Genomic DNA, 288,358 nt, shown 5'->3' on the forward strand with positions numbered 1-288,358 from the left:
TCGAACCACCATCATGCGTGATGCCACATGAGACGTCAGCATATCACGCTAGACTTCAGCAAATGTTGCTTGACTTCAGTCAGGTGAACAACACAGGATTGACACCAGAAATGTTCCTGTGGGTTTTATGTTTTGGGATACCACCAAGAGAGTACAAATGATGGCTAAGAGGGAAACTGTGATAACCGCATGCCCAGTAACTGAAGGAAAGTGATCCATGTCTGTGTTCTGACTAATAAGTGCCATACTGTATGGCTAACCAGCTAAACGGTACAATTGGGTCACAGTCAACCAGGTAACCTATTTATATTGATATGACAGTAAGACTGTTAGAGTGATGCACAAATACAGGTGCCTTCAGCAATCCTTTCAACACACTTCTGTTTGCTCCATCTACATCAAACCGAAAGGTGTGCGATTTGATTTTTTTATTATATATTGTTCACCTATTTTCCCACTTGTATGAAAGAATGTTCAAATGTTATCTGTAAATTTGTTTTCTGTTGGTTAGAGTTGACTCTGGAAATACTTATTTCTCTTTACCTTACCAGTTATAGGAAAAAATGTTTTAAATATGAACAAAAGGTTGGTGAACGCTACAGAATGGCTTGTTTGACTTTCGAGGTTTCAATATTATATTGTTTGCCTTAAACAATCCCCCCGGCAATGTTTTTTTTTTTTAAATACATTTTCAATAGTACAGAAATAAGTACATACTGTACATATAAACTACTAAGATTTAACCATTGGAAAATGACTTTGTATTAAACATTTCCTACACTTAGCCCAGCATAAACAAGTGTTTGAATGTCAACATCAGCTTTCCCCCGCTTATCCTCTTTCTTAAATTGAATCCACTATGATACAGGAAAAGCAAATGACAGTAAGGTCAATAAATATTATACTGGTTGCCACTCACCTGCTTGCCTGACAGGCAAATCCAGCTGATCAGTCATGGTGACACGCAACAGAGTGGACAAAAAGTTTACCTGGGTGTGACCCTACAAATCAGAAATGGAAACAAATTTAGGCAAAGCATAAAATAAAAAAGCTCTGATTTAAAAAAAAAAAAAACAACAACACACACGAAAAGTGTTAATTTTGTTCTATTTGAATTAAATACTTCCTGGTTTTATATATTTCATAAATTAATTAACACAATAATCTGTTTAATTGTAGGGAAAAAAGCACAATGAAAGCACAATGTAGTTTTGAGAACATTTAAACTAAAACAATAAAACTGTCACAATAAAATGCTGGAATGAGGAGGGGTCAGTCACTGCTAATTTGGCCTATAAAGTGACACACGTAGATTTTAAATTTAGAGTAAGTATGGCCAGTTTTTAAATTTCCGCAACAATTCTGCTCAAAATGAACAGTGCATGTTCTACATTCCAATATTTTACAATGCTTGTTCAGTCACTACCTGGCCATCTTCCACAACCAACAAAAAACAGCCCATGACTAAGCATAGGTCTGTATTTAGAAACTGTGCACTTGAGCAGAAGGACTCCATCCTCCCCCAGACAACATGCTTTTCACTCTCTGTACAACTTGATGACAAGTATAGGATTTCTACCAACACAATGACAAATTTGACACTGCTGTATGTGCAAAATCACAGCTATGCAACAATTGTGACTCATACAAAATAATCATCGACAGCGCCATAGAACAGCATGAAAATACATCCAGTTCATCGTGGCATAAAATACATAAAGTTACAGTCGCACAGCTCAAAGAAAATAACACTATGTATGGAGAAACAAAGCAGTGGCACTTAATTAACGGGACGTCCAATACTTCACGCAAGGTTACTCTTAACCTTGCTGATGTCACCAGTAAGAAAGTCGTGTACATACAGTTTAAAAAGCAATGCAAAAATATAACTTCTTCGAAAAGCACAATACGCGTGACAAAAACAAGGTCATTTTAAAAATCGTATTCGCTCTCCTGTTTTGTTACGCAACCCCACAAACGTGAAATGTTTAAGCACTTGACACTTTTTTAAAGCGTTGACAGTAGCCACTGTAGGCTGAAATAATGTGATGTAAAACCACATACAAGTAGGGACAACGCAACTACTGTAGTGCCTTATACTGAAACAACGCATTGTTGCTAACTTGACACACTTCGGTCAAATCCGCGTATGGAAATAACGACGAGAATTATCAGGAATTGTTGGCATTATAAACACTGTAGTAGTGAAAGTAGATGCTTTCGTTCAAGAATACTAAACATGCATTTTTCATTGCTTTCAGGCTTGTCAGTGACACGTGAGCAGCAGCTATGTAGCAGAGCTCATCCAACAAGTAACCTCCGGCTAACTTAGCTATTTGTTAGCTATGGCTAAAGGGACTCTTGTTTGGCTTTAATATGCACAACAGCTCAAGTCAAAAAATCACCACATTTCACCGTCTGTTTAGACAGTTTTCACTTCCTCTATAGGCGTGTGGTATAGTGGCGTAATCTTTCTTTGATTGAGAAACGACAAGGTAGCCAGTTTAGCGTTAGCCACACAGCTGGCTCATTGAGCTAGCTCTAGCGATAGAGTCCAGGTATCTGGATTATTAGTATGACATTTAAGGTGAGTTGCTATTTGTGGTGTGAGAGGCAGTCTGTCATTATAGGAGGGGAATTTCGCACTTGAGCAATCGAGGTGCCAAGCCTGCGTGGTGGCACCATCTTGATGTTGTGAGCGACCGAGGCCCGATGCGAGACCGCGCCACAACTGCCATCACCCATTTAAGAGCTCAACATGAAGCCTAACTTTGAGCCTCACCTCGTTAAGTTTTCTTTCCGCTGCCTCTCGCAGATTGGGGTCCATGGTGCCCCGCAGGGCCTCGACCAAAACCTCTGGATCCATCGCAAAAACTCTTGCTTGCGGCTCGGATTTAGGCAATTTCAGATGTCTTATCAGTTCCCAGGCACTGCGCACATGGACGCACAGCTCTCCGGTTACCCGGCGCGAAAGGAAGAAGCGAATGAAGTACCCGGATAGATCAGCGCCAACTTTGTGCAAACGAATATCCGGCTGCGCCTGCACACCAGTGGGAGTTGTAGTTTTTACTACAATTGTAACATTAAGACTTATCCACTTCTACATGGTGCTTCGCCATGCAAAAACAACGAATGATTCATTGACATATATTTTCACTTAAATAATTGTTCACTTGTTTTTTTTTAACAAGATAAAAATATTTTTCAGTGTTTATTAGTCGCCCATAATCCAAAATGTGGTCATTTTTCCCCAGATGATCACGTTGAGTTTAAAGACTTATGTTGAAAAATGCGCAGTAATATGAAAAAGGGGATGACAACTAGTAAATTTCAAAGCAAATTGATGTAATCACCTTTGTGACGCCATTGTAAAGTCACTTATGCAAACAGAAGATGGACACCTTGACGCAAAGTACAGTAGAAAATGTCAGAGGAGAGTGAGCATATTTGTAAATCAGAATGGAAACTAAAAACATGTGACACAGAGTTTACAAATTGTCAAAACCAACTTCCAATGTTTTTTCATGTCGAATGTTAAAAATAACTGAAAATTAAATATAAAAAATGTAGACAGGTAGATATTTTTTAAAATGTCTTGCTTCTCTAATCAAAACAGGAAAGATGATGGATGAAAGAATCGAGTTGGCACTATTGACTGGTAAGGACCTTGTTTAAAAAAATTAACAATTTCTAACAAAAAAATCCAATAAATGTATTTAATGCAAAGAAATGGCAACTTGTATTCTTCTCAGTATCAGGGGGATACGTGGGAAAACAAGTCAATTGGTATAATATGATGTGTTCCAGTTGGGGGCGCTGTTCTCAATCGTACGAGTTAATGCAGTCGACGTGAAGGTCAAGGGTCGTACTGTGTAACGTGTCAGCAGACTGTCACCATACCGGTGTCTTCTGTTTCTCTGCTGACTCTTACACAAATTGTCACCCGTCGTTGTACTGGCACTTTATCCCAGAAAATGGCCACAAAGCGGGGGGATAAACGAAACAGTGACGGCTTGGTGTTGTCACAGGAGGAAGTGGGCGCTAATGCTAAGGACTCCATAGCACTGACAGGTAAGGGTATGCTTGTAAGGGCTAACTGTCATACAATGTGTTTTTAAATGGTAAAATATTAAACCACCCGGAACAAGAGTTTATCCCATTTTCTCTGGGAATGAAGATTTTGTTTGGACTTCCCTGTTGGAACACGCTGTTCTAGTTGAATGTAGCTAACCACCTGAAAACTAGGTAAGGTTAGCTTAGCATAAGAACAAAAAAAAAACATACGCTGTCATGTTGCGGTGTAGTTAGGAGTGTAGATGTCACGTGATTAGCCTAACAGAAGACCATTGCGAAATCTTGTTTTTAACACACGTGAAATAAACAAAAGACTTTTTGACGATTTATTCCATTCAAATATTTAGCTCAAGATGTCTGATGAATCACCTTCTGATTCATATGTGAGGATGCTGTAATGCACTAGAACTGTTTACGCTTCCCCTACTTCTTGACAAATATTTTCTAGAGTTTATAGAGTGCTTACTGTCGGAAGTAAAAATCCATGTTGCCTTTCGTATAGCTTAAGTTATGTTTTCCATCATTTTTTTTCAAGATTCTGCGCCTCACTCTTTGAAAACCCACTGCTCTCGAACCAGTCAATTATGTGTCACTACAGCACCCAGGACACAGAGGAACCCTTTTAATCATTAAACGTAAACATTAACTTGTTCAAGCTGAACCACTACACACAAAAGTGATGAAATTTTGGTAAAACATATACCCCAAGTGTGTTGTCTGTACTGTATTTTTCTGACAAATACGTCACATGATGGTGCCGTTATTAAACCTCAAAGTTTGACCCCATACATTGGATTGACTTGACATTTCTCACACAGCTCAATGCATGTTTTCCAAAGCACTTTAAGCACAACTCATAGGGAGTAACATAAATTACTTTTACAGTCCATTGCTACCCACTTTAAGATGGGTTTAATTACTGATCACGAAGTTAATGTAATTCATCAAATAAAGTAGGCAATCCATACTCTGTATTTGCTATTATTGTTATTCATGCAATCCAAACTGGTGCTGAAATTGTCAAGTTTACTTACTATTTGTATAGAAACAGGAGTTATCGCAACTTAAGACACTTGACATTGAGGAGATATACATCCACGCTCTTCATACATTAAAGAAAACTAACTGAACCCACACATGTGCGAGCATTTGAGCAAGGAAAAACAACCAATCTCCTTTCATCTCCTTTAGTCGGTTTAAGATGATATGCAGCTGAAAAGTTAATTTTCCCTTGAACATACCATTTTGTTACCATGGAATAAACAATGTACAGTATGATAATTGTAAACTTGTCAAAAGTTATGCAAATTCTTCTTTTCCTTGCTTGCAGACGGTCGTCATGTTGCAGGTAGCTCAGCCCGCATGTCTCTCCTCATTCTGCTGGCTATCTTCACCAGTTCAGCCTCAGCCATGTATCTGGTCTACAGGAACTTTCCAGAGCTTCCTGAGTAAGTAGCTTCATGTTGTCTTGGTAACCCGTGCAGTTATACAGTACAGTGAATTTACGGTGAGATGTTGTGGTTTTGTGTTCACTGTGATGACACAGCAACAAATGTGTCCTACATACATTGTTTTGTGCAGTTTCTTTTGAAGCAGGCGGCACGATTGAGGTCAGTCACTATGCAGGATATCAAAACAGACTGTAGTGAACTTATTAAAAAAGCTTTGTCACCAGTAAATTAAGAGGCTCTGAATTTTCTTTACCATAGACATCGAACGCATTTCTAACACATTACAGTAAATTAATCAGAGGTTTAAAAGAGTCGGTTGTGTGGAATCTATTTAATGGCTGGTGTTTTAACGAAGAAAGTCACCATTTGATAATCTGTCATTCTGGAAGCCAAAACTACTTTGTAGTCGACTGATGTTGTCAAATATTTTTTTTTTAGTGATGAAATGGAGAAAATCAAGATCCCCAAAGACATGGATGATGCTAAAGCTTTGGGAACCGTCCTATCCAAATACAAAGACACTTACTACAGCCAGGTGTTGGTGGCCTACTTTGCAACATATGTTTTGTATCCTCAGGAAAAAAAGTGCACCCATTGCAACCAATTTGAACCCTTTTGCACTGTTGTGCATTATTACAACACTTTTATTTCATTGAATCTGTGCAAGTCTCTATGATGTTTAATGTCTCAACAAAAAAAAAACCTTGACACCTCTATTAGCCTACAGACATTTGCAATCCCTGGATCCATTTTCCTCAGCATCCTGTCTGGATATCTTTACCCATTCCCCTTGGCTCTCTTCTTAGTCTGCTTGGTGAGTAAGAAATCTTATTAGTAGACTGTGAGATTGATATTGTATTAGTTTTTAAAACATATTACTGGGATACACTGGATTTATTTACATGTTCACATTTTATGTGTTTGTTGAATTTGGAATCCCAACAGGGCCTATTGTTGTATTTTATTGTAAATTGTTAACAAATTGAAGGCTTTTTTGTCAAACAGCTGATGAAACTGCTTTTCCACTAAGTTGTGGAAGTACACTGGATAAATTGTGCTTTCAATGCATTCAGAGTGACTTTGTACTTTGGGTTTGTGAAGGTGAAAAATGCAGCTGTCACTATGTTTGTGTGTCATGGCAGTGTTCTGGTTTGGGGGCCTCCTTTTGCTACATGCTTTCTTACCTGGTAGGCCGACCCATGGTCTACAAATATCTCACAGAAAAAGCCCAAAAGTGGTCCCAGCAGGTAAGAGTAACAGTGATTGAATGGGAATTGAACGCACATTTTAAAGTGGTAGTGATGTTCACAATGCTTCATTTGGATATGTCTTTATTAGTCCCACAAGGGAAATTCCATATATATATCGATCCGCTACATTTGTGAAGATCGGATAATATCGACTTCCGCCATGAGTTTGTAACTCTGAGCCACACTCCAACATGGTAGGTGCAGTAATGCGCCTTAGAGATGGTTGCAACTAGGGTCGCGCCACCCGCAAGAAGAAAACGCAACATCACTATGAAGACATGGCCGCGGTATACCGTGGTGAATTTAGTTTCACATTGGACGTTGGATATTGGGCTCCGTAGCTACAGGGGTAGTTCCCTTTCACTGTGCACGGACTGCTGCGTTATGGTGAAGGGAGCTCACACGAGAAGTGCCGCTCTAACCGCTGGTTGATAATAGGGACCTTATAAACACTACTAAACATGTCGAAAAGGTGGCGAAAAAACTTGAAAACTCCTGTTACGGAGCGTGAATGGAAGCTAGTTTAGCTAGGGTTCGCTTAGTTTATCTAGTGCAGCTGTGTGTGCGTGTGCGACTCAGGCTAGATTAGTGTATTTTCACTGTGTTGTGTTCTACTGCCTTAATGTAAAGACCATTTTACATTTCCCACTGACAACTTGCAGGTTCTAAGTGAAAAAAGACAAGAGGCACGTTTATCTTCCACCCGGCGCGTATCAACCGATAATTGCCATTCTCAACACACACAACACATTCTGGCTTTCAAAATAAGAACGCTCTTTGTCACATTTGTCATTGTTGTAAATGTGTAAACAAAATAAGGGTGTCATTAAAATATCTGAAATTAATAACACGATTGGAATTACATCTGTGACTCCGTCTTCCTTAATCACAAGCACGGCCATTACAGTTTGGTGAGGATTTTGTAGCAATATGTGCTGAGGCTGACATCCCATTAGAAAAGTTAGCTAAGCTACATCCATTTCTCAATTACTGGACAAAATGAACCAACGATCTATTGCATCAATAAATGTAAGGATGTTTGTATTTTCTTCACGAACATAGCACACACTCTATGCTGGTAAAATAAGTGGAAAAGGTAAAAAAAAAACTGATTTCTAAAAAAAAATGAAAACAGAGAAAACGGAATTTGGGGAACAAATGAAACGGATTTCATAGGGCCCTAAGAGAGTGTGTTTAAAAAAAAGTCTTATTCTAAATCACACCACAAATTGATCTATAACTATGTCAAATAATTAGTCCTACCCTAAAAGTATTTTGCACACCCAATTTTTCCAATTTTATATTTTATTGGATCATTTATTGGATTAGGGACCTGACTCACAGGGGTTTGTTACAAAAGCCAAACAATATTGTTGGTCATGCTGTGTAATAACAAAGTACATTCAGCAATACTTTGTTTGCATTATGTTTAATGCTTTGAAGAGCTATTGATAAGCAAATTAATTTCCACAAATTCATTTGTAACAAAAGCTTACTATTATTATCATATTTAAACAAAAAAACCAAAAAAAGATCGGTACCGGAACGGATCGACAAGACTATAAAATAAATCGGATCAGATCGGAAGCCAAAAAATGTGGATCGGGACATCCCTAATATAGGGATATACATATTTTAGAAAGCCATTAATTGATGTCTGCCTTGACTTACTTTTACTTACTTTTCATTGGCAGGTTGACAAACATAGAGGTCATTTAATCAATTACATCATTTTCTTGAGGATAACTCCCTTCCTTCCCAACTGGTTCATCAACATCACCTCGCCAGTCATCAATGTGCCCTTAGGGGTTTTCTTCATTGGAACCTTTTTAGGTAGGTATTTTGTGATTTTTTTTATTTTTTGTATTTTATCTGCAATAATTTTATCACGGAGTCACCTGTGTCGATCACAGGTGTGGCGCCGCCATCTTTTGTGGCCATCAATGCAGGTACGACACTGTACAAACTGACTACAGCTGGCGAGGCCGTGTCCTGGAACTCTCTGGCTGTGCTCGGCGTCCTGGCTGTGCTCTCCATCTTGCCCGTCTGCTTCCAGAAAAAGCTGCAGCAGAAACTAGAGTAGATCACTAAAGACCTCAGCACCTGATCTGCAGGCTGATTCCACTCCCAGTAACACACCCCACCCCCTCCTATTTACTCCAGATCCTTTGCCTCAGGAACGTGTGTCAAGTTGCTATGCCTTGGTCACAATTACTTGACATCCCGGTGGAAGGTTCTCCCGGCAATGACATGACAAACATGCCTCAATGGTCCACACAGTGTTGGTTTCTTCCTGATGTTTGAACTGGTCACCGTGCGAACATGTTTTATTTTCTGTGAATTACTTTTCTGATTGTGCACACCCTCTACATAAGAGAATGTGATTTTTTATTTAAGGCACTGCATTGACTGGTTTGATCCTTGCTTGACAGTTAAAGGCACTACTTTGCAGGATATTGAATAGAATCAATCACAATATTCAGCATTGTTTTCTTTAGAAAATGATGGCGCCAATGTCCTCCTTTTTAATGGGTTATAGTGTTACTGCTTTCTAAAAACAGCCATTCTTCCGGTGAATGACATCAACATCCTATTTGTAGCACCTAAACGTTCACTCCCTATCATGTTTTAGGATTATTTTGTTTTCTCTGTCTCTTGCGCCTAAAAAAAAAAAGCAATAACTGTCAGTGTCACTGTTGCGTTAAAAGTGAAGTTTAGTTGTTTTTTTTTAAATCTGGTGCTTGCTTAAGCAAATGTAAAAAGTGCAGAGGAGGAAATGAAGATGTACAGTCAAGTAAAAATGAAACTTGACCGTGATACAGTAAGCAGCTTTTGTTTATTTGATTCTTGAGTTCTACCTCTTAAACATGCCTGTATCTGCTGCCACATAGTACACATAGTATAGTAGTTTAGTTTTTCCCCCCAAATAACCAAAACTAGTAGAATTTCAAAACTATACATGTCTCAAGAACAAGTTAATGCCCCCTGTTTTGTGTTGAGGTTTGTTAATATAGGGACGATGATGCACGCCTGTATTTAAAGAGCTTATGTGCGTCTAGATCAGGGGTCACCAACGTGGTGCCCGCAAGCCTGATTTTCATTCAGGTTTTGAGTTAATAATGAAAGAACAGTAGAAAGAAATGCATTCTGAAATACAAAATGTGAGTTGTGGATACCAGCATTTTGTTAATGTTCTGGTAAAACAAGCATATTCGCTTTGTTTGGGTTTAAAATAAGCTTTGAAAATAAATGTTACAAAAATGAGTAGCTCTTGGCCATTTTCATTTTGTAAAAGTAGCTCTCACAAGGAAAAACGTTGGTGACCCCTGGTCTAAACCCACTACAGTGCTCCAGTACAGATTTGTGCCAACCAACTCTTTTTGGAAGGTCTAAATCTTGTCCCATTACGGTCATTAGAGTTTTTGATTCTGTTTTTGCCCTACTCTACCAACTAATGCAGTAAACGTACACACAGGCGAGGCGTTTTTATATAAGACTGCTTTAATTTTTTTAATCTACTTATTTATAGCGTTGTCAGATTTTGTATTTTATTCATTGGGTCATTTAAATGTCTTGATGTTAAACCGTTTTCTGTTAAGTACTGTAAGATTTTTTTTTTTTTTTTTTTAAAGCATTTTGAATGATAAACAGAAATATGCTAATCTAAGAAAATTTGCTCTCAGATATGTTCCTTTTCATTCATAAATGAATGAAAAACATGTTTTCCTCGTCAGAGCTTTGGAATTTGTTTCATGTTTCTCACTGGACTGGCTTAGAAGGAAGCTCTGTTTAAAGGGTCTTTCAATTGGTAAACTGATGAAACTGGGAAATAATGTCTTAATGAATAAACAATAACATTCTGTATCAAATTGACAAGCATGGCATTTTCTCTTGTTATCAAAGTGAGAATTTATCAAATTCAAACATATTGAGCGTGGAATTTCTCCCTGAAGCCCGCCAGCAATTCTGAACCCCTCAACCGTCACACTTATGTTGTTTTATTCCCTATCTCATAGCTATTACAAGAGTGATATTCAGTAAGTGTAATTTTTTTTTCTTTTGGAGATTGAAATTGTATGTGTGTGTGTGTGTTGTATCAGCTTTGCGAAATACCTGCTGAATTGATCTATTGCACTGTTCTGCCCGTCATCTAGTATACCTAGAAGATGTCGCTAGATGGCGACACTATAACGGTGACGATGACATTTGGCGAGCCTGGCATTTAGTAACAGTGTACAAATGGGGACGAGTGTACTGTTTGCCCATGTAATCTACATTGTCAAGAGGGGAAATGACATAAAGTCACATTTTAATTAAAATAATTGCAATAACGTATTGCGGCGATTGTCTGGAAAATAATATTGTCGATTTAGGGGGGTTTATTCAAATATGGTCAGACTCGATACTACAGTTGCAACCAAAGACTGAGTGGGATGATGACTGCTACAAAACGGTTTGGGACTGCAACGATTCAACTGTGAAGCCAGAGGCATAAACTGCAACGATTCAACTGTGAAGCCAGAGAAAGTTATGCCTTGCGCGGAAGTTCAGTGCATTTTATCAAAATAAGATTTTAGTTGGTGAGGGGGTCTTTTTTTAAAACTAATTGTAGAACTAATTATAATGACAAGAGTTAAATGCTAGAATTTATTTAATGTGTTTCATAATGTATCCTTGTCTTTATTTTCGTGTGTTAATCCCAGTGTTGATGTATAAGACGTGAGAACTATTAAATTGTAGCAAATGGTCCTACAATTGGGCGGGGTGTTTTATTTCGAAGGGCATTAACCGGAAGTATGTTGGTCTTGTTGAGCAATTGAGTAAAATACTAGCTGCTGAGCTCGTCCATTGGGTTGAGATTTTGTGCTTCCAAAGAAGAGCAGTAGGTATCATCCGTGATGGCAGACAGAAAACACTTCTCCTTCACCTAATATGCTCCCTGTTGCGGGGAAAAGGGAGCCACCGGACCAGTCTCAAAATGACCACCGGAATCAGCCCCGTCTCCTGTCGGTTCGCAGATTATTTTGTGGTCTGCGGACTGGACACCGAAAGCGGGCTGGAACCAGACGAACTCTCCGGTAAGCATATTAGCCAACCATCGAGGACATTTTGGGCCGATCATGTCGCTGCAAAGGAAAGGACTAGAATATTCGGTTAGCGTTTTGGAGCAACTTTACAAATGTTTCTTGTATCTTCCTTCTACGACCGCAATGTATAGTTATTTCCGCAACATATATGGTGCAAATGTTGATGCTATAGGCCTGGCTCGGCTCCTTTCCACTGCCTTGTTTGTTTGTAATGCTCGGCACAGGGATTACTGACTTGTGTGTGCAAATCTCCACGTTCATTTCCATTTATACAGCTCACACATCCTGTGGCTTGTAATACTCCCAATGTATGTTTTATAAAACATTTTTTAAATTGATATTAAACATACATTTTGTTTATGTTTGGATGTTTATGATGTGATATCTCAGATGTATATGATTCCGATGTATCATCGCTGTCAGTGGGTGGACAATTCTTTATAAAATAATAGTAATATATATATCATATGGACCCTGTGCTTTCCAGAATACTGTACAATAATCCTGTTTAATAGGCGACTTTATAAGAACATTCTATGACAAGCACACCTATTTCTAGCATCATTCACTTAGCTTGGGTTTCTATTCATAGTGGATTTACAACATCTAAATATGATTTTGTTTGTGTAGTGTTTACCCCACCCAGTGGGAAGACTTTCCTCATGACACGTTTTCTCAGTCTGATTTAGTCTCCAATCTAGTTTCTCTATACGTCAATCCAGAAAAGTGATGGACTATTTTCTTTCTATGTGTGTGTCTCAAGTCAGTTTATTTAGACGGCAATCTGTTAGGGGGTTGACCCAAGTGCCATGCAAGATGTCCAGCGATATTACAGGCATTGCAATGGAAATATGCATGTAATATGTTTAGTATGTGACCCAACGTGATGTCACATTTTGACTGAATTAAACTGGAGCCTGGCTTCAGTGGTGGTAACTAATTTGTTCTCTTTGGATGTGCAAAGTGAAGCTGTAAGGCATACATTTGAGCCTTTGTGTAATAGGTTCTTTATGATCATTTTATCATTTTATATGAGATGCAAGACAATGAGCTACAGTTACGTCTTCTGTTTGACTGGGACCTGAATTTTTGCGCCTTCTTCTAATCCTAAGGTAGCAATGGTCCTTTATGTGTGTTCAAAACATGAGTCCTACTCAGCTTCTAGCTACTTTGATCAGGGAAAGGGCGGGGTTGGATGACTTTTTTTTTCTCCTTGGGAATGGCTGTGGAGATTTTTCAACATCCCAGGTAAATGAGAAAAGCGGTAGAAAATAGTATGTTGACATGTTTATTGTTTATGTCTTAGTGTAACGACATCAAAACATCAGTTTTTGGTTTGGTTATTGGTCTTCCCCTTTTAAAAGTAAAACAGTACAACATACTAATAATCAGGGAATTGTGTGGTTTGGCAGTTTACAAAGCAGCAGATGTGTAAATACACTGACATCATCGCAGCCAATAAATTCCACCAAGAGGAACAAGACACAGTACGGTGCTGTGGGCTGCGCTTACCAGAAACACTTTATATGATATCATGTATAGTACCTCTTGTAAATGCAGTGTTTTGTGTTTGGTTCATGTTTTGTCACGAAAGGGAGAGAGCGCAGTGTCTAGCGCCACCTTTTTTTTGGGGACTGTGCCAATGTGTTGTTTTGGTACCTGTTACAACCTTTGACGGTTGAATCGCACGAAAGCGTGCAGTCGTTAATGGTGGAAATAGTGCTTGATTTGTCAGAAAACATCGTAAAAGAACAAATGATTCCTGGGCTTCTCGCAGAAGTCAATGTGTCTTATAATTATTAGGAGTCACACCCTGGTTTCTCTTGAATAGAGGTCATTCCAGTTAGGCTGCTGCTGGTTGTTTATTTCCTGCAGAATAGCCATGGAGGAATCTTGTCAAAGAAAATGACATTGGGAACGCTTCTGAAGGTGCATAAACATGCTGGGAGCCAGTCAACGATTGAGAAATGTACAGTGTGTTTATTATCTCTTCACGTGTCCAGCGTGAGAGTGAATTGCCTGTGGTGAGTCAGTGTGCAAAGACGAGGTGAAAGTGTTGCTCCTAAAGCAATATTGGTTAACAGTTAGTTTTCAAAGAATCCGATCACCTCCCACACACACTTCCTATTTTCACTTTGACAATGAGGTTCCTCTTTGAATTCATGCAAATCAAATGATGTTGACGACATTTGCAGCCACTGTTGTATTTGAATGTAAAACTACATCCCGGTGTAGTCCACGTTGAGCCTGCATGACCAGAGACCGGCCATTGTCCGTTTGCAAGGTCTTTTGAATGCAGAGTGGGTGAATTTAAAAGCGCTAACCTTGCATTAGTGGACTGTGAAAATGCTGGCATGCGATTGTCACTTGTGCTTTCATTAGCTGTGCTTAGAGGAAAACATCTGAAGCTGGATATCTTATTTGGAGTGACAGGAAGGCTGATTTGAGAAAATATGTCACTTGTTTTCAGCATCTTTCTGCTTGCTAAATTTAAGTAAGGATTTCAGTTTTGGCTCTTTGCTCCAGATAGCTTTAGCCTTATCTTGATTGCTAGCTTTCAGTTTGGCAGAGCACAAGAAGACACTGGCTGACTTTCAGACCTTTGCACAGGTAGATAAGATAAGGTCGGCCAATGGCGATCCCCCTAAATTAAGGAAACTGTGCTGGTAGATTGGCCGGCCGATCGATTGGTGCATGCTTACTCTTAGGCCTGTCACGATAACAAATTTTGCCGGACGATAATTGTCCTACTAATTATTGCCGATAAACAATATTATTATCAACATTATTTTGAGACCATTTTTTCATTGATGTAATGCTAATGTATGGCATGATAATGCGAGTACACAATATCAAAAGCGATAACTTTAATTTCTCAAGAGTATTTAACATTGTAATTGGAATGTCAGGGTTTCTCCTAGGATTTTGTGAAGCTGTGGTGGTGGGCTTGCATAGGAGGCAGACTGCCGCCGCCGTGTCGTGCCACTGCTGCGTCGCTGTGGAAGGATTTTTTTTTTATATTTAAATCGATTGTCGGTGATAATGTCAACATTAGGGTCATTTCCACAGGCTTGAACAACAAATGCATTAATTAACTAATATTTCTGATTCTGATTCAGTGTGTTTTGTTATTGTTATTGTCTGAATATTGACCAAAAAAATGGAGAAATACCCTGCAAATACTCTTAAGTTCACATTTTGTGTCAATGCAGACGTCAGCTCATTTGCATATGCACGTTCTTCATTCACTTTTAACAACGTGTGTGGAATACGCTGTTTACATTTAATGAGGTCTAACATTTTGTCGGTGTTTGGTCAAAGTACAAGTTTTGGATGCAGCAAAATGCGTTTTGTGCACAATGAGGTGTTATACTTCGAGAATCACTTAAACGTAAGTTCCAACGTTTCGTATTATATATTTAATTACCTTTGACACAAACTTTCATGTGACGATGACGATGCGCAAACAGGCTGAAATTGACATCAGATCATATTTTATACACAGAAGGCACAAAAAAAAATATTCGATCGTGTCGCACATGACACACACAGCACTTGACAAGTAGTGCACTCGCTGGCACGTAGCGCGCCTCTCCTCACTGAGACAAAGAGAATGAATGACTGACAGGAGGGAAGCCATTTCGAAAAAATGCCATTTCAGACGATGTTCCCTCTAATTTTTCAAGTGTCTGAGCATACACACAAACAAGCTGAGCATTTCTTGGACCTGTGTGAGCGCCATCAGACGTGCACACTTGTAGCATCACACCTGTCCCAAACCTGAGAACTTGAGGTAGTCTAACATCCATTCTGTGGTATTTTGTATATGAGTGTGTTCAAAAGATCAGCAAGTCGTATTTCATAATGTAGTTTCTTTTTTGCCCACCTGGAACTATTTGCTGTATATGTTTACTTTTGTCTAAATAAAAATGTTATTTAAAAACTATCAACCGCAAAAAACAACCACCTCCAGGTCCCTTCGGCATCACTTGGGCAAACTCGACGTAAAACTTCCTGTATCCGGTAAGTTCGGCCATCAAAGTAAAAGCACGCCAGTACCATATGCACAGTGAAGTCACACATTTAGTCCCAACTTTTCACTCCGAAAACTGGCTTGCTACTTTGGCTTTGCAGCATGTTTTTCAGAGCAGACCTTTCTCATTCGAAAAAGGGAGCCTCACCCAGATTCAACTCTTTCTTCTGTTGCCACGTACTCCGACAGCCAGTCCACCTTAAAAGACCTTTTTTTAAACTTAACTTGGTGAGTGGATGTGGCCCTGCCCGTTCGTTTCACCATAATGCGGGGTTAGCAAGCGGCATTTAGCTCTCTTAACTCTGCTGCCCTATTAGCTGTACGCTAACCTGCAAAACGGTGGCATGTACTACGTAATGCGCTGTTATTGACTTTATTGGCTGCATCAGTAAATACATACCAACAGGATCTCATCATTGGCTGGACAGTGTTCGTTATTGTGTTGTTACCGCTTGTTGTTGCCTGGCACTCACGGAGTAGCATTGCAAAATGGTATGTAATAAATTGTTCCGTGTTTATTTTAATTACAGTTCAGGTTGCATTTTATTTTGTGTGCTGCAAGGATTTCCTGTGCACTGAGAACACAAGATCAGTGCGCAACCGTGCACACGCACAGGTTAAAAGGAACGTTGGTTTCAGGGCACCCAGAACACTGTTTCCGTGTGGACGAAAGACTGAAACGATAAAAAAACATTGTCGTTTTGACCTGAATATGTTTCCGTGTGGACAGCCCCTCAGCGTAATAGCTGTAATAGCGATGAAAGTTGGAGACACCTGCACTAGAAAGAAATTCAGACTGAAATACAAGATGCAGATGAACAAAATAGTTTTTGTTGTTTTGGCTAAACAAGCCTATTCAGTTTGTTTGTGTTGAAATAAGATAGGAAAATAAATGTTACAAAAAGGAGTACCGGTAGCTCTTGGCCATTTTCAGTTTGTAAAAGTAGCTTGCAGAAGAAAAAAGACTGGAGACCCCTGACTTGGACAGATTTTGACTGTTGGGGAGAAAAATTCAGCTTGTTTGCTTTCAAAAGAGCCCAAAGCCATGCTTCAAGGACAGCTTTACATTTACTTTGGGTACAGCTTTTTAAAAACATTTAAAACCCCAAAAAATCCCAGAACTAGAATGGGCTACATGAAACTGACTATGATGTCGTGTTCACCAAAAAAAAAAAAGCTGCTGTGCAAACACAAGAGTAAGATCTGGGGCTTTGATCACACATGTCCTACTTACAGCACATTTACTGTTGACGCGGGTTAGAATAAAAGGGGCTTACTCATGGCGATTGTTTTCAGTTTAAGTCAAAGGGAGGAAATGGTGTGGAAATTCCTGTTAGCTGTTCTGCTATCTGACCAAAAAAAATCTCCCAGGTGTTCCTTTCTCACTGCAGTGGCACCCGCAATAGAGTGATAGTGTATGTGTATGTAAGTATGGATACACAATTTTGGCCTGATGAAACTTGTGATTCATGATGATTTTTAACGTAGTGGAGTGTTTTTAGGTGTTAACTCGTTAGGCGCCTGAGTTGTGTTCAGGTTTGACATTACTATTTCAGAAGGTTGTAGCTTGAAAATGGTTAGAGATAAAGGCATACTCTAAATTAGAAAAGTCATCAGTCTAACTCAAAGTTTGTGATGGGAGTAAATTTACTCATCTAATGTACATATTATGACATCACCAGGCTCAGAATTTGTCAGATCCCTGTCTCCGCGATACTGGCTCATCAACATGTCTGATCCACTTGTGATACTCTTCCTCATCTCTCAAGCAAACCCAACCAACATCATCGTCATTTACAGTGGGATCTTGAACACCACTGCTGCCTGCACCGCCATTTTTACTGCTATTATTATATAGATGGATATAAAGTATATAGCTATCTATCTATTATGCCTGTGAAAATTCTCATTCATCCAGGTCATTGTATACTCAGGTCATATCTATTTATTAGCAGTGTATTTTTTGCTGAGGAGTCTCCCACGGGTGGTACCGTTATGCCGCTATTTTCGCTTTTTTATTTTTACATTACCGCTACCCCCTCAATATTAGGGGTGTTTTGACAACCCACCACGTCTTCTCCTGCTACCCCGAACACGGTTTAGCAAAGCATCGGCTCAATTATGGTGCGTGGTACTGTCATGACAAGCGGATGCGCTGCCGCACACACAAGGGGCTTCAAAGTCTATAAGCTTATAAACTTTGCATAGAAACGCCCACAATTGTTGCTCAGATTGAAGTTACAGATATCAGCCATCTCCTGGTGTAAAGTTTCAGGAAAATATCAGTTCCCGACTAAAAAAGGGAGAAAAACTGCTTTTTGTGAAAAGATACGTTTCAAGCCTATCTTTCACTTTGACACAAATGTTTTTTCCTTTCCTGAAATATTTAAACAACTATACCAACATAAACAACACAAAACATGGGTTGTTTTACATCAAAATAACAACCTTGAACTTTTTACAGCTTTTACATTTGGAACTGAACAATGTTTGTGCATGTGTGTATGCGCATGTGTGTGCATGTGCATGCGTTAAAATTTCCCTACAACGTGTAACCTTCAGCACGCTACGACTCCTGCACGCTCTCTCACTTCCTCCTTTCTGTCTTGTGTGATTCTTCCATTGAAACGATCCCTGCTGAGCTCTTATCAAATGCACATCTGCCACCTTGTGGCTGTTTTTATGGCTTAAACGTGCTCTGAAATGTTAATGCATTTGTGCAGAGTTGCATCATCATCTCTTTTTGCCTCTCGCACAAAAAAACGTAAAACACGTATAAATGCGTGGTTGGGATCGAGCATTCGGGATTCTAAAAACGTATAAATATGTCTTTGGTATTTAAAGAGTTAAGAATACAGATGGACTTACACACTGCATTTAATAACACAACAAGACAAGCGCCATAGTGTACGCTAACCAGAGAATGCACACAAACCGAGGCAAAATGGTGGTGTAAATTTTTTACGTTAACCAAAAAACATGCTAAACGGGGCGGACGTTAATCGAGGTCCCACTGTATGTTTTGTTCATGCTGCGTTCATGCATGCGTGACATGCTGAATGCATTCGGTATGAGCCCAGTTTATAATTTCATTGATTGCATTAGGCCAGGGTTTCAGACTTTTCTCTTTGTTCTTAAATGGATTATATTTTATGTTTGTACCACATACAACTGTGCGACTTTCCAAATTGTATCATTATCACCATTATTTAATTGAATTCTTATTTGTCAATAAGACTAACCTGCGTTACTTGTTGGTAGTCAGAGAACATGTTATTTCAGTTTAGTGTTGTTCATGGTTTTTATGACGGTCATTCCTCGTGTGTGGCGGTTAATTGGTTCCAGATCCGACCACCATAAGTCAATTTCTGTGAATTTGGATTCAATATTAATAAATGGAATATGTTTGTACTTAAAGCATAGAAAACCTGTTTATGACTTTCTAAATATGTTTTTTACCATTTGTTGAGACAAAATGCTTAAAATAAATATGGCCTCACGTGGCATTAGTTTGAGGGAAAAGCTGCTGCCTATACTGGTATTGGTATCGAAAATGAAGTGCTGGACAATATTGATATGTCAGATATCGGTAAGAAAGCAGCTATCAAGCATCTCTAAAAATAAGCAAAAGGTCAACTTAGTACTTAAGCATTTTGTCAAATTTGTGAATAATTGACAGTGATTGAGGAAATGCATGTGTTCAGTGTCATTTGCTTGGTTATGGTTACTTATGGTGATCATCACGTAACCTAATTATCAAGGACTCTCTTGTTGAATGACTTACTATTTTAATGTTTTAATAAGCCTTAGTAACCCATATTGGGTAATACCTGTTGATTTGTGGCCTCACTTGGGAAAACATTCATAGCTGGACTTCAAATATGAAGCTACCGTCAACAGGCGATTAGCTCAGCTTTGCATATACATACCCAGCCTGGATCTGTCCAAAGTTAACTTAAAAGTTGCTGAAGGTGTGCTGCTCACTATTAAAAAATAAGTGGTATATAAAAAAAATGGTACAATCACATCAGGGTTTATTTTACAAGATGCAGGGGTTTATGTACACTAACATGAAAAGAAATAACCAGTTTGGTCTTTTGGCACATAATGACCTCGATTAGCATGTGTATGACCCTGCTGCCTCATAGGCGATACTGCAAAATGGGGCAGTCAGGGACATAAGTACATTCACACGCAGGCTCTGGTTATTCATATGCAAAATAAGCTTTACAATTTCACAGACAAAACACTCTCCCTTTCAGCTTTCTTCAGCAAACCAATGAGGATGACAAATGAAAGCTAATACGGGATTACATATTTCTGTGTGTCTGCAATTGTTTGGATGCAGTTTGAAAATGTTTTATTGACTTCTCACAATCCCCAGTGAATACTTTGCATCTTGAAATGGATTTGTCAGATGGTTTGTTTCATACAGGAGTTGGTTTCGCCAGCTCATCTGGATAATGATGATGTCAACTGTTTGGTGTCTACTCTTCTTTAGATTTGCCGATTACACAGTATGTGTATTATGTAGTGTGTGTGTGTGTGTGTGTGTGTGTGTGTGTGTGTGTGTGTGTGAGGGGGAAAAAAATTGTGCCAGAGAATTGCAATCTGAATTCCAAGCATGAAAATTGTGATTCCATTTTTTCCAGAATCGTGCAGGCCTGATGATAAAGATGCAGGATGTAGCAAGATAAAGATCTTTAGAAAATGTATATTTGGACATCTTGCTGTTTTGTTGCATTTATAAGGTTAAATACGGTTTTAGCTGTGAGTGGATTTGATTTAGTTATTGAATACAAATTACTTTTAATATTTGAATGGGTCCCAGGCCACTTCGAACAGGACAAAGTTGAGCCCCAGGGTAAAAAAAAAATAATGTTACGAACCGCTGCACTAGAGAAAACTGAAGCCACTGAAACAAGACTTTTAAGATTTATAGAAACACTTTAATCTTACACTCATTACTCTTTAAAAAGATGGATTAACAAACACAGATCATTCTATTGGAAACTAAATCGGTCTGAAGCTTGTCAGGATGGATTTCATCTTTATTCTATTTTAGTGGCTGTTTGGATGTATCATGCTCTCCACTACATTTAAAATGTGTAAATAACAGGGGTGCACGATAATGATCAGACCGCTAATTATCAGAAATGATGAGGAATTATGACACCATACCATAAATCCAATAACATTTAAAAATAGCTCCGGTTACTGATAAAAAATTGTCCAATGAGGCAAGATTAATCGTACTGTACTGTAGGTGGGGTAGCGTGAGCAAATCAAGCGCTCTTTTTCTGTGACGTGCTGCAAATAATCCGTCGTAACTTTCCCTGAGCTCACTTGTAAACAAATATGGTGTTGATCGTTGACTATTTTGGAGGAAGACATTTCGCCAAATGCTCTGCAAACATTTTGTGATGAGGGGGAAAAACACATTGAGCTTCAACACATCAAACCTTATCAGCCACCACTGAAGCGCCAGCACCACTACGACACCTGGGACCCTGGGCTTTTCCTATCGCTGTGGCGTTTGAAAAGTGTAAAAAAAGTTTGCCAGACACGACCCAAGGGCTAAAGCGATGTGTGATTTCATCATGGAAATGATGCCACTGAACGACCAGCCCTTTACCATCTTTAAAGATTTTGTCAGCTAGTAAACAATGGGAGCCATGGTTTGTACTTCTGAGCCGCCGCTGTTTTTCTTTTTAACAGTCGTGATTTCATGATACATGGTAAGGACAAATCTGCAGGTACAGTCCAACTTTGTTTGAGTTGTTCTTACCTCCAGGTGTGCACAAACTCCAGTAAAATCTAAATAAAATAAATACTAATATGAAAAGTTAGCGGTTATTTGTATCGGTCTTGATAAGCAGGAAGTTATCGGTATCGGCTTTAAAAAAACCCCATTGTGCATGCCTATTAATTACAAGTAGTTGTTGACCTGTTGGTTTAGCCGGTGTCAGCTGTTGGCCCATTTCTACAGACACTTAGACCTCCAATCCTTACTGGAAGCAAGTGTTTATATTTGAAAAAAATTTTTTCAAATGATTGTTCGCATGCTTGTGCATTCCTTTGTGCATTCTGTGTCTGCACTTTGATGAATGTTGGTCAACAATGTAGTTTTTTTTTTTTGTCTGTCACGGTGAAGGCACACATTCTTTCCCATTGGGTCAAAGCACTTAAACCTGTACCTTCATGTCTACAAGGCTCTATATTTAAGTCGTCTAACTCCACGTCTGAAACCAGATGTATGTTTAGCTTGACTTTAGCTTGACACTGACAGTCTTTCATTGTCAGTGTGACATTCAGTGGCTTCCGTCTACACTGTTTTCTGCAGTTTTGACAGTTGTATTAAATGAGCTGTAAAGATTCACTTGGTTGTTAAGTCCATGTTGGTAGGCAGCAAACACTGTTTCCGAAAAGGAAAAAGGAAAGGTCGTTCTGTTCTGGGTGAATATTCCTGATATTTGCTGATTCATAAAAAAAAAAGAAAGAAAACTCATTAATAACTATGGTCTTCTTGTCACAATGTTTGGAAATGCCACAGTACAAGTGTATGATAAGACAAGTGGGTGGTCCTTGGATTAAAGATGGTGTGAAACTGAGAGCTTGGTAATGCTTTCCTCCTACTACTACTGGTGTATGCACTTATCATAGTCAACGTCTAGTCGCTGTGAGTTGAGGCATTACCTACTGTCAGTCAACTGTAAATGACAATTGTGGTGGTCGCTATGGGTTGTACTTAAAATGACATGATAGGATACATGCAATACATATATCTGCAAATATTGTAATTGACAAATGGTCAATGACTTGTGGGCAATTAGCAGCTAAGTCCCGCCCATGCCATGGCAAAGACATTTTGCTTGGTGGCAGCCATGTTTTTCAACTAGTCTTGCTCAAATTGTACAGATGCGTGTTTGTCAGTGCCCTAAAGTTGTGAACCAAATTTCATGCTGGCTCATAAGAAAGTTACAGTGGGTGTTTTGTAGAGCGCATGGAGCTGTGTTACAAATTTCAAGAAAGTCCAATTCAGGGGGTCAAACTTGGGGTATTAATTACAGCGCCACCATGCGGTGTACTTGTCAGAAAAATGATAAGAAGTCATACAGAATGGATGCATGCTTTGCTAAATTTCCGCCCTTCTGTGTGCAACAGTTCATGACTAGAAAACTTTGTATTAGGTTGTCCTAATTTTTTCCCGACTGTAGACTAAATCATACAGAAAAAACCTAAGGTCAGTTCTACTGGTTTTCATAGCTAAAAGCTCACATAAAAGCTGGACATGTTAAGGATTGCTTTGTGAATTATTATGACGCTATGACATAAAAGATATGTGTACAGATTCACAGATGGACACCTGCCAAATTCTATTCAAAACCAACCTTGTGGTGGATCTTTGAGAGTGGAAACAACTTGAAGCATATCAAAGTAATCTGAGGCTGAGGGTGTCAGACAGGTGACACCTGTGTAGCCTTCTATGAATAAATGAAAACACAGGCTCTGGTCGTCTACTTTGTGTCTTGTTTCAACATGATGCAACTGATGGCTCGCATGCACTGCATGCTAAGATGTGGGGGCACAAACATTGCTAATGCGTCTGATGTTTTTCCACCTCTACTTTTTAATCCAGGTTTCGCAAAAGTCTGCTATAGAGGATATATAGGTTAGGATATCTTTATACAAAAATATATTTTTTTACGCTTTTTAGATTTTAAAATGACAATACAAGTCTCTGTGTGTCTATAGCGGGGTGAAACCAGACAATTTCATATGCACTCAACCTCTAAAAATCAGTCATTTGTCCTCCGGTAAATTGGTCTGTTTTTATCGTAATTGAGAGATACAATGAAATTACACTGTATACTCATTTCTACTTGCAGTCATATATCAAATTAAAACAGATTACCTTTACCTACCTTACTACCAATCGACTTTCGCGTGTAGTTTATTCAGTTTGTCTGCACAGTGTGGCTGTGAATTCCAATTTGATAATTTATGTATATTTATTTCTCAGTGTCATCAATTTGGCATAAGCCAAGAGGACTTACTGTTTTCCCGTTGCTTCTTATGATAATAGCCTCTCTGTCTGATGTGCTTCTCTTATATGTTAAGATTTATGTTAGTTTGTTCCATGTGGGATGTGGAAGAAAACAACAGATTAATTCTCTTAATCCTAAAGATTTACGAGTTTATTTGTGTAAGACTTTAATTAACCTGTTGGTTGTATTACTCACGTCTTCCTGTCTCTGCTCAAAACATTTTGGGCTGCAGTGTTAAGGATTACACTGATTGGGAACGAACTTGGACTTGGTAGTCTGTGTCATCTGATGGTGCTAATAATCGCAACCTTTCCATCCATTTAGGATTAGAATAGAGAGAATAAATCCAATCATGAGGGATGACTCCAGTGACTGGTCAGGCCGTTGTGACCTTGTGTCACCAGTGATTGTAATGTGACTGGATTATCAGCAACCCTAACTCGAATCCCAGCAGGTTGCAAGTAAAAGTGTGTCTATGAAAGATATCAATTGTATCTATTACTCCCAGTCCGATTTTCTTCCGATTTTGAAATATTTTCTTCCCATTGGAAATAGTGTATGTATAAATAGTCAATTCCAGGGTCAAACTGTCATCATAATAAATCATGTTTACTGTAGTCATTAGAGATGTCCCGATTTTCAGAATCGGGATTGGCTGCCGATCCGCTGTATTTGTGAAGATCGGATAATATCGGCTTCCGCCACGAGATCGGGCCGATCCGTTTGCCGTATCACGTTCGTAACTCTGAGCCACACTCCAACATGGTAGGTGCAGTAAAGCTCCTTAACGTTGGATGTTCGGCTCCGTAGCTACAGCGGTAGTTCCCTCTCACTGTGCCCGGACTGCTGCGTCATGGTGAAGGGAGCTAGCACTGGAAATGCCGCTCTAACCGCTGGTTGATAATAAGGACCGCACAAACACTACTAAACATGTCGAAACGGCGGCGAAAAACCTTGGAAACTCCCCAGTTACGGAGCATGAATGGAAGCTAGCGAGGTTCGCTCACGTTTAGCTAGTGCAGCTGTGTGTGTGTGTGCGCGACTCAGACTGAATGAATTTTAAATCACACCACAAATTGATCTATAACCATGTCAAATAATTAGTCCTACCCTAAAAGTATTTTGCACACCCATTTTGTCCAATTTTATCTTTTATTGGATAGTTTATTGGATTAGGAATCTGACTAACAGAGGTGTGTTACAATAGCTAACAATATTGTTGGTCATGCTGTGTAATCCCACAAATTCATGATTGTACCAAAAGCTTATTATTAACAAACAAAAAAAAGATCGGTATCGGATCAGATTGGCAAGACTATAAAAAAATTGGATCGCATTGGAATCCAAAAAATGTGGATCCCTAGTAGTCATCTTGTGAGCAGTTTACTGTATATGTGCCCTGCGACTGACTGTCGACCAGTCAAGGGTATACGCCGCCTCTCGCCTATAAGTCAGCTGGGACAGGCTCCAGTATACCTCTGCGAGGAATGAGGATAAGCGGCATAGAAAATGGATGGATGGATCTTGTGAGCAAAACACATGTAGATTTAAATCTGATTTATTGTGATATGCTGGATGTCATGCTTGACCATAGTCCTTTTGAAGTCAGTGTTAGAAAAAAGCAAAACACATGATACAAACATAAGAATTGTAGACTGTTATGTCGTTTCTGTTGGTGTTATCACCATAGTTGTGTAAGTTAATGACGATACAGATACACAAGCCACAGCCAAAGAGCAACTTTAGTGCCTTTATTACTTTGTTGTTGTGCACATTTTAGAATAGGCAGCCGAGTGGAAAACTAAATGCATTACTGTTTGTCTTAGAGCACCAATCATTAATATTGAAATAACGGTGAGTATGGATTTTGCATTTTCTGAAAATGAGAAAACACTACTGTACAACTGGGACAAATCTTTCTGTTTTTTCATGTTGAACAATAGAACAAATGCTGCGCTTCGACAGCAGAATGCTTTCCCAAGTCCAGAGAGGCTATTTTGTTGTGTTTAGATAACCTCACTTAGCACCAGCGCTGCGGGGTCGGTTACACAAGAACAGTCTTTCACGCAAGTCAAAGCAATGGCAGTCCACTGATGCACATATTAGGGACAGTTTGTTATACCTTGACATGTTTTAGCTTGGGGTTACAAAGGCCTGACCTGTTACATCATAGCTTAAAAAAACAACACATGTACCTATGTTCCATTTAATTGACCACATTTATCAGAGGAGTCCAGACAAATGTAGTGATCAGGAAAAAATCTAAATTTAACGAACTCTTGACCTTATACATTACGGCATTGCTATTATGTCTCTGGTCTTTGTCTCTTCGTACTTGGTAAGTTTTATTAATTTATCCATTCAGGATAAGTCCGTAATACACTTAATGGCCAAAATATTGTCCATTGGGTTTCAAGCTGAAAGTGTTTGATTCAGTGAATGATTGACAGAATCCTTTCATTACATCCACCAAGGTTGTTACGTTAACCCTGTATCTTTTTAGTTTTGTTTGTCAGTTGGGTAAAGTCTAGGTATATGACCCACAGACCAGTATATCTTGAAATCATCTTTACTTACAGCTACACATTACAAAAAGTGGAAATCTAAATAGATTAATCATCTGAAATCAAGGTCTAAGGTGCTTATTTGGACAATGGTAATGGTAATGGTTTAAGTCATCCTGAACATGCATACAAGTTACACTGGAGCACATCACATAGTACAATTCACAATTTTGCATGTCCAAAAAGGAGTAGGAAGAAGCAAAGCTTATTTAATCCTACCCCTCGTCAGTTTCACATCAGCTGCAATACATTCATTCACCTCATGTTTTCCAAATGTACTTTTTGCCTTTTGTAAATACCTAGGAAAGTGTTAAGGCAATATAACATTTTAGTGCAATGATAGTCAAGGTTTATACTTACTGCAGACTTAATGATAATAATTGATAACTGATAAAATGGTTGACAGAATCATAATTTGATAATGAGTGTGTACAGACCATGTACTCTACTCACCAGAATGAAGAGTTAGTAGTCAGTGTAGTAGTGGTTAGATAAAGTATTGTATGTACACACTGGTTCAGGTCTCTTCTTCTTTGTATTTTGTGAACATCAACTGCTTGTACTTTTTCTTGAAATCACTCATTTTAGTGCATTCTTTAAGTTCCGTACTCAATCCGTTCCACGACTTGATTCCACATACAGAAATGCTGAAAGTTTTTATTGCTGTCTGTGCATACAAGTGTTTTAGGTTTAATTTTCCCCTAAGATCATATTCTTTCTCTGCTGTTGATAAGAATTGTTTTTACATTTTTGGGTAAAAGGTTATTGTTCGCTTTATACGTAATTTTAGCCGTTTTAAAGTTTACTAGATCAGTAAATTTGAATAATTGTGATTTTATAAGTAAAGGGTTTGTGTGTTCTCTGTAAGCGGCATTGTATATTATCCTAAGTGACCTTTTTTTGTATGTATACTAAATAATAAAATGTAAAACCAGAACAAGTAAATGTTCTGGTTCTGTTCGCAGATTATTTTTCTTATTTGAAGCAATATGTCTCAGATTACAGTATATTATTTTTGCTAAGCATACGCAAGGTGGTCTAACATAGAAAGTGCATAAGAAAAAAGGTCTTGTCGGTCAAAAATAAGCAGTTTTGACCTTTTTATTAAGATTTTGTTTGTTTAGTTTTGCAACATTTTTTGGGTGCAAACCACAGGACAATTTCTTTTCACATTTTATCTGTGAATATTGTCATTGATCTGTTTCATCGTACTCTCAGGACACTGAATTGATCACCACTGGGCAACCTGACCAGTCCAGTTGCGATTGATGCCCTGAGAGCTTTTTGCATTTAGTGTTTTTGTAACAGTATTTGAGATTGCAACATGGATATCTCCTTCTTCAACTTTGATGAATGTAGTTGAAAGGTTGATGCAAACGCAATGTTATACGTCGTTGTCATCTACAACCATTTCTGGTTACTTATTTCTGTCATGTTGGCTTGTTCATCATCAAAGTACTTGTGATGAGAATGTAATTCATATCAGAGTCGTTCTCATGACGTGCAGAAGAAGACGAAACCCCAACATGCGGACTTCCTGTATGTGTGCATCATAACGCCACCAGTTTGTGTTGAGTGGCAACAAAACAAAAAAAGTAACCTGAAAGTATGCTGTGTGTGCGCAGCAAGGCGTGATGTGAAGAAGTGATGTGCTCCCCTTCCACAACCAGGCTTGTAATGATATTTTTTGTTTTATTTGCTGTATAGCTTTATGCCAGTATATAGAGGCTACTAAATTCAGAGATGGGGCCAGAGGAAAATTGGCGGGGGCAAATGAAGGTAACCCTCAACCTACACACTCTTCCCCCCCCCTTCGCTTTTTTTCACCTGTGCTCAGCTTTAACACCCCACCCGCCTTTAACCTGGCACACCTGGAAACTCCCCTGTAGCCCCTTTTTTCATTTTGCGTCATACTCCTAGTTTCTTGTTATTTTCTGTGATGGTGTGAGGACTTGCCCTTTCTCTTTTGCACACTCTTTTAAGTTACATTTTCCTGGCTTCTCCTTCCTCCCTCTCACTCACATCCCCAAGCAGCGGCTGAACAATGAGCTTATGTTTGACAATCACTGCTTCTGTTTCCTGTGCGGGCGCGTACACACTGCATACACTGCACTTACACACAGGTGAATCCAGTGCTGCCTGTGCAGGTATTGCCTGGTCAATGTTTACTCTTCCCCTACACTCTGAATGAACTTTTCAGTACTGCCTTGGTGTGTGCATCACTTCTGCTTCAACTTGGGTTCAAATCAGCTCAATTTGGGCATTTTCTTGATGGATGGTTTTGTGTGTTTCTGTGTATTGTCGTTAAAGCTGTCACAAAGCATCATGAACTGTAAAGCCTGAATATGAATGCCATCTTATTTTTTTATTACCGATTGCCATTTGTGAACCCTAGCAGCCCATTAATATTTTATCTGTCTTATTTTTTAGCCTGGGAATGCAGATGGCAGCTTTAAATGATACAATACAGTCTTCTTTTCTCTACCAATATACTGTATGCTGACTTGCTCTGCCTTCTGGAGATGTGCCTGCTACTGATCAACCACTTCCTGTGTATCTCTGCCTGCATTTGTATTCTATTTTGTGCTGACTCTTTATCTCTTCTTAGTTTTCACTTACTCTCTTTCCCCTCTGCCTTTTCAGGTGAGAATTTTGAGCAGAGTCCCCTACGGAGAACCTTTAAATCCAAAGTTCTTGCACATTACCCTGACAATGTTGAGTGGAATCCATTCGACCAAGATGCAGTTGGCATGGTAAGATCAGATCCTGATGCTACCTGATTATTTCCACCAGACAGTCCTAACCTGTCAGTTCAAATGTGGGGAAGAGGGAAACATTTTGAAATACGGTTGTCCCTCGCTATATCGCGGTTCAAACATCACTCCCTCACGCTATCGTGGTTTTTCAAAAATTCATTAATAAATGATTGCTGTTTCTTGGTTGACTATGGCCCATTGTTAGTCAAAAAATGGATCTACAACTTATATGTAGTATTATGGCCTCTAGGCATCAGTATTGACACAAAACATTGACGAGACATGGCATTACATCACATTACTGTCACACTACATGTAGTAGGCAAAGGGCACATGTTAAATAGGAAGTGAACAAATGTGTATTAGCAATTTATGTGAAACGAAGAGGGTGTAGGAATGAATGCGCTCTGCTTTTTCCTACTCCTTTTGGACATGTGGAATTGTGAATTGTAGTATGTGATGTATACCAAAGTTTGTATGTTCAAATAAAATCGAACCATTACCATTACCAACTAGTTAGCTCGCTAGCATGCTATGCTTAAATTCCTCTTGTGTCCCTGCAGTGATCCCATAGCCTGTGCATTAGCAATGTGTTGTGAACAAAGTAATGCTTGGAGGGCAATCCCTTTTTTTTTCTGTACTCATGCCGCCAAAATATACACAGAGAGGTCTCTTAAAGGCTTTTTAGCATGCACAGTTTTACATTTAAAAAACAATGCCACGAACATGACACATGAAATGAAAGCGAAATGAATGATGAATGAATGAAAGTGAGCGTTTAACACCCTTTTACCTGTAGTGGACACACTTGGACAAAAAAAGGACAACAACCATGTCACAGCAATTTGTAACATGGTTCTACTGTCATATTTGACTTTTGTAAAATCCATAAAAGCACCGAAAACTATGTGCAAAAAATGCGGGCGGTGCGTATCACAGCATGCCCCTGCGTGTCTCATTCACATGAATTGGTTACCTTTTCCACCACCTCTTGGAGCAATTCGGGCCTAATTCTCAAGTAGATCCCTTGTAAATAATGGAATTAATGAAGCTAAGCGTAATGCATGCTGTTGCATGGCATCATGCGGGACTGAATAATACCACGATTGCTTCACGGATGCGGGAAGTGGTGCTGACAATGTTTACCCATGTGGGAACAATGCTTGTCGCACGTACTATTGTCGTGCACTAGACGTAAACAGCACTTGACAAGGCCTAAATAAGTAATGCAAGAGCGTGGTCATGTCGTGCTGACACAGCGCGACCGTGTGTTGTTTAAATACCTCTGAAATGACGGCCTTTTTCTCTTTAAGCCATAAAATTCTGAGGAATTGGACCCTTGTCTGGGTACGATCCAGTGCTTTTCTCTTTTGTGCGGTCAATGTGTTTGTTACGTCGTGTATCTCTCTCTGGTATCATAAAACTGTGATATAAACAAATGCTGTTGCTGTAAACATAGCGCCCATAGCCCACAATGCATTGCACAATCACGTGTAAGTATCGTGAGATTTTGCCCAAGATTGCGGCGTAAATAAACCGGATGTTATTTTGGACTCTAAACAAGCAGACGAACGCAAGCCATGGCAAAATTTTTGCAAAAATTTTGGATGTTAGCCGAAAAACGCGCTAACCGGGGCGGATGTTAAGGTACCACCGTATGTGATTTTTTTTTTTTACAGTTAATATAATTATCATAAGTACATTAATATTTAAGAACTTTTTAAGTTTTGGTAATATACAGTGATGATATCAATATTGATAAAATTAGATATTGGATCATATTGGTATTGTTTTTTCTGCTCATAATGATAACTGTTCGCAAGTGATGACGTGCTCTATAGAGCAGCATGCTTGCTAGTTTGGTCAGTATGCGGTCTGGAATTATTTCCGAGTTTTGTCTTTGGATTGTAAATATACAATTTGCTGACTGTAAAGTGTTTTGTGTTTCTCTTTGCATCATGTGGCTTCACCTAAATAGTAATGCTGATTACTACAAAACAATCAGAGCTGCACTCGTTTCCAGCGACTGCAAAGGAGCTGCACATGGTGCCAAACAGGAAACGGAAAACCAAAATAAGAGACAAAATAGGAAATGACATGAAAGGAAAACCAAAATTAAAGTCCAACCTGTCATGCAGAACATGACATAAAGCGCTGGGTATGCGAGTGGGGACTTCAATACTTCACATGCACACCTCAAGAGTCACACATAGCATTTTGGCACTTTTTCTATAACTTGTATTGCATATTGCAATATTTTTCACTGTGTTTATTTGTAAAATGGATCTCCTGGTATCACAGTAGAAGAAGCCTAATGTGTTCATTACACGGCATCAGTTTGAGGGAAGAGCTGCTGCCCATATCGGTATCAGTTGATATTGGTATTTGCAATGAAGTGCTGGTCAATATCAGATATTGGGTATTGGTAAGAAAGTCAATATCGAACATCTCTAGTAATGTGCATATTTGATCCCTTTTAATGTGAAAAGTACTGATCAAGTGAGGATAGGGTCAAGATGCAGTGAGACATGAGCACAAAGATTTGAATTTAAGTGATGACTGTAAGCTTGTTGAATAGATAATTGATTTTAACTGTGCTGACCGAAGTATTCTTTTTTTGGTCTGTGCCTTTTATGGAGTGCTAATCAGTTTCAAAATATATCAGTTTAATATTCTGAATTTTAAAATACCCTGCATAACAACATAAAACTTAAATTGTATTCATTTACTTGTGCACAATAAATAAGATGTTCCTCCTCCTCTGTCCTACTGCAGCTCTGCATGCCGAAGGGTCTGGCTTTTAGAACACAAGTGGACTCTCGGGAACCACAGTTTCACTCCTTTATCATCACCCGAGAGGATGGCTCCCGGACCTACGGATTTGCTCTCACCTTCTTTGAAGAGGTGACCAGTAAGCAGATCTGCAGCGCGATGCAAACTCTTTACCACATGCACAATGCAGAGCAGTACGACATCTTGCATACAGCCACCTCCCCTCGCGGACCTGAGGAGCCGCCACGACTCCACCACTCCCAGCCTCGGCCCGTCCTCCACGCCGCACCTGCCATCTCCCGTCTGCAACGTTTCAATTCGTACGACATCAGCCGAGACACACTCTTTGTGTCAAAGTGCATCTGCATGATAACACCCATGGCCTTTGCCCAGGCCTGCAGGAAGGTGCTGCAGCAGCTTCACCAGGCAGTTACCTCACCCCATCCCCCACCCCTCCCGCTGGAGAGCTACATCTACAACATCCTCTATGAGGTGCCCCTGCCACCTTCCGGACGATCCCTAAAGTTCTCAGGTGTCTATGGGCCTGTGGTGTGCCAGAGGCCGAGCACGTCAGAACTGCCACTCTTTGACTTTGCGATTCGTGAAGTAATCAACCTGCTGGGTGTGGAGAACGTTCTTCAGCTGTTCACCTGTGCACTGCTGGAGATGCAGATACTGCTCTACTCACAGCGTAAGTACCACTTTTGCTACATTTGCACTCGCTCATGCTCTCTTTCAATGTTTATTTTATTTTCCCATCAGCATTAAATATGGTCTTCTACAATCACTGAACAATCTTAGTAATGTTTATTGTAAAGTTCTGTCTTTACACTGCTCAGTTGTGATTGACACAGTCAGAGACATATTTATTATGGAGGTTGTAGTTTACATTTTGAGTTTTACTGTGAATGAAAGTGACCCGGGGCTCTGGCAAAACTCTGATAGGCATGTTGGAACCATTTGTTACACAAGAAGTTACACAACCTAGTAAGTGTCCATTACAGTGATGTAGTCGAAGTAGCAGCTTGTGTAACGCTAAGACCCTCACTCATATCAGGCTAGTTAGATGTTTGTGCAGGGGGACGTTGATGCATGTACAGGTATAGGCATTAAACTCTTTTAGGTCAAATTTATAGACATCATCCCCTGTCGGAGTAGTAATTTCTCATGTGAGTGTACATTAATTATTCACTGAGCAAAGAACGCCTTTAGAGAAAGAGCGAGGAAGTGTGTGTGCTCGATGTGGACTGGTGTTTGGATCCATTACAATGGTAAGAAAGAGCAAATGGTTTATAAAACACCGGGATACACACTGGGTGAGAGGCTCTTAAGAAGAAAAGCCATGGTGTTGCTAGGCAATCTCGAGACAGGGAGGATAGCCATGATACAGGATGATTATCATTGGTTGGGGGTGACATCATGCCCTCTCCCCATGGGAGATTTGCAGAACGTGTGAAGGGTGTCGACTGGCAGTATTCCACTGGGAAGAACTGAGGGATTGTTTGGAGGAAAAACTGCACATAAATACACACAGACTCACACACACACACACACACACTGAGGAAATTGATGCTTTACAAGGAGACGACTGTGTGGCCTTTAAATAAAACTGAGATTTGCAAACAGCCACACAGCATCTCTCCCGTGATCGACGAATGACTTGCTCTAAGACTGTGTTTACTCAATCTCTCTAAGGGGGAACATTGTTCTGTGTAAGTCATGGGTCAGCCATTGTGACATGCAATTAAAGTCACATTTTCTGATTGGCCATTTCTGCTTTTTAACTTGGCAGTAAACACGAGGAATCAACTGGCGGAGAGACGTTCAAATATTTAAAGTTGCGCAATTTACTGCACCCACCAAATAGCTCTTCAGTTTGAATTTTGTATTTCCTGCATGGTCTTATTTTAGTTCATATGGTTGCAAGCATCACTCGACAAAAAGTTTATGGCAGTGTTGCTGACAAAAGTGAAAATGACATTAATTAGAGCGTGAAATATGAAATCTGCTTGGTTTATGTTTATTTGCTTACTTACAGTATATTATATACTCACTCACTGTCAACTTCTTTAGGTACACCTGCACTATCTAATATGATCTGATACAAGGCCTCTATCAAATATGCCTTTACAAAGATAATAGCACAGACCTCCACAGAGCAGTGGGCATCCACAAAATCATCGAAAAATGTTTTTACTTTGGATCCAGAAGAAATTCTGCATCTTGTTTATTTATATACAAGACAACATAGTACATAGAATTACAGACTGATATAATGCAATGTGTTTTATCTGGATTATATCAGAATGAAACATGCTTTGACAGATTTTGACAAAGCAAATTTCATTCAAATCAGATTTGTCCGTTTTTAAAATGTTTGTGTGGGTTCTCCCCAGAATTTTCTCTGAACATTACTGCAAAGGTTACCTACTCATCATAAAATTTCCAGAGTGACACATCAGAAGATGATGACAGGATTCTGTGCGCGCAATGAACACTCACACTGATGAAAACATAACCTCTTCGATGGGGGGAGTAATGCTCAGTTTTGACTGACCGTGTCAAAAATGTATTAATTTAACAATATGGTTTATTATTGTGTTTGTAGTTCGTAGTGTTCTGGAACTGCACTGCATCACAGCTTTTTCTGATATTTGAATTTATATTGGAACACATTACTTGTGCAGTTATATCTAATGAAGAGGTCAATGAGTGCATAATATGTAAATAACGGCTAGTATTACAATTCAGCCCATTCAGCAATTGAGGTGATGTGCTTCTTTATAGGGGTGTCACAAGATTTGACGAGATTAAACGTGACAAGATTTCTCTTTCAGAAAGAAAATCTCGTGGCCACTAGGCCTGGGACGATAATCCATAAATTAATAATGGATAATTTTGCCGGCCTCGATACATTACCATGTGCATGTGTGTCTGTTTTCCTCGTCTCTCACCTTCAAACAGGCAGGACGAGGGTTCGCGTCGTGCATTGGTTTCAGCACCTTGGCGCGTTTGCTCCCTTTGAACAACTGCATGAACGGAGTGAGCCCTTTTGTTAGTCATACAGTCTCTTTGTCTTGGTGGGTACAGGCAGGGCCGCTAGCATACACACAGAGTGCCGAAGAGTGGAACGTCGTACAAATTAAATTAGTAGATTGCAATATACTGTCATATATTTTTTTTATATTTTTTGATTGTACTTTACTTAAAAATAATGTTCAAATTTCATCTCGACCTCGTAGACCCAATCTCATGTATCATCTCGTCTCATGAACTGAGTGTCTCTAGACACCCCTACTTCTTATGATTGTGGTTTCCCTCCTAAGAGAAGAATCTGGTTTAGAGCGGACAGGCTTGTCTTGTAGACCAGTACATGGCCCAATGAAGGAATGGTATGTATTTTTATCACCATAAGAGGGAAGGCAGAGCTGCTCCTGCTGCTGTAGAACTTACCGTAGCTGTCGACAGGATGGAGCAGGAATGTGGATGAGGAGGACCAGACATATTTCTATGCGGACCACTTGACTGGAGTGTGAAAGCATGAATATGACGCAGTGCTGATGTGTGAAGTCATGAAAAGGGTATTTGTCAATTTGTCATGAGGCTGCTACAGTTCAGACGCAGAGGATACAATCAAGGATACAATCCTGAAGGTATTCTTGACGCAATACGTCTGTCTGTACTGATTACATTTCCAAGAAAGCTTTGGTGACTGTGTATTTGTTTGTGAGTGATCTGGGTTGCACAAAAAACTAACTGTGCCAAAGGTCACCATTTGTTTTTTAAAAGTGCTAAAAAGAGCATACCAGAATGTCACTGATTACATTGAAAACCTCCGCCAAGGTCAAACACAAAAGTGAAAAAGTAGTGGAGTGCCTTATTTGTGTTTTTTTAATCTGTTGGTTAGTTTGCAGACTACTTCCTGGTTCATGAAGGACACATTTCATGTACAGTGCCATTGTAGTCTGCACTGTTAACCAGATTTTCACCAAAATGCAATAGCATCTTGGTTATTTTATATCTTACCCCTCTACAAAGTCTCATGGAAATACCCTTTTGACCCAGATATAAGAAAGTATGTTTTCACTAAAATAGTCTAAGGTTGTGTTATTTTCAGTGTCTAGAGGTTTATGTCGGAGACAATCAAATTATCAAATAAGAGAGGGAATTATTATGCTAATTTTAACGGGAGTGTCACAAGATCAAAACATCATGAGATTTCTCATTCAGAAAAAAGTAAGCAATTAATCACAAATGAAAATGAACTGCAGAATTTTGCTGGTCTCTGTACAGTATATTGCCATGTGCATGTGTAGGAGTTTGGAAATGCAACACGCAGAAATGTAAATTAAACAGGCACCCCCACGCAATAATTAATTAAATCTTTCTAACGACTAATTTCTCTGAACTGTATTTCATTTTGACAGTGTAATGGCATGCTTACGCCAGCAGAGGGTCCGTCATGGTGCGGAGAAGTTCAGTAAGGAGACTGGAATTGTTAGCTTTAGCCACGCGCTGCTGATTAATAAACAAGCTCAGTCATGAGAAGACGCTTGCATCTTTGGATCTCTCTCGATTTGTTTCACAATCATTTTTATTTGCTACACAAGTGATGGAAGAATGATGTGTGATAAATAAACAAGTAGTCCTAACAACAAGAGCTGGAGGCGAATCCGGATGTAATTATTACGCTGTCTAGACTTTCAGAGGCGCTAGCCGATAAAATACTAAAATTATTTTATTCTGATGGCCACTTTTTTAAATTAACAAACTAAGAATCAAGTTTACATGTAGTTATAAATGTAATTAAAATGTTTTACACACTTTTTTGTCTCTCCTGCAGTGTTCTTTCTAAAAACATCCAAAAACAATAATGTTCAAAGTAGAGTATTTTTAAGTTGCTGCTGACATTTAAACATTTCTTCTTAAATGGGGCACTTTATTTCATTTTTTTTTTCTTTTGGTATGAGGATTTGAGCATAGCTAAAGGTTAGTTATAAAGAAGATTGATTATATTTTACTTTTTTAAAAATATTTATTTAAAAAAGAGACTGGACTATTTTATTTTAGCGGCTATTTTTCACCCAGCCGTACACCTGCCTTGTTTTGTGACTTGATTAAGTGAATAAGTTTGTTTGTCCAGTCATATGTTATGATTGAACTGTTCTTAAAATTGGTCAATTACCTCCTGTCAATGACCTACTGTCAAAAAGGTAATTACAGCACTCGTGGTCTCTTTCAGTACTGCACTTCCTTAGCTAAAGAAGATGGCCATAAAAGTCAGGCCTATGCAGCAAATGGAGGACTACACTCACTTGGGTTCCATTCTAGTCACATAAATGGTCAGGAAATAACGGTCCAGTCTCTCACTCTTCATTTGTGTGTGTCATACAGATTACCAAAGGCTGATGACTGTAGCGGAGAGCATCACGGCCTTAATGTTCCCCTTCCAGTGGCAGCATGTGTATGTTCCTATTCTCCCTGCCTCTCTCCTCCACTTCCTGGATGCACCTGTGCCGTATCTCATGGGCCTGCACTCCAATGGACAGGATGACCGCACCAAGCTAGAGTTGCCACAGGAGGTAAACGCTAACTTTTACGTTTCCCTAAACACAATTCTACACTGCCAGTGTTCCTTCACTTGTGCAGAAGCACACCAAGACAGCATCAGCCCTGCACAATGTATGATTGCACATCTCATAATCATGTGTGATGTCTGACATTGAGCACACTGATTATGTTCACCCATTTAATTTTGTCCTGTATGCTCAAGCTTCAAGTGTGACTCTATGAATAACTTCGTCCATGCCTGATAATAATTTTGTCCCAAACATTGTATATGAAAAAGGTATGTTTCTGCCTTAAACTGTGTCTGTGTTTTAGGATATAATAATATAATATTAACATAATATATAATAATAATAATAATAATATAATAATATGCCTTATATACAGGTTTTGTTTGCTTGATTTAATTCTCCACTGATGTTGTCATAGGCATGAGCAAGGTTCAACCTCCGCCCTACCTGTAGATTGAGGGCCCTAACCTTTGCCCTTCTAGTAAAGCAATGCATCAGAAACGAATGTTGGACACTCTATTATCACTCTATTATAATCAATGCTGTTTCATTGGCCTCCAAACAAACCTTAACTTGCTGATAAATTTATCAGAGGCGCACACTGACTCCTCTTAGGTACAACCTTCGTTGAGCTCCAGTGTGTTTGGATTTTTTTGCTTTGGAAATTATATATTTGTATGTACAGTTATTGTTTTAAGTAACATTTTAACATTCTTAACAGTCTTACCAGCGTAAAAAGAAATTAACAGCTATTAATAGCATTACAATAAACATTAAAAAGCCCCCATGAATGATGTGCTCATCCGTTGATTTGCTGACACTGTGGCAAAAATGCATAGGCAAAGTAGTCAATGTCTACCACTTAACATTTTTTTTTTATTTGTTTTCGTAAGTATTGCAAAAATAATGTACACTTTAAACAGTTTGTACTGAGCACGCAGGACAATGTGTTTACCGCTTTCCTGCATAATAAAGTCAATTTCCGGTTCCATGGTCATCACATTTTTCCTCCTTGCCATCACTGGCACCATTCTGTGGCAACATCACAAAAGTCAAGGAAAAAGAAAAAACAACCTCAACAGTCCAATTGCGATCATTTCAATGCCCTGAGAATGCAGTGATGTTGGTGAATCACGATATTTACAGGTACGTCAACGAAAAAGCTAAACATACATCTTTTAAATGTTCAGGTCCGTTGTCCAAGGTTTTTTGCAACGTTTGCAAAAGCTCTTGCGGAATTCCAAATGATGAACACTTGAGGTTCCAGCATATTTCTGTTCTAGATTTTTCAGAATTACATTGATATCTGTAGTAGTTATAGTTGCTTAGTGTTTTATTGTGTTCATTCTGCATTTTGTCTATTTGCTGTTTGGCTACTATGCCAAATAAAATACAATTGCACTTTTTGCATTCCTGCATTTACTAGAATCATCCTGTCTGTCCTGTTTTAATACACAAGGATATTTAAGTTTTGGTCTTTGCATTTTGTTCCAGTCTATTGTCCTCCCTCTTTTACGACGCACGCAGGCTAACGAAGCTAATGAAGTAGTAGATACTCTCTTATATTCTGTCCTGCGTCTCTCCAGGCCAACTTGTGTTTTGTGGACATCGACAACCACTTTATAGAACTTCCAGAAGAATTGCCGCAATTTCCCAACAAACTGGAGTTCATACAAGAGATCTCCGAGGTGCTCATGTCTTTTGGTGTCACGCCAGAAGGAACCCTCGATTCTGACTCTGACGCAGACACCCAAGTCAAGCACAGTGGCTTGCGATCGGTTGATGTGGTCTCTGACAAACGCAACGGCAACCTGGCCTCGCCCCTCAACTCCTACCTGCTGAGGGAGAATGAAACCATTGCCAGACTGCAGGCTCTGGTGAAGAGGACAGGTGTCAGTCTGGAGAAGGTGAGATTTGATTGCCAGGCTATTTTTTTATTAATTTTTTTTAGAATTACAAATACCTCCATATTGTACTTAATTGTAGGACAATAATAATAATATGTACCGTAGTTAAATATCTATTAGATAGCATTTTGAATCATTAAATGGATGAACACAATTCATTAATGAACAATGTAAGGGTAAAAAAAAAAAAAGGAACACGGCAGTAACCAACAATAAGCACAAGAGGGCGCCCTTACACACCTCTACAACACACATCACTTCAGCTAAAGCACACGTGTCAAACTCGTGCCCTGGAGGGCTGAGACGCTGCAGGTTTTCTCTCCAACCAGTTTCTTCAGCAGGTGATTTAATTGATGAGCTCCTTCCCTCAAACTGAAGGTGTTGATTATTAAAATCACCTGCTTTAGTGACTGGCTGGAAAGAAAACTTGCAGTGTCTCGGCCCTCCATGGCACGAGTTTGACACCCCTGAGCTAAAGTGTTAAGACTGAGCTTTGTTTTGGCACTGCAACAAAAATATCTTTCTTGTTGTATTACTGTAATATTTAGTATATATTATTTTGATTTTGTTTTAGAATAAGAGCTGAGTGATGAGTGGAAAGTTCAGGTGCATGAAACAATTAATATGAATATTCATATTCACTGTACGTATGTACATATTCATAGTTCTTGATCTATTTTTAGGTTTCCTTCATGTGTTAACAGTTTTGGGAAGCTTATGTGTTGTTAACATACACCAGAATCGGGTAACAATTGTTCTATACACCAAAACTGTCTGAAATATCAGTCAGATTCGGATTAATGACAGTAATAAGGCTGTAGAGAAGAGTATAATGGCATTGATATAAAGCTGCAAACTTTAGAATGTTTTTGCATGTGCGGCTTCATCAGCTGCTGTTGCTTAGTAATAACATTTCATGAACGGATTAGGTCATTGTCTGTGATTAGTTTTCAATTATGAGGTCGGGCCTCAGGCTCGTTAGCACTCAATGCTGAGTTTCAATTAGGCAGCAAATCGTTGTTTTCACACTCCATTTTTCTGGCATCTGTACGAAGGAGCTACAGTATTGCAGTTGTAGGTCATCAATGCTGCTGTGTGTTTGCTTTTCACACATCAGCTGGAGGTGAGAGAGGACGCCGGCGGAAATAAGGATTCACGTTTTCATTGTGATGAAGAGGAGCTGAAGATGCACCAGCTCAACATCCAGGTGCGCGAGGTGTTTGCCAACCGCTTCACTCAGATGTTTGCCGACTACGAGGTGTTTGTGATCCAGCCGAGTCAAGACAAGGAGTCCTGGTTCACCAATCGAGACCAGATGCAGAACTTTGATAAGGTGAGATGTTTGAGATCATTATCAGTAATGTATAGCTCAAGGTATTCCCCGTCATATTAAATTGTCTTTATTGTGTGTGCGTGTGTGTATAGGCCTCCTTCCTGTCCGACCAGCCAGAGCCCTACCTGCCTTTTCTATCTCGCTTCCTAGAGACACAGATGTTTGCCTCCTTCATCGACAGCAAGATCCTCTGCCATGATGATGAGGACAAGGAGCACACGCTGAGGGTGTTTGACACCCGTGTCGATAAAGTTAGGATGCTGAATGTCCGCACACCCACTCTGCGCACCTCTATGTACCAGAAATGTACAAACATCGAAGACTCTGGTAAGCAAGATGGACAGAAGGAATCTAGATAATGGAAAATAACCAATACACAAAACCAATAATGAGATGTGAGATGCATTTGTTCGTTCTTGGTGTGACACACTTGTATACGTACGTGCCACATGTATAGTCACGTGCCACATTATTAGGTACACCTGCACAATTGAATAAGATCCAGCATCAGAGCTGTATTAAGAAATTGTAATAACTTATATTTTGGCACCCTTATTTAACTGCGTAAAAAAAAATCTTTGAGCTTTGTCTAATAATTATTTACAGCTAATTGACTATTGTGGAGTCAATGTAGGGACGCATTATTTCTGTACACAGAGAAGGCCATTGAGATGAGAGTGATGAAGATCGACCACACAGCCCTGCACCCCCACCTTCTGGACATGAAGATTGGTCAGGGACGTTACGAACAAGGCTTCTTCCCACGACTGCAGTCTGATGTGCTCTCCTCTGGGCCCACTAGTAACAAGTGACTATTTTGCATGAACTGCGTATTCTACTGACGTTTCATTGCTCTTAGGTTAACTGGTTATTTAATGTTATGTTCCAGGTGGGCCAAGAGGAGCGCTCCTGCCCAGTGGAGGAGGCGGGATCGCCAGAAGCAGCACGCAGAGCACCTTTATTTAGATAATGACCAGAGAGAGGTGAGAGCTCAAATCGTCATGCGCATTGACACCTTGAGCTTTGTTTTTTTCTTTTTACTCTGCATGACCTTTTTTCTCGTTTTGTTTTATTTTACTTTTCCCTCATTTTACGTCCTATTCACCATTTATTTGGTCACTGTGTCTTCTCTTTTTTTTTTGTTTGCACTCATGCTCGCACACTCTCAGCATGTAGAGTGTTTGTTTCCGGAGCTGCAGCTCCTGCTGTTTCTTGACTACTACTGGCACTTGCAGTCCTTCAAGCCCTGTCTAAAGTCGGTGACTGTGGATGTGGTATGTGCTGGTGCTTTGTGAGGCCTTCATGCTCAGACCACATGAGCTGCCCATGTGGTCTTTCTCGCTTCCTGCTTCCTCCACCATCAGACCAGTCTGAGATTGTATTATACAAGGCTGCATCATTAAATTAAACCTATGCATGTCAAATAATGCAAACAAAGTTGATTGAAACTGACTATTTTATGCTTATGTTAAACTATGTATGTGCTGTTTCACACCAGTAATTGGCAGCAGTAAAATCCTTGTATAAAAAACAATGCAGTCTTGTCACTTTTGCATTTTTGCATTTGTTTTGTGAAAGTTACCATAATGACTAGGATGTCAAATGTCAAATGTATTCAGATCCCACTGGCCACTAACTTTGCGTGTCACACTTAAATGTTTCAGATCATCAAACAAATTTAAATGTTAGTGACAACACAACTGAACACAAATGTTGTTTTTATATGAAACATTTTATTACTATTAACGGAGAAAAACAAAACCTTAGCAGCAATAACTACAATCAAGCGTTTGCAATAACTTGCAATGAGTCTCTTATAGCGCTGTGGAGGAATTTTGGCCCACTCATCTTTGCAAAATTTGTTGTAATTCAACCATATTCGAGGTCTTCTGAGCATGAACCACCTTTTTAAGGTCATGCCACAGCATCTCATTAGTATCCAGGTCAGGACTTTGACTAGGGAACTCCAAAGTCTTAATTTTTTTTTTCTTCAGCCATTCAGAGGTGGACTTCTGAATGGCTGAAGTGTGTTTTGGATCATTGTCCTGCTGCAGAACCCAAGTTGGTTTCAGCTTGAGGTCACGAACTGTTGGCCGGGCATTCTCCTTCAGGAATTTTTGGTAGAGAGCAGAATTTGTAGTTCCATTTATCACAGCAAGTCTTCCAAGTCCTAAAGCAGCAAAACAGCCCCAGACGGTCACACGACCACCACCATATTTTACTGTTGGTATGATGTTCTTTTTCTTAAATGCAGCGTTACTTTTTCGCCAGATGTAATTGGACACACACCTGCCAAAAAGTAAAACTTTTGTCTCGTCAGACCAGAGTATTTTCCCAAAGGTCTTGAGGATCATCAAGATGTTTTCTGAGAAAATTGAGACGAGCCTTAATGTACTTTTTATTCAGCAGTGTTTTTTGTCTTGGAACTCTGCCATGCAGGCCGTTTTTGCCCAGCGTCTTTCTTATCGTGGAGTCATGAACACTAACCTTAACTGAGGCAAGTGAGGCCTGCAGTTTTTTGGATGTTGTTGTGGGGTCTTTTGTGACCTCTTGGATGAGTCGTCGTGACACTCTTGGGGTGATTTGGGTTGGCTCCTGACTCCTGGGAAGGTTCACCACTGTTCCATGTTTTTGCCATTTGTGGATAATGGCTCTCACTGTGGTTCACTGGAGTCCCAAAGCTTTAGAAATGCCTTTATAACCTTTTCCAGGCTGATAGATCTCAATTAATCTCAATTAAGTTATTTTTTTTTATGTTTTATTAATCTCAATTTAAGTTATGTTTTAGGTTTGGATTTTTTTTTCTAAAAAGTTTCATTTAGAAACTGAATTTTGTGTTCAGTTGTGTTGTCATTGACTAATATTTACGTGTTTGATGATCTGAAGCATTTAAGTGTGACAAACATACAAACATCTAAGAAATCAGGAAGGAGTCAACCACTTTTTCACACCACTGTAATTCTTTCCCACCGGGGGACTCGATGTCATTCAAATGACAATCAACAGTTTCGGTTGAACTGACCTTGTCTTTGAAGTCTAATTGTTCTGTTGAACGGCTTTTATGGCACACATATAGCAGTTCATCTCAAATAGTAGGGCTCCCCCCCCCCCCGGTTAGGTGTCAGGGGAGCCATGGGCAAACTTGACTTGGAATTGTTTTAAGTTGTTGCAGATGTTATCGCAGCTCATTTTATAAATCTATTTTGGTAATCAAGTGATTGTATACTGAATGCTGGTGCCAGCAACAATTCAAGGTGGGATATGAAAGACATTTATGTCCCCTAGTGGGGGTATGACAGGGGGGGTATTTTCTGTGGGGGTATGACAGAAAATATTTGAGAACCACAAATATATTTCGTACTGTATCATTATTGGATTTGTATTTTGCAGAAGCATAGAAAGGCACTGCATCATACTAAGTATACTAACTCTATTGAATCTTGAAGAGTTTTTAAGAACAGAAATGAATGTTTTCTAATGCATACATAATGTTGTGGCCAGTGAGTGTATTTTGGCACAAAAATCATCTACATTATTATAAAGTTTGTTTGTTACATTGTTTCACATTGTTTGTTAAAGTTAGCTCACATGTTGTAGGCACTGTGATGTCCTAGTCGTGTTTCTGATACTTCCACCTTGTCTAAATGTGGATACAGCTCTGTGGTATGTTTCAAAGGATGTCATAACTGTAAGGCTTCTCTGGCACTATTTGAAAGAGTTGTTGAATGAAGTCTCTGTATAAACAGAAATACATCCAAGAGGCGCGGAACTTGGGCACAACCATTAGACAGCCCAAACTGTCCAACCTGTCACCTTCCGTCATCGCTCAAACAAACTGGAAGTTCGTTGAGGGGTTGCTAAAAGAGTGCAAGAACAAGGTTTGTGCATGACATCACTCTCTTTTTTTTTTTTCTGATTGGCACCAAATGCAAGCGTCAACAAGCATTTTTCCCTGCAGACCAAACGCATGCTTGTGGAGAAGATGGGTCGGGAGGCAGTGGAGTTGGGTCATGTGGAGGTCAGCATTACTGGTGTGGAGGAGAACACTTTGATTGCCAGTCTGTGTGACTTGTTGGAGAGGATCTGGAGCCATGGGCTACAGGTTAAACAGGTCAGGAAACAACAGTAGCACTGCATAGTTTTTAGCAAGCTGCTCAGCAATTGACTCTCTCCTAGCAGGTACTTAACTAGCAGTATATTCTCACACATTTTTTGTTTCTGTTTTCAGGGTAAATCTGCCCTGTGGTCCCACTTGCTTCATTACCAGGAAAGCAAAGAGAAGAAGAGTGCAACACCAGCTGGTTTAGGACCTCCAGGTATAGGAAATCCTGACAGTCAAACAAACATTTCTTACAAACTGGAAACAAAACCTTAGAATTGTTTTTTGTTTCCATCCCAGGTTTTATCCATGACCCTGAAAGACGCAAATCTGATGGGGGTGGGTCTGCAATGCCACCTCTTAAAGTATCCTTGATCCAGGACATGAGGTGAGGAAGACTGACTTCTATTTTAGTTAAGAGAGGAACAAGGAAACATTTTTTATATGTCAGTGTTGTGAAACAGAGTTGGAGTCTATCTTTTAATTATAGTGTAAGTACAGCCAGGACAAAAATGATACCAATGTCTCAAAATTACAGACACCAGACATTTTGACAGCTGGACACCAGGCATTTTCAAATGTTCTGTGAAATAATTTCACAAATTTACAGTTTTAGACACTGAGAGATGTACCTCAATCATGTGCATCTTCTATCATGTATTATTTTTTTATTAGGCTTGTGAATTCTTATAGCAGACTTGCCCGCTGTGTCTGTACATGTGTGCCGTCACCAAGAGTAGTCTCTGTTTATGTTGCATGAAGAATGAAGTGTGCGTGTGTGTAGTGCGCATTACTTCCAACCTAATTATCACACACGCCCTCCAGGTCAAGTCAGGTCACACACAGCACTGTGCTTCTAGTAAGACACCAAATGTTGACGCCAAGAGTAATTGTATACTCTGAGTCATAATGCAAAAACAATTGTCATGCATCCCTTGATGAATTAATAATTCATCCCTTTGTCATAACATGGACTAGATGTTTGTCTTCAAAAGAATGATGATGTCTAAATAAAAGTGATAATGGTGCAATCTCATAAATAGGCGAGAGGTCACAGTAATATTTGGCCATTATATAAATATTTTCCTTTGTTACCATGGAGATACCGTGCAGAGGAAAGTGGGTTAGTCAGAGTGGATGTAAATGTTGGAGACGGGGGGGGTTAAAAGGCGGAGGAGGGGACATGAGGGTCTCTCCGAGAGCAAACGAGCTTATGGCACAGGTGGAGTGGAAGGGAATGTGTCTGGACATTAGAGACATGATAGTGGCTTGCAGCAATGACAGGCAACCGCAACCACACACACACACACACGCACACACAGGAAGTCACAGACAGAGACCTCCTTTCAGCCATAACTGTTTGTGATGCCAACAATTTATATTTACATACCTCATAGCTGCACAATAAATACATTGAAGGTAAAGTATTGCCACATCTTGAATTATTGCAAATAAATTAATTCGTCATACCATACTTTTTCTTGAAATAATGCCCTCATGATGGGTTTAAAAAATGTATTTCCTTTACTACAAAGACCTCACCTCCTTTGACCTTTTACCTTGTGGTTTTATTTCCAGACACATTCAAAACATAAGTGAGATCAAGACTGATGTGGGCAAGGCCAGAGCTTGGGTTCGCCTCTCCATGGAGAAGAAGTTGCTCTCCAGACACCTGAAGCAGCTGTTGTCTGACCTCGAGCTTACAAAGTGAGCAAAACAGTACACCGCCAGGGCTCGCATTGGTCCTCTGTCCCAGACATCCTAAATTCTTGTTATTTTAGGTGTACTCAAACTAAGCCATTCATACCGTGCTTGGGCCAATTTAACATTCAAAGTTAGGCACTTGGCTAGTGTGACCGCTCTGATCTGCGCTCAAGTTTGGCACACTTTCCCTCCTTGCCAGGACTGGAAAAATGTGGGCCAGGGCACGATTGGTTGCATACATGCAACATTGCCGAGTCAAGACATAGAATGACTCTAATAACGTCGCTTCTCACCAGTTCTTAATGATAAACCCTACTGTATTATTAGAAATAAATTAGAATACCCGAAATAATGCTCAATGTTAAAACCTTAGCATGTAATAACACTCGTTAAATATCTTAAAATGCTAGCCCCTACCTTGTACAATAAAAATAAATGGAACAACTCTAAATAATCCACAAAGGAAAATTGCAATAAAACAGCTGTGTGCATGTGATGGCACAATCAATATATCACAGTTTTACCTGATTCATGTTTGTAAAGGAATTTCTGACTCAAAATAATTAGGATTCACTCATATATAATAAATTCACTTTCTGAACTGCAAAGCATCACATTGTAGTCTGTTATTACATCAATAATTTACACATTCACGACCACTTCATAATTGATATGGTGGGTAGTGAACTGGGCCACAAGGGTTTCTGTCTGCCTTTCTGACCTTACATTGTCATTTCTCTACTTTCATTCTCAATGCTTACACGCTTTTCTCATCTATTCAGTGAAAATAAACAGTAACATGTCTATTTTTTGGTGTTTAATTTTTTATTTGAATCTGGAAATGTGTACATCTCTAAATAATTATGTTTGTTTAATCCACTTTAGGAAACTGTACAAGCGATATGCATTCCTGCGCTGTGATGATGAGAAAGAGCAGTTTCTCTACCATCTCTTGTCCTTCAATGCAGTAGACTACTTCTGTTTCACCAATGTCTTCACCACCATCAGTCAGTACTGCTAATGCATTTTTTTTTTTTTTTTGTGGTGTTGACTCAGCTTGAACTGACCAACATGTGTCTCCTCCGTCTCTCAGTGATCCCATATCATGTGGTAGTGGTTCCCAGTAGGAAGCTGGGTGGCTCCATGTTTACAGCCAATCCATGGGTGTGTGTGTCAGGTGAACTGGCAGAGACGGGCGTTCTGCAGGTGCCGAGGAACACTCAGGAGATTACTTTTGAGGTCTGTCTTTTGTTTGGATTTAGTTTTCCATAGATGCACAACATTCTTAAATGTGGCAGTTTTCAGCACTTGAAAAAGCTTGAACTTCGGTTAAGGTGCTGTATGTCTGTATGTTTTTTCCTATAATTTTGTCTCCTCATACAATGAAGCAGAATAATCGTTTTGACTATGTACTGTATATAATTATATGAATACAGTATGGCATTTACCATAGCTGTGTACTGCTAGGAAATCTTAAACCTATATCTTAGAAGGTTACATTTAGGGGCCCATATAGACTGTCAATGTTGATCATCACAGTTGTTTCCAGTAACATTTTTATTGGCTGTTGTCCCCTGTTGATGACTTTTTTATCTCAATTTAAGTTGGGAGATTTTTTATTTAGGTTCAGACACACTGCTATAATCAGCCAAGATTTTATCAGTGTTTACATATGTTTTGAAATAAAACTCACTGTGTACAGTGGCTCACAGTTTGAATTGTAAATGCTCCTTCTCTTCCAGTGCCAGAACCTGGGTAAGCTGACCACAGTGCAGATGGGCCACGACAACACAGGTCTCTATGCTAAGTGGTTGGTGGAGTGTGTTATGGTCCGCAATGAAATCACAGGGCACACATACAAGTAAGTTTACATTTTCCAGAAAAAACTTGCATTGTTTTGACCTACAGTAGAAAACTAACATACATGTTTGTTGGGTAGATTTCCATGTGGCCGGTGGCTGGGTAAGGGCGTGGATGATGGCAGCCTGGAGAGAATCCTGGTAGGAGAGTTGATGACGCCCTGCACAGAGAACGATGAAAAGATGTGTCGCACACCGCCGATGCAGCAGTCTCCAGGGATGATGAGGAGATTTGTTACCATCTCGCCAAACAGCAAGCCAAGTAAGCAACAGAGCCGCACACGGCTAAATGAACAAACCCCAAACAAACTGTTTCATCTGCTGTCTTTGTCTTTGCTTTGAAAAAAAATACTTGAAAGCAAAGAAGAGCTAATGTGGGTCTAGTCAGTTTTATAGAGTTTTGGATTTTTGCTCGACCTTTGGACCATGTTTTCAGTGAATTTTTTTGGTCGAATTCCAAGTTGTTGGAATTCCACCATTAGACACTGTTAGATATCATTGATTGATGAAAAACTAAATGATCAAATGTGGAAGGATTTTTTTTTTTCCCCTTCGCTTTGACTTTTTGACTGACAGCCAGTCATCAACCCTCTCCTTTCTCTCCTCATGCAGAGTTAAACACAGGTCAGATCCAGGAGGGAGTGGGAGAGGCCATCAATGGGATCGTGAAGCACTTCCACAAACCGGAGAAGGAGGTGGGAGACAGTAGTCTAGACAGGCCCCCTCATGTCATTCTATTATTCATTACAAAGCTCTACAAGACCTTATGTGGTCTTATTCAGATTGCAAAAAAACATATTAAACTTTAAATTTTAGTTTTCTTAATCTCACATGATGATCCTAGAACAGGGGTCTGTAACCAGTGGCTCCGGAGCCGCATGCTTTATACTTCTGTGTAGTGACTCCACCAAGAAGACAGAAAAGGAACGTGACAATACCATTTAGGAAATTATATATGTAGTGGTTAAATAGGTTTTGTGGCTCCAAGTAGGTTTAATTTTGTGGAAATGGGCCAAAATGGCTCTTTTGATGTTAAAGGTTGCCGACCCCTGTCCGAAAATGATGTCTAATAAGCTTCTTGTCCTGGAGTCATTGTTATTTAACACTTAAAGATTATTATTATTATTATTATTAGCATTACCATGCTGTGTAAATGCCCAGTCTTGTGTATTTTTGCCTAATATCAAATTAAGTTGTTATGTGGGTTATGGTCATGGTAGATTTTTTTTCTTTTGGAATAAGATTGTTCTTGTTCTATCGGTTGTTTCTCTTCATAGAGAGGCAGTTTGACTCTTCTCCTTTGTGGGGAATTTGGCCTCGTCTGGGCTCTGGAGCAGGTGTTCCAGCACGGGTTCAAATCACCTCGCCTCTTTAAAAATGTCTTCATCTGGGATTTTTTGGGTATGAGCCGCCATCCCTTTTTTAAAATGACATTTGAGTTATTTATTATGAAGCATCAAATCATTAACCTCCATAAATGATGTGGCACAGAAAAGGCACAAGTGTACTTTGAAAGCGCCGAGCAACAGGAGGTGAATCCGGATGAAAACTGGCAAAGCAGAGTGCGCCACTTCTGCCGCTTCATGCGCGCCATCAACAACACATCGCGAAACATCGGCAAGGACGGAAAGTTCCAGATGCTCATTTGTCTGGGTGCAAGGTAGGCAGGAAACATCTGTTTGTAGTTACAATGAAAAAAGGTTTACATCATGACAAATGAAGCAAGCAATTTATTAATGTCACTACAGTGTTTTATCCAAGACATTAGCTTTTATGCTTCCATTCTTTTAAATTACATTTAAATGATAAACACATCCAGTAGTGTTAAGCCTCCTGCTTCTGTTGTTTCTCTTAGGGACCACTTGCTGCATCACTGGATTGCGCTGCTGGCAGATTGTCCAATCACTGCTCAGATGTATGAGGAAGCCGCACTGATCAAGGACCGCTCACTGGTAAACTCTCTGATCCGAGTGCTTCAGACTCTGCAGGAGTTCAACATCACCCTGGAGGCATCGCTCATCAAAGGTGTCGGCATCTAAACCAAACCATCTCCACGGATGAGCACAGCCGTAACAATTAAGTAAACCTTTTATATGCAGGAACAGACTCTTAAAAGACAACATATTTTGGCTTATGTTAAAGATGCTGTTACATTTGCCATATACTGTATTAAGTGCAATGAGCCTTTTCAAATCTGTTGTTTTTATCCTCAATGATGTGGTCATGTTTCAAACATGTTTTCTATTCTGAACCATGTTTTTCCACATGATTGACAATGACCTTCTTGTGCTATAATGTTTTATCAAAAGCTTAATATTTTGATTGTTAGAGTGAACGTCAGACTATGGCTATATTTAAGGGAATGAGGGGGTTCAGAACTGTTAATATATTTTATCAGAGAAAAACAGTGTTATTTTGTAAAATCTGTCAAGTTGCTTGCTCTGTTGTCAACTCAGATTCCAAAGTCATAATGCAGAGCTTAAAGCAAATGTAGAGGTATGCTTTATAAGTATGTATATGACTGGGTGGGAGAGTTGAACTGTGGAATCTACAAAGGAATTCAAAGGCTGTTTACATTACAACCTTTTCTTAGGAAATGTATGCAGATATTTTATGTGAAAGACCTTTGTACCTTCAGTGCAGAAAAGGGTCCTTCTTGCATGATAATGACACTGTATCCCAGGATGGAAAATATCTTAGATGGGATCAAAAAAATCTCCCCCTGGTGAGTTATTGGTTTGTGCTGCAATTCCTCAAGAGATGTGTGATCCAGCTTTCTGTGCAAATATGTTCAGAACAACAGCCTTGATGTAAATACATCCAGTCAGCCCTTCCTCAACCGTCATCCAAGCCTTTTTGCTACTCCTGTCAGTGTGGGACATGACTCCTCATGATAAAGGAAGCTTGTCTGCTGTAGTAATCCAAAATGACTGCTTTTATTGGCCCCCACCTCATTTTGTTGTAACTGTTTTTTGCTATGCAATTTCCTCAGCAGAAATTGTCCCCCCCTCCCCGCCCTGCAAAGCCTTCATCAAGGTCACTTGAGGCCATATCTCTCGCAATGAGCTTGACTGCACGGAGGAAGAGATTTGATAATTGAAGGACTTCGTTATCTGTGCCAACGGTGTCTGGAATGAACTCTTTCTGTGTGTGACTCGTACATGAGCAGCTTGCAAGATATATATTTTTGTTTTCCAAAACTGTACATTTATTGAAATAGCTGTGTAATGTAGTGTTTACTAAGTAAGAGAGACCTTGTACAGTGTAAAAATATGTCAAGAATAAAACATCTGTAATGCATTTTTCTTCGAAGTTGTTGGAACATGTAATACTTTGTGTAAGAGTAATTTCTATGCAAAAAAATAAATATACATAGTAAATTTTATAACAATAATCATCCAGGATCAAACATAATTTGTATCTTTTTCCCGTCAAAAATACAAAATAAACTGAAGTAGGAATTATTTTACAATGATAGTATATTACAAAATGCGTATTGTTTGTAGTTAATCTTAATACGCATTTAATGCTGAAAGCAAAGTCTGAAGATAACAGAATTTTACTAAAGCGAACTTTTTTGACGATTTTTTTTTTCAACATACGTGAGCGCTTTCAGTTGGGAACATGTAAACAAACTCGTTCGCGCCATGTCAAATGGGTGTTTATCTTCAAAGACGAACACCACGTGCATTATGGGTATTTCAGTTTCAAATCTCCAACAACGGCAACGAAGAGCTGTTTTATTGGTCGTTCACTACAACTCCCAGCATTCAGCACTCCTCTTGCGAATACTCGATTGGTCCACTCCGTTTCAAACTTTCCGCCCGCACCCCTTATATGGTCAACGTGCGCTCGCGCTTTTCATTCCAGTTTTTTATGCTAATCGTATTTTAATGCCCAGCTGTATGCACCAGTAGTAAGAGCATGCGCAGTGCGTGAAAAGCAAACGGACAAGATTCAAAGTTTTTGTTCGGTAAATACCCGTTTATTTATTCTATCTTGTATTTGTGTTGTTGTGCGAATTGATTTTGGTTGAAACGAGCACACTGCGTGGTTGTTTAATTTTGACTTGTAGTTGTCAGTCGGATGCACAAAGAGCAGCCGACAATGGGGGTGAACGGCAGCATGGCGTGGTGAAGGTAGCGGAGCGGGCTAGCTAGCATGCTAATGGCTAACAACAATGAGCCATATTTGGCGCTCTAGCGGGCAAAAGTTGGAATTTAAAGGGAAGGCTGCTTCTAAAGCGACGTTTCGCCTTTTAACAAAAACCGAAAACGCGAGCGGGCAATTCAAAGTTAAACGAACGTTCACCATGTTAAAACGAGTGTTTGATGAATTTCAACGAATAGCCCGGTAGCTTTTTGTTTCTGCGTTTGGAGACATGAGTTGCTGTTTTTTTGGACAGCGACTTTCTCATAAAAAAAATTAGAGTTGATCATCGATCAGTAGATGCAAATTGATCGATTGGTGTTTGCACCTTTTAAAACAGTGACGTGTGTTGCTTTTTTTAAGTAATATTTTTGCCAGTTTGTGAACGCCGAAAGCTTCAGTTGTTTCATATTTACATACGCTATCTTTGAATGTTAGTTAGGCTGTCTCCGGCATTTGTGCACTAAATGCATTGTCACAAGTTCCACACATGATACATACTGTATTGTGGTTCTTTTTAAAGATTACTATTCTGTATGGTGTGCTGCTTGTGGGGACCGCCCCCCTTCACAATGGTAAAGAGCGCCATAGTGTGTAGATACTCAAGACACTCTGCTGCTTGTTTCTCTGACATACTCGCCCAGGTGATTTTACATCTGCATTGAGCTCCAAGGAAGACTATGTTTGGCTTTCACAAGTCAAAGATCTACCGGAGTAACGACGGCTGTTGCATCTGCAAGACCAAGTCCTCCAGCTCGCGTTTTACAGACAGCAGTCGATATGAAGAAACGTTCAGGCTCTGTTTTGGGTAAACCTCCCATTTCTGCAAATGTATTTTGTTTGCCTTTTGCATATTTTAACATAGATAGATATATATTTCACGTAGGCTCTCAGAAGACCGTGTCGGAGACATCTGCAATGCTTGTGTGTTGTTGGTGAAGAGGTGGAAGAAACTCCCCAATGGCTCCAAGAAGAATTGGAACCATGTAAGTGATGCCTGCCATCCTCTTGCCTATTTTACTGTGTGCTCCTTTCTCAGACTTGTTTTTTCTTGACCTGACACAGGTGGTGGATGCCAGAGCTGGACCAGGCTTCAAAGTGACAAAGCCCAAGAAGATCAAGAACAGTGATGGCAAGAAGAAAAGCAAGCTGAAGAGGCTTCACAAGTTAAAGAGGCAAAGTGAGTCTATCTCGTCTGTTGACTTGCATTTTTTGAGGAAAAGATGGATGTCCTCTGAATTAGTGACATTTTTCATGGTATCTCAGTTGCTTTTTTTGATTGCAGCACCTCATGGCTATTTAGACCAAAATCGGCCACTTTCTACCCAATTTTGTTTATTTTTTGACTGAATATAAGGTAAATTAATCAGATTAGAGGAAATTAAGGCAGCGCTACTCACACGTCATATACATTCACATCAGGAGTGAGTAAACAGCACTGAGGAGGAATAAAAGAAAATGAATATATAACGGGTGTAGTACCTCAAAACTTTGACACATCTTCTTATCAAATAGTATGAGCAAGAGTCTCTAAACCTTTTGACTGGTACTGTATGTTCCCAAAACAGAAGATGATATGTTTGGATTGTGTATGTACAGGCAGTAATAAATATAGTTCAGTCTTGTATTCATTCTACTGTCACATTGGTACGATGACTACAATTTTGAAAGGTGTACCGTCTGGGGAAATCTGGGGAATGACTTTTTTTGTGCTTCAATAACTTTTCTGCTTAATTTTTTTTTATTTTTGTGACCCCTGACAAAAAATTGCTTGCTTTTTTTCAGTATATAATAGACACAAAATGTTTTCTTACAAAATACTGAGGTAGCAGAGTTATGGTGACACCAAATTTATGTCACTCCCAAAACCTTTGGCCACAACTGTATTCTTAGTAGTTATGGACAATGTATGAAACATCCACTGATGTGCGTATTTGTTGCATACATGTAATTTTATTATACTTAAGGGTGTTCCTTAAGTATATAGAGAATGGAATGAAACATTATGTAAAACATTTATTATATTTTTTGATAAGTGCATTAATTCTGCTAGTGTAGTGACACATGACACTACTACACTAGAATGTTTTTTGTGTTAAAAAAAAAAAAATCATTATTATGACTGAGCTAAAATAACCACCTATCGCATTCTGCCAGATCTATGCTCTTTACCAAGTGTTATTTTTTGCTCTGCAAGCAGACTCTGATGCTCACAGCACCACCTCCAGTGTGTCTCCTGCCCACTCGCCCAGTTATAGCAACCAGTCAGATGACGGCTCAGACATTGAGTCCAAACAGAGGCGCTCTTCTCCTTCCATCTTCTCATTCTTGGACCGATCTTACTGGAAAAGGTAAGAAAATGGCTGTTTGAATCCATTTGCCGTACCACTTGCGGTACCCTGTAAAAGTTTGTTGCTGGGTGCTGGAGTCTGTCCGAGTTGACGCAAAAGCCAGTAACATAGCCATTCAAAATAGGGTATCAGGCTTATGTCAGCTGCGTGATATTCAACTATGCGAACCACTTCACTTCTTATATCACACGAAGCCCTCAATAGTAATGTTGCTTCTTGTCCTTTGTAGGCAAAAGGTGTGCTGCGGGATTGTCTACAAAGGCCGCTTTGGTGAGGTGATTATTGATCCTCGTCTTTTTAAGCCCTGCTGCAATTCAAAAAAACAGAAGACACTGGTGTCCACGCAAGTTCCTCCACACCTTCCAGAAACGCATCCACCACAACTCCCAGAGGAAATGAAAGAAACCTGGTGATGGCTCTTGTTTAATCCTTCGCAGGGTTATCCATGGCACTCACCTGGATTTGTCTCCAGTGGCAGACTTCCCTTCTCCTCCCTTAGATAAATTTTGATGTATTGTTACACGTGCTATTACTTTTTTCATATGGTTATTTTAACTTTTGTATAGTGTTCTTCTTTTTTTTTTATACAATATTACAAAAACCTTAAGGGCATTAGTTTTATTTATAGGTTAAAGAGAAACATTGTTAAAGCTCAGTTTATTTTGGTTACTTAAGTGATCCATGTTCTGTAAATATATTGTCACTTTGATACATATCACGACTGTTCTATTTTTCCATGATTTGCATTTAAGAAAAAAAAAAAGCACCAGCTATTTCCAATTACCAGCTTTTTTCTTATAGCTTGGAGTTGAGCCTCCACATGTTGCTGCAAACTTTAATCATGTTCTTTGTTTCACATGTGACTTGGTAGGATTTTTAGTACACAAAAGGATAGTTGGCAACAGCAGGGATCATTAGGCCAACTGCCCTAAATGAATTTAATTAGATTTTAATGATATTTTTGTAGAGGAAAACAATTGTGATGTTTTGACAGGTGAAGCACGACTTTGAAACACTCCATTTGAATTTGAACGTAGAGCACATTGATCTGAATAGATTAGAATGTGATTAGAAGATGCATGCAGTATGTTTCTCTGCCTTTTGGAGGGGAAACAGAAATGATGTATTTATTTCTTTTGTACAGTCACCAATGAAATGACGTGTATGTTGTAAGCATATCCCCCACACCCACACCCACACCCCCAAACCACTACTTGTGTACAGAGTGCGTTTTACTCTAACCCGGTTTACTTTTTTTTATATATTTTTTTTTCTCCAAAAATGGCTTTTTTTGCATTCAATGCTCACCAGTAATTGAATTTGGGAAAAAAATGAGTAGCAAGTTCGGGAAAATGTCAGTGTAAAACTCATGTTCCAAATGTCATGCGTAGGCGAAGACGTGTGGTTATAACTTTTTGCCTGGTGAGAATGTGTTTTCATCTCTGATTTGCGTTCAGATGCAATTGTCAAGGTTCAAACTATGCAGACGTTTTGAATGTGTGGCGCTCTGTCACTGTTGCTGTTAAGTGTTAAGTGATGGACCCTGATTCAACCAAACTTACTTGTATAAAACATCCATTACTTATTGTCCCAAATATGTCTCATGTATGCCGTTTTAATGATGCTCAGGTTGCACCGTGGTAACCATAGTGCATGCATGCTGTCTACTCTGAACCATCTCAGACTGTATGAATTTTACAGTTAATGTTCAGGAATTATGCTTGTTGTGGCAGGGTCGTTTTAAACCCAAGAAGGTTCTCATTAAAAGGAGAATTGCTGCCTCCTTTTGAACTGCTTAATAAGCTTATTTTTTGCCATATTATTTTGCAAGGTGCATTTTAGAAAATGAAATGTGCCTTAATGAATTACCTGACATTGTCTTAATGCTTCTCATGTAATTTATATTTATTTATGACAATGTTTTTTACTGAGGTAGCTGGTGTAGACTCTTTCCGAATGTTTTTGCGCACTTCCCTTGAACTTGCAAGCTTACCATGTTTTTTTAATGGGTTTTTTTGTATACTGTATTGTACAACCAAGTAGAGCTGTACTGTAATAAGCTATAATAAACTTTGTCATTAATATGTGTGGATCGCTAGATGGCGTCAAAGAGCTACACAGGAAAACCGGGTATAAAACGACCTTGTTGGTATTATGGATTAGTTCATTGTGTGTTTTATTACTTTTTAGATCCATATAAAATATCCACCTTTTAACATCTGAGTCCACTTATTTACAGTTGTGCTCACAGCAGGTGCTATAAAGTGGTCCCGCCGGCGCATGCAGGATACATTTGCTCAATTATTCCATGTCTTATATTTAATTATTGGTTAATATTATTAAAAAGAAACTTATGAAAGTTGCCAAATACAGACTATCGAATCTGCGTTCTCTTCATGTTTTCGTTCATACGCTTTACTATGGTATGTATTGCTTGTGATTAAAACTGCAGCAGGTTATTTGCATGTTTTCATGAAATTTAGATTAACTGTGTTGCTAAGCAACCACGTTGTTAGGCCAACCGTATTTGTTACATTTACAGCTACAAAACAGTTACCAGCAGAAATACCCAACATTAGGTGAAGTAAATGTTTGCATTGTTTGTATACTTGTAGTTTATTATTGCTGATTCACAAAGAGCAGCCAACATTTACGGAGGTTAAGTGAAAGAAGAAGCGTCAAGTGAAACTTATCCATATAATGAACATTAGACGAGTAGGTTTCAAAACAAAACTTCTTGACTTTACATTCTTACCGCGTCTTTTATGTCGTGTACCATTACTTCCGGTATTTTGCTCACTACCACTTTAACTTGACGCTGCTACGCTTCAAAAGCGATTCCCCCCTCTCCTCTCTCCTGTGTACGCGCGCACGCGCACGCCCTCATTCTCGCTCCCTCGGGCACATACACACATACACACACACACAGAGGCAGACACACACATTCACTATTACTCACTCCTTTCTCTTTTCAAAAGGCCCTTGTGAGGCAGATTGACAGGCTAGAATGAAAATGAGGCGGACGCTCGGTCACGACTTCAGTGCGTACGCGTCCTTTTGAGCAGACCTCTAAACTTGGATCGTATCACCATGGGAGCTATTTGGGCTACAAGGGACTTTTGTTTGTTTTTGCTCTTGTTAAATAGTCGCCAAAGCGCTGCGCTTCCAGAGATTCGAGGTGGGACTATAGTGTGTGCGTGTGTGTGTGTGTGCGCGCGCGCGTGTGCGTTTGAGACGGATACTTTACGCACGCTTTCAGGAGTGCGCTCTTGTGCCCATTTTACACGTTGACTTCATGGATGTGGAGATAGAGATACATGTATCACGGGTTGCCTTTACGTGCATGTGAGCAATCATGGCGTAATGTTTGTTTTGCCTGTGTTACCCGCGTACTTTAGTCTGCCAATGATTTTCTGGTATTTACCCATTGAATACATAGCCTTGTAACCGAGTGTGTGCTTTCCAAGCAGACCCATGTGCAGAGGGGAGTGATGGCTGTCACATTGATGCTATTTGTCAGTCGACCCTGCTGGGCTCATACAAGTGCACATGTAAAGCAGGCTTCAAAGGAGATGGCAAGCACTGTGAAGGTAATGCTGCACTAAACATGCACACTGGCAGCCTTCACATGCAACGTCTACTGTACTCCTGTTGCTTGTCCAGTGTGATTTATGTGCTGTTTACTTTTCAGACACTGATGAATGTGACCTGGAGTACAATGGTGGCTGTGTACATGAATGCAACAATATACCGGGAAATTATCGCTGCACTTGCTATGATGGCTTCAATTTGGCCCACGACGGTCATAACTGTTTGGGTAAGATCACAAAAGTAAACAGCGACACGGCTTTTGATGGCAGACTTCACATTTGGGTTGGCTCCTTGAGAGGTTTCTCACACTGACCCGGGACTTCTTTCCCTGCTTCACTCGCACAGAGAGAAAATGTAACCTAATACAAATAGTTTGGTTTTGTCTCAAAAGACGGATAAATATTTATGTCTGAAATGAAACGAGGAAGAGAAAAGAAGGCTTTGTTTATGTTTGAGGCAAAGAGCAAAAACATGATGTGATTGATTTACATACGCTGAGTGAATTGAACAATTACGTGTAAACACTCATGCGATGGCCCCACTGTCAATGTAGATGTGGACGAATGTAAGTTCAACAACGGCGGCTGCCAGCACACTTGTGTCAACACCATGGGCAGCTATGAGTGTCGCTGCAAGGACGGCTTCTTCCTCAGCGACAATCAGCACACATGCATCCACCGCTCTGTTGGTGAGTACACGACACACACAACTTTGAAGCCAAGTCAGATATGCTTGTATGCAGCAATTTCTCCTACAAATTCAAGACTTGTGGGGGCACAGTGAGGCCTGACAGCTTCAAGCTGGCTTCCATCGCCCTGCTTTTAATCTGCAGCGGCAACGTGCTGTGGGAAAAAGGATCTGAGGAACAAAATAAGTTAATAAGTGCAACACTCGCCCCTGTGCGGCCTGTGTCGCACATCACACTGAAGCGCCTTTGTGGTCTCCACTTCATCGGGTCCTGACAGGCCTTTTAAATCCTGTGGACTGGGCCACTCAGCTGTGGCCCATCTTTACAAATGCTGCTCCATATCTCATTTTCCAGATGGGAGCACACACACTGTTTCACTGCTTCAACTCTCAAAGTCTTTCTTGCTTTACGCAAATATATATACCCTCGTATATATACAGTGTATATACATATATATATATTTACATATATATATATATATATAAATATAAATATATATATATATATATATATATATATATATATATATATATATATATATATATATATATATATATATATATATATATATATATATATATATATATATATACAGTGATGTGAAAAAGTGTTAGCCCCTTCCTCATTTCAGACAAATTTAAATATTAGCCAATGACAACACAACTGAAAGCAAAATGCAGTTGTTTTTAAGTGAAACTTTTTATTATTAAGGGAGAAAAAAATCCAAACCTACATGGCCCTGTGTGAAAAAGTGATTGCCCCCTAAACCTAATAACTGGTTGGGCCACCCTTAGCAGCAACAACTGCAATCAAGCGTTTGCGATAACTTGCAATGAGTCTCTAGAATGAATTTTGGCCCACTCATCTTTGCAGAATTGTTGTAATTCAGCCGCATTGGAGGGTTTTCGAGCATGAACCACCTTTTTAAGGTCATGTCACAGCATCTCTATAGGATTCAGGTCAGGACTTTGACTAGGCCACTCCCAAGACTTAATTTTGTTTTTCTTCAGCCATTTAGAGGTGGACTTGCTGGTGTGTTTTGGATCATTGCCCTGCTGCGGAAACCAAGTTGGTTCACAAACAGATGGCCGGACATTCTCCTTCAGGATTTTATGATAGACAGCAAAATTCATAGTTCCATTTATCACAGCAAGTCTTCCAAGTCATGAAGCTGCAAAACAGCCCCAGACTGTCACACTACCACCACCATATTTTACTGTTGGTATGATGTTGTTTTTCTGAAATGCAGTGTTACTTCTACGCCAGATGTAATGGGACACACACCCTCCAAAAAGTTCAACTTTTCTCAGTGTCTTTTTTATGGTGGAGTCATGAACACTGACCTTAACTGTGGCAAGTGAGGCCTGCAGTTCTTTGGATGTTGCTGTGGGGTCTTTTGAGACCCCCTGGATGAGTTGTCGCTGCGCTCTTGGCGTAATTTTGCTTGGCAAGGTTCACTACTGTTTCCATGTTATCGCCATTTGTGGATAATGGCTCTCACCGTGGTTCGCTGGAGTCCCAAAGCTTTATCAGCTTTTCCAGAATAATAGATCTCAATTAAGTTATGTTTTAACAGGGGCCCAAACACCTTTTCACACAGGGCCATGTAGGTTTGGATTTTTTTCTCTCCCTCAATAGTAAAAAGTGTCATTTAAAAAGTGCATTTTGTGTGAAGTTGTGTTGTCATTGACTAATATATAAATTAAATATAAATTTGTTTGCTGATCTGAACTGTGACAAACATGCAAAAAAAAGAAATTAGGAAGGGGGCAAACACTTTTCACACACACACACACACACACACACATACACAGTTTCTTGTTCATTTTAATGCCTTATACAACTAAAGGTACTTTTGTTTGGACAAATATAACAGTGACAACAAAAAACCATGGAAGTTGCTAGATATCAGCTCTTAAATTAAACTCTATATTTGTTATCGTCATTATATTTGTCCAAAAAAATGTACCTTTAGTTTTATCAGGCATTAAAATGCATCAATAAACTGAAGAAACAAGGGTGGCCTAATCATTTTTTCCATGACTGTAAGACGCTGGTTCATGTTTTTGGATTGGATTGTTGCAAAGCATGAGAACAATCAGTGCCACTTTAATCTCTCTCTATGAGCGCCTTTTGTTTGGAGCTGCTTGCTCACTGTAGGAGAGCTTCATTGTGTTCCTCTCTGCATCCCAGAGGGCCTCAACTGTATGAATAAGGAGCACGGCTGCGCCCACATCTGTAAAGAGACACCCAAGGGGGGCGTGGCCTGTGAGTGTCGACCGGGGTTCGAGCTGGCCCGCAACCAGAGAGGCTGCATCTGTACGTGTGAAACTACTCGACATTGCACCACATACACACGCATATGCCTGTAGATGGCATATGCAGGCTATGTGTCTCATAGTTACATGTTTTCACCCCCATAGTGACGTGTAACCATGGCAATGGGGGGTGCCAGCACACCTGTGAGGACACAGATAGCGGCCCCATTTGCAAGTGTCACATCAGGTACGCCCTGCAGCCTGACAGGAGGTCGTGTGTCGGTAAGCCTTTTTAGCTTTTATTCTATGACATAAACACACATACACACTTGTCATACACACTTTAAAATGGCAGTGTTGCATTTGATGATACTTATTATGGCCTCATTCGCACAATAGTGATGGCTTACGGTACGCTGCTACCATTAAAGGCATACAGTGGAACTCCTAAGCTCCAACACAATCCATTTTGGAGCACTCATGATATAACAGGAAATAATCAGTTTCAGGGATTATGAAACCTTTATCAACTATACAGGCAAATCGTCCATGGTAATGTATATTCTTCTTCTCTTAATACACCTCGTGGAGGCTGCTCCCTCTTTAAAACATACAGCATAAGTGCCTATAACTCTGCACAGTACCTACCCGACTCTATTATTTATTATTCTATTATTTTCCATTACCAACAGCAGGTACTGCAAGGTAGTATTTGAGGACAGACAGCTAGAAATCTAAACTCGAATGCTAATGTCAGCTTTCCGTGTTGCTATGCCTTAGCTCTGGATGCTGCATTATATTATCTCTGTAGTGGCCTGTTTTCTTGCTGCTCTCAGTCTCGAATTAAATGTCCTCTTACCATCGCCAACATTGTTTGCAGGCTGACTAGTTCAATCTGACTGATGCGTTCAATGCAGCTTGTTTTCTGCCGTACCAATTTAAAGATAACCCAAACCCAGGCAAAGAGTGTACTGGAAAAGTGTTGCAAAAAACCCAAAACAAGCCAAAGGAAAAATTAAAAACGTACATATCCATCTGGCTGAACTGAGGTCTCACGAGATTTGCTGACGTCATGCGAGAGACATCATGTAGGATGGCAGTTCGAAATTCAAGTTTTGGGTAATTTTAGAGGCACATATTTCTGAAAATGAGGGTTAAATTTCAAATGGTGCAATCTCAAGGCTGTTTGATTTGAGAGTTTGGTATTTGATAACTTAAACGACCGTCAGAATTCAAGATTCAAGAGTTTTATTGTCATATGCATAGTAAATCAGGCAGTTATACAATGCAATGAAATTCTTATTCTTAATTAATAATTAGCGGTGTAACGAATAAATGTATTTGTATTCAGATCAAATTGCTATGCAGTTGTACCGAACCGAAAAGTCCGCACTGAGTTGAGGGACAGGAAGTGTACATTGAGTGTTGTGATGCACCGCGCAGGTAGTGTGACTAAAAGTGGACTACATTTTGGACTATATTTTATTTTTTGTTTGAGAATTTTATTTACTGGAAAATTGCTACGCAGTAAATTGCAATTGCATTTTCATGTTTCGTTTTAAAAACCACAAAATTAATGAAATAAATTAGTATCGAAAGTGAACCGAGCTGTGGTCTTAACACTGAGGTACACGTCGAACCGTGACGGTGCCGGACGGTCAGAATAGATCCCACGTGCACGGCAAAAATCTAAGCAATTAAATAAATGAAATCAATGTCAAAATACTTATTTTTGGAGAGCTAGACATTCTTACTTATGAGGCACTTTATATGCTTTATATGTAACAGTTTGCAAGAAATACTCAATTTAACTTCTTTGGCAACTCAAATGTACTTATTATGTTTGCTGTTTATTTTGCTTATTTGATTTGATTTGATTTTGCTCATATGTCAGATTTTAGTACACATTACATTCATCTTGCTTGGATTTGACTTGCTTATCACAGTGACAAATATGATAATAATTATTACAATGAATAATTGAAAAAGTTCGAAAGTGTATGACAATAACTTTCCGGGGTCACAATTGATTTGTATTTGAATGTGTGCTAAACTCCATGAAGAGCTGGGAATTGAACCACCAACCTTGTAATTGCTACTAAGGAGGGGGTTAGCCTGTCAAAACCATACAGACATCCTTGTAGGTCAGACATTCTAAATTCATGCTATGCAGACTTGACTCAAATGTGCAGAGGTTCTTTGGATATATCACATACTTTTCTAAAGATACCAAATATGTCAAGACTCATTTTGGTTGAATGTGTATGAAGTTATGCAAAAGGCATCCAGAATATTTCCATTTGGTGGAATGGTGCAGCTATAAAAACAGATATTGTGAGTGGCTCTAAGGATCTTTTCCAACCTCAAACCTTACACAGGGGAGAAAGAACAGGGCGAAACTGGTTGTTAAAATAGCTTTTGAGTGTGTTTTGTCATAGTTCTTGTCAAAATAGAGCAAAAAACCCAACCGCAAGTCGAGGAGGGCACAGGCCGGGGCCAGCTTACTTTCAAACTTTGTTTCTTTAGTCAAGCAGAGCTTATTTTGATGAATGAATGAAAACACAGTAGCGAGTGGGTTATGAAGGATAGGAATCAGGCTGCAGATATCAGGTGATGTCTTTGCTACGATGTGTGTGTGTGTGTGAGGTCCAAGCATATCAGTGCAGCCTTGTCTCCAGATTGCTTCTCCTGATGTGCTGCATATCTGCTCACACATTAAGCCAAGCACAAGTGTAAACATGCTGGATGACGAGCATCACAAGGAGCCACACAGGGACATCAGTCTTATTCTGCTTTGTGTCGCAGAACGGGATGAAGCCGCCACAGACTCGTCAGACCACAACGCCACGTCCTTCGCTGAGGTGGACAAACGGGTCAAGAGGAGACTTCTAATGGGTAATGAAAGCCAATCTATGAGCTGTGATGGCATGTGGAGCTGCCAGGAAGTGCAGGGCGTTGAAGAGGCGAAATGTCTAGTAAACCAGAGCATTCCTCAGCCTTTTGAGCAAACTGTGAAATGACTGCACACTCACCGTCTCGCCCACTGCTTCTCCCCTGAAAAATATGCATTTGTGACAGTGTGGTACATTTCACATTTTCCTTCCATTTGGGAAGGCTGGAGTGTGAAGACTTCGTGTTTGCCACTGATTTTCAGGTCACTGTGGACATGTAAGTCGTAATACTTTGGCTAAATGTATGGATACCATGTGAGCTCTTTTAGTCTGGCTTCTTTCAAGTTTATAAGCATCCATAAATCAACACTTAATTACACCCCTCCTATAGGAACCATACTGTACAACAATAATTAACCCATCACAAGTTTATGCTGGCAATAGAAAACCTTTAATAGTGTATTTGATAAATACATGCTTGAGTGTATATTGTAGTATACTGTATAATGTAGCTTCTTAGTGGTTGGGAGGTGCAACCACTAAACACTTCATTAGGTACACTTATACACATCACATGTTTAAAAAGTTCATAATGCTCACTAGATATACAGTCATGGGAAAACATGATTAGACCACCCTTGTTTCTTCAGTTTCTTGTTCATTTTAATGCCTGATACAACTAAAGGTACCTTCGTTTGGACAAATATAACAATGACAACAAAAATAGCTCATAAGAGTTACATTTTTGGGCTGTACACGGTGGCCTAGTGTCAGGAGATCAGCAAGATCTGGGTTCGAATCTCTGTTGGGCATCTCCGTGTGGAGTTTGTCCGTGCGTGGGTTTTCTCCGGGTACTCCGGTTTCCTCCCACATTCCAAAAACATACATGTTAGGTTAATTGGTGACTCTAAATTGTCCATAGGTATGAATGTGAGTGTGAATGGTTGTTTGTCTATATGTGCCCTGCCATTGGCCGGCGACCAGTCCAGGGTGTCAGCTGGGATAGGCTCCAGCATACCCCCGCCACCCTAAAGAGGAGAAGCGGCATAGAAAATGGATGGATGGATGGACCTAAGTAGAGAGTCAAAATGCGAAAAGAAGAAATCAAAAGTCAAACAAAAAAAAAATGTGGGTCAGCAATTTATTTCAACCATTAAACTGAAATAGGCTGATCAAAAGTTTTAAGACCACATCCTTTAAAAGCCAAAATCTTCTCAAAAACATGGATTCAATATCATTTTCACTTGGGTATTCACACTGTCATGATCAGCAAAACAGCTTTCTCTCAAAATGTCAAGTGGTAGACCCAAAAAAATCGACCTGAGTCGGAGGTGTCTGTCAAAACATGGGACGATCCTCAGCTCAAACTGAGGTTGTTACTGGTGCCAAGTGCAGTCCAATAACCATTCGACAGCATCTGCGAAAGAAGGCTTTTAAGAACAAAAAATGTCTTCAAAGGCCACGTGTCATTCCACACTACTAAATTGCTCATTTGGAATTTGCACGAGAGCATCAAACATGGGACACTGAATTGTGGAAGAAAGTTTTATTATACCAAAATGTGACCTTAACGGTCCTGATGCCCTCCAATGTTACTGGCATGACAAGAAGATCCCACCTGAGATGTTTTCCACACGGCACAGTGGAGGGAGCGCCGTCATGATCTGGGGTGATTTTTCCTTCAATGGAACAATGGAGCTTGACGTTGTGCAGGGGTGTCAAACGGTAGCTGGCTATGTGGAGATGTTGCAGGGGACATCCCTGATGAATGTCCTTGATGAAGGCCGTTGATGACTGGTAATGACCAGTTGCCTCACTCTCATTTCTTCTTTTTGCATTTTGAAGCTCTCCTTAGAAGCTCCTTAAGAGTCAACAGGGCAAAATGTAAATTCTTGCAATTTTTCAACTGGTCTTAAAATTTGGATCAGGAGTGTTTATACTGTGTAAGGCATTCAGAAAAGATTCATTCAAAGACGTTGACGTAGTATTCAACACAAGTCACTAGGTGTCAGAAATGTTACTCTAATGTTCGGTGAGACACACAATCACCATACTTAATTGTTGGAACAAAATACTTTTATTTCAGCTTTGAATTATCTCAGAACAGGCACAATAATCCCTAGCAAAAACACGTGTTACTGTTGCGTCCGTAACCCACAACAAGATGAAACTCAACACTCAACCCCCGGTGCAGTTCCTGTCCACCACTCACTCTGCTGCCCTAGGGAACACATTTATCGCAACACACATGAGCACAAACCTTATTTATGGCTTAAATGGCTTATTTACACTTATTATGTCTACTATATTGGGTGATACGAGTGTAAAGGTAACTATAGGGGTGTTAGTTCATGTCTAGAGGGCTCTAATAATGTTAAATTTATGTAAAACAGTTTTTTATACTCAAGTATGATAACCCAACTGTGATAAGTGAAGTAGCATTCCTTATTTATAAGGTATCCTACTTCACTTGCTGATTCACTTATCACGGTTGGGTCTGAAACCAATTAACAATAATTTAACAATAAATTAACAATAAATTCGGGATTTCTGTATATATATTTATTTATTTATTTATTTTTATATACTTGCACAAGTCCAAATTTTAAAATCAGGAGTAATAGGGGATTGCATTGCGTCAAAGTGGTGATGTTTTGTTTGAAAGTGCCTCCACAGATTATATTCCTTCAAAACAGAGTTTACTTAATTTCAAAGTAAACACATCTGCTTCCCCACCGCGTTTTTGGTAAACGCATATCTTCTAGTGCAGTCGCTGTTAAAAGTCAAATTTTCATTTTCTACTCTTTTTTTTTTTTTTTTTTAGAGTCTTCTTTTACTGCTGCATCATTGTGACGCATATGCTTCACTGTTGCCCCCTTGTTTCATGTTGAAATTTAGTGTGTTTGTCCTTGAGATCTTAATATCCACCAGAACTTAGGCTATGACATTTTTTCCTCATAAATTCAATAGAAAAAAACTCCATTCCATTCCATTCCATTTTCCTCCGCTTATCCGGGTCCGGGTCGCGGGGGCAGCAGTCTCAGTAGGGAAGCCCAGACTTCCCGGTCCCCGACCACCTCCTCCAGCTTCACCGGGAGGACACCGAGGCGTTCCCAGGCCAGCTGTGAGACATAATCCCTCCAGCGTGTCCTAGGTCTTCCCCGGGGCCTTCTCCCGGCTGGGCATGCCCGAAACACCTCACCAGGGAGGCGTCCGGGAGGCATCCGGACTAGATGCCCGAGCCACCTCAGCTGGCTCCTCTCGATGTGAAGGAGCAGCGGCTCTACTCTGAGCTCCTCTCGGATAACCGAGCTCCTCACCCTGTCTCTTAGGGTGAGTCCCGCTACCCTACGAAGAAAACTCATTTCAGCCGCTTGTATCCGCGATCTCGTTCTTTCGGTCATGACCCAAAGCTCATGACCATAGGTGAGGGTGGGAACATAGATCGATCGGTAAATTGAGAGCTTTGCCTTCCGGCTCAGCTCTCTCTTCACCACGACGGTCCGGTACAGCGACCGCATTACTGCAGACGCTGCGCCGATCCGCCTATCGACCTCACGCTCCAACCTTCCCTCACTCGTGAACAAGACCCCGAGATACTTGAACTCCTCCACCTGGGGCAGGACCTCATTCCCAACCCGGAGGGAGCAATCCACCCTTTTCCGACTGAGAACCATGGCCTCGGATTTGGAGGTGCTGAGTCTCATCCCAGAAGCTTCACACTCAGATGCAAACCGTCCCAGTAAACGCTGCAGGTCACAGCTCGATGAGGCCGTCAGGACCACATCGTCTGCAAATAGCAGAGATGAGATCCTAGTGCCCCCGAACTGGACTCCCTCGACACCTTGGCTGCGCCTAGAAATTCTGTCCATGAAAATTATGAACAGAATCGGTGACAAAGGGCAGCCTTGGAGGAGGCCAAAGTTCACCGGAAACAGGCTTGACTTACTACTGGCAATGCGAACCAGGCTCCTGCTCCGGTTGTACAAGGACTGAATGGCACGTAGTAGCGCGCCACCAATCCCATACTCCCGGAGCACCCCCCACAGGACACCGCGAGGGACACGGTCGAATGCCTTTTCCAGGTCCACAAAGCACATGTAGACCGGTTGGGCAAACTCCCAAGTACCCTCCAGGACCCTTGCAAGGGTGTAGAGCTGGTCCAGTGTTCCGCGACCAGGACGAAAACCACATTGCACCTCCTGTAGCCGAGGTTCGATTAATGGTCGTACCCTTCTCTCCAGCACCCTGGAATAGACTTTCCCAGGGAGGCTGAGGAGTGTGATCCCCCTATAGTTGGAACACACCCTCCGGTCACCCTTCTTGAAAACCCCAGTCTGCCAATCCAGAGGTACTGTTCCCGACTTCCACGCAATGTTGAAGAGACGTGTCAGCCAAGACAGTCCCGCAACATCCAAAGCCTTGAGGAATTCAGGGCGAAACTCGTCCACCCCCGGAGCTTTGCCACTGGGGAGCATTTTGACTACCCCAGATACCTCAGCCACGGTGATGGAACTGTCCGCGTTCGTATCCTCAGTCTCTGCTTCCTCTAGGGAAGGTATGTCAGTGGGATTGAGAAGGGCCTCAAAGTATTCCTTCCACCGCCCAACTATATCCTCAGTCGAGGTCAGCAGGCTCCCGTCCCCACTGTAAACAGTGTGGACCGGGCACTGCTTCCCCTTTCTGAGGCGCCGGACGGTTTGCCAGAACCTCTTCGAGGCCGACCGAAAGTCGTGTTCCATGGCCTCACCGAACTCCTCCCACACCCGAGTTTTTGCCTCGACCACCGCCGAAGCCGCGTGCCGCTTGGCCTGCCGGTACCCGTCAGCTGCTTCAGGAGTCCCACAAGCCATAGAAAAAAATGTTTATTTTAAGTGATCTCATTAGTAAAACCTAATTGTTTTGCTGAACAACTTTTATGGTACAAAATATCATAGACACTCATAGACAATCTGTTGGTATACATTGTGGCTGTTGACAGCCATGCCTTTCAGGTTGTCTTTGAAAAGGCAAAATTTTCCACACCGTTATTGTATTAGATGTTATTACAAGTAGAATGTGCAGGTGTACCTAGTAAATGTGTGTTCAGGCCAGACTATGATACTGTATGTTCTTTGCTTGTTCTTTATATATCCTCTAAAGCGGATTATATTACACTTATTACATGAATCCTCTTTCACCTTTCTTTGAACATGTTTTTGTATATTTTGGAAATGGTCTTTCATCTTTTATAGACTGTACATTTGCCTTATGGGCTGTCATTGCAGAGACCTGTGCAGTCAACAATGGGGGGTGTGACTGCACATGTAAAGACACATCCACGGGCGTGCGCTGCAGCTGCCCCGTTGGCTTCACGCTGCAGCCAGATGCAAAAACATGCAAAGGTCAGACTGCCACTCGTCCATCCAGAGTCTTCACAGAGAGACTATCGCAACTAGTCACCAATCTTTCCTGCATCTCTGGTCCATGCTCACCAGTATGTCATCATGTTGAGAACCTGTGTCCTGCTCTCAGACATTGACGAGTGTGAGGTTCAAAACGGCGGCTGCGAACACTTCTGCAGGAACACCATCGGCAGCTTCGAGTGCAACTGCAGGAAAGGCTTCAAGCTGCTGACTGATGAGCGGTCATGTCAAGGTACAGTACTACAGTATCTGCACCACACTGCTTTTTTCGCTTCAGTTTATCCCTTCAGGGGTGTCAATCACAAAGTAACACAGTAATCCTATCACAACCCTTGTTGTACACTGTAATCACTAACAACCACAATCTGTTCTGGGATGCTTGTCAGTCTCTTGGATTTGGAAACAATTTCCCATGAGAATTTATGGAAATACAAATAATTTGTTCCAGTGTCAATCTGACATCATCATAAAAACATTATTAACTATACAGACAATGTTTTATGTTAAGATTAAAATAAATAAAAAAAAAATCTAATAATAACATAAAATAAATATGCATATTTGTTCATTGAACTGTATTATAAATATATTTTCTGTATGATACCCATCATTTTAAACATTTTCTTATGTAAAAATTACTGAATTTGCACATTTCCCAATCAAGTACAGGGCAGAAAATTAAGACGAGGCCACCATGAGCGTGGCTTCTCGGATTAGTGCGCAAGCCCCGTCTACCTTTTGAGTGCACACGAAGCAGGATCATGGCGCCTGCCAGTTTGTGTTTGTCAGCATGTCGGCAATAATATAATGTTGTAGAAACATTTATTATTCACTATGACTCTATACAGCCTGTATAATGGCTTTCATGTAGGTGTGACACCATTATTTTTCTAAACGGACAATAAAATAAACAGAAATGTCATACGAGACGCACTTGCAGTACCGATGCATCTTGAAGGCCAGAAAAGCCAGAGTTTTTATTTTTATTTTATTGTAATACACAAACAGCAGTGCTGGTTACAGCTAGATCAAACAAGTCAAATGCAATATATTTTTATGCTCCGCTGATTTGAATGAATGAATTTGACTGCCATGATGGAGGATTATATACTCACGCTCACCAGGAGGTGATCAGACTTTTACAACAAAGTATCAGAACTTTTCCTGGAGAAGGAGGGTGCATGTACTTCATATACAGATAAAAAGGTAAGAACAGAAATGTTTTTCAGTAAATAAACAAACATATAAATGGGACTAAGAAGTACCTAAAAACAATCTGAAAACATTTTTTCACCAAAGTGAATTAGTCACTTCATTGGTTATCCGCTTAATGAGCAACCTGTATTAACGTTAAAAAAACTGTACACTAGGTCCCCAGAAAAAGACGTTGTTGGGATGTTCGAAGTGTCCATGAATGCATCTCGCAGTCTGCCGAGTGACAATGCGGAAGTGTCGTTGCAATGACGAATGGCGTGTTTGTTTGAAGTTGAAGATACATACTGTATATGGTGTTGCACTGCTGTTGATGTGTTCAGGTTAGAATGAAGTTAGAAAAGAGTGTCAGACACTGTATGACTCTGTGGGGAGCTACACTGTGCCGCCGTCAGCCGTCATAACAGAGAGCTTGCCATGATGCGTATGCATTATGCTTAACATAATTAATGAAATCAATTTCAGTAGTTACCGCTATTTTTGACAGCCCTAGATGTTGCACATAACGACAGAAATATAAAGTTTTGTGCACCATTAGAGTCATATTATTATATATTGTATTTTTTATACACATTTTATTTTTAATGTATTGTAGTATTATTATATGAAGTTTTATATATATATATATACAGTAATAATGATAATTATAATAATAATTATCTACATTATGTTGTCGCGGTCCGATGAAAAGCATCTCTAATTGTTTTTTTTCTATGCAAAACACAGCGAAGTCAGATGTTGTTTTGTGGTTTTGTTCTAAAACGAACAAAAAAAATATATTCTATATATTCTATTGATTATAAACCTTCAAAAGGTTATTCAGCATATATATTTTTAGGACACGCTTGTGCTGCACATCTTACCAACAGCGTTGCTGCAACAAGTTATTAGGAAACTATGTCTTATATTTTGTTTAAGGCAACTTCATGATACACAAATTGTAATTAAATCTCATCTGTAAGTTTGACAGGACTCCATCAATTGCAATAGCTGATGATAAAAATGAATAAAATGAATTTAATTTCATTCATATATTTACAGTATGTCACTGGTGGTCAAGTGGTTGACTTGCCTGACTTTAGCTGCAGGCAGCGTGGGTTCAGTCCCTGCTCAGTGAATGTGAGTGTGAATGGTTGTTTATCTATAAGTGTCCAGTGATTGACTGGTGACCAGTCCAGGGTGTACCCCACCTCTCACCCAAAGTCAGCTCTGCGCCTCTGATGCGGTATGCATACATCTTGCATCTTACTTACTTACTTACTTACTAATCTGTATTGCAATCTGAAAAAGAAGACTTGAAGATGTTGTATTCAGTGCTGTACTAGGATGCAGACGTAATGGAACCTTTTAAATCTCAGCAGTATATCATGTGTAATGTGTTGTGTGTAATGACAATCGCTTTTAACTGAACCTAAATTTACAGCTTCTCCGTGAAACTTTATTACTTTCAACTCATCTATAATTACTGTCAAACATTGCAGGCCGACAATGCCTCCCCTGATGTAGCACACCCTGCATGTTACTCCGCTTTGTGGGCGGCATCGGGATCAAATACACCTGTGTGTGTATGTTTGGGTGGGAATTCCCTCCTGATGCCCTGCTATTATCTCATGTGCTTGATTTTGATTACAGATATAGACGAGTGCTTCTTTGAGCGGACGTGTGATCACACGTGCGTGAACTCCCCCGGTAGCTTTCAGTGTCTGTGCAACAAAGGCTACACCATGTACGGACTGGCCCACTGTGGAGGTGAGAGCAGGCCCGGGTGGAGGAGGCTACACACACACACACACATATAGAGAGAAACAGCTTATGTATGTACACCTGTGCAATGTAATGACATCCAATGAGAGCTGTAGCATAAAGACATTGTATGCTTTGATGACACTGTCCTTTACAGTATGTTGAATACTGTGGTTGTAGCCGAGAGCCGTGTCGAATACAAGACTTTCTGTCTTCTTTGTCAGATATAAATGAATGTAGCATGAACAATGGCGGTTGTGAGCAGGGTTGTGAGAACACCCAGGGTGGATTTGAATGCTTCTGCAACCCCGGCTACAAGCTCCACTGGAACAAAAAGGACTGTATTGGTAAGTCAGTGCCTCCTCTGCATGATAAGTTGCCCTGTTTTTTTTTTTCCCAACTGTGAAGGATGTATAAGATTTTGGAGTGGGTGTGGGATAAAAACAGGAGATACTTTGAATTCTGTTCTCTTTTCTCATGTATTCTCACTCGCTCGGTTTCTTGTGTGCACTTGTTAAATAATCAGAGCCTCGCTCTTCTGGCTCGTCAAATATTATGTTCCTCTTCCTCCTTTGCTCTTGTCCAACGTGTTCCTCTTTTTACCTTGGAGTTTTATTGTGGTTTCTATCTAGAGGCAGAGGGTTTACCAGCTTCAAAACCCACATCTAAGCCTACATTGAACTGTAGCAAGCAGGAGGGAGGCGACCGCTGCTTCCTGACATGCCAGTCCCAAGTTCACATCAGCAGCGGTGAGTTGGATCAAGCACATCTACCAGCACAGTGGAACCTCTCTGGCCAACCACAGCGCGAACCATGACACTGGCTGACCCATATCAAAACTCATTTTCCCATCGAAAATAATGGAAATAAAAATAATCTGTTCCAGGTTCAAACTCTCCCCATATAAAACATGTATGCTTCTTTCAACCTGACATCATGCATGATAGTGGTTCGAACAACTTTAGCTTAAATTCCTCATTTGACAGCCTTACAGGTATTCAAGCTTCCACTGTAGTTTACTTATGACCGATCCTGCCATGATAAGGATGAACATTACTCCCCAAACAAACTCCCCAAATGACTCCCCAGTGTACTGTGGAACCTCGGTGAGCGTACAATATGCACTACTTGTTGTGTTGTTAATACAGTGCCTGAGTCCAACTGTCCAGCTCTTTCTATGACATCATCAGCGGTTGACTCTGTGGTTCTTTGATAACTAACACAGTTCTTATTGATCACGGATGCACAATAACCCAAAATGGAGCCAAAGAAAGTTCCCAGTGCCTGCACGTTGATGAAGAAGAATAGAAACACTATTGAAATGAAGAAATAACTCACAGCAAAACACAAAGGTGTCGTTCATGCGGATCGCTGCTTGCTGTTTTTGTCAGCAATCAAGTCTTCAAATAAGATAAAAGTGGCTCATGGCTAAAAGTGTTCATTTATTCCTTTCATTCGTCATTCGTCATTTTCATTTGTTTTGTGTTAACATTTTTAGGTGTCTGAAACGGATTAATTTTCATTATTTCTTAGGGGAAAAATTGATTGGGTTACAGCACATTTCAGATTGAGCCCGACCTTCTGTAATGGATTAATGACGCTAACCAAGGTTCCACTGCATTGTATTCCATTTTTCTGTGTTCTGACATTTCTCCGACTGTTTTTGCTGCTTATCATCTGAGCTGTGACACTTCCTGCATCTTTTCAACATTGACAACTGTTCAAAAGGCTTCATCATTTACAACCTTCACATATTAAATCCGTCTCTGCTGACATATTAACTAGTTTAACTCAGAGAAACCTCACTCTAGCTTAATATTCAACACTATATCGACAAAAGTATTGCTACGCGTGGTTATTAAAAGCTGTAGCAGCTTCCGCTCTTCTGGGGAGACTCCCTGCAAGATGTTGGAGTGTGTCTTTTTTGTCTATTCATCTCGAAGATTATTTGTTTTTGACACCAAACTCATCCATGCATGCCTTTACGGACTTTGCTTTGTACAGTGGAGATAGAATAATACTATCACTGGTTCATTGATGAAGAGCTGTACCCCAGTGCCGTTGTACATATAAGTGTTTTAATTGCAGCTATTGTGATGATTGTGTCCTTGCAAATCATTCTAAACACCATTAGTTGTACTTTGCTGCATTTAGTTAAGACCCGTTACAATGATATAAGGTGACCTCAAGATGCAGTGTCCTTACAAAACAGCCTGCCCAGTCTTGAACATGATTAAAACATACAAACAGAAACACAATTAGTCAATCGGCTGTTGCGCACATAGTCATCACGGAGATGATGTCGTGTTCCTACACGTTGCTTGTTTGCTTTTGTGGCCCTAACTTTTGTGTGTGGCGGTCGGCGTGTCACGGCCTCTCGTATGTGTGTTTTCAGGTACGGAGGATTCCTACACCGTGACCTGTGGAATGCCTCTGCCCTGCTTGGCTGACACACAAAAGAACAACAGCGGCTCACATTGCTTTGGCAAGTACAAAACAATCTCTGATTCAAATGGAGATTCTCATCACTGAGGCTTTGGATGTTTTCACTGGATGTTTACATGGGTCAAAATGACAGCATCTTGTTTACGGCGCAGGTTCACAGATGTCCGGTGTTCCCCGCATTAAAACCACAGCAACGTTCAAGTCAGGCACGACAAAGTGTAACTTAAAAAGAAGTCAGGAGCGACTCAAGGAGGGCTTGAACTCAGCACGCTCAGGTACACAGCTTGCAACAACACAACAAGCGTCACAAATTCTTTTTTATTATAACCGTTATACCCATTTTTAACTAGGTAAACCTAGTCATCAACATTTCATGTTCCGTTACAACAAAAAAAAATCTCCTGATTATTTATCCTCTTCAAACATGCTTGACAGTTACATCAAGGAACATCACACATCACACACGCAATTCAACATGTCCGAAAAGAAGTAGGAAGCACCAAAGCGTATTTAATCCTTTAGCATTTTACTGATAGCATGCTCACCTCCTGTACCCATCATGTACTAGGTTATCAGTTTCCCAATAAGGAAAGAAAAGGCTAAACGTGTAATACAAATATAGAGTTTCTAGATATCTTATTCAGTAACAGAATATAGGAATAAAGGCTGACATAAATAATAACACTAATAATAATTTATAGCACTTTTCTAAGCACTCAAAGGTGCTTAGTATTATTTCGACACTTTCAAATCGAAAGTGTAATTGTGTTATTGTTTTTTTGCCTTCATTTTCAGTTTGTATCGTTTTGAAAATAGGTAACTTTGGCATGCGTGGTCATGTTTTTAAAGTACATTTCACTGGATTCTATACAAATCAAAGTGTATTTTAAGGGGTGTCACCCTAAATACTGGCTGTAGGAGCCGGATCTGTAAAGTGAACGTCAGCTCGCGTTGTTGGGAGCCAATTGTAGCACATTAGTGCTTTCCTAGTCTTTTTTTTCTGTTAAAAGCGAATGTCATTGGTCAAGACGTGCGGCGGCGTCTCTGTGTCCACATTGAGCAGGGAGAGGGGCGGGGTTAAAAACACAGTCCGGTGTTCTTAGAGCTGATTCGTTTGTGAGAAATTTGCATGAATTTATCTATTGAGATGGGTATTTTTTTTACAATATAACATTATAATATATTTTTCTAGCTGCTCATTGAGGTTTAAATAAAGCCATTCAAAAAACATAAACATTTGATATCATGTATTTTTTACATTAGTAATTCATTTTACACAATACACATCATTTGGTAATAAATTAATTTAAGACCGCAAAAAAAATCTGAGGAGCCACATGGAAGACGAAAGAACCGGCTCTTTTCAGTGAGCCGAGCCAAAATAAGCGGCTCTTTAAAAAGAGGCGAAATTTCCGTCACTAGTATGTACTATAAAATATATTAAATTCATGCAGCTTTTATGAACTGTGAGTTTGAAAACAAATTTATGATGGCCTCACACTTTTGTACAGTATAAAATAATAACGATTACAACAAAACCAAAATAATATTCCAAGGATTTCAAAGACAAACAGGATTTGGTCGACAAATATACAGTATGTCCACCCATCCATTTTCCGTGCCGCTTCTCCTCACTAGGGTCGTGGGGATATGCTGGAGCCTATCCCAGCTGACTTTGGCAGCCAATCGCAGGAAAACAATCCTTCATATAAGCAGTTTATACCAAGAACCGGTGCTATTTTGTAAACCATCATCTCCAGAAGATCAAGCAGACATGATAGCCGCTTCAAAACAAACCCCAAAGCCAGACGCAAATGTGAAAGAAATGCGTGGGCCAAGTGATGTGGTTTGTTTGGATTGTCTCAGTGCATCACTTAGTCTGCCAGTAACAGACAGGAATGGAATTAGCAAAAGGCTTCTTTACGGTCCACTCTGATCGCAGCCATAAATCAAATGAAGTATGAATATTTTGCTTCTTGTAAAGGGCTTCTGTGCGGTGCTAAATCTACCGTGGTGTTACGACATAATGGCAGCAATGGCATCCCATTCTATCTCAATTTACATCAATTTCCATCCCATTGAGTAGGGCACTCAATGAGTGATTGTCTAGCAATTGATGACGTTCCAAATATTCACAGATAGCAGGTTCCTCTTCACGGAAAACGTCCAGTTCAGCTACGTGAGCTTGCGATGCACCTCGTCGGCGCAGCGAGGACGCAGCCGCCATGGCAGGAAAGCGGCCGACGAAGACGGCTCGTCCATCACCGCCGAGTTTGAGCTGGATGTGAACCTAGAGGAGGTAACAGGTTGGTCTCTGCCTGCCTGCCTGCAGTCTTTGCTTCTTCATCTCCTCCTTTTGCTGCTGTCTGTCACAACCCCAAACTGTTAAAGTATCTCCTGTTTTGACTGTGCTGTGATGGTGGTGGGCTGTAATGTGGGGCACCAGGTTCTAAACACAGTTAGTCTTTCTCTGTCCTGAGGTGTTTGTCCACACGCATGTCCATGTTTGCATGTAAAAACCTACAACACGCGAGCGCACATGCATCACACACAAAGGTGGCACCTTTCCTCCCCTCCTGGAGACAGTTGTGGTATCTACTTCTTCTCTCAGCAGAGAGCTGCGACCTGAACTGTGTGCGACGGCGCTCCGAGAAGAGGCTGAGGAAGACCATCCGCACGCTGCGGAAGTCCATTAACCGGGAACAGTTCCACCTCCACTTTGCCGGCTCAGACTACGAACTGGCAAAGAATTTAGCTCAACCTGCTGAAGCGCCAGGACACTGCGCCGCAGGACAGGTGCTGGTGGGCAGGAGGTGTGGTGAGTTTGCCTTTTCATTTTTTGGGTACTTATCAGATTTCCAATCAAGTTAGAGGTCTGAACATTTATGCAGATGACTCTCGGGTGGCCAGACGTCATCTTAACTCATACAAAGCATCTGGTAAGCAGCTTAAAATAGGCGGATATTCATTAACCTTTGTTTCCCTGATTCTTCCTGCATGGCCTCTGATTGTAATCACTTGTCATATGGCTCAAATCTCACAGTAATAGTCCGGTCTACAGGAGAGTCTGCAAATCAATTAATGACTCCACCTGATGATAATCAGTAATGTCATTTGACACATTAGTACCACAACCAGAAACACTCTACACATATACAGTAAGATCACCAGAGCACCTGAATGAATGAAGCTGTTGTCAAGAAAAATATGTCTGTTGCTGCTTTGATGTAAATATCTGCAACATATCAGCAAAAACGGGTCATACACCTATTATGACCACACAATACACATTTGAGGACTTTGCACATTCCCTTCACATTGTAACTGGAAAGTAACAATTTTCGTTGATCATGGTGTGTGCAGGCACAAGCACTTTTAAACATAAACATCCTCTTAAATAAAGGCCTCACTTCAAATAAACTCTGCAGTTGAATAAATAAAGTATTGGGTGAAATACTGTATTTAAAATTATACTCAATGAGGGACCATGGTGCTTTGTGAGATGAACAAGTGGTTCCCCTTGACAAATGATTATAGGTAGTCATATTGCAGTAGCTTCTGCATGTTGATACCATATAGCAGGGGTGTCAAACTCATTTTCATTGAGGGCCACATCGCAGTTACGGCTGCCCTCAGAGGGCCACTTGTAACTGTCAGTATATATGAATCTAAATATGAATATAACCTCATAATATTATTACACAGTTGCCCATGCATTACATTATTATATTTTTACTAACAAATTGATGGATAACTTGCTCCGAAATGAGAAGTGAAGTGAGAATGTCATGGTGACAAGCAGACATTCAAGTAATTGTTTTTGAGAAATGCTTGGAATATCTTGCTGCATGATTAGATAATACTGACGTTTAGAAGAACAATTTTTCTGTCAAAATGACAGATCAAATACATTTAGAAGGGCAGAGGTGAAGTGCATTCTTGACATGCATTATTCCAAGGGTTTCGCGGGCTGCATAAAATGATGTGGCGGGCCACATCTGGCCCCCGGGCCTCGTGTTTGACACCTGTGACATATTGAGACAGGCTGTGCAGCTAAGGACTAAGGGGCCAGACCGTCAATATAATAATTTTGTGCATGATGTCAGTGCAAGGTGGTGCCATATTGTCATATTTTTACCTCACCAAATAGCTAATATAAAGTCATAAATGAAAAGTCCAAATCACTCTGTAATTTATTACATTTTTTTTACAGGAATGCTCTGGTGTTTTTTGCAACCTGCTGCAAAAATGTTAGTTGCTCCCAAGTTTTGAACCGAATTTGCGGGCCAGTCTGTTGTCATTCACGAGACAGATTTCCTCCAATTGATTGCCGCTGCTGCAGCGTCACTTTTCTATGTTCTTCCTCTCGAGGCTTATCCACTTCTCAACATATTTATGAACAATTTATTAGGTGCGCTATGATACTTCCCCACAATAAATCCTTCCTACAACAGGCTCCTCTCTGTTTATAGGGAGAGCTGTGATATGTTTTCCTGAGGCTGTAATTTGTCGTGTTGTTATGTACGATACAGTAGGAGGATGCTGCTGATACAGTAACTTTGGGCCAACTGTACTTGACGATGATCAAAATGATGAGGTGCACGTGGTCAAGTAGCTGTATTTATTTGATATCTTGATATATTTACTCGAGTGCACATGATATAACATATAAAATGTTGTTTTCTTAAGCTTCCAGTAAGTGCCATAACTATGCTTGTAGGTCAACACGAAGCAGTCTATTGGCCATGGCAGGGGTGTAGACATGTCATTTGGGAGAAAAGAGGTGGTAGTGGTGGATAGTGGATGGTGGTGGGGTGACTGAAAGGCATTCTTAACCTCCAGCTTTTTAAAGCAGCTATATTTTTCCCTCCTCCACCCCCACCTCCCCGCTCTGGCTTAGCTCTGCAGTTTGGTCCTTTTCAGTTTGCCCACTCCATTGAAAAGGCCGTTTGGGGCTGAGAGGAGCTCCACAACGCAGCCTCCAGTGCATTTGGAGAAACGTGCTTTTCACTTCCTTTCTGCTGGCTCTGCGGCGCACTCGCCTTCGTTTGTATTCATGGGCTGCCGTCCTTTTTCTTTAGTCTGCTTTAGTCATTATCACTATTCATTAGAATGACTGGCATGTAAAAAAAGGTCCACTATTAAATACAAAAAGAGGTGCAGTTCTTCCATGTTTGTTTTAAAACGTTTAGGAAGTACTGTTGATTCAAGCTGGCAGTTTGAGTGTTTTGTGTCGCCCCCTCCTTGCACCCCGCTTTCTGCATCCAAAGTGCCCCCCAGCTGGGGCCACTTTGCATGACCCCCAGCCACTAAACTGCTAAAGAGAATTGACTTCAGCCACACCATGGGAATCAATTAGCATCAGCTGTTTGGGCCTGGGCTTGATGGGCGCGAGCAGCGATTGGGCCGAGCAGAATGGGGGGATTCAGAAAGCTGACCCCTTTTATTGGGTTCAGCTCCTTACCACTGTGATACCCGAGTGTTTTCCTATGTCATCAAATAGGCAAAGACTGAGGGCTTGAATAGAGGTGAAAGGTCTTTTAAACCTCTTTGGGGCCATCAATTGGAGGACTCTATAGAAGCGGTCTTTGCATTTGAAAAGCTTCAAGGTTTTTTTTCTTTCTTTCCTTCTCACTCTGTCTCTTCGCTCACTGCTTCCCTCTGTCAAATAAAAGCTGTTAGTGGACAATGCTATGACGGCTCCTCATGCTCTTTCAGAATAAACAATGGGCCTCGGAAAAATTGAACTGCTCTTGAGAGAATTATATTTTCTTTTCTTTGACGGCAAAATTGAACAATTTGCTGAGCCGCACATAATGAATTAATGCCTGAGCTTCAACGCCTTCCACTTTCCACTTTCCACATTCGAGCCTAACAGCAGACTTTCATTGATTTATTCTCTCAAGTCAAGTTCTTAAGACTATTAGACAGTCATACCTAAATGAATTACAGGCATGGTTTTGAATGGGAGGAACCCAGAGTCCCTTTAATTAAGCTTTAAGAGATAAGAGAGAAACACTCTCTTTGATTCGCTTCTGTTTGCTTTTTTTTTTTTTTTTAAAGACGGCATTAAAAGTAATTTGGTGACGCACAGCAGCCGTTCTCCATCAAGTAATAGGAGGTGTCAGAGGCAGCTGTGGAGGGAGGCTTGTCGTTCTTTTGTCTGGCTGGTTTCTACATGAATGCATTAGACAGTAGGTTTGCACAGCCTTTTAACGGCTCGGCCCAGCACATTCATACACTTTTATGTGGCCTGGGCAGTTGTTTACTGGATATGTTGAAGTTTCTTGCGTCACTTGTTGTTACCAAATGTGAGGGAGAGCATGCATACCTTCACTTGGTGTGTTCATGTGTAGGATCAGGCAGGAGGTATGTCGAGTCACTGTTAGCTCTACAGTAGTAGATTACAGCTGTTAGGTGGAACTTCATACAATATAGCAATCTAATCTATCTTATTTATTATGTATTGTGTAAAACTAAGACATGAATAAGATCAAATTAAAAGCCTGGAGTTTTTCCAGAGAGATTATTACATCGCTGTTTGACGTGTGTGGTAAAAGGCAGGGCGCTAGCATGAATTAACTTAAGACAAATGTGCACATTAGCACTCAATAAGTCATCAAAACTTACCTTTATACATTCCCACATAGTATCAGCATTTGAGACCAAATATGAGGTGAAAGAAAAATGGTAAAAATACAGTAGTAGTCTATCTGTGCGGCATGAGATAAAGTTAGCACACGCACAATGGACATGCGTCAAGCGAGACGGATGTAACAGAGAGAATCCGGCCACTTTTCAAAATAAAACATAATAAAAATAAAAAATAATAATGGAAATTATTTTTTCTTTCTGTGCGGCCCGCTATCAAATGACCCACGGCCCGGTATCGGGCCACGGCCCGGGGGTTGGGGATCACTGCTGTAAAGCATAAGAGAAGTAATACTACATGTGCCATTGTGTAAATATAACATACGATAAGAAATATATTTGAGTGAACGAGGCAGAAATGACATTTGAAAGTGCCTGAGGCCTGGTAGTTTCGTGACTAAAGAGACGATCGATAAATTTGTGGGTGGTACATTCTCAGAGGGATTCATTCAATTCCCTGCTTGTTGTTGTGCTTTTATTTGTGTGTTGTTTAGTGGTGTTTCTAGTACTCAAATAAGTAAACCAAAATATGTTAGCAACAGCTCTCAGTATAATACCGTGCAGTTTTCCACTATTGCAAACCACATCAACAAACATTGTTGATTATACTGCTCTGTCAAGGCTTTGTATAATTTTGATATGATTCTGCTCTTGGATTGGTCCTCGTTCAGTTGTGCAGGTGTACCTTATGTTGTGGATTCTGATTGTAAATGTACAAGTATCGCTTACCCGTAAGAAATATAGAAATATGGATATTGCAGGCGTGCTGTACAAAGACATGATGTGTTCATTTTTACATTTATGCTGCTGGGTGGTAGTTATCCATACAGTGTTATCTGTGGCACACTTCTTAGGAGGTTTTTAAAACAATGTTTAAAGGCTCTACCACACAAAGTAGTGGTTTCCTTATGGTACCTAGTTACATAAACGTCGTGCCAGACACCGATTAAACTTTCTTGTCACAGGAGCTCTTAAATAATCTGCGATTATCATACTGTACTTTCCTTTTGTGAAATCTTCTCGGGATTACAGCATGATTGAAATATATCTTTGTTGAGGTCCTGTTTGATTCCACTGGAGAGGCAACTGCTGCTGATGAAGTCTGGCTTGCTTTAATTTTATGTTCTTGTTACACACTTGAAGTGGTGTGTTTATGGTGTAAATCTGCAGTGTTGTCAGGCCTGTTTGATTTGCGTGGCTGCAGGGCAAACCGGGTTTATTTGTTGTCTGGCTTCCCCTCTCATGGGTCTTGCGGTGAGGCGCCCTAATGACACGCCACTCACTGATCTGTGTCTTTAAATGGCCGTTAATTACAAGTGCAGACAACATTAAGCTTTGGGTCTCCTAATTCTTTGTTTTTGTTTTGTGAGGAAACAACTCTTATACACTAGCCTGGGTACATACTGTAATCACCAAGATGCCACATTACAGGGCTATTTTTGTCTAGGGAGTGTGCATTTTTTGTCCTCACAAGACAAAACACTCACCTTACGCAGGCATGTAGAATAAACACAAGCATGGCAACGCCTTGCAGAAACAATGTAACTTTTATTTATTGAGTGCTACTGCAGGTTTGGCACTGATGTGATAAATACCAATGTCACTCCCCCACCTGTCCAATAGTAAGCTGCAATGTTGGCACCTACTACGATGGCGACCAGGGGAGGTGTGTGCTGTGTCCATCTGGTACCTATCAGGATGAAGAGGGACAGATGTCCTGTGAGGTCTGCCCTGGACCTGAAGGAAGAGAGGTCACCAAAGTGGCCGGGGCTCGGAACATCTCAGAGTGCGGAGGTAAAATAAGAGAACCAACCGTCTCAAAAGGATTGTTTAAAATGCTCTGCAATGCCATGGAGGTACATTGACATTACTTATGTGACATTTGCTGAAGAAAAGCAAAAGGAAAATCAAGTAAAATTGCAAAAAAGTACAAGCTCTCTAAGCTACAGTGGGGTGAAAAAGTGGTTGCCCCCTCCCTGATTTCTTTTTTTTCCATGTCTGTCACACTCACATGTTTCAGATCATCAAACACATTTACATATTTGTCAATGACAACACAACTGAACACAAAATGCAGATTTTAATGAAACTTTGTGGAATTAAGGGAGAAAAAAAATCCAAACCTACATGGCCCTGTGTGAAAAAGTGATAGCCTCCCCTGTTAAAACATAACTTAACTGAGGTTAATTGAAATCTGTCAGTGTGGAAAAGGTTATAAAGCCATTTCTAAAGCTTTGGGACTCCAGCGAACCACAGTGAGAGCCATTATTCATGAAAATGGCAAAAACATGGAATAGTGGTAAACCTTCCCAGGAGTCGCCAGCCAACCAAAATTACCCAAAGAGCGCAGCAAAGACTCATCCAAGAGGTCACAAAAGACCCCACAACAACATCCAAAAAATTGCAGGCCTCACTTGCCTCAGTTAAGGTCAGTGTTCATGACTCCACCATAAGAAATACACTGGGCAAAAATGACCTTTATGGAAGAGTTCCAAGACAAAAACCACTGATAAACAAAAAGAACATTAAGGCTCGTCTCAATTTTGCCAGAAAACATTTTGATGATCCCCAAGAACTTGGGAAATACTCTGTGGTCTGCCGAGACAAAAGTTGAACTTTTTGGAAGGTTTGTGTCCCATGGCATCTGGCGTAAAAGTAACACTGCATTTCAGAATAAGAATATCCTACAAATAGTAAAATATGGTGGAGGTAGTGTGATGGTCTGGGGCTGTATTGCTGCTTCAGGACCTGGAAGACTTGCTGTGATCAATGGAACCATGAATTCTGCTGTCTACCGACAAATGCTGAAGGAGGGTGTCCAGACATCTGTTTCTGACCTCAAGCTGAAACAAACTTGGGTTCTGCAGCAGGACAATGATCCAAAACATACCAGCAAATCCACCTCTGAATGGCTGAAGAAAAACAATGAAGACTTTGGAGTGGCCTAGTCAAAGTCCTGACCTGAATCCTACTGAGATGCTGTGGAATGACTGTAAAAAGGCGGTTCATGCTGGAAAACCCTCCAATGTGGCTGAATTACAACAATTCTGCAAAGTTGAGTGGGTCAAAATTCTTCAAAAGCGCTGCAAGAGACTCATTGCAAGTTATCACAAACGCTTGACTGCAGTTGTTGCTGCTAAGTGTGACCCAACCAGTTATTAGGTTTAGGGGGCAATCACTTTTTCACACAGGGCTATTTAGGTTTGGATTTTTTTCTCCCTTAATAATAAAAAGTGTCATTTTAAAAAGGCACTTTGTGTTCAGTTGTGTTGTCATTGACTAATATTTAAATTTGTTTGAGGATCTTAAACATTTACTGAAAGTGTGACAAACAGAATAAGACACAAATAAACACAATAAGAAATCAGGAAAGGGGCAAAAATCTTTTCACACCACTGTATATTGTAGTAGAGTAAAGTTCAATGTAAAGTATAATATAGTGAAGTATAATTATTAAGTGAAGTAAATAAGTAGTTAATTGAAAGGTCAAGCCTATCTTTTGCGAATAGGATTTATTCAGAAGATCATCTTAATTGTCCTCTTGGGGTAAATGTAAATTTTTTATTCAAACTTTGCAATATTAACAATAAGTTAAATAATGCCTTTGTAGTATAAACAATGGATGGATGGAGGCGAGATTGCAGCAAACAAATATCTCATAAATAGCACAAAAGTATCAAAAATAAGTCATAATAATAAAAAATGAATACATTTAATCTGTTTTACATTTGTTCTACATTAATAAAACACAAAATAACAAAACACAATATTTTGTTAGTTCAATATACACAAAGTCCCCAAGTAACCAACACAATTGGTTCCAGACGACCGTTCTTAAGTCGAATCGTTCTTAAGTCTAAACAAAATTAATATTACCAATGATATAGGTACTACATGTACGTGTATACATATATACAGTATGTGTCTGTATGTAAATATGACTTTGGATGCGGTAGTAATATTAAACGAGGATAATCAATGAAAAAAAACAATAATATGTCATGATAAACATTAGTAAACCTTTTGAAGAGGAGTGGTCAAGCATATTTCGTTGGTGGTAGTGGTGGAGCAGGAGGAGGAATTATTGAAGAAAGGACAAATCTTCGTCGTCGTTAGATTCCTCCAAAAGTGGTAGTTCAGGGGAAACTACTGAGGTGGAAGGAATTGGCGACAAAGGTGTAGGCGAAGGTGTAGGCAAAGATCGTGCGAGAGGGATGCTGCTACTCACAATTCGTAGCGGCCTTTGTATTTCGAAAAAATTTAAATGACAAAATATGTCAATTTTCGAAAAAAATCATTAAAAGAATAGACCAGTCGACTTGTGTTCGTATCTACGAGTGTTCGCAAGTCGGATGTTCGTAAGTTGGGGGACTTAGTGTATATATAGTGTAGACTTAGTGTTTATACTGAACATGAAAATTACATTTGTGGGTTGTCCTCAAAACTCATTGGAAGACAGACTACCATGCTTTTTGTTTGTTAGACAAATTGTCAGTGACTTATGTGCGGCTAACAGTCTCGCCTGTGTGCCCATGCAAAGACATTTTGCTTGATGGCGGCCATGTGTTTCAACCAATCATGCACAAATTTCCCATGCATGTGCTTGTCAGTCCCCTACAGTTGTATACCAGATTTTGTGGTGATACACCCTAAAGTTAAGTTGTCTGAGAAATTCCAAGTCAATACAACTTATAGGGTGAAACTTTTTCATCCCATGTGCGCAGCGGCTCAAGTAAAAGAGTAAAAGAGTTAGCTTACATAAACAAATACAGACATGTACTACATTATATACATTTATAGTTCACGTACAGTATACTGACTTTGAGGCACCAAACAAATGTTCACTTAGAGGTGCGTTCAAGAATGGGAGTGAATGTAAGTTTACGTTAAAAAAAAGGCAACACACAATAGGCTGCTTGTAACTAACTTCTTAATGATAAGGAACCACACAAGATGCGATGGTGGCTTGATAACTGCTTTATGTAAGACCAAAGAAGCCGAGCTTAGATGGGACTTGTCCTGGCTTTCAGAAGTGAATCAAAGCCACCATGTTTTGGTCTCCTCACCTGTCGTTATCACACTGAGCATGTGGTATGATGCCATAGCTTAAATCCACATCTCCCCCTGACAGACTAAACAGGAAGATTTATCTGCATACTCCCAGTGGCGCCTACTTTGTATTAGTCACCCAGCAGATAAAGGTGTGAAGGGATTGGAGAATAAAACATGATGTTGCTCTCTGTTGCAACAGCTCACTCCCAACAGAAACAATGCCAAGTCATGGCTTGTGTGTGTGTGTGTGCGTTCAGGTCAGTGCCCCCCAGGTCAGTACTCTCATGATGGCTTCACCCCATGCCTGCCGTGTCCGCTGGGCTCATACCAGCCTGAAGTGGGGCGCACCACCTGCTTCCCTTGTGGCGGTAACCTGGTCACCAAGCGCAGTGGTGCTGTCACGTTTCAAGAGTGTGAAACCAAAGGTGTGTATTTTTTCGTTGTTGCGTTGTATATACTGTAGGTTGTACATAGGAAGCAAATCTTCCCATAGGAAATAATGAAAATAGAAATAGTCTGTTACAGGGTCAAACTGTTGCCAACATTAAACCTTTATTAACTGTACAGGCATTTTTAAGTAACGCTTCAACATTCTTAACGGCCATACAAATATAAGAAGAACTTTCTGTTGTTTTGTTATTGTTGTCGCAATTGTTGTTGTTGCTGTTGTCCTTGTCTCTCTCTTTTTTTGTCCCCCTCTTATCCCCGCACTCACCTCTCTGTTTTCTTTTCTTTTCTTCTCTATCCCCTCCTGCTCCGGTCCGGCCACAAATTTGCATCACAAAAAAACATCAAAGTCAAATAAATTCTGTATAACAGGGGAAGTGTATCTCACACTTTTCCCTGGCAGAGCAAATCTGTTGAGCACGTAAGGGCATTTGGATCAACAATACTATCTGCCCTAATGGCTGGACAGGACAACAAAATATATACATATATATAAGAAAAAGTAAAGCTAAGACTATATATCATAACTTTAATGATGAATAATCTAATTTCATTCTTACGTCACGTATAAAAAGTATAAAACTATAAAAAGAAGTTAACTTTGGAGGCATAGTAGCTTGAATTTGGAATTGTACCTTTTCAGATTCGACTGTATTTCTTTCTGTGGTCAACTTCCTGTATACAGTTTTTCCTATATCAAGCCGTATTTTTTCTCCTTTATTTAACTAGATTAAATACTCATTGAGATTAAAAATCTCTTTCACAAGAACAACCTGGACCAAGTGGCAGATTTTTATGATGGGCAGCTATTCTTTTAAAGGTGTTCCCATTAAATAAGGAGAGAATCCACACATGCAAACATACATCAAAATACGAATCATAATGGACATAATGCACAGACATTTACTGACATAAAAGTATATTTATGTATATTTGATGCCGAATTAAATAGAATGGTGTATAATCTTATCTGATTTGAATACAATTATTATTCATATACAATAAAATACTATATGTCTATATGAAATACAGTGTTTATGTGATAAAATATACCAGAATTTCCAGTGTATAAGCTGTTACTTTTTACGGAAACTTTGAACCCTACGCCTTATACAGCAGTACTGCTAATTTATGGCTAAGTTCTAATTCTTGTGACATCTCCTTTACTTCAGAACTACTACTAATCATTTAAATACTATACCGCTTGCGAATCAGTGAGGAAACGGTAGCTCGTTCTTTGGCAGACGCCAATCACAAACTATCAGTCAACTCACAACAGGCTTGTCAACCCTTTAGAAATCGCAGGAGGTCATTACTCATTATAATAATCTCACTCACGGTGTCATCTTAGAAAGAATGCTGAAATGATCACACAGCAAGCTAGCACTCAAAAGGTAGCTAGGAAATATCCAATACAACTACCAATAGAATGTTAAAGTAATTAAAAAAAAACTATTTTAACGTTTTCCCATAATGCATTGCGTCCAAGCAAAGCATTAATTGGTGCCTGCTAGGTTGTTGCAATGATGTCAGCCTCCCTCTAGGATTTGCTGGCTCCCTCTAGTGGGCAGACGCAGCATTGCAGCACCATCCATCCATCCATTCATCCATTTTCTATGCCGCTTCTCCTCCAATGAAATGCTTTGCTTGGATGCAATGCACTACTCATATTGGTACTTGTATCGTATATTTCCTAGGTACCTTTTGAGTGTAACTCGCTGTGTGATGAGTTTAGCGTTCTTTCTAAGATGACACCGTGAGTCAGACAATAGTTAAATTGAGTACTGACCCCCTGCAATTTACAGTGGGCTGGGTTGTTGTGACTTTTTTCATAGCTCATGATTGGCTCCTGCCTGGTTTGCACAGACGTGTGCGTGCCACAATATGCCATTTTATGAAGTGGACATGTGCTTGTGCCTATATAGGCTCGAAATAAGGGATGCTCCGATTGATCGGAAAACATGTGATCGGCATATGCCGATAAATGCCTTTCAAAGTCGATGACAAAAAAACAATAAGCGTGCGGCGGCAAACACTACATTTGTGCTGTGTCATGCAGGGTTGCCAATATTGGTATACACCTATATTGAGCCGACAACAGACGCACTTTGTCTCGTACTGCCGCGAGAATCAAAACTAGTGTGTAAAACCTCATGGATCCAGTTTGACACAGGCTATGCCAATCGATGCCACCACGTTTGATCACTGCCTTATCAAACGTATTCGTGTTTGTTTTGTTTACACGCTTTGCCGAGCTGTCATTGTCGGCAGCTAGCTAGCACGCTAGCTAGAGTTATCCGCCTAGCTTCTGGTCTTCGGACTCTAAATCTGACCTTTTACCACAGTGACATTTTGTTTTTAAAGCAAACTAGCAATGAGGTTAGTTTGGAGCTCGTTTTTGAACCATCAGTGGTATTTTCAGGCAAAAAAAGGTATAGGTGTTCTTCCAAAAAGTATTAAGTCATACTTTTAGAATCTCTTGGTGATTCTCTTAGTGGTTTTTGTCCCATGGGGAAGCTGCAAGTGGATATCACGTTCATGTGCTAACTTTTTCAAGTGTCACGGAACAATTTTGCTCTCTTGTTGACATTATACAATTATGTCTTGTCCTCAAAACACTACTTGTGTGTGGTTGTTTAATGAACATAAACACATAGTGTGTCCAGCCTTATGATGGTGATACTATATCAGCTGATTTTGAGGAGCTCACCAAAAGGTCAAACAATATTTGCTTCAACTATTTGCTTCAACTATTTGCTTCTATTTTTTTTATTATAACTGTTATAACTGAATTCACACTTTATGCCTTTTATATAATGACAAATGACCACAAAATAGCATAAAGACGATCCCCTGCAACCTGGACACTGTATTTATTCTCTTTTAAGTTAAGCAGGACAGATTTCTATTTAATAAAGATATTTGTTTGTATTATTTTATTCTGTTATTTTTGTTATCTTAAAAAATAAATTATTGAACAATTTATTTCCCATGTATTCATACTACAGTACTCCAAAACATGCATGAAATTAATTAGAAAATTCATTAGAAAATTAGAAAATGACCCAAAAGGTCATTTTCTAATAATTACCTATTTGCTGGGGGCCCTTGGAATGATCTAATGGCACCCCTGGCCAATACTACATAAATAAACTGAAAAAATCTGCAGTTAATCTATGAGATCGGAATTGGTATCGGCCGCGCTCACTCACGGATGATCGGTGTCGGAATTGGCAGCATAAAACCCTGATCGGAGCATCCCTACCCTCAATCGTTTCAATCAGATCCAGAGTATGTTATGGATCTATGGAATCCTATGATTTTAAATCGTGTATGACATTACAGAGCATAAATATTTTTGCTGAAGTGTACAATTTGGGTTTCATTGTTGAGTTTTCATAACTCCATCTACTATCACATCTACTCATACTTCATCTACTACTCCATCTACACTCAAATGAGAGGACATTTAGATCACTTCAGTGCCTTAACATTTGTTTTCGTCCTTATAGTTCAGTGCTCTCCAGGCCATTACTACAACACAACAACACACCGCTGCATCCGCTGCCCCATGGGCACGTTTCAGGTGGATTTTGGTCAGAACTACTGTGTCGCCTGCCCTGGAAACACCACCACCGATTTTGACGGCTCCACCAACATCATGCAGTGCAAAAGTATGTTCGGACACCATTAGTGATTAGTCATGAGGCAAAGTTGAAATAGCTGTGTTGTTTCACAGACCGACAGTGTGGAGGAGAGCTTGGAGATTTCACCGGCTACATCGAGTCCCCCAACTATCCTGGGAATTACCCTGCCAACGTAGAGTGCACCTGGACCATCAACCCGCCGCCCAAGCGCAGGATTCTTATTGTGGTGCCTGAGATCTTCCTGCCGATTGAGGATGAGTGTGGAGATTACTTAGTCATGAGGAAAAGCTGTGAGTGACAATCATGAGTTGCCCCTGCTCAATCTAATCAGTTCTAACACAAGAGTAGCAAAAATTCTGCCTTTTTAAGTTAATCATGCCCAATTTTGAGAGGTATTAATCTGACAATATGTTTATTACTGTGGTTGTCGTCTGTTGTGGTGCACTGCATCGCACTGATGTTAAATCTACAACCTCAATACTCATCAATTAATATGAATTATCTTATATCTTCGACATTAATCTCATAGCTCTTCCCAACTCCGTGACCACCTACGAAACGTGTCAGACTTACGAGCGTCCCATCGCCTTCACCTCCCGCTCCAAGAGGTTGTGGATACAATTCCGATCCAACGAGGGGAACAGTGGGAAAGGCTTCCAGGTTCCTTATGTTACGTATGATGGTAAGCAGACACACACAAAAAATGGGATTTCTTGTCCCATTAATTTAATGTTGTCGAGGCTATATGTATGCTAATTTTCCTTGTTACACTCAGATGCTCTTAATGGACTGTCTTAATGGACTATTTTTTCAGAGGACTACCAGGAGTTGATAGAGGACATAGTGAGAGATGGGAGGTTATATGCTTCAGAGAATCACCAAGAGATTCTGAAGGTATGACTTAATATTATTGGAAGAACACCTATGTTTTTTTGGCCTGAAAATACCACTGATCACAGGGCAATTAGTGCATAACATCAATTAAAAGTATAGGAATGTGGTGTAAACCTTGCCTTATATAAAAATAACATTTTGCTTTATGTTCCGTTTGAATAAGTGCGTACTGCCCTCTTTTGGAAACGAGAAGAATTGCAGCCACCAGCCGCTAATGGCATTGTTTGGGACAATAGATGCTGTCAACTAATGTTTTAATGTTGCACCTTTTAAAACCAGGGTTCTTATTACTACGCACTAATCTACCATAAGGAACATGCGTATTCACGATATACATATCTAGTTAGAATGAAATATGTTTTGCTTTCTTCTACTTCAGTGCATGTCTAATTCTTCATCACTTTGTCGGCCTAAACACCACACTGGGTGACAAAGATTCCTGTTAGTTATTATTCAAGTTTAGCTTTTGGCAGTCTTGAGTGTTATTCACATGAGGATGAAAACATTCATGCATATCTGCTTCCCTGTACAAACCACCAGAACAAGTATGTTTTACTTTGGACCAGCACCAAACCTCCGCATTCTCCTGAGGCCGACCACAAATTCAAGATGAAGTAGCCTGTGCTCCTTCCGTGAAACCGACATTTTAGTTTACACGACCCAACCACGACGTTAAAGGCACACCTACTCGATCTAATGACATCCAATACAAAAGCTGCATCAAAAATTGGCATTTACTGTAACCATCGTAGCTCTCACTATAATCGCAGTAATGAAAAGGAAATGGTGTGCCAATTTAATTTATCATTATGTTTCCCATGGCATACTGTTTTGTTTTTTTTAAGAATTTCAAATAAGTCTCAGAAGTCCCACAACAGTGTATCAGAAGTGTGTTGGCCAAAATTTTGCCTCGATGCTGTAATTTAGACTGCATTTAGTAAGTCCTACTGGCAACATTCCGTTTTGTGTATTTGTAGCTTTAACACCAATAAGCTGTGTTTGTCCATTCCTATCTGTGACAGATGGTGTGGCTCCAAAAAACGCAATTTTCCACTTTATCCACTTTTTATATATACAGTAGATCCCAGCCTAGTCGGTTTGGCATTTGCAACCCCACATCTTTAAGGTTTGATTTTCCCTGCTTTAAATTGAAAACGATTCATTTTTTTTAGGGCTGTGAAATGATTAAAACATTTAATCATTTTAATCACAGTTTTAAAATTAATTAATCATGATTAATCACTATTAGTAAGAATGCCTGAAATATGCTCATTTTGACTGTATTTAATTAACAGAAAGATAAGTGACAGGACAGGGTTATATACTGTATACTGTATACAGCTCCAAATGAACTGAATATGTCAAAGATACCACACAAGTCTAAAAATCTATTTGTCTAAAACTTGTCACTTTAATAGAAGCAGAACATTCGTATCACACTTGAAACCGTATTATTATGAGCAATGAGGTTGCATTCAAAGACATCACGTAATTTAAGGTAAATTTACTTGTTTTCAGTTTATTTTCCAGCATACTTAAAAATGTAGCAAATTTGCACATCCGAATTAAGAGTTACGAAGTGAGTGATAAGAATATCCACTTCATGCTTTTCGTTATCTTCCTGTTTATTTACATACACACATACACATTATAAAGCCGTTTTTGTGATGTTCAGAGTGTCCCTGAATGCATCTCACGATCTTGTAATGGCAATGAGGAAGTGTCCTGAAGATGAATGGACTGGAGATGTGTGAGTGTTGGAGATACATACAGTATATGGTGTTGGAATTGTATTACTCTTGATGTGTTCAGGTCAGAATGAAGTAATAAAAGAGCATCAGACTCTGTCTGCCTGTGTGGGGACTCTCCACTGTCCGTGTCCCTTCATAAAAGAGAGGCGTGCTTGCACTGGTGCGCGTGTGTTTACAAAATAATGTACGTAGTTAATGTAATTAATTAGTTACCGCCATTAGCTCATTATTTTTGACAGGCCCAGTTTAAAAAAAATGGAACTGAAATAGAAAGTGGTTTGTTGGCGCTACCTACTGGGGAAACAGAGTGCTGCACCTGTGAACCCAACAGGGGGCACTGTCTCACAAGTCAATTCACTCACAATTTTCCAGCACGCAGATGCTTTGACAAGATGTGATGTGCAACTGCAGGTTTTGTATGTACAATGCAGTTTACTGTCGGCCTACAATTGTTTCTTCATGTGTAAAACTGAATTTAAAAGGCATGTGCTAACTGTGAGAAGCATAGAGCAGGGATCTTCATTTACATTTGTCCAAGGGCCAGAATTGCTCTCGGCCGACACTTTGAGGGCCAGGTGGTATGGTGGACATACAAGACCTGTGAAGTTTTCAGCTTCCAGAGATTGTGTACAGATTGCAACGTGACGCCACACATTGCCATGCTGCGTCATGAAGTGATGGTCTAATGAATGGCATTAGAATGGGCCTCAGGATCTCCTTATGGTATCTCTGTGCATTCAAAATGCCATCAAAAAAATGCACCTAAGTTTGTTGTCCATAACATACTGCCTGCCATACCATAACCCCACCGCCACAATGGGTCACTCCATCCACATCGTTGACATCATCCTTGAAGAGAACACCTCTCCAAAGCGCCAAACACCATCGATTGTGAGCATTTGCCCACTCAAGTCAGTTATGACAACAAACTGCAGTCAAGATGGGCCCCCTCTGTTGAGGATGATGAGCCTTCCCGTGACGGATTCTGACCGTTTGTACAGAAATTATTTGGTTATGCAAAGCGATTGTTACAGCAATCTTGGAGGTGAAGATGCTGGATGTGGAGGTCCTGGGCTGGCAGGGGTACACGTGGTCTGCGGTTGTGAGGCCGGTTGGATGTACTGCCAAATTCTTTGAAATCCCTTTGGAGACAGCCTGTGGTAGAGAAATGAATATTCAGTTCACAGGCAACAGCTCTGGCGGACATTCCTGCAATCAGCAGGCTATTGCACGCTCCCTCAACCCTTGCAACATCTGAGGCATTGTGCTCTGTGCTGAAACTACATTTGGAGTAACTTTTTATTGTGGACAGCCTAAGGCACGCTTGTGCAATAATCATACTCTCTAATCAACATCTTGATATGCCACATTGTGAGGCGGATGGATTATCTCAGCAAAGAAGTGCTCGCTAACAAAGATTTAGACAACATTTGAGAGAAACAGGCCGTTTGCGTCCATAGAAAACGTTTTACATCTTTGAGTTCAGCTCATGAAAAATGGGAGCAAAAACAAACCATTTCTAGTTTTGCTGAGTAATTTTGAGTGTGAAGGAGTTTTATTGTTTGTTGTTGTCAAAATTTTGTCAAAGTGACTGAGCGCCTCTTCTCTTAAAAGCGGAGCAAACAATGAGGGTGATGATAGGTTTCTCCTCACATTTAGTGCTCATACTGTAAGCACACATATTACTCTTAGAACATTACAAAGTCAATTCTGCATAATGTGGGATGTCAAGATTTCTATGTGAATGCATCTGCTTTGCTTTTTATTGTTTTTTCCATTTTTTCATTTAGGACAAGAAGCTGATGAAGGCCTTGTTTGACGTTCTGGCTCACCCACAAAACTTCTTCAACTACACAGCGCAAGAATCAAGAGAAATGTTCCCCAAATCTTTCATCCGCTTCCTGCGTTCCAAAGTCCTGAGATTCCTCCGTCCTTAAGGAAGTGCTGAATGATGCCTTGAGTGAAAATAGCGAAATGCAAGCCACAGTTTCAATGTTTTCTGTAGTTATATGCTTAATATGAAGAGAAATGAAAGAAAAGATAATGGACTTCTACATTCCAGCTTCAGAAAAGCATCAGGATCACTTCTGCCACTTTGTAATAAAAACAAAGTAACAGTATTAACTTTATAACCTCGATAGATGTATAAGTCTCATTATAATGTTTGAAGAGGTATTTTCATCTTAACTGTATTCATCTATTTGAATATTGCTAAAACTGCTCATTGCGGCATTATGAAACTTTTGCTAATAGCATGCTGAAAAGAAGCAAGTAGCAAAGTAAACCTATACTGACAGTCAGTGGTATTGTACATAGAGTGTGTACTGTATGTAGTTTTAACGTCGTAGAGGAGTGACAGCGATGCTACAGGAGGAAAGAAACAATGATAGCACAGATGTTTTTCTTGGGAACTTTAGCACTACAAAAAAAGTAGTGAAACCACAAAAGCAATTATCCCGATGAGTTTTTTGTATATGATGTAAAAAGTTTTAGGTGAAATGCTAATGTATGCTAGCAATGACACGTTTGACAGTATAGTACTGCATCTCTTATTTCAGAGGTTCAGATATTTTTAAAAACCTCTCCAAATTCTGACAAGAGAGAAAATAAATTGTGTCGTCTTATGAAATTGGGGCACTTCAGCTCATCCATCAAAATAACACATTGCTTGTTTTTTTATTCTTATTTTTTATTGAATCAACAACCAAAGACAGCTGTTGACTCCTATTGACAATTGAGGAGATGTTTCGGAGTAACAGTAATATGAGGTCAATGAAAAGTCTTGTAAAATAGAAGTGAGCTACTCACCTGTCTTAGACTGTTTGTGTGTGTGTGTGTATATTTTTATGGTTTTGTACATCTATTATGCTGTAAATAAAGATAGAAACCTTACAATATTTGTTTGCATTCAATTGTATTTTTTTTAAATATTGTCACTTTCATGAATCACTTCCATTTAGTCACAATGGATCATACATACCATACATACACAAACAAATATACAAACTCTACAAAGCAACGCACTTGATAAGTCCAATAAACAAAATTGTGAACAAGTGTACAATGTTCACTCAAGGTTCTGCAGACCAGAGTTTTGTTACCAGCGCATTCGCTGACTACAATTCATCGGGTATGTTCGTTACTGCACCCAACTATTCAGCAAGAGCAGAGCCTACCCGTTCTTAAAATAATACACATTTTAACTCAAAAGCTGTTCACACAAAGTTTGTTTTATTTTTAGTTTTAGTTTGTAGGTTTTATTTTATTGTTGAAGTATACTTCTTATGTTCAGTTTGATTATGTTCAAAACAGCCGTTATTTTCCCAGGTAACTATGCTTTACCGCCCGCCGGAGGAGGTCCGTGTTCATAATTAAGCGCCGTGTACGGAAATTCGTCGCCATTTTCCGGAAGCTACAAGGCAGCTGGCTGGAGGCTGTTTATTTTTGTCAATGCTAGCGTCATGGCTAATGTGTTCATACGATAAAATAGACCGTTTCTGAAGTATTCTTTGTCCACTGTTTTTTCTTTTTAAGATGAAGGCTGCGGTTTTACTTCAGACTGTTGTCTTTGTGTTGTTTTTGCTAAAAAGCCAGGTGACTGCGAAGGTAAGGCTAATGCTAGCTTGCCTGTCAATGGATGGCAGTGGGCTACAATGACGATGTAGACGTAATTCATACATTTTCTATTTATGTATGGAATTGCAAACATAAACCGTCTTAAATGTGTGTGTATCACACCTTGCCACACTTGATTTAATAGCTAACCAGTCATTTGTGGTATGTTACCCAATTAGCTAGTTTACAGTTGTAAACCAAAGTAGGTCTTGTGTCATAATCGTTTGCTCGCTTACAGAATTCCGAAGACATCCGTTGTAAATGCATCTGTCCACCATACAGAGACATCGAAGGACAGATCTACAAGCAGAATGTGTCTCTCAAAGACTGGTAGGCTCGATGTGTGGTCACCATGGATGAAAGCACTTCATTGCATGAATGTCTTGATGTTTTCCTTTCCAGTAACTGTCTCCATGTTGTGGAGCCAATGCCAGTTGATGGAAAAGATGTGGAGGCCTACTGTTTACGTTGTGAGTGTAAATATGAAGAGAGAAGCTCAGGCACTATTAAGGTATGTTGCATATGAGATCTGCATACTGCTTTATGTGACTTGTAAGGCTAAACCATTGATTTATATTCATTTCGTACTAGTCTAATAACCCTGACACAAATGCACATTAATTTATGCCTACTGCCTGTTTCAATCAATCTACTACCATATTATTATCTGTTTGCACACTCTAATGAGAACCTTATCAGTAGATAAGGATAATGTAGTAACAAAAAAAATCCACATTTGTATATTTATTATTATTATTATTATTCCACATCTATATGAACTGTCTCAATTTCAACCAATACCCGCAAATTAATCAGTCTTGGAAATTGTTTGCGTGCAAAAAATATATATTTGCATATGACTGTGTTTAAGAAATACCCCACATTTTTCAGTTAATTATCAGTGCCCAAGTGGTCCAGTGTTCCAAAATTCCTTAGATGGGATGTATATACATCCCATGTAAACTTTCCAGTAATTTTCCAGGTATAATCCTGTTCACCTGTACCATGCGTCCTTACTTTAGGTCACCATCATAATTTACCTGTCCATTTTGGGCCTGCTGCTCCTCTACATGGTCTACTTGACTCTCTTGGAACCCATGTTGAAAAGACGACTGTTTGGACACTCACAGCTCATCCAAAGCGAAGATGATGTTGGGGTATGCAAAGTTACCTATTTAAAACTTATTTTCAGGAAGAAAAGTAAAATACCTGTGCTGATTGTTTAATAGTAATGTTAATCAAATAGTTTTCTTATTTACTTACACATTCCCTGTCTTTCTTTCAATGTTTTATGCTAATGTAGATCCAATTTAACAAGTTTGCAGATCTAAAATATTCTGTTTTGCTTGATGTCTTCAATACGCGCACTCCAAAAGAAGTGAGAGATGTATTATTTGGAATATTTGTCTCCCTGGTTGCATTAGATATGCATGGGTGAGCTCACTGTTGGGGCCATTTGAAAGCACATAAACATGCACACTTGCAGAGTACAGGCTGCTATAGTGTTCTCCTTGTACACACATTATTTATTTAGTGGGAGCTGGTCAATGCATGAAATATATACACACTCACAGGCCACAACATTAGGTACACATGCATGATAATTAACAACGATAACTGAACATAGAACTAGATGGGGCCGCCCAGTGGATCATGTGGTTGCACGTCTGCCTCACTTTCAGGTGGTGTGGAATTTGCGTTTTCTTTCCGTCCTTGCATGGGTTTACTCTGAGTGCTCCGGTTGCTTCCCACTGTTCAAAAATGCATGTTAGCTTAAATGGAGACTCATTTTTTCCATACATCTGAATGCAAGTGTGCAAGCCAGTCCAGGGTGTACCCCACCTCTCACCTAAAGTCAGCTGGGATAGGTTACAACACACATGGTCAACTTGACAGGAATATCACGGTTTTGATATTAAGTGTAATTGCATCGTCTAAGTGGAAGTCATTGTTGATGTGCTGTTTGCAAAATACGCCCACAATATCTGCTACATAGATAATATTGACTAAGTACAGGAATTTGGAAATCAATAAGAATTGTTACCTTTCGTGTCTGCCGCCATCACGCTTCTCAGTTATTGTAGGAAGCACCTTGAACACCTTCTGTTTTGTTTCTAACACACACCAGCTGCAAAGCAACAAGCTAGGCTATATACGTAGTTATGGGGCCAAATTACTCCACTTGAATGAAATAGTATCAAGTCAATTATGTATTGACATGTACAAATCATGTTGTGTCCAATTATCCCGATTATCCCTGACATATTTTGGTGAGTGGAAGGTTTTATTTAATTTGCCATTTTTCCTAAATTTAACATTGTACACTTGTCTTTTTACGTGTTTTTTAAAATGTGGCGGTGATTAAGCACTGCAAAAAAATAAGCAAGTTTTGAGTGTGGCTCAACTTTAAACTTTGACTTCGGTTTTCAGGTATTTAGTCAGCACGTTTGGAGAACGTGTTATATATGACATTGTCCATGGTGGAAACCATTTAAAAAATACTTAGATTCACTAAACTTAATCTCTCAGAACCTTTCAGCTTATTCTTCATTCTCATGTGTTTCCAGGACCAGCAGCCGTTTGCAAACGCTCACAACGTCCTGTCTCGTTCACACTCGCGACCAAACATGCTGAACAAAGTGGAACACGCCCAGCAGCGCTGGAGAAGGCAGGTCCAGGAACAGAGAAAGTCTGTGTTTGATCGCCATGTTGTTCTCAGTTAAAGGTGGATTGGACAAAAAGCAACAACAACAAAAACGCATACTGTGACAAAACCTGTGATGTGTATCTCTTCCCTGATCTCATTTGTGGTTTATAACTCCTTAAGTGTAGAGCAGAAGTAGATCAAAACTGACAGCACAAGAGATTACATTGATTTTTATTATTATTATTATTATTGCACTGTGTTCAATAAGTCAGAAGCAGAATGAAAACTCATGCACAGATGTGCCAATTCTGCAGGGCATATATCATGAAAATATGATGTTAGAGACTAATAAATTCCAGATAAAAACCCTACAAGACAATGTTTTAAACCCTACAAGACAATGTTTTGTTATATCTGCTCCTCCAGCACCAGTATGGATCAAAACTGGGTCGCACCCTTTTACACACTAAACTGATGCTGATCTAAAATCCTTTTTTTTTTTGTGCAAGGCGTAAAAATTAATATAACTGACAATTTCACTCAAATCAGTGCTGGTAGATGTGCAGTTTTTGGAAATCTCACGTTGTATACAATATGTGCTATTAATCTTCTGATGACTTTTTAAAACATGTTTTTATTGTATTCCCCCTTCACCCACTCGAGCATATAGGGCACGTGTCAAACTTATGCACTGGAAGGCCGAGACGCTGCAGGTTTTCTCTCCAACCAGTTTCTTCAGCAGGTGATTTAATTGATGAGCTCCTTCCCTCAAACTGAAGGTGTTGATCATTAAAATCACCTGCTTTAGTGACTGGATGGAAAGAAAATCTGCAGTGGCTCGGCCCTCCATGGCACGAGTTTGACACCCCTGATATAGGGGAAAGAAAGTTCATCAATAACAACGAGAGAGAAAGATGTTGATTTAATAAAACGCTAATTAATTTAACTACCATTATCAATGTCCCAAGTAACATTTGTTGTTGAATAGTACTCCATCCCTGGTGCACTACACTGAAGTTATTGTCATGACGGAGTTCGAGAGGCCCGTGGAAGTGTTCTCACTTAGCATTGTATTTGTGCTACCTTTTAACTTTGGAATAAAGTGGTGTAATATTTGTGATTTCTTGTGCCATTGCCGTTTGTTAATGCTTTGCAGTGCCGTCAGACCTGAACCGTAAGAAACCCTCCCTCCAGGTGCAGTGGTGTACATCTGTAGTCACATCTGTAAGTCGTCTGTAACACGCTATTTTGAGAATTTTCCTCTGCACCACCACACTAGATTGGAGACAAAATCATGATTTAAAGCCATGCCTTTGTTTTCACATGTTGGAAAGTACCCTACCTTATAAATCAGATTACATTTATACACATGACGTTTTTCCTAACTGAAGTCAAACCCTGACGGATGTCACCAAATCCTGCGTTGCTTCCCGTTGGGTGCTCTGCTAGTCCTTGACTGCAATTTTGTGGGACTTGAAGCACGCTCATTTAGGTTGAGGTCAGGTGACTTGCTTGGCCAAGAATATTCCATTCGTTTGCCTCGAAAAGCTCGAGGTTTGCTTTGGATGTGTGCTTTGGGTCATCATACTTCCCGCAGTATGAAACACTGTTTTATTCCCAAGGCCTGTTTTTTTTTTTTGCATTTGGTTTATTTGGCCCCAGTGCGCATACATTAAAGCAGATCGTGCACCCTGTGTTAGCAGACACCTCATCAATATACTGTACGCTACACATGTGCTATGTATGCATGTGATGATTTGCTTCCACATTCTGGTAGTGCACAAAAGGCTTTTGCATGTGTCGGAAAGTTTTTGGTGCAACTTTGCGATGATTTGTCAGCACCCTAATGAGAGAATGTTCTTGCACAAGGCAGGATTTCGTGCACGATTTTGATGAATAATAACACTGTTCACGCAACACATTTGGCTTGGCGTCCCAGGAAACCACTGCGACAGTTCTGTAGCCACGTGTATATTTACTTATCTGCACAAAAATATAATCTGAATGTCGTTTAGTTATAAGGGGAGTACATTACATAAGTTTACATAAAGCTATGTAAACTGCAGACATTAACTAAGTTGGTTTGCTGAATGACTTGTGGGACGTTGTTTAATTTAAAGCTGTAAAAGTGATGTATAACTACCAAAAATGAAAAGTGCACAGACTGTATTGCTTCATCCTGCTGAACTCAAGCCTGGCCGCCAATTAGCGGAGCTTCTGCAAATATTTAATCACCCTTCGCATCTTTTCATCCAGAGAAGTGATCCACACAGCACTGCGTCACAGTTTCCTGTCCATTTCACTTTTTTCTAAGTCTTCTTTGCAGTTCCACGGTGGAGACTATTTTTTCCACAGGAAAAAAAAAATCTGTTCAGGCTGCACACACGAAGAGAGCGACAGTGTGCTGGAGAATGGATCACTGAGTAAACACGTTTGCAACCTACACAAACAGGTAGGCTTTACATTTGCTTGACTTGATGCTGTAAATATAGTTAAAGTGTGCAGTTTGTACACATTCTTCCATCCATGACTGCGTGTCGGAGAGAAAAGAAAGGGCATATCTTCATCTGCTCTTCACTGTTTTTGCAATCATGATTAACATGACTAAAGTTATAGTTAATAATATATGCCGAAGCCATATACAGGTATGTGTTTTCCCAACATAAAAGCTGACATTTAACACTCAGAAAACTTTGAACTTCCAGTCGAGGGCTGCATTTACAATTTATCGCCTACAGGTGTCGCTTTAGTCTATGGAATTGCTGTTTCCAAACGCCCGTTCATGCATTTTTGCTGCATTGTTCTACCAACCATCACACTACATTACACTCCCTGATGTTTGTCTCAACATGCTACTTTTATATTGATGGCTTGGATCACTGTGCTGACACAGGCATGCAATCCTTCTTAAATACATCATAACACACTGCTGCTGTGACCTGTAGGAATATATCTTGTGTTACATACCTGGTTATTTTTCTGTAGCACGAAAAATATCCAAATTAATTGCTTTTTTTTTAGTGTGATTCTTTCATGTGATTATTATTAATAATTGATACAGGCAAACAAAGGTTTTTGTACGCCCCAGTTTTCATATGATTTGGCTTTCGTCTATAATCTTTGCCAAAATTTAGCGTCCGTTTTCGTACAATGTCTCGGGTTTGGCACATAACAAACTAGCCCGTTTGTCCTCTACTGTACCATTCCGCAAAATGGAATGCCCAAACAAAGCACCCTCAGCATTGTTGACTCACTACTGGCTGTGAATTTTTTTTGAGTGTGACTGCTAAATAACTCGCCATGGGGCCAAAAAAGTTGCGAGTGACAGCGATTTGATAAAGAAGGCGAGAAGCACTATTGAATTTGATCTTGCCAGTTTGCACGGGGAGGCCGGAACAACAATAAATTCCATCCGTTCCATTATTTATAATTACTTTGCATTGTTTTCTGCATGCAGAACTACAATTATTCTCTATTAAATGTATTTTTTGTTCATATTTTTGGGTGTCTGGACTAGACTAATTGGCTTTACATGATTTCCTGTGGGAAAAATTACCTTGTTTTTTGTACGTTTTGGTTTTCGTGTGACCTTTTGGAACGAATTCATAACGAAAACCAGGGTGCCACCGTATAATTATAATTATCTGGTTCCATCAATGTGTCAACCAATGCACAGAAAAAAAGATCCTCATTACTTGCTATTTTTAGGTATTATTATTGTCAATAATAATAATCATTATTATTGATATATATTATTATTATTCTTTTGACTCAATCATTGTGATGTTGTGGTACAGGAAAAAATGAACCTAAAAGCTTTTTGTGTACAGGTTGAACAGGTCAGAAGTCAAATCACAATTTCTACACACCTTCGTTTATTACGAAGCAATTACACTCAAAAAAAGAAACCTTATCTTTGCATAATATTTTTATGTAAACTGTACTTGCTTTATTTGTAATATGATATTGTTGGATAAACCTGTCAACTAACAAAAATTCAACTGAGCGAAGTAGTTTACATATACATTACCATTCAAAACAGTTTGGACACGCCTTCCCATTCAATAGCATGAGAAAATGTGTCCAAACATGTGAGTAGTACCATAAATATTTTTAAAAGCCAGCGGTTCAGTTTGATAAGTACACATGCAATGAAAGTGCACAGCAGGCTTACTTCATACATACCAGTTTTACATGTAACATCACAACACATTTGACTAAAAGCCATGTTTACTATAAGATTGTTGACTAATAATAGTGATAAATAAAATGTTACTGATTCAAATGAATGATTAGTTCATTAAAGGGACACACTTGATACCAAACGCACATTAACCGAGAATTCTGCTAAATCATTGTTTACTCATCAGTGTTCAAAATAGCACAGCATATGAATACGCATTGGAGAGAAAAAAAAAGTGCATAAAGTCCTGTCCAAAGGTTTCAATATTTCCACATTTTAGCAGGCCTGGAATCCTAGATGAATTTTTAGAGTGTAGGTGGCAAAAGCCCCACAGCTGTGTGGAATAATCCCCTTTAGATGCGTGAGGATTTGGGCTTTGTGCAGAATCCTAAACAAACACTTGTAGAGCTCAGCGGTTTTATTTGAGATAATAAATGTGATGGCGGCTTTAACAGGTGTTCAAGCAATGAGTGTTAACTTGACTCGCTTTCGAAATAAAGTGTGTTAAGTCTTTAACTCAGAGCGTAGTGGAATGAAGAGCTTAGATGTTGTACTTGGATTGGACTGTCGGTCGACGATTGTGTCACACTCTGAAAGGAAGCGAGTGTCTTGGGGAGGAATGCAGATATCATCCACAGAGCAGTGTTTACGTTTACATGAGTTGCGGCTAAGAGCAGCCAGTGTCTCTGTCTTTTGTCTTTTGAGGTTCTGAGGTTTTAGTGTTTTCAGGAAGGACAGTCGTTACAAGACTTACAAATTGCAAGGCTTCCTGCTGACTTCATGGTACACTCCGCCGTGACGGATGTCTGCATTTTTCTGACTTCCTCTGTTCCCAAATATGTCAGATGATTAAAAACTCCCTGAGAGACTGAACGGAGCTAGTTTTTATGGATGAGCTGTGCCACAACATTTGGTGTGAAGATGCTGCATCAGTTAGACACACAGAACAGCAAACAGAACGGCCACGTGTATTGTGAACAACAGCTTTTGTAATGCTTGTAGTACCGTGATGTGCGTCATAGTCGTGCTTGAACTTGCTCCATGTTTGTTAGTTTGCAGGAAAAACTACTTTTGCAGAGGTGTGAGGCATGAGGAGAGACCTAATGGCCGTAACCCTGTTTTAAATGTTCTAAATCAAATCAAATCAGAACAAAACAACAATGGTGGACCACAGCGCTGACGCTTCTTCGGCAAAGTGTAGTTGTACTGCACTTACGTACATATTATCAGCGGTGGGAGCAAGTCAGTGTTTTCCAAGTCTCAAGTAAGTCTCGAGTCAGGTTTCAAGTAAAGGCGTGCAAGTCCAAGTCGGGTCTCAAGTCAACACAAGACAGGCCGAGTCAAATCCAAATCCAAAGTCTTGAGCTTTTCGAGTTCTTACCTAAGCACTGTTTAGTGCCTCCCAAATAAAATGCTATTTTAACAACGCAACAATTCATTAAATTTGACTAATACAATGAATGCATTTTGAATTGTTTTATTTATTAAAGAAGATAAGACAAGTGTGACAAGTCACAGAAAAAGTGCTGACATGGCATTCAGGATTTAGTCAGTGCACAGAAATGTACACACATTCACTGTTTGTTCTCGAACTTGATTGGGCGTTAGTACTTAGTAGACGCATTCAATGAGGCAGATTCAAAAGGAAAATATGTTGTCTTTGTGGAAATGACATAATAATGATCATGTTAGTTGAATAGTTGGAATACTTTTTATTTCACTCAACTGATTAACTGAAAATTCTGATATTTTCAAGTCATCAGATCAAAGTCCAAATCAAGTCCAGAGTAACTGATGTCAAAGTGCAAGACCATTGCCGAGTCCAAAGCCATCAAAATTGTGAGTCAAGTCTGACCAGTCTAAGTCACATGACTCGAGTCCACACCTCTGCATAGCATCAAATTATAGTCTTATCTATACGCCAACAAAGAGTGTTAAAGGATCGTCTTGGCATAGTCCCACGACAAGCAGTTGCTTCACATGTGTTTTTGTCATAACGTCACATCGCCCCCTACAGGCCTGGCATGCACATACAATGTTTTCAGTTGTTCTGCAATCCGGTTTTTACAATATGCAAAGGGCCAATAAAAAAAACAAGCTAGAACTAAGAACAAGCTAAAACAAGTCAATGTATGCTAACATTTCCTCAAAGACTGGCTTCTCTGCTCTAATAAACACAGTTCCTCAATTGATGGCCACTTACAATAAGATGCCCCATTAGCAGGCAGTACCACTAGGTGGCTGTAATTACCTTTACTAAAAATGATGCGTGCATCAGTAGATGACACATTTGCCTCAAAAGACACAGGCTGCAGAGCAGACATGGCATCTGTAAAGCTGAACAATTTTATAGCAGCTGACAAGAACAGAGCGTGCTTCGCTCAAGGGGGAGAAGCACGGGAGAGAATGCTTTTACAGTAGAGTCAAATAGTTCATGTGGGATGAAAAATGATGTACTGTATTTTAATATACAGTCATGGGAAAAATTATTAGACCACCCATGTTTCTTCAGTGTCTTGTTCATTCGAATGGCTGATACCTTTGTTTGGACAAACATAACAATGACAACAAAAATAGCTCATAAGAGTTACATTTTATGGCAGTACAATGCTATAGCTATTCATGCAAGAACTTAAGTGATTTTGGTTATTATCAAGAAAACCATGGAAGTTGCTAGATATCAGCTCTTAAATGATTTGCTATCATCATGATATTTGTCCAAACAAATGTACCTTTAGTTGTACCGGGTATTAAAATGGATCAAGAAACTGAAGAAACAAGGGTGCTCTAAGTATTTTTTCCATGACTGTATATTTAAATTATTTACCCCTTTGACTTTGTTCAATTCAACATCCATTTAGCATTTTACTCGCCAAAAATGACCACTACCAGACTGAGTCTGTAATTTTTAAGATACTTTCAAGTGTTTTGGGTCATTTTACTGCATAAAGCTTTTTACCAAGCAGCCGTTTTTGTCAAAATTATCCAGTATCCATTAATTTTACAATCTTAACCCATTTTGAAGTTTGTTTTCACTATGCCTTTTTTGGAAAACACCCGGTAAAGATGCTGCTATGATTTTTCAGGATTTGATACTGTAAATAACAAGGAATTAAAAAAAAAAAAACATTTCAGGAGTTTTAAATGGCCAAAAGTGCCTATAGTAGAGTGAAGTGGTACCTTATTACCTTTCATAACTCTTTCAGCAAAATAAAGTCAATAGTGCAAAATAACTCAACAAAAGTAAAAACTACTATTGGCTTCAAGCCCGCAAAAGCCCTCCTGTGTCCAATAACTCGTTCCCTGAGTTTGTAATCTATTTAACAATATATAAATATAATAATAATAACATCAACAATAACAATTTGACAAAAAAAGATATTTGTGAAAATAGAAGGGAACTGAAAATGATCTCATCACGTTAGAGTATGGATATCAGCCTGATGTTTGGATCGATCCGCCATCCCTATTATAAGGACACGTGTAGATGCATAACGAAAAATCCCATTTATGAAAGTAATCTTTGGGAGTGGACTTGGGGACATTTATGTCACTGAGGTTTCCCTCTACTTGTGAATATACTTCCGCGGTCATCCACATTCATGCACTGCAGTGATCATAAACAAAGCAAGAATGAGCCTCTGAATGCCTCGAGAAAGAGGAGGAGGAAGAAGGCGAGGGAGCCAAATCACGACAAAAAAGTGGGGGTAAACAAGCCGTGACCATGGCAACAAGTCCAGCCTACCAAAGAGGCTTTGAGAGCGTCATTCTTTTTTTGGGGGGGGGGGGTCGGTTTTGCTTGGAAAGACATGACTTGGACATTATTGCGGAGGGCAGGTATCCGGCGAACCGGGCCAGACTTTTTCATCGAGTAGAAGAAGCGGACTTTAAAGGACGAGAACATCTCAACATGTCAGCAGCCATGCTCAAGAGGAACTCGGAGGTAACAAAGAATAAATAAATAAATAGATAAATAACTTTTTTAAGCCGAAAACGACCCAGGAGGCGGGAGGAGGTGTTGGCTGATAACGTGTTTAGGTAGAACATGTAGCAAAGTTATATTGGAAATGTTAAACGCTTCAAGGTGCGTTTTGAAAGTGGCCTCCACGTGACCATATTTGGTCATAGTCACGTTTAACGTTGAAGTGAAGCAAAATGGCTAAACAGCATACTGGCATACATACGTTATCACGAAGGAATAAACCGTCCAAGCAGCAGTATGAGTGAAATATCCCCGTTGCACCGATGTGATTGAAGGCATTTTTGGGGAGTTTGGACGCCTGGGAATGTTTGTTATGTCTCAGGGGATTAACCCTTCGTGCAAGATTAAGTGGATTTAAGCACACTGTTTTGTCTCCAGTCATCATTGTTAGATTGTGAGAACTCAAGTTACTCAACAGTAGAAGTATAATGCTTTAGTCAGGCAATCAGAACTAGACAGTGCATTGGCTTTTTTTTGTAATGTTTCCCGCATATTACTCACTGGGACACAACATTAGGTACAAAATGGAATGGAAATATTATTCCCTTTGAATCGGCTGCATGAATACATACAACCATTTGCTTTGCTATCTGTCCCTCAAAGGTAAGCTAACGTTTTCTTCAAATAGCCTAGCATATCCTGACCTACATTGGACATTCCAAAATTACTGGCACTCTTGCCACAACACCTGCACTATTGGATTGGTGATGAAATGGCCCCTGTGAGTATTCTTTGGTCTCTTGACGTTTTAAGTAGTGTTGAGCCGCAACAGCAACTTTGATTAGTTTTAGTCAGTTGCTTTCATATTTAGCAAAGGCAGTCTGTAGTGCAGATTAGACACAGGTGCGTGTCCTTAGACAGGTCTATAACAACTCAAGATATTGAGGCGATTCTTTGGCGTTTTAAAAGGGCTCCCTACATACCCCAAGGCTGAGGGTTTTGGTGTGACTGGCTGAGCATACCAATCTGTTAACGTAGTTAATCATGGATTTTAACTGACAATTGTTGTGGTGGTTGTGGTGGGGGTAATCCACATGGGAACATGGTAGTACTAGGTGAAAACGGTGTAATACATAAGGCACACCTTCATGTGGCACACAGACAAAGCCATGTGACACACTACAACAATAGAAGAAGAAAGAATGTGCACAAGGTCTGTCATCTTCCTCTTGTCTGGCTTGTCTAAACTTACGACAAAGTGGAATTACTGCTGCGAGTTACTCTGGAGTGCAGTTGTCCCTCGTTTCTCGCGGTTAATTGGTTCTTTTTTTTTTTTTTGCCTGTATTTGTGTTGAAACTATTTTTGTACCATTTGACACAAACCTGAATTTAATTTGATAAATGTTTTGGAATAATATAAATACGTGGCAAATTTTTTTAGTTTGAGATTTAAAAATGAACAGAATCAAATCATGCAAATAAATATCTTTTATTAAATAGAAATCTGTCCAGGTTGCAGGGGTCTCCAGCTTTCATCGCTATTAGAGCTGTCAATTATTTGTGTTTTATTTATGACTGCCAACAGTTAAATTGTACACAACTTTATTTACCAAGCAGATCTCCACTCAAACAGAGTGGACACGAACATCACAAGAACGTCTTTATTATGCGTCTAAATAAACGTAAAGAAAAAGAAAAACAATAAGTGCATATTCCTATCACTCACTTTGTAACTCTAAATGCGGAAGTACAATTTTCTGCATTAAAGTATGCTCGGAAATCCCAGAAAATACACTCAAAATGTGAATTCAACTTAAATGACGTGGTGTGTTTGAAGGCCAGCCGTCATTGCTCATAATAACACGGTTAATAACAACTGGTGAGATAGAAGACCATTCATCAGACCGTTCATTAAACAACCACACACAAATAGTGTTTTGAGGACAGGACACAATTAGTGTAATGACAACAAGAGAGTAAAGTTGTTCAGTGATGCTTGAAAAAGTTAATACGTGCCCCATTAATGTGATATCCACTTGTGGCTTCCCTGTGGGACAAAAACAAGCTCCAAACTAATTTAATTCCTTGTTTGTTTTTAAAACAAAATGTCACTGTGCTAAAAAGTAACATGTGGAGTCCGAAGACCAGAAGTTAGATGGATAACTCTAGCTACAGTAGCTAGCTATTGCACTTGGAAGGACCCAGATGCACTGACACTGGCTGGTGAGGAACTTTGCTTTGCTGTGTTTGTTCTTTTCTTAGCTGCAGTTAGCTAGCTAGCTCCTGCCAATGCAAGTACAGCCAGTGACAGCTAGGCATAGCGTGTAAACAAAGATGCAAGAACAGTCGAACAGCAATAGGTTTGGTAAGGCAATGATCAAACACTCTGGCATCGATTGGCATAGCCTGTGTCAAGCTCAATACGAGGCGCATTATTTTGTTGGCAACCCTATGTGACACGGCCGACACGTAGGAATTTCCGCCGCATGGCCATCGGTTTTTGTGATCGGCTTTGAAAGGCTTTTATCGGCATACACTGATCACAATATCGGCCGATATTGATCGGTAGCCGATCGAGCTCAGCATCCCTAATCTCAACTCATTTTATTAATCAGTTTTGATAATCAGGTGATTCTATGCAGAGTGCTGGTGCCAGCAACACATAGAGTGGTTAGTACAGATAAATAAATAAATATAATGAGGTTCTCAATAGCATGTTTGAAATGGTGGCATGTTTGAGTTGCTGATGAGTAGAAGCCCAGTGATAAATGCTGCTGTGCTTTAATGGAAGAAGACACTTCTAGCTAAACAGTTAGAACACAATCTGCTCCAGGATGCTGGTCGACCTCCGATTTCTCTCATAGGTAATAGTGGAAACTAAATGAATCAGTCCATGGTCAAATTGACTGCTTGTCTTTCTGAGGTATGTCTTTTTCCATTAAAACTAAATGCATCTGACTTTGTAGCCTACATTCCTTTCCCCTTTTATTATTTCCTACTTAGCCATATTGTACTGAATTTCCAGGAAAGTGATTTGTGTACCGCTGTGGTTGCAATGCTAGAGTAACTTCAACCTTTCTCCTTGCCATCAATGGCATCCTCCTATGCTGGCATCACAATCAACACACGAATACAAGAAAAAAGCAAAACGTGGAGTTAACCAACTGTGATGACACGTATGATGACGGGTCGACTTTTAAAATGTTGGTTGAACCTCCATTTTTTTTTTTTTTTTACAAAGTGTTTGATTTTGGATGTTCTACTGTAAAGGACAACGTAAGAACATCTAGGTAGCTACTCAAACATTTGACATATATACTGATTAGCAGAAGCTTAGTGATAATTGCTGCTGCTTGTTAATGGAAGGCGGCGCTTTTAGGGTGAAGGTCAAACTATATTGTTGAGTCTTTCAGTAAGTGTATCAAGTTCCAGTCTGGTTCTGCAGGAGTAGGAAAAGAGTGACATGAAAAATATAATCTTGAGCAAGAATGCCTTGGGTTGGTTAAAGTGTCAAATGTTTTCTGGAAATGTTTTATGTTTTTGTAGAGTTACACTAAGAAACCTTTTTTTCCGACTTTGTTTTCCATTCTGTTAGTTGGTTGATCCAAACATAAACATGTCAACAGCTAGGAGCAGCTGAAAATGAAAATGTTGTGCTGGCAATTATGGTCACCAGAGGATGAATATTCTGAATTTTCCTCAGACACTGGTTGACACTGGTGGCTTTTGAGGGGAATGTTTGGAAGGATTGCCATGCCTTTTGGCACTGTGTCATTGTACATGCTCACAGGCATGGCAAGTGATAACCAGTTACACATTCCATTATGCAGTTCCATCTTTGTGCAGTTTTTGCAAATCAGCAAGGTTGGAACAAGGGTGCAGTGTAAGACACTACAACACTTTGCAAAAGTGTCATTCATGACAACTTTACTTTGACCTAAATTCCTAGAGTGCTGTGTTTTTGCTGCCTAACCAAGCCGGACGTTTCTTACTTGCAATTGCTTGTTATAGCATTAGCGCCGTGTAGCAAGGAACCTTAATCAGGTGCCCAAACCACCTAGTCTGGAAGAATAACAGGAGTAGTTTAGCTCCCTCCAGATGTCTCGATGTCTCTCGCCCCAATCCGCAAGCCCACCCACCTTACAGAGGAAACTCCTGTCAGCTGCTTGGATCCGAAGTCTCATTCTTTCGGTCACTTTCCAAAGGTCTTGACCACAGGTGAGGGTTACAGCATGTAATGACGGGTAAAATGAGAGCTTCCAAGTCCAACTTGGCTTCCTTTTTAGGAGAAAAAAACTCTGTACAGTTGCCACATTTCTGTAGCTGCCACCTTATCATCCTTGACACAAAATATACACCAATGCTTCCCTGTCTCATGGTGCAATTAACCTCACACTATGCAGGATGGGTGAACTTTTCTCAGCTCAAACAGCAGTTTGAAAATATTGGTCCGTTTTTAAGCCAAAACCCAATTTTAGACAGAAAAGCCTTGTTGCGACAGCTAATACAGCTAATATATGGCATTGCCTCAAAATGCTCACTAATCGACCCCTTGGTTCGGCTCAGCTGCAGCATCTTGCAGAATTCATAGCCAATTTCTGTGGAAATAGTTTTTTTGTTTTTTTTAAGTTGTCCTACATAATTGTAACCTATGCTACAAGTTGGCAGTAGTTCTAGTTCCAGTTCACACGGTTCAAAGTCCTATTTTTGAAAAATCTAACTTGTATAATTACAGTCAGTGAGTAACCCCCTTAGTTCATCATACAGTATACACTTAAATGACTTCACAAGATGTAATCATAATGAATATAAAACACTATTTTTGAATTGTTTAATGAAAAAAATAGATTTGGCATTGTCTCGATATCTAAAAATATTAAAATTTAATTGTATTCTCATGTACAGTACAAGCATTTAAACTCTGCATTTAACCCATCACAGAAAAGGCACTTATCGATGGAAAAACCCTTCGAGTTTTAAATTTTTTTTAATCTTCAGCTTCATTTTCTTATGTGGAAATGTCAGCCGTAGAACTGATGCACAGCGTCATTTTTTTGGGGTTGACCAGCTAAACTCAGATTTACAGACACCAACAAGATTTCATCTTATCCACTTAATGTCCTTGGATAAGTCAGACTGTGTTTCCGAGGTCAGATGACACACAGTCTTTGACCCCCCCCTGCAGCACAGATGGATAAAAGCCTGTTTTCCACATGCCTGCCTCTGCAGCTGTGCATGCTCATATCTAGGTTACACAGAGGGTTTTTCCCTCTGCCGCAACTACGAAAATATGCTACACTGTTAAAGCTAAAATGGAGATAAAAAGCCAAAATGTATGTTCAATGTGGGTACTTGTATAAGTGTGATTATATGCAACAGGCACTAACGGTTTCTGTTTGGTGGGTTTCCCTTTGACATAAAGACGACAGAGCTCATAAGTGTGTCATACAAAGTTCATGTGTGTTCATGTGTTTGTAATTGCGGTATTGTTATGTAACATTTACACAATAAACACTAGGGATGCTCCGATTGACGGGTCACCAGTCAGTATCGGCCAATTAGCTTGGAAAAGCATGTGATTGGCATACGCGGCATACGCGGATAAATGCCTTTCAACACCAATCACAAAAAACAATCTCCCGTGGCTTGTGCTATTCCCTGTGTGCAGTGTAGTGTCTTGCTCTTATGCCTTGGGTAGCGTCCCCCTCCCCCTTTACTTCACACTGCGCAGGCGTGCGGCTCTAAACCAAAACAAACATGCCTGCTTTGTGGAATTTATATGCCATTTGTGGGAGTGTTGTAAAGTTTGCATCCTGCAACACATGCCACAAAAAATATATCGCGGGCTGTAGCACATTAAAAAGCTTTAATTTAGTCTGGAATTTGAACAATAAACCCTTGACGGAGTTTGGTGAGTTTTTTAAGCTCGCAATGTGTCGCTGGGCAACAGTTGCCCGTATGTGCATGTCAGTCAGAAGGCTAATCAAATAACCTGAAAAATAATTGAATTCATCGGAGTAGACGACCAGCCTCACAGACACCGGGTTCTGCCGACTGCTCACCTGGAGCCCAGCTACCTGTTAGAGCTCCACTAGACAATGTACTCTCACATCCAAAGCCTCCTTAAAGAAGGTGTCTCATCCTCTGCAAGTTTTACACGTGATATATATTGTCTTGAAAAACTACGCAAAATTTTTTTGTCTAAATTAAGGTGATTTTATGGTTCCTTTTTCAGATCATATAGCCGTTAGCAGAGGTGCAGCCCAGTAATTCTGGGTCCCATAATTTTTTTTTTTTTAATATATAACTATTTTTGGGCTACCAGGCAGTTAGGGGACCTTGGAATTGTCCAAACTTTTCCCCCCGCGCGGTGCACCTGGCCAATAGCACTTATTATAAATACCGTAATTTGCGGTGTACAAGCCGCTACTTTTTACTTAAACTTTGAGCCCTGCGGCTTTTACAGTGGTGCGGCTAATTTATGGCTAAATTCTAATCTCGTGACATCTCCTTTACTTCAGAACTACTACTAATCATCTAAATACTGTCCCGCCCACGCATCAGTGAGGAAACAGTAGCTCTGTCTTTGGCAGGAGACAATCACAAGCTATCAGTGAGCTCATGACGAGCTTGTCAACCCACTGGAAATCACAGGAGGTCATTACTCATTATAACAGTCTGACTCACAGTGTCATCTTATAAAGACCGCTAAACTCATCACACAGTAACTTAACACTCAAAAGGTAGTTCGGAAATATGCAATACAAGTACCAATACGAGTTTAAAATAAGAAAACAACTGTTTTCCTAAAATGCATTACGTCCAAGCAAAGCATTCGTTGGTGCCTGCCGGGGCACTGCAATGATGTCAGCCTCCCTCTGGGCTCCTCTGGGTCCCTCTGGTGGACAGAGGCAGCATTGCAGTGCCATCCATCTATCCATTTTTGTCCTCCAATGAAATGCTTTGCTCAAGTGAAATGCATTATGGGAAAAAAATTTAATTTTAAATTTGTTGCTGTGTAATGACTTTAGCGTTCTTTGTAAGATGACACCACGAGTCAGACTGTTTATTGAGTAATGACCTCCTGCAATTTCCAATAGGTTGACAAGCTTGTCGTGAGTTTTTTCATAGCTCATGATTGGCTCCTGTCAAATAAAGCGCTGCCTGGTCCACACAAACTTGTACGTGCCACAATATGCCATTTTATGACGTGGACATGTGCGGCGTATAGTCCAGTATGGCTGATATATGTACAAATTTGTTTTTTCCTCTAAATTTAGTGGGTGGAGCTTATACACCGGAATTTACAGTAAATTGAAAAATGTACAATTAATGCATGTGATTGGTATTGGTATCAGTGGATTACACTCATGGATGATTCGTATCACAATCAGGAGCATAAAACCCTGATTGGCGCATCTTTAATAAACACATATTGTTAGCAGTTGCTATGCCTTAGGTCTGGATGCTGCAGTGTTACACTCTACACTCCACTTTGCTGCAGTAGTCCCTGTTCTTGCCGCTCTTCGTCTTCTTTCATATAAAAAGCGTGGCCATTAGTAACATGCTGAGAGGACAGAAAACTTTTGTTCTCCTCCATTGTTCTTGTTCGTTGGCGTGTCTACTTGCCAACAATGCATTCGACAAGACTACCGAAGCAGTACTGTTTTGAAATGGTACACACTCCTAACCGAGTCACGTAGAGCCTAGTACACTCATGTCAAGTCGTGTGGGTATTTTGCCTTTGAAATGGGCCTACGTGCACTGCAACTTTGAGTCAGCGAAGTGATCAGTTAATGATTATGTCATGCCCCCATTGCCTACATGCCAAAATACTGTACACACAATTCACATAATCAATCAAGTCTTTATAATCAAAAAGTCAAATTCCAAAAATGACAATTCCATTCATTTTATCTTCTATGTCTGTCCCCATCCTTAACCTAGACTATCCTTGTGTATGACAAAGAAACAAAGGCATCACTGTCCATAGTTTGACTGCAAGATGCTGAAACCAGGGTGTGGATCAGACTAAGGTCCGATGGTCTTGCGCTAATGGGTGGTTAGACCTGGAAAAAATTAAGGGGTCTTATTCTTCCTTTCCCCTACTGATTTTTGGCTTCACTTGTACAGCTCTGTGGTTCTTTTTGAAAAAAATCTTGAAGACAGGTTGCTGATCTGCAGAAAGCGAGGAATGGATTAGCCTGAAAAGCTGCGTAGTTGAAGACAAGTGAGGGGAGTTAAGGTATTTTTAGAGCGTCTTCGTGAGCACCTGATCATTCTATTTGCCTTTAAGATTGAAAAAGGTATTTTTAGTAAAAAGTGTACTATCATAATAAAACTGTAGAAAAGTCATGCTGGCCTTTCATATGGTTTGTTTGTGTAGTTAATAATGCACTTCCACACCCCACTCTTTTGTTTCTTCGAACCTACTTTATGAAACCAGTCTTTGATTTGAGCCAATGTCGTGGTAGCAGCCTGATGGACAAATATTAGTACATTCCTGCGTGTTGGGCGCAGTGAATTGCATATCAGATGATCTGTCAAACATGACAGGGTCAAGGACACTTCGGCCCTCTTTTAAATGACATTTAGCTTAAGTAAAGTTAATTAAATCTGTGTCTTACACACACATACTAACACACACATACTAAGCTGATAAGAATTTTTTTCTTTACCACATCACCCTCTCAAAGAGACGCGCATTGAACACAAAGAGCCCCTCTATGTAATATCTGATAGTTTGATAAAGACACCATTGTACTCCTCCGAATTCCGAATAAGCTTGTCACTGAGGGAAAACTTATTAGCCTCTCCAACACTTGTGCTTGTAGACGTAAGCATGACACGACCAGGAAAACCCCTGATGGCTATGCTAGGTTATTTTTGTGATGAGGGTGGGGAATTTAGTTTTTTGGAAACGAGGTTGTCTTGCTAAAAGAACTTTTTCTTTTGCATTTCGACATTTATTTAACTTTGTCAGGACAATCCTCAAATACCAAAGAGCTAAACGATGACAATGTTTTATGATCGTCAAGCAAGCTGGAAAGCAGATAACATTGTCTGGATCGGTGATGAAGTAAGAGTTATGCTGAGTGATATATACAGGTATTTTAAGAAGTGGTCTTATACAGTGCCTTTGTAGTCTTGACATTATTGCCATCCAAGACTCTTTGACTTTAAACATAAGAAGAAGGTAACCATTTATACAAGTTTAAAGATTGTTAACTAGAATGGCTCTCAGTAGAATGGAAATGCTGAAGAGTCAACCAAAGTGGTCAAAAATGCTCTTTGTTAGTGAGCAGCCTACTTCCTTGTTCCTTTGTCTTTATGAATGATGCATGGTACCATGTACTTTTTCAGTGTTTCCTCTACCATTAGGGTATGGAGGAGCAAACAAGCCATAAGTCTTAAGACCATTTATCTCACGACATATAAAACTTTGGTGATGTGTGTATTAAATGTATGGTATCATGTCTTCCAAAGAATTTGGAGCACAACACGTAGGGGGTGTTATTTACAGTCATGTGAGAAGATTAGAACACTTCTAATTATTTTGACTGTAGGTAACAAAGTCATCATCTATTAGGGCATTCATTAATGATGAATAAATGTTAACTTATTGTCATTTATATTTTTTATGTTTTCAAACCTGTCTGACTCACCGTTTATATAATTCAGTCGCTCATTTAGTTGTTAGTTAACAAACTTGAGCTGCTCTGATTATTTTTCTTTGCCCTGGCTGATTAAAAGCGTCATTAGTGATTTAGTGCTCAAGTTACATAAGTCACGATGCTAATAGGCAGCTTATTAGCAAGGTACTGCAATAGTATTTCCGAGGTTGCTGTTCAGCGAGTGGGATTTTGCGAGGGGAGATGCTATCAGAGTTCAGGAAGTCATCTGGCTAACGCCTTGTTGTTTACACAGAAAAGTCCATCCTGGGCCTCTGTGACCCACTGATTGTAGCTTTTTGAAAATAACAAAGTCATTTAAACATTGTTTTAAGCTTTAAATAACAACTGTGTGAGAGCTGAGATAATTGGAAATGTCTGTAACGTTTAGTATTTGCTAAAAGGACACATCAAAGCCAAGATGTTTGTTTTCTAACAGAGATTAATTATAGATGACTGTTCACATCTGCATTGTTGAATGGCTCTTAAAAAAATGACCTGCATATCTTCATTTTGTGTCTATTACTAAGCCAGAATATGGTTTGTTTTGCAAACGTGAAATTGCAGCTGTTCTTTTCATTTCTGTAGTTGTTTTTTTCTTTTAATTTGCCACCTGTTTCAACATTGTTCTTGTAAATATTTTTCTTGTAATTACGACTTTACTACCAGTATATTTTCACTTTATTCACATAACATTATAACTTTTTCCTCAAGGTAATTTTCCGAAATGACATCTTCATTTGTTGTTTTGTGTGTTTTCCCTAATATTATGACTTTCTAAAATAACGTCTTTCTTTAATATTGTTCAACTTTATGCTACTAAAATTCTATTATTTTTCCTCATTCTTGTAAAATTACAACTTTTTGTCATTACATTACAAATTTCTCTCTTCATACTTAGATTTTATTCTTGTAAAATTATTGACGATTTTTCAATTTTTGCTGCTATTTTCTTGTTAATCTCTATTTGTAGAATCTGCCACGGGCCAATAAAAAAAACACTTTGGACACTCCTGGTATAGATGATGGATGGATCTCAATGTCACACTTTTTTGTAGCCTTCCTGCACCATCATGCATTAAACCTTTTCATCTGCGTTCCTCAAAAATAAAAATGATGAATGCACCATCCCCTCAGCAAAGTCCACAGTCACAGGAAATAGCTGACAGCAGGAATGCTCCCTCGCTCTCCTCATTTGTCTCTATAGGACTGGTCTGAACGTCTGGTTGGCTGGCTTCTTCATACAACAACTTCCTGTAAACATGCCATGCTACCAAGCGCTCTCCCATCCTCCATCTCTGATCTCTAAGGATCTCCCTTTGACCTCATTATGCTCCAGAGCAATTGCTTTTGAGCTTTGTGGATAAGGTCACTTGTACATTAGAAAATGTGATTTTCCATGAGTAATGGCCTCTTGTCGGAGAGAAAAAGAGGGGTGAGGGGAATAGTGGGGGGTTTGGAGGGGGAGTTTATCACGTGGAATGCTGTTGTTCCTTCACAGATCTCACATCTGACATCTGTCTACCCAAACTTTTTACAGTTGCATACCCCTTCAGACATTTGACCAGAAGCCCCTCCACGCTTAAAATACATTACTTTTTATCGTAATTAACTTGAAAAATTTAACATAATTAATTGGTTAATTAATTTTATCGTAATTCCGGGTTAAATTTTTTGATTCTGCATGGTCACGTTTTGATAAAGGTCACATGAGCACTAAAAAATAGATAGTTAATCATCCTACTATCCTCCTTTTATTCCAGTGTTCAGTGTGAAAGGAAGAATAGAAAATACATGTGCCTGTCCGAGAAAGTCATACACATAAGCCTCAATCTTCGTCACATGGCGTGCTCAAAGACTGTCGACAAACTCCCAAAGAAGACTCATTATTCGTGAAAGCATAAATTTGCTTACACAAGCAAAATTGGGGGCTTTCTAACACAGTCAGGGCATCCAGCTAAGAAAACACACTAATTAGTCACAGCACCAGAAGACCAGCTCTCATTTAGCACAAAATATGAATGCTCTTGAAAACTCTTCAACACAATGCACAGCGTCGTCACCAAACGTACGCATTTGTTCATCTAACGCAAACAGAACGATGAACAACTTCATGCTGTCACCCTTCTTCTGCACTGTACTACCTGTGCTGTGGCAGTTCACCTGAGGCCTTTGAGCGTGTATTTCCACATGTATTCACTTTGAATTTTGGCACTCCTGTGATTCCATATAGTCAAGACATTCTTAATTTTTATTCACGTACCCACTACGGCAATGGGCGCATTCCCCACTTTGGGAACCTAGGGTCTGTCTATGTGATTGTTGTTTGCCTTGACACTATATTATTTTATTAAAGTGCTTCTGTTTGTCCTTCAGGTGAGTGGGTGGTTAGCAGGCAAGCATGACTGCCAACAAGAGTTCAAAGGCCGTGCCTCATGCAGGAGGGGGTAAAGCTCCACCAGACACCCCAGACAGGTAAGTGAGCTCGCCGACACTCCTTAATGTCATTTTCCGTTTATGTGTCTATTTTTATGAACTGTGTTTTGGTTCTTGTGTTGGAATTAAAGAGAGAGAAAGAAAGAGAATGACTTCCAACTACAGTATTTCCATGGATTGTATATAAGGGCCCCATGCAACTTGCGAGCTGCAGCTTGTGTTAGCATGCTATGAGTTGACAGCTGCCTGTTGGGCAAACAAGCTTCAGCAGTGATAGGGTTTTTTTTTGCCGAGCTTGTCCGGTCATCCTGTCATCCTTCAAACAGAAAGATAATGTTTAACTGTGACATCTAGTCTGTCAACACTCACACCAGCTTGTGTATTGAGAGATTCCTTTTGCTTACTAAAACTGAGTATACAGAGATTTTTTTTTTGATGAGTAAAACTTAGAGACACTACTATTGGAGTTTACACTTAAAGCAGTGCTGCTGCTATCTTGTTGCTATCGTACATGCCAGTAATTGATGCTCATACTTGTGAGTTTAGTCTCCCTGCTAACACACTTATCGTGCTGGAACCGTGGGTTTGATTGTGGGCCTGTGTGTGATTACGGAGTGAGTCAGTGGTGGTTGATGCACAAGACAATATTCATCAAATGCAGAACTTTTTACCTTGTTCTGTCCATACAGTATATACTTGCATGAGAAACATGGCTCCCTTGAAGTGGCAAACCACACTATATAGAATTATGTGGCTCTATAGGAGGTGGTTGCCAAACATGCACACATTGCATTTAAGGTTTGCTTAGCAACCTTCTATTTCCGAAATGGTGAGTGCATTAGCCACAACTTTCCTGATCAAAAACTTAAATTTGTGTTACAATACAGTTGTTCAGTTCACTTGGGTGTGAAAACAATGAAAACATCACACATAATAGGTGACGTTTCCACTTTGTGCCATCCATGTTCTATACAGTTTATGTTGTTCAGGTTCACGGCAGAGGCTGGAGCCTATCCCAGCTGATTTAGGGTGAAAGGGGAACTACACTATGGACTGACCACCAGGCAATCACGGGGTAATTTTGAACAACACATTGAATGGGAATTGTTCCCATATTAGCTGCACGAAAGTCAGCCATGAGAATCATGATCCTACCAATGGCGCGTGAAAATATAATATGTAATAGTCTTTAAAATATGAATTTTAAGTGTTTTTTTTAACCCTGTAAGTGATGCTGGTTGACCTCTAATTTGTGCTAAATTCGAGACCAATAGGAAACAATTATTCTTCATACAATGAGTTTCGAGCTCATGACCTTTGTTTACTATACAGGCAATATTGCACGTTAAGTAACATTTAACTGGCATACAAGTGTAAATGTAAGTTAATGACATCTGTAAAGTTACAAAAGACCTAAAACTAGTATTATTTGCAGATGATACTACTGTGTATTGATGTGGAGAAAGCACACAAGAGCTAATTAAAAAAGTCACTGAGGAACTGACTATATTAAAAAGATGGCTTGATAAAAACAGACCATCCCTGAACCTAAGTACAACTAAAATAATTCTATTTGGTAATAGCAGAAAGTTGACTACATGCAGTGTGAATGTCATGTTTCCATCCATCCATTTTCTGTACCGCTTATCCTCATTAGGGTCGGGGGGTATACTGGTCCCAGCTGACTTCCAGCGACAGGCGGGGTACAACCTGGACTGGTCGCCAGCCAATGGCAGGGCACATATAGACAAACAACCATTCACACTCATTCATATTCACATTCACATTCATACCAATGGACAATTTAGAGTCGCCACCTAACATGTATGTTTTTGAAATGTGGGGAAACCAGAGTACCTGGAGAAAATGCAAACTCCACACAGAAATGCCCAACGGAGATTCGAACCCAGGTCTTCCCGATCTCCTGACTATGACTGTGTGGCCAACATACGGCCCAACTTCTATGCATGTTCAAAATAAATTAAACCATTACCGTAAGTTAACCACAACAACAACATGTGTACACATATCTTTAATGACAAATGACGAAAAAGTTGATGAGCTTGCTGAGAGAGGGTGGATACCAGCTTCCTGTGGTAGACACGTGATTTAGTATTTTTGTTTGGAATGTTTCCGAGAATCCTTTCAAACTTAATTCAGAATGCATTTTTGTATCCCACTTCAACTCTGATGGAGGTCTTCATCAACCATAACACAAACTTTATTGTCATCAAAGTAAATGCATGGATTGATTTGGTCTCATAAGGCAGTTTAATTGTTTTTACCATTTATAGTTGTTTAAAGGCTGAAAGACTATTGCAGCTAGTGGGTTTCGGTGTGTCGTAATAGTCACCCACCCTGGAGCATGAGGATCGAAACCAGGAAGGGCAGACAGGTGTGAGGCAAGATTTGTCCCAACCTGCATTATTGGATCACAGTCCCACAGCTCCCAGTTTCCTCCTCCCACGTTGCTTGTTATTCTAACCATAGCTGTGACCTCAGATTTCCTAACGCTTCACTTTTGCAGTCCTTACCCAGCTTCCAAGTCATGATAAAGTTCCTGAACATTTATGAGGTGTAAGGCATCTGCCAGGGAAAGTTTGGCTCTCTGAGGAAACCTATAATGAGGCATGGTGAGAATCTTTGCGACAATTGTCAAATCGGGACTGATTTTGGGATTAGCATCTAGTAACACTTAACTAAAAGGATCACACAGCTTTGGACAAGAAGACTTACAGGTAAAACAAATGTCATCAATTGGACTAAATCTTTACAGAGTTCACTGTGTGAGGTCTACTGAATTATTTGGATCTGGAAAAATGCACACTGCCGATAATAATGATTTATAATGACAAATAATGCAGTGGATATTTTCTTAACCTTAGCCTAATTTCACACTCCAAACGCCAAATACTGAATCATTTGCTGTAATTATTCAAAAAATTACCAGACATAATGTTGAGAGGACTGATTTGGTGCCTAATTTGACTTCCAGCTGTCGTTTATTACTGTGTTACATGTAAGTGTTTTGGTAAGTATACATTTTTCCCTGCATTTCTATTGACACCACTCAACCACTCAAAAACAACAAAACCGATTACTGGGTGTGTGTAGCATGGAGATGAATGAGGAAGCCATTCTATGTTATTATGGATCTACGGTTGATTATGTTTTATACATCAGTGCCTATGTTCCAATTCTGGGGCATCACCTTTTGGAGGATCATGCCTGCGCAGTCCACGGACACCCTTACACATATGACGTGGTGCTGCATGTTAGCTTGATGTTGTTTAACATATTGGACATTAGACCAGTATTTATATTGGTGCCGCCATATTAAAACATTTTTCTGAACTGTGCAATGGTGTGCAAAAAACATATTGGCATATGGGAGGCCATGATTAATAGTTGCGATGCATTCTGAAACAAAAGGGGAAAAAAGGCAATATTTATTTGCTTCATTTGAAAGTGGGTTTGATTACTTATGACAGTTTGGTGTTAGGACACCATTGGGCTTCAAATGCAGCCTCCGAATGATGGAGTTCCTGGCACAGTACAGTTGAAGGAGAAGAAGCCATACACAGTAGCTGTCTTTGTAATGTGACTGCTACCAACTGCAGGACATGACTTTCTTAATGTCCAACAGTTTCCCGCACAGTTTCTTAGAAGTATAGTATTACAATAAACTACCACTATCTGGTGCTCTCTATTCTGTGTTTTTGTCAAGATATATTTCAATACCCAAACTATTTTTTTGCGTCCCTCTTTTAGGTGTCAGTCTTCATCCCCCTGTCCTGCTCTATCCAGCGGTCAGGGTCAGAACCAGCCACCTCTTCTTGGCGACGGGAATACCTATAAGAAACAGAGTAGATACGTGAGGACTGACGGGCGGTTCTTGGTACACGCTGGCTGCAACAGCAAGACCAAAAGTTTTAGCAGTGGACCACCCCTCACAAGTCACACTGAGTCCCAGGCCCGTCTCACAAAGTCCAAGAGCATCAGTTGCCTGGACAACCGTCTTTCCATCTATAAGCCTCCAAATCAAGCAAAGGTGTGTCAGGGAGGTCAAGACTCTCAGGAGCAAAAAGAAAACCAAGGGGGTCTTTCTCCAGGTGAAGGACTTAATGGTAGACCTCTGAGTTGGAGTACACTTTCACTAGGATCTTTCTCAAACCAATGCAACAAGCGGCCCCTTTCCATCACCAGGCTGGTAAGCGGTGTTCCTCCCACCACAGTCCGCAAGAAGATCTCAGAATGGGAGTGCAGGAGGGTGTCTCTGCCTAGGATGAGCTTGTGTCTGGACAAAAGGCCAGGACGAGAGCGTCTAGGGGGCAGTGAGGGCTGCCCAAGCTTGCTCTCATCCCCCTGCAGTGAGAAGACATTTGACTTCAAGGGGGTTCGCAGGATGAGCACAGCGTTCTCAGAATGCTCCTACACAGAAACGGAGGAAGAGGAAGGGGCTTCTGACAAAGATGGCCTCGGCCGCTTCCAGAAACGGACAAGCAAGACAGAATCTTCAGGGACATTTGTCCGCTCCCTGTCTGCACGTAAGGAGACATCGGCAGTCCTTAACAGGATACAGAAAATAGAGCAAGCCCTGAAGGACAATCCCAGCCCACCTCCTCCACGTTATCTGAGTAATTGCTATGCTCCAGACAAGACGAGACAAAAATCTTTTGTGATTGGCGAGGACTTTGACAGTACATGCACCAGCAAGCGCAGCAGTGTTTGCTCTGTGGCCACTGAACCAGATGCTGTTTTGGTGCCTGATAAGCTCACAAAACTCAGACAACGGTTCAGCGTGAATTCAGTTCGGTCTGAGAGTCCTGAACCACTCAGCCAGCAGACATGTGTTGGCCCCCCAGTCAACCCCCTACCTAAACCCAAACGCACTTTTGAGTATGATGCCAAACAGGACAAGAAGGGCACATTGTCAGCGAATGGACTACCTCCAGCCTGTGAATCTCCCCCACCCCTGCCTTCGACCCCGGCACCCAGCACAACAAGGATGGCAAAGTCTATGGCTAGCACTCCCATCCGAGCCCAGGACAGGTGGGATGACAATCTTTTACATTTGTATTTCTGCTCATTGACATACAATTCAATTGACTGTAAGTAGCAAACACTGTTTGTTTCATACATTGTGCTTCACTCAAAGTAAACAGCATTTACTGAAAGGCTACGCCATTGCTTCAGACTGTGCCATGATGTTTAGCATGGGCGAGACTTGTCAGTCTGTCAACTCCTTGGTGAAACCCGCTATTGTACATTTTACCTTTAACTCTGGTGGTTTTGTCTGGAATTTACAGACTGTTTATGTAGTTGTCATACATTTTGACAAATTGCACTTATTCTCGGTTTCTCTGTATTTGATGATACAAACATTAGTCAGTATAATTGAAACAAGCAGCAGTGCTTATCCACAAACAACCTATGAATCTGTGAATGGGTTTTTGCACCCAAAGACTACTTTTCTTTCTTTTTTAACCCTACCTCTCAGGATCGGGTGTCCTCAGTTGAGAGGGTGGGGCCTTCCAGATTGTCCCTAATGTGAAATGGGGATGAAAATTGTTCATCCCTTGGACTGTGTTTAACATTCCTGTGGTTCGAGCAATTTCAGACTTAAGCTTAAAAGCCATGAGTTTTCAGCAGTGCCATAATGTAGATCCTAGCACTAATGCTCCTCTGTGTCTATGTGTGTATCAATGTGCAAGGAATAATCATAAATAGAAGTTTGTGTCCTCATGTTTGCTTGACACTAATTAGGGATTTCCTCTGGCATTTACAAAGTATGTGCTGATTTGTGCAGTTTGTTAGCACTAAATGTTGATATTTTTTTCTCCCTTCTGTGACGACTGGACTGTACTGACTTTTTCTATACGCTTTCATCTGAATTCATGCTGAAATCCTTTTCTTTTAATAGATATTCATCATTGTTTTTTTCCCTCCCTATTTGGCCTAAATTTACTTTCTTCTTTTTCAGAGAATCTTATGAATCAGGGGATGCCACAAGCCTGCTGTCGTCATACACATCCTCACCCACAGAGAATGGCACACTAACCACAGAGACGCAGAGTCAACCCAATTTGAGAAGCACTTTAGAGGAGAATGCATACGAGGACATAATAGGTAAGCATACAAGGGAAAGGCTCAAGCTCTCTCCCTTTCCATTTTGGGATTGCACTTCAAGGAAGCTATGTGTAGATGTAATTGACAGTAAAATGTATGATATAAGACAAGAATCTCCGCCCAACTTGCTAGATATTAGCCAGATATAGGGGGGCAGATATGGGGCAGGATCTCATCCCCAACGCGGTGATGGCGCTCCACCCTTTTCCGAGCGAGAACCATGGACTCGGACTTGGAGGTGCTGATTCTCATCCCGGCAGCTTCACACTCAGCTGAGAACCGATACAGTGAGAGTTGAAGGTCACGGCTCGACGAAGCCAGCAGGACCACATCATCTGCAAAAAGCAGAGACACAATTCTCCAGTGACCAAACCGGAACCCCTCAACACCCTGGCTGTGCCTAGAAATTCTGTCCGTAAAAGTAATGAACAGAATCGGTGATAAAAGGCAGCCCTGTCGAAGTCCAACCCTCACTGGAAACTGGTCCGACTTATTGCCAACAATGCAAACCAAACTCTGCCACCGGTCATACAGGGAACGTACCGCTTGAATTAGGTGGTCTGGGACCTCATATTCCCGGAGTACTGCCCACAGAATTCCTCAAAGGACATGGTTGAATGCCTTCTCCAAGTCTACAAAACACATGTAGACTGGTTAGGCAAACTCCCATGCACCATCAAGGACCGTGCCAAGAGTCTAGAATTGGTCCACAGTTCCACGACCAGGACGAAAACCACACTGCTCCTCCTGAATCCGAGATTCAACCATCCGCCGGATCCTCCTCTCCAGGACCTCAGAATAAACCTGACAGAGAAGTTTTTTGACCACCTCTGCAACCTCAGCCCCAGAGACAGGAGAGCCCACCGCGGAGTAATTCTCGTTTGTCGTGGTTAATTGGTTCCAGACTCTACTGTGATAAGTGAATGCAAAGTAGAATTCCTTCCATATAAATTGAATATTTTTGTAGTTATGGCATAGAAAACCTGTTCATGATCTTCTAAATACGTTTTTTTAACATATTAGCGCCCTCTACACATGAAATAACACCCTTCTAGTCACCTTTACATTCGTATTACCACTATACTGTAAATTCTGGACTATTGAGCACATTGGAATATACGCCACACTCACTAAATTTAAAGAGAAAAAAAAAACTGTCCATATATAGGCTGCACCTGCCTGTAAGACGCAGGTGTCCTATGTTGTAACATGGGATATTTAGTACACAGAATGATGTTACACCGAGATAAACAAATGTTTTTTTCCAAACAGTGCCGAACAGTGCATGTAAAACGACTAGTTAAACAGTAGCCTACCAGAAAAACATTCATAACTGTCTTCCTCTTTCTTCAGTGTTAGAATTAAACAGTTTCATAGTTCCTTCGTCACTTAGTTTGTCAGTCTCTCTCTCTCTTTCGTTGTTGCTGTCTGTTGTCAATTTCGTGTTAAGGCAAAGTAGCCCTTGAGTTTGTCCTGTCCATCATGAAGTAGTCCAGCCCTTTGAAACCGGTTGGTTTTTGGACACCGCTCTACACTGTCACGATCCACTGGCAGACTTGAGCGAACGTTGTTAGATTGATCGCCTTTAACTTAAAAGCTGCATCATATGCATTTCTTTGTGTTTTTTCCATGATGAGGGTGTGTGCATGAAGCACAAAATGGCTGTTTTGAAGTATGCTAGATATTGCGAGATTGACCATAAATTAGCCGCATCACTGTATAAGCCACAGGGTTCAAAGTGTGAGAAAAAGGTAGTGGTTTGTACACTGGAAATTACGGTAGTAGATCAGAGAAAATAAGCCATAAAACTCATAGTAATGTGTGTCACAGTAAATGTGTTCCGGATGTGAGGAGGACAGGAAGTAATGTCAGGGGTTCAGAGTTGAGTTTTAGCATGTTGTAGGTTACGGCCACAACAGTTGCCCATGTTATTATTATGATTATTGTTTTTATGAGTGTACCTGTTGTGAGATCATTTAAACCTGTAATAAAAGCCTGTTGTCCCAGCGATCAAGTCTGGTGCTTGTCTCACCAAGCAGAACCTAGTGACCAATGTAGAATACTACATTCACAATTTGACTGTGACTTCATAATTCCTTGTGTTGTATTTTAGTTCATTTAGACATTTTTATGCTTGAAAATGTTGAATTTAGGCAAAAAATCTGTACAAAAATATGTTTGCTTAAATATGCTTTTTTTTTTTTAAAAAAACTACACTAATATTCAACCATGAAACGGCACGATTTAAAAATTGATATACAGTATATTTGATAAACCGTGATAGAGTTGTGAAATTCAAAACTTAATGTGACGAGGGACGACTGTATATAGTTTTTCCATGATTCTGATTGGTGAGTACCTTTTGACTGGACAGAAATTGTAGAACAAACTAGGCACTATGCAGCGTATGTATGCCCTTTGCAAGTGTGGTGGACTGCAAATGTGTCGGCATGGAAGTGGTCAGTGAAAACCTTTGGGGCCTCAGCATGAGATTAACAAAGCACTTGTGTGGCTGCCATTTACTGATTAAGATAATGAGTAACAGTGTCTGGTTAAACAGACTATTTGCACAAAAATGTTTTGTGGTTTAGCTCAAAAGCACAATCGACTTAGAGCAAATCAGTAATCTTGATTTTACCTTTGCCCATTAAGACAAAACCAAAATTGAAGGATGTCTCGCGAGGATGTTGAGCAGCTCATTGTAAACTGCACGGATTCATTACTTGTGAGATCATAATTACAGTACATGAAATGCTGGACACGTTGAAGCCAAATTCCTTTCCACAAGCAAATGCCCCCAGGCCTTCTGCCCATTCCCATTGTCAGTCCCCATGGGCATACTTAATGTTCTGGAAATGTGTGTCAGTGTGAGTAAAGCCTGGCGTAGACATTCATGGATACTGTGTCTCATGGTGAAACTTGAATGATAAACACTCATTGATTTCCACATACAGGCAAAATGTTTAGATATGCAAGTTTCACGCAATCATATTATTTCTTCTGCTCAGTTTCACTGCTCAGTTTGTTGATGCTGAGCTGAGGATGTGCTGTAGTGCAAGAACATGACTGATTTTCATTGAAATCTTTAAAAACGTTCCATTGTTTTTCAGGTTATGTAAAGGTTGCGGCATAGAGTGGCTATTTAAAAAAAGATATGCATCACAACTACACCACTATGTATGTTGTGTTTTATAGGCCAAATGATCCGTTTTAGAAGAGGGCCCTCTGTGGTCCAATAATAATCAGCCTCTCTTGCTTGAGGACAAATACATTAAGCAACACCAAGGCTTGGCTAGCTTGGGCTGTGCTTAGTCTTGATGTGAATGCAAGTTAACTGTGACCTATGCTGAAAAAAGGGGACCAGACAAGTGTAATTTATTAATCGTGTGTCAATGAGGCAATAGTTCAGCGGTCGATGAATCAGACACTTTACAACACTGATGCTATGATTCAGCCGTCTGTGATGTTGAGTCTTGATCTGATTCATCGACATGACGGTGTGTTACCGTCAATGACGTACGTTTTTGCTTCTGCTCTTGTGAATACATCTGGCAGACGGTTTGGAACATACACAGAATCAGATTGCACTAGTTGTACTTAGGTTGTATTTTTGTTATGTTATAGATACTGAAAGTATTATTCGTTACTCAGTGTGATTCCAGACAGAATCTGTTCAGGAAGGACAAACTAATGGTGTGCGCACTGCTGCTGCCAAATGCACAATTGGGCTTTTGTACTGTAGAGTGTCCATTTCATACGGTAAGGTGATACAGACATCATAGTTTGTTCAGTACCTCTCTCCCTTGCCAGAGATTACATTGTGTGTATAGAGATGTACAGTCACAGAGTGGAGTTAAGGTGTGTCCACTCACTGCATGATACTGTGTGTTAGAGAGCAGTAGATTAGTACCCTGCAGTACATTAGCTGCTTCACAGACATACTCGTATATAGTAATTTTCCCAGCAGGCTCTCATTACAGCGCTGCTTCAGTTTAATGGAGTTGCTGCACTGCATGGCGTCACGGGGGACTTTCTCATTGTGATCCGCAACTCGGGTGAAATTTACTCTGTGACACAGCATCAGTACTATATTTTGTCTTTGTCGTCACCTTTTTACAAGTTTAAAAATTAACCCCGTAAGTAACTGAACAAAGTTCTGATTGTAGGTTAATTGTAAACACACTCGACACACACACACAAACACACTTGTTTGACATCCTGAGTATATAGCGTTTCCCCTCGGGATGTAACTAAGACAGGTATTTGGTAGCTATATTATTTTCCCTATTCTTTGAGATAACATTGCTTGTCTTCCTTTTAAAGATGCTGTGTATCGAATTTAAAACATTTAAAAGTTGGCACTAGTCCATCCTGTCTCATAATACCACTTTACTTGTCTAGACGCAGACCTACTGTATCACGGAGGGGCAGCAATTCTACTTTGCGCTACAGTGTATGTGCTGTATGTTTTGAGCACCTCATCTTGGCTATAAAGCTAAAGCCATAGTAGAAAGTAGTAACCATCGTGATCTTACCTTACTGCTGATAGCATTAAAACAAAACCAATTACAGTAATCGTGGGCTGACCCATAACTTTGATGATGAGTGATGGACGCATTGACATACTTGTTCATGCCTGTGCTTGACTAGCCTTCAAATCAAAAATAAATACAGCTACCACTTCAGTGTACATTGCACACTTAAAAAAAAAATTATTATTCATTTCGTGCCATTTTGTACTGAACAGCCAGGACAGAGACATATGTACTACTTTCCTATGTCGCAGTAAGTTTCACTGTTGGCTCTATGGTCGTTCTATATGCCTTATTTCCTCTTTGCCATCACTGCTAGCCTTATGCAGTGCCATCACACACAAACATCTGAAGAGAGATTCTGAGGTCTTACAAGATGATGGCGTAATGGCAGCCAAAGGACAAAAAGTCTCAAAGATTTAATAAAACTGCTAAAGACAGAAATAAATACATTTTATCGTTTTATGCAGCAATATCTGTTACTTCAGTACATGGGTCTGTGTGTAGAACTGGAGTCAGGAATGGTAGGATTGTGACACTATCCCCCATGTGGCAAGTGAAAGTAAAATTTCCAGTGCAGCTTTTGAAATTAATGTCGATGGCAGCCGTCACCAAATGGCGGACCTCGGTCCGGATCCGGACCTAGTGATGGCCCTTTACGGATCCGTGACCAATTAAAGTGAATGGGAAATATAATAACATATAACCATGCTCGCGGACCGATCGCAGCGGCAGTTTGCGGGCGTAATTACTTTAGTTATTACGGTTAATGTGACAGTAAACGCGGTGACGTCACTCAAAATGAGCCAATGAAATCACTTGTTTACCTACAGAGCGAATGACAACCATCCATTTTCTTTGCCACTTAGTCTTCGAATAGAACCATGTCTTTCTCAAAAGTAACAACAGTTGATCGGGAAAAACGAACATTTAACCGTGAAGGGACGGACCAATATGGTTATGGTTATGGTGTAATTTATTTGAACATACATACCAGTTACATTGGAATGCATCACATATTACAATTCACAGTTCCACATGTCGGAGTGGGAAGAAGCAAAGCTTATTTATTCCTACCCCCCATCAACTGCAATACATTTGATAACTTCCTGTATTCCAAATGCACTCTTGCTGGTTTAAAATACTCAGGAAAATGATAAGCTAATGTAATAATGTGGTAAAAAAGTAGTCTTAAGTTCTTGTCACCATATACTTTATATGACAATTATAGTAAATAATTAAGTATAAAGTAGACATAACAGAACATTGTTGGATAATGGTGAGTACTGACAATGAACTCACAAGAATGAAGAGTTAATAAGTGTAGTAGTGATTAGACATCCATCCATCCATTTTTTATGCCGCTTATCCTAATTAGGGTGGCGGGGGTATGCTGGAGCCTATCCCAGCTGACTTTGGGCGGGAGGCGGGGTACGCCCTGGACTGGTGGCCAGCCAATCGCAGGGCACATATAGACAAACAATCATTCACACTCACATTCATACCTATGGACAATTTAGAGTCGCCAGTTAACCTAACATAATGCATGTTTTTGGAATGTGGGGGGAAACCGGAGTACCCGGAGAAAACGCACGCACGCACTGGGAGAACATGCAAACTCCACACAGAGTTGCCCAGAGGAGATTCGAACCCAGATCTTCCCAATCTCTTGACTGTGTGGCCGTGCGCTAACCACTCAGCCACCGTGCGGCCTGTGATTAGACATAGCATTGACAAATAAAATAGAACAGATCATAGTAGTATCTACAGTATCCATCTAATTGAAGACCCTTGATCTATGGTATATGGCGTCAAGGTTGCATGAATTCCTATCTGGTGGCTCAGACTGAGGTTGCAATGCACAATGCTCTACCTGCACAGCATTGAAGACCACATGTGGAAATGGCCCAAGACTGAGCTGGAAAAGGCTGAATTACATGTGGTTTATGCTGTTCAACTGCCAGGAAAAAGTCACACTTCAGCAAAAAAGTCACTTGGAAAGAGCTTCACAAGCCACTGTCAAAAATCAGATAGTCAGTACAACTTTAAGAAAAGGTTCAGATTTTTGCTGCCCTGTGCTGCCAACAATATACTGCCCCCTATTGGTTTGGACGACAAGCTCCTTACTTTTTTCAGTCCTATATATGTTAAGTATTTGCTTTGTTTTGCTTACTTTCTCACAACTGTTTGTTGATCTTGTCAAAAAACTTTTCTCGGCGTACATATTTGAGCTGATTTGGACTCAGGACAAATGTTTGCTTTATTTAAGTTTGCTTTCAGTTGGGTAATGCTAGTGAGAGCTGGATTTCTCTATACTGTGCATACACTTTCCTTTTGAACTCTAAGTTATTAATCAGTAACTGCAGAGTATACGTTAATGGACTATAACTTGACATTTAACAAGTTAGTTGTTAAATCTGCAATTATGCAATAAGGATACTGTCAAGAACGACGTGAGCCGGTTTCAGGAGCCCAATATGCCGAGACACACTCAGCGAACAAAAAAATATTTATTACAACAAAAGGCGTCCTCCGAAGAGGGAAAAGTACAACCAAGGTAAAAAAATAGCACAGCACAAAAATACAGAAACCAAAAATCACTACTAAAAACCAGTAGGCAGAACAATGGGCGCAAGACAAGGGAACAAAAAACACTGTTGAAAACGACAGGCAGGAAAACTAACCTTAGCTGGAAATAAGAACAATGTTGAGAAAACTAGTGGGGGGAACTTACAGTATGGTACAGACTAAAAGCCAAGAGCACAGTAGGTACAGGAGATGAGCAAACCACGGAGCCGAAAGCGGAAGGCGTGAGAAGCATGAGGGACAATCTGGCAAAGAGCAACTGCTGCTGCTGCCATGCTTAAAAAGGCCAGAAGAGTGATTAGCCACAGGTGTGTGCAGGAAACTCCGTCTTCTACCGGGCTGCGGTGCACTGCAATGACATGGCAGACAGGCAGCAGCAGAGCGACAACACAGAACGTAACAGATACTTCAGGAGGGAAGGATGGACAAACACAGCGATTTGGTGTTTCAAGAGACTTAGCAAACTTGTTGAATCAAGTATGCAACTAATGATTATTTGGATAACTGATTAATCGGTCGATTATTTTTTTGATTAATTGATGAATTGGATTTAAAAAGAACATTTTAAATTTCCGCCTCTTTATTCAGAAATAGAACTGACAGAGCGAATGAGTGCACAAACACCAGGTTGCTGCATGAATATTCTGTTAAAAAATGTCACATTAAAAAAATCGACATGTTTGTCAAATAGCTTCAAACAATAGATGTACACAAAAATACAATCATGATCATTTTTTTAGTTGATTAATCTGAAGCTTGTTGTTTCAATTAATGGAGTAATTGGATAGGCCATACCTGGACCAAATTAATATGACGCAAACACCGACAGTTAGTGGTTGGGTCCCAACATATCAGAAAAGAGGTAAAAATGCCCATCACTATTTTCCAAAGTCAAAGCTGATATGTGTGAATATCTTGTTTTGGCTAAAACACAAATATAATAAGTCTGCTTTCATGGATATGACTAAGGAAATTAAAAAATATTCACATTTGAGAGGCTGAAATCAGAGGATATTTACATATTTAAATAAAAAACTATTAATGGATTACCAAAATAGTTGTTGATTAATTGGGTAATCGATACAACTTCGATTAACTGATTAATTGTTGCAGAGCAAACTCAATGTTTTTCTTCTGATGGCACATTGATCTGGTAATAGTAAATTAGTTTCAGCTTTATTGTTGACCACTAGTAACACATAAGAGACATCTTTGGCATCTGGCCTGCTTTTTACCAATTTGGAGTGAGGAAGGCAAGGCACACTGGGTTTTAGGTCTTTTTCTCTCAAGAGAGCAGCCTGCTACAGCCAAATACAACACGATGAGAGCATTCCAGTGAGCCCAAACAATGAAAGTTGTGGGTTGTAAGTTAAACAATGAGCTGAGATGACCAAAAGGGACTTGCACATTTCCAGCAATGCCATAAAGTTGAGACCCTGGGTCGAATGCAGCTATCTTTCTTTTTTGATGCAATACCAAGTTGAAATGAGCTAGATGCTTATTTAGATTTTCAATATTCTGAATGCTTGACTCTCATTGCACAAAAATTGCACAAAAGATGATCCTCCTCTTCCTCAGTGAAGCAGACAGTTTGCATGCCTGGACAGTGACTCATCAGATTCAGCTTGGCTCACTGGGTTCTGTGGGCCCCAGCGCCAACAGCAACTGTTTTGAAAAAGAGGAATCCAGCTGGGAATGACCTTTGACTTACCTTTCTTGACTCCTGGCCTTACACACAAACCAGAGTGTTCCCCTCTGACGCTCTGGCCACTATTTGCTGCCCTTTTTGACCGAACCGTCTCTAGGACTGCATTCGTATATTTATTGTCATTTGAGCTATACTGAATTTAAACATGTCTCCACAGAGAAAGAGAATCCATATGAGGATGTTGACCTAAAACGCAGGAGTTTGGGTCGTAAAACCTGTCATTTGGAGACCAGCAGATCTTGGACTGCCATGGACAGGAAGCACAACTCTCCTCCTCAGGTAAGCCATAGACCTGTTGCCAGGTCCATTAATATACTTGTTAACGGCAAGTAAAATATACCAATCATTTCACATTGTATTCTCTGTGACTAGTTACCGTCCAAACCCAGCAGCCAGTCCCTTCGGCTCACTGGTACCAACGACAGACCGAGTCAGCGGGTGTCACAATTGTCCAAACGCCACAGCCATGATGAAACGCTGCTCCTCCCCCAGATGGGTGTATCGGCTTCCTCTTGTATTCTGCTGGATGAAAGCCTTTGTGGCACCAGTGATAACCTGGCCTCACACAGGCACTGGAGGATTCCCAAGGTATATACTGCCTGATCCAACACAAACTTCTCCACTTAGCCCTCAGAGAGCTCTGTTTGTGTTCTCTGGCCTTGCGTGTAGGGTTTTTTATAATGACTTGAAAAGTATATGTACAGTATAACTCTATTTCCAAAGAGCAGGACATTTTGGTCCAGTTTGGTACGGTACACAAATTTTGCCTCCTTTTGTGGATACCACTGTATCTATCTTACTATCTGCCTGTCAGTCTATCTGTCTGTCTATCCAGGCCACGAGTGTTTGCCAAGAATACCCTAAAGGGCTATTTTCTGTTCACAGCTGGTCCAGAGGATCAACTCTATTTACTGCACTAAACGTGGAAAGAAGAGACTTAAAAAGCTGTCCATGTCCAATCTCGAAACCTCATCTTTGAGAGGTAAGGGGCTGTCCTTTTGGCTTGTCTCTAAGGGCGTAAATATTTGCATCTAAACAGGGGCCTACCTCTGTCCCTCCCAAGAACTCAACACGTTTGTGAAATTGCTCTTTGACCCCTAGAAAAGCTTCTTGTCTGTCTCTTGTCTGTCCCCAGATGACAACAGTGAGAGTGAGAGCGACTCTGATGACAGGTTCAAAGGTGAGTAGTCACATCACCAGTTTCCAGGGCTAAGGCGCTGGTCTTCTGTGAGGGTGGAACGGTTTCCCATGTCAGTTTTGTTTGTTAGGAGTGCCCTGTGTTGACCTTACAAATTCTGACCACAACCTTTGCCAAATACCTAAGATGTTAGCAGTTAATGAAAACTTTGAAAACAAAAAAATACCACATTTGTAGATGTTTTAGGCCTGTTTTAACCTGTTCACATGTCAGCGGTGCCACTAAATTACCGTATGAATCATAACCTAATGATCTAAAACACGTTTGGTTCCCTCCTCAGCTCACACCCAGAGGTTGTTGAAATTGCAATCAATCCTTCGACAGGCCCCCAGCTACCGCACACTGGAGCTGCAGCTAATTGAGTGGCAAGAGAGAGAACTCTTTGAGTATTTTGTAGTTGTTTCTTTGAAAAAGAAACCCAGCAAGAACTCCTACTCCCCAGAGGTCACTTACCAGTTCCCTAAGGTGAGGCCATTGTTGTTTGCTGGTTTGCGCTTTCATACCTCGCATGCTAAGAATTTTATTCTACCAGGGGAGGAAAGCCAGGGGATACTACTTGTATTTATTCATAGTTGCTTCTTCTGGCGTAGAGATCAATCTTCAAATGACAGTTGCATTTAAGATTAATAGCAGGTGACAGTACTGACAAAGCTTTTAACATTTATTTTAAAGACAGATAAACTAACAAGTAAAGAAAAAAAACACAACATTCCAGGCACCAGAAGAAGGACCCTAGTGCAGCTTGACAACTGTACAGTATCTCTAACACAACAGAACTTCTCTTATTGTGATCTTTGTGGCCAGAATTATCCGAATGAGTTCCTGAAACTTCTTTGCTCTGGTTCTACAGCTTGATAGGCCCACCAAGCAGATGAGGGAGGCAGAACAGAGGCTCAAAGCCATTCCTCAGTTCTGTTTCCCTGATGCAAAGGACTGGAGTCCCGTGTCAGAGTTTTCCAGGTATGGCCAAACATTCTAACATTGAGTAGGCATTACGGGCTCCCATAAATTAATTAAAACGTAATTTTGGTCCGTAAACATGAGACTTGCTCGAGAACTAGTTACAGCAGAAAAATACACTATGGGCAGCTCACACGCAGCCACACTACTCTCAACACTGCATTGTCGCAACCACCATAAAGGATAAAGATTGTATTGTAACATCTAACCGGAAGTTGTAAGGGTGATAAGTATGTGGTGGATCAACAATTGCTTTATTGCAAAAACAAAACAGGCTACTTTCTGCTGCAAGCACGCCAAAGCAAGATCAGCAAACTCAACTGTCCTCTGCATGGATTCGTCCTCTTCCCGCACACACACAAGCATGTTAAAGGATGTGCTTCTATAAAAGCCACAATAATAACCAAGCAGTGTAGTGGGCTTTAACATTTATTTTTTATTACTTTTTATTTTTTTATTCTATTGTATTACTTTATTACTGATTGCTGCTTGTATTTTGTGTTTTATTACTGTATTTTATGTCTTTCTTGCGTTCTATGTACAGTGTGAGCGACTTAGGAGTTAATTTAGGAATAATTTAGGTATATCCAATGTACACCAAAAGTCGACTTACATCACAGTCTAGGAACATAACTCATATGTAACCTGAGGGCCGCCGGTATATGAATTTCTGGTGTCACCATGTCTGCATATCAGTATTTTTACCTGGTCTGCAACATCACCCTTAGTACTGGTATATAGGATAAAGTCTACAGTAGATATTTGTAGGAAATTCTTTGCGAATGTAAAGTTACATGCAAAAAACGTTGTAGGTACGCACAAAAAATTGTTCTCCTGCAACACACTACAAAAACAGAAAGGCTGCACTAAAAGGTCATATTTTTCCACAAGATGGATATACTTTTTGCTATAATTTTCAAGTCACTTGAGCAGGAGTGTCCACACTTTTTCCACTAAGGGCCGCAGAAAGAAAAATTAAAGGATGCGTGGGCCACTTTGATTGTATTTATAAAACATACTGAACTCGATCCAATGTAGGTCAACATTTGCTAAACAGGTCAATATAGTTGACTACTTACAAAATAGAGGTCAATACTATATATTTGTCAATGAATTAAAGTACAATTTTGATTAATACATTTTATTATCATTTAAATACAGTACTGTAAATATTATATAAGCCAGTACAATTGACTTTTTTTGTATGAAATTCCACCAAATTCCCATTCCAATACTGTATTTATTGTTTCGATGCTTCAGCGAGACCTTCTCCTTCATGTTGACTGGAGAGGATGGCAGTAGGAGGTTCGGCTACTGCAGACGCCTGCTGGTAAGCTACCGTTCACCTCCCCGCTCTCTCCCTCTGCACACCCTGCTGAGCCTTGTTTGTTGTGACAGACCTTTTCATTTGCGCATGAGATATGGTTTTCCAGTGACGCCTTTAGTGTGTTGCCTGACCGTTTGCTGAGGCTGGAGGAAAGCAAACAGACAGATAGTGTAAATAAAAAAGACACAGTGCTAAAGCCTTTGCCTCAAAACAAGTCACCTACTGCACCTGAATATTCTAAAGCTAATTAACATGAAAGCAGGTAAAAAGTAGCAACATAAACATCAGAAATGGAAACATTCAAGTCACGTCTAAAAGTAGCATTTAAAAGTAAAGTCACATTTAAAACTAGCATAATTTGCTTGTGATGATCACTGTCCTATGAGTTAATGGCATTTGCCAAAGGTTCCTTGATTGACCATGGGGGAAGTTTGGTTTGGTTTGGTTTGGTTTAGTTTATTTGAACATGAAGGTTACAATGGAATACATCTCATGAGTCATTTTTTTCACAGTTCCACATGTCCAAAAGGAGTAGGAGTAGAAGTTAACAATTCATTCATCAATTTCTTATTTTTTTCTTGATTGTCTACTGCGAGCTGTCTAAATATTATTTTCATGTAAAGATATAAGTGTTTTTCAACATAGATACTGTTAATTCTCGATGATCTGCAGTGGTTTTCAAAGTGTGAGGCGGGCCTCCACTGGGAAGACTCCAGGGGAGGCGCACTTGTTTGAGAAAAATAAAGAAAAACATGCCTGTGAATATTCTCATTCATCTAAGTTATCCAGGAAAGAAAAACAGATTTTTCAAACCTTCTATACTAAGTTAAGTCAAAGGAGTGAAATGGGAAAAAAAAGTTAATTGATTGTTCGTTCCTACAGTGAGAGCATAAACAGAATCTGGGGTGAGCAGAGCATGCCACAAAATATGCTCTAGGAAATCTGTTTTTCGGGGAGTACGGGATGCTTACTGTGCCACACTCTGAAAACCCTCTGATCTAACCCAAAGTAGCGAAGGCTGAACATCTATACAGTACATGCTTTTTCCCCCATTTTTGACTCTTCCTTACCACTAAGTATAGTAATCATGCTCTCCTTTATGAATGCGGCCTCATCAAGATGTTGTCCTCAAAACAAAGAAAAGCAGTGCAGCAGTGATGATAATAATACAAATAATAAAGTCAGCTCCTGAAATTAACCTGTTTAAACCCTTTACCCGTCAGATTGCATCAGATGGCCGCCTTACCTGGTTTTGCTCAATGTTTCTACTTGCTAGAGAGGAGTTTTGACTTGCTGCCATCATTGATGTTTGCTCATGACAGATTTGCCAAGTGTCTGGAAGTTTATAAGCATATAAGGGGGAATGACAAACCAACAGAAACCATCAAAAATCTTTACTTTGTCATTTCAGGACGTTTCGCCTTCATAATGAGACCACAGGGCTTTTTGAACTGTTTTTATTGAGCTTTTTTATTGAGCTGCCCAGTTTATAACTTGTGGGTACAGAGCATCACTGTGTGGGATTCTGTGAATGTGGTGCTGATTTTCGGGTTGCTATAGAATATAGTATTTCTGAGAATGTTTACAGTGTACTACTCAGAGGTTCACCGGGAGGGTTGATGTAGTGAATTACTTTCATACATGTCTCCTGTGATAGATGAAAATTGATAGAAGAGGGCTTTAATGAAGCTAGAACAAGAGGTGAGCCGTTCTCCTTCAGTAGCTTTGTTTCCTCCCGGCTGTCTGTCCAGCAAGTTGGCAGCAAGCAAGCATTCCTAAGGACTTGAATCAAGCTCCACACAGTTGATTTAATCATCCATTTGGAAAGGAGGAGAAGAAACAAGAGAAAATTGTATACCTAATATGGACAAGAGGTTTGGCGTTTCTTGAGGCCTTGTTCCCCGTGTGCGAGACTTTCTAGAGGAACATCTCGGTCTACGTGTGAGTGAACGTTAAGAAGGTAGATAGCATCAGCAGAAGCAGATAAAGCACCTGTGTTTAGGAAGTGGATATCCACATGAAAGGCGCTCACCTCAAACAAATAGTTAAAAAAAATTGTAGCTTTCAGCAACAATCTATAAACAACCGTCAGAGTCCTTTTGGGTGTTCCTATTTTTAAAGTAATTCCACACCTTTTAAACAAGTGCTACTCTTTCTTCCTGTATTTTTTGTGCAAAGTTTAGCTGAAGTAATAAAAGCACAGCCTCCACTTTAAAGCTGATAATTCTGTCATCGGTGCTCTTCCATTTGTTGTGCTCTCTTTCAGCCGAGTGGGAAAGGGCCTCGCCTTCCAGAAGTGTACTGTGTCATCAGCAGGCTGGGGTGTTTTGACTTGTTCTCCACTGTGAGTTCATGCACACGCACCCAAGCGCATTCGTGACCTAGATAAGCGGTGTGTGTGTGTGTGTGTGTTTTCACTTATAGCTAAAGTGAATTTTGACATTGAGCCGACCTTCAGTTGATTGTCTGAACAGTATTGTCAGTATTGTTTTTTGTAAGTTTCTGATTTCCCAAAGCAATTGTTTCCTGCACTTTAGCCCCTTTAATCCAAATTAGTTCAAAGTAGGGCCAACTAACATGTACACATAATAATTCTTTATACTATATAATATAACAGCAGTATAAAAAATGCTGCAATGCTGAGATTTGATATATAATGCTAGGAACAGCTCTCAGTATAATGCTGTCCAGATCCAAACCATTGCCAGCAACTGCAACAATTGTAAAAGGCAACATTTCTGTTCCGTCTCTATTGGATCTCTATTGGATTATATTGTACAGATGTGCTCGGTGTTGTCTTTAGTGAGTGTAACTGAATAACATGTTCAAATACACCATGTCAGCTATTCTTTGTTTAGTAATGTGGGAGGTTTTAAGTCTGTGGGCGACCAATGAGAAATATGAAAACACTTTACAAATTAAAATTGAGCCATTTTTAGTTGCACAACAAGGATGAAGGAATCATAAGTGTAACCTAAGATTGTTTTTCCATGTAGATTTTATTCTTTGAATGAAGCAGTCGGTGCCTGTTAGTTTGCCTTGTTTTGTATCATCCCGGAGAAGGAAGGAGTTTCAATTGCTGTAACAGTAAATGAGAATTATGTGTTTTAGAGCCAAACAAGTGGCTCTCCAAATCCGCTTTCTGGGCATGAAGCTGCTTTATGATTAAGACAGCATTTTAGTGTCGGGTATTATTTACACGCATAGATCAAATGAACCAAAATATTCTGACCAGTACAATTGGTTCCAGGCTTGCAATGGTTAAAATACTCAGTAAAGCCAATATGTGACACCACACTATTACCTCACAACGTCTAGATCCTGGATGAAGTTGAGCGACGGCGAGGCGTATCAGCAGCTCTGGTCTACCCCTTCATGAGGAGCCTGATGGAGTCGCCCTTTCCTGCACCCGGAAAGCTCATCAAAGTCAAGACCTTTCTGCCCGGTGCAGGAAATGAGGTCAGAGCAGCTGATAAAACAGAACCCATTAATGTTAGAACTTCTCATCTGAAGGGAAACTTTAGTGATAACCTCCTCTAGGTCTTGTTAATTGGATCCACAAACCTACATGGTAATTCTCTGTGATTGTTCAGGTCATGGAGCTGAGGCGGCCCACTGACTCCAGACTGGAGCATGTGGACTTTGACAGTCTGTTTGCTTGCCTTGGTGTTCGGCAGGTTATCCGGGTCTTTGCCTCGCTGCTACTCGAGCGCAGAGTCATCTTTGTGGCTGATAAACTCAGGTGAGGCTAATTTTCAAAAACACTAAATAAAAAATAAATAAATAGTCACTATGACATCATCACATAATATAATAGTGTTATTGTTACTGCATGTACAAGTACATGCAGTTTGACAAGACTAACTGGTATGCAGCATTTGATATGCTTGATAGCGATATACCGTAAATTCTGGTGTCTCAGCCGCAAATGTTCTATCAAACTTTCCAATGATGCTTGGTGTGCAAAACATAAAATGCTGTGTTGTTCTCTTGGAGATGGATAACGTACTGTATCTATCTATCTATCCATCTAACACTGAGTACTGAAAATAAACGACTGGATGTAGACCTTCTTCTTGTTCTTCTCGGCTCAGGTGCGGCTTATATAAGAACAAATCTGTTTTTTCCTTTAAATTTAGTGGCTTATACACCGCAATTTATGGTAAATTGATTAACTATGACTTTGACATAACTCAAGTTGGCTTAGCGGGTTTGAAAAAGATGTTTTTTCTTTATTTTTGTGAAGCTGCTGCACTTGCTTTGAAGTATTCTGGCACTACCCAGGGGAGTCTTGCCTCACACTTTGAAAAAACCCCTGTTTAGATTATACCAGAAGTGACCATGATCCTTCAGGATGATGCAAAAGATGTGCTTTTTCTTGTGTCATTTCCAGCTAGAATTCACCCATTCAGCAGTGAAAAGTCACTTAAGGGACTATGCACACGGAAACGTTTTCAGGTCAAAACGGCCAAGTATTTTATCCACACAGAAACGGCATTCTGGATGCCCTGAAACTGTATATTTGAAAATGGCTTCCAGAGTGTGAAAATCTGAAAATGCAGTCAACGTTCTCCCGTTATTTTCTTGTCTTATACTCCCAAAATGACACACATGCAATTCCACTTTGTCATAAGTCTAGGCGAGCCTAGGAAAGCAGAAGACGAAAGCCTTAGGTACATGAGTCCTTTCTTCTTCTATAGTATGGTTTGTCGCATGGTTCCATCTTTGTGTCTGTTTACAGCGCCACATGTAGGTGTGCCTTGTGTCTTACATGGTTTTCACTCAGTGATCCGATTCCGTCTGGATACAACTATTTACTAATCCGGGACAGTATGGACGCGGATTTTTTTCAACCCGCCAAAAAAAAATCCCAGGAGCGTTCCTGTATGAACGGAGCCTAAATCTAAATTTGGCCTGACTTAACTGTAGTTAGTTAGCACAGTGACGTAAAAACATAGCTGATTTCCACAAGATTTCATTGAGGCATGGCACAGTGCATGGGCCAGGGTAGAACCTGAGAAACAGACTTTATTTGGGCTTTTTTCCATGTGAATCCTTATGGCATGAATACAACATTGTCCATTTGTAACATCTAACGTCATTCTTCGTGAACCATGAAGTAGCCTGCAAACTGACAAATGGATGGATTAAGAACAACGCTATTGAATTTTTCTTTCTCTTTTCATAACAGTTTGACCTTGACTGAGGTCTGTGCTCCGCTGAGTGACATTCTATTTGAGTCTACAATGATGTTTTTCTCCACTCAATAATTACTTTTCTCTCACTACCAGCTTGATCCGCCACAGTCGAGATGAGTCAGATAAAAGCTGTCAAAAGAGGTCGCACCAATGAGTAATGAGGGGTCTCTAAGGACGCAGTGTGTCCCCTTGTTGCAGGCTCGAGGGGCGTTTCTTTTGTAACGTTTGGGGCAAGGGTGGAGTGGGAGGAGATGTGAGTCTCCGTGCATCAGAGACCAGTTTAAACAAACATCAGCGAGGGCAGTGACTGCACAGGGGACGGAATGCACTTCCTGTGTGCTGCTTGACCGTCACCATTTGTCTTATGATGCCATATTCAGCCCTCACGTGTGAGTGTTGGCAAAGAACGTGTGTTACTGGTGCTAACATCTTGCATCACACTGTATTATACACATCTGTATTATACTATTACAAACTAGCTGTGATCATGAACAAATTTAATCTTACAGTCTGCTAAATATGCGTATGTGTGGATTTAAACACTCCACCACACTAAGCATGCTTACGTGCAGAGCTCGTCTTGTGTTTTTGTTTCCTTACGTTACTGCTACATTAATGGTTTCCATGATAAAAGGGTTACTCCCTGTGGGGCTCTGGTGCGTTATTCATTCCCAAAATATCTCCTCAGCGGAACGTGATGCATGTCTCTTTCCCGAGAAATGTATATCCAGCAAGAAAGGAACTGAGAGAGGAAAAGCCATTTTAGACAATAGTGCTTTGTGAAGCGGATTATTTGTTGCCACGCTGTCTGTGTGGTAACTATTGTACTGTGTTATTACATTGTTGTTAAGACATTTTTATTATACATGCCTTTAAGAGCAATTTATTTTTAAGAGATCATTTGCTCTCTGCTGCATGTGCTCACAAGTTGGATGGTGGAATGGATGACATCATCACCAGCTAAGTCACCTTTGACTTACTTAAATCAATCACCCTGCTGATGCTGGAGGGTTGTAGTGTTCTTATGCCTTATGTAAGGAAACTCTCGCTTGTCAGGTGCATTTTGTGCATGTTAACCAAATTGTAGACGCATGTGTGTGAACTCCTCCCACCATGCGAATGTATTTTTCTGAACAACTTAGCCTGATCCAAAGTTCTCAAACCTCTCTTCCGTACTGTGCAGAAACCCAATATTTGTCAGCTTATTTTTATTTGTTGGTTTATTGTTTGTGATTCGTCAGCTTGTGAAAATAGCCATCGCTACAAAACATCTTCACTGACAGGACACATTATGAGGTACACCTGAACAATATAACAGTAATAATAACCTTCTTGTGTTGGTAAAAAAACTAACCAAAATATCAGAAATAGCTCTTAGGATGATGTGGTGCACTTCTGCACCACAATAATACACATTGTTAAATGAACACCTAAATTAACTTCCTCCAGAGTGATCCTTCTTATTGCCTCGGTTACAGTTAAATATAGTAGAGCTCTGGGTTACAGTAGCAAAGAGGCTACGTACTCTAAATATAAACCACAGATGACATGTCCAGAAGAAGTCAGATTTGTATTGGCGCAAAGTGAGTGCACAAAGAGATGCAGACAAGGAGGCAAGGAGAGGAAATATGAAGAAGGGAAGTCAGAGGAAGAGCAAAAAGGAAGGGGGTGAAGAGGTAAACTAAACAATAGCTTTCTCATGACCATGCTGAACTTATCAAGCCTTCCACTGCTTGAATTTCTCCAGTTCATCATTCCTGTTCATCTAACTAAACCCAAAGAATTGGCAGATTTCTATCATCTTGTCTGAAAGACTGTCACATCTTTTTCAACGTTGCTATCAGCAGTATAGCTTGTTTCATTTATAGTTTCCCTCAGTAAAATCCACACAATCAAAACATTTCAAATGTTCTTCTTTTGGTGTTGAAAAAAAGAGGGGGAGGAGGCGGGGGACCAGCTGATTTTCACTTCAGTATTTCTCATCACAGTTTAAACCCCCACACTTAGATGAGAAACTCTGAATATTCATCTGCCCCTTTAGGAACCTCCTTCATACTTTTGTTGTGTGCATATGTGAAGCTGTTAGACTGTGAGGGATGGTTGTAGCTTGTATGAGAACCATAAGAGCTGCTGGCTGGAGGACCTGCTAGACAGAAATAGAGGGAGATGGAAGATAAACTATGGTATGGTTAAGATTTATTTGGAATATACAGTATATTATATGGCTCTGGAAAATGAACAGTTGGATTGGTGTTCTATAATTGTCCCTTAGGGTGCTTTCACACCAAGGTACTATAGATGAATAATTTTTTTCTGCCTCAGATGGTGAAACATCTCCTCCTCCTTTGTTGCACTCATACTTTTGAGTCTTTTAATCCTGTGTTTCTGAGGATACACATTATATGCCAATTCAGCCTTAAACACAGTGAGCAAGCCTGGCAGTAAAACCACAGCTAATATGTCAGGATTACCTCCAAAACCTCAACATCTAGCAGCCTGGCTTTCATGGGAAATGGTGGAATAATACATTTACATAACTTTGTGTCATATGCAGTAAATGGCCAAATATTATTTTTTTTAAATAATCACAATAATAAGTTTTTATAATCATTAAACAAATGATCATTGACTAATGGCCAAGTAGTTGTTGCTAAGTCTCGCTTGTTCCCCTCCACATGTCTTGTTTGATGGTGGCCATGTTTTAGTCTTGCCGAAATTTCAGTCAAAGTCAGCTTTATGTGAACAGTGTATAATGAACACAGGAAGTGAGAAAAAAGATGATTGCAATGATAGGAAGAAGGAGTAGGATTAAATAAGGTCTGCTTCTTGCTAGTCCTTTTCAGACATGTTAAAATGTAAAACTGTTGGATGTGGAACTGTTGTATTCCTTTGTATGCATGTTAAAAAAAGAGATTTTTTTTTTCACAGGACGCACGACAGTATTATCTTTGTAAAAGTAGAATCTGTATAGCCTCACGGTGGCCGAGTGGTTACACAGTTAGGAGATCGCGAAGACCTGGGTTTGAATCTCCGTTGGGCATCTCTGTGTGGAGTTAGCATATTCTCCCCGTGCGTGCGTACTCCGGTTTCCTCCCACATTCCAAAAACGTGCATGTTAGGTTAATTGGCGACTCTGGATTGTCCGTGGGTGTGAATGGTTGTTGGTATATATGTGCCCTGTGATTGGCTGGCGACCAGTCCAGGGTGTACCCCACCTCTCGCCCGAAGTCAGCTGGGATAGGCTCCAGCATACCCTAGTGAGGATAAGCGGCATAGAAAATGAATGGATATAATTTGTATAGAATTTTACAGGTGTACCTGATGTTGTGGCCGGTCCTGGTCCTCTCAGCCTTGCTTTCTGGCTGCAAGACCTGACCTTAGACTGAACTCCATTGGTGCCAAATCCCTGAGGAAAACCCGTAGGTGCTGATGGGAGGATCGTGCTACCTGACCTGACCACGGCCTCAAGTCTTCATATAATGTAGATTCAGTTGTATAGGAAGTGTAATGTCTTGTTATGTGCCGTTTCCATGTTGCATGGCTGTTTTTTGAGAGTTGAATAGGAGCCTCTGCTACTGCCGAGGGTGTTCCCTGTATTCCCTGGGTAGGCCTGCATTTAACCTGTGGTCCTCAAAGATGTGTGCCCCATTGCTCCCTGTTGGGACCGAATCTGGAATTATACTTTCCTCAGGCCAAAGCAGAGCTGCAGTGCTCTGTGTTGCTTGTGAAGTGGAGGAAAACTTTTTTTTTTAACCAATGACATTTAATATTACTCTTTCAAGAAGACATATTTTAGTCCTGGCCAAATATTAGAGTGAAAAGGAACACACTGTCAATGTTTATCAGTGCAGATTAGGTTCCAATGTGTGTGTGAAGTCACATCAACTTTTGTTTATGCTGACAGCGAGCACAGAAAAACATTCCTCATTAAAAATTTTATCTCAAGTGGGGCGTTCTTGCATACCATGTTTGATCCCGGCTCTGCTCCTTGATCCATACTGATTTGGTGCTTTGCTTTGTGTGTGTGCGTGTGTGTGGATGATTGGGCCCACAGTTTATTTCCACTCTCTTGTGAAACACAGGCGGGACAGTATGTAACAGACGAAGGGGGAGATGGTGGAGGGGGGAGGAGGAGGAGGGTCAGCCACTGTCAACAAGTGACGGATCGTGAGAAAGACAGACTGCTATTTGGGATCTGGATGTTATACCACAGCTGTCAAAGGGACACAGAATTGCTGCATTTTTTGGGCCTATTTACGTCAACAGAGCTCCGATTTTAACCACTGCAGCATGTCCAGTGGCCATTACTCAACAATACATTAGGTTGACTTCTGTATCTATGTGAATTGACATGGATTCACACGCGAAGGGGCAGCATGAGAAAAGTGTCTCCCTCAATGTGAGCAGTCAGTAAGGTAGATAAAGCGTTAAGCAGTCATTGGTGGTGATACCCACACATTAAAGCTATTCCACTTTCATTCGGCATTCAGCGTTGGCAGTATTCAGTCCAGGTACATTTGTTTGGACAAACTAACAATGACAACAAAAATAGCTCATAAGAGTTATATTTTTTGGCAGTACAATGCTCTAGCTATTCATCTAAGAACTTAAGTGATTTTGCTTATCATCAAGAAAACCATGGGAGTTGCTAGATATCAGCTCTTAAATTAAACCCTTATGAACTATATTTATTATCATCATTATATTTGTCCAAACAAATGTACCTTTAGTTGTACCAGGAATTACAATGGATCAATAAACTGTTCATTTGACCTGTGCAGCAAAATGATTAAGATGCAATTGTTGTTTTATTTTTAACCTCCCACCATCAGTACGCTGTCCAACTGCATGCATGCTGTGGTGGCGCTGCTCTACCCCTTCTCTTGGCAACACACCTTCATCCCAGTGCTGCCGGGGTCCATGCTGGACATTGTCTGCTGCCCTACTCCCTTCCTGGTGGGGCTGCTGTCCAGCTCCTTGCCCAAGCTCAAAGAGTTGCCTGTAGAAGAAGTGAGTACTTTCTTTGCCATCGTAATATGATCTATGCCGTCATGCTGATTCCATGTCATTATGTCCCAACATGAACATAAACCAAAGCCATGCAGGGTTAGGGATATTTCATGAAATCTCCTCTATTGTGACGCTATTTCAGTGGTCTCCAAAGTGCGGCCCGGGACCATTTGCGGCCCACGGCATATTCTAAAAATAATTAAACAAGAAAACTAAAAAAAAAAAAAAAAGCTGCAAAAATGGAAAAATCAACAGTAATTTTACAAGAATATAATCAAAATATTAAGAGAAAAAGTTGTAAACTAACAGGAAAAAGTCATAATTTTACAAGAATAACATCATAATATTATGAGGAAAAATTATGATAATTTTAGTAGCATAAAGTTGAAATATAAAAAAAAAGTCAAAATAAAGACTTTTTTACAATTTTTAACATTATGAGAAAAAACAAAACAAAGTTGTAATTTTTTGGAAAATTTGATTGAGGAAAAAGTTATAAAATTTTGGTACTGTCAAAATATCACTGGGATAAAGTCAAAATATAAGAAGAAAATTTACAAAAACAAAGTTGAAAAAAAAACAACAGAAGAAATGGCAAGAAACTGCTGTAATTTTACGATTATAAAGTCAAAATATAGGAGAAAAAAAGTTGTAACGAAAAAGTCTCAATTTTACGAGAATAAATTTGTAATATGAGGGAAAATAACATCATATTAGTAGCATACAGTTGAAATGTTTTTGGAAATTATCTTATGTAGTGATAATATTATGAGAAACAATACAAAATAAAATTATAATTTATTGAAAATTGGGTTGGGGATAAAGTTATAATATTATGGGAATACAATGAAAATACAGTATTATGGAAAAAAAAATATTATATATAAAAAAATATTGTGAGTAGAAAATGTACAAAGATTATTTAAGAAGAAAGTTGTAATATTTGGAAAATTACAAAAAAATATATATATATATATATATATATATATATATACAGACCAAATTACAAAGCTGAGATGCAGTTTTTCTTGAAATATAGCATATCTACATGAGTTTACAAAATATCAAAGTGGCCCTTGCATCCTTTCATTTTTTAGTATGTGGCCCTTGGTGGAAAAAGTTTGGACACAGCTGCGCTAACTGGTAACCCTGAAACGCAATGACATGTGGACAAAAGTATATGGACACACTATCTTATCAAGACACTTTGGACAATTCTATGCTCCCACCTTCCAGCAGTTTAGGAAAGGCCTTTTTTTCCATGATCCATCCATCTATGCTTGGATGAGTTTGGTGGAGGAGAACTAGGATGGTGAGCTTCTCAGTGACCTATGACCTCACAAATGTTCCTCTGGACAAGAGCTTCGACCTCCTTGTGTGTTCAGTGACAGAGACGAAAAGCCCTTTTCTGACATTCCATCATCATTTTACCTGCATGCAGTATTTCACAGAGACAACACAGCTGCAGTAGTCATGTCCAGCTGGTCCTGTGCCTGAAGCACTGCACCACCAGCCAGCAAGTTCTGGGCTCCTGCTCACTCAGCTTTTGGTTCATTTAAATAACTCTGGCGGGGTGAAGTAAAACATTCTCCGCAGTGCATTTCATAAAAATATACTTTATTTTCAAATCTTTGATATAACTCTTGTATTGGATCTCATCCTGCTCAATGAGAGTAGATGATACATCATTCTGAAAGGTGATGTTTTTTTTTTTGTCATCAGGCATTAATGGTGGACTTGGGAACTGACCGTTTCATCAGACAGGTGTGTTTTTAAACTTGAAAACAAAAGAGGAAGAACTTAAAGTAATCGTCAATGTTGTTTATCTCCATCGAGTGCCGTGTTTTTTGTTTGTTTCTAGATGGATGACGAGGCATCGCTGTTGCCTCGGAAACTTCAGGCAGCTCTGGAACAAGCGCTGGAGCAGAGGAATGACATCATCAATCAGGATTCAGACAGCGAGTCAGATGAAGGTTTGACAAGTTTTCTGTTTTTTTTACTTGACTACTGGTGGCAGAGGAGAAGCGGTATAGAAAATGGATGAATGGATGGATGACCTACTGGTGGCGTACAGCCATGGAAAAAATGATTAGACCACCCTTGTTTCTTCAGTTTATTGATCCATTTTAATGCCTGGTACAACTATAAAGGTACATTTGTTTGGACAAATGCAATTATAACAAACATAGCTCATAAGAGTTGAATTTAAGAGCTGATATCTAGCAACTTCCATGGTTTTCTTGATCATAACCAAAATCACTTAAGTTCTTACATGAATAGCTATAGCATTGTACTGCCAAAAAATGTAACTCTTATGAGCTATTTTTGTTGTCATTGTTATATTTGTCCAAACAAAGTTACCTTTAGTTGTATCAGACATTAAAATGAACAAGAAACTAAAGAAACAAGGGTGGTCTAATCATTTTTCCATGACTGAATTGTCTTCTCAACACCTTAAATGTAAAGAGATCAAATAATTATTTTAGTGCTGAACCTTCGTGATATTTCAGCATTATTAAGTGTACTGTTTTTTTTTTAATTATGTGTATTATGTTAATTTAATTACTATTGTCACACTAAACTTTTAGCTTACAGTTCATATTTAGCGGCTTCAGTCTATCACAGGGTCTCAAAACTATAATAATTAATGAATCATACTATTTCCTGGTTGAATACGGCCTAGGAATAGTAAAAAAAAAAAAAATGCATATTGGAGCAAATTGTACGTATTTTTCGCCTAAATTAAGCATTTTTAAGCATAAAAATAGCTAATTGAACTTAAATACAAATATAAGGCATTCAGAAGACGCATTGAAAGATGCTGTGAATGATGCTATGTAGTATTCTACAATGGTCCTGAGGTGTCAGTAATGTTCTGAACCCTCGATGTCACTTCCTGTCCGCCCGTCACTCACCTCCCCTAGGAAACACATTCATACCAACAAAGCGTGAGTCTTATTAACACAACGAGCGGCCATAATATATGTGTATATATATATATATATATATATATATATACACACACAGTATATATGGAGTGAATGATAACTTCTGGGTGGGAACTTCTGTGGTAAACGTCACTTGCTCCTCCTTCTCCAGTCCTGGAAGAAGCCTTATCCGTCTTATACCTAAATGACCTCACACTGTACACAGAACACGTGAAGAACATATAAATGCAGTAATAAAATCATTCAATACAAAAAATAAATGAAAGAGTAGTAAAAAAAAAAAAGGACAATAACACCTAACCTCTGCTTTGTGGCGTATTGGTAGGAGGAAGTAGAAGAGGCAGGAGACCAAATAAAAAAAATGAGCCCACTGCGTTGCTTATATAAAAAAATTAGACCAGTGCGTTGCTTACTGTAGGTATTACTGTCACTTTCATAGGAGTACATGCTTTAACATGCTGAAGGGTGCGCTCGTTATCGTTAATGATGATTGTGATAGTCGAATGTTTGTTTTTCCTCTCAGGGCTGTAATGTTTATTTTTACTGTCATGGTGATGGCTTTTCTTTTCCTCAGCGCATTTCCACCAGAAGAGCCTGCTTACACTTAGGAGATATAATGAAGTGCAAAGAGTTAATGAATAAGCGATGTTATCCACTCTGTGTAGCTTCGAATGAGGCACTCACTGTATTTAACCGCGGCATGCGAGACAAGTACACTCTCCATCCTTGCGATGTGCCGCAGGTGTTCATCCGCTGCGCATGCTGTTCTAGAGCGTGTCCAGTGTTTACACACCAAAATTATTTTTCTTATTAATTTATGAGAACATACAAGTAACCATGAAATGCCAAAACTTGGAACGCAGTGACCCAATTGTACATTGATTAGCTTGCCCTCTTTAGCTTCTAATCTTTGTTGTTTACCACACAGCATTATTTATTAGTGATGGAAAAAGATAATTACAGTACATTTCACAACTGTTGGGGGAGCCTGGGAGGAAAGGCTTAGTTGTTGCTTACAGCCAGTAAGCCAGTGGTTCTTTTTAAACCAAGTACAGCCTCAAAAATATTTTACTTTCCAAGTAGCACTGTTTTTATTGCCTCTGCTTACTGTCACGGTTTAGCTTCAAATATGTGGCTTGCAGGAAATTGGCTTGTGGCATATGAAGTATTATTTTATTTGTAAATGTCTCTAATGTCGGGCCGCACGGTGGACGAGTGGTTAGCATGTTGGCCACACAATCAGGAGATCGGGAAGACATGGGTTCGAATCTCCACTTGGGCATCTCTGTGTGGAGTTTGCATGTTCTCCCCGTGCGTGTGTGGGATTTGTCCGGGTACTCCTGATTAGGTTAATTGGCGACTTGAAATTGTCCATAGGTATGAACGTGAGCGTGATTGACTTTTTGTCTATATGTACCCTGCGATTGGCTGGCGACCAGTCCAGGGTGTACCCCGTCTCTTGCCCAAGGTCAGCGGGGATAGGCTCCAGCATACCCCACGACCCTAATTAGGATAAGCAGCATAGAAAATGGATGGATGGCTGTCTAATATAATTACATTTAATTTAAAAAAAAAACCTCTGGTGTTCCTGGTGATGGTGCCTGCGTATCACCAGTGTAATTTGTGCCACAATTTGATGATCCGTGCATTAAGAAAAGTCTCTCCTATTGAAAGTAGCAATGAAAAGACAACCTTCTGAAAAGACTGTATCGTGAATATTTAGCAATCTGTGTGGTCATTCCAGTGGTTCACAATTATTTTCTGTCATGCCCCCCCCATGGGACAGAAATGTTTTCACATCTCCCCGATTTTAAATACTATTGAGAAATTGATCCATCCATCCATCCATTTTCTATACCGCTTAATCCTCATTAGGGTCGCAGGGGCATGCTGGAGCCTATCCCAGCTGACTTCGGGCGACAGGCGGAGTACACCCTGGACTGGTCGCCAGCCAATCACAGGGCACATATAGACAAACAACCATTCACACTCACATTCATACCTATGGACAATTTAGAGTCACCAATTAACCTAACATGCATGTTTTTGGGAATGTGGGAGGAAGCCGGAGTACCCGGAGAAAACCCACGCGCACACGGGGAGAACATGCAAACTCCACACAGAAATGCCCATCTCCAGGCTGTTCCTGTGTTGGCCAACATGCTAACCACTAGACCACTTTGCGGCCCTGAGAAATTGATAATATACATTTATTTGTCTGTACTGTATAGACTGAACTCAAAACTGAAACCAGGAAAATGCAACAAAATGGAGAGCTGTGAAGCATACAAGCGTAGTCAAAAGTCCAATTATATGTTGAGTACGATAAATTTGTACATGTTGGCAGGTCTGCAGTCACATTGAAAGTACTCACTGCCTCTCACGCCCTTTCAGACAGTTCACCACGCCCTCCCCATGGGGGCTCGCGCCACTATTTCATAAGCACTGCTTTAGACTAACAAAGATAAACCCTCCATTAATTGAAATTGGTGTTTTAATTAGTTTCATGCTCAGTGAACTGAGAGTTTACAAACTGTGTCGCCGAGTCTCTACTCTGCCGTCAAGAGCAGCGGGGGGATTTTATTTCTGATTGGAGCCAAACTTCTGTTTCTCCTTAAAACAGGCTGCTACTTAAAGACACTGCTCTTTCCCTTTAAAACCTGTCAACATGCCATCCAAGATGATGACTAACTTCCCTTCTCTGTGTGTTTGCAGAGTACAACTCCTTAAACAGTTTGGTGTCAGAGGCCTTCATCCGCTTCTTCCTGGAGACCATCGGTCACTACTCCCTGTTCATCACTCAGAACGAGCGCGGAGAGCGCCTTTTCCAAAGAGAAGCCTTTCGGAAATCTGTGGCGTCAAAGAGTATCCGCCGTTTCCTGGGCGTCTTTATGGAGTCCCAGATGTTCGCAGGCTTCATTCAAGATCGAGAGCTGAGGAAGACTCGCGCTAAAGGTAGACTTTCCCCATGCAAAGAAGCGTCTGTGCTTAAGGCTCAATACATACTGACCTCTAGTGGCTCTTGTGTGTCATGTTTCGGCTGACAGGTCTGTTTGAACAGAGGGTGTATCAATACCTGGAGGAGCTGCCAGACACGGAGCAGAGCGGAGTCAACAAGTTTCTCAAAGGCCTTGGTGAGTTCAGCTTGAAGGTTGAAGGTTCCTACAGGTGCTGGAAATTCAGAAAATGATTGAATTTGACAAGACCTCATGGATAAAGTGCCTTCAAGAAAGTGTAAAATCATTACCAGTAATTTCCTAATCATAATAACCCACAGAATTAACTTGGCCAAAACTGCCAAAAAATCAAGGAAGATGACATGTCCTCTGGAATCATGGATCCGGATCTGCACTCAAAATTTAATGTTTTTTCCTTGGCCCAAAAAGAACAACGTAACATGGTTACAGTGGAACCTTTGAGGTCAAACATAATGACTGTCTCAGGATGCTGGTTGGCTTTCTTTTTGTCCCATAGGAACGATGGAAATAGATCGAATTTGATCAAACTATCTATCCTAAAACCTTTACATTTGCATTCAAATGTATTAAACACCAACTACGTTTATTTTCAAACTGTATAAACTTCCAAGAGAGGGGCAATTTTTGTATCAATAGGTTAGCTTTTTAATTGTTTTGTCAATTTAATGCAAACTACTGCAAATTTCTAAACTTTGCAAATAATAGAAATACAATGAGGGGTAAATCATTTTGAGTGCTACAGCATTAAATGCAGAGGCGATTTTTAAATAATTTAAACATTCTTAACTGTCAAAAGCATAAAGTGCAGCGAACCACTGTTGATATTAAGACAGAAAAACAAAGAAACACTCAGTTTAATTTACAATGCAAAGGATTGCAATGGATTCACGTTGCAGATGCGCCTCATGCATGTAACATTTTAATATTCTTAAATTGTCACACAAGTGTAAAAAGAAGCACTGTAAACTTTGACACCAAGTAATAATGTATATGGAAAAGCCGGAGTTGCACAGCTTTGAATTACTTACCATAACTTCCTGTGCATATTCTTAATAGAGCGGAACCTGGTTTGCGTTATTTATTCTTTCCAGAAGGTCTGACTGTAACTAAAACGAACACTAACCAAATCAATTTGTCCAATAAGAAATAATGTACATCCAGTTCATCTGTTCCAGAAAGCCAAAAATGTGAACACAAAACAGGTTTTTTGATAGTTTTACAAGCATAAAACAATTCAAAATGCATATAAATGATGGATGAAAGGGATAAACGAACATTTAAGGTTATTTTTACCTTACGTCTTGATGGCCGTTCCCAAAGACATGATGTGGCTGCGAGATCAACCATTACCACCTTCCTGTTTTGACGTGAGTTGTTTCTTGAATTCAATAGTGTTTTTCACCTCAATACTGTAACCCAAATGGAGCCAAAGAAAGTTGCAAGTTCCAGCATTTTGATAAAGAAGGTGAAAAACACCATTGAATTCAAGAAATAACTCATGACAAGACAGGAAGATGGTCTTTACATGCAGCAAGTAACCTTAAATGTTAATTTAGCCCTTTCATTTGTGATTTACATGCATTGAGAATTATGGCCTAAACTTGTGGCCTAAAATTTTTATGTTAACTAAAAAACATGCTAACCGGGGCGGACGCTAACCGAGGTTCCATTGTACCTCTTTATGAGGTTGCTTCTGTGTCGCAAAAAGGCAGAAGAAAAAGCAGAGGCTTATTTTTCCAGAAATGTTGGTCATGTTGAGTCTAAATTGGGACCTTATGCTCATACTTTTTCCACTGAGGGCCACATTCTGAAAAATGAAAGGGTGCAAGGATCACTTTGATATTTTTTAAACCAACACATGTCGATATGCTAAGAAGTTATATATGTATACGTCTTTGGTATTGATTGAGTTAATATTTTGACATTATTCCCATAATATTATAACTTTATTCCCATAATATTGTAGCTTTTTTTCCAACCAAATTGCCCAAAAATTCCAACTTGTGTTTTGTTTGTTTCTCATAATATTACAATTTTAAATATATTATATAATATTATATTATTGTATTATTTTAAATATTGTTATATTTAAACTCTTTTCTACTAAAATGACATTATTTTGTATTATGAGTCTACTATTCTGTAAAATTGTGGCGTTTTTGTCATTGGTATATTTTTTCTTGTAATATTTTTATTTTATTCTCATAAAACTACAGCTGTTTTTGGGGGGGTTTTCAACGCTCTCAACTTTCTTATAAACGCTCTTCTCATAACTATCACTTTATTCCCATAATATTTTGACTTTATTCTCTTAACGTTGCAACTTTATCTGCAACCTAATTTTCCCAAAAATACAAAAAAATACACTTTATTTGATGTTTTGTTTGTTTTTCCATAATATTACAACTTAAAACAAAAGTCTTTTTTCACTTTAATATTTCAACTTTATGCTACTTACAATAATATGATGTTATTCATTTTTTTTTTGTATTTATTCCATTTTCTTTATTCTTGTAAAATTACCGGTGATTTTTATATTTTTCCTGTTGTTGTTTTTTTTTTTTTTTAGTTTTCTTAAATATATTTTTATGATGTGCCGCTGGGCCAGTAAAAAAAAATGGGCCGCAAATGGCCCCCGGGCCACATTTTGGACACCCCTGCCTTAGAGTATTCGACTTTGTAGGTTCCATGGAACACCCATCCATCCATTTTCTATGCCGCTTGTCCTAATTAGGGCCGTGGGTCTATGGAACACAAATAATAATAATAATTTATAATTGCACCTGTTTTTGTTATACTGTATATGGCACATGTAAATCATATGCATGAGATATGTTGCATTTCAAATGATTAAAACCTGTGTAATGAATAACTGTGTAAAAATAATAATAAATGATGTTACTTAGCATGACATTGAAAGTGTGCTATTGAAATGATCATACAATGCGAGTGTGAACATGCGCTCCTCTTTGGTCTCTTTCTAGGTAACAAAATGAAGTTTCTCCACAAAAAGAACTAAGTGTCCTGATTTCAAGCAACACCGGCGTCCTGCATCTTTGCCTCATGTTTGACTCGTGTATTTTATGTCAACTTGTACATACTTCACTGTGAGCTGGCCTTGATACTGGTGGCCAGTGTATGAACTCGCCACAGCAGGTTGCTCCACAGCAGGTGGGCCGCACAGAAACCACTGGTGTTCTTGTAAAGAGTCTTTTCAGAGCGTGTATGTGACACGACAAGGGCATAAATGTACAGTCTCTGCTTCCATGTTTTTAGATTGTATTGTAAAATCGACATGCGTCAGGACGGTCAACTGTAAACATATTTTGCATTCGCTCTTTCAATAAAAAAAAACAGAGTTAAAACAACTTACATGTGTTCAACAATTATTCTCTCTCCTCTGACACTTTCCATTAAGGACACTGATGAGATCCCAGAAGGCCTTCTTGGTGTAGTACCAGCTATGGTAACCTAATTACGTCTGATGGCTGTCACTGCCATGCTCTTATTAGCTCTCTGTTGACGCTAGCTGACACGTTTCTTTTGCTTCTCCAGACTGCAGTTAATTCTTCATGTCAAGTAACCATCCAGCCACTATCTCCGTAGTGAGCGTGGTGCTGGAGTGGGAAAGGAATACTGTACATTAATTCATTTATTTTCTCCTGCTTAATCTGTTCTGGGCCACGGGTGAGCTGGAACCTATCCCAACTGACTTAGGGTGAGAGGTCGGGGTGCACCCCGGACTGGTCGCCAGTCAATCGCAGGGCACATATAGACAAACAGCCATTCACACTCACATTGAAATCTATAGAAAAAGTATAGTAGTAGTCTTCCCAGTAGAACTCACATACGTTTTAAAAGATTTGATTTTTTTTTTTGGATTTTTTTGAGGATCTCATCAGTTTTTTTGTTGTTTTTTTTTTTAAAAAAGACTGAATCATCAGTTGAATATTGCAGCTTTTTATTTCTTTGCCATATTTAGTAATAATCTACAGGTAATTCACTATTTAATGTATTTCTTATACCTAATTGTTAGCGTAGTCTTAATTTATTTTTAATAATATTTATTAACAAAGTGTTTTATTTACTTTTGATTTAAGACTCAATTTTGCTCTACTTATGTATGCTTGTTTGGAACGACAACAAAATAAATGTAATGAGTGTTATAATCACTTAAGACTTTGTAATAATTTTCATTTCTGATTGACACTGTCAGAAAGTACTGTTTATGAGTGCAACTAGGTTTATTCCTATAGCTGAAGTGGTATGTACTGAAATGTATTTGTAATATGTTGCTCCTCTATAGTACGTAAACTACAACAACAACAAACATATTGTTAAATTAATACCGTTACTCACAGTGCCTATGAGCGTTATTGTCTTCATAAAGGTACAGTTATCGATACAACTCTCCCAACAGCTGTGTGACCAGTAAATATGGAATATGTATGAACATCTCGCGATGAACCGCGAGAATTTAAGCGCCCAAATTTGGCCGGGCCAAAGAGCGACATCCGATGGCGGTGACCGACACTCTGGAGATGCTGAGAGCAATGTAAAGCCAAATAAAGAAAGCAGGGAGCTGACAAAAAAGAAGGAACATGTAGAATATGTAAACAGATCCGCCTAGTGGAGAGGCGAACACTGGACTGACACGAGCGGCAGGAGAAGAGCGTTTCAGCGGGACTAGGGGAGCTTCACATCGCCTGACGTACCTAGTAGGTAGGATGTTTACTTTAGTGTGTGTGCACTCATTAGGACTCTGACACTGTTGTGTTTTCTAAACATTCACGGTAGACTTTGTGTTTCTGGTGGGTTTTCTTGAGGGGTGGTTGTGTAGTTTTTTTTTTAGGACTGCGCCACGGTGCCATGATAGGTGCGTCATCTCATGCGCACTTTGTCAAAATCTGCTCCTGATGCTTGATGCTTGATGCTCAAGCTGCGGGCGCTGGATGGATGCGGGGGCGGGGCTTGTGTCGTCTTGGTTGACAGGCCTGCCGCTGTTGGTTGCGGGAGAGAAGTGACACTTTAGTGCACAGGTGTAACATGTCACAATGACAAGACGTGCAAATTTCCCGGATTGAAAGTGTGACTCACTGTGAACGACAAGATGCATGTTTCACATAGATGCTTGTTAGGCATTGCACATCACAGTGTACATTTAAAGTCTTCGCTAAAATGCATAAAAAATTGGGGGATAAAATGGAAACAACAAAAACACAACGCTATTTTTTTTTTTATCAAAACAGGAACAATTCCACTGGATTTTCTCAGAGTACTCCGGCTTCCTCCCACAGTCAAGAAACGTGCAGGCAAACATGCAAGACAAGGCTTTGTGTTGTTATAAGTTGTTATTTTTATTATTATGTTCGGTCTGAGTGTGAGTGTGAACGATTGTTTGTCGATTGTTTGTCCTGTGATTGACTGTTGACCAGTCCAGGATGTACCCCACCTCTCACCTAAAGTTGGATGGGATAAGCTCCACTGCCACCAGTCACCCTGATCAGGATAAGCAGCAGAAAATGAATGAAATAATTGTCAGGCACTTACCAGGAAAACCACACTCTCTTCTGATGGAAATGTTATGATTAAAAAAAGTAGAAAGTGAAAAACAGAAAACACTCTGATTCTTCATAAACTTCAACTGCAATACAGTTTTAACTATCTACTCCATGCAGCAACATGGATCAACAGAATCTATGCTGGGATTCTCTGTCCTCTTTTCCTGGCCACTTGTTGCTAGGCGGAGTTCAGGAGGCTGCTTCAATGGCAAAACATGGACTGGTGATGCTGGACAGAAAGCTAGGAGCAGGAAGTCAGACACACACAGACTAAGGAAACCAATAACGATGAGCGAGTACACCACTACCTGTATCTGGATGTGTTCACCCATCGAAATTAGCTGTATCGTATCTTTTAAGTCTGAAATTGACATGGATTGCTCAGAAGTTGCTATATTTATTAGGGATGTCCCGATCCACATTTTTTGGCTTTCGATCTGATCCGATTTTTTTATAGTCTTGCCGATGTGAACCGATCCAATACGATCTTTTTTTTTGTTTGTTTGTTTTTTTTTAATAATAATAATCTTTTGTTACAAACATTAATTTGTGGAATTGAATGTGGTTATGAAAACAGCTCTTCGAGCATTCAAAATAAATCAACCAAAGTATTGCTGAGTGTACTTTTTTATTACACAGCATGACCAACAATATTGTTTGGCTTTTGGAACAAACTTCTGTGAGTCAGGTCTCTAATCCAATAAAAGATCCAATAAACGTCCATCCAATAAAAGATAAAACTGGAAAAAATGGGTGTGCAAAGTACTTTTAAGGTAGGACTAATCATTTGACATGGTTATAGATCAATTTGTGGTGTGATTTAGAATATATGACATTTTTTTAACAAACTCTCTTAGGGCTGCCCGGCACAGTGGAGGGGGGTCCATCATGACCTGGGGTGCTTTTTCATTCAGTGGAACACTGGAGCTTCAGGTAGTGCAGGGTCGTCAAACGGCGGATGCTTATGTGCAGATGTTGCAGCGTGCATCCCTCATGACTGAGGGCCCTCGTCTGTGTGGTAGCAGCTGGGTTTTTCAACAGGACAACGCTGCAGTTCACAATGCTCGCTTGACCAAGGACTTCTTCAGGGAGAATAACATCACTCTTTTGGACCATCCTGCATGTTCCCCTCATTTAAATCCCATAGAGAACATTTGGGGATGGATGGCAAGGGAAGTTTATAAAAATGGCCATCAGTTCCAGACAGTTGATGCCCTTTGTGAAGCCATCTTCACCACTTGGAGCAATGTTCCCTCTAGCCTCCTGGAAACACTCGCATCAAGCATGCCCAAAGCAACTTTTGAAGTGATTAACAAGAACGGTGGAGCTACTCATTACTGAGTCCTACTGAGAACATTTTTTTTTCTTGTTTGGAGAGTCTTTTGTTATTTTTTGAGCGAGGGTCTTAAACTTTTGATCAGGTGATAAACAGCCTAGTTCAGTTGAATTGTTGTTTTCAATAAATTACTTTGTAAAATGCTTTTTGTCTCACTCCCCCTTCTTGCTTTTGCATATTGTAGCTCTACTTAAAACCTCATTACGATCCAAATGTGCAAAATGCAAATTCTAGCAATTTTTCAACTGGTCTTAAGATTTTGATCAGGAGGTAATGTAAGATATTTTAATTACACCCTTATTTTTATAATTTTATTATAATTTTATTATTATTATTATTATTTTTTATTTTACACCCACCTTTTATTTTTACTCATTTACCTTTGTCTTTCAATATTTTTGTCTAATAATGGGCTCCACACACTGGAGGCGACTGCGATTAGTGAAACTCATCACCAGCCTGTAGCAAACTCACGGAATTATGAATCACGGTTTTGATTGGCTGACATGTCAGATTTGTAGGGAATTTGGAGCTATCAAAGCCAGAGGAGGAAAAGCGGCCGGTGTTGATCGTGTACTAGTGCTGGATAATTGGTAGTACCGGATCTTTCTATTATTGAAGATAAACTCCGTGTAAATTTATGTAAACTTACCTGATATGTTTACTCTGGCGCCAACAAGTTCCCATGCCGCTGCTTTTTTCTTTATATCTCGATATTCTTTCTCTATATCCCGGGAAATCTGACACGGCAAGTATTATGTTTTTCCTTCATGTTGACCTGCGAGAGCACACTGAATCCGTCTGTTCATTGGTCAGGTCAGTGAAACTCAGGCTGAATCAGTCCTAGTCCGGGTGAAAAGTTGAACAGTTTTCAACTTTCTGGGATTGCGTCGCAAGCCAGCGTGTGCACGATGACATGCACAAGCACACCATTTAACATGCACAAATTTCACGTGTCAATTGGCAGGACAATGACTCGCAGTAATTGCCCTGTCGTGCAGGTTCCATTGAAAATGCATGGACTTGAGGTGACGTCGCCTCCCTTGTGGGGAGCCCACAATACGTCACAGTCAACCACGAAACAGCGATCATTTATTCATTAATTTTTTAAAAAACGAGCGAGGGGGAACTGCAATATTGCAATGGACCACTGTAGTGCAAAAAGTACATCTTTTTTAGTAAACATCTATTCTTTAATGCTACAATCAATCAATTAATCGGCCGCGCCCTGTCATTAATTTCTCAGAAAAACACCAAATGACCTCCATTTTATTAGCAAAAAATAAGTGGTATCATCGCGTCCATCGGCCAACTTTTGGCCGATTATCGATTATTTTCTAATGGCTGTAACTGGTCAATGAAATCAATGAATCCGTCGGGCCCTACTCATCACTGTCATTCTGCATGGACATTACTGTGAAAAGTGTGATCTTGAGAGTGGGCCCACTGTGCAGATTGTGTAATTGCGCCAATCTTTGATACGCTGCTTCATGTAACCGTGCATAGATTAGAGGCTATGAGGAACAAGCATGTTTAGTTCCAGTGTGCACTGACTAATTGTGTTTCAAATTGGGTCTTTGGGTGCACTGTGGGGAGTGAGTATGCTCTGAGCTCCCCACTGAAGCACCCAAGGATGTGAAATTCACCGCATTTGTAGGTCAGGCTGCTGCAGAGGTTGTTGTCAGGCAGACTAATAACAGCTTCAGAGTGCATGACAGTTTGGGCAATGTTAGATTTTAAAGCCAGGCAGTATTTCGCCCATTACTACAGAGTCTAAATTAGTGTCTTCATTAGGTCTCGTTGCACTCTGACATGCTGCCATATAGTTTTAATTGATTTCAGAATTTTAGTGGGGGTTGCAGGATGAGTGTTACCTGGTCCCATATGGAGCTTATCAGAGCCTGACCTGGTTTTGATGAGCCACGTTAGCTCCTCTGGGCCCTGTCCTCTGTTCATGCTGACAAAGGGATGTGGAGGAAGGCTACAGCCACCTCAGTCTTGTCCAAAACGTCCTTCCCTGCTGGAAAACAAATGTTCCTTCTTGTAGGTCACTTGGTTTTACTTTCCTCCATTTTGCAAAAAGGAGCTTCCGGGCATATTTTGGCCTACAAAAAAATAATTATCTCATCTCCCTAATTCCCAATTATTATGCACAGGCTTATTTAAGGAAAAGGAGGAGAGTTTCCCAATTTGTGTGTGCGGTACAATCAGGGAAGAATTTGAATGTGACGCTCTCTCCTCTCTCTCCTCCGTTGCAGTGAGGGGGTCCTGAACATCGGAAGAAGTAGCGAGGGAGAATGCGCCGTGAGGCTGTCATGTAAGTCATCTCCTAAGGGGCCAGCTCTCGGCGTACACCGCTTCCTGCCTCAGGTAGAAGTGTTCAGTGTTCCTGCTGCCGAGGCGCCAGGCGGCACACGCTCCTCTACTAGAAGGAGACGCAGCTTTGCAACAGCACAGAAATGGAGAAGGTAAGATTGTTGCTGATTTATTCTGTTGTAGTGTTTGACAAATTTGGGCAAAGTGGACACTTCTACTATTTTTCTTTTCTAAAATTAGTATCTTGAAAGGGTATACAGTACAGTTCTTATCCTGTTAAAACTTCCGCTTAAGTTAAATCCATTTGGGACTAAAAACTGTTCTTTGAGTAAGAGTGAAATTTGTTTAGGAGCACAGACCTTATTTTCCTCTTTGTGTAAGAATCAGTATTATACAAGAGTTTATGTTTGAGGTATTTATGTTCCTTCGAGGGAGTTTTTCCTTGCCTCTGTCTCCAAAGTGCTTCAGTTGGTTTTCTTCAGTGTGTGAGCACTGTAAAAACTAAGGCAGCGTATCTATTATAGTAACTTCATTAAATACATCCTTACAAAATGAAACATTTCAATATATTGATTTAAATGAAACTACTATATTGAGAACTTTAAAATTATGAGTTGTATTCATATTTATTACTTAACAAAAAAAAGTCTAGTTGAAGAAACTTGATAAAAATTACTTGGATAACTTAGGCCTTGTCCACACGGGAACGTTCTTGGGATTTTTTTTTTTGGCGGGTTGAAAAAAAAGTTGCGTCCGCACTGTGCCGGATTACTAAATAATTGCAATCAGACAGGAACGGATAACTCAGTGAAAATGAAGCTGTGAACTGACATGCAGACGGAACCACGTGACACACCAAACCATAGAAGAAGAAAGAACGCATGCGCATAAGTCCGTCATCCTCCGCTTTCCAAGGTTCGTCTAGACCTATGACAAAGTGGAAGTACATGTGCGTCATTTTGGGAGTATAAGACAAGAAAATACCAGCAGAATGTCGACTAGGGTGAGTCATGACACTCAAAATACTTGGATATTATGTTGGATTGTCATCAAAGCTCACTTCTTGTCACGTGACGGAAACGGGTCGCTGATGTCATCGTTTTTAAAAAGTAGCAGATTGCTAGTCCATACGGAAATGACGAGCCCACTCTGGAAGCTGTTTTCAAAACATACCATTTCAGGAAACCCAGAACGCCGTTTCCGTGTGGACGAGAGGCTGAAATGATAAAATACTTTGCCGTTTTTACCTGAAAATGTTTTTGTGTGGATAGCCTCTTAATTTTCCACCTTGACCGAATTCCTGAGGTCTCCTCCCCCCAATCACTGAACATGAGTGGGCAAATTTGAAGCTGAACGCAAACTGATATTTTCAAGTGAGTATCTTTTAATTTATAAATACATTTTGCAAAGTAAAGTTACGTGAAGTTAGCATCTTATGATGGATATATATTAGAACATACAAATAGCCTAGTGGTAAGTACTTCTATACTAGATGAGAAAGCTAATGCTAATCTTTAGGGTTTAGCACTCCATATGTCCAGCTAGTTTGTCACAGTACTAATACAAAAATAACATTTCTTTTGACAATTCCTCTAAAGGGCTTTCATTGTGTTGTAGTGATCATTGTACTGCTAAAATGATGGATATAGTACCATCAAGGAGAAGAACTCCGGGAGCCACAATCAGACAGATTCAGATTAAACAGTTATGTTAACTTTATGGTACTGAGCCTTTCTTGTTGCATACCTTTGGTAAATTTTGTTAGATCCTTTTTCTCTTTCCTTAACAGAACAATACAGTTGAAGTCCACCGAGAAGTAGCTGTTCTCTGCCTGGTTGTCTGCCTTGGGGACCAAAGGACATTTTTATGGCATTCACTGTGAGTACTGTAAGTACAAGAAATGAGTACATACAAAGTACCTCTTTCTCCACCAGCTCTACAGTAAGGCGTTCAAGTAGTCATGGTGCTCTTGTATTGGATACAGTGTTGACAAAAGTGAGTGCAGTTTTGGAAGGTCTAAGGTGTGAATGGGGAGCAGGTTTGTTAAATTTGGTGTTATCGCTATCACACTTTTTAATCCTCGTCACAGAAAGTTCAACATGGCACCTCATGGCAAAGAGCTCTCTGAAGATGTGAAACAAAGGGCTGTTGCTCTACATAAAGATGTTCTAGGCTATAAGAAGGTTGCCAACACCCTGAAAGTGAGCTGCAACACGGTGGCCAGCACCATACTGTACAGCGCTTTAACAGGTCACCTTTCACTCAGAACAGGCCTCGCTGTGGTCAACTTATTTTAAGGCGATAGTAATTTTACACTGTTATACAAGTTGTGCACTGACTACTTTACATTGTCACATCAAACACATCAAAGTGTTTTTTCTTTATTGCTGTCCCATGAAAAGATATGATGAAGTATTCGCAGAAAATTGAGGGGTGTACTCACTTTTATGAGGTACTGTATCACTAGATTGAAAAGTGAGTTTATAAAGACACACCCTGCAAACAATAGCAAAAAAATGTATACGCACTTTGTTATTGCAGCCCATTATATTATAAACAGAATTCAAGAGTGACAAAAAATTCCAAGTCAGCATATTCTAAACATTGTTATCTCTTTGTTGCTTTCCAAGGACAAAGAAGAGCTAGAAGCAGTAGTGCAAAGACAAGTGATGAAACTTGCCATCATCAGTACCAGTGCACCAAAGGACCAGACGCCAGGATGGCAACCATCATAATTGAGGACATAAAAATTCCAATGGGCAAGGATATCCCAACATGCTGTGCCTTGCTGATGCTCTGAATCCGGACTATTGTAGGGAACTTAAATATACCTTTGAAGTTTTTAAAAAGTTGTTGCTTGAACTTGATGGACTGAAAATCAGTGCAACAATAATAAGTTTCAAGAATATTATGGTTTAAAAGGGTGCTTTTTCAGACTAGGCACCTGCAAAACTGTTAAGTGTAATGTTGGGGACTCCAGGGACAGCAAGGCGTCATCCACTGGCATTGAGGTGAGAAGGAAATGGAAGGCTGGAAAAGCAGTGGAGCTGGGAGAGTCACGCCTGAGACAATGGACCACTGGTCCACCGTGGGCACCGTGGCCTTGGGGTACTTTCCAAAGACCCTGGTCAGCCAGGCCCGTGGCAAGGAAAGACACCTGGGAAGAGTGTTTTGAGGAAGCCAATGAGAGGAAACGCGCTTAGTACCAGCAATTGGTACTGAGTATTGGAGTGCAGGGAGGGAGGCTGGAGAACCTTCTATGAGCCTGTAGAAGTAGAGGCTGTAGAGGTTTTGCGGGTCATTCACTTTGCAAAGCCCTTAGTCATTTGGGCATCATAGGGGCGGCCAAGAAGAGGGCCATCCAATCCGTGAGCAAAGCCACAGAGAAGGCCACAAGGTGGCTTTGGATTAAGAGGGCTGACCCGTGGACAGCTACAGCTACATCCATGAGATGTTTCCTGTACAAAAGTAATTGGATCAACTTAATTTTTAAGCACAATAAACTTTAAAAAAGTGATTAAAATGTCCATCTGTTAGCCCATGCAAGTTTAAATTCCTCTTGACGGAACAGAAAACGATAATTCTTCCAATTCAATTTAGGTTGTCCATTGAACATAATTTCTGAACATGTTGCCATCCATCCATCCATCCATTTTCTATACCGCTTCTCCTCTTTAGGGTCGCGGAGGCATGCTGGAGCCTATCCCAGCTGACTTCGGGTGACAGGCGGGGTACACCCTGGACTGGTCGCCAGCCAATCACAGTGAACATGTTGCCATTACTTAAAAATATTGATGCAAATCGTTACATTTTTTTTGGCGAGGCAGTGTATTATTTCCTGAAATCACTTCTGTTCTGCCTGACATGCATGATTGTAGACTACCACAGTGTAGCTCAACAATTGTGTATGATACTGTACGTGTGTATATGTACTGTAAAAGTTGTTCGACAATCAGGTTCCAGTAATAGGGTAAGCTTAAGTTAAGATGTTAACCGTCTTCTGATGGACATCTCCAGTCAAATTAGCCCTTGGCCTGTTTTCATTTTTTTTTTATGACTGTTTGTGGCGCCCCCTATAGGTTGTGCAGAAAATACTTTAAATGTTCTAATGTTGTGACATCTCTGATACTTCAGAACAACTACTAATTGTTTAAATATGTATTTTGGAAAAAGCTGTTACTAAGATAGTCCATGAGGGCAAAGAAAAGTTCAGGAAACAACGAAGAAACGCAGAGCCTGTCACTGTAGTTGAGTGGAGCCGGGTATGCAGTTTACACTGCAGTTTACAGTGAAAAACAATCACAATTTATACTAAAATCAAATGTAATACATTGTTGGACACCATAAATATACCGCCAAATCACATTGGCACATACCTGCATCTGCCTGACTCAAAGGCGGCCACAAAGGTGCCACTGTACCGTGGTTCTTCTGAAGTTCAGAGGATAACGCCAGCAGAAATGATGTGCAACATCCAGCAATTTTACAAGTGACCCCACGTAAACCTTACGCAATGTATGTAGCGCCACAGGCGTACACGTCATATCCGTTCATGTATACTATACATCAATAAATGGAAATACAGATACAAGAAAACATATAAAACAAAACATTAAATTGTTCTCTTGGAGATGAATAAGGTATCTATCTATCCATCTAACAGTGACTACCGAAAATAAATGACTGGATGTAGACGTTCTTCTTCTTGTTCTTCTTGTTCAGGTGCATACTGCCGCCTCCTGTACCGGAATGTAGACACGTTATGCACTTTTGCAGTGCACTTTTGTAGTAACAAGCTTCCATCATAGAACATACATGAAGAAATGAAATTGATGCCGCTTTCATGTTAAAAGCAATGGATTTGAGGATAAGTGGCATAGAAGATGGCTGAATGGATGGCAATGTTTTTGGCTGTCAAGACAAAGAAACATGGCTGCTTCGCGTAGGACTACTGCCAGTTGAAGACCATTACCATGCTGCTATATGACCACGGTGCTCAGAAACACCCCACCTCGTCTCTGTTCCTCATCAGCTTGCAAATTTTCCTGCACCGCCACAGCATTTCTCCCAAACATGCTCCCCCTCCTTCATCTCACTTTCGCCACCCGCTTCAGTCCACCTTCTCCGCCTTCCCACAACGAGAGAGCCCAGAACGTGTGTGACAAAGAAATTAGGACGCTGTTCAATTCTGACACGGAAGAGGGTAGTCTGTTGTTATCCACTGTATGTTACATGCACTATTCGGCACTGTTTTTAACTAGCTGTGTACTGTTCTGCACTGTTAATTAGCAGTGTTGCACCACTGTCTGGAACACACCGTTTATTAAAAGTTTAAAAAATCTTTCTGTGTAACGTCTTTCTGTGCACAAAATATCCCATTTTATGACGTGCACACCTGCGACTTATACACGGGTGTGACTTATACAAGAACAAATCTGTTTTTTCCTCTAAACACACTTGTACACCAGAATTTAGGGTATACATTTTTCAACTTATTTATGACAAGTGCTATTGGCCAGCGGTGCCGTATAAAAGGTAAAAGTCAGGAAAATTCCAAGGTCCCTTGACTGCCAGGGAGCCCAAAAAAATAGTAATTAATTGGGGGGGCAGTGTGATTTTTTTCCATGGGACCCAGAATTCCTGGCTGCACCCCTGCTACAGGCTAAATTAGATATGAAAAAATGAATCATCAAATCACCTTAATTAATAAACACCCCAATTGTCACATATGTGGTAAAATGGGAAGAATGAGATCACACTTTTGATCCAAATGAAACAGTGACCTGTGTTGAGTGCATCAAAATCTTCATGAATTCCAACGTCAGCCTATATTCTCCAAAACATGTCATGATATTGATTCAAGGTGTTTTTTTTTTTTTTTTTATTAGAGTTGCTCAGAGTGCTCAGAGACAACGCTAGCACAGAGCTTGTGCACATTGTGCAACAAGTGGTTGTGTTACCAGTGCACAGATGTGCACCAGCACCCAAGAGCGCCAGTGATGTCCCAATACACAGACCTGCATGACCAGCAGAGGCCAGAGCTGCAGCAGAGAGGCTCAGGCTCCCTTCCTACAACTGGGCCAGGCAAGAATGCTTTGCTTTATATGTGTTATCACTCCTCTTTTCTTTCCTGGCTGCTGTGTAACTTCCCTGTTTGTGTTGCCTTTTATCATCTTTTTCTCCTTGACGCTATGGTTTTTGGTCCTCAGATAGTGGCCCCCTGCTGTAATGGACATCGTGTCTCTAGTAATCACTGGGTGCATCTTCCACATCATCGAATAAACGCCTGTGCACAGGTCCATTTTATAACCTCAGTGTCTAGAGCGCAGCGGCTATTAGGGGAGGCAGAAAAACAAAAAACGAATAATAACAAAGTAAATAACATTTTTCCATTAACTGTATGATAAATGTATTTTCTGTATGATTGCAATAATTTTTTACATTTTAGTGTAAAAACCACTTAATTTGCAGATTTCCTGATAAAATACAGGGAAGAAACCTAAAGTGAGGCTACTGGGAGCATAGCTTCTCGGCTTAGTGCGCAAGCCCCGCCTACCGTCTGAGTGCACACTGTGTTGGCTCATAGCACCTGCCAGTTTCTGTTTGTCAGCATAGATATAAAACCAATAATACAATGTTGTAGAAACATGTATTATACACCATGACTTCCTACAGCCTGTGTAATGTCTTTAATGTGTGTAAGTGTGACGTCATTATTTTTGCTAATCAGACAATAAAATACATATAAATGTCACACGGAAGACAATTGTGCATCCTGAGGGGGTGGGGCATTTGTGAGCTGGAATGTGCTTGCCCGTGACGTCCTTTCACAGAGGAAAAGCCAGCATTTTTTTGTTGTTTTAAAATCAAATCCATGAAATATATTGTTATGCTCTGCTGAAGTCATATAGGCATGCAGTGTACAGTATTACACTTAAAAACGTGCACTTACACAACAGCACGTCTTGTCAAAGCATCTAAGGACGCTGGAAAATGTTGAGTGAATCGACTTGTGAAAAAGCGCCCTCTGCTGGAGTCGTGTTTCCCCTACAGATAGCACCATAAAACTACTTTATATTTAAGTTATCGTAAAAAAAAAATGAATTATTTACCATTTAAAGCAGGGAAAAGAATTTCCAAGCAAATGCGGAACCACAAATAGGCTGGGATCCACTGTAAATGTGCTGAATCCCTGATGAGTGCCATTTTTCTTAGTTCATGTAAATGTTATAAACTGTTTTCAAAGCAATCCTCTGTGTTGATAAGCAGATATCAGTCTTTCTACCTCCACTGAATGCCTTTCTAGCTACCCTGTTACAGCCACAGTTTTGTAAACTACACTTTTATTTTTTTACTGTTTCCACCCTGGTTGCATAAGCAAATAGTAAAGAGGGTGATGTCGTAGCAGCAGTACAGTGGGTAAAATTACTATTCTTAAAGTAACAATTCTGTAAGAAACACTCTCTGCTATTGAGTAAATAAATTACCCATGCCACTATTGGACAAAATATTGTATGCCTTTTAGTAATATATGTAGTTATATAGTAGATAATGGTTCCTGGATTCCTATTTTAATCACACCTTTATTTAAACATGTGTCCCAGATTTCTAAAGAGGCTATAAGGCGTCATTTATTTGCTAATATTAGCGTGTTGCTATTTAAAGAATAGCAGCAACTTCTGTAGCCCTCTATTTTGTGCGCTACGCTGCTTTATTGCAAAGCCTTACTGCCGGTTTGTGTGGCGTGAGAAGAGCTGACAGACAGGATGTGGTCAGTCACATTGGCTTTATACTCACTGAATGATGCTGCGCTTGTAAGCCACATAAGTGTGACCAGCGGGTCGGCCGAGGTAAGGCGGCCAGTAGAGAGCAGTAAGGCTGCGTTCATCAGCTGCCATGTTAGCTGTTGAGTTGGCCAACAATCCTCACGCTGACCTATTTCCAAGTGTTTGAAAGATATTTTGGAGTGCAGCTGGCTGCTGCATCAAAGAAGCCATTTGACAGCATGTAATATTGTTTGTCACTCAGATCTCTCTTAAATAGTTTTGAGTGCAAACTTAAATTGCAGCCTCATTTCATGCAATTGCATGGTCTTTGTAGCAGAGTATAGTGGGAGGCTTAGCTATTGTCTGATGCAACGTGATTGTAAACACATGCCTCCACGTTATTAGCTGCGGTCCCCATTTTGACAGAACACGCTTTCAAATGATCTTGGAAATTGAAAGTCTGTTTTATGGGGTGCTCCAACAGTAAAGACTTGAATTGCCAATATCAGATTCCCAAAAATCTATTTGGTTTATATCTAGACCAAGTCAAATATTTTGGTGGCCAAGTCTGCTCAACATAAAGCAGCATTTGGTTCCAAATGTAATCTCCTTGCAAAATCTTATTACCATGGTGACATCACCATGACATCATTATTTGCTGTAAACAATGATCATTCTACAACCAACAGATTAAAAACTTCAAAATAGTTGCCTGACAACCTGGAAATACATTCACCAGTGACTTCATCACCTGAACAATCTAATTAGATCCAATACAAAAGCTGTATAGAAAATAAGCGCATATTAGTAGAATGTAGCACCCTAGCGCAGACCTCCACCAAGGACAAAAAATAATACAAGCACAAAAAAGGATTTAAATGTGGGGCAACGATGTTCCACCCCCAGCTCTGTAGGTGGTGGTAATGCACATTGTAGTCAAATGATTTTCCATTTTGATGAAGTAAGTTCAGTTTGATGAAGTGGTTGACAACCGTCAAAGCAAGTATGCCATGGATAAATAAAAAAAAATCAGCTCCTCTGGCTTCTCTCCTTTGTCCCACATAACATCCTCATCGGTTATGCTGTTTTGGTGTAATCATGTACAAAAACAATTCAATAAACCCACATTCATGAATACCTCATTCTTCAGCTTGTTTGAGGTATTCATTTAACAATGTGTTTAATATTATTATTTTATTTTGCAGTGGTGTAAAACTGCACTGCATGTTTGCATTATTTTCCCTCTTGTGTAGGCTGTTAAATTAACACCTGACCGTTTAAATCAAAACTACGGTAAGCATAATAATCTTTGTAAAGCTATCCTGTGTATCCTGTATATAGGATCTAATTAAATTGTGAAGGTGTACCTAATGAAGCGGCCATTTATAGTGCATCCACAAATCCTGCAGACGCTTGGCCTCTCGGGCTGTGAGCATGACTCACCTGTCGACTGGTTGCTAATTGCCACCATCCTCATTCTGCTACCTTATTTTTATTTTTTTTTTAGGCGCAGGGTCGTATCCTTGTTCCCTCCTCATGTGCCACTCACATGGACAGCAGCCCCTGGAGCTGTTTTGTGAGTCATGTGACCTCCTGTGCTGCAGCAGCTGTCACCTGTCCTCACACAAAACCCACAGGTCAGTCCTCACACACACAAACATACACTTAGTACAAGGGCACAGCAAAGAAGGGCTCGGCACAGGTTAAAAACTTCCCTGTCACTTTTATCATCAGTATCTGCATAAACACTCCCTTGGCCCATCTAATATATCCATTAAGTATGCACAAGCTTTTGTTTTTGGTCACGATACAGTCTAGTAGTTGGCTATAAGGTCACCCGCACCCAGGAGAAACACCATGCCTTCTGGCTTTGTTTATTAATGAACTTCCTGCTGTAAATCGTGCACCTGTCGTGTGTGCAGGGTGGTGCAGATTGGGAAGGCTCTCCAGGATCAGCGGTGGTTGTTTGAAAGCCTGATGGTACAGGTGGAAGAGAGGAGGTCTGCAGTGGAGAACAACGCGAAGCAGATAGAAGATAGGTTGTTCGTATAAATAATAAAGTCCTGCCTGAAAACAACAATATTTTAAAATAAATAGCAAACGCATGCATTCATTTACACTCCCCAGACACTTCATGAAGTAGGCCTTCACAAATCTAATGAGACCCAATACAAAAGCTGTATCACAAATTCTGCTTTTAGATAGATAATAATATCCGGTCTTGATTCAGAGATGTATTTGTTTGGCAGTATTTTAGTATTTGTGGTTCCTTGAGTAGCTGTTAAGATTTTTTTTTTATCTAAAATAACAATTATAAAAATAATAATAGTACATAATATAATTCAATGTTTTTTTTCAGTTTAATATTTCACTATTATAGAATTATGTACAGTTATAGAAAGAAATATAATATAAATATTTAAACAACGAATACAAATATAGACTAAATAAAATGTGTTTTCTGTAAAATACAATAAAAACATTAGAAACACCTTTCAGAATGATGCAGTGCAGTTCACCAGTACCACTTCAGTACACCACTGCAAACCACAACCACTATAATAAACATTTAGTCAAATGAATACCTCCCTGGCGGTGCCTGGGCATTAAAACTCAGCATTAATGTCTTGATAGCTTTGCTATTGCACAAAATGTCATTATATTCTGCAGGTCTACTTATGGTGTGGCATATGAATTTATATTACAATCTTTTGCAAGTTTTTTTTTGCCTGCCAGATGAGATGTATTTTCTTCTTTCTGTCTTTTTGTAGGGTTCATGGAGTCAAGATTGCACACCGGAAGGCGGAAAACCAGATTAAAATGGCAAAGATGATTATGATGAATGAGCTTAACAAACGAGCTAACCTATTAATAGAGCAACTAGAGGTAATTACTTTTCCTCTTTCTTTCCTTTTTATCTCTCAGCCAGCCAGTGGATGTAAATGCAAAGAATCAGTAAAGTGTAATCAGTCCTGGAAGCAAGCAAACGAGAGCCCATAACGATCTTCCAAAGCAGCTTAAACTGCGAAATATAGGAGGGGAGGAGCCGGAGCCAGAGAGTGGCTCTCAGTGTGTCGCATGAGACTGGATATATGACATTGTTTCTCTGCAGAAAATCTCTGAGGACTTTCAGCAGCGTCTGGAGGACCAGCTGCAGGGGGCGATAGAGACATGTGGCCAGCTGGACCATGTGCAGAAATTCATCAATTGGGCTACAACCCACCATTGCAGGGGCCCTGTGCTCTTCAGCAGGAGAATGGTACACAGTCCATATATGTCCACTGTTAGTGGGAAGAAGTCTGCAAAACATGCACAATTAAAATAGTTTACATTCAACTCATTCAATCCCAGCCATTTTTCAAAAGACAACCCCTTCAGTAACCGGCCATGTTAGACGATTTTGACTGATCTTTCAAGGCACACAGAATGTTGTCTTCTATGGCTATATAAACATGGAACCTACCAAACGAAATATTAAACTCCCGTCTTTCTACCTTAGTTCATAATTTAGTAATCAGCAGCAGAACATAGGTACGTTTCAGGGAAATATCAGTTCCCGATTAGAAAAGGGAGAAAACCAGCTTTTTGTGAAAAGATAAATTTCAAGCATAACTTTCACTTTGACACAAATGTTTTTTGCTTTTGTGACAGCTCAAATATCCAAACTATACCAACATAAACAACACAAACAAGGGGTTGTTCTACATCCAAATAACATTTTATTTTTACAAATATAACACCATCAACTATTTACAGTTTTCACATTTGGAACTGAACTATGTGTGTGAACGCGCGTGCGCAGGTGTGTGTGCGTGAGCATCCATTAAAATGTCCCTACAATGCGTAACCTTCTGTACGCTACACTCCTCCACGCTCTCTCACTTCCTCCTTCCTGTCATGTGTGTTTTTTCCATCCACATCAGTGGTTGCCCAAACCTTTTTTTAGGATACTGCAACAGTGTGCTTCTGCCATAAATCTCATCACGGATGCAAACGCACCCTTTCCCTCCAATCATTCATGGTTCATTTCAGTACAGAATGCATTTTGGTTTCCGTTGTAAATATTCAGAAAATAACTATAACATCTGATATTGTATATACTTTACAGTATATACAGTGAGGATGAAGTTCTCAAATGTTTTCTGATATACTGTACATGTATTACTAACCAGCTCATGAAAGACGTATTTGTCTTCTGATATTACTCTTTATTGGTCTTTTAGATTTCTCTGCAAATCCAACAGTTGCTTGACTCATCACTGCAGTCTGATACTTGGAGTCCTGTCAAAATCAAGTTCAACTGGGATGCAAGCTACTGGACCAAGCAGATGTCTTCATTAGGTAAAACAAGTATTCCATATTACACATTACTCACCAACCCAAATAAGAATACGGTCCTTGGATCCACAGAAAGGACTTTATCTTAGTTTTATTTTATGTGAGCTGTTCTTTTCATCTTACAATTTGGTTTTATGTTTACTTATTTTTGTTAACTTTAAGAATGATTGCATGGATTATGACACATACAATTACAAATCAACACTGAACATAAGATGACTCCTCTTTTTCAGACTTGTTCTTGGAAAAATATTTTTTTAAGAAAAAAAAAGTTACTTCTTAACTGCTCAATAATTGTTTGATGACACTGTAGTTTGTAGGTATAAGACAACCCATCTTTTTTTCAAGACGTCTTTTATTCGGGTCAATATAGTACTTTTACATGATTTACTTTTCCGTCTTTCTAGAAATGGCCTGTTTGGCTAAAATGTCTTTACAAATAGGGGTATACTGCCATCAGTTGCTTTGGCATGCACGTGCAGCCTGCAACCAGTTTTTCTTGTGGCCTAACACCATTGAGTTGTTGCGGATGGAGATTTTTTTTTTTTTTTAATCCTGCAGTAAGAACCATAAAAAAAGATGTGTGGCCTGAATGTGGAAGCTAATATTTATGTCCTACTCTCATATTGTCACTGTGCAGGCCAGCTGACTGTAGAGGGTGGAAGCTGTCTCTACCCTCAGGGCTTGGCCTGCTCCACTGTTCTCAGGCCCCAGCCTATCACATGCTTGGCTCTGCCGCCCATTTGCCATAGAGGACGAGATTCAGCCTGCGGGTACCAGATGTGCTGTGAGCCCCAGGTGTGTTGCCTGCATGGCATCTCTTCTCAGTCAGACCTGGACAAGAGCCAGCTAGGCGCTCCACTCTACAACTCAAGCTATGTTCCCCCTGCCGTTGTCCCTACTTCTCGGGTGCCGAGTCAGCAGTTGCAGAGGTGTTGGGACTCAAACGACTCCTCTGCCTTGCAAACATCTTCACAATGCCCTTCGCCTTCAACTGTCCCCATCAAGGGACCCATCCAGATTAATTGTGGTCATGCACCACAAGCAAGTGCATCCCAGTCTCTGCCTGAATCTCATCTCTATCACCATCACCAGAGAGGTTCTGTTCCAGTCAGCCATAGCCAGCTGAGTGCAGACCACCAGAGGTCACGCCAGAGCCAAATCCATGACATGTGTCCGCGCAAATTATCAAGCAGCACAACTGTGCAGGAGGTGCTCGGTGATGCAGCTGTTGACCAAGACGTCACGGCTGAGGAGAGCTGGGAGGAGCAATGCAGAGTGGAGGAGAGTTGTGAACAAAGAGCCGTTGCTGAACACGAGGAGCCTCTGCCCAACAGAAGCCAGCCAAGTCCTGTTCAAGACCAACGGAACTCCCAGGATGCTCCAGAAGGAGAGCAGAGAAAAGAGCAGCAAAGGGCCAGCCCTGGACAGACACTACGAGGTCAAACAAATACCCGGGTGAGAGAAAGTGTTACCAATAACGAAATAATTTAACATGTGATCTCTGCTGGGAATTACATTTCATTAATAACACCAATCACTACATGAATAAGGTAAAAAAAATAGCACATTTAAATATTAATAACAGGCATATTCATTAGACAGTCCATTTCATACATCTACATAATGCTCCGTGTTGTACTCATTCAATTCAATTTCCTTGTCAACAGGCAAAGGCAGAAGGACACAAAGAAAATGCTATTTAGGCAACAATCAAGCTAAACCCAACCTAAATAAGAAATATCGATTTGGCAGCCAGGCGATCTCTAATTTACTTGGCTGACATAATGTAAGAGATGCAAGATGATTCCATTTTAATTAAAATCTGCAAAGGCCTGAAACTAAAAACACACTGTTTAGTTTATTGCCAGAATGATCACTTCCCACAGCTGACAGCTCGCCTGAAAACAGATGGTACATCAGAGAATAGCTTCTGCTTTTATGAAGAAAGGATGACTGGAAAACAGAGTTTCACATTTCACTGCAAAGCATCTAAGAATCTAGGAGAGAAGTATCTTTTTACTGCCAGTATAACATAATTGCTCCCCCTAAAAATTCGGGTGATGCTTGATCACAAACACAGAGATTCATTGTTTCTGCATCATAGCCGGCAAACATGACATAAAACCACTTGAGCGTAATCATTTATGTACTTAACCTGCCATTAATGAGCCGCTGAGGGAATAGTGGGAATATCATTCCGCTGTGTTAGTACCCTGCGATATATTCCTACATTCTCCATCATTTTCCAAAAGGATTAGAGTCTATTCTGCAGCACAGTCACAAGCTTTTATACGTCTCCTGAAGAAGCACGGATCAGGTTTAAATCGCGTGACACTCTGACGGCCTGACCTCAATATGGAAAGAAGGAACGTGTAAAAAAAAAAAAAAAAAGTGTGAAATGCTTCCAACAGTTGAAGAAACACCTTAGGTTTTAAATAATCCGTAATAAACTCATTTGCATTGTAAGAAAGAAGAGAAATGAAGAAAAAGGATGCCACAGCTTGAGAAAAATAAAGAAAAACATTTTTGTAACATACAAGTCATGTTGAACGACAAAATTAATTCATTTTAGTTCCTATGGTGAGAGAGTAAACAGAGCCTCAAATGAGCAGAAGTCTAACAAGTGAAAAAAAATCAGGCTTTCAGGAAGCAGGGGAGGCCCCAACCGTACCGTTCTGAGGGGAGACTCACTACGCTATGCTGGTCTATGTGATATTTGTGCCGGTATACCACTCAGATAGCATTACTGCTAAGATTACTGTTGAGTTGTGTGCAGTGCTTGTACAAACTTGTGCCACACACTAAAATGATCAAAAAATGTTTATTTCAATACATGATGTTATGAAGTTAAGTAGGCATCTACCACTTAAAAATACTGCCTTTAGATTTTGACCATGTCTTACAGTTGCTTCTATTCCTTTGAATTTGACGTAAATTACACTTCGCCACAGTAGGGGGTGTCCAGGAGCAAAAGCAAAACTAAATCAAATTTGCTTCCTTCTGCTTTGATAATAGGAAAACACTGCACTTTGAATGGGTCATTTACATGTTATATTTGGTGCTTTTATTGCATCAACAACAGTAATATATGCCTCTGTGTTTCTGACAAACCACATACTTTGAATTCACTATAATAGGCTCTGAGTGATGTTTTTGTTCATGATGTACGCATCCTACCCGTCCGGGGTTCAGTGCGTGAACAAGTGCATCCACGCATGTGGCACAGTTTGAAACACTCTTCAGTTGTGCATGTCTGTGTTCCGTACAGAGATCCACATCCCTGGAGGTGTCTGTGACAGCCAACAATTGTGGCTCTGATGTGCAGCTGTGCAGGCTCAGCCCGAGTTCAGTGTGTACAAGTGGGAAGCAGCGTTCCCAGAGCATCCCTGCCGAGCTAACAGCATCACCTGGTGGCTCTTATTCTGAAAGGCCAACAGGATCTACTCACAGCCCTGAAGCTGAAGCTGCAAATATGGTAACGAGGAAGATAAAAGCGGTTGTGCCTCTCATCACGTACGATTTCTGTGGCAAATGGCCCGTCCATGATTAAATTCAATGAGGGTCATGTGATATGCAAGCACACAACTACAGGTCAAAATGTATGAAATCTTTCAACATACTTTGTAATGGCGATTGTTATGTCTTTAGTATGCCAGTGCAGACCCCAGGCAGAGAAGAGCTTCAGATGGTGTGCTTTGCATTGTCAAGGAAACCTCAGCCGACATCGTCGTTACCAGGAGCCGTCAGTTTCCGTCGCTGTCCTATAAAACAGAGCCAGGTGCTGTGCGGTGACTTTTCAACGTGCAATCACTTCCTCCACTGAATAAGATGCAAAGATTGTGACTAGATGCTTATCATCTCTTTCTTAGATCCTTCTTATGTAAATGATGAGGCTCGTTATGATTCCAAGGAAAAATGCATCGTTTCAAGAAACAGTCACAACAGGTAGGCGTGTGTAAATAGTGATGATTTTTTGGAAAACGGGGAGTATTTGAGTTGTATCATTTGTTGTTCCTCTGAAGCTGCAGAGATGCTGAACGAGACTCTGGAAGAGCCAGAGTTCCAGTAGTTTGCCTAGAGCGCCTGAAAGTTCTCATCTCTCAACTTCCTCCACATGGACGACGGCAGAGTGACCCTTTGCCCGCAAGCACGACGGACAAGAGGGAAACTTTGCTGCATGCAACACAAAAGGTATGTTGAATACTGCAGAAAAAACTATTTGATCCCACAGGGACAAATTATTTATTTTAAGGACGACTCGTTCTCTACGTTGATTTGTTGGGTTCAGTTCCTGGCAACACCCAGCCACTGGGATCTCAAAGGCTGGGCAAGACCTTGTAGGTTTGCAGCAGGAAGGTCATCTGACATAAGAACTGAGCCATAAAAATCATGTGAATTAGAAACTTGCTGTGGTGACCAGTGATGGAAGAAGCCACAGCAAAAGAAGATTGTTGTTGTTGTAATAATACATTTAATGTAAGACATTGTTTTTCTTCTGATTCCCTTTCGATCCAAATGTCTGAAGTAGACCTGATTGATTGTGTTAATGTTCTTTTCCTAATAGGGGGTGTCTAGAGGCCCTGAGACCACAAAGACCCAGTCAGTTGCAGTGTCCCTTTGTACAGACAAACATCACTTGCTCACAGCTGACAGTGAGTGGGATCCTTGTGCACGGGCTAGCTCTCCTAAAGCATCCATGCTGACATCTGCTGACCCTCAGCACAGTCACTCTACACTTGATCTTGACTCTGACTCTGATCCCAGGTCAGTCTCAGAAGAAGCTGTTGTCTTTCAAATCGACTCGCAACTCGACTCGGATACATCACCAGAGTTTTCATCTGAGGCTGAACTGGACGGTCCAGGCAAGGAGAATCAAGCTCTGACATGCTGCGAAGGAACTGGCTTTGTGGGGGATTCTGAGCCTAGTCTTGAATGTGATGTAGACCCGGAATCAGCTTTGGAAGCTGGATCAGATGACGGTCATGGAGGACGGGATGTTGATGCAGAGTCAGGTGCTGCAGACACAGAATCAGATGCCCAACCAGAATTTGACCCCATAGTCCAGGCAGAAACAGACTCAGATCTTATGTCTGATCAACATCTGGACTCTCAAGGCTCTGTGGAGTCTGAACTTGACATAGAGTCGGAGCACGAACAGACAACTGATGACCCACAACCTCTCCGCTCGGACTTAGAAGAAGAGTCCCCAATTGGACCTGGTCAGAGGCCACTTCTGATTGCAAACCCTGTCTTGCCAAGGAGGGCAGAAGAAGTCGAGGAGAACACAGAAATTGAGAGCGAAGACTTCTGTGCGGTGTGTCTGATTGGCGGGGAGCTTTTATGCTGCGATCATTGTCCAAAGGTGTTCCATCTGTCGTGTCACATCCCACCTCTGATACGGTTCCCTACGTAAGTGACTAATTCTTACTGTCACTGATCAACCCTTGATCTTTTAACCATGTGTTTATTTGTTGTCCTGTTAAGAGGTGACTGGCTGTGCAGCCTGTGTAGAGATGTTGTGCAGCCAGAGGTTGAGTATGACTGCGAGAGCAGAAGAACATCAGGCGAGCACACATCAGTTCATGGCTTGTCTGCGTGTGATCAGAGAGTAAGTGATTGATTTTGCTCGCTTTTCTGAAGGCTTAATTTGTAACAAGTCTTTTTATTTTTGGTCTACTTTTTGCAGAAATGTGAGAGACTAACCCTCCTGATCCTCAGTAACATGCTGAGTGCTCCCTTCCATGAGCCTGTCAGTCCACTTGTGAGTGTTTTTCATGTTTTCTCATGGAGTACAAGTCAATGGCCGGTTCTGTGTTGAAAAACTATGGAGGGTCCCCAACCACCCGGTTCAGCCACGTCCATGGACAGGGGTTGTTTACCATACTGATATACAGTGGGGCCTTGGTTAACGTCCACTCCAATTAGCGCGTTTTTCGGTTAACATCCAAAATTTTTGCTGAGCTTTTGCCTTGGCTTGTGTTTGCCTGCTTGCGTAGTGTCTAAAATACACCTTGGATGGATAACTTGCTTTGAAATGAGAAATAAAGTAGGAATGGTAAAGTGTCAAGCAGACATTCAAGTATTTATTTTTGACCACAAAAAATGCTTGTAATAGTTTAGAAGAACTGCATGCAGTACAATTTCAAAATGAAAGAACAAATACATTGAGAAGGAAAAAGGTGAAGTGCGATATTGACACATTGGGTTATTGGGACATCCTTGGGTTATGAACGAGCCCGTTGCTACACTGTGATGTGAAGTCGAGTTGGATCTTGTACCCAAATGAACTCCTAAATCACTCACACTTGAATACATTAATGAGAAGAATGTAATATAGATAGTATAATATAAATCTAAATATATAAATACAAGAAATAAATGAAACAGGAATAAAAAAGGAGAATTCCTGACCATTACTCAGCTTATTGGGAGGAGGGAGTAGAAACAGCCACAGTGCAGCTTAATTATTATTGTCACTTTCATACAAGCACAGCCTTACAATCTTTATCCTTAATGATGGTTGTGATAGTCGATCATTTACTACTATACTGTAAGAGCTGCCAATATTGGTGAGTGTTTCTCCTCTCTCAGAGCTATAATAAGTTCCATGGTGATGGCTTTTCTTTTGCATGGCGTGTTTCCACCAGAATAGCCTGTCTTACGGTACTCTTGGGAGACATAATGAAGTGCAAAGAGATAAATAAGCAACGCTGTCCACTTCGTGCAGCTTTGAATGAGGCACACACTGTATTCATCCATGATGCGGGAGACGAGTGCACACTTGATCCTTGCACGAGTCCAGTGTTTATGGACCAAAATTAAGTTTTTAATTAATTTATGAGAGCGCTTATGTCACCACAAAGGGCCAAAACTCACAACGCCATAACCCGAGGACCACCTGTACAAAGAAATCAATTTTACTCTTATGTCACATTGGGGTTAATGTTGGGTGAACACGATCACGTCGCTCGCCGCATCCACGCTAACGAGCCAAACCAAACCATGTGTTCGTTGTGCCGGTCTGTAGCCTCAGAAAAGGTTCTTTTCCTCGAGGCAACAAAGTAAAACCGGTTTGGCTTAACAAGACACACAGCCTTGGAGGTTTAAATATTATGATGAACTTTGGATAATGACAAGGGCAAAATGTCAAATGCTGTTGCTTCCTTGTGTAGGCTCGTCATTACTATCAAATCATCAAGAAACCCATTGACCTGTCTGTGATCCGAGCCAAACTCAGCAAGAGGAGCACACAACATTACAACTCACCTGACCAGTTTGTGGCTGACATCTATCTCATGTTCCACAACTGTGCAAAGTTCAACTATGTAAGTTGTAAGCGCTACAAACTTCTGTGTTCATTCACTTAATGATTGCTGTGATCATTATGTTGCATCTGTCTTGACCCAGCCTGATTCGGAGGTGGCGCAAGCAGGCCGCAGCCTAGAGGCCTTTTTTGCCACCAAGCTGGAAGAAGTTTTCCCAGGCAGAGTTTTCCCAGTGCTTGAGATGGACAGTGATAGTGATGAGTATGACGAGGCCTACCGAGCAGCAGACGGTGGATTCCCCTGGCCAGAGAGGAGGGAGCAGTGCCACAGGAAAAGGAAGAGAAGACAGTCGCTTAAGTCGAGAAGACACCACTTCTAACTTGTTTTTTAAGTTGGATATTTTTGTTGACGGATGTTTGTGTTTTTATGAGGCTCTGCTGCCTCTTGCCCAAGATTTGGGATGGGATCTGCGTAAGGATTGCATGTTCTCCCTGTGCTTGCATGGGTTCTCCCCGGGTACTCCGGCTTTCTCCCACAGTCCGAAAACATTTATGTTGGGATAACTGAAGGCCGTAGGTGAATGATTGTCTATCTCTGTGCCATCTCTGTGATTTGACTGATCAGTACGCTGTCGCTCACCGTTATGCCCCTTTTCCACTGCATGGTACCCACTCAGACTACCAAGGCTCTACGCACAATTGTAGCGTTTCTACAACTACCAGGTAATAGTAGGTACTGTTGTAGATGTTCTATATAGTAGGTGTTCCAGGCATGCAAGTCCAACTGTATGGGTGAAGTAAACTACTGCTGGGTACTCATTGGTCAAACAGACTTGTCAACGTCACATCACTCTAATACTTTAGGCTGCATGGCTAGAAATGACAAAAATACACACACAGTAACTTTAGTTTACCCCGTTGTTGTGCCTTAGCTTTCCACGCTTCAGATTATACTCTACAGTCTCCACTTTGTTGCAGTGGCCCACCTTGCTGTCCTCGATCTCCTCTTAAATAATGTGTCTCTTCGTCATAGCCAACAGCCACATTCTCCTCTATTGTTGTTTGTTAGTCTCTTGTCTTGATGTGTTTCATGCATTGTGGTTGTTGCAGTTTTCCACAACTACTAACATGGTACTACTGTATTGTGGAATGGAAAACCAACCTCCTTAAAATAAGGAGTGTAGCCTGAGTAGAGCCAGTACTGCGCAGAGGAGAACGGGCATAAGTCAGCTGGGATAGGCTTCAGCTTTGGGGTGAACACGGTAAGACGTATAACAACAGATGGAAGTAACAAGACCACTCGAGACTGCAGATTTACACATGAAATATTGGTCACTTGCGAAGTAATCGAGAGGCTTCAAAGAGATGGGATTTTTTTTTTTAATGTGATGGGACAATCCTTGGGAGAATACCTACTGATCCTAACATATACAGTAGATATAGTAACTATAACAAATGTACCAGGAGGTTACACTAATAAAAAAAACATCAACATAAGGTTGCAGTCTGCAATAAAATCATAGTACTGCCGTGCGATGGCAGGCAATATAGCAACAGCTAAACTGACATGGAACGCTGAGGACACAATAGGCAAAAAGCAAACATTTACTGTATAGTTAGTTTTACGACATGTTAAAAGATGTATTTTAAAGCACAATTGTAACTACATATCATAGTTTGCCCCTGGATGCACTAAAAATCACCTGCCTATATCTACCTGGCGTGATACTTTGAGGTTTGCTTTTATGTACAAGAATGCTGCAGTTGTATGTTTGCAAAAACGTGTCTTCAGAGTGAACAGCTTATCTTTCATTCATTACAGCACTTTGATATATCGCATTTACTGCCTGAAGAAATGCCCGCCATGATGTAAGTGTACTTGTAAAACTGTAAGCAACGTTGTCTTATTCAGATTGCCAGTTACAGTACTTGTTTTAATAATTACTTAATGATTGTAAGCAACTGTCAGAAATGTTTTTGGTGTTGTTGTGTATATAGCCGTCAGTCTTCTGTTGACCAGAACACAGTTGATTATGAGTTATTTGTAGCATACTATGCTCAGTGGTATACAAATTCTATAAAGTATATTTACTCAAATGGTGGCCTGCGCTCTAATCAACGGCCCAATTACGTTATGGACCCCAATATAAGACGGACCTGCCTATAGGATGACCAATCTTTTTAGAAAATAGATGGCTATATTTGTGGTAAATCATTTTGTAATATATAATTATTTAGTATTATAAACATGTATTGTACAGTTAAACAGCCTCCACAATAAAGACTGGATCCTCTCTGTAGTTGAGTAAAAAGCCACTATATGAGGAAATATGATTTTATTAGTAATGCGTTTAAATATTAAGTTGTTGTCTTCTGTATTCAAATGTTTTGGTTTCTTCTGTTGCAGAAAAAAAAGGTTTGCCCAGTGACCTAAGTATCTCAGGCCCAGGATAAGTTACTGATTTTGTTCAATACTGATGAGCAGTAACACTAAATGTGTATGTCACTCTCTGGTGCATTTCCATGTTTTACACAAGTCATTAGTAACTGTAGTGCATTTACTTTTTATGTGTTAACTGTAATAGATGCAGCTTTACACTATATACCTGTATTACAAAATATTACCAGTGTGCTCCATCAGTATTAGTAGCCTACTGTATATAAAAGTGAAAGTGACATGTTTACTCTTGTATGAAGACATGGTACAAGCTATGACAATACTAATGCTTGGGCCTAATTACCATCACCAGTTTTGGATGTTTATTTTTATCTTATAAAAAAAAAGTGAGCCATAAACGCGCATATCAACAATAAAAAAGAGAAAAATAATGTCAGCTGGGGCAATCTTTAAGATCAGTTCATGTCTTGCTACAGGCTCCACAGGAACAAGTCAGAGGCGCTTTATGAGCAGATAGGGTCAGCGGGAATCCTGCTAAATTTCATTGTTCTGACCTTTCAGTCTGTAGAGTCGCAGAGTACAGAATAATTAGACATTGCTGCAACATTTGGTAAGCAGAAGAAAAGCACTAATGGCACAGAGAGAGAAAAATGATTCCTGACAAGTGAAGCATTCCGTGAAATCAAGGATACTTTAGCGTTTGTGGCTCTTTAGGAAAATCGTGCATGATCAGTTATTATATTTGACGTGCTGACATGTTTGTGCAATTCATCAAGATGGTCCCATCAAAATAATTTTGTAAAACAAATATAAGCCTCTGAAATGCACACATAACACAGGCCAATATCCCCCTGACACCCCAAAAAATCATATTTTATTTTTTTGGGGCTTAGAATTTTCCATAAATAATTGTACTGGGTGAAAACAATATGCCACTAGACTATATATTGTCAAAAATAGTATTTTTTATGCAATGTCCTTGAACAACAGTATCTAGTGCCAACTGTTGTCAATAGCACAAAAACGACTGTTACCAAAAGCACATCAAACTATTCATTAAACACTAATAAACACATATGAATCCTACCTTTAAAATCACAATACAGTGAAACCTCAGTTAGCTTCCCCCGGGGTTAGCGTGTTTTTCGGTCGAAAATTCAGTTTGCATGCCTTCACAATTTAGCCTACAATATGTCTAAAAAAATATAAAAATATCTTTTAAAAACAGTACATTTGTTTGGACAAATATAATGATGATAATATAGCTCATAACAGTTGAATTTAAGAGCAGATATCTAGCAACTTCCATGGTTTTCTTGATCATAACCAAAATCACTAAAGTTCTTACATGAATAGCTATAGCATTGTACTGCCAAAAATGTAACTCTTACGAGCTAATTTTCTTGTCATTATATTTATCCAAACAAAGGTACCTTTAGTTGTATCAGGCATTAAAATGAACAAGAAACTGAAGGTACAAGGGGGGTCTAATCATTGTTCCCATGACTGTATAATAAATCTTCCGATGCAGTTTCACCTTTAAATTCGTACTGGCAGAAGAGTGCCCCCGCCTGGCGGAAAAGAGGCACGTGAGACATTGCACAACATGCCGCGCAGAGCAGGATGAATTGTCTCCTGTATGTGTTTGGTAACAGCCATGTATTGATGGGGTTAAATTATTGTACATTAAGGGAGTTTTTTGAATTATTCGTAACATCGTAAAGAGTGAAATGATTGTATCGTACGTCTAGCAACGCGAACTACATTGGACAAACCCCAACAAATCACATTTCAATAAAATGGCTAGGACGTCCTCTCCACAGCACAAGTTTTATTCTTGTGGGGTTTTTTTGCATTTGACAAAAATTCATTGCTTGGTCCCCACATCAGTAATGATCCATCTCCTGCACGGTTTCAATATTACCAACTTGCAGGGGCTCCTATTTTAGCTGGATATTTACAGTACCTTTTTTTTTTTTTTGACAAAGCAGAAAACAAAAGCACGTGATAATGCCAACACTCAAAACCCACCTGAGAGACAGGGTGAAATAGTTCCACTTTTGTTACCCTGTAGGTTACTTTTCTTGTCTGGAGGATGAGTCTAAAAGTAACTGACCAAGACAACCGTGGATCACTTACCAAATAAAAAGGCAAAGCTCTCAATTTACCAGTCTACCTTCCTACCCTCACCTATGGCCATAAGCTTTGGGCAGTGACCGAAAGGGCAAGATTGCGGGTACAAGCAGCCGAAATGACTTTTCTCCATAGGGTGGCTGGGCTCTCTCAGAGATAAGGTGATATGCACTCACTGTCGTCCGGGAGAAACTCGGGAGTAGAACCGCTGCTCCTCCGCACTGAGAGGAGCCAGATGTGGTGGCTCGGGATGCCTCCCGGACACCTCTCCGGAGAGGTGTTCAGGGCACGTCCGACCGGTAGGAGGCCTCAGGGAAAACCCAGGACACGTTGGAGAGACCGTCTCTCAACTGGGCTGGGAAAACCTCAGGATCCGCCGACAGGAGCTGGACGAAGTAGCCAGGGAGAGGGAAGTCTGGACATTTTCAGCTTTTTTTTAAACAGCTTACAACTTTACTTATAGTCGTGTGTGGACATTTCATAGAATTTAAAACAAGAGCAATTGATAGCAGTACTATAAGCCTTTTACTAAGATTATATCTAAATACCTTTTTTACTTTTACTTTGCTTGTAATCTACTGTAAACATTAGCTTGTCCGTGTCCATCAGATAATACTCATTACACAACTTCAACCTGAACATTAAGAAGAAAATCTTCAGCTGAGTTGCACTACTATGGATATTTGTAGTTACACTAATTCTGTCTCAGTAATAGAAATGACCTTTTGAAATGAAGTGAAAACTATATAGAACAGTCGTTTTCTTTGGAGATGGCCATTAAACATCTCATCTCTTGAATCGTTTCTTACCACACTTATTTTCTTTGTCATAGTTTTCTCTCGGCCTTTCATCTGAATGCACCAGCAGTGCATCTTCTGCAGTCTCTTGCTCAACGAGCTGAAAATCCCCCAACTTGGAAGCTCCTCGTTCCTCAGTCACAGCATTCTTGGAGCTGAGAACGTGGTGGCCGCCGAGAGTCATAAGGGACAGGTCACCCTGCAGTCTTAAATTGTCATCCAAGTCATCCCTCGACCTTTTCTTGGATCCGCCAGGCAAAGGGTCTTGTTCATCGACGTCTAAGTCAGTGCTGCCGTCAGAACTGTTTTCAAACTCGTGCCACCACCGGAAATATCTGCTGCTGCTTCTCAATTCGTCTTCCTCTTCGTCGTCCTCTCTAGATCTGTTCCTGGATGGTCCTGGCTGTGGTTCTTCATCCTCCTCCACTATGTGGTTGACTCCCAACTCAGCCTCAGTCCCAATAGCGGCCTCCAACTCATCTTCATGGCCAACGATAGCAGTGTTATCGTGGTTCATTTCAATATTGGCATCATTTACATGATCAGCATCATGATGATGTTGCAATGGTTCTCGCGGATTTACAAAGAACCTCATGTAATGATTTACAATCAAATGCATGAGGAAAACAGATTCCACGTCTTCCTCATCACCACCATCTTCAGGGTCATCATTATCATCATCATCATCGTCGTCATCATCATCATCATCCTCTTCATCACTATCAGATGGTGGTAGATCTCCTATTGGTATGGACATACGGTAGCCTGCAAGATAATTAAAAGTCTGAATTATGCTTCTGGCTCCTCCCCCTCCAAACCATCCAGTGAAGCTTGACATGGAATTTAAAAAATTCTAAAACCTGAATTATGTTTCAGCGTCGTCACTACACTGGCCCTTCTGACAGTGTCTTGATCCTCTTAAAGCTCTTCAACAGGGGCTGACGCGTGACTTGTAGTTCTCTCCCAACATGCTCAGGGCAGTGTTTTTTCTGAGAGCAACCAAACACGACTCTCTTTGGCTCGCTATTTAGCTTCCGGTGTCGTAGTAGCAAACAATGGTGAGCCTTACAATGGGGGGAGGAAGTATTATAAAAGTGTTCATATTTGTGAGAAGCTCCTTAATTTGCTTCATCGTTTCTTTCGCTTTGGCATACTTTTTGACGCTTTCGCCAGAGGGACAAAATGGAAATCACAGCTGTGTGCTTCGCGTTCCCTGTGGTTCCGCTACTCAATACGCACCCGCAACGCAATCGTTGCAGCGCATGCGCGAGGACTACGTCACTTCCTCCTTTAGCGAATTTTTACGACAGCGCTTCTGCCACATCACATTATTTTTTAAGCGTATGAACATAAATGGTCAATAACCATACTTCATATATGTAATGTATTAAGTTGTTTTTTATTTTTTTATAAGTGACTCTTGTTAAAATACTTCATTAGCATGCGGATGTTTCTATGGTCTTATGACGTCCACCAAGAGTGAGCTACGTACAAACTTGCACAATGCGCGTAGAGCAGGCGTAAACATCATATCCGGTTACGTGTAACATACATAAATAGAACAAAACACATAAAATGCTGTGATATTTCTATGTAAACAATCATAAGCAGAGTGCAATGATGGATTAGAGTGAACAATGATAGAATTTTTTTTCTAAATGGAGAAATACCATCCATCCAAACATCTGACTAGCAAATGCTTTGGTGTGTATTCAGTGGTGAAGAAAACATGAAATAAATTATGGAACAAAGAAAAGAGGGCTTAGAAATTGTCCACTTGGACAATGGATATGACATAAGAAAAAAAAAAGATGTATTATGTTGTATTTTCTCAAATTTATATCCATCTTAATAACGTTTTTGGGAGGGGGGACCTATATTGATTGCTGCTGTGAAATAGATCGATGGTGTGGATTACGCATGCCTAACATGTGACTGCTGAAAAATGGGCCGCCAAAAAGTCCACCACAACAAAAGAAATAATGGTGAAGGGCGTCTCAGAGAAGAAGTTTGCAAAAATGAGTACTTTTATAAGTAAATAATACTTCCTCGCCCCATTACAAGGATCACCATTGTTTACTCCTGCAGCGGACGCAAAATAGTTAGTCAAAGAAATGTTGTGGTTGTTCGCTCTCGGGAAAACAGTGTTTTGGTGGAGAAGCTTGTCACGCATCAGCCCCCACATAAGAGCTACAGTATAACAGGATCAAGATGCTGACAGAAGGGCTGGCGTAGTGATGGCGCTGAAGCATAATTCAGGTTTAGACTTGTAGATGATTCTACCATGCATCCATCCAGCTATTATCCATGCCACTCCTCCTGTGCTTGGTCGCAGGAAGCACACCAAAACCCCCAAAATACCTCTCAGAAAACACTAGAACTAGAAATATCATTTCAAACACTTACGATTTGGACCATTGTGGTCTCCGTCTCCTTGCCCGTCCATTTTGCCTGAAGAGTAAATCATAAACTTGATGAATAAATAAGATAAAAAAATAGAGACAAAACATTGATTGACAAAACACCCAGTTCTTATTTTGCCTCATGTCAGGAATAAAATCGTTTCATTGATCATCAGGCAGGCACACAATTTCTCGGCTAAAAGACTTTTTGATCATCCGTCCATCCATTGTTTGTCCTCGTTAGGGTGAGCTGGAGCCTATCCCAGCCGACTTTGAGCGAGAGACGGGGTACACCCTGGACTGGTCACCAGCCAATCGAAGGACACATATAGACAAACAACCATTGACCCTCACATTCATACCCGCGAACAATTTAGAGTGGCTTGTTGATCCACCAATGGTGCAAAAAAAAAAAAAATCATTTTATTTATCAGTATTTCAGATTATGCTGCACCAACTGTCCCAAAACAGCCTTACACTATTTTGAATTGAACTACTTTTTATAGTCTCATACACCTACCTGAAGCTTAGGGACCTGGCCTATAAAATGACTGATTAAAGTTAAACTCTGCAGTCAGAGGTTAATTCATTACGGGTGTCTGTCATTGTAAAAACATGCGCTTTTAATAACCAGTCTAACACTAGACCCTAATATGTTATACCGTAATACAGTGGAGGCATTAATGCTCAGTGACATCACACAATCTTTGTAAGTATTAAATCAAAATGCTTTGATTAAAACACCTTAGGACCGCTCATATAATGTCATCATTATAAACATCATGAATTACATGCAAAGCATTATTTTGCATGGGATGAGCGAGTATTATATGAGTACACCTCTCACATTTCTGCAACAATGTATGATACGTGTCTTCTCCGGGGCCGATACTAGAGAAATGAAACTTGGATAGGTAGACAGTGTACAGTTTGCATTAGATTTACTGTCCACTCAAAATGTGAAACACAAGTGAATACAACTCGCAGTGAACAAAGTGACAATATTTAGCGTGGGTGCCATTATCTTGCACTGCCTTAATCCTCTTGGGCATGGAATTTACCAAAGCTGCACAGGTTGGTGCTGGAATCCTCTTCCACTGTGCTTGCGGTCTTCCACCTTCTGCTTGAGGATGTTCCACAAGTCAATTGGGTGTCTGGAGGAGACATACTTGGCCACTCCATCACTCCATCAGCAAGTCACTTGTCTTCTTGGAGGTGTGTCTGGTGTCCAGTTTCCCAAGGGACGGGATCATGGTCTGCTTCAGTATGTCACAGTATGTCAGCATTCATCCATCCATCCATTTTCTATGCCGCTTATCCTCATTAGGGTCGTGGGGGTATGCTGGAGCCTATCCCAGCTGACTTCGGGCGACAGGCGGGGTACAACCCCCAATTAACCTAACATGTGGGAGGAAGAAAACCCGGAGAAAACCCATGCACGCACGGGAAAAACATGCAAACGGAAATGCACGCACAAACATGCAAACGGAAATGGCCAACAGAGATTCGGACCCAGGTCTTCCCAATCTCCTGACTGTGACTGTGTGGCCAACATCCTAACCACTAGACCACCGTGCGGCCCTGCTGGCATTCATGTTTTCCTCAATTAACTGCAGCTCCCCCAGTGCCAGCAGCACTCATGCAGCCCCACCCCATGATGCTACCACTGCCATATTTGGCTGTAGACAAGACACAATTGTCATGGTACTGACTTGTGTTGGCAACTACTAAGACAATAATGTCTGCGTGATGACTCATTTTTAATGGATAGTAGATCTTAGATAGTAGAGCTGTACACGGACTGCTTTCAAGTATGTCCAAGTCCCTTACGAAGATATTCTGTAATTAAAAATGGTGACTGTAATTGAACGCTGTACTCACTTTTGTGAGACGCTGTACTGTATATGCTTAGTACTTTAGTGACCCAGTGCGCTTGGGTACCTGGGAAGTATTTAGCACAGTGTGGGACGTCAAATTATGACACATTTTCTCACTGGGTGCCCTTTTTTGATTTGATAACCTGTGCACGTGACCCTACCATAGACATAGATAGACGCCCGGCCCATCGAGTGGGTTTGTCCACTGCTGCGATACGTCAACGTCGCCGCTATTTTGGATGTAAATGAATACAAGTAAACGTATCTACTTTCAGAAAGCGCCTCTCTACAAACAAATTTAAGTTAATGCCTCTCGTTTATACATTCACACACGCACTAATATACTATAATATACCTGGGAAACAGGAGAGGATCAAATACATTGTTTTTGGTGCCTAACTGTTTCCGAAGTATATTAGTGCGCGTGTGAATGTATAAACGAGAGGAATTTATGCGCTTCATGAAAGTAAGTTAATTTACTTGTATTCATTTACAATGCAGCCTTGCCACATCCTACAGTATAAGGCGGCGACGTTGACGCTCGCGCGGCGTCTACCTATATACAGGTAAAGTATATCTAAGGACACCACTATAGCCTTCAGAAAAAAAGTAAAAAACAATTAAGGTTTGTATACAGTGGACTGACCACTACAAAAATATTGTAGCTATTGGGGGACACAGCGCAAAACCTGACTGGTGAGCCTCATGCAAGAACACAAAGAAAATACAAATGAGAACGGCGTCAAAATGACCTTACAGTAATAATTTTGTCCGCGAGATGGCGACAAATGACCAGGACAAAAGTTTAATGCAGCGACGGTAGGCTGTCGTCTGGATTGTTTTAGCGTGCATTGCCAAGTGAGGGCGCTGTAAACAACACAGCCACTTGGAAGTGGCCTGCTTGAGTTGACGTTTGTCCCTCTTCATTTCCCGTAGTCAACCCTCGTTTTAAGACTTTCAAAGATGATCTATCCCACAAGGTAAGCCACATTTGTTGGTGTCTTTCGTGATTTATATGTATGTGTGATCTGTTAAACTTGTAAACGCCTGAAGCATTCGTTCTGTTGTTCTGCTTCACCACACGTTGCTATGACGACGCGTGCCAGACAACTCCTGATTAACCTCCAGTTTGGAAACTGAACATGACTTCGAAGATGTTGTTCACTCTCCTTAAGGAATGTCCACAAACTTGGTGATTAACGTTACTGTACACAGCCAAATGTTTTCATTGGAGAACGTTTGAATGATTTATAAGTAAAGCTGGAGGCTGCTGCGGGAATGTGAGTTGATATGAATGTGCTGACTTCTCTGGCTTGTCATTGCAATGGAATTGGACTTGTTTCTGCCACTGCCCACATTTCTCCACACGTCTGCCCTCGTTGCGTCCCAAGGCTGAGCCCAGCGAGGGCACAGATTGGCTTTAACCGGGATTAAACCAATGAGAAAAAAATTTGAATTTGCTGGCCCTTATCTTCCAGCAACATGTGGAGGGCTCTGAGCAAATGGCACAAGTTGATCTTTCGCTTCCCTTTTGGCAAAGCGTGTTTTCATGCCAGATGACACTTATCAAACATGGCCACTAGAAACAGGAAAATCTTGAAGGGGCCTGTAAATGAATTGTTTTGGGGAGACTGTGCTTATTTGGGTGCTTGCTGTGTAACATCAGGCACAGCTGCACGATACAATGAAATCCAATTCACAAGCTGTAACAAAACAAAAATATTCAACAAAGATAATTATTCTCAGATATCAGAACCAAACTTTATTGCTGCAAGTCTGCATTCCGAGTACACAGCTATATAAAATATGATTTTGTATGGACCGAATTAGTGTCTATAAACATGCAGAACACAACCAATTGCACATATGCTGTTTATATGTAAAGTAAACAGATAAAAAAAAAAAATCTGATTTTTCTGAGGTAAAAAAAAATGACACTGCCAAAAGAAACACTTCTGCTAGAGGAAAATCATGATTATCCATCCATTTTCTATACCGCTTATCCTCATTAGGGCCATCGGTGAATTGGAGCCTATCCCAAATGATTTTGAGAATGACGAAGGGTACACCACCCTGGACTGGGTGGTCATCAGTCATTTATGGGACACATATAGACAAACAACCATTCACACTAATGGATAATTCAGAGTCTACAACGAACTTAACATGCATGTTTTTGGGATGTGGGAGGAAGCCAAGGTACAGTCGTACCTCGCCACTTCACAATTCTAATTTTGCGGCTTCACTCTATCACGTAAAAAAAAATAAAAAAAGTAAATGATCGCTGTTTCGTGGTTGAATACGGCCTATTATTAGTAAAAATGTGCATATTTTAGCAAATTTAACGTATTCTTGGCCTAAATGAAGCATTTTAAGCATACATACGCAAAATACAAATACAGCAATCCCTCGTTTATCGCGGTTAATTGGTTCCAGACCTGACTGTAATAAGTCGATTTCGGTGAAGTAGGATTCAGTATTAATAAACGAAATATTTTCGTAGTGAGATCATAGAAAACCCGTTTATGACTTTCTAATCTCTTGATTTCTTGATTTTTACCATTATTAGAGCCCTGTAGATATGAAATAACCCCCTGTACTCCTTTACACTCATATTACCCAATATAGTAGATATAATCAGAGAAAATAAACAATCTAAGACATAAGCAAGACTCGTGCTTGGGTGTGTTTCATTAAATGTCTTCCGGACTTGTGAAAAAGAAGTGACATCGGGGATTCAGAGTTGAGTGGGTTAGCTGGAGTACGGCTGCAACACTAGCCAGTGTTATTATTCTAATACTAATGATGACTATTATTATAATTATTATGCTATTATTGTGCCTGTTATGACATAATAACTTATACAATAACAAAAGCCTGTCGTTGGAGATCAAGTCTGGTGCGCGTTAAAAGTGTCACCTCGCCAGTAGTACAGTTCATCAATGTCTTGTATTTCTCTGTATTTGTGTTTTAGTTCCTTAAAACATTTTTATGCTTGAAAATGCTTAATTTAGGCCAAGAATACATAACATTTGCTGAAGTGTGCATTTTCTGGATTAACAGGCCGTATTCAACCACGAAACAACGATCATTTATTAATTTTGGAAAAAATGCGATACCGTCAGTAACCTACCGTATGTTCGAACCGTGATGTGTGGGACTACTGTGTCAGTCATTCAGAAGATGCATTTAAAGACGTGATATGTAGTATTCTACACTGGTCACAGGTTAGCAGCAATGTTACTGTGGCCACAGGTGTATTATGCAGTTCTGAGCTGCTGTTTAGAGTGTGGGCTATAGAGGGTAGTGATGTTCTACATGCTGGGTTAGGGCTCGCTTTTGTCACGTCTTGGCATGGTGGTGTTGTTGCCATGACCTCAGAGATGCAGAGATGAGACCCGATTGCAGGTAAAATGTATACTTTTAATAAATGCTGCGGTGCAGTGGCAGGAATCCAACACTGACAGGCTTACAGCACATGTAGAGCACGTATGACGCACAACGCACCAACATCTCAAAGACACCGAAGGCTGAACTAAATAATCAAACATGAAATGAGATGCAGGTGCCAAGGAGCAGGAAAGTAAAGGCGCACGAACAGAACAGAACAGGAAGTAACTACAAAATAAGAGCATAGAACTGGAACTAATGCATAAAAGATCAACATAAGCAAGCTGTCACGCAGACAAACACCCAGGGTGTGACACCTTTTGGGAAATAAGTCTGTAGAAGAAGAGAATTAGGAAGTGTTGCACTGTTCATGTGTGTTTTGAGCCTCTGCCTGTAAGACATAGTGCCCTGTGTCTATATCACATAAAAACGGTAAAAACGGTAACTTACAGCCATCCTAACGTGGTGTCATTCATTCACACATTGTCCTAAAAAAAAAAAAAGGAACTTTCCCAATGCTAATGTGTGAGTCTATATTATCTTATTTATGCCTAACATGTCTTATTTTCTGTTATCATTTCTACTACATTGAGTAATACGAGTGTAAAGGTGACTATAGGGGTGTTAGTTCACGTCTAAAGAGCTTTAATAATGTTAAAAAACATTTTAAAAGGTTGTGAACAGGTTTTCTATGCTTTAACTACAAAAATAACCAATAGAATAATTAAATAATTAATCAATTAACTATGACAAACGAGGGATTACTGTACCTGGAGAAAACTCATGCAAGCACAGGTAGAACACGAAAACTCCAGAGGCGTTCCAACAGAGAGTCGCCTGATGCCACATATAGACTGTCGTCCTGTGGAAAACTGCTGTTTCTATTCCACCCCTCTTAATAACGTAACAAAAACTCTTACAGCGTTTTGTTTCTTTCCTCATCCCCCCATAAACTGTAGCTAAAAATGTAATTTTGTGGCTCATTCGAAAGCCTACTCGGTATGATGAATTATGTATACGGCAATATATTGCATCAAATTAGATTGTAGTAGTGTACCTAATGAAGTGTCTGCTACATTTCCCCCAGTGATGGTTCCAGTGTTATGTCCACGCTGTATCAGATTTAGACGGCAAGCTTTGATAATCTGCCTGCTTGATATTAGGTTTCACCTCATCACTTGGTGCCGAAGATGAGTGCTATATTTGCATTCTAAACATGCAATTTCTTGCCTCATCAGGTAATGTAATTCCATGCTTCATTAGGACTGTGAAGTTTATCATTTGTCATCAAAGCCAAGCTGTCAATAAATGATTAAGTTCCACATGTGGAAAATGTAACTTCTGGACTCCAGCAAAATTGATTGAGCTTACACGTTAATTGCAGTTAGGAAGAGAGACTTTGTTTGATGTCTCTGCTATATTTTAGTCACTGCTCCTTACAGCCAAAGTACTGCTATGCATTTAACTATTAAAGAAAACAAACCTCTTGAGAGTCTGTACAATAATTAAAGTGTTAGCTCAATAATGTGACTGAGATTGAAAAGCAGTGACTGGTAAAAGTTTGCATCAGTTCCATATTCCAGATGGGATTATGTCAGCACTGACATTTGGTATGCTTAGCTTGTTCAATCATAGTTACTGGAGACTCTAAATTGTCTATATTTGTGAATGTGAGTGTGAATGGTTGTTTGTCTATATGTGCCCTGTGATTGACCGGTGCTCCCGCCTCTCGCCCAGAGTCAGATGAGATCCAGGCTCCAGCTCCCGCGACCCTGAAATGGATAAGCAGTAAAAAAAATGAATGAATGCGCTAAAAATGTGTGCATTATCCTGAGTTGGTGGAGAAGAAAGGTCACTAACGATCAAGGCTAGCCGTTATAGGTTGTATTTGTTCCTAAGTGACACTGTGTGCTTTCACAATAATATCTCCCACGCTCAGCCAGTACAATGCTTTTTCAACCTTTGAGTGCAAATAAGCAGAAATTGCCGTGTGACAGGATGATTGAGAGAGTATGGACTTGACTTGTGATGAAGCATCCCCTCTAATTACTTCCTGCTGAAACTGGAGATGACACAGAGCCCGGTTTTGAGTCTGCTTGGCGCTGCGCTCATGTTTGCTCTTCTCTTCTGTGTTTCTTTCTGCACGGGAACAAACACTATTAGGGTTTGACATCTGTGCTCGTACTCTTTGCTGCTTTTGGGTCAGTAAGGGCACAAACAACTGCATTTGTATTATATAGAATAAATAAAACAAAATCACATCAACAAAATAACTGTTGTGTTGTTATCAAGCACTTTCATTTTAGTACCGTTCTTCAACCAATGTCCCATTTTGTGCTAAAACACAAGCTATTAAGGAAGAACAATGTTCATTAATAATACTTATAAATCATTAAATACCATACCGAATTAATTAGAACTAGAACTAATGAATTAGTTTCATATTTTTGAAAGCTCATTTATTTCAGTCGTTCAGTTTAAAAAAGTGAAGCTCTTATATTCTATAGATTCACTACACACAGTGAGATATTTTAAGAGTGAAATATTTTAATGTAAATTTTCAATTATGTTGATGATTATAGTGTGATATTAACTAAATAAAAAAAATTCAGTATCTCATAAAATGTGAAAAATTGTCATAACATGCAACATTGTAAACTTTGGTTCGCATGAATAAAACAAGGAACTGCAAAAGCTTCCTGAGCTTTTAATTGGTCTCTGTCTTAATAGAACTCCTGAACTCAATTAACTTTTGCACGATATTCAAATGTATTGAGCTGTTATGTTATTTAGCCTGGACAGAGCAGATCTATACTACGACATAAAAAAATTACTGTCAATCATTTTCAAAACTGTATTATTTTTCTAAAGTACATTTTTGATACTGCTCTTGTATTGTTATTGTGTGTATTCTAATGCTGTGGCTAGTGAGTGCATTATTTTTAATAATAACGTCAAATGAATGGGGAGTGGCAGGTAGCACTTTCTTACCTAGTTAGTGGCATTAGTAGACAGTCGGTACGTTATCACCTTCGTTACCTCACTGGAACGCCGTTAGCTCTTTTATGAAAATCTGATTGTGGAAAATAAACAACATTCAGCTGACTTGACGTACGTGGAGGCTACGTCACCACTTTCTTTCGTTTGTTCTTTTTGATCGCAGCCCCTCCACTCGTCACAGCACACAGAGGCACATACTGTAGCTTCTCATGTTGCTAGATTGTCTTTGTTTTGGGACCATATCTACAAGACTCATGCTTTCCTTGCTTTGTGCTAATGTCCAAGCTGCAGTGTTCATTCATAAAGAGTAAAACATGCCATCATTTCGGCGTTCTCATAGCGGGGTCGTAGTTTTAGAGGAAAGCAGGCAAAACCAACGCCGGTAGGTGGATGCTTCCTCTAAACACATCAGCTTGCTACTATTTACCTGCAACGTGACACGTCTAGTGCTGTGTAAATAGTTTTGTTTCCCTTAATTGCTTTGGGAAAGACACCCGCACAAGAAACGAAAGGCACCATTAGAAATAAATACACGACAGGTCATTCGTCGAGGGGTCTGTCTGTCAAACCGATTAGCCAATTATATTAAAAAACCGAATGACGTAATGTGTGAGCATTATTGCCGCTCCTTCCCCAAATCCTAACTTGACAGGGCAACTTCAAAGATGCCGTCAAGGCGTACTCTTACGGAGGTAAGTTGACGTGCTAACATAATATTTGCATTTTACTTGGGTGAAGAATATATTTTGTCTTTATTGAATGACTGTGGAATAGAATAGGATAGAACAGAAAGAGCCTGTTGTCGTCCCACAATGTGTCAATTCAGGAACGTAATAATGAATGTGCTCCCCCTCAGTCCAACAATGATCAAACCCTTTACTGCGTTTAAGTCAGAAAAGTTATTAAAGCAAATTGCATTTAATGCCCGTGTGCACTACAATTATAGTCATTTTGTTGCACGCACTTCAGAGTGGAGATGAAATGTAGTCTTTTTTTCACAACTTATTGTTCATTTCTAACAATGATTTAGCAGTATACTATGCCTTTCTTTCATAATATTAGTTAATTAACTGTTATCATTACCTTCCATTACTAATTCAGATAATCAAATGACATGGTTCAACAGCAGGGGTTTCCAAAGTGTGGCTCGGGGATCATTTTTGCCTGGCGACTTGATTACTGGCCTGCGGAACATTGTAGAAATAGAATTAAACACTAAAAAACAGCAAAAATGGGAAAAATAGAGCAAAAAAGCACAATGTAAAGAGAAAAGCAGAAATGCAATGAAAAAGGTTTTTATTTTTTTTAGGGTTTTTTTCAAAATAATAATAATAAAATAAAAATATCAAAGTGCCTCCCGGCATCCTTTTTTTTTTTTTTTCTGTATGCGGCTCTCGGCTGAAAAAGTTTTGACACCCCTGTTCTACTGCATTATTAGTGTGGCGTTCAGTTTGATGCAAGTTACCAAATATGGTCTCTTGATGAATAAAAGGCTGAAAATAATGCTACGTGTAACACATGAATTTGGAAATACAGTGGATTCCCACACATTTGTGATTCAGCATTCACGGTCCTGCATAATCACAGATATTTGGTCAAACAATGTTTGATAATTTTGTTTGAAATAAATAGGCTCTTTTTTTCCGTGGTAAAAACATCTCACACTCCATAAGTTGGTAATAATTTATAAATACTTGATAATACAGGTAACAGTACAACATACTATTTTTTTTGCATTATGTAATCTTTATGCTTCACTGATGTTTTTTGTCAAGCATTGAGATGTCACACTTGGTTTGGCGTGGCGGTCCTTGAACACACCACAGTGCTCGCACCATAGGGAAGTGTGCCATGTGTCAAAAAAATACATTTTTATTGTCACATTGCTGGTGGTAACCCCTGCAAAAAGCAGGGATCTGCTATACTGCATATACAGTTACACTTTAAATTATTCCATCTTTATTGTTAATAACATTTATTTCAACAGATAAATAAATACCAGTAGTTAACAGTGACCCTTTGTTACATTAGATGTATTGTTTTTTTTTTTATTGCAAACTACTGCAAGTTTAGTAGAATTGACAATTTTTGTACAACTGTATCTTGTAAACAGTGTTTACATGCTTCTTTTGCCTGTAAACACTGTTACAGTGTTCATCATGATTTCTTAACACAAGCCAATTATTTTTATTATTGTCAGGGTTTCCTGTTGTGTTTTCTGAAGCTGTGGTGGTGGGCTGCATTGGACTAAATTGGACCTAAATGTATTTTGATGCCTGTTTTAGAGTAAAACAAATACATGGGAAATGAATTGTTCAATATTATATTTTTTTATTCAAAATAATACAATTAACAAAATAACAATGTAAATATTTTTGTTATAGAAATGTATCCTGTATAAAGATTAAAAATTCAGAGTCCAGGGTCACGATAGGACAGTTGTATCCAAGTTGCAGGACCATTAAAACTACTTTGACAAAAGAAAGGAGGCGTGAGCTATTTGTGTTTTATGTGATTCACAACCTTTAAATTGTACTCTAAATTGTACTTTATTTACAAAGCACATCTTCACTCAGTGTGCTCAATTGTCATTAAATACAGGCGAATAGAACACTTATAAAACTACTAAGAGGTGAAGCACATATTCTTGGGTGAAGTACTCAAGATCAGCTGCTGAGTTACTGCTTGCACACAAGCTACCTGTTGAAGACCCCTGTGATAGCGTCACTATCTTAAAGCTGGACACAGTACGTGTTTATGTTGAACAACTTAGACACTCAACTAGTGTTTTCAAGACAAGCCATAAGTATTATAATGATAACGAGCTAGCTAGCTAGCTACCGCCAGAGAGGCAAAATGTGTAAGCAAAGATGCCACAAAGGTGAATGAGATTGAAACATGAGCGATCACACACACTGGCATGGGTAGGCCTAGCTTGTGACAAGCTGTCGTCAAATGACTACACATTTTACGGACTATTTTTCAATAGATGATAAGGACCAAAGTGAACATCAACACAAGACGCGGAAGTTTATCTGGTCACACATACGCAAGGGGCGAGCCGCCAACATGGCAGACAGGCGATTCCAGTGCATGTTTATCAAAATAAAACGCAGTGAGACATTTTACATGAAACAACATATTTAAAATTGATGTTTTAAACTGTTTTCAAACTAATTGTGGTCAATATGTGTATATATGTATTTATATAGCATATACATACAGTATATCCATTTATACAACATTTTACTTAAGATTGTTCTCAAGTAAAAAAAAAACAACCTCATTTTAAGGTGTGGCGGCTTTTATTTTGTAGTGGTGCACCGCCACAATCAATTACATTTTGCGGAAACCCTGATTATGCCAAATTATATTGCAGTATATAATGAGTACATCAATTGGACTCCACTTCACTAGCATTCAAAACATGTGATTACCCTATTTTCTCATTTTAATATTGTTGTTGTGCCTTTTCCGGAAATGCTGCCACTGGTTAAAGTGGTCCCTAAGGTTAGGGATTTATGACCTCTCATATTACTTTGGCTCGCACAACGCACATACGTTGAAAGATATGAATGAAATTATGTTTACATTCTACTTCTTGTGCTGCTGTAATTTTAATGACGTAGTTACAGGGAATTGGAGTAACATGTCGTGATTGGAGAATCGTTGAGAATCTGGGTCTAAAGAGCATACCACCTCATCCTTAGTGACAGCAGAAGTACAGTAGATAGAACCCACCTCATCTAAGCCCATCCCTCCTGATACATTCTCTGCTGATACACTCATCACATGCATCTACCTACCACAAATGAGATATGATTGTGGTGATTGAAATTTCCAGAGGCTGTCACAATCATTTTGATTTGAAAATAGACAGGAGATAATGGGAGAGACAGGCCTGTTATTAGAGCCCTGTCAGGGCTAAAATGATGCACCAAAGTGAAGAGGTTAAAGACACAGCTTCCTTGTTAATAATTAATTGCTGTGCGTGTGGTGGATCCACTTCATTGCTCCCAGTCATCACTTGATAATTGCTTTACATTTAATTTGGCTACAGAGACTGTTTTTCAAGGTGGTTAAATTGCACTTCAAGTTAATATGGTCTCAGACAGAGACAGCAGTTTGGTCATAGACCAGTGATTAAAAAAATGACAAGGTAGACTAAAGGTATTAAGTCAGTGATTGAGTTAGAGTTGCTCATTTAATTAACACAACTAACCTAACGTAGAAATGTCATGTGTGCTGATAAAAAGAAGCGAATATAGTGTAGTAGCAAAAGTCAATATTCTGGTTATCATATACAGTAGTCTTTAAAGTGCTGCATGACATATTTCCATCCATCCATCCATCCATTTTCTATACCGCTTCTCCTCATTAGTGTTGCGGGGGCAGCTGACTTCGGGCGACAGGCGGGGTACACCCTGGACTGGTTGCCAGCCAATCGCAGGGCGCATATAGACAAACAACCATTCACACTCACATTCATACCTATGGGCAGTTTAGAGTCACCTATTAACCTAACATGCATGTTTTTGGAATGTGGGAGGAAACCGGAGTACCCGGAGAAAACCCACGCGTGCACGGGAAGAACATGCAGAATCGAACCCAGGTCTTCCTGATCTCCAGACTGTGACTGTGTGGCCAACATGCTAACCACTAGACCACCGTGCGGCCGACATATTGCCATACGACAGAAAAATAAATACACGCGCAGTTCTACTTGTATTTGACCACATTTTAATGTTGCACTTCAAACGCTGCGCTTTTTGAGTGAGCTAAAAGTCATATTTGAAACATTGTAGTTGGTAAAGGGAGAGTTCAGATTTTTTGACATGAATGAATGTTGTATGACATCTCTACCAGTAGTGTAGTGCATCAACCGTGACTTATCCCCCATTTCGTCCCGTGAGCTCAGATCTGGTCGGATTTCAGTAATGAGGAATGTAGTTCCGGTTAGTTGCTGGGGGCATTTAAGTAAAAGCGTTTCGCTTCTGAAAACAATATGCATTCAAGAGAGTAATACATTTCCATCACAAAAATGCCTCCTCGAAAATATCAGACCTCACAATCGCTCGGCGTTACTTTCTCTCTTCCGTCATGTCACAGCGCACTGTCGCCTATCCATTGCTGTGTATGTGTTCCACGGCGGATGAAGAGTCTCGCATCGCAGTGGTTTCGGCAGCGGCGAGCAGCATTTTCTCACGTCTTCATTCTCGCATGTAAACACTGTAGTCTGTGCGTCATGACCCTCGAAGTGACTGCACCCTCACTGGTACTCCTTTCAAGAGAATGACCCGTATCTAAAAACATGACTAAAACATAAAACTTTTAAATAAAATATCAAAAATCACTCCACACTCTTTACTGCTCTCTGCTATTACCATATCTAACTTTTAATAATAATAATAATTTCTTGTGTCCGACCTGTAGGTTGATCATTAAAATTCAAACGAATGCTTGAACTTTTTTGAGAGCGTTTAAACAAGAGAGAAATGTGAGAAAATGTTATTGCCTGTCTGAGAAAAGTGTATAAAGTGTGTGGTGTGGGGTTTTACAGCCTTAAAACATATAATAATTGTAAACAAATGAAGTTGGCTACTTTGCAGATTTCACTTATTGCAGGCTATTTTGGGAAATGAGGGAACACTGTACATGATTCTCACCCATATAAAATGCATCTGACAGCACCAACAACACAAAAACAGATAATGTAGAGTCTACTACAACACCATACAATTTTTTTAGTAACTGACTAGGAAAATGATTTTGGTCAATTAAGACTTGACAAGAAAAAAACACTTTTGCTTCTTCTCTAGATGGCCGAGGCAGCGTTTAGTGGGTTAGGGAAAAACACAACATCCAGGGGCATCGCAGAGAGGGACGTGCCTCACATACGTCTGGTTGGCGATGCCGATGTGGAGGTAAAGACAGCTTGTTTACATAAATCTGTCACACTCTCAATGTTTACGTCTGCAGTATGCACTATTTGTATTAAAAGATGATCAAAGTTCATTTTGCTGCTGTATAGCTCACTACAGTATACTAATAAATTTAACTTCTCCCTTATTCAACACACACAAAGCACACAATTGGTTAGCCTTGCATGCACACAGATAATGAGTAAGTTAATTAGACCTGAGATTGAAACCAACTGCAGCAGCAAACTCATCATTTGTAACTTGAATTAATATGACTACATTATGTGGCTCCAGAGGAAAAAAAAAATAAGAGTTCATTTTCAGGGTATGTTTTTATGTTTACGTGCAAGTGGTTAGCAAGAGGAGATTATGAATTATATAGTTTGTCACCCCATAGGATATATACGTATTTGGAAAAAAGTTGGGCCATGGTAGTTATGGGGTGGTGTATGAAGCCATGCACATTAAGACACAGACCCAATGGGCCATCAAGACTGTTTGCAAGGCAGAGGTGAGTGGTTCTGATGGCATACAATTAAAGAGTGGATGTTTTGGACAGGAACAGCCACTGTGATTTAACTGTGTATCCTTTCAGCCAGGAAGTACAAAAATCAAGATGCTGGAGCAGGAAATCAAAATACTCAAACAAGTGGACCACCCTCACATATTACGTCTGGAGGAGATCTATGAAACCGCTCAGGTAAGTAAGCCTTGCCGTCATTTACATCTACCATCTACAACATCACAGGCATTTACAGATTAGGTGCTGAGATGCATCTCTACTTTTTTAAGATGACATATTTGGTTACTGAGCTGTGTGTTGGAGGGGAACTGAAGCAGGTGTTACATCAGAAAAAGTTCTTTCCAGAGGAGGAAGCAAGACACATCATCGGCTGCTTAGCTGACGCCATCACCTACCTTCACAAAAAGAGTAACACATTTCTCTTGATTCTAAAATACTTAAATTTTGTTCATTTGTAAACTAAGATATCGTGTTGCACATACAAAAACTTTAGTCACAGGTGAAATTGAGTGAAAAACAAGTGAAAGTAGCCCATGGTCCATTTCTAATGCGCTTTCTGCTGGAATATTTTGTTCTAATACCATATTTCCTCAGTTCAATTCATCTGGTTACTTGGCTCCTTTAAAAAATGGCATAGGAAAACAAACATTTTAATTACCGGTACATCTGTTTTATTGAGAAGTGCTGCATCCTCACGTAATATTAAAGTCTGTGTTCATAATCAATAAACAATTTTAATAAGTGCCATTTCATGTATCTGACAGTGTGGGGACCAATACTTACTAATAGGTGTATTTATTTTTCTGAACAGAAAATCGCAATGTGCTCTACTAATGATGTAGCAAGGGACTGCTTTTCAGTTGTGTATAGTCCCACAGGGTTCTTTGACAGCCTCAATAGTCATCTGCTATTGTTACTTAATATTTGTTCTCAGTCTTTGATTAGCAGTCATAGTTATTGCAATTTCAGACCGTATGTTACACGGTCATTTGGCAACAATAACCAGTAATTTTAGCTCTGAAATCATTTTGATGGCACACTGGCCTGTCACATGGAGAATAGCATCTCTCATCGACATGGCGATCTCCTGCATCACCGACTTCAGAGGTCCATAATATTGGTACCTCACTTGTTAACATCGCTATCAAGACAGCATGGTGGTTAAAATGAATTCTCACCTATTTACTTTAGATTTTAAATATGTTATGCATTATATAGTAAGTATTGCACTATGTTGGGATATGGCATGGTGCTTGCACAGTAGATTGTTTATGTGGAAAGAGCATGTCACCTGCTTGTTGTTGATAAAGAAACTAATGTGTTGTAAGCTATATCGAAACCCATCGTGATTGTATGTGTAATAATATGCTTTATTAACTACAGACATAATGCACCGGGATTTGAAACTTGAGAACATTCTTGTGAAAAATTCTCTTGATGACAACAGTGGCAGGCTTGATATCAAGGTAAGGTCACATTTATGCTGAAACTTTCCAACTGCTTCTTTGTTTGCGCTCTTACAAATCTCGGGTTGGAAAATGTTTCACCCACAATCTCCTCTCTATTTAGCGCTTTAACTATACCTCATTAGGACAGCCTCCCTCTGGTTTTGACCACCTGCACAAAGTAAGGCGGCAGTACCTTGAAAACAAATGACCAGCTGAGCCCAGCATGTAGAGAGATGATCACAAGCCAACCAATGCAGCATGCAGGCAAAAAAAGGGGGCTTGGCTACATTACATTTCCAAACATATCATTATCAAGAAATATGCACACATTGATTTTAAAATCAGTTGAATGGCATAATTGCTGGTAATCTGGAGAAAAGAATCTATGGATCACCTACTTTTAAGTGGTCGATGATATAGGTAGATCAGCGTGCTTGTGCTAATGTTACTGTTTAGAGTTGTGTGCTCACGTTTGAGGCTTTGCAACACACTAAACACAGACATTAATGAAGTTATTTGTTTTTTTCCATCTAGGTGGCAGATTTTGGATTATCAGTGAAGACTTTGGGTGTTGGAAGTGAAAACATTCTGTCAGAAGTTTGCGGGACTCCAATCTATATGGGTATGAGAACTGAATCATCTTATGATGATTAGAATGATTTTAACAGAATGAAATATTATGTGAAATGATTTCATGTCTCTAATTGCAGCTCCTGAAATGATGAGCCAACGTGGTTACACACACTGGATTGATATGTGGAGCGTAGGAGTCATTATGTATATTTTGTAAGTAGACACAAACTTCTTGCCCACATAAACTATTAATACATTAGTCTGACCCGTATCCTCTTGCAGGCTTTGTGGGGAGCCTCCGTTTGTGTCCAAAACAAAAGAAAGCCGCCTTAAGGAGATTAGAACAATAGGAGTCAGATTTTCTTCACCTATCTGGGACACAATCAGTGATGCAGGTGGCGCTTTATCTCCTATTTCATTTGTATACGGCTGCAAACTAAATGTAAATTGTGATTAAAAAAAGGAAATGTCGTGATGTGGAAATGTATACGCATACAAAGCCCAGAATGACCTGACTGAGTGTGTCAACAGCAAAAAGAGTAGTGACGTGCCTGCTGAAGGAAAACCCTGCATACCGCATGTCAGCTAATCAGCTGCGCGACAACCCGTGGATTACAGTAAGACACCCTACGCTTCTTCCTCCATTTGTAAGGGTGCCCACGTGAATGTCACCAGGAGCACTCACAAGGCGCTTTGTTCAACAGGGTGACACTAACACGCCCGCAGTGCCCCTCAATGCACTCGAGATGATGCACAACTTCCAGGAGCAGGAGAAGAGTAAGACCATTTAACTTCCAAATTGAAATTACCATAATACAAATCTCCCTGATCAGCACTGAATATCATTCATGACTACTTTTGTCATGATAGTTTTTTCATCATGTTTGGTTCCATTTAACTTCATCGTGATCTGTATATTTAACACATCACAACAGTCAGAGCTGAGGCAGTACATGAGAACTAGGTACACATGCAAGACTTGGCAAATTATGCCACGTTTCTAATGTTAAAATGTACAAATTATTATGATTTCAGCTGTAGACATACATTCATGGACCATAACATTAAGTACATCTCTACCTCTAATGGAATCCAATAATTGAGCTGTATTAAAAATAATAAGTGTTTTGACACTGCAAATGAGGTATTTAAAAATGTTTATTATTCTGGCTGCAGTTCGCAGTACTATAGCAATGCACTGAATCACACTGACAGCTGTTTCTAATATTATGCCCTCCATTTTTCAAAGTAAGATACCCGTAAAGGATTGTTCTCTTTCTAAAGGCAAAGAAAAGTAAATATAATCAATAGAGAGCATTTATATTGAAAATAAATAGTGAGAAATACATGCGAGAGAATAAAACATCATCATAGAATTTTGAGAAAGTCGATATTTCAGGAAGAGCAAATCAAGTTGTAATTAAAGATAAAATGCAACAGAAATTACTTGAGAATAGTGGATAGCATTACTTGAGAATTCCCCCCGAATCGCTCCAAGAGGTGGTGGAAAAGTTAACCTATTCATGTGAATGAGGCACGCTTTGATACACGGTGCGTTCACATTGCATTCACTACTAGTTCATGGAAATTATGTTATTATTATATTATTTTTAACATTTCAAAATTGTCCTGGTTCACTGACATGCAGTCCTGCACAGTTAACACATATTTTACACCTGTTAATGACCGCTTTACCCATTGGTATGTAAAATTGCCTACCACTGTGGGATAAAGTACGGGCAAATGTTAACGAGGCTTAATGCACGTGCATGTGTTACATCTTACATATTCAAAGCAGGAATGCACATGCATGTGTTACGTTTTACAAAGCAGGAAGAGGTGGGATATAATGCTATTTGTACTTTCAATTGTTGGCCCCCTGTAGGCCGCTGGAGGAATCTGTTGCCTACATGTGAACAAAGCATGGCGCTTGGAAGTCATGTACTGTAATGCTTCTGTTCACAACAGGTACACAGGAGCCCGAAGAAAACCAAGACTTGAATTCTGTTGCCAGGACTGCTTCACCATCTTCAACACAGGCTGAAAGCAATGGCATGAGCCACTCGCATCGAAATGACGCTTCCTGCATACCCTCAACATCCATTAAGCTGGTATTTAGTACCTTTAGTACCTCAGTCATTGAACCCCTGGACATGCATTTTCATAGTCACAATTTTTTCTAGCGCTCATGTTTGCTTTTCAGTCGTTATAAGATACTTTTTACATTGTGATTATACAGGCCACTGTGCTTTGCACTTCCAATGTGTAAACATAATTTGTCACTTTCCCAACGGTGACAGGTACAGCAACAGATAAAAACTGAAATTTCCTTTTAAAATGGACATCAATAAGACTAACTCTTATCTATGTAACATTAGATGCACCTACCCCACTAAAATAGGTTTTGTTTGCATACAGGATACAAGTGCATATTTTTGGTCATTTGACAAACACAACAGACTATAACTATAACCATATTAATTAAAAAAAAATGTTTGATGTCGTCCAATCTAAACTGAGCACTGTTCTCTGTATAAAAGCTACATTTTTGTTACAGTGAGTCCTGATTAATGACTGTTCTTTACTTGTATGTTTGTGTAAAGACTAAAGAGGGCAGTGGCCATCATCAACAAGAGAAACGTAAAAGCACACCTGCAGACCTGAATCAACCCACCACCCAACAGGTATGTTGTTGGTGTTTTCAGATTTGCTGTTCATCTTTTCAGAGGCACATGCAGTATTCTGTCCTTGCACCTTTGGCTACACCACTAGATGGTGCCAAATTCACCTTACACAGAAGACGCCGAGTGACAAGGCCATGTTGCTGTGTTTACATAAACATGATTGACAATTGTGTTATGTAATCTGAATATGAATCTTAATTCCTGCAGACTGGTGGGAAACCCTGCAAACAGTCCAGTGTAAAGTCGCGCAAGTGTCAACGTAAGACGAACGTCAACACGGTACAGAAAGCAGCCTCCCATCAAAATAGCCACAGATCTCCACCACCTCCTGTAAAAGTATGACTGGTTTTCAGAGACTTCTAGACTGAATAAGACTAAAGATGCCTCACATGACAAGGAAGGACCTCAGAAAGTAGATTGTGTTTCATGAAGAGATTATTTAATTATTAGTATTATCTAATTCTATGTTTTGCGTATTTAATTGTATGGTTTAGCAGGGAAGTGAATGAATAGTGCAATCTTGACTCATCTCGGCAATGAGTAGCGATACACGGGTGATGGCAGGGCCAAATAAATGTGTAATACTCTTAGAGGCCACTTTGTTATGTACACCTGCACATTCTAATAAGATTCAATACAAGAGCGATATCTTTTTGAAGATAAAGCTCATTATAATCTACATTGTCAGAGCTATTGATTTAATAATAAGTTTATTATTGTGGTTTGTAGTGGTGTACATGGTGTACTGCATCCTACATTATGTTATTAGGTATTATTGGAAGTTATGGAAAGTTCTTTCACTGCACCATGCACACCACTCCAAACCACAACCAAAATAATGTTGTGGCCAGTATAGAATATATCTACTGCATGGAAGCAGATCAATCTAGAATCTCTTGCATGTCCTATTTGTGCCAAAGGGCCTCGGTCTGTCGGACATTTGTGCAGATCTAATACACAAATGTTTACCTTTACAGCTATTGCTGTTGCCAGGCTGCCCAAACAATTCATGCATTTGTGGAGCATTCTTCTGGCTATTCAAATACACAGAAAAAACAACAATGGTGGCATCTCTGTTTACTATTTTAAAGGAACAAGTCAGATGAGGGGAAAAAGGAGCCACACAGCAAAGCTCTGTCCTTAACCTTTTATATTGTTAGTGTGGATAGCAGTTCTGAATGGACCTGCAAGCACCGAGATATTGTCCTGTGAATTAAAAAAAAAGGAACGATACCTGACAAGAGATGGCTGAGTACCTGAGATCAAAGGTCAAATCAGTACAAGGTACATCTTTTAAACCTTACAGATATTATTAAAGGTCTCCTATTATGGAAAATCTACTTTTTATACTTTTTTCTTACTTATAGTAATATGTGTACCTAGTTTACTTCTCTTTCAGGCTCCAATCTTGAGAGAAGCGGCACTCATCGGTCACTTTTCAAGTTCCGTGTTTTCATGACTTCATGAAGGAAAAGCTTTTTTCCTCATGGACATGATAGCACCTCGAACCTGCCCCCAGCTAGATGAGCCCACCCTCTGTATGCACCCACCTCTTCATGGTGGATAGCTTTGTATAAAAGCAGGCTTCGCTACACTTTGTAAAATAAAAACCATAGCTCTCCCAACTGGTCAGTCAGTAACAGACGTTGGTGCTCTGTTTGATCATTTTGTTTTGCTTCAGTGAATAGGCTAACCTGGCATGATGTTGCTGTTGAAAGGTGACTCTGATGTTAGCATTGTAGCTCACATAGCTAAGTTAGCTAGTGTTGCTAACATGTCCTCCTGTCCCACTCCTTAATGTTACGTTTTTGATCTTATCCTTCGCCGGGACTACAAAGTGCCCAGTCTGCCAAAGGACTTGCAAAAGAGTGCACAAATAGGAAAAAAAAATCCTACCCGACTCGAGCGATACCAGACATACATCTACGGTATTACGTTGAACAACTGTAGTTACAGCGTATACGTACAAAATGCTTACAGTGCACAGTAACGCTTCTGGCGGAGACAAGCGTGGACTAGTGATGTGCGGATTGATACTGAAATATTGATACATCCGATACCAGCTCTTTATAATCTACAATCGATTCAAAATATCGATACTTTGATACTTGAGTCATTTGAGGTAATGTATATTATTAACAGGAACACAGTGGAAACAATATTATTGAAATCTTGTCTAAATGATACGTGGTTGGTGAGGACTACCTTTTCTTCCGCCTGGGTGAGTGTGTGATGCGGAAGCGCAGCGGCACACTGCTCAAGTCAGTCGCCGTCTGTTGAAAAGATGGCCGATTGTAAACAGAGCCATGTGTGAGAGTGAATTGTGAAGTAGTTTTTATTCTTACAGTAGGTCTTAATTATAATTCATTTAAATGCTTTTATTATTTTACTTTAATTGTTTACACGAGTTTAACATATTTTATGTGATTTGTCCACTGTTTTTTTCTGCTGTTGTATATTAGCTTGTCTGTACCGCAATCCCTCAAAGTTTAAAATAAATAAATTACTCCATGTATGCTATGAACTGTGCTATAATTTTAAATACACTACTTGAAAAACATTATTTACATATTACTTATCACCTATTTGCACAAAGTGTCAGTATCACTACCAGATACCAGCCTCAATTTTTCTCAATATCGAATTGGAAAGAAAATCAGCTGTGTCGCGCATCACAAGTGTGACAAACACAGCTCAGTAGCATTAAAGCTACAGACACAAAAAACTACCGTATGTCACAAAGGTGAGTAAAGAAACGACACTTCGATACAATGTGAATTAGTCAGTGTACAGCCTGGATAACAGTGTTTGTTGTCCCCTCAAAATAACTTCACACACACTCATTAATGTCTCAACCGCTGGCAACATAAGTGGATACACTCCTCATCAAAGTATCCAAATTGTCTCCGATACTGTTTCCGATACTGTCTTTAACTTTCTTGAGCATGGAGTTCACTTGAGTTTCACAGGTTGCCTCTTGGATCCTCTTCCACTTCTCCATGATGTTAGACACTTTGCACTCTTCCACCGTCTGTTTGAGGACACCCCACAGATGCTCAGCAGGGTTTAGGCCCATCACCTTTCACCCTCAGCTTCTTTAACAAGGCAGTGATCGTCTTGGAGTTATGTTTGGGTTCCTTATTACGTTGGAAAACGGCCCTGCGGCTCAGTTTTCAAAGGGAGGGCATTATACTTTGCCACAATACATGTTGGCAATCATGTTTCCTTAAAGAACGGTGCTCCTTAGTGCCGACAGCACTCATGCAGCCCCATACCATGACACTTGCACCGCCTTGTCTGTAGACAAGACACACTTTGTACCCCTCAGCTGGTTGCCGCCACACACACTTAACACTGAACCAATTATCTTGGTTTAATCCACGTTCTTAGTCTGATTGTCTTCAGCAAACTATTTTGGCCTTTTTAGTTTTATTATCTTTAGAAGAGGCTTCCTTCTGAGATGACAGCCATGCAGGTCTTAGCATTGGCACGCCGACCCCTCACCCCTTTCAACCTCTGTAGCAAAGCTGGCAGCGCTCCTATGTTTATTTGACCAATACAACTTATGGATATGACGCCAAGCCTTCTTACCTTCTTTGATCAACCATGGCGAGGCCCGCTCTGCGTGGAACCTGTCCTGTTATGCGCCGTTTGGTCTTCGCAACCGTTCTCCAGCTCAATTTCAGTGTGTTGGCAATCTTCTTATAGCCTCTTTGTGTAAAGCAACATTTTTTTCCACATCCTCATAGAGTTCTTTGCCATGAAGTGCCATGATGAACTTCCAGTATGAGAGCATGTGAGCATGATAACACTAAACTTAACACATCTGCTCCCCATTCACACCTAACACCTTGTAACACTTAACGAGTCAAATGACCGCGGGGAGAAAAATGGCAAATTCAGCATAAGTGGTACAGTTTAACATAGCTGTGTACTCACTTTTCTTTGCCAGCGTTTTAGACATGAACGGTTGTGTGTTTAGTTATTTTGAGGTGACCGGAAATGTACACGGTTATACAAGTTGTACACGGACTACTTTACATTGGATGAAAAGGCTGTTTCTTTAGTGTTGTCCCATGAAAAGATACAATGACATATTAGCAGGAATGTTAGGCATGTACTCTTGTGAACTGTAAAAAGTTTTAAACTAAATTCCAGCATCAAGGATAGATTTTAGGCAATACACCATCAATAGACTGTTCTAGGATCTCTGACACTTGTTGAAAAATACGATATAACATGGGAAGTGTTAGTAATGAGTGATAGATGTTCAGTCTTGGCATTACTGTCTTATTATGATATCACATGACGTCCCACACAAGATGTCCCAGCTAGACAAGGTCAAAGGTCAATGTCACTACCTCTACCTATCTTGAAACTTGAGAGGAAGAGACTGAATGTGATTACGGTTTTGAGCATTGGTTGTATAGGAGTATCTCACGGTGTGTGCCAAACCCATCAATGATCTCATTTTGTATTAAATCAAAGCACTGAACATTTTTGTTTCATCAGCAATACTTTTCTCAATGAAAATGATTTCCCAAACACTGTGGCGAGCAATGGGGGATTTCCCTTTTGATGTGACCTCTCAATTCCAAACGCCCTACAAAGCAGCGACTGCTCCCACTCAGTGTCAAAACAGAAAAAAACTGTCACACAGCCTGGTTCCGCTCTGTGTGAATGCAGAGGATTGGGACTGAGGGCACCACGGCTCTAATCTTGTTTGGAGGCCATTGAAAGCAGCCGGAGCTACTTTGAGGGCGCTTCCATTCAAGCACAGGTTTTTTCCGCTGTAGAGAGAATAATCCCTCGCATAGATACAACATTAAAGTAGCCAAGCATAACACACAGAGGCTGAATTTCAAATCCACCCATTTGCATCTTGGAAGTGAATGAGTGCCAACAATGGGGCCCTGCCTGCCTGTGTTCACACACAAGCTTGTTGTTTTACTGCATACCGTGTGTGTAAATGTACAGCCAATTACGTCCACCTACACGCAAGAAACGCTGTAAGAAATGTACATTTCCTACTGAACTGATTCTCATGAGCAGTTTGCAGAAAGCAAACCATAAAATAGTCTTTGTTCAGGAATGTACAGTCAACAAAAAGCATGCAACCTTGCGTTCATATTGTAAAGCGGTGGTTTTCTCACACTGATTGGTTAAAAACGTGACGCCTGTGCCTTCTCAAATGAATATGCTTAATAAAATCATTAGTGTATGCCGAACTTTGGTTGTCAACTTATTGTTGAAATCCACAGTGAGTCATCATTTCTTGGAGTTTGTTGACAATGATCTTTAAAAAAAAAAAAAAATTGAAAACATGGAATTAAAACATGTCTGGTTTTATTACAACATTTGGAGATATAGTAAATGCTTTCCATTGGACAGCCACACATTTGTTGAATGGTTATCTTTTAGCTGGAAATTAAACAAGAACTAAAAAAAAACCCAACTAAACGAAACTAAAAGGGGCCGCACGGTGGTCGAGTGGTTAGCATGTTGGCCAACACAGTAACAGTCTGGAGATCAGGAAGACCTGGATTCGATTCTCCCTTGGGCATTTCTGTGTGGAGTTTGCATGTTCTCCCCGTGCGTGCGTGGGTTTTCTCCGGGTACTTCGGTTTCCTCCCACATTCCAAAAACATGCATGTTAGGTTAATTGGTGACTCTAAATTGTCCATAAGTATGAATGTGAGAGTCAGTGCAGCTGGGTTAATGTCTATATGTCCCCTGTGATTGGCTGGCGACCAGTCCAGGGTGTAGCCCGCCTGTTGCCCAAAGTCAGCTGGGATAGGCTCCAGCATGCCCCCGTGACCCTAAAGAGGAGAAGCAGTATAGAAAATGGATGGATAGATAAACTAAAAGGGGCACCAAAAGAGGTGAAGCACATTTAGAAATAAAAAGCACATAGTTTTCGAACCTTTTCAGACCCAACATCAGTTATGTCTAAACGCAAAATTCATATTTACCACGAAATATGCTCTAGAAAATCTGTTTTTCAGGGAGTAGGGGACAACGCAGTCATTCCCTGAGGGGAGTCTCATCATGCCATACTTTTAAAACATTTAATCGACTACACATTTAAGAAGAAGAAAATATATGACTAATGTTGAGCATGAAACTTAACGAAAACATCACAAGCTTTTAAAATATAAGCTTCAACAAATAAAAAGCCACTTCTACTCCAAACCTGACCAGGATGTGAATCATTTTGGGAGGTGGAAGAAGAAGGTTATGGTGGACTGGCACAGTAACTGATGCTACGGTGGATAGTTTAGGGGTGGGAATTTTGTCTTAAGCGATGAGGCAAAGGAAATTACAAAATCTGTCGGGACGGAACAAGAGATGCACCCCCACAGAGTGCCCCCTCCCCCAAACCTTACCTCCACCCTGACAGATGGAAGTGTGGGCGGTTGGGTTGATGGGCTACTGGGATTAAAACACTGTGGGCCCCATTTTACACCCTGAAGACTGTCACTCTGCAAGGTGGGGTGCATATGTGGCAATAGTCACTGTGTGAGTGAGCGTGTGTGTGTGTGAAGTGAGTGCAGCCGGGTTAATGTCAAAACAAGTAAGGATGCTTCCCGTCCCTTGAACCCCCCTCTGCTCCAGCCACCTTTATCCAATGAGCAAAGCATGAGGTGGGGAGGGGATCATCTCAGTAACCTTAATTGAGCTCCTTTTAATTAATCAGCTCATCTGCAGAGGCCTGGTACCTGCAGTGGAACCCCCTCTATACCGCCTTTATTTGACTCCCCCCAACCCCCCATTCACCCTCTCCAACACCAACAAACCCCCCCAAACACAACATCCCCACGCTGCTGCTGTGACATTGCGGTAATGAGGTAACACAGCTACAATGTCATGGAAATGTTGTGGAGACGTTATCTGTGGGAGCTCATCACACATGCTGATGATGATCCTGATCCCCTTCCATGTTTGTGTTGATGAGTGTGTTCATAAGCTGCTGCACCTCTTCTGCAAATAACGACAAGATGCAAACCATAATGATGGAAAGAAAAGGCCGAGTGGTCGTGAAATCCAGGACATTTCCAAAAGTGGTTCTCAGTATTATGCCATTTTTTAAACGATACTAAGAAATTGTTTTCTCAGAAATGTGAGCTGCATCTGCAACCTAAAACATTCGGCCTCCGCTTTATTGTGCACACACCAAAAGTAGTACCCAAAAAATTTGAGCGCAAGTAAATTTCCAGGAAAACAACTTCAGTTCACACCATCATCATGTGTGACATGGTGAGATGTCAGCAAAGCTTGTGAGACCGCAGCTCCGTGAGCAGCTGAAGAAATAGTGTCTTTAGCTTTTTCTTTGGCTTTTTTGTGTTTTTTTTTTCATGATGCCACCACAGGCAAAGAGTGATGCAAAGAAGAAAAGTGTAATGATAACCATAGAACTGCAAAAGGAACTTACAGCAAAGAGACAGAAAGTGTCTGACTGATCTATACAATAAACACCAATGACTGGAAACACCTTCCTAATCCTGCTCCATGATGATATGTCAACTGTCTTCTACGGGGGAGTAGTTTTACTTTATTTGAGTTTTTGGGCCCCACAGTAGCCTAAGGTTAGCATGTCTGGCTCATAGTCTGAAGATGCAGTTTCAAATCTTCATTGGAACATCTCTTAGTGTCACCCTGAACGGGATAAAATCACTGTTGCCATCTCCTCAGTAAGAAAAGTAGCTATTGGCTGTCCTAGAAGTCGCTAATTTGTATATTATTATCATTTTACATAACAGATGCTGTAGGAAAAAAACATAACCTCGTAGGAGAGACAAAAAAATGAGTAAAACACCTTAATTGCATTTACAACTACAAATGAACTTGATTCTTGGTTTGTTCATTTAAAATCGGCGATCACTTCATCAAAATAACTGGAATGTTTTATCTCGGGTCAGCGCCTGTGAAAGTCTAGACAGCATACCAATTACGTCCGGACTCGCCTCCAGCCGCCACCCTTTATCTTGCAGTTAGGACTACTTGTTTCTTTTATCACACAACGTTCTCCCATCACGCGTTCCGACACACTGACGGGTGAGTGACCAAGTCTGAATGACGCTTGAATGTAATGAGTAGTACTTTAACAAAGATTAAGAAACATTTACGTTTTAGATCCTGCTCTGTAAAACAGGGCGAGATCCACCTGTATGGCATTGAGCCTGGTGCATCCGTGATTCATGGATGCATAGACCTCCGCTATTGTGCCGGGGGAGCTGACTGCACACGGACCGCTCGTGACTGGTTTGGGGTGGAGCGAACCTCAGCAGCACCCGCAGCTTCTCAGTGAGAACAGAAACTGCAGAACAATACGTGCTTTCACTGTTAAGTCCCTAAATTCTTTCAAACTCTCCAACGACACCATAAAAAGTCACTAGATTTGTCGTTAGTCGCTTTTCAGAAAATATGTCGCCAAGAGGGTTTGGAAAGTTGCCAGATTTAGCTACAGAGTCACCAAGTTGGCAACACTGTACAAAATGAATGCGCTAAAAATTTAAGAGCACATTATCCTGAATTGGTGGAGAATAAATGTCACTCACAATCAAGGCTAACCTTTATGTTGTCGTTGTTCCGAAGTGACAGTGTGTGCTTTGACAACACTATCTCTTTAAACGCCGGTATGTGAGGCGCTGTCGCCACATGACCCTAATCACAAGTGGTGTAGAAAATGGATGATAGATTTAATATTACACTATTTTAACTTGTTTTTATACTTGTATAACAGTTAAGAATGTTAAAATGTTATCTTAAAACTAGGACTGCCAAATGATTAAATTGTTTAATCACATTAATCACAGTTTTCATTCGTATTAATCACGATTAATTGCCAATTTGCAACTATGTCAATTTTTACTGTATTTCATGAACAGACAGATAAATGACAGGACACAATTTTATATATTTGCATGCATTAACAGTTCCAAATGAAGTGAAAATTCAATCAAGCTGAAAGATACCAGTCGTCTGAAAATCTATTTGCCTAACACGAGTCTCTTTAATGGCAGCGCAACATTTGAATCAGACATTAACTTTATTTATAACTGTTATTATGAGCAATGACAGTGAGTGAGTGGATGTAATAATATCCACTTACTGTTCTTCTGTCTTTCAGCTTATTCATGCATCACAAAGATGACGTAGTGATGTTCAGAGGAGTGTCCGTGAATGCACCTCGTGCGTGTGTGGCAAAAAAGAGGAGCAAGTGTTGTACCGAGGATGAACGGAGAGACCGTTTGAGTTGGAGTTACAGATATGGTGTTGGACTGCTGTTGATGTGTTCAGGTCAGAATAAAGTTTTAAAAGAGCATCAGACTCTGTGGGGGGGGGAACGCTACACTGTGCCTCTTGACTGCCATCATAACAGAAGGGTGTGGTTTGCCCTGATGCACATGCGTTAATTCCATTAAAAATGTTAACGCAATTAATGAAATAATTTTGTTACCGCCATTAACGGTGTACTTATTATAAAAATACAATATAAGCATAGGTTATATTGCACAATTTGCAAGACACTACAACTTGAAAAAACTGCACTTATTGCAAGTATAATGCATGCTGTCAGCTTCATTTGAATATGAAATCAATTACTGAAACTAATGTTGTAAATACCCCTTGTTAGCAGGGAAAAGTTCTTGAATACGGTTGGATAGTGTGCTAATTTGCAGTGAAATCTAATCCCAGGTTACTTCACATAAAAGGCATTATACATATTTTAATGGTGTGGTGGTTGTTTTCCAAGCAATTTTCTGCCAGAGTACATTTTTAATTTATTCATATTTAATTTATTGGTCTCTGCATAGCCACTCAGTAAAAGCAATCAACAACAGCATGTATGGGCCTCATGAAGACACAGCTCTCCTTGCCAAGCAGCCTCTGCATGAGGATAAACTCCCCTCTCCTGTGTGCATTCAGTCAGGAGGATATCTCCTCCAAAGAGACTGTTCGCTTCTCATAAACAGCCTTTTAATCATCGAGAAAAACGGCGGGAAATGAAAAATGTGCCCACCTTTGAATGGTACAAAACATTTCAATTTATGTGGACTGTGACTACCGCCGCTGCTGCCAGAATATTCGGGGTCGGGGGCGGTGCCCTCACCTCGGCACCCCCCCTACTCCGCTTCTCTCTCTCTGGTACTTCCTGCCCTCAAACGCTTCTGCACTTGAATTGGTTTTGTAAAGCGCTGGCACTAATTTAGTGTTGTGCAACTGCAGTTCTTATCACCCGACTCCCCATGCACATACACATGCACACGCACACACTCCAAATATCTATCGACCCACTGACACACCTTGAGGAGGGATCCACACAACCTTACGCATGGAAATGATTTCAATTAATTACCGCTCCCCTTTGACAAGGCAGAGAGGATGAGGGAAACAAAGAAGAGCCGACCACAGAAGCATTCCTCTGGTGTAATGTGCACCATGTGTAATGAGCAGCGGAAAGGTCATTTGACACATTTCTGCCAGAATGAATTCATTTATTCCGAGCACTTAATTCTGCAGTCACCTCATTGGTGCACGGCTTGGCAGCGCACAGAGTGGGTGCATTACCACAAGTGGAGGCTTACTTTCCTCCCATCTCAAAGTGCTGACCACAGGTCTGTGGGAATGCCAGAAGAGCAGAGAGATAGTGAAATGGAGTGTGGGAGATCCAATCACCCTTTCTCTCATATCCAAATCACCTCCATCACCTTCAGCATAATTGGAGCGTTCATTACAGTTCAGTAAAAATGCAGCTTGCAATTAGGTGGGTAATTTAAAAGTAGACTTGTGGAGAATGAGAGACTCGAGGGGTCACGATACAGGGTCACAGTCAAGTAAATAATGGGAATTGGTCCCACGGGGTTTGGAAAACCACAAAGGCGGATATAGTAGTGGAGCAAAATGCAACTTTTCGCAGAAGAAGGGCAGAAATTCAATCATCGGACAGAAAATAAAATGCCCCCTGCGCCCTCTCAACATTGCAATAATTACAAGGGGGCTGCAATTTACTCCATGCTGATGATATGAGAAACACTTGTGTGGTGACTGGAAACATTCTTAAGGGGGCTGGAAATGCTGTACCTGTGGAGAGGTAATTTTTTTTTCTATACTGCTGGTGCTCATTAGGGTGACGGGTGAGCTGGAGCCTATCCCAGCTAACTTTGGGAGAAATGCGGGGTACACCCAGGACTGGCCACTAGTCAATCACAGGGCACATACAGTATAAACAACCAGTTATACTCAGATTCACACATATGGACAATTAACCTAACATACGGTGGTGTGAAAAAGTGTTGGCACCCTTAGTGATTTCTTATTTTTTTACGTTTGTCACACATGTCTCAGATCATCAATTTAAATATTAGTCATTGACAACACAACACAAAATGCAGTTTTGAAATGAATGTTTTTATTATTAAGGGAGAAAAAAATCCAAACCTACATATTTCCCCCCTAAACCTAATAACTGGTTGAGCCACCCTTAGCAGCAACAACTGCATTCAAGTGTTTGCAATAACTTGCAATGAGTCTCTTACAGCAAGTCCACCAGCAGGTGGACTAGCTGGTGTGTTCTGGGTCATTGTCCTGCTGCAGAACCCAAGTTTGTTTCAGCTTGAGGTCACAGGTCCTTCAGGATTTTTTTTTGGTAGATAGCAGAATTCATGGTTCCATTTATCACAGCAAGTTTTCCCGGTCCTGAAGCAGCAAAACAGCCCCAGACCGTCACACTACCACCACTATATTTTACTGTTGGTATGATGTTCTTTTTTTGAAATGCGGCTTTACTTTTACGCCAGATGTAATGACACACACCTTCCAAAAAGTTAAACTCTTGTCTCATCAGACCACAGTATTTTCCCAAAGGTCTTGGGGAACATCAAGATGTTTTCTGTATGTACAGTGTATATATATATATATATATATATATATATATAGATATAGATATATAATTGCACATGCGTTTGATTATTATATTTTTTTACACATACTATTCAGTCCACCAAATGATTGCATGGTCAGTGCCAAACATATTCCGGCCACATTGCAGTGAAAGATGCAAAATGTGCAGCCTGAGGTGATGTCCTGTTGAACTTCTGTACTGTTTTTGCATTTCTTTAGTAGGATCATTTGACTAAAGTTAGAGCAAAAACACACCATGGCTCAAAGGAAGCATATTTACCTTGTTTAGGTTTAAAAACAGAGTCCTGCTCCTAGGGTTATTTTATAAACTTCACAAAGACTGGAGAACAATGTCTCCACAGTGGCGCCTGCAGTCACTGCTGATAACATGATTTTAGATTCTCTTTGAGAGACTTAAACGCTATTGCTACAAATCTTTGTGTTTATACCCTTGCAAAGCTCCAGCTAATGACCATGTTTTTTTCTTGGTGAAAATGCATCTACATTAAATATGAATAAACACATCATGACGAAATAATTACCCAATGGTCTTGGGTGTAGCTGCTCTACAGAGGCCTAAGACTGTAGTAATAACAAAAACAAAGCACGATAATGAGTTTCCACACTGCAGCGAAGGCTAATCATGAGTTTTGGATGAGGAAAAGCCACACACATCTCAAGCAGAGTCCTCATAGTTGTCAGAAAAAAAGAGGACAATGAAAAGTATGCTTACTTATTGGAAAGGATGTCCAGAGGAACATGTTAGGATGACATACGGCGCGCTCTCACAGAGCAGAGGGGTGTACTTTCTCTCAACCCTTTTACCACTCAGGAGGCAGATTGGACTTCTCACTCTCAGCAATACTCGGCATTATTGTCCATTATCACACCGCGGTCCATGTGTAAGGTGACAGTGGTGCTCTGATGGAGAGGCGACAGGGGGGGACCTGGACTGCAATAACATATTATTAGCTTTTTTTCACAGCTCCACTGGGCTGGATTTACACTGGATATCCAGAGCCCTTCGAGGGCAGCCTACTGTCACCGCTGTGTCCACCAGCAGAGCAATAGCCACTGATAGCCAGATGTGTGTGCACGCTCAATAGCCACGCTCCCCTGCAAGGCACACACCAGGGATGTGACTAGACACTCACTGTCCACTTCATTAGGCACACCTGCACACTCTGATAACATCCAATATAAGAGATGTATCAACAATTCTGCCTTTTAAGCGGTTCTTGCTTTGCGCCGATCACCTCTGCAAAAAGTTTCATGTAAGTCAGCGGTAGAGTTTTTGCATAATCCTGCTGACTAACCACCGGTGTAACCACACTTGGCCAATTTTACGGTCATGGTTTATTAGTTTCAGACATGCTTAACTAGTTAGATTGCATAATTACATTTACTCAAATCAACATGTCTGACCAGAAGTAGGAAGAAAAGTTTATTTAATCCCACCTTTTCTTCATATGTATTACTGATGAGTCATTCACACTATGTGTTAACATGTTGACACAATAATTCATGTGTTTACATTTTGTCGTTCAAAAGTTTGTTCATTTCCTGTACTGTGCCACCATTTTAGTCGTAGCAATAGATGCTTATATGCAGTGATGAAAGAAAAGCAAAGTTTTAAAAAATACATAAGCAAACAGGAGTAAAAAATATATATATATAAAATATAACTTGTGCAGTGATAATGGAGAAATTAAAAGATGTAAAAAAGAGGGACATAAAATACAAGGACTCAAAATGAGTCAAACCCACAGCATACTTGCTCACCTGCGACTACTTCCATGTGCATAAAGACTCGTCATCTAATTATTGTGATCTCTCCTCTCGCAAGCAATTAAAAGACAGCACAATCGAAATAATCACACAATGTCTTGACTGGAAATAATCCACAAAATCAAGGACATTGCAGGAATACAGCAGAATAGAAGTGATGGGACAAGCAATCCGGCTGTAGCACAGATTCCCAGTGTGAGTGCAGGCCAGAGAGGACGCACAAACTGACCAAATAACAGACGGCGTTCCACTATAGTTTTGAGCTTACTGACATTTTAATATCAGTTTGCAGGTATACGTAATGTTGTGGCCGTGTAGTGTGTATGTACATACTTAGTGTTGGTATCATTGTGTGCGTATGGTCACATACTTAAGCATTGCAATGCCTTGTGACAGTGAGTGGAGCACATGTTCACCTTCCTGCTTAATTCCACATGTTCCTGCCCTTGGTAATGTTAACAGCCTCCCTGGTGACTGATGTCTCCTGTCCCAGCCCTGTTTATAAAACAATCAGAACTTCGTTAAGGGACAATAACATCAGCCAGGCTCAATTATGGTGACATTTTGCTGACAAGCAGATTGCCTCGCCCACCCATCGTTTTTTTTTTTTTTCAATTTTAATGTAAAATACTGATGTGCCTGTATTGCACGTTGTGGATGAACTTTGGGACAATCGATGGTATTGATGAATCATAGATCATACAAGTCAACAAGACTGACACCGGAGGACAGAATTCCTTTCACGCAGAAAGTCAACGTTGAAATGTAATCATAATCAGACAAAGTGAGTTATGTATAATCAATAGCACAATTAGGATAGTAAGTGGGACGCGTTCTTTCAATCCAGACAATAAATGCATTCATTGGGGCTGCAGTATTCTTATTACATGCATGTGTAAACCTGGATAATCCTCTACTCTGACATTTGCCTCGATTACATTCATATCAGAAATCAATACATATTAAAGTTGCCTGATAAATATACAAGTCCGTCCATCCATTTTCTATGCCGTTTGTCCTCACTAGAGTCACTGAGGTATGCTGGAGCCTATCCCAGCTGACTTTTGGGCGAGAGGCAGGATACACCTGGACTGCTCACCAGCCAATCGCGAGGCACATGTAGACAAACAACCACTGACTCTCACATTCATACCTGTGGACAATTTACAGTCTCCAGTTAACCTAACATGCATGTTTTTGGAACGCCGGAGGAAACCAGAGAAAACCCACACAGGCACGGAGAGAACATGCAAACTCCACGCAGAAATGCCTGAACCTGAGATTCAAACCTAGATCTTCCCAATCTCCAGACTGCGTGGCCAACATGCTAACCACCGTTGGCCACCATACGGCCAAATATACAAATCCTCACCATAAAAAATATTCTATAAAAATATGATTCAAAAAACACATACTAACCTTGCGTTGTGGAAATATGGAAGCCATCTTCATTCAAAACGACACTGACGGAAATTTTTCGACAGGGCGCGAGATGGTTAAATCCAGTGAGAGCATGGCATTTGATTTTCTTTTGTTTGTGCTTGGAAATCCTGGAAGGATTGTACAGTGTTGGAAATAGTAGACAATGCAAGCGGAGAAACGTAGAGCAGGAAAAACACAAATAATGAGATGGTGAACAGGCTCAATTGCACTGATGGACCTAGAGTTACTGTATCTGGGGTTGGAGTTGATGCTGGTGGATGGTCCAGGATAGGCAACTCACTGCTGATTGGGCACATTGATCTGTACACTCATTGGACACGTCATTAGGTACACCTGCACAATGAAGTTTGTTTCACATCAAGATCAGACTGGCAATCAAACATGAGCATTATTATTAGACTGTGCTGGTGATGATGTGGCCGGTCTGTGTACACACACGCACACATTTTCACACAAATATGCAGTATCACAGTTAATTGTTTCCAGGTCCAACCGACTGTGATAAGTGAATTTCCCCGAAGTTGGATTCCTTATTTATAAATGAAATTATGATTACATCATTACATAGAAAACCTGTTTACAACCTTCTAAATATGCCTTTTAACATTAGAGCTCTCCAGACAGGAAATAACACCCCTATATTCACCTTTACACTAGTATTACCCAATATAGTTAACATAATAAGAGTAAATGAGCCATTTAAGACATTCATGACTTGTGCTTGTGTGTGTTGCTGTAAATGTGTTCCCTAGGGGAACTGAGTGAAGGGCGGAGAGGAAGTGACGTCAGGGGTTCAGAATTGAGTTTTAGCTTGGCGTGGGTTACGTCTGCAACAGTAGCCCGTGTTTTTGTTATGGATTTTTATTTGGTATTCTTGTGCCTGTTGTGAAATAGTTTAAACATGCAATAAAAGCTTGTTGTTCCGGCGATCAAGTCTGGTGTTTGTGTGTCCCACCAAACATTACAGTAACATTACTGACACCTAGTGACCAGTGAAGAATACGACCTATTATTCTCATTGTCTTTCAGTATGTCTTCTGAATGCCTCATATTTGTATTTTAGCCATTTTATACTTGAAAATGCTTAACTTAGGCAAAAAATGCTTACAATTTGCTTCGATATGCATATTTTTGACTAATAATAGGCCGTATTCAAGCACGAAACAGCATGATGTATTAATTCATGTATTTTTGGAAAAATGTGATAGAATGAAGCCGCAAAATTCAAACCATGATGTGGAGAGGGACAACTGAACTGTATCGACCCAACCATTCCACAGTATTGTTTTGCTCTAGAAAAGAAACAAAGGACAAGTTGTCTTATAGTCGAGGTCGAGAAATGTAAGTAAACCAGAAGTTGGCCCCAAATGAGTCAAAGCTTTTCCTCATGTCGAGATTAAGTTAGTTTTTTATTTAGTTTAAAAAATATTATTCCAAAAATGGGTCTTGAAGACAAGACTATGACATAGTGGTTAGCACATCAGCCTCCCAGTCAGGATATCCGAGTTCAAATCTCTGTTGCAACATCCTAACGTGTGGAGTTTGCATGTTCTCACCGTGCTTGCAAGGAGTTATTGCATATTAGGCAAATTCTTGAATCTAAATTGCCCATAGGTGTGAATATGAGTGTGGATGGTTCTTTGTCTGTTTGTCTGTTTGTTATTGACTGGTGATCAGTCCAAGGTGAACCCCACCTTTTGCCCAAAGTCAGCTGGGATAGGCTCTAGCTCACCCATGACCCTAACGAGGACAAGTGGTGTACTGTAGACAATGGATTTTGTTTTAAAAATATTTTTGTAAAAATGGGTCGTGACAAACAGGGGTTGTTATTATCGGGGTTGTCTTATATTGGGTGAATAGGGCACTCACACTCATTACTAGCATATTTTCAAGAGGGAACGTTGTCATCCTATTTGTTGTGTGCAACAAAAAGCATTACATATGACTCACATGATGTGGGGGCTTTTTCTGATAAATTCCCCAGAGTGACACAATCTGTGCCCTCGTCTTCATTAGGACATGACAACTGTGTATGTGTAAAAACTTTCAATCTGTCGCAATCATTTCTGACCATTCAAAACAGAGCCACAAGGTCTAATCACTTCTGACACCTCATTGCTGCAAACTCATCATCTCCTCTTATACCATCCTCATTATCTCCCTGACACTTTAGTCCACTACAGTAATTGTTACTTTTCCTGCCTGTTCACTTTGTACAATTAGAAGACGTTAAAAGGTGGGTAGGTTTTTAGACTTCTTCTTCATCAGACATCCTGTTGCCCTTCATTCTCTCATTCACTGGCTTTTGTCGATGAGCCACAACGTGGCGACTTACTATAGAGTCAGATCCTGCCCCTTTCTTTTATAAGCTGCTTCAAATATAAAGTCTTTCCAGGCAGCCGACATAGGGGGTCAGATGGAGGGGCATTCTTGTGTCTGGCAGTTGACACTTTCAAATGTTAATGGATGGGAGTGCCGAACAAAGTCGAAGTGGGTCTGAAAATGCTAATTGTCTCTAATTCATGTAAATAGGTTTCATAATGGGAGAATTAAGCATTCTAAATATGCAATTTGAGGCAATCAGTCCTTTCATTTGGGGGGGCGGCACAGGTGTAGTGGATTGGAATTCATCTTTCACACACGGTGGCTCATTTGTCATTTTGACCACTGGAAGAAAGGCCCTCCTGCTCTCATACAGTATGAACTGATGTTGGGGTTGGGGGCGTGCACTACAAAATATTTAATTGTGCTATTGAAGCAAAAGAAAATTGAAATCTGGTTAAAGAACCAGCCCTATTGCCAATAGTGTGTATGTGAAATAGGCCAGCACTCCTGATTCTGAAGGCCCTGGGCAGATTACATTGTTATGGCAACACATAGAAGCTGAAATCTGATGACAAATCTAACACACACATACAGTATACGAACTGGAAGCAGTGCGGTCAAAAGACACGCGACGAAATGAAGACTGCTGACAATAAATTAATACAACTTCATGGAGAAAATGCTAGAATTTAAGTTGCAAGTGTGGGTCAGTGCTTCTGATAGTGTTTAGGCCAGCAGAGAAGGCCTCGCTGGCCCTGACTAAACACCACTGGTATTTTGGTTTCCATAAAAAGCCACAAGAGCGAAGCAAAATACTAGAAATAGCTCTGAGTATGATGCAGTCCACTTCGACTATCCATTCATCCTTTTTCAACTGCTTATGCTGTTCAGGGTCGTGCAGAGGCTGGAGGATTCCAAACTACGATAACAAAATACACTCAGCACAGAACTCCAGCAAGGCCCAAATAAACAAAAGTGACATGTTTGTTGTACGTGTGTGTGGATTCATTTATTGGCAGGGCATACAGTACGTCACGACATTCCCTGACCCATGGACAATGTTCCCCCTAATTTTTCAAGTGTGTGAGCAAACACACAAACGACCTAGGAATTCCTTGGATCTCTGTGAGCGCCATCAGATGTGCACACTGTAGTATCACACCCGTCCAAAACCACGTGAGGTCGTCCAACTTCCATTCTGTCGTATCTTGCACATGTGTGAGTTCAAAAGGACAGCGAGGCGTATTTCACAATTATTTCTTTATTCTCAACCTCAGACAAGACAAGCCGTGGAACTCCTGTAGCAAACCCTTAGTTTATCATTTTATTTTCCATTTATGTTCTTGTTTTCCATTTATTTTGTTAATCATACACACTGTAAATACCTTATTTGACTTTCACTTTCTGTTTTGCAGCGGCCTGTTGTGGCACTATTTCATCCTGGAAATTTATTTGAAATCGATGCCATATTTGCAACACGCTGTTAATGAATTGATTGGCTGCGTAAGTAAGTAAATACGTACCAACAGGATCTTATCATTGGCGGGACAGTGTTCGTCACAGTGTTACATGTTGTTATCGCTTATTGTCGCCTGTCACCCACTGAGTTGCATTGCAAAATGGAACAGAATAAATTGTTATGTGTTTATTTTCTTTACCATTCAGGTTGGATTTTATTACGTGCGCTGCATGGATTTGCTGTGCGCTGAGAACGCAGGAGGGAAGCTTAGACGGAACATTGCCCATGGGCCTCCACAAAGTTTGATGGATTTTTTTTTCTTTTTTTGCCTAATCATGTTTATCAGACCGGACATAAACACACACAAACAAAAACATTACCTCCTTGAATGAGGTAAAACTGTGTCTTCTTGGCTGTCTTCTTGGCATGAGTTGGCTGAGAGGAGATGGAGGCCACCGGGGAAGCAGCTTCCGATACCATTGACGATGCCTGGCCTGCGTCATCTGCATCAGAGTGAGAGTGGGAGTGGGAGGGGGAGGCTGTGGGTGGTGATGGATCCCTCCGTCACTGCCCTGATACTTCTCGGCAGCGGTCTTCGAAATTTTCTTCGGCATGATGGTGATGTTGACACTGCGATGTCTAGCGAGGTTATCATTTGAGTCATCAAGTGGCAGTCTTTTTATAGGCTACGGCACATGATCGTCGGCTATACGCTGCCGCGCGGTTTGCATAAGTTAGACTGGCGTTGGGCATAAGTTGTGAACGCCGGCAACTACGCATTCGTTGGTATAAGTTGTCTATAAGTTATAGAAACGTTCTATATAAGTTACTAATACGTCATGTATACGTCGAACTCGTTATGAATACGCTATGTATACGCCCAAAATTGAAAAAAAACGTCGACAGTTCAACGTATGCCATCAAAATGATCACGTCGGGCATGCGCCGGCTAAATCGTCGAGGTGTGACAGGGCCTTTACAGTCCACTTTCACTGGAACCAAGAGGGCCAATGCCCAACCAGATGCAGCAGAGGGAGCTGCATCTATAGGACAGGAATGGATCATTGTGGCTCAACGTGAGGCCGGAGAGTGCTGTGTGCTCACCTTCGCGGAGGCCTGGCTGGACGGAGGATATACCGGACTTGGCGGTTATTGGGGACATTTGCCGCTTGGCGGGGAGGTTGGATTTCAGCGTCTTGTGGACTGTTCTCCCCGAATCTTACCAGCATGTAGGCTTTCCCACGAGGGCAAATAGCGTCCTGGACCAAGTCTACAGCAACATGAAAGGTGCTTTGAAGGCTGTTCCAAGACCCCATTTTGGAAAAGCTAATGTCTCTTCTGTTGTTGTTGCTTAATTGATTGGTATATATGTTTCTTATGTTCCTATTCATTTTCTTGTGTTTTTCTTTTTCTTTTTTGGGAGAATGAACAGAACAAGAATTTCATTGCATAGCAGAACTACCAGTTTTACTGTGCATATGACAATAAAACTCTTGAAAACTCAAAAACTTGATTGTAACCTTGTACATCTTGGTATTTCAATCAAATACCGATTGACACATTTCAGATTGCGCACCATTGGTGGAGGTCTGCGCTCTCCTGCGTCTTCCCTTGCAAAGGCAGAAAGGTTGTGGCCAGAGCTTTTATTTCACTCTAACGATGGCAGTGTAGTATCATGTTTTGGTTCATTAAAAAGAGAAGAGCAGTCTTACCTTCCTGAGTGTGACATGAGGAGCAACCAAGCAGACATTTCAGACCACTATTATTGTGATCATTTCAAGCAGACAATAACGCAGGAGGTCATGTTTGAGCTTGTAATAACATGGTGTAGCAGCATCACCACAGACCGGGGACTGTGTGCCTTTGAGGTGTAAATAGCCATCGCCGTGCAGAGAAGAGGAGGCAGCACTGCTTAATGAACCAGACAAGAAAAAACCTTGTTTAAAAGGACAAATCAGATCAGAAGATTTCAAACCCATTAGCTGCTACTCACAGGGAATGATAATAATGATAAAGGATGGTCAGGCCTTTTGATTCGGGAGTAGCAAAGTGTGTTGTCTTGGGAAAAAATCTTTTCCTGGAGGAGAATCAAAGAGCAGTTCATTTTCACGCTGACCTTCAGGGCTCAAGGCGGCCAGACAAGGGCACAAACAGATTGAGAATTAATTGGTGCAATTAACATTTTGTGATTATAAGGACTTGAGATCAATATCCTATGCAAATGGTAGTATTGATGTGCAGCAGAAACCTTGTTAATTGTGTTTGGCGAACAAACAGGCCCCCGCGACACTATTCCATTATGGAACAGCGTGCACAGAGAGCTCCAAGCTGCTGTCCACTTTAGATGCATGAGGACAAGCAGCCATCCCAAACTCAAGACTCTTAAAGAAAGTTTCACAGTTTGATTATCGCTGTCTTTGGCCCCTTTATTGGCTCTTTGAAGAAGCCTTTAGAGGGTGGATGAAGATTCCTCAGTGTTGCTGTGATCACAACGCTCATGTCAGGCCACAGAAGATTACACAAGTGGTCCTCTGCCTCTTTTCTCTGACCGTTTGTAACAGTGAGCATGTGAGGAAGAATCAAAACGCTCTCTGCTGACAGCCATTGAAATGAATTAGTTTCAGCTTTATTGCTGCGGACTGGATTTTCCACTCTCGTTATTAAACTGCGTTAAAAATGCACTTTCATTTCAGATAAGTACCAGTAATCCTGTTTGCAAAGCGCAGCAGATGAAGTTAAATATAATTTAAGCAGAAACGGAAACGACTGGAACAATGTCATCACTGAAAGTGAGATTGAAGTGATGCTATTCTTAATCATTATTATTATTTCCATTCCGGCTGGTGCAAAAGGATGCGACTGATGGTGGCAGCAGCACTTAGCAGAAGGTGGGGAAAGTAGAGAATAACGCTGCATATATTAACGATCAGAGCCAACAAATCCATGCTCACTAGTGACCGTCTCACATTTTCTTTCTGTGACAATTGGCTGCCAGGTTCTTGCACTGCCTACGTCCTATGGCCTTGGAAAAAAAAATGCAACACACAGAGCTGGCAACATACAAAAAGCTCAAAGCCAGTGTTAATTAGCTCATTTTATGGGCCAAAAGAACAGTTAGCACAGTCTTTTATTTGCTGCAATGCCTGCTGTGGTGCTGGTCATGTAATGATGCGACGCTGTGTCGGCCTTACCTGTGTTTACCTGCTTTGGAATCAAGTCATATATGCTAAAGAATGCCACGCCACCAAACAGCATTTAAAACCGAGGTTCTCAAGAGTAAGATTACATGTTGTCTAATGAAATGTTACAATTGAAATCACATTAGCCATTTGGTCGCATGCTAATTACACTAATTCCTTTCAAATTGGGGCTGTGTTTCTTTCAGCATTAGCCTTTATTCCCCTGGTAATGAAGTAGGCATATTAACTAGGGAACACCAGGGGGAGGAATATGCAGAAATGGAATTATGTTTGCAGTGCTGGAACTGCACTACATCATATTGTTTTTAATAAGTTGCCCCTTTGATGTGGATACATATGAGCAAAATATTAGGCACTTCTTGGTAGGATCCAGTGCAATTTTACATTACTAAAAATTATAACAACCACAATAATAAACATATTGTTGAATAAATACCTCTCTGTCTCTTTGTCAGCAGATATAGAAATATAAACTTTTGATGCTATTGCAAGAGATTTGCCCTCTGCGATTGGCTGGCGACCAGTCCGTGTCTCTCTCTCCCGAAGTTATAAAAGATAATACTATGATAATATGAAAGGAACACAATTCAACTTAAAAAAAATCAAGTATTATTCAAATAAAGTTGTAGTATTATGAAAAAAAACTAACTTTTATGAGAATAAGAGTCAGCATATTACAAGAAAAGAGTTGGAATTTTCTACTTAAGGCAGGGGAGTCCAAACTTTTTCCAGTGAAGGCCGCTTACTGAAAAATAAAAGGATGCAAGGGCTACTTTATATTTTGTAAAGCAGCACATGTAGATGTGCTAAGAAGTTATTTATATAAATATATATACATATATATTCAGCTTTGTGATATACTGTAGGTGAAAAGTATGTATGAACTTCGGTCTTTGTTTCCCATTTTTGCTGTTTTTTCCCCACCAAATAGTTCAACTTTCGTCTGGTAATATTATGAATGAATTTCAATAATATTTTGACTTTATTCCCACAATATTATACAAGTTTTCCCCAACCTAATTTTTCAAAAATTACAACTTTATTTATTTATTTTTTTTAATAATATTACTTAAAAAAAAAACATTGATGAAACATGACATTCACACTGCATGTAGTCAACCATGGCATGCCGAGATGGAGTGGAAAACAAGGTTCTCCTCTAATTCCGTGTGGAAGTGGTAAGTTTTTGGCTTCTTACTTGTCCTTCTTCCCCACTCCGTTTGAAAGACTCAAGTTTAGAATAAGGAAATTGGAGGGGCTAACTAGTTAGCTCTGTAGGCGGCCATCTCTCATGTCGCTGTAGTGGCCTGTAGCCTGCGCAATGTATTGTAAACAAAGAATAATAAGAGTGTAAAGGTGACTATAAGGGTGTTATTTCTTGTCTACAGGGCTCTAATGTTAAAAAACATATTTAGAAAATCAGAAACAGGTTTTCTATGCTACAAAAATATTCTGTTTATTAATGTTGAAATTACTTTTTGGAATTCACTTATCGTGGCTGGGTCTGGAACCAATTAACCGTGATAAACGAGGGATGACAGTATTTCAACTTTCTTCTTGTAAACTTTCTGCTTGGAATATGACTTTATTCCCATAATGTAACTTTTTCTCAGCCTAATTTTCCAAAAATTACAATTACAATTTTTGGTTTGTTTCTCATAATATTACGACAAATATTTCAACTTCATGCTACTTAGCATATAGCTTCATGCTATTTTCCCTCATAATATTACAATGTTACGTATACTTAATTCAAAATTACAACTTTTTCTCTTAATATTTTGATTTTTGATTTTAATATTTATTCTTGGAAATTTACTGCCGATTTGTCCATTTGCTGTTGTCGTTTTGTTTAGTTTTGTTCAATTATATTTTTAGAAATGGCAATTGGCCCTCGGAACCTACTTTAGTGTTACGACACAGGGGAACATAATTAAGGAGGACACAGGAGGCGGGAAAAGCAAGTCACCAAAGTTTAATATATAAATTAAAGAAATGAAATGAAAACCCCCTCCTGTGCCCAATAAAAAGTCCTTATACGCCAGCCCAAACAAACAAAAGGATGGTGAGGTGAACAGCAGTGGTGGAACCAGGAATTTTTCATTGTTTAGATGGCCAGTGGGGTGGCCGGAGAGTGACCACCACTGGCCACACCGTAGCCCTGCCACTGGTGAACAGGCCAACCCGATACGGGGCTGTCGTCCTGTCACCTCGCTGCTACACATAAACAAGAAAGAAGACACAACTAAACCCCCTAAACAAAATCAAAACCCAAAACGGGACAGCCGGTCACACCAGGACAAACAAACTACAAACTAAAACCTGATAAAAACACACAACTCAGCCTGCTGCTCAGCGTTATGCCAGCACCCGGCATGAAGCAGCTGAGTGGCCCTGGAGCATGACGAAGTGGGAACGAACCTGCTGCAGACGAAGGCAGAGCGCAGAGAGTGGAAGGGGGGGAGCGGAGCAGAGCAGAGAACACCTGCACTTATTTATAAGCTCCAAAAAGGGTGGGCCCAATCAGATACTTCTTGCAAAAACCAAACAAAAAGATCAAGCACAACAAAAACAGTACTCAAATGTAACATTTGGACACCCCTGATTTAAGTCTCAAGGCTAAGTTTCATGAACTTGTTGCATTTGTAGAGATTTTCACACTCGGGCGTTTAGAAGACAGTTTACTGTCATAATATTACAACTTTATTCTAATGATATTATATTTTCTTGATATTATGACACCATTTGAATATTCAAGACGAAAACTAACCTCTGCAGTTATGCCAAATCCCACACCCAAACGAGATTAATGTCATCAAAACAGAGGCAAGACAGAATAAAACTGCAAACACATACTGATGGAAATAAACTCGCCAAAGGTGCCTCATGAAGCGGAACCCTAAACCTGGCAGCAGAAGTGCCTACGTACGTTGTGGAGCGCAGGTGAAAAATACACAATGGCGTAGCAGTTTTCGACGTGGTTTAAAAAGACCTTGTCAAGACTGATGTCTTTCCCATCGCTATGGTTAATAGTGAGGGAACTCTGCTGAAATTAGAATCCACTTTTTTCTAAATGTGCCACCTGTGAATCGAGGACGTCTGAGGGGGGGAAAAATGGAAAGGTACATGTCATTTCTATAGGTGGCCAACCCAACCCAGGAAAGGAGAACAGCCAATCTGCGAGACGTAATAGATATGTCAAGAATTGCTAAATCATAGCTGTCCCACCCAGACAGACAACAAAGCCCAACGTAATGTCATTCTGGAGGGTACAAAGAGGCAAATCAAGAGAGAAACTGTACAGATGAATAAATAATTTAAATTTAGTGACCCAAAATGGAGATTTTTTTTATTTCCTTTCCTTTGAACTGTTCTTTCTTTATTATTACCTTATTTGGCATCTCTGTCCGGCTGCGTTATGGAAATGAAGTAATACTCCTTTGCTTAACAATAACACACTGACTTTGAATCCGCTTACTTAAGGTTTGATTGCTTCTTGACGCTGGTTTTAAATGAATTGTGTTGAGGAGTGATAAAGAGCTTATTGCCAGGAATAAAAGCCCAGAGCAATGAAGAAAAGCTACACATGGAGTGGCTAGGCGATACAGGCTATTACGGTGAGGGAATGGTGTCCTTGACTGCCAGGACGGCTTAGAATTTTATTTCATCTTGTTTTGCTGGCTGGCTGACAATGATGCGTGACTCTGGCACCGGAGGAAGAGGGCGAGAACGGGCACCATTTGAGATCACATGCACATATTTTGTGTGGAACTGTGTGAAGTCACTGAATTCATGGATTGGGTGACTATAACGACTGTACGTCCAGCTGCAGTTGTCTTTTGGAGATGGTTATTTTGTGTTACGTTCATGTTTTCTTATTATCCACTCTGAGGGTGACCAGATTTTGATTACCAAAAAACCAGCACACTCGGTTCAGAGTGTTTTATTCAAAGATGGCGTATAATTTCTATACATTTAACGGATGCCTCCTCTGTATGGATATAAAACTATTATAAAATACTATTACAAACTCCAAAGGAAGAACTTTAAAAACACGGCACAAAGAGGATTCTGAAAACAGAATGACACAGAAGCCCGAGGTCAAATGCTTGTTAAGTTTTGGAATGTAACCAATATTTTCGTAAATAAATGTGCCCTTGCAAGAATTTGGGAATTTGAGCTGGCAATGTGCACGACGTTCCCAATTATCAACTCGACATCAACTTGGCAAGTGTCAGAGGATTTGACTTCATGCATATGTTTTGCTTTTTCTTTGGCTTTTTGCAGCTTTCAGGCAAAACTGATTCAAAAAGCTGCCCACACGGATCACGTCACATGCAGCATTAATGCCGCTCAATTTAATGGCCCAATGAAAAACAGTGAAAACCAGGACATTTTCATCACTTTCTAAAAAAGACCCAGGGTGGCTAGGACAGGATGTGAAAACAGGACATGTCCTGAGAAAACAGGACGCTTGGTCACCCTATCCAAAGTGCTCTGCACAATGGATTGAGATTGTCTAATACAGGTCTCCAACATGCCACCTGCGAGCTACCAGTCGCTTGTAATCCCTTGACAAGGCAAATTTAAATAGTTGCTCTGTCAACCAACTTCCATGTACAGTAATCCGTCGTTTCCATCCATCCATTTTCGTACGCTTATCCGGGTCTGGGTTGCAGGGGCAGCAGTCTCAGTAGGGAAGCCCAAACTTCCCGATGTCCGGCCACCTCTTGTAGCTCTGGGGCCTCCGCCCATCTGGGCATGCCCGGAACACCTCACGAGGGAGGCATCCAGACTAGATGCCCGAACCACCTCAACTGGCTCCTCTCAATCTGAAGCAGTGGCTCTACTCTGAGCTCCTCCCGGATGACCAAGCTCCTCACCTTATCCTTAATCCATAGTTTATTAATTAAGTTAATTGGTTCCAGATCCGACCGTGATATGTACATTTCCGCGAAGTAGGATTCCTTATTTATAAATGGAATATCTTTGTAGTTAGAGCATATAAAACCTATTTCGAAACTTCTATATATGATTTTTAACATTATTAAAGTCCTTTGGACATAAACTAACACCCCTATAGTCACCTTTACACTCGTATTACCCAATATAGTAGATATAATGGAGTACATGAGCCATTTAAAATATAAGTAAGACCCGTGTGTGTTGTTATAAATGTGTTCCCTAGAGCAGTGGTCCCCAACCTTTTTTGACCCACGGACTGGCTTGTGTTCCCACAAATCTCCCGCGGACCGGGGGAGGGGGTTTCGTACATTATAGCGATCTAATTTATCTTATTTATGATGTATTGTGTAAAAGGAAGACATGAATAACATCAAATTAAAAGCACAAAATGAATGCCGACCCACCCTCCACCTGTTCAAGTTCCAGCCAAGTTTTTCCAGAGAGATTATTACATCGCTGTTTGACGTGTGTGGTTACACGCTAGCATGAATTAACTTGAGACAAATGTGCACATTAGCACTCAATAAGTCATCAAAACTTACCTTTATGCATTCCCACATAGTATCAGCATTTGAGACCAAATATGAGGTGAAAGAAAAATGGTAAAAATACAGTAGTAGTCTATCTGTGCGGCATGAGAGAAAGTTAGCACACGCACAATGGACATGCGTCAAGTGAGACGGATGTAACAGAGAGAATCCGGCCACTTTTCAAAATAAAACATAATGGAAATGATTTTTTCTTTCTGTGCGGCCCGGTATCAAATGACCCACAGCCCGGTACCAACCCTGGTATTCTAAAAAACCCTAAGAATACTACATATGACTTGTCTTTCAATATTTTTTTACAGTGATCATTTTTTTGTTATTTTTTTTTAAACCGAGACAGAATGAGGGAGCAACACTGCGACGATACTAAATATTATTCACAGCGTCTTTGAATGCTTCTTCTCAATACATTAAATGTATATTTAAGTACTTTTAGTCATTTTTATGCTTCCATCCATCCATTTTCTAGACCGCTTCTTCCTCATTAGGGTCGCGGGGGTATGCTGGAGCCTATCCCAGCTGACTTCGGGCGACAGGCGGGGTACACCCTGGACTGGTCGCCAGCCAATCACAGGGCACATATAGACAAACAACCATTCACACTCAGATTCATACCTATGGACAATTTAGAGTCACCAATTAACCTAACATGCATGTTTTTGGAATGTGGGAGGAAGCCGGAGTACCCGGAGAAAACCCACGCACACACGGGGAGAACATGCAAACTCCACACAGAAATGCCCAGGGGAGAATCGAACCCAGGTCTTCCCGATCTCCAAGCTGTTACTGTGTTGGCCAACGTGCTAACCACTAGTCCACCGTGCGGCCCCATTTTTATGCTTGAAAATGCTTAATTTCGGCAAAAAATATGTAAAATTTGGTTCAACATGTGTATGTTTTGCCTAGTAGGGCGTATTCAACCACGAAACAGCATAATTTATTAATTGATATATTTTGGAAAAAATGTGATAGAGTGAAGTATTTTATTGTATTTGTACTTTATTTATCCCACAGCGGGGAAATTCACTTGTTACAGCAGCAAGCAAGATACGCAAGTAAAGAGTACAGTGTAAAGAATGCATAGTGACTACAACATGGTTCAGGTGGTGCAGGTGTTGTAGAGCCTGACAGCGGTCGGTATGAAGGACCTGCGGAACCTCTCCTTCTTACACCGTGGGTGTAACAGTCTGCTGCTGAAGGAGCTGCTAAGGGAACCCACAGTGTCATGTAGGGGTGAGAGGTGTTGTCCATGATGGATGTCAGCTTAGCCAACATCCTTCTCTCCCCCACTTCCTCCACGGAGTCCAGAGGACCGTCCAAGACAGAGCTCGCTCTCCTGATCAGCCTATTTATCCTGCTCCTGTCCCTGTCCGTGCTGCCCCCTCTCCAGCAGCCCACAGCATAGAAGATGGCTGAGGCCACCACAGAGTCATAAAAGATCCGTAAGAGAGTCTTGCACACACCAAAGGACCTCAGTCTCCTCAGCAGGTGGAGGCGACTCTGGCCCTTCTTGTAGAGGGCATGGGTGTTGACGGACCAGTCCAGTTTGTTGTTAAGGTGAACACCCAGGAATTTGTAGCTGAAGCCGCGAAATTCAAACCACAAAGTGGCGAGGGATGCCCTGCCCCCGAATTCTTACACTAAATGACAATCACACTGTTGTGCTGCTGTCAAGCTTGATGAGTCAGTGGTGATGTGGAGATGTGCAGCATCTCACATCCGTACCCTGCGGCAGGTACCCATTCCAGTAAGAGGCAGAAAACTTAATATTTTCATGAAGAGTGGGAGACAGAGTTTTGTTTCACGAATGTACGTGACAAGTGCATGCGCGTGTGTGTGTCTGATCCGCGGTGTCAGTTGGTAAAGATGTAATATGGAATGCTGTTTTACCAAGGTCCACAGCAACTTTTCACTGGACTTGCCTGAGCGTAGTCTATGACATGAGAAGATAAAGATGCTGAAATCAGCGTTTCAAAGTCAACAGTCTCTGTTCACCAAACCTATGAAGAAGACCAATGCAGCCACAAGGCCTAGTTTAAAGTGGCGAACATCTCAACGAAACAAGAAACCCTTCAGAAATGGCGCAATTGTAAAGAAAATGCTAACCACGGTGGCCCAAATGTTATTCAGTAACCACAAAAGGAAGACATTAATTTTGTCTACTCTTGCTGAGGTACAAGTTGATGCAAATACCGTAACAAGAAGAGTGTTTGCGCTGTCTACTGACATGGTAAAACAGCTGGAATTGGACATGACCAGATGCAAAGGGTTTTCATTTGGTTTTCAAAGGGTGTGATAAGTCTCTTGACTCCAGCAATACAGTGCAACTAGCTGTTTTCATTTAGATGGTGCTTAACGACCAACCAAAGAGCTGATTTTTACCTTATTTCCACTGAAAACTACAACCAGGGGAGTTGATACTTGCAGTTGAAGACTACTTTGTGTAAAATAACAGATCTGTATAGAAAAGTTGGTGTCCGTGACAACAGACGGAGCACCTGCTATGACGGGTCATCACTCGGGATTTATTACGCACTGCAAAGTAGACCCAGACTTTCCTAATTTTCTGAACTATCATTGCATCATTCATCAACAGACTACATGCGCAAAAGTTATGGAAATGACCATGTCATTGTGCCTGTTGTTAACATCGTCAACTCCATTTGGTCAATGGCAAAGCAACACCAGTTCAATCCGTTCCTGGTGGAATGCTCTGCAGAGTGTGGGTATCTCCTCCTCCACACTGAAATAAAGACTTTTATGGAAAAGAAGGTGGAGGGTATGACAGTATTTTCGGATGCAGAGTGGCTACTTGATCTTGCTTCTATGATTGATTTAACCACCTGAAGCTATAGTTACAAGGCAAAAAGAAAAACATATCTGATATGATTCAGTGCAAACTGTCATTGTACATTCAACAAGTGAAGAACAAAAGTTTTCAGCACTTCCCATCTTCCTCAAAGATGTTGGAAAGTCACACAGGTGCAACTAGTGTTTTAAATGTTGTTTTAAAAGTATTGTGACCTCAAGGCTTGGAGAGGAATTTGTTGGACGACACATTCAGTGACTGAAAAACCCTGTGAGACAATTATGGCCACCCCCTTCATGGATGTGGACGTAAGTGAGATTTCAGGACAGTTGGCTGAACGTTTCTGTGTAGAAATGGAAACTGAGGTTACAAACCTTCAACATAATGGGCAACTTAATTCTCAACAGGAGTCTTAGCATTTCTGGAGCTTAGTAGAGCCAGATAAAGGTTAAGAATCTTCACTAAGCAGTTCTGGAAAATGTCTGCTTTGTTTGGGTCTAAGTCAGTCTTTTCTGACATGAATGTAATGTAATCAAAGTTCAGAACAACGTGTGAAGTGAACGGTCACATGTTGACAGATAACAAAATGCCAAGTGAATAAGTAACAACATCTGTGCATCATTGCATTATAGACACAATCACACCTTATCACATACACGAGTGGGGCGGGCTGGATTGGGTGCCTCGTGCACCTCGGCGCCTGCCCGCCAGGGTTGGCGGTGTGGCCGGGGGCCTGGCCGTCGCGGTGGCTCGCCCGGGGCGGCCTGGCCTGTGGGGTGCCCTTGTCTGGTTCGCCTGCCCTTCCCTGGGGTGGCCCTCTGGGACCTGTTAATGCCGGGGCTTGTGCCGGGGGGGGCGGCTTGCGGTGCTTCCCCTGGACTGACACGTGCTGCGGGCGCCTCTGCGCTCTTGGGGCGGGTTCGGCGGTCTCCGGGGGCTGGTGCTGCGGGTGGCCCGTGTGCCGCCGCGGCAGCTGGTGGTTGCTGCGCTGTGGCGGCTGCTGGGGCGCCGGGCCAGCTGGTGGGTTGGGGCTTGGTCATGCTTGCGGGTACTGTGGGCCTGGGTGGCGGGGTGGGGGTAGGGGGAGGGTGCCCTGGGGCCGGGCCCGCTGGGGGGGTTGTGCTCTGCCGGGCGCTTGGGCGTTTGTCGCCGTTGCGCTTTGTGCTCTGCCGGGCCGCTGTCTGTGTCCTCGCCTCCCCCGGTCTGTCTGTGGGCTTGTCGGGGGTGGGGCTCCGGTACGCGAGTGGTGCGCTGTCGGCTCTGGTGGCATGTGGCTGGTGTGGCTTCTGGTGGTTTGTGGGGGCCGTCGGCTGATCTGCTGCTGGTCTCGCCTTCTCGGCTCTGGTGCTTGGCCTCCCTGCGGCTTGGGGTGTGGTGCTCCCGCTCCCTCTTCGGGGTTTGCTGGTCCGCGGGTGTCGGTTGGCGCTGTGTGGTGGTTCGCCTGGATGCTCGCCCGTTTTCCCGCCTGCCTGCTCAGTTTCCCGCTTTCCTCCTCGCTGGCTCCCCTGTCTGCCTTGCTGGTGGCGTCCTACCGTTGGGAGGGTGTGGCCTGGTGTCTTCCTGCTCCCCGGCGGTCCGCGCTCTCCGCGCCTGGGTTCTGGATCGTATGTCTGGGTCCCCGGGGTCCCCGGCTCCGCTGCTCCTAGGGTTACCAACGGGGGATAGGGTGGGGCTTCCGGGTGTCGGGCAGTCGACCACTGTGTGTGCGTGCGTGCGTGTGCGTGTGCGTGTGTGTACGCGCTTGAGTGCGTAGGAGTGTGTATGTGCGTGCGCGTAGGGGTGTGTATGTGCGTAGGAGTGTGTATGTGCGTGCGTGTGGGTGCGTAGGAGTGTGTATGTGCGTGCGTGTGTGTACTTTTATTTATTTATTTATTTATTTTTGTTATTTATTTTTGGGGGGGGGGCATACAGGGGTTTGCTCCGTGGGGTCGGGTGCTGGGTGATACATCTCTGCCGCCCGTGCCTCCGCCGGGTGGGTGGAGGGTGTGCCTCCTGCATCCCTTGGTGGGGCGGCCCTGTGTGGGGGGTCGGGCGGGGGTTGGCCCGGGGCGGGCCGGGCTCCGCTCCCTGGGGGTGGGGGTGGCGGTGGGCGGGATCTGGCGCTTCTGGCGCGGGCGGGCTTCTTTCCGGTTGTGGAGGCGTCTCTGGGCCTGCCGGTTTGTGGCCCCCGCTACCCGTCTGCCTTCGTGGGGTGTGATCTCTCGCTGGTCTCAGGGGTTGGCAGTCCTCCGGCCCGCCGGTGCCCTGTCCTTGGCTGGGATTACCTCTCTTCCCCTTGCTGGTCTTCCTGGGGGGGGGGCTCTCTGGGCTGGCTCTTGGGGTGCTGATCTTTGTGCTGCCTGCCCCTGTAGGCCTGGTGGCCTTCTGGCGGCCGGGGCCCGGCCTGGCTATTTGGGGCGGGGCTCTCTGGGAGGTGGAAGGCGGCCCCTTTCCTTTCATGCATTCTCAGTGACAATTACACGCCCACACATTCTTGCACCTTTATATATATGAAGTCTTCCTCACATACAAAGATACCTGTACATATGCACACTCACAGTACATACGTACTTCCCCACATTACTCACTGAGTTATCCAGGGTGTTATTATGTTGTTGGTTTTATTACAGCGACGGTGATATCAGCAGTATGACTATAGTTTTTTTTTTTTGTTTTTTTTTTACAATGATGTGCATTACAGTAATTTTCATTCTGTTCACTATCATGGATAATCATTTCATTACTACAATTATGTGTGACTGTTTCAATGCAGTATTATAGTAAGTAACAACATCTGTGCAGAGCAATCCCCATTTACCACGGTTAACTGGTTAGAGACTCGACCATGATAAGTGAATTTCCGTATTTATAAATTGAATATTTTCATAGTTAGACAATAGAAAACCTGTTCTACTTCCTGCTTCTGTCGAGTGCAGACTTGCCGCTGCTTGCTCCTACTTGCTCCTGCTGCTTATTGCTTTATTCACTTTGAAATCATTCTACGTTTTTTCACAACTTTTGGAGATGAAGTGAACCAAGACTTTTTGAATCATTTTTTTTGTTTTCCAACATATCTGACCGGCCAATGACTACAACTTTCTCAACATGCCCGGAGGAGTCATCCAAACAAAGTCTTCTTACAGTATGTAAACTGTCGGATATATCGGCAAGATTTTTGTCCGCTACAAGCAAGGATTTTTGCTTTGTAAAACGAAAAAGGACTTCATGAATCATTCCCAGTGGTATGATGTCTCCATTTACCTTCAAAGGAAAGGTTGAAAAAACTGTTACATACAGCCTAAACGATAAAGACACTTATAATAAACTTGGATGCTAAGCTGAAGCCAAGTCATCATCTATGGAGATTTCATATCACCTGAAATAAAGCTAACAGATTTTTACCACTGTCAGGGCCAAATGTGACTGTGTATAACAAACAGAGAAAAACTATACAAGACAGTGAATAACAGTCACCATGCAGTCAGCACAAAGCGGCAGACAGAAAATCTGTGCTAAGTGTCAAGGTCGAAGATACTCTGGTGCTTGGAGACAGAGTCATATCTAACATAAACATAAACAGAATAGCTACTTCCAGTTATCCAAGTGCCACTGTTTCTGACATAATAAAACTCATACCTGAGGAACTGGCAAAACACCAGGGGGTGAAACTGATTGTTGAAACTGTGGGTGCAGTGGATGTCAGAAAGCAACAGTCTGAAGCCATAAAAAATACTTTAATGAACTATTTGAGAGTCCTGATAAAGTAGCAATACCAACGTTCTTCAGTGGACCTCTTCTAAACATTGACAAGAGGATGAACAAATTCAGGCAGCTGCTTCAGCTGAACATATGGCTGTCCAAAGCCTGTGTGTCCGGAGGATTGCTCGTCATTTGAAAAGAGAGAATCTGTTTAAAGGAAAAAGCACACACCCTAACAGAGGTGGCGTCACACGACTGACATATAACCTCCTCCACGCTTTGAGGCATCACAATGGGACTGGACCAGATCCTGTGCTGCCACCGAGAGACAAGAAGAAGAGCAAGAAAAAACTCGAGTCTCGCCATCCAAGGACCAAGCAAAGGACTCAGCCACAGCAACCACAGCCACACCTCCAGAATCCAGAACTCAGGTTTCAATGCAGCAGCTCCACCCTCACCATCACCACAGGCCTGGGACCCACCTGCTCCATCAACACCCTACACCGAGATGCTTGACTACTGTTCCTGTCCTCCACCATCACCCATGTGATTTCCTGTCCCGAAGGGTTCTCCCTTAAAACAATAACGACTGTCAAACCACATTGATTAGTTAAGAGACGAGTTAGACTGTCTGATGAAAGCAATCTAATCCACATCCCTTGCAAGAATGCAGCACCGAGTTCAACTCTAGCTGATCTTAAACATGCTCTACTCAATGTCAGATCTTTTAGGAGCAAATCATGTTTACTTAATCATTTTATTTCCTTTTGCAATCTTGATGTTATGTTTTTAACTGAGACATGGCTTGACAAAAGATTGCAAGAGAAGCTCAGCTTCCCCTAAAATGTCCCACCCCAAAAAAGTGATGAAATATGTCCTGTGTGTACATTTCAATGACTAAATATGCTCTAAAATACCTTCATCTTTTGTTCAGAATCAGCTACTTATCACAGGTAACTTCTCATTCATCCCCGCAGCGCCTCAGCGTTTTTACAGAGTGGGACGCTCAGAGAGTGGGTTGTTCCACTGCGCGAAACTGGACGGTCATTGGATAAATGCTGGGCTTATTCCCGCCTACACATTTGTGATGTAGGCCGCAAAAAAATGAGCTTCCCCTCCTTGAATAGCCAGCAGCCGCCACTGGTCCTGATTGAGTCTAGTCCTTCTCAACTTAACTTTGAATCTCAAACACGACAAAACCAGAGGAGTGGGGGTGTTTGTGCCATATTCAGGGACAATATACTCACCCAAAACTTGTCATCTGGGCTTTTTTCTTCTTTAGAGTGTGTGTCATTCAAAATGGTGTTAAAACCAGTCCAATTCATGACAGCAAATACTTAATTACCATTTACAAACCACCACAGATCTGTTTTATTGATGATATTACAGAATTACTTTCAGTTGTGTGTACAGACTTTGAATGTTTGGTCAATACAGGGGACAAATAATATCCATCTGAACACAGATGCAGGCAAAGTCAGTATTAGTTCTAAACACAGTTGACCATGTGATCTTATTACAGAGGTTAGAAAACTGGATGGGAATCTCTGGTACTGCTCTAAACTGATTCAAGTCCTATTTGGAGGACAGGAACTATTTTGTTGGAATTGGTAAATCACACCAGATGGCTATGACCTATGGTGTTCCCAATGGGTCAATCCTGGGACCCCTATTGTTCAATCTGTACATGCTTCCTTTAGGCCACAACTATGCAGGCAACACTCAGATCTACGTGTCACTGATGGCAGATGAACATGGTCCTGCAGATTTAATTTGTCACTACATTAAACAGATCAGTGTGTGTGCAAGACAACATTCTCCAGCTAAACTCAGACAAAAGTGAAATCATTGTCTGTGGCCCACAGAAACAAAGATAATGGGTGATGTTTCACCTTGAGACTCCTTCTCTAAAACCTAATCATCATGTTAGAAATCTAGGGGTAATAATGTATTCAGAGCTGAACTTTAAACAGCCACATTAAATCAATATCATCAGCAGCTTTTTACCACCTAAAAACATTGCCAAAATCAAGGGAATAGTGTCTAAAACAGATTTAGAGAGTCTAGTCCATGCCTTTGTCTCCAGCAGGCTAGACTAGACTACTGTAATGGCCTTCTCAACTTGTTCCCTAAACGAGCTGCAAAAAGGCTGCAGTACATCCAGAATGGTGCTGCTCGAGTCCTGACTAGAACCAGGAAATATGACCATATTAGTCCAGTCCTGAGGTCTCTGCACTGACTTCCTGTTGCTCATAGAATAGACTTTAAAACAGCTCTGCTTGTGTACAATTCTTTTCATGGTCTTGCGCCAAAGTACATCTCTGACATGCTAGAGTCATGTGAACCATCTCGTGCTCTGAGAAGCTCAGGGAGTGGTCTCCTGAGTCAGGACGAAACATGGCGAGGCGTTTCAGTTTAACGCTGACAAAATCTGGAACAGTCAGAAGATGTGGGACAATCCTCAACAATCTTCAACTTCATATTAAGGCTGAAAACGCTTGACACATGACAACTGAAAGTATTTTATCTGCACTTTCCAGTTGTAATTAATTTTTGATTTTATGTTTTATGGAATGATTTTTAACTTTGCTGCAGTGGTCCATTTTTGTGCTGCCCTCCATCTCTTCTCTGATAAAATGTATCTCTGTACCATGGCCAGTGCTGTTAGGCAAATCCAGGAGGCCGCTGCGCTCCTCCATTATTGTTGTTTGTTGGCACCTCTCATTGTGGTTTCGCTGTACTTTGATTTAATCTCCTTGATGTTGCACAAGCTCATGCATATTAACAGTTAAACCTTCACTTTGACAGCCTATGCAAGTATTTTCATGCCAGCTGCACCACATGTTACAGTCAGCTAAAGGAAGCCCTGGTTGGAACCTTGGAAGAACTCACGATGGCTATCATTCTGGGAGTTGCGTGTGTTTTGAGTACACATTCTGACCTCTGGCATTTCATGAGCTGAAGCCTCCAAACCTCATGCAAAGTGGGAATTGTTGTTTATCAGTGCAGTGGAGAGAATGGTTGAACTGTAATGGCTCTCCAGTGGGTTCAATATGCAAACTTCTGTACGCCGCAGCACTTTAAGGCCTCTCTTCTGAGCTCTGTGTTATTTTGCTTGGCTGCATCATTTGGGAGCAGCCAGCCCTTGTGGAAGTTGTCAGTACTTTGTCAAGGTGAGTCTGTGGTTAAATGAAGCGGCAAGAGTTTCCAAGTTCATCTGTGTTGTTTTGTTTCTGTCTGGAGTATGAACTTTTCGACAAACAACGGGCAACTGTATTTTTTTAATAACTTGCATTTACAAGACATTTGCTATGATGCAGACATGCTATAAGTATCAATGCTTCGTTCCATAACGCCAACGCCAGCAGTGCTGACGTGAATGATTGTAACCACACCAAAAAACAAAGTAGATTTTGGTGATAAATTAGTAGCTACAATGGTTGGGTATTTTTTTTTTTACATATTATCTGATACCAATTTCAAATGGTGACTTGGCTTAAACAGTGCCCAAACCGGCACTTAAAAAAGGAAAACATACACATTTTGTCCAAAAACATCATTTAATTTGACAGAATGTTGTGGAATGCAAGTAAAACAGAATAATCATTTAGATACTTCAATAATATAAATTAAATAATAAATAAGAAAATAAATTCACAAATCCAAAATAAAAAAAATGCCACAATCATCACAGAACACAGAGAATGTGCAAAAAAACGACCCGCTTGTCCTAATGTTCAGAATTCCGCTGTGACAGTGATTGGTGGACAGAAGAAGTATAGTGATGCTATTGTGGACAGCAGCGGAGAAATGTGTGTGCGATGTTGGAACGTAGCACTGCGTTGGCGTGTTAAGGTCGCCGATAAAGTTTTAACAGAGCATCAGACTCTGTGTGCATCTGTTAGGATGTTGCATTACTCACAGGACGTTAACTGCACAATATCACCTTCAAACACCTGTTGCAGGTGGTTGAGTCTGTATCAATTTAGCACTGAAATGCGGCATCGATAGCTACTTTTTTCCAATCCAGTTACTACCGTTTACGTCAGCATCGGTGCCATTACAATGCCGAATTATCTTATAGTAACTATTAGTTACTATTCATTTAGTTGCACTGACATGAGATAAAAACTTAAGTACAGTACTACCTGTTTTTATTTTTGAAAAGTACATATAATGCCATTTTGCTTTGTTTCTTTATAATGCCATTGTTTTTGGTTTATTTTTCAGTTGCTGCCATGAATTGGACTGGTGAGCATCACGCTTTCATTGTGGAAACGTTTATCAAAACAAACGAATCTGTAACTGCAACACAACGAGCGTTCCGTTTGCACATCAATCTTGGTAGACATGATCCCGTACCAGCTCGAAACACGATCTTGTTATGGGTTACCAACTTCAGAGCTACTGGATCTGCATTGAGTGTGTGGACAATAATGGATCCCATTTGACTGATTTCATTTTTAAAACATAATAAAACAGAATGGCATTATATGTACTTTTCGAAAATAAAAACACTTTCTTGTTTCTTTACTTTATTTGCCTTTTATTTAAGCTGCAAATGTGTCAGATCATTTTGCCTGACCTTGTATATTATTTAAGTATTTAAATAACTATTCTGTTCAACTTGCATCTCACAAGATTTCATTAAAAAATTGGACAATGTTTGTATATTCTCCTATTTTCAAGTACCAATTCGCCCTGCAGTTGGCTGGCGACCAGTCCAGAGTGCGTCAGTCAGCTGGGATAGACTCCAGCGGACCCATCACCCTAATCAGAACAAGCGGTATAGAAAATGGATGGATAGTTGGAAGTACCGGTTCGGGCACTGTTTCAAAAATACCGATTTCAGATAACACCTACAGGAAGTGATACCCAACCCTAACTGTACGGTAAGTGGCTTTACAGTTAAAGATCTACTTGAAAATAATACTAGGCTAGATTGGAATAGGCTGCATTAAACAGGAATGGCATTCTATCAGAGCTCTATAATTTCAGGTTGAAAGCAGGCTAACCATCAAACACAGCAGGATGACCTTAAAATGAGTGATATACACTATAGACTGTATCGCTTGAGCTGACATTTCAGCAACATGGTGTACGGTATTTCTCACAACTTAAAAAGGAGGCAAGGAGCATGACAAGCCCATTTTATGTCAAAAGATCCTCCACGTTTTTGTGCAACCTTTAAAGCATATCTTTCTTGAAAGCTTTAGAAATGCAAACTTAAACTTCCTTTGTATTTGCACAATTTTGGAACGACGAAAACAGACTTTTAAAACTAACAGCGGAAAAGGGGTTTATTGTCGCTCCAGATGGTGCTGTTTTTCTTTCTTTCTAACACATTATGTGGTATTAAATACAGATTGCCGTCATTCAGTTACCGAAAATTAGAATCTACACTGTAAATAAATGTGTCCTCTAGTCCTCCTCTAGTAGTCCAGATTTTTGGAGTAATATCCTAATCCGGTAATATCTGATGTCCTATTCCTGCTGGCTCTCTGTCCCGTCATACTGTGATGCATAACGTGCCATCAACGTGTAATTCCACGTTTGAAGGTAGTCCTAAAAATGTACAGTGCAGCTGGGAACCATGGGAAGGCCATTCATTTTGCACGGGTTTGGTCATAAACCTAAATCTGACAAATTAACATTTTGAATGATGGTGGTGCTCAAGGAAAATTGAATAGATACCAAAGTTATAGCACTATACCCCGATGAGGACATGAGTGCCAGGAGCAAATCTCATAGTTGTCTGTCAAGGCTTTTCACCAACTACCACAAAAGTTAAACATACTCAGACATTAAAAGCATTAAGATGTATCCTCATGATACTAACAGTCTGACCAACAACCTTGAGGGTTTACGGTGGAGCCAAATGCTCAATTATTAAATCCTTCCAAAACTAAACCAACACTGTGTTAAAATATACTGGCACAACTCAGGGGGCCGAAGTCTTTGGCTTCTGAGTTCTACATGCCAAAGTTATTTTTTTACTAGGATCATAGGAGGCTGCTCTTTTTTAGGCATACAGACAGGAAAATAATGATGGAAAGGCCTACACCTATCACTATGATAGGTGTAGGCCTTTCAGACATCCTTTTCTCAAGACATTTGGTTAGAGCTTATCCTCCACTAACTCTAATACTGTAAATGCTCCATTTAACACCTCCGTTCAATCTGGAGTGTGTGATCTACAAAAGCAATTAACCTCGGCCAAAGAACATTCACATGAAGCACTGTGGCTGTAGGCAACCTCCTAATGTAACTCATGCTACACTACCTCTTGTTCACAATGAGTTAATCAGCGGTATTAATGCCGACTGAGCAGTTTACGCCTTACCAGTGTTACAACATTGGTTCTATTGCTGCTGTGTTGTTAAATTTACTCGTTAATAAATCACCATGTGGCTCCAAATCATTACTGAAGTTCCGTATTATGAGTTTTAGCATATGTGAAAGAGAATCTCTCCACTTACCACGGGGTTCCAATTCATGCCTTGTCCTTTTTTTCCCAGACTAAACTGTACTGCTTGGTGGAAATGGGGTTAAACTGTAGCCTTGTTCCTAATTTTTGGACCTCCCTCCCTCAACCCCTCCCAGAGCAGAATTCAAGGAGAGACCTTTTGTGTTGGCCATTCAGCGTCTCACTCAGTGCCTGTGGCAATGGAGGAGGTGTTTTCATAAAACACGGCCAAACAAATGGGGTTTAACACACCAGAGGCTCTGATGGCCTATTAATTCTACTTTGGCTAACATCCAGAATGAGACCAGCCTCCCTCTTAATTCATGGCTAATTTCTATCAGAGGTATCGGGAGACTTTTTTTCTTTAGCGCAGGATGCATCCACATAACTTTAATGGATTCATTCAAGGGCTCTGGCACGCAGACATTGATTAGATTGCCTTAGAGGCCCCGGTGCTGGTCGCTTGACATAGGTAGCAAATGAAATGTGACCTCTGGTAAAAAGGCCTGAACCAGCCAGCCCCAGTCTAATCCATTAGCTCAGAACCTTCCCCAATCCCATTTAATTAATGAAGTGATTTGAAAGAGAGGTGAGTGTTTATCAATCTCTGGAACTGGAAAATGGTGGCCATGGAAACTAACAGAACTAACACCGGTGTCCAGGGAGGCAACAACCTCAGTCAGAAGTAAAAAGCATGAAATGGTACTACCTCAGTTGCTGAGAAATTGCTCACAATGATGCGGAATATTATTGCAGTTCTCAGGCAACCAAAGACAATGGTAATGGTAATAGTTTCATTTATTTCCAACATGCTGAACAAGGTTACACTGAAGGACATCACAGGTTTAAACTTCCACGGTTCAACATGCCTGAAAAGGAGTTGGAAGAAGCAGAGTTTAATCCTAACCCTTCTCCGTGTCGCAAACAAATAAATTAAAAATGTGAGTACTTAAGAATAAGAAAAACTGCCTTCCTTTGATAAACTCACTAATATGCAGTACAAACTGAACAATCCTGATTGTCCTAATTTTGTGACGTGTTTTATTGGAAAATAATGTTGCGTAAGGGGACACTGTTCAACAGCAATCACAAAAAAAAAAGTAATCCTTTTAAAATGTTACCAGTAACAACAACAAAAACAGAAGTTCTTGTTTACTACTATTTTTATGAATGATTCTTTAACGTATTCGCTATCTGTGAATGTCTTCCCGCTCCTTCCGATTTCATGTGCAGCCCAGTGTTGTCGACTTAGCCATTTTCTCACTAAATTTGGCCACTTTACAAACCCTCTTGGTGACTTATTTTCCTAAATGCAACTAGCGACAAATGTAGGGACTGATAGTTGGAGACTTAGCGAAAGCCCTGTTTTTTTTGTAGACTAAATGAAAGCACATATTGTTCTGCGGTTGCTGCCGAGAGGTCCGCCCCACCTCACAGCAGTCACAAGCGGTCGATGCACAGTCAGCTCCCATAGCACACAATCTGCATCTCCCGAAGTCACCACCTCGGCAATTACTGTGTTATGGACTCCAAACAAAGTATTTGCTCCCCTGATTTCTTTTTTTTGCATGTTTGTCACACTTAAATGTTTCAGATCATCAAACTAATTTAAACATTAGTCCATAATAACACAACTGAACACAAAATGCAGTTTTTAAATGAAACTTTTTATTATTAAGGGAGAAAAAAAAATCCAAACCTACATGGCCCTGTGTGAAAAAGTGGTTGGGCCACCCTTAGCAGCAAGAACTGCAATCAAGCATATGCGATAACTTGCAATGAGTCTCATGCGGTGCTGCGGAGGAATTATGTCCCTCTCATTTTTGCAGATTTCAGCCACACTGGAGGGTTTTCGAGCATGAACTGCCTTTTTAAGGTCATGCCACAGCATCTCAATAGGGTTCAGGTCAGGAATTTGACAAGGACACTCCAAAGTCTTCATTTTGTTTTTCTTCAGCCATTCAGAGGTGGACCTGTTGGTGTGTTTTGGATCATTGTCCTGCTGCAGAACCCAAGTTGGTTTCAGCTTGAGGTCACGAACAGATGGCTGGACATTCTCCTTCAGGATTTTTTGGTAGACAGCAGAATTCATGGTTCCATTTATCAAAGTTTCATTTAAAAACTGCATTTTTGTTCAGTTGTGTTGTCATTGACTAATATTTACATTTGTTTGATGATCTGAAACATTTAAGTGTGACAAACATGCAAAACAAAACAAAACAAGGAAAGGGGCAAAAACTTTTCCACACCACCGCAGCTATAGCGCGCTTCTCGTTATAAATTACATACAGTAGTTTTATTTTACTGCGCAGCAACTTGTTTTAAGACTCAACTCAAAACTCCCTCACCTTTTTTCTCCCTCGTGAGATTGACTGCATACACTAGCCTACCTCCCCTTCCCTTTCTCATCCAATCAACAGTCACAATGCAATCTAGATGCATTCACGGACGTCAGGTCAATCTGATATTTCACATTCTTTTTGAAAATGCACATTTCCGCTACTTCGGTGTTAAAGAAATCCCATGCTCAGTGAAGGGAGCCTCAACAAGGAGGCTGAAGACCTCTGGAGCTGCGGGTTGCCGACCCCTGACCTATACTGTAGCATCCTGATAGTCACACATAGTCTGACACTCTTTTTAAGGTTTATTCCCAACCTTAAACGCCAATGCACTCACAAATACCAGAACTCAGAATATCAATATTTTAGAACACCAAATGTGGAAGTCACCATTGGTTTACTACTACAATGAAAGCTAGCTAGTCAAAGAGAAAAGAAAGTAGTGGTTGCTCCACACCAACCAGGATCTCCTCAACGCCCTGGCTGCGTTTACAATATCTGTCCATAAAGGTTCTGATAAAGATAAAGATTCTGTGACAAAGGGCAACCCTGAGTCCAACGCTCACTTGAAAGAAGTCCGACATATTACTAGCAAGCTCTGGCACCAGTCATACAGGGAGAGAACCGCCTGAATTAGACGGTTTGGTACCCCATACTCCTGGAGTACTCCTCACGACATTCCTTGAGGAACACGGGCGAATGCCTTCTCTAAGTCCACACAACACATGTAGACTGGTTGGGCAAACACTCACGCACCCTCAAGAATCCTGCCGAGAGTTCCATGAACAAGACAAAAAGCACACTACTATCAAATATCAACTATCCGTCTGACCCCCCTTTCTTAGAGCCCCTGAACAAATTTAACCAGGAAGGCTGCCGAGTGTGAAATAGTTCCACAATGTTGTGTTCTACAATAGTAGAGTTGGGGCACTCCCCCTCGTCCCCCTTTTTAAAGAGGGGGACCACTACCCTGGTCTCCCAATCCAGAAGCACCGCCCCCAATGTCCACGCAATGCTTCGAGTCCTGTCAACCATGACAGCCCCACAGCATCCACGACCTTAAGTAACTCCAGGCGGATCTCATCCATCCCTGGGGCCTTGCCACCGAGGAGCTTTTTGACCACTTCGGCAACCTCAGCCCCAGAGTTAGGAGAGTCCACCGTGGAGTCCCCAGGCACTGCTTCCTCATTGAAAGACATGTCAATAGGATGGAGGAAATCTTCAATGTATTCCTTCCACCGGTCCACAACACCTGAAGTCCCTGTCAGCAGTACACCTTGCCCACCATACTTGGTACTGTTTCCCTCTCCTGAGACGGCGGATGGCATCCCTCACCGCTGATGTCCACCAGCGGTTTCTGGGATTACCGCCACGACAGGCAGCGACCACCTTACGACCACTGCTCCGATCGTCTGCCTCAACAATGGAGGCACGGAACGTTGCCCACTCGTACTCAATGTCCGCTGCCTCCCTTGGAACGTGGTCTAAGCTCTGCCAGAGGTGGGAGTTGAAATTCCGACTGTGAGATGTGATTTGCTTTAAATTGGTGATTTTAAAATTTTGGCCACCTTACACTATTTAACTATATTAGAGGGGAAAATATGAGTCTAAAGTTCCTCACCATAGCCATTACAATAATAATAAATTTGATTGTTCATTTCACATATATTTACAGTACTTATTTTGCTTGAATCCGGGTTGAAGTGCACCCCCAATGTCAAAAGAAAGACAAGTACGACATCCCTGTTGGCGCATATGTTGCATTACTTATTTTGTATAATTGGATTCATTTATTTATCTTCAATTAATAATGTATGATGCAACACTCAGTGGTATGCAAATGAACAATTTAAATTTAATGAGTTTTTAATGACCAAACAAATAATTAGAGGAGCCCGGTGTGCATGTAATTTGAGCAGGAGTGAATCTGAGAGCTTTGTTCAGTGTTTGAACAAAGACGGGCTAATTTACTTACAGACTAGCTTTGGCTGCTGAAGAATGGCGAACAACATACAAAACGACTGGAAAGTCACTACCTCAAGGTCATTAAGAAGTCACACAAAGACAAGGATCAGCAGTGGACATGTTTTGCTGAAGAAATAACGTGAGCTGTTATATTCAGTACAATCAGAGCTAACAGCTAAATTGAGACACAGACTCTGAATACATTACACATGCTGACAAAGGAAAAATCTGTCCTGGTTATCCTAAATATTTGAACTATTCCTGCTGGGTGTGGGAGAGAAAGACGGAGAGCAAGATGCCACTGGAGCCAAATGGCATTTGGTAATGGCTTTTTTTCAGGAAACCCAAAAGACATTGTTAAGATTTACATTTTCAAATATATGCTGACCTTTTTTCCCTCCTCTCTTCTGTTCGCTTGTCATCAGCAATGTAATTGAATCAATATATTTCCTGATCAGCCCGCAGATTGAATAAGGTCACGGCAAGCCATGTGTGGACATTAAAAATCATTATTCTTCTCAAATTGAGCAGCGATGGCGTAGAACATTCAGGGTTCAAAATGAAATTATATTAGAGTCTATTACACTTTTACAATTATAGAGACGTTCCAATATTACAGCGGGAAATGAAGTCATAATAAAAAAGCCCAGGGGTGTATTATATAGAAATGACCCGACAATTTTTTTCACTTTTGCACTGTTACTGAATTGATGAAGAGAACTTGGTGACATTACATTCACTGATAAGTGACCTTATTCGTGAAAAATAGAGGAGCCTGTTTCACTTGTTTCATTTTCTCCATATTTGCTGTGAAACTGTTTTCCACCCCAAGTCAACGTGCACATTTATCCTCCCTTGCAGATATTTTGCAGGACAAATGGTATTAATGTGTTGCTGAAGCAGTTATCACTATAATTTCCTTGAAGCATACATTCATTTTAATTATGTAGAGTGGAACCTCGGTTAGCATCGGCCTCAGTTTTGTGTGCTTTTCCGTTAACGTCAAAAACGCATACAACAATTTTGCCTCTGTTTGCGTGCATTCTCTGGTAAATATACAATATGTCGTGTTGTTAACACACTGTGTGTGTGAGTCCAACTGTGTTCTTGTATTGTGTGTTTTCATCACAAAACATCCTTCCTTGTTAGCATCCTATTAGCTAGCTAACAAAATGGCAACCGGAACCGGAAGTCAGCAACGTTAAGTCGCCGGTCTATGATGTCATTAGCGGCTGACTCTTAAAAATGTTCACACTAAACACATTTTTATTGTTTTACAAGCTTAAAACAATTCTAAATGCATATAAATGATGAATTAAAGGGATAAAGGAACCTTTAAGGTTACTTTTACCTTCACTGAAGACGTAACAGTTCCCAAAGACACAATGTCGCAGTGAGATCAACCACCACCACCTTCCTGTTTTCCATGAGATATTTCTTTAATTTAATAGTGTTTCTCACCTTCTTTGTCAAAATGCTGGCACAACATTCTTTTGACTCTATTTTGGGTTATTTAGGTGAGAAATACTATTGAATTCAAGAAATAACTCATGGCAAAACAGAAAGATGGTGGTGGTTGCTGCCACGTCGAGTCTTTGGGAAGAGTCATGGCAAGAATCACGCCTTCAATGATGGTAAAAGTAACCTTAAATGGTCATTCATCTCTTTCTTTCATCATTTATGTGCATTTCAAATACTTTTCTGCATGCAAAACTATAACTGTAAAACTTTTAAAATGTGTTTTGAACATTTTTTGGTTTTCTGGAATGGATTAACTGGTTTTACATTATTTCATAAGGGAAAAATGTATCCGGTTAATGTCTGTTTTGGTCCTTCATCTATAAATTTGATCATATATTAAATTATATGATTATTATGGAATGCAACATAAGCATAGCAAAAACATCATTCATTCCGTCTAAATATCTCAAAACAGGTGTAAACAAAATGAGCAAGCTGAGAAATGTAACATTTTTTCAAGAGTAGCATTAAATCAACTTTATACAAATTGTAATAACCATTTTTCTTGTAGGGCCAACCACCTAATTTACTGTTTTATAGTTGCTTTTTCATTGTTCAGTGAGATAAAGCCAATCTCAGTTGGGCTCCAACAAGTGCATCAAAGTCTGGCTGAATATCGGAGGTGCATGACTTACTTTAGAGAAGCTGGTCTTGGCTGCTGCCTCACTATCAGAGGCATGCGGTGAGATTCATGGCTGGTGAGGCACTGACTTCTTTGTTTGTTTGTTTTTTTATGTTAATACAGGTTGCTCATAAAGAGGATAACATCACATAAGATAAGAGAAGATAGTAATTCACTTTAGGTAAAAAATATTTTCCAATACTTCTTCGTCCCCTGGATTTTTTTGTGTTCTTACCTTTTATCTGTATATAAAGTACATGCATCCTATCCTTTTTCAGGAAAAAGGTCTAATACTTTGTTATAGCCTGATCACCTCCTGGTGATCTTCGGTCTATAATCCTCCATCTTGGCAGTCAAATTCATTCATTCATTCAGCAGAGCGTAACAATATCTTGCATTTGACTTGCTCCAGCTGACTCCAGCTGCTCAAAACCCCCGCAAAACAAAACGCTGGCTTTTCATCTCTATGGAAGGATGGCAGTGACAAGCACCTTCCAGCTCACGCATGCCCCCACCCCGTATGACATTTCTCTGTGTTTTATTGTCCAATTAGCAAGAATAATGATGTTACACTTGCAAAACTTAAAGACATTACATGGACTGTAGAAAAGTCAAGGTGTATATTAAATGTTTATGCAACATTATGGCAATATAATTGGCGACATGCTGACAAACAAGCTGGCAGGCGCCATGATCCAACTCAGCGAGTGCACCAGACGGTAGGCCGGGTTTGTGTACTTATCTGAGAAGAGATCCTCGCGGCAGCCTCACCTTTGGTTTCTGCCCTGTATTTGATCAGAAATGAGTAAATTCAGTGATTTTGACTTAAGAACATTTGTACAGAAAATACAGTTCAATGGACAAATTTTACTATCCGTATTATATTTCTTATATTTTATGTTATCATTATTCATTTTTTTCTTTTTCATCATTGCCTCGCCTGACTGCACGTCACTGTTCCCTGTATGTATGGCACTTCTTTAAAAAAAAAAATCTTCTCGCAATGCTTCAAAGTCGGTGACTGTTCGGCATCTGTAAAGTTTTTTTAAAATTTCTCTGCATGTTTGGTCTGGTAAATGCGATTCAAATTGTAGATCTACTCTCCACAAACTAGACACGTGCCTTTACCCCCTATTTCAGTAAATAAATACTTAGCAGTTTGTCGTTTCTTAAATTAAAACTCTGCTTCTTCCTACTCCTGTTCAGACATGTTTCATAGTGCAAATGTAAGCACACGTAATGTACTGTACTTCAGTGTAACTTTGTTGAGCATATTTGCAATAAACAAAACAATTACCGTTAACAATTTTCCCTAACTATAATCATAAACCTTTATCATTTACCATCAGTGCATATTTTGGTGCATGAACTCATAAACCGGGTACAGGTAAAGGTGTGCGCACACACAGATTTACGTATGTAGGCTAGGGAAGTAAGTGGCATATATAGATACTAGGGATGAGCCGGATAATGGTTTTAGTGGCGTATCCGTTACGGATAATGCATTTTGCAGAGTACAAGCCTGAAACGAGTATAGCTCGTCATTATCCGTAATCATGATGAAGGAAAATCCTTATTGGGTAACTGCTTATGTACTGTATTCACGCTTCACGCTCTGTGATTGGCCAGTCACACACAGCGACCGCCCCTCCCTAGACAGACTCCCTACAGCTAGACAGTGGAGTCTGCGGTGCATTTGACATGACAGAGTTGAAAACGGCTCACGTCGCCTTGGTCATTGCTCATTGGTCACTCACCATCTTCAAACAGATCATTAAAAAATAATTTAATAAATAACAAACAGAGTACGCATATAGCTGAATAATAAACAATAAATATAGCAACCTCTGGTCAATCCATGTCAATTTCAGACTAAAAATAATGTTCATATGGAAGCCCCACCCATTTATGATTAAACCACGCCCATTTCCGCTTTAGGCCCCACCCACTCCGTGTACAGATACAGATACAGATAGTGGTGTACTCGCTCATCTCTAGTAGATACACAAAAAAATACACCTTCAAAATGAAAGCATTTTTTGTTTTTATCCTCACATGAAGTAATCTTACATGAATTTTATTTTACAGTTTTGATTAACCTTACGCGAGCACCAGTCAGCGACAGGCGGGGCAAAGTGATGACCTGTGCTTTGCCTGCACTGTCACATACATCTGCTTGTAGCGAGGAACAGCTTCATTTCTTTACTTGTCTCTTAAGGCACAGCGCCTTTGCTCAATTAGGCCCAATGGTCACCGTGTCTGCAGAGATTAAACAGTGTACTCGTCGAATGGCAGCGAACTGGGAAACCCGGTCGCCTGGAAACCTCGCTGCCCCCACAGTCATCCTCATCATCATTGTCATCACCATAGTTGTAGCTGGACGTAAATAGCCTTTCATCTCAGGTGGAACAAAGCTGTTGAGTGAGCACATCTGCAGCACTTGAAACTCCTACAGAGGGGGTGACCGGTAATGAAAGAACAATTTACACATCCACCTCTTCAGACTTTATGAATATAAAACCTCAGAGTGGAACGTCTATGAAACACTTAATGACAATCTAAATCAGTGGGCGGCTTCAATCTACAAGGATTAATGGGCTTGATGTAGTACACATGAAGGAATACATGTCGCCTTATTACCGTAAGAGCTTCTCAAGTTTTCCTTCAAGGAGAGCGGGAGGGTGGGGGGGGGTGACGCTCAGCTATGCCACAAATTAGGTGCCATGTTATCTATTCAATATGTACAAAAAAAAGAGGGTTTGAGATATGAGCCTTGTCACAGTTTTCAGGTAGAGGAAACGAACTCTTTGGTGAAGTTGTACTTTAATGATCACTACAGCTTCAGCTCTGCAGACAAGAAGTGGGGGGTGTGTGTTCATTTTTGTGTGGAAAAGTACACGTGTGATTATTTGAAACATCATTAGGAGGTCTGCATTTCACGTTTTTTTTTTTTTATAAATGTCATTATATTATTTTCTCAAACGCAATTCAAAGGCATCACAAGGGAAAAGCAATAACCCCAGTCGAAAGTAGAAAAAGTACAGAGTACAGTATAAAACTTCTGAATACTAAAGTAAAAAACATAATAAATATTGATTAAAATTCTTACATTGGCAACCCCGGTCTTAGTAAGAGTCACGTGTCATGCCACAGATTTCCAGATTCAATGAAAAAGTAAATTTAATGGACTGGTTTAGGTTTGACATTATTTTAAGATATGTGTGCATGTGGGAGGTGGCAATAACATAAGATGATCCTTTATTAGTCCCACAGTGAGGAAGTTCACAAGTTAAAGCAGCAGAGGAAAGAGCAAATTATGAACCCGGGGTTCAAACTAAAAGAAAAGATGAGACAAACCACACTTTCAAATCACATTTTGGATGGCAAAAAGTAGTGGAGAAGTAATGGAAAAGTTTGCACAGAAACTGGTCTCGTTGTTACTGTGCAACTTAAAACGGGTCATCTGAAATGATGATATAAGCGATGCCCTTTCAACAGTCATATACAGTCGTCCCTCGCCACTTTGTAGTTTGAATTCTGCGACTTCGCTCTGACGGTTTGTCAAAATAAAGTAATTAATAAATTAACTTTTTTTGTGGTTGACTATGGCCTGTTATTAGTCAAAAAATATCCCCAGTTAAACAAATTTGACGTATTCTTGGCCTAAATTAAGCATTTTCAAGCATAAAAATAGCTATATGAACACAAATACAAATAAAAAGCATTCAGAAGACATATTAAAAAACGTAATATGTAGTATTCTACACTGACCTTTCTGTGTCAGTAATGTTACATCGATGAGACAAAAGCCACCGCAGGAAGTGCGCTGTCCAGAAAAAAACAACAAGGAAGTCCCCCAATGCTATCGTGTAAGTCTCTGTTATGTCTGCTTTATGTCTAATACAGTATGTCTTATTTTTTGTTATTATGTTTACTATATTGGCCAATAGGAGTGTCAAGGTGATTATAGGGGTGTTATCTCATGTCTAGAGAGCTCTAACAATGTTGAAAACCATATTTAGAAAGAAGTTCGTAAACAGGTTTCCTATGCTCTAACTATGAAAATATTCCATTTATAAAGAAGGAATCCTACTTCGAGGAAATGAACCGTGATAAATGAGGGATTGTACTGTGGAAGCTAGTGGGGTGGAAGAAACCTGAAGTAAACTCAATCAAGGGAGAAACACCAAAAACACCTGGCTGTAAGGTATAAAAATTAACACGAATTAACAAAAATTCAATTGAAACAGAGTAAATTTACTAGACCCAAATCTCAAAATTTCCCTGCAGTTTAAGTTTTTTTCCTACCTCTATGGTGTGAAACTACTTAGATGAAAAGATTTAAAGTATCTATTTTTTAAACTATTTTTATTATTTATAAGCATTTACCTACCTATGAAATGTAAGTCCCTCGTCGTGATTTTCACAAGTATCACGATTTGTGCAATTAATAGCAGCACAAGACGGCATCTCGAACTCGTCTTAGTTCTGAGGCTTTCTTGTTTTGGGTGAAACAACATGGCGACTTCTATACTTCCGGTGGCTTCAAGCCTCCAATGCGCAGCAAGCGATCGGGGCCATTCCAGTTATAGAGTTCAGTGATGTTAACATTAGCTTACGCTGTTGTTGGGTCTTAGCGATGGACGCTGCAGTGTTGTATTCCACGGTCTCACTTTGCTGTCCTCAGCCTCTTCTTGAATAACACTGGTCTTATTTACGTGGCCAACAACAACATGCCTCTTAGTGGGAAACCCTCATTCTTCACCATTTCTGTATTAATTTGAAGAAAACTGACTGCTCCGAACTGACACGAGTAGAGCAGAACTGAGCTGAGTCAGTACTGTCCGGTGGAAAAGCGGCATAATCTATTATATATAACTGAGAAATGATGAAAATGCTTAATAGTAATACAGCATGCAGGGACTATATGCGCTATTCCCTGCATGCAGTCTGAAAAGGTGCTTCAACCAACATTCACTCCTGTGATCGCTGCCCTCTTCAAGCAAACTGGCTGTCTCGCTCTGTCACCCTCTGGTTGGTTGGAGGCCCAATGGTGATGGATGTTTTTTTTTTCCCTCCTTTTTTTGCGGAGTCCCTGTACTGCTGCAGCATGCCATGCAGAATGAAAAGCAGATTAAAGAGGCAGGAAACCGACACAGAGAGGATGTTTGGCTGTTGGCTATTGAGTTATCAGACCTTTTCACACCTAATGAAACAACTTTCAGCACTGCAGCTTATTAAACATCCCCCAGTCACTGGGCAGAGCTGCCAAGCCCTGAGAAAGCTACATTAGATTTTAATTAAAAACAAACAAATCCCCCAGAGCTTCAAACTGTGGAAGGATGAGGTCTACAGGTACGCGCTTTACAAAACCTTGGAATATATGTTCATGTTGAAAGCTGACTTTAGTTTTGACATACATACACGTAAAATAATGTTGATTAAATAACGAGAAAATGTTATCCAGTGATATCAAACTTTTCAACCGCACATTTGAAAAGTTATCATGCACCTCGATAGCAATTTCATCTTTTTAACTCCCATAATGACTTTGAAGTGCATAAGAACCTTGAAGAGAGCTGTGTTTGACCACATGGTCATTTGTTAGCAAGTATTTTGTACAACACAACAGCACCAAAACCAATGTTGTAGTAACGGTAACGTGCAAACAGCTCAGCTGGCATTAATACTGCTGATGAGTTTATTGTGGTTAGCATGTTGGCATGTTTTCTCCGGGTACTCCTGTTTCCTCCATGTTAGGTTAATTGGCGACTCTAAATTGTCCATAGGTATGAATGTGAGCGTCAATGATTGTTTGGCTATATATGCCCTGCGATTGGCTGGCGACCAGTCCAGGGTGTACCCCACCTCTCGCCCAAAGTCGGCTGGGATAGGCTCCAGCATACCCTTGGGACCCTAATTAGGATAAGCGGTATAGAAAATAGATGGATGAGTTTATTGTAAACAACAGAAGGTATGAATTTCACATCAGTAGTGCAACATTTTAAAGCGCAACCAGAGGGAGATAATCTGTCTGGATGGTAATCAGTCTTGATACTTCAAATAGAGTTATTGCCATCCTACAGACACAGCAGTTACAGTAATGCCAATGTTTTCTGAGAGACTAATCACTTGGTGACTGTAGAAGACTCTGCTTTTAATTGAATACAGACGGTAATCAGAGCGTTTAGAGTGTATAAATATGTGCGACCTTCTCTCTGCAGCAGGCAAAAAGAAGATGAAGTCAACCTCAACAACTGATGAAAAGTCAGCCCAACTGATGTGGAGTCCGTCTTCTTTGTGCTTTGACTCTCTGTGCCACCCCATTTCCCCCCAATGACTTTCTGTTGTCATCGCAATAGCACACATAGTAGGCTTGTTCATCTTGTTTGTGTTTGGCCCGTTTATCTTACATGTGAGAGGGTTCCATTTACAACTCTACGGCTCTTCCAAGGCCTCTCTCTTAGAGACACGCACGATAACTGGGAGAAATGTAAGTAAAGGAATGTCTCCAATGTGCTTTTCTCAGTGGAGGTGGCCACCCCAACTTTAGAAAAAAAAGAATGAAAAGGTAAAAGCAGCATTTATGGAGAACTGTAGCACAACCAGTTCCTTCTGTTGGACAGCCATGTATATTAATACTCAGCACTTTCTCTGTTATGAATATTCATCCTCATTCATATTTCAAGGCATCCATTCCTGTGGGGGCCGTGCTCGGTTTTGACCAATTTCCATCCCCATTACAGAAATGACAGCTCTCACTCCTGGGCCCTGACAGAGGTCCGCCCAACGCACAGGAGGTCCGGCGGGGAGGGATCCTCGGTCCGTTCCCAGCTGTCCACAAACACTCATTAACAGAGGAAAATATCCAACGGAATCTCTGTAAGAATTTTTAATCACACAAAGACCCTGCTAATTAGGCAGCTGATGGGGCATGGAGAGCACAAGGACGAATTCTTTAAACAAAGGACTGGAAACTTTAGGAGCCTTAATTACTCGGGCAAAGAGTTCATTCCAGAATGGCAGAGCACATCATTCCACTAATGAGACCAAGTGGCAGCACATATTAGTGAGAAATAATGTGGAAAGTTCAATTATATTGTGCTTTTGGAGCCTTTTTCCCTCTTTCCCTCCTTGCTACTTATGCACATGCATAAAATGAAGTCTGGGCCAGCGCCGGAAGGAGGCAGGGGCGAAGGACACACAAGCACTGGCACCCGCACTCCTTTCTGCACGTGTATCTTGGCAGGCTTGATCATCTTAATTGCCCATTAGAATGTTCTCCTGTTTGAAAATGAATATCATTATGGTGTCTGCCGGAGAAAGACTTGCTGCAATTTCACCATTCAATACGGCATGTCTTGAATTGCAAACACTCAATTGACGAGCAATTTGCAGAAAGCAAACTCTGAACATTTTCACGAATTAAAAGGCCACAGTTGCAGTCAATTACAGAGGAAGCTTTCATTTGTTTTCTTGCTGTATGTTTACTTTACGTATGTATGACTTTGTGAGTCATTTATCAGTCTTGTCATAAGCCTTTTTCTGTACACTGACTTGTAGCAAGGATAATACATCAACCACTTGGAGCGTTCTTTCCATTATTCCATTAGCACAGTTTTGAGTGGTTTGAATATTTATATATATACATAAATACACACACACGTATTATTGTTGTTATTATTATTATTATTAGAACTATTGCAGGGGTCACCAATGCAGTGCCCGCGAGCACCAGATAGCCCCCCACGAGCACAGTAGTCACGCCATGTTCTGCTATTATAGCATGTAGGGCCACGAACATTGTGCAGGTGCAATACATAAAGTCTTTTAATTCAGGAAAAAAAGAGAGAGACTCACAAGGAGCAGAAGTCCACACAAGTGTGTGTCACAAAATACAAAAAAGGCAGGAATGCCACACCTGGCTATGCAGGCAGGAAGCGTGCATTGCAAAGGCAGCAAATCCACATGACAGCAAACAATAATGAGGCAACTAGCAGAGAGTCCCAACTAAACTAAATAGTAGCTTGATTAACAATTACCGACAGGTGCTTCTGCCAGCACTTACCCGCAGAAGCTAAGTTGCTGCACATGATCCAGAAAACAGGAAACAGAAAACCAAATTAGGAGCACCAAACAGGAAGAAATGTAAAAAACAAATGAAAAACAAAACTGAAGTCCAACCTGTCATGTGCAACATGACAAGGCGCCTGGTTTTCATTCAGGTTTTCAGACTATTTCTTGATCTTTTCTTTTCCTGATTACCAGTTTTGACAACAGTAATGCAAAAGTTATATCATATCATACTGTACTGCTTAAAGGAAAGAGAGCGCAAGGCACCGGGATAAAAGCCTGGACTGTCAACTCGACGCCCGGTGTGTCTCTTAAAGGAAAACTGCACTTTAAAAAAAAAAAATTTGCCCATCATCCACAATACTTATGTGAGACATAAACACATGTCTTTCTCTTTTCTGTGAATTCTAAAGACATAAAAACAGATAAAAAGACGTCGCTAAGAATCCACGTAGGAAACACTTATTCTACCTATAAAGCCTTCTGAAAAAAACTCAAAAGCGCCAACAACACTCTATTTGCATATGACGTGGCGTGCATATGGGCCGCACGGTGGTCTAGTGGTTAGCATGTTGGCCACACAGTAACAGCCAGGAGATTGGGAAGACCTTGGTCCGTTGGGCATTTCTGTGTGGAGTTTGCATGTTCTCCCTGTGCGTGTGTGGGTTTTCTTCGGGTACTCCGGTTTCAAGATTCAAGATTCAAGATTCAAGAGAGTTTTATTGTCATGTGCATGGTAAAACAGCAGTTATACCATGCAATGAAAATCTTATTCTGTTCATTCTCCCAAGGAAAAGAAAGAAAAACACAAGAAAGAATAAGAACATAAGAAACATAAACACATATACATAAATACCAAGAAATTAAGCAACAACAGAAGAGACATTAATGCAAGTAAATAATACAAATAAATAAATAAATAAATAAAGTGCTATGAGTGTGTGTTGCGTGTGGCGTGTCTGAGTGCTTCATTGAGAAGCCTGATGGCCTGTGGGTAAAAGCTGTTTGCCAGCCTTGTGGTCCTGGACTTCAAACTCCTGTAGCGTCTGCCTGATGGTAGGAGTGTGAATAATGAGTGTTGTGGATGTGTGCTGTCCTTGATGAGGTTGTGTGTTCTGCGTAGGACTCTAGATGTATAAATGTCTTGCAGTGAGGGGAGGGCTGCCCCAACAATGTTCTGTGAGGTCTTGATCACCCGCTGGAGTGCATTCCTATCACGTGTTGTACAGTTACCGTACCAAACAGTGATGGAGGCGGTAAGGACACTTTCGATGGTGCATCTGTAGAAGCAACTCAGGATTGTGGTGGACATGCCAAATTTCCTCAGTCTTCTCAGGAAGTACAGTCTCCTTTGGGACTTCTTCAGAATTTGTTGGGTGTTGTGAGACCAGGTGAGGTCCTCGCTGATGTGTGTGCCAAGGAACTTGAAGGTTTTCACCCTCTCCACCTCAGTCTCACCAATAAACAGGGGTCTATGTGGCTCCTTTTCCCTTGTTCTTGGGTCGATGATCATCTCTTTAGTCTTATCTGTATTGAGAAGGAGATTGTTATCACGACACCAAGCTATGAGGTCCGCCACCTCTCTTCTGTATGATGTTTCAACACCACCAGTGATCAGTCCGATGACTGTAGTGTCATCCGCAAATTTAATGATGCTGGTGTTGTTCTGGGAGGCCACGCAATCGTAGGTGAAGAGCGTGTAGAGGAGTGGACTCAGCACACACCCCTGTGGGGTCCCAGTGCTCACAATTCTTGAGCTGGATGTGCGGTTGTGGACTCTGACTGACTGGGGCCTGCCTGTGAGAAAGTTAAACACCCAGTTACAGAGGGAGGGAGACAGGCCAAGTGTGAGGAGCTTATTTGTGAGTTTGTGGGGGCTGACTGTATTAAAAGCGGAGCTATAGTCTATAAATAGCATTCTGACGTATGTGTCCTGGCCCTGTAGGTGAGAAAGGGCTGTGTGGATGGCAGTGTTGACTGCATCAGCCGTGGACCGGTTCTGGCGATATGCAAACTGTAGAGGGTCCACAGTTGCCGCCGGGATGCTCTTTTTGATGTGGGTCATGACTATTCTTTCAAAGCACTTCATTACAATAGGAGTGAGTGCTATAGGGCGATAGTCATTCAAGCAGGTCACGTTGCTCTTCTTGGGTACGGGCACTATGGTGGTGGACTTAAAGCAGGTCGGTACAGATGCTTGTGCAAGCGACAGGTTAAATATGTCAGCAAGCACATCAGCTAGCTCTGATGAGCAAACCCGAAGTGCACGTCCTGAGATGTTGTCTGGGCCTGCTGCTTTTCGTGGGTTTGTTTTGTTTAGAACCCTGCGCACATCAGCTGATGTCACCATGAGAGGTGCGTCCTGTGTGCTCCCCAGGTTCAGCCACCCTCTCTGCTCATCAGAAGTTTGGGTGTCAAAGCGGGCATAGAACTCGTTCAGCTCATCTGGAAGTGTGGTTTGGCTGGACGTGGCTACGCTACTCTGCTGTCGGTAGTCTGTGATGTGCTGGAGCCCCGCCCACATGCGCTGAGGGTCTGAGGTGGAATAGTAGCCCTCCAGCTTCTGTCTGTACTGTCTTTTGGCCTCTCGTATGGACCTCCTCAGGTCATATCTGGCCTTTTTGTAGTCATCAGCGGTGCCCATGACAAATGCAGTCGAACGAGCACGTAGCTTAGCCCTTACATCACAGTTCATCCACTGTTTTTGGTTAGGGTATTTTCTGTAATACTTGGTGGTGGTAACAGTCTCTATACATGTGCTAATGTAGCCAGTAACAGCAGAAGCATATTCATCCAAATCAACAGTACAATCTTCCCTCCCCGCTGCAGTTTTAAACACATCCCAGTTTGTGCAGCCAAAGCAGTCCTGAAGTACTTGATCAGTTTCTTCATTCCATACTTTAACTGCTGTACTTACAGGGGGAGCTTTTTTGAGAAGTTGTCTGTACGTTGGATAAAGGAATATAGAGATGTGGTCAGCCTTTCCAAAGTGGGGTCTTGGAACAGCCTTCAAAGCACCTTTCATGTTGCAGTAGACTTGGTCCAGGATGTTATTTTCCCTTGTGGGAAAGCTCACATACTGGTAATATTTGGGGAGGACAGTCCTGAGGTTACAGTGGTTGAAATCGCCAGATATAATGAATACAGCGTCTGGGTGTTTGGTCTCGTGTTTATCGATGATGTCATGCAGGAGGCCTAGTGCATTAGCAGTGTTAGCTCGTGGTGGGATGTAAACAGCAGTTAAATACACAGCGCTAAACTCACGAGGTAAATAAAAAGGTCTGCATTTCACCATCAGCAGCTCAATGTCCTGCGAGCAGTGCTTTTCCATCGTCTGTACGTCTGTGCACCACCGTTTGTTTACGTAAACACAGACGCCGCCACCTCTGTGTTTACCAGACGCTAAAGTCCGATCTCCCCGGTAAGCAGCAAATGATTCCAACTTGATCGCCGAGTCCGGTATATCCTCCGTCAGCCAGGTTTCTGTGAAGGTGAGGACACAGCATTCCCTGATCTCACGTTGAGCTGTAATCCTTGCTCGTAGTTCGTCCATCTTGTTTTCAAGAGAGCGGACGTTGGCTAGCAGCAAGCTTGGTAGCGGTGGCCTAGTCGCTCTAGCTTTTAGCCTAGCATGCAGGCCGGCTCGCTTGCCTCGTTTACGCCTCGGATGCTTTGCTCGCCGGGTATTCAGCTCACCGGGGCCGCAGGCTGCTGCGTTCTCCCGGCGCAGAAGAAAGGCAAAGTCTGAGAGGCTAAATGAAAGTTCATGGTGAACCCTGCCGATGTTCAAAAGTGTCTCCCTGTTGTAATGTACTGCGCGAGTGTGTTGAATGTCCAAAATGAACAATAAAATAGCAAAAAATAGAAAAACACGGGAGAGTGTCACAGAGACGTCTGCCACGGAGGGCGCCATCTTTGATCTTATTCCTCCACATTCTTATTTCCTCCCACATTCCAAAAACATGCACGTTAGGTTAATAGGTGACTCTAAACTGCCCATAGGTATGAATGTGAGTGTGAATGGTTGTTTGTCTATATGTGCCCTGCGACCCGTCCAGCTGGCGAGCATACTAGTATACCCCCGCGACCCTAATTAGAATAAACGGCTAAAAAAGGCACAGCCACAATGCCTGGAATCCATTACACATACTGTACATGCACGAAGTACAAACAGCATGCTAAAACCATGTTGTGAATTCTATTGTAGCTGTGTGCATCTGTGTTTTTGTCTGTTCCTTTTTGTTTTCGGCTGAGATCAGGGCACAAATAAGGCAAGTACAGTGTGTGACATCAGCATAAATTTACCATTAGCATTCCAAGTCTTCTTTTTGATTTGTTTTGTTGTCAAAACTGAAATGCCCGCTGCTGACACCTACAGGTATTAACCACTGTGTATTTAAAAGTAAATTACATTTCCCAAATGTAAAAGGAACCTGGAGGCCAAAAACAATGATTATCTCTTTTTCGCTTTCATGTGCTGATGCTGATGTTTAAACACAAGCTGCAGTGGGCTAGTGTTGGCTTCTGTTGCTGAACAAAAAGTTTGCAATGATCTCTAAACTTCATCGCCACCTGCATGTTTGTAGAAACAAAGTGCATTTAGCTGATAACATTAGTCACAATCTTTAGTATTGTTTGACAAAGTGTCCTGATAAATAATTGTACTGAAGGGTCACATAATGGATACTGTGGAGTGCTACTAAAAGTGTAATATATGCACATTCTCACCTGCATAAAACATTGTATCAGAACTCCTAATGTCCACATCAAGAGGTGCCTACATACCTATTACAGCAAGCAGGAAGCAAATTTCCCGTGAAATAAAAGAGCTAATGGGAAATGGAGGGGGGAAGGCAGCATTCTTTTTTGCCCACTAAGCTGGAACAAGGACGGGAGGTGGGCAGACCCACAAAACTTCCGCGACTTACTGGAGTTACTGTAAATTCATCATGGCCCATCAGAAATTGGGCACTTAATTCCTCCTTATAACTTTGTAATTTGGGTGCATGTGCTTCTAAGGTATCCAACATCACATTTGGTTGAATTGTTTTCCTTCAACAGCCCAAAAAGCATGCATGTTAGGTTAATCGGAGAGTCTAAATTTTGGTTGTTTGTTTATGTGAGCCCAGGGAACTTAGGGATAGACTCCATCCAACCCATGACCCTGAACAAGATAAGCTGTAGAAAATGACTGAATTAATAACCAAATAGGGGAGCGATGGGGATTGAAGGTCACAGGCACTGGAGACTGTATGAATGTCCAGCTTGCTGAGGATGGTTGGTTGTTTTTCCATGCACAGTTTAGATGAGCCAAAGCTCAGGTAAGATTTTGTGGTACAGAGGAAAAGAAGTCTGAATACTCACACAAAGGTTTGGATATCAAACTTTTACACGCAGTCAATTTATTTTAATCAGGGGTATACTATGTATACCTGTTATTGGGTTACATACTGTATTTTGCTTTTTCTTTGGATTTTTGACGTGATTTTTTTACGTGAAACATTACATCATCAGGGAGTTTTAAGAGATCATTAGCATAGAAAAATAAGAATATAAGTGGACCTAAGCGGACTCAAAGCCATAAGACTGACAATTCATTTCTGAGGTCACTGTTAGGTTAACTGCACATGAGCTACACTGCAAGGAGCCCCATCAGAAATATTAGCTAAATCAAGAGTTTGTTGACTATTTGCTCTTGTCCTCCCTCCATGTACTGTAGAGAAACCCAGAGAGAATTGTCTGACCAGAGAAGACCCACCAGTGAAGGAAATCTATTGATTTTCTTTGTTTCCCCACGCTCACTCTGCTAAGTTGTTTGTTGCTTTTTTGTCCATTGCCTCTGTTTTATTTACAGGCAGCGGGATCAATAGAGACTCTTCCTCACTCGCGTGTTTACAGCTTCATGAAGACTTTCAACCTCTTCATTTTCTCCAGTGGTTCAAACTATTTGACTTCTAATGATTGACAAGTGTAGTAGGCCATGAAGGATGTTGGGTAGAATACGATAAAATGACAGATGTTTGTTTAGTTATTTATTTTAGCTTTGAAGCAAATTTGTGACATCACGCATAATTGTCATATGACTAATTACGGACTTATTCTGCATGACATGTGTGGAACATGCATTAGCTAAATAGATACTTTGTTCCAAATTCCCCTCAGCTTTTGATCTGAATACAATGTGAATGTTGCAATCCCTTATTTATCACAGTTCATTGATTCCAGCTGTGATATGTGAATTTTGTGAATTTTGACGAAGTAGGAGTTATTTATAAAGGGAATATTTTCATAGTTACAATATAGAAAACCTGTTCACAACCTTCTAAATCCGTTTTTAAAAAAATCATTATTAGAGCCGTCGAGACATGAAATAACACTCTTACAGTCACCTTCATGCTCATATTATTCAATATAGTACACACAACAACAGGAAATAAGACAGATTAGACATAAATAAGACATAACATAGACTCACACGTTAGCATTGGGAGTGTTCTCTCGACAGCGTACTTCCTGCAGTGCCTATTATCTAATCAATACAACATTGCTGACAGCTAGTGGTCAGTGTAGATACCACACTGACATCTTTGAATGTATCGTCTGAATACCTTACATTTGTATTCTCCTTTATTTTGCCATTTCATGCTTGAAAATTCTTAATTTAAGCCAAGAATACGTAACATTTTCTTAAATATGCTTTTTTTTTCATCGAATAGTCCGTAGTTAACCACAAAACAGCAATAATTTATTAATTCATTTATTTTGAAAAACGGTGATAGAGTGAAGCCACAAAATTTGAACCACGAAGTGACGAGAGACAACTGTAATAGTGGTAAAGCATGATAATTACACAAAGCAACTGCACCTGTTTGGAGGTAGATATGGACTGGTTGCCATCTGGCGAAGCGGTGCGAAAATACATCGCTAAACCTCACTCACTGACAATTTAAGAGTCATGCTGGACATCGAATTAACAATCCGGGCTTTAACTTAATGGCTAGCGCTCTCCACTGTCAATCTGCGAAACCTCGGCTGGCCGGCTCAGGCGGGTTACTTTGTCTTTGATTGCGAAACTCCTCTATTGTGTTTTGGACATTAATTTTCAATATCTGTGGAAAACCTATTCATGTTTTCTGATGATCTTGGGAAAGAAAGCGTCAATACACATGTCAAAGTAACGCACTCGGCCAGCGGGACAATTAGATTGAACAGTTTGACGTGAAATGATCTTATGTGAAAAAAAACAAAACAAACAATCCCCGCAAAACAAGTAACTATGAAGAGTTAATAGAGAGTAAATGTAGATGAAAGACAAATGAACCAACACAGTAACAGGAACCAGAACTGAGTCATCTCAGACTAATTACAGTCAGAGACAGAGCTCAGTACAACACATAAGGCACATAAGGACCTGATTGGCTGAGGAAGACAGGAAGATGGGGCTGACAATTATCCAGTTACTGGACAGGTTTCCAATTATATACAAAACACACACACATCACAAATATGCTGTAACATGTAAGCCATTAGGGATAAGCCAGATACTCTTTATAAACAAGTAGCTGTTACGGATAATGCATTTTTGCAGAGTACGAGCATTAAACGAGTACATCTCGTCATTATCCGTCATCGTGATGAAAGAAAATCCTCGTTATGAATTCACTTTTCACACTCTGTGATTGGCCAATCACACACAGTGACCACTGCTCCCGAGACAGACTCTGCAGGCTGCAAGTGGCACGTACACGGTGAGGTTTTCCTCAGCACCCCTGTATTTCGGTTTGTATCTAAAGTTACTTGGTAAACTTGTTTCGTATCGTACGCGGTGCAAGACAGTGCTGTGCAGGCTTGTGTTGCGTCAGTCACTTATCCAGCAACTCAATTGGTTTGGTTTGATTTGGTTTGGTTTTGTTCATTTGAACATGAAGGCTACAATTTAATGGGGTAGCATGACCACTTTTACGCAATGTATTTTTGTCTTATTCCATGAAGTCATCGTTAAAAAGGCTTGGCTCCTACAATCTAAGAATTTTGTTCATTTTCAGTTGGCAGTACACAGACAGTGGTAACAGTAACCTGCATTGACTGGCCACAACATAAGGTACACCTGCACGGTACAAGAGATGCATCAAACATTCTGCCTGTATGGCTATCATACAACATTATAAACATAAGCATGGTAAAATATTACACACCTCTCACGTTGCAGTATGCACAATGCAGTCTTAAACTTGTTTCGTAACGTACGTGGTGGATTTCACAAGACAGCTGTATATGGCTCGTGTTGTGTCGGTCACCTCCGGTGTTTTGTTTTTTTTCGTCTGCTTGCTTAGAATTTGTCTGCTGATATAAAGTCAGTTGGAAAACTTTGATCGTAGTACCGATCGCGGTGCTTTTGAGAAAAATACAGTGAACAAGGCTGACAGATTATTTCCCTGTTTGCCATCACTGGATGTTTGCAAGAATCACCAACTTCACACAGATCATAACAAAATAATTAAATAGTCTTACAGATCACTTACACACATACACAGTACACATATAGATAAATAATAAACAATAAATATAGCAACTTCTGATCAATCCATGCCAATTTCAGACTTAATATAATGTACCGATTGACGCCCACCCATTTCTGGTTTATGCCCCACCCACTCCAAGTACAGATCATTTAGATGGGTGAACAGATACAGATACAGATACAGATAGTGGTGTACTCGCTCATCCCTATTAGCCATATAAAAATATTACACATATAGTACACTATAGCACCTTCTGGTGTACTCTTCCTGCAGTAGTAATCTTTTCACACATTGAGTCTTGCAACTTGTGATTGGCTGGCGACCAGTCCAGGGTGTACCCCGCCTGTCGCCCGAAGTCAGCTGGGATAGGCTCCAGCATGCCCCTGCAACCCTAATGAGGATAAGCGGCATAGAAAATGGATGGATGGATGGAGTCTTGCAACTACTTTAGCTTTTCATTTTGGCATTTGATAGAAAGATAAATAGACAGACAGACACTAATAGATACTTATAGATAGATAGACAGACAGATAGACAGATAGATAGATAGATAGATAGATGAAAAGAAAGAAGAGATTCTTGAGTCTTTTGGGGCCCAAGGCAAACATTCACAGGGGGCCCCTTTGCATAGCACCACTTCTGTAGAAGTTCAAGGTTTGTCAGCCCTCAGAGGCCCCCAACTGGGCTGGAGCCCCAAGCAGTTGCCTGCCTGGCGGCAAGCAGGGCCTCTGCGTATAGATCGTTTATGAGAAGTTATCTGCTTCCAAGTTCAACACTAATCAAAACAACAAGACTTTTCTACGTGCAACCGTGCTGTACCTCCTGTGGACTAGCAGCCTGTTCCTGCCCTGCTACAAAATGCTCACACACTCATTTTGGTGCAGAGGGCGCCACACAATGAATTAAACAGGTTCTGATTGATAAGGTAGTTGAAGGCAAATCTGCTCCGGCTAATTGTCTTTCAAATGCCCTCATTAATCAAAGCGGAGGCGGCCCCGTGACGGGCGGCCCTGTCAGCCGCTCTGCTCGCAGCTCTCCTCCGGCCACTCACCTCCCAGCGTGACGCCTGCTTCCCCTCTGTCAGACGCCGCTGTCTAAGGACCACGGGAGCACAGGCCTTCCGTCCGTCCACCGCACACCTGCCTACTGCCAGACAGGATTTGACCACCCCCTGCCACTGGGACGGCCCCAGAGACCAATTTAGCAGCCACTTAATGATTCATGGCTTCAAGTGGTGGAAATGAGGGCAGCATATGATAACACGAATAAACACATTTAATTAGCTCCTCATATGCAATATTTATTTATTTACCTGCACTGATTAATTTATATACTTCATTGTTGTTTTTTTGCAGGGGTTTTTGGTATTCACAGCATCTGTCAGAGAGTCTTTGTTGTATGACAAGAGTGCAGGTTCTCTCACACTTATTTGTTACAGACGGGGTTAGCGGTGTAACTCTTCCATGTTTGGGGTGTTTTGCAAGGGTGCGATTTGGTATCAGCAGGGATTTGGCGAGCACCCCCCAACCCTCCACCCCTGCAATGAAATGAAAGAAGTATTAGACTTTAAAATATACAGTTCCCTGTGCTCCAAGTAGCCTTGTTTGTGAATTCCCTGACAGGTAGTTACTCCCCCAGTTTTCTTTGAGCACAGGGCATACATTTTCATGGAGGAGCTAATCAAAGCCGCACTGTGGCAAACAGCTCAGCCGCAGCAGGGCCAATCACAGCCCTATATATGGCTCTTATCCATAATGTTGATGACATCTCTTAACCTGGCATCTGCCATCGCATCCGTATATGAGTGACGTCCTTCACTCACATTAACACTGCACAATGAGCTCTCATTTTACTCTAGGGTTATAAAAATCAAGTAAACAGATGTGTGGAATGGTAAAACTTTATAGAAAGTTAAGCTGAGCGGTTAAGGCAGGGGTGTCCCAGCAGTTTCTTTTTTTTACAGAAAAATGTAAGGGTAAAAGGGCCACTTTGATATTATTCATCTTTTGTTTATTAAACATGCGAACCATCAATCCTTAAATGTGTGCATTTTTGTGTACATTTTTCAATTTTTTGGTAATGTTCTCATGTGGGTTGTGTTTAATTTTATTTTCAAAATATGTCAACATGTAAGGCAGTGGATTGGGACACCAGGCCATTATAGCTACAGGAACTTCAGCTATATAGTGGAGTGTTACTGTACTTCTTGTCCATGCATACATGCATAAGCCAGAGAGGTCCTGCTGGTCTCGGTTCTAGTTCAAAGTTGTTTGATGAGGTTGAGGTCAGGGATGTCATGTTCTTCCACACCACACTCATCCAACCATGTATTTATGGGCTCTGCTTTGTGCACTGGGAACCGAAAAGGGTCCTCCTCAAACTTCCCACAAGGTTGGAAGCAAATAATTGTCTAACACATCTTGGTAAGATGAAGAAATATGATTCAGGTGGAGTAGAGGGATCTCGTCCAACCACTGTTTGATTAATTTATTGATTTAGTCTAAAAATATGTCAGTACACCACAGTAGAAAGACATGTTATTCAGTAGAAAGATATCTATGTTAAAGTGGCTAACCTATATCTGTCTGGTATGTACAACAATCACAGAGACACCTCAAGTATTGTCTTGTCAAAAAGACATCTTTGACACTTATGTGGAGTTGAATCAGTGAGAGCAATACAGAGAATGACAATGACAACCAGTCAAGGAGGTGAGAAAGGCCTATGTCCAAAGTAGCGGATGCAAATCATCCCACTATCGTCTCTCCATGCTCTTCTGTGCTCGGCCCCCCTCTCTTCTCCTCTAATCCCTGGACACTGAAGACCTCTAGACGCCCTCCTCTCATAATGACACGACTATCAAGCCCAATTGCTGTGGCTCAGACCCAAGGCAGTGCATTAAAGCCCTCAGCGTCTGATTGCTTCTCCAGAGTCAAGTGCTTGTGTCCTCCCCGTCATTCCCGGGCCACCGTCGCTGCTGAGATGAGAGCCCTCACGCAGGCCCTTTTGACCCATTCACATTGACCCTATATATACACAATGCAAAAAGCAACATATAGAATCCTACAAACTTTAGGACATCACATTTAATACAGACATCATCAAACTTTTCTAATAATTAGACAAATAAGTCAATAAGTTATGGGCAAGTAGTTGCGATTAGTTGTCTTGCCACCATGCAACGACGCTTTGCTTGTTATAACGTATTTTTCTACCAATCTTGCTGACATTTCACAGACATGTGCTTGTCAGTCCCCTATATGTGTACCAAATTATGTGATAATTGGGCAAAACATACAACATTTACTGTGGATGTTTAGTAGAGCGCACTGAACTGTGTGAGAAATTTCAAGTGAAACTGACTTATGGGGTCAAACTTCGGGGTTTAATAACAGCACCATGACTAGGGGGATTTATCAGAAAAGTAATAGCACAAACAACACAGTGTGTGGGTGTAGTAACATAGAGTGTAACATAAAGGGGGTGTATGTTTTAGCAAATTTTCACTCTTGTCTGCAACAGTTCAGGAGTAAAAGAGTTACACACCATGGGTTGTCTTAATTTTTTCACACAACTGTATGATGCACCCTGCCTGGATCTCAACACTGGACAGTTTGTGTTTGTCTCCAGCAATCTAGCTTTAACAGGACAGACAATAAGAGTAGTAATTCTTAAATTACTATACTTTGTTTAAAAAAAAGTCAAACTTTAATGCGATATTTCTATTGTCAGTGTGAGTGTGAATGGTAATTTGTGTTCTGTGATTGGCTGGCGAGTCCAGGGTGTACCCCGCCTCTCGGCCAAGACAGCTGGCGCAGGCTCCGGCCTACCAGTGACCCTAATGAGGACAAGCGGTAGAGAAAATGGATGGTTGGGTGGATTTCTAATGTCCTGACTCAATCATAGGTCAAAAAGCCTCACCATGGTAGATGTGTTTGTTATCTTGATTTAAAAACATCATGTCCATAACAGAACCATGCACTGAAGAACAAAACCAAGAGTTTGTTGGCAACAATTCCAGATGACATAAATTGATCACATTGCTGGGAGGATAGTTCCTATAGTGCAAATGAAAAAAATACACTGGTGTTGCCTAGGAGTGAACTGAAGGTAAAAATAATGGGAATGAAAGCACAAATATCTGTTTGTTTGTCAGTATGGCCGCTCCACGGGTGTGTGCACATGTGCATGTACACTATGTGTGTGTGTGTGTGTCTCCATGGTGGGGTGTAAGATGGAGTATGGTGTCGGAGTTTGGGCAGAAGGTGAATAACTACAGTGCTTACAGTGTAATCATGGTTCCTGTCAGCAATGCTGCAAGAGAGGAGGGGGCGCCCAGCAGACTGGTGCTCCTTGGTGATGAAGTACAGGCACAGAGGAGCGCTCTACACCTGGATATTTATTAACACAGGCATGACAGTAATGAGGCCTGAACAGGTGGGCTGGGACACACACATCAGAGTGAGGAGCATCCGCCAGGATGTGGGGGGGAGACGATGAAGTTCACCCTGCAGGAATGCGGCCCTAAAGAGAGGCTGCACACCCACTCTCACGCGTACACATTGCAACAAGAGCACCACATAAGTGTTTGCTTCTCTTGCATTCTGCTCTAAGATGCACATGTTTGGAAATTAATGAATCACAGAGAAACTGATTCATTTGTGTATAAGACTAGCCAGTTGGCAATCACAAAAACATCTAAATTGCTTGTTTTTGTGGCACTTATTTTTTTGGTTGCAGATTAAAATAATTGTCAACAAACTTCTTGAATGAATATGAATGCAGGGAGAGGCATAATTTGCAAGCCTGTTATGAAGCACTCTCTGAATATGTAGAGCAATGTTGTACAGCCTTTAATTTGACAGGAATATACTATTGTATTTCTCTTATTTATTGAAAATACAACATTTTCTCACAGGACTGTTAATCATCTAGAAATTGTTTCACTTCAGGTGAAATTTCAGTATTTATTCTCAAATATCACATACATTATTATACTTTAAATCAGTGGTCCCCAACATTTTTTGACCCACGGACCTGCTTGTGTTCCCACCAATATCCCGTGGACCGGGGAGGGGTGGTTTTCGGACATTATAGCGATCTAATTCATCTTATTTATTATGTATTGTGTAAAACTAAGACATGAACAACATCAGATTAAAAGCACAAAATGAATGCCGACCCACAATCCACCAGTTCAAGTTCCAGCCAAGTTTTTCCAGAGAGATTATTACATCGCTGTTTGACGTGTGTGGTAAAAGGCAGGGCGCTAGCATGAATTAACTTGAGACAAATGTGCACATTAGTACTCAATAAGTCATCAAAACTTACCTTTATGCATTCCCACATAGTATCAGCATTTGAGACCAAATATGAGGTGAAAGAAAAATGGTAAAAATACAGTAGTAGTCTATCTGTGCAGCATGAGATAAAGTTAGCACACGCACAATGGACATGCGTCAAGTGAGACGGATGTAACAGAGAGAATCCGGCCACTTTTCAAAATAAAACATTCAAAAAATGAAATAATGGAAGTTATTTTTTCTTTCTGTGCGGCCCGGTACCAAATGACCCATGGCCCGGTACCGGGGGATCATTGCCTACAATGGTACCACGATGCTTCTGCTTTTGCACCCTTGACACTTGACTTGACAGCCTGGGAACATATCTGAATGTGATTTCACCATTGAACAAAAAATATTTACTTTATAGTCCACTAGTGTAGATTTCACCTTTAAGGGACAGAAATGAACTCCTACAGTACCCTTATTACCACTACCAAGTATTTGGGCCATGAAGAACCAACCAGAACCAACACATGATGATTATGATGATTTTATTTTTTTAAATATGATTTTTTTCTCACATTCTTTCACAATAGTATACATCACATATCACAATTCCAAATGTCCAAAAGGAGTGGGAAGAAGCAGAGCTTATTCAATCCCACCCACCCCCTCCTTCTTTCACATCGAATTGCTAAAACACGTCACAATTACTAATACATTTCACATCAATTGCTGATACATTTGTTTATTTCCCATTCGACGTGTTCCCTTTACGAGTTCTGAATAACACGAGAAAATGTTAAGGCAATGTAACAATGTGTTACAATTGGGGATGAGCGAGTACACCACTATCTGTATCTGCATCTGTCGTCAGAGCGGGCGGGGCGTGGTGGGTGTGGTTTAACCAGAAATGGGTGGGACTTAAAGCGGTACATTATTTTAAGTTTGAAATTGACATGGATTGATCAGAAGTTGCTATATTTATTGCTATATGTGTGTTGTGTATGTGTGTAATTGATCTGTAAGTCTTTATTATTTAAATACTTTTTAATGATCTGTGTGAAGTTGGTAATTCTTGCAAACATCCAGTGATGGCAAACAGGGAAATAATGTGTCAGCCTTGTTCACTGTATTTTTCTCAAAAGCACCAGGTTCATTACTACAAGCAAAGTTTTCCAGCTGACCTCTATATCACCAGCCAAATTAGAAGCAAGCAGACGTGAAAAAAACCCCAACAAACAGGCAGTAAGCGACGCAACACAAGACGTTTACAGCTCTGTCTTGTCAAATGCACCGCGTAGGTTACAAAACAAGTTTACCGACTAAGTCTAAATATCATACAAACCGAAACAGAGGCGAGCTGAGGAAAACTGAGTACTAATTAGAGCATTGTGAGCTGGAGTCAAGCGACTGTCTGTCTGTGAAAGAGTGAGGCACCGCTCCTCTGTGGCTGCACTCTGCAGCAAGTCTGTCTAGGGAGGGGCGGTGAAGCGTGAAGAGTGAACACATAAGTAGTTACCCAATGAGGATTTTCCTTCAGCACCATTCCATTCCATTCCATTTTCCTGCGCTTATCCGGGTTCGGGTATTGGGGCAGCAGTCTTAGTAGGGAAGCCCAGACTTCCCGGTCCCCGACCACCTCCTCCAGCTCCACCGGGAGGACACCAAGGCGTTCCCAGGCCAGCTGTGTGACATAATCCCTCCAGCGTGTCCTAGGTCTTCCCCGTGGCTTTGCCTTCTGGCTCAGCTTTCTCTTCACCATGACAGTCCGGTACAGCGACCGCATTACTGGAGACGCTGCGCCGATCCGCCTATCGACCTCACGCTCCAACCTTCCCTCATTCGTGAACAAGACCCCGAGATACTTGAACTCCTCCAGGACCTCATTCCCAACCCGGAGGGAGCAATCCACCCTTTTCCGACTGAGGACCATGGCCTCAGATTTGGAGGTGCTGAGTCTCATCCCAGAAGCTTCACACTCAGATGCAAACCGTCCAAGTAAACGCTGCAGGTCACAGCCCAATGAGGCCATCAGGACCACATCGTCCGCAAATAGCAGAGATGAGATCCTGAGGCCCCCGAACTGAACTAGAAATTCTGTCCATGAAAATTATGAACAGAATCGGTGACAAAGGGCAGCCTTGGCGGAGGCCAACGTTCACCGGAAACAGGCTTGACTTACTGCTGGCAATGAGAACCAGGCTCCTGCTCCGGTTGCACAAGGACTGAATGGCACAAAGTAGCGCGCCACAAATCCCATACTCCCGGAGCACCCCCCACAGGACACCGCGAGGGACACAGTCAAATACCTTTTCCAGGTCCACAAAGCACATGTAGACCGGTTGGGCAAACTCCCAAGTACCCTCCAGTATCCTTGCAAGGGTACTGGAGGGTACCCCTCCGTGAATCATCACCTTACTGTGGTGGGGGGTTTGTGTGCCCGAGTGATCCTAGGAGCTATGTTGTCTGGGGCTATATGCCCCTGGTAGGGTCTCCCAAGGCAAACAGGTCTTGGGTGACGAGCCAGACTAAGAGTGATTGATAGGACACTGATGAATAAACACACAAGGAGAGACCGCACCTCGCCCGGACGTGGGATACCGGGGCCTCACCCTGGAGCCAGGCCTGGGGGAGGGGCTCGCAAGCGATCGCCTGGTGGGCGGGCTCTCACCCGTGGGGCCCGGCGGGGCTCAGCCCGAGTAAGCCACACGGGATCTCCTCCCCGTAGACCCACCACCTGCGGGGGCAAGCATAAGGGTCCGGTGCATTGAGCTTTGGGCGCCTAGGTGACCTGGTCTTCGGCGGCCAAATCTGGTTCCTTCAGCATGAGTATGAATAATGGTGAGCTGTACTCGTTTCATGGTCGTAATCGGCAAAATTGAATTATGCATTATGGATCCTCGTCTAAAATGAGTATCCGGCCCAGCCCTAGTTACAATGAAGTTGGGGTTTGTAGATCTGCATGGACAAATTGCTGCAAATTGCATAAAGTACAGTTGTCATATGGTGTAGCCTAGCATGTCCTTATATTTTGTAAACATTAACTGCTTGTAGTGTTTTTTGAAAAGGGTTCATTTTAGTGCATTGAGTTCCACATATTGATATGCTGAAGGCTTTTGAAATCAATCACATATACAGTCCACGTCACGTTAGGGTGCTTGGAATGTATGTACGAGCGGAACAGAACCAATGCAGCCAGCCCAAGATACATTGCCAAGGAGACCAGGGCAAAAGGGGAGATCAGAGACCCCCCTTTCCTTGATCTGAGGGAGTGGGGACAGTGCAAGGATGATTCTAACCTGAAAGTTGGCAGACATCTTTGGAAGGAGCTATGAGAATTTGAGATGTCTCCCTTTTCAGGGTGGCCGCCTGAAATTGTATCTTTTAAATCAATTACACTGTAAAATAATTCTAAAACTGGGAATCTGAAATTGACAGATGCTTGGTGAGTTTTGTTTTGGAAATGAGAAGGTTCCGTGCTAACACTAGCCAAACAACACACACTCACTCCCAAAATTACAGAGGAACCATAAACCATCAAATATGGTCCTTTAAAGATACACAGGCCATCAGATGAGGAACGCAATTGGTGGCCAGTGGAATTCATCTGAGAAGGGCCTGACAGCAGCTTAAAAAAAAAAAAAAACTTAAACATGTGCTCTGGGAGTGTGTGCATGTGAGTTATTATAGTGTTCAAAAATGGTAAACACAGTGATATCAGATATGGGCCACTTGAAAACACATTGACACTGAAGAAAAATCAGTTGTTGGAACTAAATCGGACTTTGGTTCTTAGCCCTGTAGTGTAAATCTAGTGTACATGGCTGCAAAAAATAATCCAAACAGTCTCTGAATTTACTGTTCATTAAACCGTGACATAATCCAGAACACAACATTGAGGATGCATTACAAATATGATCAAAACAATGACACTATTCATGGTTCTTGGTTCATACAGAGGGGCCTGCCAAAGACACAGGAGACATGCGCTGGTTCTTCTCCCCATAAATCACCAAAAGTAAGGAACATATTCCAGATCTCATTAAGGCTAATGACAATACCCTTAACCCACAATGTGGACAAGTCGTGGTCAAGGCAGTATTGGGCTGTGTATGAAGTGATTACAAGCAGTTGTTTGTGTCTGTCCTGTGTTGCCTTTCCCGTCTCCTGTTGTCTTATTAAGAGCCCGGGTGAGGCTAATCAGTGTTGTCATGTGACGCTGAACAGATGCATGGAACAAAGAAGAGGAGGAGACCACTATGGGCCCATGGTGCATCTGCGGGGGAGGAGAGATCCGCATTGCCTGAGCTGATGGCGCATCCTGTCAAGGACCCCTCTCGCACAACTAATAGGTGGAGAAAAGGTAGAGGGTGACTACAGCCAACATTTCATGTCAAATCTACCTTAATAATTCGTCACTTCGTGACGCCATGTGACTGACACAAACCGTGGGTGAGTCGGCTTCCCCGCACCCACCGAAAATGGCACATGGAGAAATTCACTTAACTAACGTAGTCAACTCTGGATCCAGTCCGCACCAGTGGGTAATTTGAATTTCTGGCGTGTGAATAAGGAGTGAAACCTTTGCTTGAAAGCAAGGACATGAATTTGAAACTGATTAGGGGGAAAGGGATGGATGGCTGTGCCACATGAACTACCTCCCTTATTCTGATGTTAAACCTCTGTTACTAAAAATTCTGTCTCTGCCGTGGATGGGGAACTCAACTAGAGCTACAGAGAGAATTTAAAACTCAAAGCGGAGACTATTAACTCATCTTGCTGAGTCTACAGGGAACACTCATTTCCTATGCAGACACTTCTGCCTCTTAAAAGATGACCTTGGTCTTATCAGGACAGGTCAAGATCTCAACAAAACCAGTGTGAAACAATGCTCTTATGCCGTAGATTAAACCTATCATTGCTCATCTGTCATTGTGCTCCAAATGAAACCACATAAACCCTTCAGTATGATATCGATAATGAGGTGTCAGAGACTTTGCCATCTAATCAGCTGTAACAATACTTTTAGATAAGTGTAATTTCGAAATGTAGCACCACTCAGATTTGTATCTGCCTCTGAAGGACCCTAAGAGTCCAGTGTGGAGGAAAGTTTAGCACGAGAGTAATTGGAAAGGCATGAAACCAATATGGATTTAAGTGGCTAGCACACATCCTGCTTTACATATCATTAAAGAAAAAGGGTTTGTATTGTGTAACCGCTTCCATTTTTAGTCAAACTAGTCACATAAGCATACAATTAGAGTTTGTTAGTCCAATGCTTTGCAGGGAGGACAGATCTCCAATCTGTGGAGAACAAGCAGCTCCCTTTAAAGATCCTATGTCGAGGGCTAATCTGGTAAACTCCCATTTATGCTCCTCAACACCCGAGATGGAAGGAATTAGCTCCCCCAGACAGTGCTTAAAGGCCGTAAGCTTGCCGTATACCTCTGAGATTAATTAGCTTCCAACTTTAGATATTATTACAAAATCTAACTTTGCTACAGAAATGACCAGACGTCAACTCCATTAGATGTTTTTTTTTACCGCAGAGCAGGCAGGGAGCCAGGCGCTTAGTGAGGCACCATCTTCCATAATGCATGTTGGCCCCTTCCCTACTCTGACAGCACTTAAGAAACCTACAGCCATTTGAGGAACAAAGATCTCATCTATTTTTCAGTTTTGACGCTCACTGTCTGACAGAGGAAATGCTATGTGGCTCAGTGTTTGCGGACAGGTGTCTGCACGAGAGAGTTTGCAGGGGCAATTAGAAACATGTTGTCGGGCAACTCACAAATGATCTCAAGTTGACGCATTTTGAGCGCCTCCGTGTGCGAGTCCTACTTTTAACGAGTTGTTTTCATGCAGTCCTGCAAAGCCTCACTCACTGGCGCTGCAGATTCACTGTGAGGCCTGTACCTTCATGTGTATGCATAAAGCCTCCAACTTTTCAGAGGAGCAAAATACAAAAAAAACATCTTCAACCAGCATAAAATACAGTTTATAATTGTTTCTCTCCATGTTGCTTTACTTCTGAGAATAACTCTGTTTCTTTCATCATTGTGTGGTTTTTTTGTAGTTAACGTTACACTACATGGGCAAAAGTATTCAGGCCCTCACACACTCAAAATTTAAGAATATATGGACTTGATCCGACCTTTGCAACACCAACACTTTCTACAATTATTGTCAAAGCTGGAAACTTTCCATAGAAATACATTTTTAAGAAAATATGGGGATTTGTGGGACTAAATTGGGAAGATTCTAAATTGCAGGTTATTGTTTAGCAGGATTCTTAGAAAGAATGGAAGTTGTGGGCCAAAATCTAGCCTTGATGCTGTAATTTACACAGTTTAAAAGTGAAAAATTTTAAAAATAAAAATAAAAAAGGAAAAAAGCGTTTCCACCAAAAACTACCTGGATAAAAAGGCTCTCCCTGTGGCGGCAAAAGTTCCACTAGGATCTTTTTCAATAGTTCCAAGAACTTCTGTGGGACATCTGTGTACTGAAAAACGCTGATTAGGAGAACACACTTGCAGCGTTTCTACTGGCCTGTCATGTTTAAGCCAGTGTGCGAATTCAAACTTGCTTATTCATTTTTACAAGCTTCATGTCGATACGCGATGCTACAAGAAGTGGACAGACTCTTTTGAACCTTTTACACAGGAATATATTCATTCAATATGTTCCACAATATCCAGTGGTACCTAGGTTAACGTCCTTCTGGGTTAGTGAGTTTTTAGGTTAACAACCAAAATATTTGCTAAAATTTTGCTTACTGTAGCACACGTCACCACCTCGCTGGCGCACTTTCCCGACGTCACTGCCGTCAGCAGTTTTTTTTTTTTTGTTTTTTTACATATATTAAATGGCAAGATACATGTTTATTGGTTCTATCATGTTAATTTAGTTTGATATATTTTTTACATTTTTGCAAATTGTGGTTGAAGCAGAATAACGTGTTTATTTTGTGTTATTTTATAAATTGATATTTTGCGTTTTTTTTTGCGTTAAATGTTCATTTGTCCATTCATTTGTCATTTGTAACTAGTTTCGCATCATTTTCTGCATGTTATTATTGATGTAATTCATTATTAGAGTCCTCTGGACATGAAATAACACCCCTATAGTCACCTTTGTTATCGTATTACCCAATATATTAGACATAATTACAGAAAATAAGACATATCTGACATAAATAAGCCATAATAGACTCACACTTTAGCATTGGGAGAGTTCCTTGTTTGTTTTTTCTGGACAGCATCCTGCTGTGGCTATTGTCTTAGTGTAACATTACTAACATCTATTGACCAGTATAGAATACTACATATTGCGTCTTCGAATGTGTCTTCTGAGTGCCTTCTATTGTATTTTCATTCATTTAACTATCGTTATACTTGAAAGTGCTTAATTTAGGCCAAGAATACATAAAATTTCCTTAAATATGCATTTTTTTTTACTATAATAGGCTTTCGTCAACCATGAAACAGTGATAATGTATTCATTTATTTTGAAAAACTGTGATAGAATAAGGCTGTGAAATTTGAAAGCGGCGAGGGACGACTGTGTTGTTATTTACAGCCATAAAGACTCGTAGACACTTAGAAAGGAAGATACTGACTTGCATTGCAAAACACAGGGGACTTGGAACCTCCTTAAGATCCAACAGTGCAAAATGTCAATTCTTGCAATTTTTCAACTCTTCCTAAAATTTTGATCAGGAGTTTGTTTTAATCAACTTACATTTTGATCATAAATACCAGATATTGGATTGATTTCAAAATGGTAACTTTTATGATCAAAAGAGAAGAATATAGTGATTTTTGAATAGGACATCTTTGTCGCTTAATGGTAACCATCTATTTAGATTACATGTAAAAATAAAGTATTGTAATTTTTTATGAAAAAATTCACATTAATGTTGTCAAATGGCCAGTATTTGTCATGGGTTTTATTGACATAAAAATGCAAAAACAATAATCGTTATCGTATTGAGTCAAATAATTTGGCATCACCCATCACTACATCTTGTTTTGCATTGTATTGTGTTGGATTTTATCTACTTACAGCAGAAATAAAATCTGACCTAATATTGTCTGTTTATTTACATGGCACTAGTGTAGAACTATACCACTCCCCCATATGTCATAAAATAATAAATAATAAATCACGCTGATCTTTGCAGTGGAAATGCAAACCACACAGGTCCACAGAAACCTTTTAGTTTCAGGAACTGTAGTTACCAGGAACTAAAAAGTCTTGGACTTTTGGTGGAAAAAGGGCTGTAGTCACATAAAAGCGGAACCCTATTAAATACGTTTCATGGTGTTTATGTGATAACACTATTGAATGATGGATTTCACAAAGAGACCAAGCTCTGGAAAGCCTTATACTGGCATTAAGACCAAACTTTCAAGCATCTCCAGGCAAGCTAACTCTATGTTTGGCAACATCTGAGGTGGGCAGATCCTTATTGCACATTAAGTGCTTTTAGACACAAGAGCAGGCAGCGCATGAAGTGAGGGATGCATTAGGAGACGATATGTGCTCTTTCTTGGATGCTGCTTCTATTGATTTCTATGGGCCTTTTAATTTAAGGCACTCTCACTTAAGGCTGAGTGGAATGTGAGAAAAGACTGGCTGCATATCCAGCTGTTAATGCTACAACCATGTTCAATTAAAAATGCATGAAGCCACAGATTCAAATCACCATGAAAGTAATAGGATTGTTACAAAATACAAGCACAGTCTTGCAAATGTTTCTCCCTGGTCCCATTCGAGGGAGAGAAGACTTATGGATTACTGCCAAAGACCATGAGTGAAGCAAAATGAGGACAATTAATCCCTTGAATGCTGACAAACTTGGTGGACGCAGTTAATTGGTGAGAGTACGACCTTTGCTGAACGCTGACCACTGTGCTACTTGATAACTTTCCCTAGACTGCACAGTCTGAATGAAATTGCTGTTTTCAGCCAT

The 288,358-nt window shown here is 40.6% G+C and overlaps 9 protein-coding genes across 28 annotated transcripts in view; 8 read left to right on the forward strand and 1 right to left on the reverse strand.

Annotated features, from left to right (window-relative positions):
• ipo7 (importin 7) overlaps positions 1 to 2,984 on the reverse strand; it is a 13,567-nt gene extending 10,583 nt beyond the window's left edge. Inside the window, exons 1-2 of the mRNA XM_054771360.1 lie at positions 2,783 to 2,984; positions 920 to 1,001 (exon numbers count right to left, since the gene is read on the reverse strand). Of these exons, the coding sequence (XP_054627335.1) occupies positions 920 to 1,001; positions 2,783 to 2,866 (166 nt within the window). The 5' untranslated portion in view covers positions 2,867 to 2,984. The remainder of the gene's footprint in view (positions 1 to 919; positions 1,002 to 2,782) is intronic.
• An 853-nt stretch (positions 2,985 to 3,837) lies between these two features.
• tmem41b (transmembrane protein 41B) lies at positions 3,838 to 10,644 on the forward strand. The gene is made up of 7 exons (XM_054770689.1): positions 3,838 to 4,071; positions 5,405 to 5,522; positions 5,964 to 6,092; positions 6,246 to 6,339; positions 6,668 to 6,772; positions 8,470 to 8,608; positions 8,689 to 10,644. The coding sequence occupies exons 1-7, from the start codon at positions 3,975 to 3,977 to the stop codon at positions 8,856 to 8,858; spliced, it is 852 nt and encodes a 283-aa protein (XP_054626664.1). The 5' UTR covers positions 3,838 to 3,974; the 3' UTR covers positions 8,859 to 10,644.
• Positions 10,645 to 11,591: 947 nt separating this feature from the next.
• On the forward strand, positions 11,592 to 51,816 carry dennd5a (DENN/MADD domain containing 5A). 4 transcript variants are annotated; one of them, XM_054770706.1, is made up of 24 exons: positions 11,592 to 11,853; positions 28,215 to 28,286; positions 29,151 to 29,260; positions 32,039 to 32,726; positions 37,430 to 37,617; positions 39,201 to 39,521; positions 40,639 to 40,854; positions 40,947 to 41,181; positions 41,512 to 41,662; positions 41,744 to 41,837; positions 42,024 to 42,128; positions 44,601 to 44,732; positions 44,813 to 44,965; positions 45,083 to 45,170; positions 45,254 to 45,341; positions 46,532 to 46,660; positions 47,543 to 47,664; positions 47,751 to 47,896; positions 48,400 to 48,518; positions 48,597 to 48,778; positions 49,129 to 49,211; positions 49,794 to 49,917; positions 50,008 to 50,176; positions 50,372 to 51,816. In XM_054770706.1, the coding sequence occupies exons 1-24, from the start codon at positions 11,754 to 11,756 to the stop codon at positions 50,553 to 50,555; spliced, it is 3,999 nt and encodes a 1,332-aa protein (XP_054626681.1). In that variant the 5' UTR covers positions 11,592 to 11,753; the 3' UTR covers positions 50,556 to 51,816. The 4 variants fall into 4 exon arrangements, with proteins under 4 accessions (XP_054626681.1, XP_054626683.1, XP_054626682.1 ...); XM_054770708.1 differs by lacking the exon at positions 42,024 to 42,128; XM_054770707.1 differs by lacking the exon at positions 28,215 to 28,286.
• A 568-nt stretch (positions 51,817 to 52,384) lies between these two features.
• sinhcafl (SIN3-HDAC complex associated factor, like) lies at positions 52,385 to 57,316 on the forward strand. Of its 4 annotated transcripts, none has more exons than XM_054770823.1 (6): positions 52,385 to 52,489; positions 53,310 to 53,473; positions 53,552 to 53,651; positions 53,731 to 53,845; positions 54,863 to 55,016; positions 55,246 to 57,316. In XM_054770823.1, the coding sequence occupies exons 2-6, from the start codon at positions 53,346 to 53,348 to the stop codon at positions 55,427 to 55,429; spliced, it is 681 nt and encodes a 226-aa protein (XP_054626798.1). In that variant the 5' UTR covers positions 52,385 to 52,489; positions 53,310 to 53,345; the 3' UTR covers positions 55,430 to 57,316. The 4 variants fall into 4 exon arrangements, with proteins under 4 accessions (XP_054626798.1, XP_054626801.1, XP_054626799.1 ...); XM_054770826.1 differs by having other exon boundaries at positions 54,866 to 55,016; positions 55,246 to 57,314; XM_054770825.1 differs by lacking the exon at positions 52,385 to 52,489 and adding an exon at positions 52,613 to 52,655.
• Positions 57,317 to 57,918: 602 nt separating this feature from the next.
• scube2 (signal peptide, CUB domain, EGF-like 2) lies at positions 57,919 to 96,574 on the forward strand. 5 transcript variants are annotated; one of them, XM_054770817.1, is made up of 23 exons: positions 57,919 to 58,194; positions 58,484 to 58,606; positions 58,708 to 58,833; positions 59,161 to 59,295; positions 61,489 to 61,614; positions 61,719 to 61,835; positions 64,359 to 64,448; positions 69,712 to 69,828; positions 69,959 to 70,081; positions 72,694 to 72,810; positions 73,029 to 73,151; positions 73,437 to 73,553; positions 75,200 to 75,289; positions 75,402 to 75,524; positions 77,388 to 77,555; positions 77,861 to 78,067; positions 83,524 to 83,694; positions 87,210 to 87,377; positions 90,912 to 91,073; positions 91,139 to 91,336; positions 91,576 to 91,728; positions 91,861 to 91,940; positions 95,482 to 96,574. In XM_054770817.1, exons 1-23 carry the CDS (start codon positions 58,107 to 58,109, stop codon positions 95,626 to 95,628), a joined length of 3,069 nt encoding a protein of 1,022 aa, XP_054626792.1. In that variant the 5' UTR covers positions 57,919 to 58,106; the 3' UTR covers positions 95,629 to 96,574. The 5 variants fall into 5 exon arrangements, with proteins under 5 accessions (XP_054626792.1, XP_054626794.1, XP_054626793.1 ...); XM_054770819.1 differs by having other exon boundaries at positions 77,864 to 78,067; XM_054770818.1 differs by having other exon boundaries at positions 58,487 to 58,606.
• Positions 96,575 to 97,104: 530 nt separating this feature from the next.
• On the forward strand, positions 97,105 to 101,073 carry tmem9b (TMEM9 domain family, member B). The gene is made up of 5 exons (XM_054770780.1): positions 97,105 to 97,297; positions 97,545 to 97,636; positions 97,709 to 97,817; positions 98,329 to 98,463; positions 99,874 to 101,073. The coding sequence occupies exons 1-5, from the start codon at positions 97,226 to 97,228 to the stop codon at positions 100,027 to 100,029; spliced, it is 564 nt and encodes a 187-aa protein (XP_054626755.1). The 5' UTR covers positions 97,105 to 97,225; the 3' UTR covers positions 100,030 to 101,073.
• A 1,203-nt stretch (positions 101,074 to 102,276) lies between these two features.
• dennd2b (DENN domain containing 2B) lies at positions 102,277 to 158,117 on the forward strand. 4 transcript variants are annotated; one of them, XM_054770442.1, is made up of 20 exons: positions 102,277 to 102,405; positions 120,106 to 120,204; positions 123,937 to 125,217; positions 126,149 to 126,294; positions 135,278 to 135,399; positions 135,493 to 135,708; positions 136,006 to 136,102; positions 136,256 to 136,300; positions 136,599 to 136,783; positions 137,169 to 137,278; positions 138,539 to 138,608; positions 140,872 to 140,949; positions 141,924 to 142,064; positions 142,199 to 142,347; positions 148,636 to 148,813; positions 150,536 to 150,577; positions 150,675 to 150,786; positions 154,477 to 154,716; positions 154,809 to 154,895; positions 157,724 to 158,116. In XM_054770442.1, the coding sequence occupies exons 2-20, from the start codon at positions 120,131 to 120,133 to the stop codon at positions 157,756 to 157,758; spliced, it is 3,408 nt and encodes a 1,135-aa protein (XP_054626417.1). In that variant the 5' UTR covers positions 102,277 to 102,405; positions 120,106 to 120,130; the 3' UTR covers positions 157,759 to 158,116. The 4 variants fall into 4 exon arrangements, with proteins under 4 accessions (XP_054626417.1, XP_054626419.1, XP_054626416.1 ...); XM_054770441.1 differs by lacking the exon at positions 102,277 to 102,405 and adding an exon at positions 107,930 to 108,079; XM_054770444.1 differs by lacking the exons at positions 123,937 to 125,217; positions 126,149 to 126,294 and having other exon boundaries at positions 157,724 to 158,117.
• Positions 158,118 to 159,231: 1,114 nt separating this feature from the next.
• Positions 159,232 to 186,069, forward strand: trim66 (tripartite motif containing 66). Of its 2 annotated transcripts, none has more exons than XM_054771526.1 (18): positions 159,232 to 159,461; positions 163,895 to 164,104; positions 169,841 to 170,036; positions 173,226 to 173,355; positions 173,641 to 173,757; positions 174,490 to 174,604; positions 174,831 to 174,977; positions 175,942 to 176,059; positions 176,697 to 177,514; positions 179,328 to 179,534; positions 179,708 to 179,837; positions 179,929 to 180,004; positions 180,082 to 180,250; positions 180,624 to 181,468; positions 181,544 to 181,667; positions 181,746 to 181,820; positions 183,232 to 183,384; positions 183,467 to 186,069. In XM_054771526.1, exons 2-18 carry the CDS (start codon positions 164,096 to 164,098, stop codon positions 183,701 to 183,703), a joined length of 3,666 nt encoding a protein of 1,221 aa, XP_054627501.1. In that variant the 5' UTR covers positions 159,232 to 159,461; positions 163,895 to 164,095; the 3' UTR covers positions 183,704 to 186,069. The 2 variants fall into 2 exon arrangements, with proteins under 2 accessions (XP_054627501.1, XP_054627502.1); XM_054771527.1 differs by having other exon boundaries at positions 159,232 to 159,457.
• Positions 186,070 to 193,847: 7,778 nt separating this feature from the next.
• On the forward strand, positions 193,848 to 212,973 carry stk33 (serine/threonine kinase 33). Of its 6 annotated transcripts, none has more exons than XM_054772005.1 (14): positions 193,848 to 193,910; positions 205,140 to 205,244; positions 205,639 to 205,752; positions 205,837 to 205,941; positions 206,034 to 206,172; positions 207,148 to 207,230; positions 207,747 to 207,834; positions 207,923 to 207,998; positions 208,068 to 208,180; positions 208,317 to 208,402; positions 208,490 to 208,562; positions 209,754 to 209,896; positions 210,389 to 210,469; positions 210,677 to 212,973. In XM_054772005.1, exons 2-14 carry the CDS (start codon positions 205,140 to 205,142, stop codon positions 210,809 to 210,811), a joined length of 1,341 nt encoding a protein of 446 aa, XP_054627980.1. In that variant the 5' UTR covers positions 193,848 to 193,910; the 3' UTR covers positions 210,812 to 212,973. The 6 variants fall into 6 exon arrangements, with proteins under 6 accessions (XP_054627980.1, XP_054627984.1, XP_054627982.1 ...); XM_054772007.1 differs by lacking the exon at positions 193,848 to 193,910 and adding an exon at positions 199,504 to 199,702; XM_054772006.1 differs by lacking the exon at positions 193,848 to 193,910 and adding an exon at positions 199,997 to 200,012.
• The last annotated feature ends 75,385 nt before the right edge of the window (positions 212,974 to 288,358 follow it).

Source organism: Dunckerocampus dactyliophorus, chromosome 3, assembly GCF_027744805.1.
Source record: "Dunckerocampus dactyliophorus isolate RoL2022-P2 chromosome 3, RoL_Ddac_1.1, whole genome shotgun sequence".
Classification (NCBI taxonomy): Eukaryota; Metazoa; Chordata; class Actinopteri; order Syngnathiformes; family Syngnathidae; genus Dunckerocampus; species Dunckerocampus dactyliophorus.

Excerpts from the sequence above, each read along its gene's own strand:
- dennd2b (XM_054770442.1), top strand. The coding sequence starts at position 120,131 with ATGACTGCCAACAAGAGTTCAAAGGCCGTGCCTCATGCAGGAGGGGGT. Across the intron at positions 136,784-137,168 it reads TCACTTACCAGTTCCCTAAG|CTTGATAGGCCCACCAAGCA; the intron begins GTGAGGCCATTG and ends CTGGTTCTACAG. Across the intron at positions 154,717-154,808 it reads GAGGAAGACTCGCGCTAAAG|GTCTGTTTGAACAGAGGGTG; the intron begins GTAGACTTTCCC and ends TTCGGCTGACAG.
- dennd5a (XM_054770706.1), top strand. The coding sequence starts at position 11,754 with ATGACCACCGGAATCAGCCCCGTCTCCTGTCGGTTCGCAGATTATTTT. Across the intron at positions 37,618-39,200 it reads AGCTAGAGTTGCCACAGGAG|GCCAACTTGTGTTTTGTGGA; the intron begins GTAAACGCTAAC and ends GCGTCTCTCCAG. Across the intron at positions 41,182-41,511 it reads TACAAACATCGAAGACTCTG|AGAAGGCCATTGAGATGAGA; the intron begins GTAAGCAAGATG and ends TTCTGTACACAG.
- stk33 (XM_054772005.1), top strand. The coding sequence starts at position 205,140 with ATGGCCGAGGCAGCGTTTAGTGGGTTAGGGAAAAACACAACATCCAGG. Across the intron at positions 205,245-205,638 it reads TTGGCGATGCCGATGTGGAG|GATATATACGTATTTGGAAA; the intron begins GTAAAGACAGCT and ends GTCACCCCATAG. Across the intron at positions 206,173-207,147 it reads CACCTACCTTCACAAAAAGA|ACATAATGCACCGGGATTTG; the intron begins GTAACACATTTC and ends TATTAACTACAG.
- scube2 (XM_054770817.1), top strand. The coding sequence starts at position 58,107 with ATGGGAGCTATTTGGGCTACAAGGGACTTTTGTTTGTTTTTGCTCTTG. Across the intron at positions 73,152-73,436 it reads GAACAAAAAGGACTGTATTG|AGGCAGAGGGTTTACCAGCT; the intron begins GTAAGTCAGTGC and ends GTTTCTATCTAG. Across the intron at positions 78,068-83,523 it reads GCTGGTGGGCAGGAGGTGTG|TAAGCTGCAATGTTGGCACC; the intron begins GTGAGTTTGCCT and ends CCTGTCCAATAG.
- tmem41b (XM_054770689.1), top strand. The coding sequence starts at position 3,975 with ATGGCCACAAAGCGGGGGGATAAACGAAACAGTGACGGCTTGGTGTTG. Across the intron at positions 4,072-5,404 it reads GGACTCCATAGCACTGACAG|ACGGTCGTCATGTTGCAGGT; the intron begins GTAAGGGTATGC and ends CCTTGCTTGCAG. Across the intron at positions 5,523-5,963 it reads AACTTTCCAGAGCTTCCTGA|TGATGAAATGGAGAAAATCA; the intron begins GTAAGTAGCTTC and ends TTTTTTTTTTAG.
- tmem9b (XM_054770780.1), top strand. The coding sequence starts at position 97,226 with ATGAAGGCTGCGGTTTTACTTCAGACTGTTGTCTTTGTGTTGTTTTTG. Across the intron at positions 97,298-97,544 it reads AAAGCCAGGTGACTGCGAAG|AATTCCGAAGACATCCGTTG; the intron begins GTAAGGCTAATG and ends GCTCGCTTACAG. Across the intron at positions 98,464-99,873 it reads AAAGCGAAGATGATGTTGGG|GACCAGCAGCCGTTTGCAAA; the intron begins GTATGCAAAGTT and ends ATGTGTTTCCAG.
- sinhcafl (XM_054770823.1), top strand. The coding sequence starts at position 53,346 with ATGTTTGGCTTTCACAAGTCAAAGATCTACCGGAGTAACGACGGCTGT. Across the intron at positions 53,474-53,551 it reads ACGTTCAGGCTCTGTTTTGG|GCTCTCAGAAGACCGTGTCG; the intron begins GTAAACCTCCCA and ends TATTTCACGTAG. Across the intron at positions 53,846-54,862 it reads TCACAAGTTAAAGAGGCAAA|CAGACTCTGATGCTCACAGC; the intron begins GTGAGTCTATCT and ends TTGCTCTGCAAG.
- trim66 (XM_054771526.1), top strand. Across the intron at positions 179,535-179,707 it reads AAGCTGAAGCTGCAAATATG|TATGCCAGTGCAGACCCCAG; the intron begins GTAACGAGGAAG and ends TTATGTCTTTAG. Across the intron at positions 181,821-183,231 it reads ATGAGCCTGTCAGTCCACTT|GCTCGTCATTACTATCAAAT; the intron begins GTGAGTGTTTTT and ends TTCCTTGTGTAG.